This window comes from Calonectris borealis, chromosome 17 (genome assembly GCF_964195595.1).
Source record: "Calonectris borealis chromosome 17, bCalBor7.hap1.2, whole genome shotgun sequence".
Classification (NCBI taxonomy): Eukaryota; Metazoa; Chordata; class Aves; order Procellariiformes; family Procellariidae; genus Calonectris; species Calonectris borealis.
In genome coordinates this window covers 14849052-15135470 of record NC_134328.1, presented here as the reverse complement: position 1 = coordinate 15135470, position 286419 = coordinate 14849052, and the positions used below count along the sequence as shown (strand labels likewise).

Here is a 286419-nt window from a genome sequence, read left to right as displayed (position 1 = left end):
TGCAGGCATGTCGTACGGTTCGCCAACACCTCGTCAGGTGGATTTTTCTTTGTCTTTCAGAAATTGCTCTAAATGAAGATTAGATTTACACTGCAGCACCTAATTATAAGCATTGACTTTGTTTCCCAGTTCCCTTTGGCAGGACTCGCTACACTAATATCGGACGGCTTGGATTTCTAATCAGACAGGGAGACGCATACACCTTGCGATGCATACCTAAATATATATATTTTAGGCACATGTTTTACCCTCTGTCCCCCTGGTAAGTGGCAGGGCAGAAAGCTCTGTCTGGCCCTCAAGCAGCTGCCTTTTAAACCCAAGACTAAATCTTCGGGGCAGATCTTCAGCAAGTGAAACATTCAAAGCAGTCATCCCGTTTCCTGTAATTAACTGCTGCAGTATCCGTCTCCTCTTCATTTGGGGTAAATCCTAACAGACGAATGCTCTGAGGGTGTAAGTCAGTGGGATTTGTGCTTTTACATCACTTAAGGGTTTGTGAAATCCAGCCTTTCCTTTCCCTAGGAAAACTGGCAATTGTCACCAAGCACATCCCCTATCTCTACGTGTGCATGTTCGTATGTATTGTATGATGTTGGTGCACGTACACATGTATGACATAGGAGGGAGGCCAGACCCTCTGTATGCAGCATGGCTAGGGAGGGCTGGGGTGGGGGCAAGGCAGGGAAATGCCCCTCTCCTGGGGCTGGAAAAGGCGCGCCGGCTCAGCAGGGAGCCCAGGGTAGGTCTGACCCATCCCAGTCCTCCTCCCTGGTTTTGTCTGGAAGTTTGGCTCAAGCCAAGAGGGATTTTTTCCCTCTGCGTGCTGGCTTTTGGCTGGTTTCTGTGGTTCCTCTGCCAGGTGCTTCACGACTGCACGTCGCATCGGTGGCCCGGGGCAGCCCACAGCTTCCATTCACACTCCCAGCAAAAGTTTCCCGGCAAAGAGGGGCCCCGATGCCACTTCCCACTCTGGCAGCAAGACACCTTCCACCACCGCTGCTTCACCCCGGGCAATCTGGAAGCAGCTTGATTGCTTAAGTAACAATTAACAGCCTTGTCTTTTGGGAGTGCTTCTGCTGCGCCGCGCGCATCCCCTGCTCCGGAGCCTGCGCTCTCCTGCAGCGTTACCCAAACTGTGGACATTCCCCAGCTTCTTCCCACTCCTCATCCTTCCGCGTGGAAGGGCGGTGGTGGGCTCCACCGTGCCACCGAGCCCACCCCGTGCTCGGCCGCAGCCGTGAGGATGCTTTCGCTCCCCTTGCACTTGCTCCGGGGCTCACAGACGTACCCGTGCCGCTGCCCGGGATGGGTAGGGTGAGGGTGTCCTGCCAGCGATGCGGCGCGGGTCCCTCGTAGGGCTGGATGCAGCTGTGCTGCCGGACCACGGCACCAGTTCCCTGGCTCGCTTCTAAACCAGGTCCTCTCCGAGGACCTGGAAGAGCCCTGCCCGGCGCGGCGCTGTGCTCAGCTCCGGCTGTGCGCCCGAGCGACGGGGCCATGCCTGATCCCGAGCACCGCCGTGGCTGCGCATCCGGAGACCCCGGGGTTACGCAGTATTGTCTCAGTATCACTAGAACAACCAGCTAAGCCACGCGGCAGTGCGATTGCTGGACTTTTCTCTTCCTATAAAAGGTTTTAAGCCTTTGCAAAACCGGAAAGTATTACCGAGAAAAAAACCCGCCTTTTTCGCATTAACAGTCTTTGCTTTTCCTGGCGAAGGTGGGACAATAGCCACACGCTGCATGGTATCAGTGTCACAAAGAACGGACCCAAAAGGCTTCAGCCTAGGACAAATAAAAGTAACATTGATTCCTTTTTATTTTTCTTTTTTTTTTTTTCCAGCTGGTATCAATACATTAAACAGCCACGCTGGAAAAGTGAAATTGATTCAAGGCCTTCAGTGCTCCCTGCCAAAAAAGCCTCCTGCAAGGATCTATTCTGTATTGAATTACAGTCTGGAAAAGTTCAATAGGTTATTGTACAAACAGAGAGCAAAAGCCCGTCAACAATGGAGCCAAAGTGATTGTGCGGCTCCTTTGTGTTTGCCAGCCCCGCGCCCCTCGCAAGCTCGGATGTTAAATCAGTTTAATTAAAATGGTGGGCTTCAAATGCTTCGCATTTTTTTAACACACGTCCCTGTGTAAAGACATGTAGGCTGAGGTTTAAAGCTGCCTGCCTGTGCTGACAGCCCCTCGGTCCCTTTCTTGGTCCCTAAACTGCAGCGGGTTTTTACAGCTGCGGAGCACTTTGGGCAGGCGCCGGGTCTGAACAGCACCCTTGGCCTCAGCCGCATCCAGAACTGCTCGGTGCCCCCCTGCCGCCTGTCCTGCGAGGAGAGGTGGCCCAGGGCTGCTCGTGGCTCCCTTTAGCAGAAGGTGTTGGTGACAGGCGGCACCTGCGAGCCGGGGACGCGTCGGGCGGGCGCCCGAGGGGTGTCAGCCTTCGGCCAGCCCCCGTCTCTGCAGGCTGGAGCTGAGCTCTGGGGCAGTAGGTACGTAGGGGACTTGGCTGTGGGACCCTCCAGCACTGGTGCCCTTCCCGGAGGGACCAAGTGCTCCCCAGGAAGCAGCGGGGTGAAGTCCCTGATGCTGCAGGAGGTTTGTCACGGGTCCCACTGGAGGGTCTCCTCCTCCGAGCAGGCAGGAGACACTCACGGCGTTGTGCTACATCACAGTTTCTAAATCCCCCTCTCCATTTCTAATTAAGATTCAAATTGAGTATAGAAATCAAGTGTAAGTAAGATGCTAATTATTAAAGTCATTGATCTCCCAGACAATAAAGCAGACTCGCTTTTCTGGCCTGCCCATGTTTTGAGGTAGCTCTGAGCCCTCGCGGTCGTAAATGCCCAGGGTACCAGGAAGCCACATTTGAGAAGTGTGTAAATGATTGATTTTACAGGGAGGTGGAGTCCCCGTCTTGCTTTGAACGAAACCTCTTTACGCCATCCCCAGCTCCAGCCGACCCTGGCCACAGATCTGGCTCTCGATAGCTCAGCTCCCCGTCATGACATGCATTAAACTCGCCGGACATCTGCCTGATGCCCTTGTCCACGCTGCACCACGGCGTTTATTTTCTCATTGGAGTAAATGGGATTTACTACTCCGAGTGCACTTGGTGGCTTCTCGTCCTGATTTCCCATGCTCCAGCTCGGGGCCATCCAGGAGGAGGGGGCCAGCTTTTCCCGGGGGGTGCAAGGCATTTGGGGTACGCGTTGCCCAGGAGCACCTACAGACAATGCATGTGCACGGCTGTGCACGCACACACGGAGCGCAGCGCTTTCTGGAGAGACAGGACTCGCCGCCCCTGAGTGCGTGGAGCCCGTGCCCAGCACCCCAGCACCCAGGGCTGCGGGCACGGACCCATCTGGCCGCCGTGCCCCCACGGCTGGGTGCAGCTGCGCGGGCAGCGGGCACGTTTCTCCTGGGCTGGTGGGCAGACGGCAGCCAGTTCAGAGCTCCTGCTCCAACGGGACATCCCGCAGCCCTTCTCCTCTAGCCATAAAAGCAGCCCCAGGAGCAGAGAGTGTGGTTGGAGGGAGGTTCTTGTGAGGATGCTGTCTGTCCGTCCTCTCCACTCCGAAGCTGTCCCTGCTGTCATGGTGAAAGGTGACAGCACAGCCCGGCCGGGCTGCAGGAGCAAGGCTGAGCGGGTTTGTTCGTGAGCCATATAGCAAACCCGCAGAACAGGACGGATTGAGGTTTCATTCCCTCGTCCCCAAACCAGACAACCTTCATGGCTGAACATCCTACCTAGCCGTCATGGGGCTTGGGAAAAAGGTGTACGTAGTTGGAAAAAATATATGAAAGGATGGCTGAAAAATTCCAGGGAGAGAAAATCATATGGAAAGCAGAGCACAACCAGTATAGGGCCCAGCTGCAAGGCAGGGGGGCAAAGCCGCAAACTGGGAGGGTGAAGGTGGCCGGTGCTTTAGTGGTCGCAGCAAGGGTAGACTCAAGCGAAAGAAAAGGCTTGGGCTGCAGAAGAGAGGGATGCTAGCCTGGAAACACGAAGTGCAGTACCACACTGCACCAAAACGCTGGAATTAACATCAAAGCAATCCTGGAGCAAATGAGATTACAGTATGCATGTTAATGAGGCAGCAGCGCTAATCAGCAAGGATGCCTCGCTAGGAGGGCTGCACTGCCAACTTGTGATTTTTGTTGTCAGGCTGGACTGGGCTTCCATTTGGAGTGAAGATTTTGTTTGCTTTAAAAAGCATCAGTCTTTTTGTGGGGTTTCTGGCAATCTCAGATTTGATTTGATTTCTTCAAGTAGATGTCTGCCCCTCCAGGGTACGGAGGAAAACTTGGAAATGGGATTGAAGTGGTCCCCAGAGCCAAACTGAAAACCACTCCAAAGCCAAGGAGCAGATGAAAGTTGCCTAAAATGTATTTTACTCTATTTTTAAACCTCATTATTTTTAAGCCAATCTCACCAGCTCACAGAGAGCTGAATACATGGCTTTGCACATAACAGGCAGCGTATTTGTGTGTTAAGCTTTCCTAAGGAATATGAAGCCACTCAAAAGCCGAGGCGTCCAGCTCTGCTCACACTTGTAGCAGGTTTTTTTCCAGCGCCACAATGCTGATGTCAGAGTTAAACTTCACCACTGAGCTCCAAAACTGGAGCTTTTTAAAGTCAAGAGCCCTAAAAAAAGCACTTGCTTGGGAGTCATGTGGCTCAGGCAAAAAGCTCTAAAAGGGGCAGCCCCTCCCCAGGGAGGTTTAGCTGGGCTGGGGAGAAGGATGGCGGGAAGGTCAGGGTAAGAAGGGCATCATGAGGAAGGAAAGGGCTGAGATAAGGAAAGGCAGATAAGCTGCTCACAAGAATTAAAAGGGCAGGACCCACAGCAGAGGATAGGCGTGAGCCTTATCTCTGCTACCACCGAGCTGCCTGAGACCTGGGATGCTCCCAAAGGCCAGGGAGCAGATTCATCTTGGTCAGGGAAGCTTTAGAGCAGGGTCAGGAAAAGGGAAACCTTTCTGGAGCTTTTCATCTGTCTCTGTAGCAAACGAACCCCTTGGGAGCCAGGGGAAGGTGGAGAAACAGCCACACCAGGGGATGGGAACGCTGCAGCTGTGAAGGTGCAAACCGCCCTGGGGAATCAGCCCCGCCTCAAGGTTCCTCTCGAACCCTTTTTATGGAAAATGCCATTCGGATCAACTCCTTTTGCAAGGAAACTAGGCTTGTTTTGATCTGTTTTTCAAACAGCCTTTCTCCTTGATTGGAGAAATTGGCTTAAATGGGTCCCTTTCCCTTTTCTTAGGCAAGGCTGCAATTCATTTCTGCTTCCTTCTCTTTTCACTGATAATCTTATTTGCTGAAATTGTGAATAAAACAGAATTTGAGATATTTGAGTGTTTATAGAGCAAAACGATACGGTTTATGTTTAAGTTTGCCATGCAAACGTGTATCTTCTGCAGGTGGCTCTGAGTAAAGTGCAACAGTGGGTGCCAGGAGAGCTGATACTCAGTTCCCAGCTCTCGTCCAGCTCTAAGAAAACATCTTCTCTCTTTTCGCTTCAGAGAGGGCAATGGTGTGGCTCAGCTTCACAGAAATCTTTCATGCCTTAATGCAGAGGTGCTGCAGGAACGGGTTCCCGGAGCTGCGTTTCACTCGCCGCATCTACCAAGTGAGTAGATCTGGGCAGAGCTGCAGAGGAATGGGGGGTAACCACACACGGCCCTGGGAAGGTGCAGATGTACCTCCCTTCTGCTGCAGATTTACATGGCTGGGAAAAGAAGCTGTTCAGTAGTGCTTTCCATGCCAGGGAAATCATTAACAAATTAATCATTTACTAATTAAACGGCATGATACCCGTGTAAAGGGAATGTGATGATCCTCTTTTGTAAGTCAGGAAACTAAATGGCGTTTCTGATTTTAGACCAAATTTGCCCTTCTTGCAACCTCACAGCTTCTGCTGCCGCAACCTTTGCTCCGTGGCCAAAGCAGCTTCTTTGGAGCACCCGTCTCTGCACACCGGTGGGAGAAACTGCCCCAATTTGCACCGTGTCAGGCACCACTGCTGCCTGACGGCTCTTCCCAGGCCCCTTTGGGAAAGGGTTGGAGGCTTGGTTGGTTTTTCTGCATGTCCTTTCAATGTAGTGTGGATGCTGGAGGGCTGGAAGAACCAGACAAGGAGATGTGGCTGCATCCTCGCTGGGCATCACGAAGGCTTGCTGGGTGCACGCACAGCCTTCGCCACCCCTCCAGACGAATCCCAGTCTGCAAAAATTATCCACAGAGTCAGGAGAAGCGAGAGCAAAAAGAGAGCCAAAGTCTGATCTGCTTCTTTTCACTCTTCTGATTTTATTTATATCACACACGTGAGATTAAACCTCTGCTTTATCCCAAATGAGTAGCCTCTGGCAACAGGCGGGATAGGTGAAACTTCATCTGCGGCATACGAGCATAAATTTATTTAAAAGGTGAGAAGGAGTGAAATTGGGAAGGCAGAGCAGTGGCAGTGCTGTTCAGTGGAAACCATGGAAGTGCCTTCCTCATTGCATGTTGGAAGCAATTCTTTGGGATGCAGTGAAAGAAAATCTATAGTCAAAATGCCAAGTTATTGCATCGCAGGAATGTTTGTCGCATTCCAGCCCTGCCACAATGCCTTCCAATGAATTACTCAGATATAGCAGAAACTCTCCAGAACTAAAGTCAAAATGCTTCCCCTTACCTCTCGGTAATAACGACACAACGGCTGATATGGCGCGGCAGCCCGAGCCCTGTGCACATACATGGAGTTGTCACAGGTATTTACTTTTGCTAAGTGCAGCTCATTATTATCGCCTCCTCTGGAGTTGTAGTGCAATGAAAATTAATTCCCCACGGCCTTGCCCAATAACTTTTGGAACAATATATTTTCCAGTTTTCTTTACTTTGTGTTATGGTTTCATATACTCAATCAATTGCGGATGTCATACAGAGAAGTGGTCCTACCTGCCGCAGAGAGAAAAGCGCGCTGGACTTTGCTGTGCAGTTGTTTGCTTTGTGTTGTATACACAGAATAAAAGTTAATTCAGGAGCAGCTAGAAAAAAAACCACTGAGATTAGGAGCACAGAGATATAATGGTCTGAAAACTAAAGCCTTGCTGACTCCAGGAAAGTAAGAGACACCTAAGGCAGTTCCTTTCCCCATCATAACTCAATACAAATAAACAGAAGAAGGTGGATGGAAATGGAGTAAAGTATTTCACTGCCGAGAGTGACAGATGAGCAAAAACAACTGGGCTGGCTTCTCCAGGCTTTCAATACTTTTGCATGCCTTAAAAAGTACCATATTCAGCCACCTGCTACTGAACTTCATGTGGCCATCCATCCAAAGGTTACAATAACCGGGCAGCCCAGTATGGTTTTCCAGCTTGATTTCCTCAGCAGGATTTTGTAGGGATAAGGTGACACAGGGGTGATGTCCGAGAGCCTCCTCTTCCTCACCCATTCACCGCTCCTGGGTACATGAGGAAGTTTTTATCCTTTGGGCACACAGCAAAGTGCAGTTCGAGCTGCCGGTAAGGAATCCAATTTGGGCTTTTGCTCCTTTCAGAGCAGCCTGCCCTGCCGCCGAGTGCCGACGCACACCAAGGACTAGCCCCATTTTTCTAAGTCAAAGCACATCTCTAATTCAAACACAAAGTGAAAGGGTGCTGGAAAGCCACTGGCCTTTATGGTTTATTAAGCTCCTCGTGGAGGCATAATTTTAGACTTTTTTTTCTTAGACTAGACCATTGCATCTCTGCGTGGCACTTCACAAAACCCATCACGCCAAATGATGGAAGAAGTATTGGGAAAATCCCACCTTTGTTGCTGAAAGATGATGTGACTCTATTTTTTTAAAAAAGAGTAACAGTCACATTTGTAAACAGCTCCTTATTAAACCATCCAAACATATCGTCTGCACTGGAGGATGTAAGGGCTGACACCAGACAAAACCATCAGATTGCTCTGAGAAAATGCATTGGCTTGTCTCGACAATTTAGGACTCTGTGGAATACCCTGTTCATATTTGCTGTTGATTTTAAGACTGAAATTTGCGGTAGGAAAACAGACATGTCCAAGAAAGCATTGCTCAGCTTAAACTTAAAAGGACAGAGACGCAAGATTACAGCAGAGAGATGCAGCTCCTGGCTCCCAGCCCTTTCTTAGGAACCAGCTTTCACTTTGCCTTGGGCTTTTGGTCTATCAGCATCTAATGAAAGATGACAGTGCAGGCTCCCTTAGGGGCTAACGTGGGCAATTTCAGTTCTGGCATTTTAATTTATCTGTAACCAGCAGTTTTCAAAAGGGTAGAGCTAAAAAAGAACTTGGCTTGGTCATGCACACACAGACAAAAAAGGGGGAGTTGTGACATAAAATGCATGAGGAGGTTTGCTTCGTTTTAACTCCTCGGGATCCTGCTACGCAGACGCTGTGTGGAGGAGCCTGTGGCGATGGCTGCGGTCTCCCAGCACGTTGGCTTGATGCTATTAACCCTATACACCAGGTAGCTGGTTTTTCTTTAGGTGAAGTGGATTCCTCCTCCATGGTTTACGGCTGTTGGTTTTAGTGCCGGGCACATCTACTATACTCCTGACAGTTAAGGTCCCGGCTTTTCCCGTTTATTAATCCCCAAAGTTGCATTCAGACACTGTAATGGCAAAAGGTTAGCTTAGGATCAGTAGCAGCCATAAATCCAGAATTAAAGGCTGCGGGTTCGTCTCCAACCCACCCCGTGGTGCCTGGGTGCTGGGGGGGGTGAGAGCCTGCTGCGAGAGGGCATGAGCACTCACGCACTCGTTGCACATGTGCAGCTGCCCCTGCAGCACCGCGGGCAGCCCAGGCTGCTCAGCCCATGCCCCAGGGAGAGAGGAGCAGCTCAGTCCTCGATCCCCACTTCCCATGGCATTGCTCTTGCCGGGTCTCCCGAGATCCCACGCGCCTGGGCGTGCACGCAGAACTGAAGGTTATCGTGGCGAGCTCCGCGCTGACACAGCCCGACGCTGCGGTACTGCTGATGACAGCGCCTGGCACCGCTTCATATCCGAACCTCATCAGTGGCTTTTGACACTCCTGTCTATTTGTGCCCTGGCACGTGCAACATACCCTCCAGGCGCCCGGCTAGCCCCAGGGCACCCCATACCACCAGTGAGTTCCTGAAGGATGCCTCCATCCAGCCTCTGCCTGACCTGGGCTGGGATGGCAAAAACTTCATTCAGGATTGAATGGGTCAAATTTTGTAAATTTTTTTTTTTTTTTTAACCTTCTTTCCATGGAAGAATTTCACTTTGCCTTTTTTCTCCCTGCTGCCTCTAGAGGACCAGGCGATTCAAGGCACAACTCTAGCAGATGGTTTTGGTGATATAAAGCACAAGGGGATCGCTCCCAAGAGCTGCTGAGGCAGTTAAGTCAAAAACGAACTGATGCGTGCAGCGTGCCACAGCCCCTGTCCCGGCCGGCTTCGGGCGCTTTCTTCCGCACAGGCAGCCTGTGCTGTCCCCACGGCCTCCGCAGCGATTTACACACAGAGCTTTCTCTGCATCTGATCCAGAATCTGCTGGAAGGGGTGATCGGCCCTTTCCGAAGCACCCTGAGCCGGTTTGAGTCAGAGCAAACAGCGTGCGCTGTTCAAACGCTCGTACGGCGAGTGAAAGCCGACTCAGCAATCCCTTTGCTGATCCGGCCGACCGCCGCATCGCACCGCACGACCCACCGCGAGAGCTGCACCAGATGCCGGGTGATGCGAGCTGCGATCTTGCTGGAGATCAGGAGAATTTTTTTTAATGTTTACGTATTGTAATATAAAACCTTAACCTTTTGTCCACGGCAAATATTGCCAAAGTTGTTAGAGAGTGAGAAAAGCAAATCCATATTTTGTCAATATTAGTCTGATAAACAAAATTTGAAAACTAAATGCATTCTGTGCTTAGCAAATGAAAATTAATTTCTGATACGTGAGAACTGACTTTCTCTTAACAAGATTTCCCTTGCTTTAGTGAGATAATCTAGAGCTATATTAGGAAATACAAACATTTTTCAAAAGAACTATACATAATTTATAGAGAAGCAGACCCGAATTAGCTATAGCATTGCGTTGAGCTTTACTACAGTCCATACGTCTCTCGCCCTTAAAGCCTGGATCTCAGCTGTGCACAATGGATCCGCTCCGTCTCTGATGAAATCCTCTCCCAGAAACAGTTAAACACAAGAAACCAGAAATGATCCATAAATTAGGTCTGGCTATAGGTTCAAAATCATAAGTTATGGCCTATTGACCTCATACTCTGAGGGGAAATCAGAAGCATTTTTCTAAAGAGCCACCACTGGAGGAAGGGAGCTTTAATGTATGGCACAGCAGAGCACTGATGCAAATAAATACAGCGCTGCATAATTGCAGGGGAAAAATCAATAAATAGCATGGTGGTTAAAATGAAGATATGCATATTGAGGTTTCTGGTTTATATGTGTGAATGGCTGTTTCCCGAGAAATGGAGGAAGATTTCTTTCCTGCATAGAGCCTCTAAATACAACAAAGGCGACGGCTCCTCCACTGCCCCTTTTACGAGGAGCAAGTTTCAGCTATTGTCTTCCTCAGAGCAGCTATCTTGAGTCGTGATTATTAGCATAATTAATAAGTGCAGTTTGCTCATTTGAAAAATTCCGGCGACATTTGCCGCTCAGGCATCATGTCAGCGCAAGACACAAAAACTCACTGTGACAACTGTTTTGCAAGTTAAGGTTTTATTGACGAACACCACAAAGAGACGAAGCCCAGAGCAAGTCCCTTTTCACTTTAATATTTAAACCTCTTTTAAGAGGACGTCAATATTAACTCTCGTAATTGATGCTGACAGTTGGCTGTCTGAACATAAAAAAGACAAGCAGTATAATTTACAAAAACCTAACAATAGCAATTGCAATGTGCTGGCCACCATAGGGAAGGACACCGGGATGAGGGGCTGAGGTCTCCTGATGCCGTCGAAGCGGAGCTGGCGCTGCTGCTGGAATGGATGGGACCCTTCGGGTTCGGCCGGTTGCGTTTCCCCAGGCGAAGCCCTGGATATCCTGGACGAGAAACCCATCCTTGCTCAGCCTCGAGACCGGCCAACGGTTTTAATAACTAAATACCATTTGTAGCTAGTTAACTTCAGGATTTCCAGCATTAAGGATATTTCCCACAGGAACCAGAGAGCACTCGAGGAATGGATGAATGCAAAGTTCATGGAAGTCGATGGGAAAGAGCACACGGCCCTTTGCAAATCCCAACATGCGGGGAAAATACCCGGCAAGCGCACTGTGCGCCAGGCTCTGAAAATAGTCATTTATTGGACAGACCTTTCTGATTTTCATTGATCTTACTCTGAAGAATGAGTCTATTGTTTCTGTTTAAACTTTGGGCTAAAAGCAGTCAAAATGTTAAACAACGTAAAGCTGAGTTTTAATGTGAAGTGCCAGATAACCTGAAGTACGGTTATTGTCATCGCTCGGTCTGTAATACAACAGAAGGAATTGTGCAGTAGGTCACCATCTCCCTTTTTTTAATGGAGATATGGAGTAGTTTTGCTGCCTTTGAGTTCTACTGATATGCAGAATACGGCATAAAATCAAAACCAGAGAGATAATGTGGAGGTTAAAGCTGATAGAGTATTTTGAATTTCTACTTTTTTAAACTTTTTGAAATTAAAGGCAGGGAAACAACAAAAATACCTTGTACACATTAAAAAATTGAGTTGAGTTCACTACAGGGAAAAAAAATCATAAATAGAAATCTGGAATTTCTAAAAGTTGAAGTTTAATAAAAAAATTATCGGTGACAGTGCTTCTCTTTTTCTCCCAATCAGGTTGAATGGCTGCACAGACAGAAATCTTTCTGAACAAACCAAGGCACTTCAGTTAAGCCGTTTTAGGTACTTCCACTCTTAATTCAGCCTTAAACTAAACCAGCAAAACTCCTTCTTAGCAACCCTCTCCCAGCAAACACACTGCTCCGTAGGTATTTAAGCAGGGTGTCCCAGCCAGCCCTTTTCTTTATGTTCCTGATGTTTTTTCTCTGTGCTTTGGGGTTCTCCAGGCGTTTTTTGTGTCTCGCAGAGGAAGATGCACAACAGAGGAATTGGGATTAAAGAGACAATGAGAAGTCCTAACCGCTGCCGTGCGGCAGAGAGCAGGTTACGGATTTAGCGCTAACAACAGAAAATAGGAGAGCTTTGTAGCAATTAAAGCTGGTCAAAACCCACCAAATGCTAGAGAAAATAAGGGCACGGGGTGGAAATCATTGCGGTATTATGAGTCTAAAAAAAAAAAAAATCAATATTCTTATTGTTCCCTGCAAGAGTCTCACAAGGAGGGAAGGGCCATGCCCAAGTCTCAGGGCTGGCTGCAAAATAAAAAATTAGTAGTTAGAGCCTTATCGAAAATGGCAATGGGAAGCTTTTGTTTAAAAGGTCTACTTAAAAGAAAGCTCTCCTGACTGATTACTGTGTTTGTATTTAAAATAAAGACAACTACTGTCATGAACTAGCTGGCAGTAAATGAGCGTGCTTTAAATAATTATATTAGTTTCTACAACAAATAATACAAAGTTAAAACTGCATCCGTGTGCATACGTATGCGTGTGTGTGCACACACACGTGCTGGCAGGTTTCATGCCAAGGAAAAAGGCTGTTGGAGAAAATTTGGTGATAAATACATCAGCTTCATCTTAAAGTTATTCTTTTCCATTCTGGCATCACAAATAAAATATCATGTGTATTGTAAACTGCTCCTCTGTACAGTAATGCATTTGTTACCACTATGGCTCTTATTTAAGCATCTGACTACAGTAATTGTTTTATACATTAACTATACTCCCTGATGGTTGCTCTATTATCTTTTTTTCCAAAATGGTGCTTGCAGATATTAGCAGCTTGATTACTTGTTTTATTAACAACTTCAACACTATGTCAGTGTTGATTTGGGAAGCGGGGTGGTATTGTCGGCGACATGGATGCGACGATGGGTTTGAGTTTCTGCGATGCTTTGTTACTTAGCCTGCTGCTCCGCGCTGGCCGCCCTTACCCCAGCAAACCGGGCTTTGAAGCCGAGAGGAGTCTCGGTTTCGATTCGAGTTGCTTGTTGACAGTCCATATGATCGAGACACTTTGCTGCATATAAGCATTTGCATTCAGCTGGCCATCAGGGCCAAAGCCATGCAAAAGTGCTTTGCGAAAAACAGGCATAGAAATGATGGATTAGGAAGGGGGAGAGGGATGCACAAAATCGCTGCAAGGCAGCAACACGCGCTCCCGTAAGCACCGTGTGTGCAAGCACGTGTGTGTGCACGTCTCTGGGCGGGAGCTGAGAAAGGCAGGACCAGATTTTACGTGTCTGTGCACCGGTGCTTTTACACATGAGCAATTTCCAGTGGGGAGTGGAAGGGGAGGAAGCCGCGGGATCAGGCCCTGGAAGGGGGCAGGCGAGGTTTCTGCAGTGCAAAGCGCTCCCCTGCCTTTGCTCATGTGTCACTTCTGTCACCGAAAGGAAAATCGGAGTCTGATGCCAGTTATTAAATATCTTCATTATAGGGGCATTCCTTCCAGCTGACTTTCAATTTTGTTGTATCTAGGGGCCCTGTGTTAATAACTGCATGCTAAGGACAAGTGTTCTTAAAAAACACTAACTATTTAAATTCTTATAAATAATATGCAGCTTCTCACTTCTGACTGATAGATATATTGTTCAGCCAAGCCACCATAAAGGCAATAAATATATGTACTGTTATGGGTCATGAGTCTAAAAATTAAATCAAATGCAGAAATTGAGTCTTGACAGAATCTGAAGGGATAATGTCTTAGCTTCTCCAATTACGCAGTTCAACATTTGGATAAATCATATGAAAGTAAGTATTTAGCCCCATTTTTCATAATCACTATTAATGAGAACAAAATGGGAGCTGAGGGCAGAGGGAGAGAGTTCTGACAAGATAAATAGCATATGGGGTGTGTTGTCAGCCACAGAAAATCAAGGCTGTTTAAACCCCCTAAACAGCAGGAAGGAAAAATGCAGTTATAAAAAAAATAATAGAGAGAATAGTGGTCATGGGTTCTTATCAGCAACAGTCGCTGTGTCAGGGCTTTTGAGATCTGGCTTTCCAAACACCACTTAGGGCACAGAAGTATCACCTATAGCTCCCCAGGATGGTGTGAATGACTGATATCCAGAGCACGCGATTTAAATACTGCCTTTTTTCACTCTGTAAGTAGCACTTAAAACATTGCTAAAAAACTTCACTTAAAAAAACACTGATTTTCCCCCTGGACCAGTCCCTGTGGGTCCAGGACAGACGGCTATACACACCTTCAGTGGCCATCTCTTTGTTTCAGGGCAATAAAAACATAGAAGAAATGGTTTTGTTTGCACCGTGGTTTTCTTCAGCTTTCATGCCAGGACATGCGCAGGATGTGCAGGGCTTAAACGAAGGAGGGGAAGGTATAAATTCTGTAGTCATTTTCTATCATCTTCTCTGTCTTTCCTGCTTTTCATGTTGAAATCACTTTAAGGATCTGCAGCAGAATTATTCTTAGAGAGTCTCTCATGAAATTAGGTGTCTCTGAATTGGATTCATTTCCACTCCATTTTGTCAGATGCTAACACAGTGAGAGCCAGATCCTGCTCTAATTGGCTTTGAGATGTGGTCCCTCTTTTTGCACACAGAAGTCGGGGCTTCACACTTGTGCTGAGTTTTTCCCCACCCTGAGTTCACGCCCCGTGTTTTGGCATCTCAGGGAGCATCGGTTGCTCTTGCTCGGACGCAGACAGCAGCTGAACCCTGATGTTAGACATCCTACTGACTCGCTAGGAACCAAATTATATCAGAATATGCCTACAATATAAACGGTCACCTTTTGGCACTGAATTAGAGTACAACATCCCCGCTAAAGTCAACAGCAGTTTGTGCTATTAGACACACCTATGTATCCTCTGCTGCTCTGAAAATGAGCGTTATGCTGTAAACCTCTGCAGTAAGCTATAAATACCCCAGCAATCCAGGGGAGAAGGGACCATTTCGATATCTCATGCAACATTAGCAGCTCACAGATTAAGCACGTGGGGCCTGGGAGATTATCTCCTTGAATCAATATAAAGCAGGGAAGCAAACAAACAGCTGGCCGGGTTCCCCCAAAATAAAAGCGTTTGATTGTGACAAGCTTCAAAGCGACTGGTTGACACGAAATAGGTTGGGTGCCCTCCCCTGCTGTGCCCGAGGAGCAGAGGGTAGCGTGGAAATAAATAAACATATAAAAATTACTGCTTACTCCTCCCCCCGCAGACAAACCACCTCCCAAAGAAAACCAGGGAAGCAACGAAAACCGCCCCAGAACATATGGCGGAATCAAGCGCAGGATCCCCCGTAGGTTTGGGTTGTACAAGTAAATATGAATCTGGGGGGGATACTGGGGGCTGAGATCAAAAGAGCTGCTCCCGTTTCTATAGGGAAAAGGAGTGCTTTGATGTCACAGCGTCTTCCCTGCGCCGCCTAATGAACTGAAATTGTGACACAGTGACATCCTGCAAGGTTTGAAAGCACTTAGCACAATGACACATCTTTGGGGTTTGCTGCTCTCTTTTTCCATCAGCCTCCTTTGCAAGGCAGCGGCGGCGGGGGGGAAGAGGTCTGCCGGCGAGGGTGGAATAGCAACGGAGGGGGCTTTGGGGAGCGAGAGGTGAGCGTTTCTCCCTCGATTACACACAGGGAGAGCAAAAGAGGACTCACTCCAACACAAGTCCAACCGGGGAGTGTCAGGTAGAGACGCAAACGGGAGGGAAGCAGCACGGCAGGGCGTGCACGAGGCAGACAGCGAGAGAGCCCACGTCCCCCAGCCATCGCGCCCATTCAAGGCTGGCAGGACCGGAGTCATCCTCGCGCCGTACTTCATGCGCTCCGTCCTCCAGCGCCCAGCCCGCATCACGGCATCCTCATGAGATGATGGACCTGAAAAGGGTTTCAGGAGGATGCAGTCAGGGGCAGGGTGAGCTTCTTGCCCGCATCCTGTGGAGGCAGAACCTCCCCTCGTTCACGAGTCCTAGAAAATATCCAGCAGGTTGAAAAACCATGGCTATGGGCATCTTTCTTGCTTTTCAGCCTGGTTTAGGCCAAAGGGCCTGAATATTTCACCCAGGTTCCCAAGAAAAAAACACTGAAATGAAACCCTGTGCCCACACCCTGGGGAGGGCAGGGGAGAGCGGGGAAACCTCTGCGGGATTTCGGATGGATCCCCTCCAGCTTTTCACCAGGAGGTGGCTGACCTGCCATCGCCTGCGGAGCATGGGATGGTTTATTGGCCTTTTCCGGGACCATCTCTTTACCCAACCCGTGGCTCCTGACGAGGATGCGGAACCCAGTAGACCCTGAGCAACGCCGCCGGTCAGGGCTCAGCCAGCGCAGCCAGCGCAGGGTTAAACCCAGTTAATCCCGGGGATTTACTCCAGATTAACCCGGGGAATTGAGAGCAGCGTTTGGCCCTATGTGAAAAGGTCAGGTTTTCAATGGCAGAGGAAACCCAACAGCATTACCCGCTCGGGGGGGTCGCCAATCTGGGTAAGAGTGTTGCTGAAGCCAGAAGTTAGGAAATGTAATACAGCAAGACAGAGCTGCTGAACCAGACAGGGAAAAGAAACTTTATTCAATCATCTGGTTTACTTATTTCATACCTGAGGAAATTTGTCTATCCCTTGGACTTGTTTGTGCTGTGAAAGCTCCACGTTGTCGCGAGGCAAAGAAACTGTTAGAGAGAATAAAAAGGGTAATGCTGAGCTGCAACCTGCCTTAAAATGCTGCTCCCAGATAGGAAGAATAAAACCACAAATTAGGGAAAAGAGCCCCACGGCTTTTCTGAAGCCAAGGATGCGGTCTCATCACTCTTCACCAAGTCACTGGGATTAAGAAGGCATTAACGGGAATGACAACTTGACAGATTTTAGCAAAGTGTCATGACACTGTGACATCACCTTTCCAAAAAATACCGTATTTGGGGGTGTGTGCGCAGAAATACATGTGCGTACACAGCCACATGCACAGAAGGAAAGCCTGTAAGGACTCAAGGTGTCATTAGAAAAGTGTGAGCGCGGGACTGAGCTGTCCCGGGATGGGCTACAGAAATGCACCTGCATAATTGCATCGGCTCAAAGGTCCACGGAGGAGTTTGCTGCAGGGTGTTGCTGCTGGGGGGATGCAGCAATAGGCTCGGTGGGAGCTGGGGCACCTCGAGCCACCCCTGCCCCCCAGATCTGGGAGAGAAACACAGGGTGGTTCCCACCACACATCCACCCCTGCAGGAAATAGTTTCTGGAGCAAGGGAAGGGATTGTCACATGGAGCTTCTTTTACATGAAAAACTCGCTGCAGCGGTGAGAGGATTTGATTGCACAGAACAGACCAGGGCTGGATGCAGCTCCCAGATGCTGCTGTGTAGAAATATTCAATAAAAATAATAATAATAATAATGCAGTGGGAAAAGACTCATCTTGAGCTAATCATTGAGGCAAATTAATGCAACTTTGATACAGCCTTGGGGTGAGTGGCTCCACACAAGATCACGTTGCAGCATTATGGTGGTCAGGACCAGGCATCAGCATCCGCAGGCAGCCCTGACAGCCACCCGTCACCCTCCTGCACCCTCTCTGCAGGCAGGGGCATGAGAGAAAAGCCGAAAGCACTGAGCTGGGAAGCGATAAATAACCCACATCTCATGGAGGGATGTTTCTGCGTGTGAATTAGAGGCCTTGCCAGCTTCCAGCGAGATGCCCCTTACACAACGCTGCAGCTCCTATGTAGGGCAGGTTTCCCTTCAGAGATGCCATTCACCAAATCCCACTCAGCCGTGATTTCAGCTAAGCTGCATTTCATTATTTTTTTCCCCAAATCAGCCTTATGCAGATTCCACCCTCTCTGCCAGTTAACCCCCGCAGCGCCAGCACACCCCAAGTATCTCTAAAGGCTTGGGGAGGTTTTTGATCGTGGGAGTCCTAAAACTTTGTGGCACGACACAGCATCCTAGTGAGACCATCTGGCAATTTGCTTAGAAAACCTACCACAGAGGTCTGGGTGCCTTATCAGCCATTTTTCCCATCTTTCTCTTATCGCAAACCCTATACGAGTCGGATTAAAACAACACTGTTTGTATAGCATTAAGGGTGTTGTACTAGTCTGTACTAAGAGCGTAGATATTTACCGCAGTTTTCCTTAGCTCAGAGCTGTATTTTACTAGTAAAGTGTGAGTTAACCAACACCCAGTTTTATCCATGAACATCTTCTTTAAGTAACTCACAGTCATTTCACGTTTGAGTCGGGCTGACAGCAGATGTGACCATTCCCATAGCTGGGCAGAAGGACAGACCAGGGGACTGCCAATCTTTCTGTAAGCTTCCCTAGCGGTGTCGTGATGGATGCCCCTAAGCCTAAATTAAGGCTGTGATGCTTGAATTAAAAGTTAAAAATGAGGATGGAAGAGGAAGTTAAGAAATGATGAGAAGCAGGTTGCATTACTGGATCCTGCCAAGCCAATGAATCAGGCTTGTTTTAGAAATCCTGAAGATGACTTAGGCTTCCTCATAGGGATATGAGGTCTGAATGGGAATCCTGTCCATAATCCCTGTTTTGCTGCATGGCTAACACGGGCGACCGTGGCCCATCACGAGCCAGCCCCAAATGACAGTCCTTCCACCGCTGTGACCATGGCATACAGAGATATGGGGCTGCTCTTGATGAGGGGCAAAACACCACCCACCTCCAGCTGGCACGAGTGGGATGTGGGTGCAAACACAAAACCAACCCCGTATAGCCGGGGCTCACTCCAGGCTCTGGAATGGTGTTTCCCTGTGCAGGGCAGCCAGGAAGGGACGCTGGTTGCTGAGAGGAGGGCTCAGCTCTGGTGTGGGAGGTGGGTGTCCTGCATGCTGCCTGCACCGCAATCAGCCCGTGCACAGCCTGCACCCTGCCTGCACCCAGCCGACAATCAGCCTGTGCACTGCCTGCAGCCTGCCTGCATGCTGCCTGCACCCAGACCACAATCAGCCTGTGCATAGCCTGCATTCTGCCTGCACCCTGCCTGCACCCAGCCTGCACCCAGACCACAATCAGCCTGTGCATAGCCTGCATTCTGCCTGCACCCTGCCTGCACCCAGCCGGTCCCCCCCGACGCCCCGGGCAGGCCCGTGCCGGTGCTGCCCCCTGCCGGCGCCGCCCGCCCCCTGCAGCCGGCCCGGCCCGCGGTTGCCGCGGCAACGGCGGGGGGAGGCCGCGGCCCGGGCGGGGGCACCGGCGGGACCGGGGGAGACCGGCGGGGGCTGATCCCGGCTCCGCTGGGGACGTCCCGCTGCCGGGGCTCCGCCGGAGATCGTGCGGAGCGGCCGGGGCAGCAAAGCCCCAAACCAGGCCGAGCCGGGGCGGGGGGGGCCGCTCCGCTGCGGCGGGACAGCGAGAGGCACAGCCCGCAACGCCGCGGGGATGCGGCTGCTGCAGGGGCGGGCGGGCAGAGCCCTCCCCGCTATTATTATTTTGTAGCTCTTTATTTGGGCAGAAAACAGGGTTCAGGAGCAGATTTTCAGCCTGTATTAGGTGTTACCTTAAAAACGGGCCGGGACAGGGATATTGCCGGCGGACATGGAAATACCACGTTTCCCAGTGCTTTTATTCGCTGCTGCTGATCCCCCTTGCCGTTTTGCCAAGCCCCCCCCCTCAATGACCGGCCTGGGATTTCCACTCCTGCCACATCCGCAGTGTCCTGCTCCGACACCGAGCGTTGGGAGCCCGATGGGAACCGGCTCATGTGCTCCAGCCAGCGGCTGCCCCGTCCCCCTCGCCCAAAGCGGGGTGCCTGCGACCAGCAGCCCCCCTTCCCGCTGCCTGATTAGGATTCACCTCGCATCCAGATGGAGGAGGGCTACGTATCCCGGCATGCACCCGCCCAAAATTGCAGACCATTGCTCGTGCTGCAGCGGCCATCTGGTTGGAAAACAACAGGCCAAACAGTTTCAGCATCACGTCATGTTTCCGCCAGCGGGGAGAAGAGGGGGATGCAGAAATGCCAGCGAGAAGGAAGGTGGCTGGCGTGCTCGGGTGTGCGGGAGCAGAAGGGACGGGAGCAGTGGTTCCAGGAAGGCCGCAGCCGTGTGCCGCAGCTCCCGATCCCGCTGTGTGGGGATGTCCAGCCCTGCCGGGAGGTTTCTGCTGGGGGAATGCTCCCTGCTCCCATCGCTCACCACAGAGAAGCATTACGGTTTGCAAGGATTTCCCCCTCATAAATTAGTATCTTCCAGCTGTTTCCTTCCACATAAAATCTCCTCTATTTCTTCTCTTATTGCTTTATATAAACAAACATGAGAGCAACTCGTTCTAAATAAAGTTATTTGTCTACGTAAATTAATATATCATATTCTCTCCTGAAATATAGAGAGCTATTTGTCTCCAGAGAAATCATGTTAAGAGTGACATAGTATAACCCTATTCATTTGCATATGCAGATATGTCTAATTATTCAACTTGCAATTAAAGGCTTGTGTGTCAGCAAATGAGACTAATTAGATACATTTATCTATGATAATCAGCTTTATTACAAACAAAATAGATTTCCCTTCACTTCCCAGGCAAGTGAGACGTGTTGACTGGAGGTAGCTGGTCAAGGGCGCGTGGACTTAAATCGCTTAAATCCATTTGCATCAAACCAGGCAGAGGCATATGGTAGTTCGTTACTTTTTTGTGTCCAAAGCACAAACACATAATTTTTCAGCTTTTTTTATCTTTCTTTTGAAAATACCCCACTGGTGCAATCTATTCTTACTATAGAGCAGGGCATAAATAATTACTAGAAAACAAGGTCTGGCTTCTAAGTGATTTAAGCTCCTATGTTAAAATAAATCATGTGTGTTCTCTCTGTGGGCTGAGATAGCAAGTAAGGGAGTGGCGAAGATGTGGACATAGCTGTCACCTTTCATTTAAGGCAGGTAAAAGATACTCGAGCTCCTTCAGGTTAGACAAAATGATTGCAGCCCTCATCCAAAGCACAGACTCATCTCACCACTTTCAGCAAAGGGTTAGCAAGGTGTGGGCTGCAAAAATACAGGCTCTGTGGGTTGGTATTAGGCAGAAAAGTCCAGAGGCATTGAGGGGAAAGGTAGCGAGGATGTGCCAGACACCGGCTGAGCAAACCCTGGTACTCGGGGCAGCAAGAAGGATGCTTTGGGCTGATTATTCCCTACGAGGGGCTCAAAACTGCGAAGGCAGAACCTGGTTTGTCCTGGCAGAGCTCTGCTACTTTCAGGAAAACATGATTTTTTTTTTTTTTTTTAATCTTTTCTGTGCACTGAACCAAAGACACTAATATTCAAGTCCCCCATTTTTTGGCTAGTTGCTTAGGCCAACAGAAGGTGAAACACTCGATCCCAATGGCTGGAGTAGCAATGTAACAAGTTATCCCCTTCCTTTCGTATAAGAACATTATTTCGACTGTTTTGTCAGATCGTCCACCTACTACAGAGCAGTTGTTTTTCACATTTGCTTGGCCTACATGTGATCTATTGAAAACAATACATAACCTCTCCGGACTGGAGTTAAGAGCCAGTAATCCACAAAAGACAGAAGTGGGATGGAAAAACAATGTTCTCTGAGCTCCTGCTCCCTCGCGTTGCAGGGTTCCCAGCTCACAGCCCCCTGCTTGTGGGCAGCGTTGGACACAGGCTGTCAGATGCAAAAGAGCAGGGCATGGAACAGGTCCTGATTTCCTCGCTCTTCTGCCAAATCATGCTTTGGACATCTTTTACACTTAAATAACATTAAAGAAGACATCTCAGATAGTACTAGATAGTGCTTGGCGAGAAAAAGGCACCGTGTCCTGACATTATAGCAAGAGGATGGGTAACATGAGAGAGATGCTTAAATGATACAGTGTCCCTGAAATTCGTGAGGAGTTTCTGGATCCCAAGCCTCTGCAACAAAAACAGCAGAGCCAGGACAGAGCCACACTCACTCCCTCACGCCACTGTTTCCCTCCAGCTCAGGCAGCAAAAGGCAGAGAGCCCCAAACTTTTTAACAGCCTTTTCCCAATTTCCCAGGTATCCAAAGGAAGGCAGCGAGACACCTTCCATGAGCACCAGATTCACTTTTAAACGTTAAAGAATGGTTGAAAAAAGAGTTCAAAATCTGTCCTCACTGCTGATGTCCTCAAAAGTATCCTCATGTGTCACATATACATAGTGTGACATGTGGCCCATAACCGCGTCAGTGTTCACCCACGTACTCCCCAGCCCTGGTGCCTGCAGGACCCGTGTCCCTCCCTTCTGTAATTGTCCCGGGTTACTCGCCCAGCTCCAAATCAGGAGAGGTGAATCCTGGAAATACTTGAATTAGAAACAAAACCGTTTGGTTTTGGAAATCTCTGAAACAAGACTTCGTGGCTTTTTCTTCAAAAATTCTGGCTAGACTTGTTATACTATGTTGGGAAGCAATCTTCAACTTGTTCATCATATTGTTATTCACAGAATGATACGAATAACATTTATCATGGTCACTCAGGACAATGTTTTCACAATATGCACATTGCAAGTCAAAATAAATGCATTTTCAGATAACTAGCTTATTTTTAAAACTGTGTTAGTTCTGGCGGAGCCACAGACAATTTTCACAGGTATAATGGCATAGTTGCAAGCAGGAATTATTTTTAGGATAAGTCAAAATTATCTCATTTTGATAATTTTCAAACCAATACGTTTTTCTTTCCTAATTTCAGACCTCCAGTGGGGGGTTTCCTCTCTGTAACTTTAGCCATTGAAAATGTAGACATCTCAGCTAGGATCCACAACCCGTGAACGCAAACTGCGTATCCCTCCTTCGCATTTCTGATGACTACCTTTTAATGAGAGAAATTCTCTGGATGTGCCTCAATTTAATTTGAAAATAAAATGGGATTTAAGACAGAAGAAAGGGAAATTAAACAGTATCATCAATGTAAAACAGTGGCTTGTTCCGTTCTTTGTTTTTCTTTCAGTGAAAGGAAAAGGAGAAGAAAGAAAATTAATTTATAGTTAATCCAAGTATGTTGGAAATTTGTTATATTTCTCTGTTGGGTGGAGAGAGAAACAGAAGGGGAGCAAGTGAGGGAAAAAACCATCTCTCTCCAGAAGCAGCTTCCTGAAAGTGTGTTTTATAATCATTCTTCTGCATTTTCTATCTGTTCCAACATTTCAAGGGTGAAAAAGCACCAGCACAAAATTGTAGGAGCACTTTATAGGCCCACAAATCTGGGTGAGAGAATTAGGGTCTCTTTTCAAGAGACCCGAGATCCCTCTTAAAAACCTAAATAAGAGCTGTACTTTTACAGGAGCTCAAACTCATTTGCTCTTATCGTGATGCTTGTGGCACCTTTCAAAGCCCAGCAACTCTGGGCACTTGGGGGCTAGAAATGTCCTTTTTGTTCTGTGTTTCTTTATTACTCAGTTTAGTGGGATCTCATCCATCACTCAGGCTCTTAATGCTTTTACAGTAATAGCTGGCCTTTTCTCTCTTTAACACATATACTGTAAATTGAAATGATCAGGCCACAAACAGTGATGTTGGTCCTGGCCAGACTCCTTCTGCATCATGCATCTGGCTGAAACACAGTGGGGTTAAATCATTTTTAGCATCTAGGGATCACTGACAGGAGTAAATAAGTATTATATAACCTTCCCCAAAAAGCATAACAAAATAATAACGGGAAAATGAGGTTAAGTGAAACCATTTCAATAATGTTATAGGCCTGCTTTCAATCAATGAAAGCTGGGAAATTCAACGTCTTTAGAGGCTATCATTTCATTTTAGCTCCCTCCACTGCTGAACTTCTCTTTACAAAGCAATGAGTAAAAAGACTTAGCAGCAGATTCATAATACGTCTGAAATGTACTTTTTGTGTTTAATATTCACTGGAATGGTTGACTTTGCTGGGTTTGGTTATCGAGAGGAATAATAGTTTTCGGTTTCATTGAAGCATAAGATATAATTCCATTATCTTTTTTTTTGATAAAATAATCTGGAAGAAGTAGAGCAAAATGGGAGAAGAAATGATTCTATAGACCCTGTTAATTATGTATCCATCATATAAAATAGCAATAATAGCATAATAATTTTTCATTAAATAGGGCATGGGAATATTTGCAATCTCATACTGTCAAGTAAGAAATGGCTTTAAAAAACTCCACTTACTCTATTTCAATAATGCTAACTAATTTTGGGGCAATTAACACTAAATTTTAGTGCCTACTAAGTAGGAATCTGACAATTTTGCAGTTCTGAATCAATTTGTGCATTGCTCCATACACATTAAGCCCGAGTTCAGCCCCTGTAACTTCAGGGACTTAAAAGTTAGATGCCTGCTCTGAATTCGGTGTCTGAACTAGCAATATAGCCCAGGGACGGGGACCTCAGACTTACAGCCGCTCCACAGCTTTGCCACCAAGCTGCTCTGTTTTCCGGCCTGTGTCTAGATGCGGAAGAATTGCATCACCATATTTTAAATTAATGTAATTGAAAGAGGTGCCATTCTATTCTCCCTGCAGGGAGCAGCCGTTTAAGCATTGATCTTAATTTCAGGAGGTTCAGGATGGAAATGAACTAACTCCAAGACATTGCCAGCATTTCATCTGAAATGCAAAGCTAGGCTCCTGATGCCCAGTGAGCTATTTAGATAGCAGGTTCAGAGAGCAGCATGACTTTACAGTGAGGTGGACTATTTTCTTCATGCTTTCCTGTGCAATACGCCAGTTTTTGAAGATGGTCTCAATTATAAAGACTAGCCGGTGTACTGGGGTAATCCCTGAGACACCTCAGCTTTTTCTCTTACGAGTATATCCCACGTGTCTGTCAAGGAATGCCATGCCTCATGTTACAGGAAAATCCCCTTGCAGACACAGAGAGTTGTTTTCCCGTTCAAACAAATCCCAACAGTGAACAGCAGACCCATGCTGCAAAATGCAGAACAAGCAGGCTTGATCCTTGCAGAGGTGCAACGTTAGAAAGGAAAACGGTTGCATGTTGAAAACACAGACAATTTGATAAAGAGCACGAGAAGAAGGAAAAAAGCTGCTGCTGCTGCTGCTGCTGCTGCAGCTTTAAATTAAAATGCTGCATCAGCCAGTCCCTCAGGACCTGATAGAAATCTAATTAGTCAGACAATCTGGCACCAAATGTCCTAATTTCCCCAATCCATGTGGGATTTGCGTACTCTCTTATTCACTGCAGTTCTAAATTTCAACCTGAGCCTTTCTAACCCCTCTCTTTTTTCCATGCAGACATGGGACTCAAGAGAAGGTGATCCCTATCAAAACCTAATTGTTTTTCATAAACCTTTAATTAATTAGACTCAGGCTCATGAAAGACACTTAAAATATTAACAATTTGTTTAGAGACAAGTGCTGGATGAGAACTGCTGCAGCGTCGTATTTTTGTAAGAAACCCAAATGTAATTAATGTGCATGGGCATACGCTCGGTGTGGGGTCTGGGAGGGCGGCTGAACCGGGAGTCCTCCCCGAAACGCACTGGGAGCAGAGTGAGGACCGCAGCTGGGCTGTGCCGTGGCCAGCATCGCAGCCAGCTCAGACGGATGGATGCAGCGTGGGTCCTCCGCAGCCCTAGGGTGGTGGGGTTTAAGAAAAGGTTTCAGAAAAGCTCCAAAAAGGCATTGGAGTCCTCCCAGATTGCCTATACAGGGCACACTGAGAACAGCAAACTCGTAAGGCAATTAGCCCTCTCCTAGGGGACCACAAGCTCCTGGAGCAAGGTGCTGAGCGCCTCTGAATCCCCCTGGCACCCTTGGAGAGTGAGGATCCCAGCTCACACAGGATTAAGCCATTCGGGAGTAACAGATTTGATATTTTTTTTTTCCCCAGAGCGGCTGTGACCTGTCATGTCAAAGCTTTTTATTAAAGTCTCTTAATCCCCAGATTATCACCACAATAGTTCCACAGGCCCATTCCAGATAAGGCAGGGCCCATTGTGGAGATGCACATTGGAGGAGTTTTAATCTGCAAATTATTGGCATGCAGGACCATGAGGGGCTGCTTTGCTGTGTTGCCCGTTGCGTCAAGGGGAATTGAATATTTATAAAGAAGACTTCAAATGGGCCATGCACCGTATTCCTCCCACACATATGCAATCCCCATGTGGCAGAGGGGCCCTGCTGAAAGAAAAAAACCCTACCGTGCAGCCACAACACACACGTGGACTCCCCCAGAAGCCATGCAGCCTTCATGGAAAGAAGATGAGCAGGGCTAGGGGGAAGGGGTTGGTCCCCTCCTCCAAACACCCCGTTTCAGCCACTCGGGACGCATGATTTGATTTTTAAGAGAGAAATGATAAGAGCGGAAAGGCAGAGCTGGTGATGGAAACTCCATTTCTCTCTTGAATACTGGGGGAGGACAGCAAACAGATGAAGTCCCTGATAGGGATCCTTCGCTGACACAAAATATGCCATGTGGAGCGAAGGCTTATGCTGTATACAAAACTAATTAGCAGTTACCTTCTAGATTAAGGAACAACTCAAGCATCTGTTTCACTGAAGTGTTTTTTAAAAAAAAAAGGCCCTCTTTAAAAAAGCCTGACAGATTTGAAAATGTCATCCCTTGGGTCTGGGGGCTCCCAGAGGAGGTGCTGGGGAGCCCAGGAGAGATCATCCCCTCCGCAAAGTGTTTCCAGGCTGCTGGTGAGCTGGCAGGGCGAAGCAGGACATGCCCTCTCTTTCCCCGGGCAGTGTTTGTACAAGCACCTTGTTGCATCTCACTGCAAAGGCCACCAAACAAAAATTAACGTGGAAATGCTGTATAAACAAGTATCGATTGGGAGCACCGCAAGTCTGAGTGGGGTGGGCTCAATAACAGGTGGAGCAGAGCCCATGGCACTGAGCTGAACCTCTCCAGCTGCATGTGGGAGGTAGGTTATATATAACATATACTTATATATATGCCTGCGTTTTGCAAGATGACCAGCTCCTTCAGCTCTCCCTAGCACAGACGCTGCTGCACAAGGCCAAATCCTGCCTACCACTCATAGGGATGCTGAGCCCCTCTTGTTCCTACTGAAATCCCAGCCCTGGGTCAGGCTGCAGCATCCGTCAGGGCAGAGCAGTCTCAGCCCTCAGCAGCAATTTGAGACCTTCTCTGTCAGCAGATAAGGCTGAGGATAGACCAGGACATGGCTTGGCGCTCAGGGTGTCATCTCCCATTACTTGCTAGGCAAGGATATCGCCCAATCGCTGGGGATCTGGCTCAGGATCTGCAGACTTGGACTCAACTCTGGCTCTGCCACAGCCTTCCTGTACGACCTTGGGCCAGCTGCTAAGGTTTCCTCCATACCTATTTCCCATCTGTTAGAAAATGACTGGGTATATTAAAGGGTTCGTGTGAAGATAAGTAAACTGTGAGGCTATTATTAGCTATTACACTGATAGGGCCCAAATGTTCCTATTTTCTGTAACAGCTCAAGAACTTAAGCAGGCAGAAAAAGGCTTCGGGAAAATAAAGCATTGCCTTTCTGGGGTCTCCTTGCAAAGGAGGGAGGTGTGTCTTCCTTTAGAGTCAGCTCTTCGTGCATTTTATGAAATTGCAATGCCCACATTTTCCCTAATGGCCTTCGTTCCAGCCCGTGAAATGGCCCCCGATAGCCTTTGGCTCATGGAAACCTTCCAATGTGCTTAATATTACCTGCAATGCCTATATTAATCATAACGCACAGGTGCCAGAGCCACCGGAGGGAAGGAGAACGGAGAGGCCAGGTAATTTATCGCTATACGGCCCCAGCATGAGCGGTTGCATTAGTCCAAAAATTACTTTGCTTTCTGGTTCCCAAAGTTCTTGGGAGTACAAAACAGGAGAGGGGGTTATCTGTGAATCATCTGTCATCTCTAAAGCTTTTGGCTACAACCTTTTTGTGACTTGTGGAAAAAAAATTATAAATAAAGCGTGGGGGCGGGGGAAGTGACTAATGGAGTGCAATAATTAAACACAGCTCCCAAAAAAGCAGAGCATGTTTCTTCAGCCATCAGCACCCTGACTGAGGGGTGAGAATGCCTCCAGGATTTGCAAGGGCTCGGTTACTGCGGAGCATTAGTATAAGGGGTAGCATCATCTGGCAGGAGCGTGTTTTCATGTGACGCAGTCAAGGCGCGGGCAAAATACTGGTTTTTGATATGCACAGGCCTGGGTGGTGGAGCGGAAGCAGGCAATTAGCTCTTGTTGCCCCATTTGGGGGGAGCCAAAATAAAGGAGTGTTGAGTGCTGCGAGGAAATGTAGGGCAAGGACTAATACCGGCAGGCAAAGTCAGAGCGTTATGCATTCACCTGGGCCACCAGATTCGCAGGCAAGGCTGCCAGCTTCCCCCAGACATGCGAAGGCACTAAATAAAACTGGTACGCAGCTTGGAAAACTTCCGCTCCAGCTAGTAATACTTGCAGGATAAAATACCGGAATCAATATATCCCACATGCCAAATGAAACCATTAGTATCCACGTGTTCCCTCTCTGGTTCAATTAATAAAGGCAGCCAAAGAAATACTGAGCACATTTCCTTTCAGAAATCTCCCCAAACTTAGTGACATTTGGAATCACACAAGACAGCTGCACCGTGAGATAAGTTAAATGATGTATTCAGAAATGGCTCGGTTCGGAAGGTTGCATCTTTCATAGGAGCCTGGCGCCAAAATCTGTGTTGAGTTCTTCAAATGTGGAATAACTCTTCTTCCCGGTTTACACATATTGAAAGATGGCCGGATTTCTGTATAGCACAGTGCTTTCTTTTCCTGACACATGGATCCATCTGCCAACATCACAGACCTAATTAGTACTCTCTTATTTCTATTCACCGGCTAGTAAGCATGTGGCATCTTTCCACAAGCCTATAAATCCTCACTCTACGCAGACATATACCATATTGTGATGGGTGGGTTATAACCTCAGTGAAACTGGAAGTTGCAGTTGCCTTTCCGTTGAGGCTTAATGTCATGATAGCCAAAACAAGAGAGACCATCACCCAAAACACAGGCTGGCACAGCAAGGCTAGGGATGTGGTTCAGAGTTTCCCAGCCCTCAGCTACCATGTCCCCGTCCCCTAAGAGCCATACACGCTGCTCCTGGGTCAATACAATTGTTTATAGGGCCGTCGTTGAAACTGCATTTGTGTAATGGTCCAAAAAAATTCAGCATAGAGGCTTGGTCATAAAGGCAGATGTGATTTTTGCAGTTTAACATAATATAGCAAATGCAAGAGCTAGGAGAAAGAAATGGCAGGGACACAATGAGACCCAGCTCTGAGAAAGTAGAATTAGGAAATCCCTTAAATAAAACAGAAAGATGGTAGAGGCATATCTGCCTTCAGTTCTCCTCCAAACAGAACAACACACATCCCCTTCCAAATCTGGTCAGCCCCGCAGGTCAAAAATATTGTGTGAATATGCACTAGAGGTTATTGTTCTTCCCATGCTGGGGAGAGTTATTTGGAAGCCTCCTGCTGGTGTTAAATTAAATTACCCATATAAATAGCACCGGAGGTGACGGACAATAGATCCCACTGGTTTGCATGCAGGCTGCTCTATAATGGGCTGAAAGGTAGAGCTATTGTAACATGCCCTAAAAGGCACCTATTTAAGTTAGATCTCATCAAATTTCCACTTGGTGTAAGTTACTTTACAGACCTCCCCCTGAAACAATATCCAACTTCTGCTGTGCAAGAGCCGAGCCTATCAAATACCTAAGGAGTTAGTAGCAAAGTGCCTTAATCACTCTTACGGTGTTATTTTTGGGTTTCCACTAATTTTGCTAAAAATCTCTTTGAGTGTCTATATTCAAATTTCTAATATTTTAAAATAGTGCTTCTTAAGAAAAAAAAAAATTGCCTGCTCAACAATGACTCTCTTTTTCTTTTTTTTTTTCTTAAATATCCTTCTTACTTTGCAAGGTTACTCCCTACCGTTCCTTTTTAAGATTAAAACAAGAAGATAAAACAAGTGAGAGAATGGATTTTCCCTGGGGAAGCGAACAAAATTCATATCCCATCTAGCTTACCAGCAAGCAGCATCTCAGGGACCAGTGATGCCAGATATGTACAAATGATGTAAAATGCTTGAAATGTATCATGAGGAGTATATATAGTGTTCGTGTTGCTAGAAAAATAGCAACAGCAAAAGGCTTGGCAGTTTTATGTTCTATCAGGGGTATGGGTGTCATTACTGGATTGGTACCCACCAAATAAAGGCACAGATAGGACGAGAGGAAAACTGGAGGCTTATTTTTTAAAAACAGAATCTCTCTCTAAGCCAAATTAACCCTGATGTAAGCCCACTAATGTCAATAGTGCTACTGGGCAACCAAAGTTAACCTGGCTCTTTTGCTTTGTTTTCCACTTTTTTAGAGGAGACAGCCTGTTTTTGCATTGCTGGCCAAGAGAGAGAGTGTGAGGATTAATAGCCAATTCAAGGCTGTAAAGTATTGCTGTGAAGTATTTAATTTAGATCCTTTTTGTGTTTCTGGGGATGTAGCCTAAGCTGTCTACAAGAAAAAAGGTAAGGTGCAGCCCAGAACTTGCAGCGATGTTTAAAAAAAAAAAAAAAAAAAAAAAAAAGACGACCAGAAAATGAAACAACAACAAAAACCTATCAGAGAGTGTGAAATTCACCTGGATCCCTCCTAAGGGGTTTGCACATTTGTGTGATTAGAGTCATATTTATAGGAAAATCTTGTCACTTCTCCTCACACTCTGTGGGGCTGTAAAACACATCACTGCTGCTCTCAGTTTTTGGAAGAGCTGCTGAAAACAGGAGAACGTGTGCAGGAGGGACAAAACCTGTCATTCAGGAGGGCCCCCAGGCCGAGGTCCTGCCTCTGCGCAGGCACAGGCTGTGGGTTTTAATCGCCGTGAGATGCCGACGCCCATGTGCCAAGGGATTGCACAAGGGGCACTTTGCTGGAACAACACAAGCCGAAACGCTTTTGGATGCCACTCCAGGGGCTTTGCCCACTGTCATGGGAGGGAGCTGGTAAATGAGGATACTCTCATTTTGCCTCTGGGCATGGTTTGCAGCGTCAAAGCACTGCAGAGGGGCTGGGGAAGCATCCCCTTTCTCACCTAAAGGGTCCTGAGTAATGTACAAGAGCAGGATTTCCTCCTGGCACCAACCTGTACGAAAACAGCTGGCATTAAAATAAACAAGCAAACAAACATACAAAGGCTCCATTAAAACCTGACATCCTCAATAACAGGGCCTTGTTCAGATGTCAACTTAAAAATCTCAATGATCTCCGAAAGAGTTATAAAATTTAGTAATTGCAATTGCTGCAACCAGTGATATCCCAAGCACTTTGTGTGCTGCTCAGGCACAAGTGGTTGCATGAATAAACGGGAGAGCGAGGGAGAACCAGAGGGAGTGGGAGAAGAGGTAAAGAGGCAAAATGAAAGAGAAGAAGAGCCCAAGTCTGCGCTGGCAATCTTCCTGCTCATCTGAACTGATATTTGATTTCTGAGCATACTACAATGTGGCATTGACAGATCTATTTCTCTTGCAGGGCTGTCCAGTTTTATACATTTCAGGTTGCTAGTGCTACACTGTGAAACCTCACCCAACCCATTTTCTCCAGCAGGAGCTCCTCAGGCAGAAAAGGGGATATTTCTTTTTCTAGTTGTCACAGGGATGTGTTTGGCAGCTAATATATATAAAATTTAAAAAAAAAAAGGAAAAGGCATGCAGAAAACAGTCAGATCCCTGAACCAAAGATAAAAACCTAAACAAGTGCACTGAAGTGTAAGGTTAAACGGAGAGGGAAAAGCCATTAGGGACAGTAGAGCTTTGGAAAAGAGTAGAAATAATTCTTAAGGAGAAAAGGGTGGTGAAGTATATCTTAAAGAGAAAGAAAAAGAAGTCTGAAAAACATGGAAAGCTGCTGTTGGAGCTCAAGACAATACAAATTACTTTCCCTGGTCAAAATTGACTCTGGCTGAGATCTCTGGTTCTGAAGTAAGATGGCATTCCTGATTGCATACTCCCTTGCAAAGGCCTGACTGCCTGAACACAAACAGAAGCAACTATGTCACCACAAAAATAATAAAACAGCATTCGTTTTGTTGGCTTGTCACATATTACAGCTAATTATTTAATTACTCTAATTTAAAGTTTTACTAGATTCAGCATCAAAGCATAAAAAACTAGTGATTGCAGTGTCAGAAAGGAATAATATAATTAACGTATTTAGTAGTAACATATTAAACTGTTGATTGCACTGCATTAATCGGCAGAGATGATATGATACATGGGAAGCTATATGAAATACATGTCTGTATGGGCCTGTGGTGTCTTCCTCCCCGTGCCATCACTTACACGTCCGTGGGGTGGGAGGTGCAGGTGTGGAGTAGGGTATGAGGAGGGAGGCAGACCCATTTCTGCTGTGTCTGTGGAGGCAAGCTGTGGATGAGCTGACAGCATCGCCACAGAGGCACACGCCGAGCACAAGGCGTTGCACCATCTCCGCAACCAGGCCCAAAGCACAGATGACAAATCTGGGGACATGTCTGGCCGCCATGCACCATGAAAGCTCTTTGACCCAGGGATGTGCTGGAGTGCCCTTGAAGCTGCTCGGATTTACACAGACCTGAGCCCACAGTCCTCAGCTTCACACTGTTTCTCCCACATAGACAAATACCCCAGATAGAAGCATTTAAATGAATCAAGTCTAATTCCCGGAGTTATCCACAACACACCGAATTCAGAAGCAGTTGGGTAGTCAAATTCTTGAAGCAATAGGCCCTTTATTTTGATATTGCCTTCCAAAATTGGCTTGCTGGTCACCAGGCAATTAGAAGTAGAGAAATTGTTTCTGCCTGACATAACCTAATAACATTTATTTTTTCCCTCCATTGCTCCAGAGCCAGGCAGCCAACAGAGGGAGCACAAATTCCTGAGCAGCGCTACATGCCTGGACTCTGCAATCCCCTTGGCTGTGTTCGATTGCTGATCATGCTGGCACACAAACTAGGAGGCAGCAAAAGGCGCCAGGCTGGGAGGAATAATGTGCTCTGAACTCCCTTCGGCTGCGACAGGACATGGAGCAGCTCAGCTCTTCAGAGGACCCTACTCCAAATAAGAGCTGTGATCTGAAAATATGAAAATGAAGCAAGACATTGGTAAAGAAAAGGCCATTCTGGAAAGAAAGGATGCAAAACAGTGAGAGAGGGCAAGGGTTTCTATTTTTAAGTTTAAGCTCTTTTACAAAATACTTCCCTGGTCACAAAGGGAAAGACAGCAAGATGGAAAAGATACTAGGTGAAACATACAGGCAAAAAAAGACACACAGACACACGTCTAATAATTGCAAATTACACCAATTCATTATTTCAGATTAATTTCTGAAAAGAAACACTATATATTCCTTTTTCTCCCTCAGTAAGCACAGTGGCCTGCTTGCCTTCCTTGTAAGACAAGTCACATCTACCCAAATGCAGTTTGCTCTCCAGCCACCCCTGGGATAGTTAAATAAGTGGTTTTTATGGTAAAGCTGTTACTTCATCCCAGCTGAAAATGCCATTATACTATAGCTTTATCTAAAAGCTATCTAAAAGCTATAGATTATTGTTAGTATTCACAGACACAGCCAGGTTTGAACTTCTCAGTGTGCTGCTTCTTAGAGACAATCCAGTGCCTGAGCTGCGATGCTCAGAGCTGAACAAACTTTGTAAGATTTCACAACAGCAAGTGAGAGATGCATGTGGACAGCAGAAGGGCACATCTAGCTGATCCTAGCTGCTAAATTCAGGACTGCCCCAGCAGTGTGTGACTTCTGATCCACGCATAAATGAGGCATTGTTGCAAGACTAGCACAAACTGTATTCTTCAAATTAAAAGAACTCATTTACTTAGGGTTTTTTTTCCCAAAGTAACAGAATCTGAATATATTATTTGAAAAAATACATTTTCGTTTTCCACCTCACTGCATCCAATGATTGTGGTGTGATTATTAAACACTTCATAAATAATAATGTGACATTTTCAGATTGTGCGTCTGATTAAGCAGCCATTCTTCTCTCCCTGACTGCGACCGTGGACAGATGAGATTGCTGCAGACGCAGCAGTCTTCGTGGCTCCTTCCCTGGGGATCAGGGATCAGAAGTTGCCCCTGTAACCCAATTAAATCCAAGAGGATATGAGCTGATCACTTCGGGCCAGCTCCAAAACTCACAGCCATTGATAGGGAATCTTGACATGAACTTCTCTGAACTGAAGATCTGACCCATAAACACAACTTGATGCATTTTCTAAGGAGGATATTTTACACAGTGAGTCACTTTCTCTGCAGTGGGTAATGATTTTACTCAATTATGGTTTAGTATTAGGAAGCCTGCTCTAAGAGCAAACAAGAAGTTCCAGCTGAAGACAGAACTAAATCCAGGGAACTGAAATATAAGAGAAGACAGTTTTATCTAGAAGCAAAAAAGTGAACCTGAGAGGTAAATACTCTCTCAATGAGGGATCAAAGTCCTTTGAGGATCAACGCGTTGCAGAGACCCTCTTCAAAAAGTTTACTGCCCCTTTTTCACAGAAAAAAAAACATTTCGTGAAGTTATTTATTAAATAAAGAGCCAAAATCCAGTGGCATTTATCCCTTTGTTATTCCAGTGCCTACGATGCAGCTGTGCCTCTCAGAGCTGTCATATAGAGTAGCACAGATGTCAGTGAAAGGGACAATCCCCTAACCCAAATTCTCTCTTGCCTAGTATAGCATTCGGATGAGTTAATCCCAGTCAGAAAACCCAAATGCTTTCTTTTTTTCTGAGCACAATCACCATTTCAGAAAAATGACCAAAGAAAGCAGCCCCTCTCTGTAAACCCTCCCAACCATCTGTCTGGATATTACTGACCTTTAATATTATGCAGGCGGGAGGTAGAAAGGACGGGATAAGAAGCGGGGGGGAGGTGTGGAAAAATGTCATTGCTGTAACAATGGCTTATTGCATTTGGATAATCTCGCTTCTTGTACCGCTGCTAACATGGTAATCTTTCTCCACCTACTATATGTCAATAATGCAATAACCTCGCTCTCCCCCTGCATCAATAACACAACAGCCGCTCTCCGCTTTCAACAGCACTGATGAATTCTAGAATTGCAACAGCTCAGATGGTCCATGCTAGCTTGTCCCTGCCTCCCACCCTCATTACATTTTAATTTCACTTTAAAGACAGTTGCTATCAGCATTGTTTGGCTACAGCTTCTGCAAAATAAGATCAGGCTGTATTTGAACTCAGGAGGCTCCTCGGCTCAGCACAGGTGCCAGGATGTTTTCTATCAGTGTCATTTCTTTGTATATTATCAGTTGAAAAATTAAGGTAAGATTTGCCAAAGACTTAACTGGCCAACAGCTCAATGTATTCTCCGAAGAAGCTGCTCTAAGCTCAGCACTTCTGAAAATCTGTTACGTATGCTTCAGCGTATGGACGGCAGGTCAGATTCTCAGCTCATTGTCCCCATTGCAGCCTTCAGATCTGTGCCAATTACACTGATACCAGTCCACCAGCTATTGATTAATCAGTGTTGGTTTAAAGCATAAACATACACAAGTGGTCTCCACAGACTTGTTAAGCAATTATGGTTAAAAAAAATTGATATAGTAACAACAGCTAAAAAACAGTTAAAGCCAAGTGATGTGACAGGTCGGGAAAAAAAGATCTGAAAGCATAATCAAGTAAGCTTACTATCAGAGAGCATATGGTAAAATGATCTTGTAAGAGAATCCTTAATACTACAGTGGGCCTCACACACTGATTAATATCACCTCCTCTGTATAGTCTAGCATGGATGGATTCAAGAAGCAGCTGATAATTTTCAGACATGCCGCTCCTCGTAATGATAGAAGATGAGTTTTTGTGAGTTATGTTGAGAATTATTGGCAATAGTTAGGTGATTTCCCACTGGTGCTAGAGGGAAAACATTGCTTGCAAATTACCAGCATTTGTCAGTACTAATACCACATCCCCCAGCCACCTAAACTGTCAACATTAATAGCTGTCTTTACAGCAAAAAGGGGTGACGATAGTCAGACTTGATCAGACCTTGAAATGAGAAGAGGAGCATGATACAGAGAATAAAGAAATGGAAATGTGCTTGCAGTGCCTCTTGCCTTAGCTCCCAACATCCCACCCGTAGCTGTGTGGGTGGCACTGCTTACCACGCTCTGCCAATTATCACATTTGCTTCCCCATTCGCTCTCCTTCCCATCTCTCTTTCATTCACTGGGTAGATTTCCTTATGCCTCTTCCATCCTCTCTCTTTCCAGTGACTGCTCTGTTTTCACCTATCTATCATTAGCACAGTGTTTCTTTTTCCAAGAAGCAAATGCAAGATGCTGATGCAAGATGCAAATGCAAGATATTTTCCCAAGAAGCAAATGCAAGATGCAAGGCAGGAAAGGTTTTCTGGTGCCTGGGTACTGCCAGGCCTTGGTCATTCTCCTACCAGTCCCCTGTACAGCCCTCGGGCAAGCAGCGCCCCGGATCCCGCTGGCAGGGAGCCCACAGCACTGCTCCCCAGCGGAGAGGTTAGAGACAAGGGTCCTTCCCAGGCTTCTAGTAACCTCTCTCCCACCTGGGCACAGCAGCAGCAATATCTATCCCTTGCAATATCTTACCCCCTATTTAAACCTTGAAAGCTTCCAGTATTACTTAGATTGCAAGGTTTGGGTGAGTCTGGGGAACAGCCCAACATGCAGACTTGTTTGCCTGGTCTGGGAGTGCAGAGCCTCAACAGCCTCCTCAGATAAAAACAATACAGACTGAGGTCTACACTCCTGGCAGGATAGTAATCATCACTGGTGCTCAGCAACTAATCAGTGTTTTGCTGAAGAGTTGCTAAGGTATTTTCCCTCCTCGCTTTCCCTCTTTACATGTCATTTTAAAGGATCTGCCATCCACTCCTCCAGCACTTATAACTCAGCTCTAGTGACCTGTCTTTGTTTCAAGCAGGCAAAACAAACCGTGACTTCACTCCCTATATCTTCATCTTTCAGGCTGCACAGCCATGCAACTGGGGACACGGATCAGCTTTGTCCCTAAGTTAACGCACAGTCTGATGTGTGGTTTGGTACCCCTACCAAGGAGAGCATATAAAATACAGACATCTGCTCTCCTGAGCCTTTCAGCACCAGAGGTAGCATTAATTTAGGTCGGCCACAATCAGAGATAAAAATCATTTCCATTCGACTCCTCCTTCTGTCAAACCGAATAAAATATAGTTCACTTATTCACCTCGCCTGGCCCCTTGGTGATTAACATTAGCAAATGCAATCAGCCCGTGGCCACGTCGCCGCTCTACATTAATGCAAAACTGGGGGAGGGCCTCGTCTACTATCAGCACAAAAAGAGAGCCTTACCTTTTAATGTGCTCATTCTTCACATGGCTGCATGGCGATAAAAGAAGCCGTCAAAACAGATGGACAGGCCAGCCTAGGCAGAGATAGGAGATTTCTGCTGATTTCTCAGGGAAAGAGAAAAAAAGCATGCACGGAGCACTATGCACATCCTCAGCAGCTACCACTCACGGAGCAACCGAGGCTCTGGCAGGGCCCTGGAGGGTCATACGCTTAGCTATGCTAACTCCATTTTTGTGTGTGCTACTGCAGTCTCGTCTGCTGCCACCCCCTCCCTGCTGCAACACAGCTGCTCTCTCTGGAGCACGGGCTGAGTTTCCCAAGCAGGTCCCACTGCAGACCATGTCGAGGAGTATGGCACTTGGAAGGAGGCACAGAAAAGGGTCACTGCTAGCACATGGTGCCCAGGAATGCTGCTAAATTTTGCAGTCTGGCTCACTTGCAAGCCCCACCATCAGCCAAAGCTACTTTTCCTGGAGGTAGGATTATTAGTACTTCAGACTAGTATTTTTAGCAGTTTTTCCCACTGTTGCAAATGGCTAATACAGCACGAAGTGCAGAATCGAAGGCCCAGACTCATTTCCCCCTCTACTCACTAGCAGTTAAGGGCAGGCTGATCACATGGTGTTCCTTGCCACATCTCTGCTCAGGCAACTTTGAACACAGATGCAAATGCTCATTCTGCCAAAACCCCTGCATTTAAAGGGCCAAACTCCCAACAACCACAAAACAGTTTGCATCTGAGGAGTGTTTCGTTCTTGGACTGTAAAAACCCCTGATGCTGTCACCATTGAGCTATGAAAATATGAAAAGAAGTGCCAGGTTTAATGCTAAATATCTCATTCTGACCCTGCCCGTGATACCACAGTTCTGGGGCACACACCATCTGCACAAGAGTACATCTGGATAATCTAAGAATTAATAATCTGGTCTTTAACAACCTCGTTCACCCTCTGTGAAAATGGGTGAAGTGATACAAGGTTGTTTGCCCTTGGAACTGGACTGTGGGTGTCTCTGTGTGCGGCAGTATGGTTTGAAAAACTGCACGCAGAATCTCAGCCGACATTTTGAAGACTTTTTTCCTTACAAATATTTTCTATGATCCATACTTGGGTAACAGAAGTTGTTGTTTTAAGGCAGTTGAATTCATTATTCTTCTCAGATAACATTAAATGCTCAAATACAATATATCTTATTTTTTCTTTTTTTTTTTTCTCTTCCTTTCTTTCACTGCATCCTCCTCTTTGGCAAATAGGACTCCCAAGTCCCTTCTGATCACTAATAACATGGGCTTTCATACCCTTTTGGAACAAGTGAAATTTCTTTGACGTCTTAACTTTGCACAAATAGATTTTAATGAGGGAATATCACCTTGCCTTAAGCTAACTCTCTTCCTTTGCTCTTCCAAGGCTTTTGTAGTCATTTCCTTACAACTTACAGAACATTAAAGTTCAGAAGAGTGTTTGAACACTGCATACCATTTCCCCAGGAACTTTGTTTATTCACTTCAGACTGTCACAGGAGGGACACGCTTTCAAAGATATGCTGTAAATCAGGCAAAGGAAGAACATCTTCTGCAACCCTCCATTGTCCTGCCATGGTCTTTCATGTCTGCTTGGGGGATTGCATATAAAAGCACTTCCCATTGGGTGACAACCAGGGTGATGCTACTAATATATAAATAAGGCTCTGAAGTATGATGCACTCACAAAGGCTGTGGAAAGCCTTAAGTATAACTTGAGTAACATGCACTTGTCGAAGGGACCGGGAGAGCACAATAGATGTGAAAGAGAGTATCTAGCTACTTGCCAGAGGATATATCAGTTCATGTTCAAGCTCGCCGTAGACTTAATGAAAACAACAGCCAGAGAGCACATCAGCCTCTAAGTTCTGAAATTAGAACAGGATATGAATCTGGAGTTAGGAAATATTGATTCTGTTGTCAAATTCCTCTCCATGCTCCTCCCAGAGCACAAAGTTGAGACAACCGACTGAGAAGCCAGACATTTCCCATGCTGTCATTTTGAGAAAGGTTCCCAGCACAGAGAGGCACCAAGGGTGGACTTTTCTCAGAACAGCTGTCCTCTGGGATAGTGCAAAGTGTTGCTGTGAAACGTGGCAGAGTATTGAGATCCTGGGCAGACGTTCACTGAACCCATGAGTGGGATTCAGCTGTCCCCCTGCAAACTCTTCCCTTTGCTGATAATTTACTGTAATTAAACCATATGTAAAATTCTTTCACTCTGTCAGAAGCAGAGACCTTCTGCTGCCCATATGCCAGAAAGACAAATGAAGGGCAAAGCTCACATGAAGAAGGCAAACTTTTGCTTCTTGATTAAGGAACAGTAAAGACACCTTCCATAAATGCATCTGCTGGTGCTCAGATGATGTTTTGATATACGAGTGAGATCCATAGTGAGACACAAGAAGTCCCCAAGAACAGTCAAAAACCAGTCGGTGACCACAGACTCTATGTTTCCAGTTCCCCTATTGCTGTAGGAATGGGGTGTTATCAACATCAGGCACAGGTTTCTACTGCGCAGGACCTGTACTATGCTAGGGCTTGCTCACTCCCCAGGCTTACACCTGTGTGTAAGGGGACAGCAGCTGTGGGAAGCTGGGAAACAGCCAGACTCTTCTCAGTGGTCCCCAAAAGGCAAGGGGCACAAATTGCAGCACAGGAAATTCTGTTTTAATGTATGGAAAAAAATCTTACTGTGAGGGTGAAGTACGGGAACCAGTTGCCCAGAGGGGTTGTGGAGTCTCCATCCTTGGAGACATTCAAAACGCGAGTGGACATGGTCCTGGGCAACTAGGTGGCCCTGCTTGAGCAGGGGGGTTGGACTAGATGATCTCCAGAGGTCTCTGCCACCTCAACCATTCTGTGAGTCTGTGAGATGAATTCATGGTGCTATAGAGTATAAGAGAGGGAGCCCGAATTTTGAACACTTCGAACTGTCAAAACTGAAATTATTCCAATTTCTTAAAATACAACAGAAAGGCAGGTTCTCAGCGTATAGACAATTTATTTCTGCAGACTTGCCAGACAGGAGAGACGAATAGTTTGCTGTTGTTGATCTAACCGCACTTCAACAAGTGCAACAACGAAAAACTAAATAAGCCCAAACCTTTCACAGAAGCTACAGTAAATTGTTAGTTGATGTGTTTTTTAAAATTGCAAATATATAAATAAGGGCAAGAATCTGGAGTTTAGTGCACTAGAAACAGAAAGCTGATTCAGCAGAACAAGGCATAGTCATAAAAGATTTATTACGCTTTATCAGCAATATCCACAGTCTTTCTGTGATTAGAGTTGCATTGTGTGTAATTATCTTATAGAAATTCTGCTCTTTGATGTGCTTTATCCACCATGCTGAAATACAGTTCAATTCTAGTGGGTTTTCATGGTTGACTGGAATTTACATTAATTCCTTTGGGCCTGCAGGGCCAGCCTGGTCTGTCACTAGCAAGCTCTTCATAAATATTCATATATATATATATATACGTATATAAAAATTCTGTAAAGTCCTAGTCACTCTGGCCAAAAAAAATAGGGGAAAACAAAGAGTCTGACGTCCCAGGAACGATCTTAGATTAGTATTCCATAGTCCAGCCTTTCCTCCCTTTTACCAGGAATTAGAGAGTGATTGAAATGTTTACAGTAATTTGCAAGTAGAGGTTACACCCTGCTTTTAATTTAAAATGTCCAAGCAAATTGAGGAAATTATTTCATCTCAGTTCATTAAGCTTGATTTTTCTGAATCAGAAAAATGTTCTCTTTTTATTTTGCTTTTTAAAGTTCACTGATTTTTTCCTTACCCCCTAAGCCCATAAATGGTTCCTATCAGCCAGAAAAACTACAGGTGTTTGCAGGCCAACCTGTATAAGATGCAAATGCTTAAAACTACCTTGGTTGTGTATCTGATTGTGCTTTTGTGGATTTCAGCATGGGGGAAGCAATCACCTTCAATAGGAGCAGAATCAATTTTCTGAATAATCACTTAATCCTTGGGAGATGCTCAGCACCATTCAGGAAGGAAAAAAGAATGGAGAGCAATGGGGGACAGACATTTACAGAGTTTGGTTTTTTTAATAAGCAAAGCTCATTTTGTTCCCATTTAGTTTGATAACTAAATGGAGGCTACTCTGATTAAATATGTCCAAATAACTGTCAGAATTGTAGCTCTGTACCATTTCAGGCAGCAGATACAGTTAAAGTGAAGAAGACATAATTCTGTCTGTTTCGCATGAATCTCACCTCTGTCACCCATCTACAGGTGTTGTTCTGTGGATATGATTTGTTTTTCAATTCAGTATCTGATATTAGAAAAGATGGAACTTAAGCACTTTTTTTAATTCAGAGGTGGAAAAAAGCACAGAACTAATGAGCAGAATCCATCATTGCAAATTGAAGGGCCAGGCCACCAGTGGGTCTGATCACTTCCCAGACCTCGAGAAGTCATGAGAAACGAGTGAGCGTGGTCCACAGAAACCAAACTGTGTCATCAAAGGCCAGACCTTGTTTCTGCGGGAGCCTCACTCATTCCCTTCAGCAGGACCAGAGGTGGATCCCCATGTACACCACCTGGCCAGGCTCCTCAGCCTAGAGTGTGATTCTTCTTGTCCAGTGTAACTCCAGCACCTTCAAGTGTTGCAGCTTAGGAGCTTATTCCACAGTCAAATCTCACCACCAGGAACATATGCCCAACTTTTTCCTTCGTAACTACAGGGAACGCTTTATCATCTACCCATTGATTTCTAAGGTGTACATTGAATTAGATTAGATTCCAGGTCAGTTCAAGGAGGGAGTAACATCCTCCATTACCAACTTGACCTGATCCTCACCTCTTTCCAGCCAGCCCTTTTGGGTTCGTTATGTTCTTCTTTTCAACTCTTCCTATGACAGGTTTCCTGAACAACACAAAATCATCAACACCCAGATACTTAATTTGTGGTGGTGGTGTTGTTCACAAGATCTTGACTTGCTTGTGGGAGAGGGAATTATAAATCCCATTTCCTAACTGTGCATCCACACTGCTTCTTGAGAGATGACGGTGATGGAAGGAAAAAACAGCCCAGGCTCTCCACTCCTCGGTGTTTGTTTATCTGAATGGAAGTGGGTTTCACCACTCTAAATAGCAGCGAGGCAGCTGAAGAGGCTTGACATAACTGTGCAGGCAGGTTTGGGGAGAACAGACACCAGCGAAAACCCTCTGTGTTGTGAGAAGAGAGGGAGAGACGAAATCAATGCGTTTGAGTAAGAATTGAAACAAGTTAAGAGCTGTATGCTTATTAGCTCCTCACAGCAAAATAATCTGCCATTGAAAGCAGACGGAAGAATATCAGAATGACTGTAATGGAACACAGATTGGTTTAATAGTATCAGAAACTCTTTTGAAGGCAGCTGTGTAGCTTAGAGCAGGTGGGTGCAACTCAACAGGGAGGCCTATCTCTAGGTAGAGACTTTGTTAAAGAGAAAAAAGGGGGGGGAGGGAGAAATTGAAATTCTGTTGTCAAGTAACATCCCGCTTTAATTTCATGCCACATTATGACAATCTGCTCTGTAAGGCACTCCCAGTGTGTGGCTGCAGAGCTGCTGTATTACAGCTTCTGCTTGCAAAGCTGATAGGCCCGGGAGACCTGCAGCCCTCAGCTAATTGTAAACCCGATTAAATAGCAGTGTGAAGAAGTTTGATTAATTCAATCTATCTCCATGCATCAAAACCAGAACCAGACATGGCACAAGCCCCAAATCTTTGGAGTATCAAGTTCTTTGTTCTTTGTGTTTAAAATAAAAAAATTAAAATGAAGCATAGGAAAATAATGAAATTATAACATTATGACATGATGAAACATAAGTGACAATTCTACTTTTCTTCCTAGAAAATCCCCAACCTTTCTGCCTTTAAAAATAATGCATAAAAAACCATTTCAATTAGCATCTTTATGCGCTTACTCAGATAAATTAACATACTAATAAACTTCTGATAGACTTTCAGGGGCTGCTTAACCAAGGGCTTCTGATCCAGCTGAATTCATGGTCTCTTGGACAGGAGGGATTTGGACTTGAGTAATTTTAGTTGTTTCAATTGCAATGAAACTGTCGATTGCTCTCTCTCTTCTAAGTGCATGTGAGACAGAGGATGTAAAGAGGGAGTATTGCTGTTAACTTGGCTGGCCTGACGGACCTTTTGGAAACCACAGCATGCAATGCACTCTGCACTGAGCAGTGCAATTTTGTGCCATTCCCCAGCAATACATTCAATTCAATAATTTTACAGACTTATAAATGCTTATGGTACTCTGTCTTCCACTTCCTGAAATACTGTGAGACTGGCAAAAGTATATCCAACTTATGAAGTCATGTGTTTGAAAAGCAATTTTGACCAAGAAAAGTGTGAATATTCTTAGGGGACATTTTTACTTTGCATGTTGCTATTTGGAGACAACTGCAGCTGCACATGCTTGAAGTCTTTGGGTCTTTTTTCCCCACTAGACAGGGTCTTCATACTTCATACATTTCCAGCACCAAAGGAATTGAGGGATTTTCCCATGCTCAATTTGCAGAGAAAAGAGAGATAACTAGTCAAATTGCTCTTTGCAGTTCCTTTTAGTCTCTCACTACCTACAGAAACTAATACAGGAAACGGTTCAAGAAAGAGTGAGATACTCGTTTCTATGTCTCATGGAGCCATCTGCATACATGTGTCTAACGGCCCCTTTCACTCTGTTACAGCCTACTGCATGTGAAGTGGCTTAGTTCCTACTGCATCACGTATTAGTAGTATGACTTCTAATAACACCAGTAATACAGCTATACAAAGAGTAATATTAGATTATTTCTGTTATTCATCAGTATCACGGCTGGACAGAATCCTCTTAAATCTACCTAAGTGGCTTCCCATGGATGCTAGTGCTACCTCCAAAAAATAATATATTATGCATACATGTATAGCTTCTCAGCTACCCACTGGCTGCTTTTTGTGTACGATTATAAAATACCTGCATGACCCTCCTAAATTGAATATGATTTGATGGCAGAAGCTGAGCAACTGCAGTACTCAGAAGTCTTAAATATTTCAGAAGCCTTCTCCCTCCTCTTCGTTTTCTCCCCCACTAGCAAACATTGAGGACTTCCCAGGACCCACCACGCTCCTGGAATGCATTCTGTCAAAAAACCCACTGAACCTCAAATTATTATTCCATGGTGAGAAAAGCAGTGAACACTAGAAAATGACAGTTTACCCAAATGGAGGTGAAAATGCACTTTCTCCTGTACTTAAGAGAAATAACAGCTTTCAGCAAAGATCTAAATCCTAGCAACAAGCACTACATAAATGCAAAAAGGTCATCTCTTTGTTAGAGAAAGGTTACTTTGCAGAACACATACTTTAAAAAAAATAACCTACTAAAGGAAATTAAGCTTGCTTACATTTCTGTTGTATTTGCACATATAGAGAACAGATCTGTGCACTCACTTTCAGTGCAAGAATGTGAAGGAAGGTTGATTATAATAAACAGTTTTCCTCTTTGAAAGCTACAAGGAAGAGAATCAAAGATGTGTTTCAAACAAATGGCTATTTAAAAACAGAATTTGGGCTCTGCTGAGCAAAGCACTAGTTGTCAGCTGTGAATTCACCTGGATGGTAATAGAGAAGGACTTTACTCACCCTGCTAGAAATGGCCAGAAAGAGCAGTGCTTCTGCACTCCTGATGCAGTCATGCAACTTGTTCCTTGTCCTTCTCCTCTAGACCAGTGTCTGCTTTGGCTTAAAAACAATTGGGGTAAAATTCTGGTTCCAGTAAGACCACAGCAAAATCCCCTTTGCCTTTAAAAGAGAGAGAGGACTCCAAAGTTTGGGAGATGGCAGGCTCCAAAGCCAAGAACTTCCTGTTTGAACAGACAAGCAGGCAAGGGGTATGGAGAGAAACAAAGGCACACAGGGCTGATCTGCGTAAATCCTTATTAAGCAGGAAAGTACATAAAAATATGTTTAATTTTACTCCTAGTCAATAAAGTAAGAGGCTCTGCAAGCCAGGTTGGGTAAGCTGCTATTCAGAAAGAATCATCACAAGGAACAGGGAGGAATAAGATGATGAAGCCAAATGTTGAAGGGAGAAAGGATGGAACACAGAGCAGGAAGTCTCTCAGAAATACCCAGGAAGTCTTGGTCCTGCAAAGGAGACCAAGGAGCATACAATAAATTACGGGCTGCATGAAACAACGAATCCAAAACACTTGAGCCCAATTCAGAAGGATGCTGGTGGGGAAACTGAAGCAAGGAAATGTCCACAGGGTTTATTATCCTGATCTAGATCCATTTAATTCTTATGTGATTTAGTACAACATCATCTTCCCTTGACCAAGCTCCATCTCCAAGATAACAACTGTTTAGAAATGACCATGTTTAAACAGACATATACAACAATGGTCTGGGCTTCTTCTCCAGGTCTCTTCTCGCCTTTGGGTGAAACTCTGGCCCCTTGAAATGAGTTGGAAACTCCTGTTGGCTTTACTGGGAGCAAGGATTACTTTGTCTTCTGGGGAAATAGAAACAGTTACCTTCAGAGCCATTAAAAAATGGAGGATAGAAATCTCTGGTCAATAAGAAGCTAAGCCTAGGAAAATAAAAATGCAATTCTATGTCACCTTGGAAAGATCAACATCATTTGTCATGTGGTGTTTATTCAGCAGAACAACAACTGCATTTGTGCTTTTAAAGGGAAATGAAAGGAAAAGGTAGCAGGAGGGGGGAACGGGGGAGATCTGAGCACAGGAATGTACTGCCACTCCAGCCTGCTATCATTAAACCACATCAGAACTTCATAATCATAGTGTTTAATTAAACAACAGAGGCATGGGTTTATGCATTAATAATGAGGCCTAGCACTTTAGCATGTCAGGCTAAATACAGTTTTAAATTAATAATGTAGCACCGCAGCATTAGTGAGAAAATGAAATCTTATTAACAACTTAATAAAGTCCCTTATTTGCTAAAGTTCTAGCTCTCAGGGAACAGTGTTATAGCAAAGCATTTGCGTCCCTTAAGGGGGCAGATGGGAGGAGGTGCTGCTTTCTCACACCCTCCGTAATTCCATTATATATAGCTAGCGTAGTCACTAAATATTGCCTAGTGTCTGCCAAATAATGCCGTATGTTGCTTCTAAACCTAGGTGACGTGCTGGATAATCTGCACACTCTCTTTTTGTACACCCAGGAAGGGCATTTACTCACTTTTTTCTGTTGCTGTACCGTCTTACCAGGCAACACTGGAGAACACGTATGGGACTCTAGCACTATCTACAATATCAGTGCTTTACAATCATTTGTGTATGATCCTCTTAGGCCCCAAGACTGCAAACACTGTGTCGTGGTTTAACCCCAGCCAATAACTAAGCCCCACACAGCCGCTTGCTCACTCCCCCCCGGTGGGGAAAGAATCAGAAGGGTAAAAGTGAGAAAACTCATGGGTTGAGATAAAGGTGGTTTAATAGGGAAAGCAAAAGCCGCGCACGCAAGCAAAGCAGAATAAGGAATTCATTCACTCCTTCCCATGGGCAGGCAGGTGTTCAGCCATCTCCAGGAAAGCAGGGCTCCATCACGCATAACGGTGACTTGGGAAGACAAACGCCATCACTCTGAACGTTCCCCCTTCCTTCTTCTTCCCCCAGCTTTATATACTGAGCATGACATCATATGGTATGGAATACCCCATTGGCCAGTTTGGGTCAGCTGTCCTGGCTACGCTCCCTCCCAGCTTCTTGTGCACCTGGCAGAGCATGGGAACCTGAAAAGCCCTTGACCAGTGTAAACACTACGTAGCAACAACTAAAACATCAGTGTGTTATCAACATTCTTCTCATACTAAATCCAAAACACAGCGCTGTACCAGCTACTAGGAAGAAAATTAACTCTATCCCAGCCAAAACCAGGACACACTGCTATTTTGAAGACAAGAAACTGAAGCACAGAAAGCAGCTGAGAGCATGAGGAATGACAGAAAGCAATTGATTTACTGTGGCTTACAGGGTTACCACCCATCAACTGATCCCTAATAACTGTCTATATAAGCATTCTTGAGCCACTCTCCAATTTAGGGTGTTTTATTTTCAGAGCAGACTGAGAGTACACATGATTAGGTACTCCAGCTCTGCTGATAGGCAGTCATTTGTTAAGCCACAGAAGCTCTAGCACTTTATAACCAGGGTTTCACAAGCCTTTAGCTTCCTGACTCCCATTGATTTCAAGGACCTGGGCCACCTCAGGCACACAGAGAATTGGTAAAAGACTAAAGACTGGAGCCCCACCTGCTCAGCCCCACAACAGAATCTGAAGCCCAGGGCCAGGCTTTCATTTGTCCATGTGTTTGGCACAAATTTATCAAATAACTTCCCTTAAATCCAGAGAAACAATTATTTTCCCCCTCCTCTACCGGCTGAAGGTGGGCAGCACTTCAGCCGTCCCGGTAAGGGGTCTCTCCCCACAGGCTTGCTCATCTATCTTGAAAGTCCCACCTGGACTTGCTTTGCTGAGGAAACAAAGAACAGGCTACAGGACCATAATGAAATGAGTAACATGGGAACAAGATCCAAAGCCAATGAGCTGACTTCAAATGGCTGAGCATTAAGGTCATGAAGAACTGATAACAGCAAAGCCACAACCAGCCACAGCCACTAAATTCAAGGGAGATCATAAAAAAGAAGATTAATAGAGACAGGAACAGACGAGGTATGTCCAGCTATGAGTCTGTCAAAGAAAGGCCTCTTTGGGATGTAAAACACTGATCATACATCTTGTGCAGCTTGAAAGCTATTGGATTAGAATGGAAATCAGCCAGCAACACCGCTGACTGTTGCAGATGGGAGTGGAGAAAAGCAGTGGGCCAAATCCTGCCTTTGGCTATGCTCATGGGACCCTAGAGCTAGTTCCTGTTCGTTCCTCTGTTGTCTCCACTCACTTTGCTCTGAATTTGCTGGACAACGTACCAACATTAGTAACCTTTTAGAGTGCTGGGAGAGAATGTGAATGATGGGTGGCAGACACACAGATACTTCTGCAGCCTTTGGATAAGACCCTAGCAAGCCCCCTTCTCATGGTAACAACTCCCTTAAAAAAGAATGGTCTTCCATATTAAATGCCTCCAAACTTTCCTTTGCATTTTCTATGTGTATCCTGCTACAGAGAGAATACTGATCTTGAAGTTGGATGGGAGATTCTCATTGTGCCCTTTTTTCATTCACTTATTGCCCAGCTTTCTGGAATGAGGGGGGAGATGGGGCAGAATGATAACTGCCGTTCTCATAGGAGACCTCAAAGCGGGGAGCAGATTTCCTTGCAAACCCTGTGCGCATTAGGAGTCCTGATCCGCATGCAAAGGTTGTCTGTCCGCTCCTCTCCTGCTTCAGAGACCCGAGGATGTGGGTTTCACTTGGGAGCCACAGAGTTCATGGGAAGTAGCAGCTTGTGCAATGTTTGTGCAAGTGAAATGTCTAGGACATAAAAATCATCTTGGTATGCCTTGTCTTCCATCTCCTTGTGTTAAATAATAAATAGAAACCTAATGGAACTGAGTATGACTGCAGGATGCAGTGTAAGTGAAGCCAGAGTAGACCTGCATCTTCCCCCTTACTTCATCATCAGTGAGTAAATGGGTCACTGGTGAATGGGATCTGAGTAAATCTTCATCCTTTTTATTCTATCTTTATACTGAACCTACTGCAATGGGATGTGGCTCAAACTCACAGACCTCTGCCACAAAACACTAAATAGAATTATTACAAATGATCTCATCAAAACCCCTTATGTTTCTACTCTGAGCTCAAGAAAACTTAAGGAAACAAAGTTTTTCATTCTAGAAATCCTTCATTTGCTTTTTAATTGTGCAGTGGGATGTCTTGGGATCTGGTCTTTTTCTCCCCCTTTTTTTAATTTTTCTATTTATTAATATTTAATCTCTGCACAGTGCAGAAGAAAATCATTTCTGCAATAACATCAGAATGGGAGGGTTAGAAATCAATAGCCAAGCTCTCACAAGACACATTCAATCCCTTCTTAATCCATTTTCGACTGCTCCCTTGTCTTATTAGAACAGCCAAGTTTTCCCACACTTGTTAGGTTGGGATATTCACATTGCAGGAGGGAACTGAAAGCACCCAGAGAAGCAGAAACCTGAAAGGCAGGAAAGAGAACAGGGCATTTGTCTTTGGGAGAGAAGTCTAGACCTTATTCTGAACCCAAAATCCTACTCTAAAAACCTTCTGATAGAAAGCCTGGCCCCATTTCTGTGAACCGTGACATGTCCTGTATCCGCTGTCAGCCCTGACCCACACTGGAACATCTTTCCATTTCAGTTTTTCTTCAAGGCCATCTGTGACATCCAGATCTCTCAGGCATCACCCTTACTAATGCATGGGTCAGTTCTGCAGAGGGGGAAGAGCCAAACAGGCGTACTCGATGGGAGAAGCCAGTGTCTTAGAAAGCCAGTGGTTAACAGTAGAGTCCCCTGCACCTCCCTTAATGCCTCTGAGACTTGAGGATATAACAGCCACGCATTATTACGCTTGAGCACAGAAACCAAAGCCCATGATTGCCAGCCTGCACCAACCTGACCATACACTTACATTCACACTGCGCATCCCACTAGCCACAGCATGACTATACATTCAGCCCTGAAGAGTCAGCCCATCCCTTCCTTCTGCATCCTACTGCTTCCATCAACACTTTCTTCTTTGCAAACTAAGCACCTGCACGTTGGTGGTATGGAGAGGACCCTAGAAGGGCTACCTCCTTTGCTTTGGCTGGGAAAGGGATCCCAGCTGCTCCTTATGCCTAGTTGTGGAGAGTTACCAAGATGCACAGTGACTTTATAAGAGTTGTGAAGAACAGAGGGAGGCAGGCATTGAGCCTTTCTTCTAGCTTAGTATTTGTTTTCATTTCAGCGAAGGCAGGCAACATTTTTGCTTGTATGCTGAAGGGGCAGCTGGGGTCCTTGTCACTCTCTCTTCTCTTTAGTAGGTTTTATGTTCTGGGATATACGTCTGCATAAGACTATTCAATCTCTCCCTGAAAATATATGATTTCTTCCCTCTGTGCACGGCCCGGATATCCAAGCACATCCCTTCCCCTAGCAGAAGCAATGATGACAGCTGTTCAGCAACAGCTGAACAGTGTAGCCAGAGGTAAGGGCCTTCGATGCGTTGCTGGCTGCCATGAAGAACTTTGTCCTAGTGCTAAAGGGTGGGCAGTCTCAGGGGACTGGGAAGGAAGAACCGGAGAAGGAGACTGGGACTTAGGAGAAGCGAGAACTGTATATCCAGTTTCAATATCCAGTATCCCATCTGCAAGCTTAACCTGGAACTAGATGGGAAAGAGAGGATGATGCCCCCTTGCTCTTGTATGGGGCAGGGACTACTGTGGCCCTGTGCCCAGGCAGCACATCCGAGGCAACTTCAGTGTGGCCCTGTCCCTCCTCCCCATGCCGTCTGCTGTGCTAACCCTCCTCAGCTCTACCTGTTCGCCTGAGCAGTGGGGCTGCTCCACCCTGAGCTCCGCCGGAGTTATCGGGCTGCCTCCGAGCCTGGCTGATGCAACTAGAGGCTTTGCCAGCAGAGGGAACTGCAGACCAGGTAATCTCTCCTTCCACGCTGAAACATGCACCGAACCCGCAGCTACGCAGAGTCTCTCCTCTCCCGCCTGGAAGAGAGATGTTTCAGGCACGTCTGCCAGTGCTTTTGACAAACTTGCTGCTAGTGGGTTTGGTTGCTGAGGGCTGTGTGTGTACGGGGGCTGCTAAAGAAATCCATTCAAACAGGAAATCAGTTGAAAACTCTCTGCTTACTGTATTAAAAAAAAAAAAAATCCTGCAAATCCTTATACCTATCTTCTTGCTGCCACCTAGTGAAGGGGAAAAAGTATGACTATCTGAGTGACATAAGCAGAGCAAAACCTATCACAGAGGCTTGTACTTGTTAAACAAACTCTTTCTTTGAATAAACTGCTTCAAAACAACCTTCAAACTTGCACGAAGATCTGCTCCTTCCCTGTAGGAAGTCTCCTTCAGAAAGCCCTCTGCTAGGCCCTTGAAGGGACAGCTACTGACGGAGGCTTTACTTCATCATCACTTGTGTCTAAAGAGCCACACAATATTGACCATTTTGTGGTACTGAAACTCTTCAAGCTGCTCTTATAAGCTGTAGGAATTGTGGTAGTCTTTGCAGGATCAGACAGTAAAGGATGCTTTCACTGTCTTTTATATTACCCTGAATATATAACTAGTATAGCCACTATGGCAGGGAGGATCATAAGCATAAACTCTTTACATATCCATCTAATTTCTCAGGCGGGTTTTGTAATCAGAATCAAACTCCTTGTTAGTACCTGAGTGAGCTTCAGGTAGGACTAAGAACAGAAGACTTCTATCCAAAGTCCTGTGCCTTAGCCATAAGATCTTCCTTCCCTAAGATAAAAATGGTATGTTCCTGCATCACTCAGGGATTTTTTTGAGAGGAAAGCCTCAGCTGTGTGATAGACAAGTGATAGACAAGAAGTCAGCAGAAACACTAACACTTCAGCAGCTCCAGTTCTTACACTCCTGTCATGCTTGCTTCCAGACAACAGCCGTGACCTCTAGCTAGTCCAGACCTATGTATGTCTGGCCAGATGCCTGCCAGACTGAGCTCTGCCTGCTTTTCCCTGCCTTGAGGTTCTATCCTCTACCTACCTACCATTTCCAAATAGCCAGAACCAGCACAGCATTGCCATAGCTTGTGCTTTTTCTACCTGGTTGCTCTTGCTGATTTTCTACTGTTACACCCGAGGGAAGAAGTATTCACCCACTATGGCCAGCAGTTCCAGCTGAGCTTTCGGTAGAATAACTCCACTCATCCTACCATCATTTTTACTCAGCAGAAGATGATCCATTCACGCATTTTGATGCTCGAACACCTCTTCAGTTTCCACTCTCCTTGCATTTGTCTGAATAAAAGGTCCAAAGACTGCCGGGCTTGCTGCAGTGACAGCTGCCACCAGGAACAGGGTTGTATTTACAAGGCAGGTACCCAAAATACAGTGTGGGATTACAACCCGAGACCCATAAGCGCTCACGGGTCTTCTTGTGCCTGTTAGCCTTTAGGGTTACTTCTGAATTTTTAGCGACGCCGACGAGGGGTGCCCGCTTGACTCCGGGGCTCTGAAGGAGGTGGTCGCTAGGTGTCAGCGTGGGACTGTCACACCGGCGACCGCCCCCGGCTGCCAGCCCCGCGCTGCCCGGCCCCGCAGCCGGGCAGGGCACCGGGCCCTCGGGGGGGACTGCCCGAGGCCCCCCGTCCTAATAAAAACCGTAAGACCAGAGCATATTGGTCTCTCTTAAACCTCCTTCTTTCTGATCTTTTCAAGAGATTTTGTTTTGTTCTACTTCTAATATCCAAATCTGGCTGATAGGGATGGAGACGGCATTTCTCATGGTTGTCCCCTCCTCTTTTCTGATGGAAAAAAATCCATTTGTGAATTGGTGTCTCAGTCAAAAATGCTGCTATCCAGGAAAACAACTAAAGTTTTTAAATTAATGTGGCAGTATTTGCAACTAATTTGCTTATACATTTTGATAATAGGTTCACCCCAGACCCTGAGGTCTTTTATCTACATGTGACAGGTAACATGTAGTTCTGAGTAAAGGTTTGTGCTTCATAGCTTAGTCCTACCTCATTCCAGTCCTCTAGACATTCAGACAGTAGGCACTGGCATTGTAAGATGCAGTGTTTGATTCAGATGCATGGCTTTAAAACTAAAACTGAAATTGAAGAAAATACGTAATTATTTCGATCCTTTTCTCCCTCTCTTCACATCAAAACTGAAATAAATTGTATTCAAGTTCTTCCTGTAGTAACAGGTGCTACAACCGCCAAATTAATTTTTTTTTCCCGGAAGGATGAGAGCAGTCTCCAAGCTGTCCCGAAATAGCCCCAGCAGCAAATGACAGCCAGTGCAGCCTTGGCAGTCTGTGCTGCTCATGGTTTGGTCCCTGTACACAGTTAAGCAGCAAGTGTTTCTCTTTGTAGGCAGTTTTGCCTTGTCAAGCTAACAGAAAGCCCTTGAATTTATGGAGGCAGAGGTGGGGAATGCAGTAATCAAATCATTGATGCTGCCTATTATTTATAAAATGTTTGTGACTTTAAAGAGTCTTAATAAAGGTATGGGTCCTGCCTTGAAGAACTTACAGTTACAATAACTGTTATAATTGCAGTGATAATAGTCTGCTATTAATTATTAAATATTCATACAAAGTTCTGAATGTGTAAAACAGTAGAAGGAAAAATCCCACTTTAAAGCTGGCAAATACTCTACAGTATCTGATAATATCTGATAAATTTATTTCCTATTGCATATGTCCATTTTTCCCCAAAGTACTTGGAAGAGATTTTATTTTCTGCAATGTTTTTCCGTATGAGTCACTCCTTTCTGCTACTTTTTTTGTCTTCCCTTTTTGTTGGTCTAGTCTGTGATGTCAAAACCCAAATCAGATGTTTCTGTTTCTCAGTTTTCAGTGAGAAACCAGGTTGAATAGTTGCAAAGATGCATATTCACAGCTGAAATTTGAAGGAGAAGACCAAAACAAATTCTTCCATGTGCATTTTTTGGTAGCACATTAAATCTGATTTGATTTCAGATTCATACAGGCTCCAAATGATTTCTCTCAGTTGTGTGTTTTGGAATTACATATAAAGCAGCAAATCCTTTTGCTCTGTTCTCTTGTAGTTGATATACCTCCCAAGCTGTGCTTCAGTGCTGAAATAACCCCTGAAGAACTCAGCTATTTATTAAAGCACTAGAGAGCCTGTGTGAAAAGTGTTTACTTCTAATTTTCAGCTGACTCCTTCTCCTGGCATTAGCCTTGTTAGATGCATATGACATACTTAGAAAGCCAGCACTACCTGTATCATGTCTTTACAACCAGAATTCCTGAAATGTTATAACTGCTAGTCCTTCTCATTGAAAGATCTCAACACATTACAAAAAAGGTAAATCATTTCTAGCAGGGGACAATCCTGCTTTTAACAATCCCTGTACATCTTTCTCATGGGAATGATTTATGCCAGTGATATATTCTAGTACCTCCCTCCATTTGTCTATTATCACTTGGAGTGTGGGACTGATTCCAGAAATAAGCAGAAGTTATGCTGTGCTCACTTGTATTTGAAAGTCACCATGAATATATACAGTGATGTGTCCCAGGAGTAGTTAATTGTTTTATGAGAATTAAGTGACTAAAACCAGTAATCGATCTTCATGGTCTGATAAGCCTGATAAGGGCAGCAAAAAAGAGACGTGACAATATTGCAACATGTTCAGACACTGGAGGTGAGATAAGAGAAGACCAGTGAAAAGTATGATGGTCAAACTTTGTGCACACTCTGACAGCCAGGCTTGGACAGCCAGGCTTGGACAGCAGCTAGTTTTATGTGCTCCACTACTGCAAAACGCAGAAATGCAACCTTCCAGACTTACATTCACAGAGCAGGCAACAGCCTCATTCCAGGCAGCAGCTCTACAACCACGGGTGAGGGTGCACATGTCACTGCAGATCTCAGCACTCTTGGCTCTGATGTGGAGAAGGAAGAGAGACAAGCTTGTCATTTCACATTAGCGCACTGCATAAAGGGAGATGATGGGAAGAGGACAAGCTAACTACGTTTTGATAAAAACAAAACACATTCTGGAAAAAGCCTCGTGTCACCTTAACACCCAAGCTATTTACTGCAGCAAATAACCTACCAGGTACATCTGCATCAACTGGTTGCATCTGCCTGTAGGCAATATCCACCTGCTCGCATCTGTATGTCACTACACAGGATTCATCCCATCTTTTCTAAACAGACACTCGAGGGACCTGGACCAGGCACATGTCATGCTTGGAGAAAGCCTGGTATGCCCTTATACCATCTTTATGCCAAAACTCAGTACTGTGAAGCAGTCTCAGAAACCTAGGAAAAAAACGAGACTGGGACCTCTTTCTGTTGCAATTAAAGATCAGGCTCTCTCTATCATCTCAATGCAGGAATATGGGACAAAGCATCCTGATTATCCTTCTCCATCCAGCTCTCACCTTTGCCAGTGGCTGGCTTGGATTCTCGTTGAGATTTCTCTGTGGGCAAGACACTCCACCAGCCACAGCAAGGATTCCCCCACAGTGATGACTTCTCACACACTGCAGGCCATTACGTGGAATGGTTTGTTTCCTTTCCGAGCTTAGCACTCAATTACTGGTACCCACAACTGGGAAGGACAGAGAGTCCCTTCAGAGCTGGACTGAGTCACCAAGGATCAAATTTCTTTTTCTGGCACATGGAAGGGAGGAGCAAAGTGAGTGTCTGAAGAAAATGGAAATAGACGGGGCCTTTGCCTTGGAAATCTCTCTGCACAACAGGTGCCTCCTCTGTCGTCTCCACCTAAATCAAAACGACCTGATAAGCAAACCATGCCCACAGCTGTCAAGACCTTTAAGAAAATTAACTCTGTCCCAGCTGAAACCAGACAATGCCTTTGCCTCCCATTGCAACATGTACCCCGAGTGGTTCGTGGTCCCGTGTCTGGGCAGGGGGAGTGTTCACTTCTCCACTTTTCCCTGGGAACGTCACTAGAAAACTCTCCAGAAAATATTTTGGTTCCCTAATCAATTATTTGCTTCGGGGCTAACACGGGCTAGGTGAGAGGCAGTCTGAAGCATCAGTTCAACCATTGCCTTTTCTCGTTAACATTAGAAAGGGAAACTCTCAGCTTTTAAAAGCTCCTCCAAGCCTGGAGTTCAATGCAGTCACCTTCTAAGAGCTGAACCTGCTCCCACGTTTCCAAAGAGTTCAGACACTGCGAGCTGGAGACTGCACTAGGAAGCCACGGCACTTTCCCTGCCCTTCAGCGCCCAGGGGCAGCTTCAATTAAGCAACTTCGCTCCTGTGCTGTTCACGTTGGCAGCTGCTCCTCGGCTGCCTTGTCCCAGCCAGCAGAGACGAGTCCCGAGAGTGCCATGGTGATCCCTGCCCGTTCCCCCTCACTTTTCAGAGCTGTTTTGTCCTGCCACTCCTGAGGCAGCATCTCCTTTCATCCCCAGGTGCCCACCGAGGGGGGTCTGTTGCCCCCGTCGGACGCCGGGACCCCTCCGCCGAGCGCATCTTCTCTCCCCGAAAAGGCGGGGAGCCGCGGTGAGGGAGGCCGGTCATGAAGGGCCGGGCCGGGCCGGGCCAGCTCTCCGCGCTCCCTTCCCGCCCGCCGCCTCAGGCGCTGCCCGCCGCCCCGCGAGCCGCCGCGGCCCCTCTGATTGGGCGGCGGGGGAATCCCAGCGGGCCCCTCTCCGCGATATAAGGGGCGGCGGGGCCGGCCCGCGCTCACTGCCCGCCCCCAGACCGGGCGCAGCGCGGCGCGGCCGCCTCCGCCTACACCTCCTCCTCCTCCTCACCGCTGAGGCAGCGGCGGCGGAGCGCGGCTCCTCCCCGCCGAGGCGATGGCCGAGCTCAAGTCGCTGGGCGGCGAGGCGTACCTGGCGCTGGCCCCGGGCTACGGCCCGTCGGCTTTCGCCTACGGGGCTGTGCGCGGCGGTGCCGAGGGCCCGCGGGGGACCTACCCGGGGGGCGGCGGGGCGGACTTCCACTCCGGGGCGCTGGGCAAGTCGGCGGAGAGCAGCGGCGAGCAGAGCGGCGATGAGGAGGACGGCTTCGAGGCCGGGGTGAAGGGCAGCGCGGCCTTCGAGCGGGAGGGCAAGCTGAAGGGGGGAGCCCTGGGCAAGAAGCCCAAGGAGCAGCGCTCGCTGCGCCTCAGCATCAACGCGCGGGAGCGGCGGAGGATGCACGACCTGAACGACGCCCTGGACGGGCTGCGCTCCGTCATCCCCTACGCCCACAGCCCCTCGGTGCGGAAACTCTCCAAAATCGCCACCCTGCTCCTGGCCAAGAACTACATCCTCATGCAGGCGCAGGCCCTGGAGGAGATGCGGCGGCTGGTGGCCTACCTGAACCAGGGCCAGACGCTGAGCACCCCGCTGCCCGCCACCCTCAACCCCTTCGGACAGTCGGCCATCTACCCCTTCAGCGGCACGGCCTTGCCCGGCTGCCCCGAGAAATGCACTGCCTTCACAGGAGCCGCCTCCGCCCTCTGCAAACACTGTAATGACAAGCCTTGACTTCTGGCTTCTTCGGGCTTGGTTTTTTTGTTTTTGTTTTTTTTTTTTTTTATTGTGCACTTTTCTTTCCACTACCATCAACCCTGGCTTCCTACCATCAGTTAAGTCTGGGTTTTCTTTTTGTTTGCTTCTCTTAAATACCCCCCTCCCTGCACCCCATTTGGAAATATTTGGCAATTTACGTGGACCCCAAAACCACCCACTTTCAACTTTGTTTAGTTACCCCCCACATGCAACTTCATCTGTAGAGTTATTTCCTTCCCAGCCTGTTAGTGGACTATAAGCATAATGTTGCTTTTCTGCTTGCTCTGATCTACAAAGTTTTTGAGCAGTTTTTAAACTAAACTATAGAAAAACAGGGAGGGAGAGATCCAGTGAGTTTTCTTTGGCATGATCAACCTGTGTTAAAAATAGCTTAAAAGGATGGTGGGGGGAAGAAAAATCCAGCTGCAAAACTATGCAATGTTTCAGAATCACGGGGGGGTGTCCTATGTAGCCAGCTGGGGTTGGACTGCACCCAAAAAGCCAAATGAAAATGTCATTTGGTCAGCTCATGGGAGGGGGGAAGTTCGGTGCTCTTCATAAGACAATAGATGCTTCAAAATAAGACGCTTTTCTTTTTGCTCTTAAAAAAAAAAAAAAAACAACCTGTTCTTGAACTGAGAGGAACCTGTGATTGTATGCTAATGCTTGCTTTTTGCCTGTTTCGCAGCTTGGTTAAGTTTTCCAGATGATTTTCCAAAGTCATTGCTCATCATGATAAACAAAGCAAAAGGTCACTTAACATATTTATATGTATTTATAATAAATAAAAGACATGAATAACCACTTTCTCTGTCCTACATGTCTCTAAAACCAGCTGGCAGTCAAAGCAAAACCCCCGCTGAAGTAAGGTAAAGCAGAGACGGACGTGGCAGTCCTTTGCGGAGGAGCAGCGTTGTGAAGTTAGGTGAATGATCGGAATACTTGGAAAAAGCTTGTGGACATTCAGCTCCTTATCAGCAGGGATTTGTTTTTTCTCCAGTTTCTCATGAATCGTGAGCACACAAAAAAATGTTGTTTATGCCTGACATTTAGAGTTAAGTAGGGAGAGATTTGGCTTGTGTATTTTGACACTTGCTGGAGAATGCTGTGCCCTGAAAGTGGTGTTTAAAAGGGGTTATTGTAGCATCGAGCTTAGCTCCGAGGGCACCCATGTAAAACATGGCAGGGAAGGAAATCGCTTAAAGACTCTGCTTATCCCTTTGGCTTGGTTTTCTGTTATATCTATAGCTTGATCCTGGCCCTATGTGTGGGATATGGGCCATTTAATATCATGATTAAACTAATAATCTCTTGCCAAGTATTGATTGTGTTAGTACAAGTTACAAAGTGAGTCTCTCGCTGGCTAAGTTTTCGATGTTGCTTGTGTTGGTTTACTTTGGTTTTCTGGTTTATGATGTTTAACGCTTTGGTGCCTTGTATGCTTCACTAGTCATTATATAATAATAATAATTGAGGTGCATTCAGTGATTTCTGTTCAGATTGGAATACCCACCCAATGTCAGAGCAACCACATAAACTGGTACAGTCGCAGCCTGAGGGGCTAGAGCTGTCCGTGGCCATTTGTGTTAGGAGTGGGGTGTAACTATTTAGGGTTATTAAACCAATTTCCATGCCTGTCGCTAGTGTTATGCTAATTTGAAAAGGACTGCCATCCTTCTAAAGCCGCTTGTCTATGGCACTTAATTTTAATTAATACATTTCCAAAAGGCTTTTTGTGTTTGGAAAACCAAGTGTGTGATTAAGCCTCATTCATAAAGACATTTGTTTAAAACTGGTTCCTGCTCATTTCCATTTTTATATCTTCATTTCTTCTTTTTTTACAGAATAGTTTTACAGAACAGTTTATCTGTTGTACCTTTTTCCATAAAAGAAAATCTTGAAAATACTCTTAAAAGGCATCTGATGAAGTGAAAGCCGACCAAATCCACTACTGAAGCAAAAATGACTGGAAACTGCAAATCAGCAAAGGTCATTTCAAATTTTGCAGATGGAGTTGTTTCTAGATAATATTTTGGAAAAAAGGTCAGTTTAACAGAGAATAATGATTTTTAGGTAAATGTTTATTACTTCTGGTTGAAACTATAGAAGATTGGGCAGTTGGGAATATTTAAATGGAGATTAGTTTAACTGTTCATTTTTCACCAAAACTAAAATAGTTGGAGAATAAAGTATTTAACAGCTTAATATTAAATATGAGTTTGGTTTGGTTAAAGACTTACGCTAATAATAATGGAATTTATAATTGCTTCTTTCTCAAATAATTATGGCAAAAAAAGTGGCTCACTAATTTCAGAGCCTAAAAAAGTCTTCATAGTCTTAGAGACAAACTATTTTTGGAACAATGGTTTTTAGTACAGTGATTGTTTAATTCTTTTCCTGTAATTTACATGAGTAAAAAGCTTGCTTATATTACCGTATCTACCTAGAATCCTAAAAATCCACCTTCTGAGAGTCCTTGAAATATTCAGAAGGCTCTTTGAGAGCCCACTTTGAATTAAACAATCTCAGGAGGCTAAACATGGAATTTCAAATACAGAAGATAAAACCTGCATTAAAGAAAATTTTGATAGAAAAAATAGCAAGCTTGAGTATCTAAGTACTGTTAAAAGGCTAGGTATTAAAAACAGAAATGTAGAACTTATCAAAGCAATACTAGAGGAACTTGTAAATCATTATTAAAATCGACCTTAAAGTACAGGTTTTTTCATTCAAAAGTAAAAAGAAGTCCAATCATAACTTTTCCTGCAACAAACAAATTAATATTAAACGAAAACAAAGTTGACTGACTTCTCAGTTAATCTGAAAGTTCAGTCCTGCGAGTTGCTTCTAGACACCACAGACTTGCGGGATTTTAACTCTTCTCATACAGAGGTGAAACCCATACAGAGTCCTTTGTGCTTCGCGTTGACAGGAAGGCATCTATTTCGATGTGATTTATGCTTTGTGCTGAGCTGCTGCTAAAACCGCTGCCAAGTAAATGCCTAATACCGCTGGAAAGATGATTTTTTTGGGAGGGGATAAACTAGCATCTGATTATTGCATTTGTGTGTGTGAAGCATCGGTGCTCACCTTGCAAATGTGCATGGTTGTCCTGGGGATGAGATCCTGTAATTTGTCATTTGTTTTTCCCCTTCTCTGGCATATGAAAAAAACCCTATTTTGTGTACCATGTAAGGTTTGAAGTGTCTGCTTCCAGCTGGTGTTTCAGAGAATATGAAGGGAGGACTTCAAAATGATGAAGATCATCTTTTCTGCTCAAATGTTCTTGTTATGATGCCCACTTTTTTTCCAGGAAGGATTTGTGGTGTATGCTCAGATGGAACTGAAATACAGATCATGTGTTCTAATGTACTTGTTAGCCTGGTATGTTCATACTTTGAAGAAAACATAATGCCAACTTTTAATTAAAGATAATATATTGTTTTCTAACCTCATTTAGTTTTTCTTTAAACTTCAAGAATGATCAGCATGAGGCGTCATTAGGAAGAGGTGCAAAGAGGAGATACTGCTCCACTGTCTTGTTGCTTTTTTAAGCTATGTAATTCTAGTCACTAACCAAAACTAATGTTTTACTAACCAGTATAACCTTACTAATAGGGAGTTGGAAATTGCTGTCAATTTGCACTGCATCAATCAAGATTTAACATTAGCAGTCTTGAGCTTGCAAGGTAAAATCTTGTTGCACCAAATACAGGGAAGCAACAGGTTTGAAGATGGAGGGCCTGGAAGGCAGCTATCTACTTCAGATACCAGCAAAAAGTTAAATCGGTTGGAGTTCCTAGAAAGAAGCCATGAGAATCATGCAGTTTTCCCTGTTTTTTAATCCGTGTAGCTGATTTTCTGACACACTGTCACAATATCTGAATATTGCTGCATTGCTGAGCTTGTTTCCGAGACTTTAGAAAGTGATTGGTCATTGTTCTCAGATCATTTTTCGGGATTGTTCTTTACATACACATTTCTATAATTTCCATTTTAAAATAGTAGTTGACATTTTACAAGGGTGAAGTGAACGTAGGGTCCAATCCTGCTGCTGTTTTACTAATTGGCAGCATTTCTGGTGATACTAGTGACAGCAGGATGGGGCCTGATGCTCCAGAGCACAGCGGTGGCTTCTGAAACCAACATAATGCTGCCTTCTTTAAGAGGCTCGAGGACCAGAAAAATCTGTACAAGCTTTATCCCTTTATTGTATGAGCCTTGTAGCATAATTGTAAAGTGTAGGGCACGGTGGATAAAGACCTCGCTCAAAAGCTTTCACGGTTCTTCAGAGCCTTATTTAGAAGGTTCTTCAGAATCTTATTGCCAGCTCAGCAGTGAGAGTCGTGGTGCGTGTCCTGCAAGGTTGAGTTCTCACTTATGACAGTTTCTAGTCGAGTTTTCCACAACTCGGATTATTTAGCTTATAATTTAGGAGAACAAAACCGAGCATTCCACATTGCGCTTTTCCCTCCTGCTTCCATAGCATATGTTCAAACAAGTGTGTTTCCTGGACGCACTCCTGAAAATAAGAGGGTCGGACTTCGCAGCATTACTGAAATTTATTTTTACCTATGCTTGTTGCCTGCCATGTGAATTATCAGCAGAGAAATCATTGCTCTGATCTCAAACAGGTGAAAATACTTTTAAAGAATACTAGAATACACCAACCAATATTTTTAATTTTCAAAACTGCTTTTACTCTATTATCAGTCATTTGATAGAATTTTTATTAGTATTGCACAGTATAAAAGTTGGGGTTTTTTGTTTTCATTAATCCTGATTAAGGCTAGAAAAGACTCTTGATTACAGTAATTTTAATAATGTAAATTTGTTTGTGATATGTCTTTACTCTTTAATCCCCTTTGGCATTCCGTTCAAAGGGAGATGAAAAATGCAGGGATTTATAACATTTAAATCAGTCATTCCATGAATGCTTCTTGGGCAGTTTTTCTCCTACCTGAAATTAAAAATACCTCACGGGTATATAACAGAATATTTTGCTATCAAATTAGAAATGTTTGCATGGTTTTTGTAGGAAAAATAGCTTAATATCAAGCATTTTCTCTTCACAATGAAGCATATGTGCATAAGAGAAAATGGAAACAATTATCAAAACAAATAATATGTTTGAGAGATCTTTGCCATTCGTTCAGATGTTTCAGAGTATGATTTTCACTATGAACTTTATATAATCTTTTCATAGTCAAAATTCACATTAATTTTTACCTGTTACCTCAAATTCTTATTTCTATTTGTATTTATAAATATATATAGTTTTAAAACGATCCAGTTAATTTTTTAAAATATTCTTAGCTTCATTTAACAATGAGTTAATGTTTATTCCTGAAATGCTGAACAGTTTTGAGCATAATTCTCAAAATTTCTTTAAGGCCAAATAGATTAATCTTAGGTATTATTGTTAAAATAAATTAATTTGTAGAGATATTCAGCCAAGCTGTTCCAAGCAAAAAAAAAAATGGGTCTTAATTTTTTTGCTATACTTAAGGTAGTGAAATTTGCAGAACAAAAACTTGCAGAAGACAAACCACAAGTGCATAACATCTTACACAACAGAGAAGGACAGCATGCTGGTTTTCAAGCTCCCTGCTCTAGTGAAACAGTTAAAATACATATTTCTATTATTATTTAACAGCTTATTTTCATTTTTAAATCTTTAATTTCATCAGTGATTCATGTTCATTAAAATCTGTTTCGTTAATGCCATTTGTATTTGCTTAATTTCTGTTTCCCCTTGCTAACACTAATGTTTTGTGTGTTTATGTGTATTGATACGGCATTGTACTATGAATATAACCCAACCTTCCTCAGCTACCAATGGGAAAAAACTATCTGCTCTTTTGCCTTAAGTATTTCAAGGGGAAAAATATGGCTGAGGAAAAAAACATCACCCCAGTTTTTCCTCCAAGCCCACTTTTGTCTAAAGTAATGAGGCCATAGTCAGTTGGCTCCAAAAAGCGTTGTGATTTAGTGTGACGTACAGTGAATCATTGCAGATCCATTCGGACTGCATTCGTTATTTTAATGAGACAGAGGCAAATCTGTTTTTTGGCCGCAAACCTTAAGATGCAAGCATAATGCGAAATGTTTGTTGATTGCCACAAGGCAACTGACATTACAGATTTTTATTGCCATCATTATGTGGCTTAAAACTCGCCACATCCCAAGGTATTTAGCCCCTTCCCTTTTCTCCTGCAAATGACAGGAAAGTTACAATGCTGACATTTAAAAGCAAAAAGCCTATCTATTTAATTTCTGCACTTATTAAAACCTTACGTTGCATCCTAGGGTCTGCACTTTTTTTTATTCACGCTTTCCCAGAGGAGCAGGAAAACCCCCACCGCAACGCGGTCACCCAAAAAAGGTCACATTCAGTTGGGCGACAGCAGTACTAGGTCCCCACCAGCCTTTGCTTGATGTAGTATAAGAAATGACAATGAGGCAGGCATATCTTTGCACAAACAGTAATCACAGTAATGGTGTTCATCAGAATTTACTAGTGCTGAACTTTTCTTTAGTCTGTAGTAATGTTTCCTCTTCCATGATACCAGTACGGAATTTATTGTGCTTGTATTTGCCTTCAAGAAAACAGCGGTCAATTGATTATTGAAGAAAAAAAACTTTCGAAATTAGGTTACACTGATAAATGTGGTTGTATGTGCAGGCATATTTGTGTAAAATGCATGTCCACATGCATGATATGTTGATGCATTTTTATAATGTCTTCAATATATTGCACCTGTGCATGCATGAATGAATATTTCTATGATTTATTTACCCAATGTGTCTTTTTTCCATCAATTGTTGGTAGCTTCACTGGGATGCTTTTATTGTGTTTTCATGAAACTTTGTACAACATCACCTGACTGTAGCACAGAAAGTGTCATTGCATAAAAACCACTGGTCTCCTGAAAAATTGCTTTGACCTGTTCAACCTGACAAACCCATGAATAATATTTTTCATGATTTTATTTTACCCTTAAAAAAGAAAGTGATGTCTTGGGACAGGACAGGGTGTTGGTTTCCCATTCTGCCATCGGCAGCTTTGCAGGAAGAACGACGGGGAACCAGCGTATCTTTGCTTTTACTGGTTTCCAAAAGCATGCATCCTATTTTTATTGATTTGCTAAGAGTAAAAGTAAATGTCATGCGTTGCGCTCTTCACAGAGATGTCATGAAGAAATCCTTATGCCACCAATTTGAGAATTACATTACCTTAAGTATTTTTTATCTCCTGGCAGCTTCAGTGTAAAGCAAACTACGCAGCTGACAGCCATAGTGGGTGCGCTCAGTGTTTACAAGAGAACTGAGGCTGTAGGGGAAAAAGATGAAAATCTCTCGCAAAATGTTAAAATGGCTGCTGACTTGGAGGCCTCTGGGTTAGTTTTAACATCCTTTCCAATGTCCAAGAAAATACAATTTCACTTCTAACAAGTTTTCTCCCCTTGGCTTTTTCCCCCTCTTGCCTCAATCGGTTTCCTGGAAGATTTGAGGACAGAAAACACTTTAGTTACAGGAGCTCTATTACTCCTAATGCTCCTTTTTGCAATTGAATGTGGCACTGTATAGAATAATCTTGGTAATGGGAGGCTGTGCAACATAGGCAAGCTTATTCCTCTATGACTTGACTCCTCTTTCAGGTGCTTGCTTGTAGCAGTTCACAAATACCCTTTTTTTGGGGGTAAGCAATGCTGCAAAGAGCATCTTTTCTGAAATGTTTCTCTTCTTTGCAGAAGTTTGGCGTCCTTCTTACATTTTATTTCATTGAAAGCAAAACCAAAATCCCTTGTCGGGCAAGAGATTTTCTTTTCCTTTTTGAGCTCTTGTGTGCACTTGTTAGGACCAGAATGCTTGTTGAAGTTCTCATTCTTGCAAATTATCTCCCCGTCAATGCTTCTGCCCTTTGTGGGATTCTGATCCAGCCTGCAAACAGAATCGTTTCTATATAAATATGTGAAAAACTAATTCTCAACCACGTTGAGTGTGCATGTCTGTAGATATTTACTTGGTTTTGGTTTTAGAGGTAAGCCAAATTTGGAAGCAGCATCTGATCATTTTAGTGAAATTCTGTTGCTTTTGACTTCCTTCTCCGGTTGCCTTGCCCTGAGGCACAGAAAAGATCAAGGCAGTTGCCCGTGGACACACACTGACTTGAGCGAGTGGCTCACCATATTTGAATTCAGATGATCTTAGCTTGCTGCTTTCCTAAATAAGCCGCATGTTACGCTGCCTGCTCGGCAGCATCCGCGCTGACATTTTCTCTCTCTCTCTCTCCCCCCGCATGCTCGGGGTCCCTGGGAGGATTGAGTCTCTGTTGTGGCGGTGGTGTCACCCAAGTCACCTCCTGGTTCCTTCTGGAGCAGTGACAGCCAATGGAAAAGGAGGCGTAGCTACATCTTGGCTGTTTTCTAGCAATCTCCTGCCGCTACGCTAGCCCAGGGCGACTTGAACCTACCCCAGGGACCAGCCAGTCCCCAGCTGCTCCCAGAGTGGAGAAGCATAAAGGTGGCTTCAAGCCACCTTTGTTCTCCAATCCTCCTCTTGCACTGAGCGCAGTCGAGTCATAGGGGAGAATCTGGGCCAGAGTTTATGAAACGCTTTGCTGTAGAAACATGCCCTCGGTGCAAAACGCAGCTTTCTGGTTCTCTGAGCTCCTTTGCAACGCCCTTTGCTTCTTGCCCTGAAACGAGGGAGATGGCAAAGACTCCAGCCAAGATCCTGGCTCTGTCTATGAAAGCACCAGTCTGTAACATGAAGTGTCACGGCAGGGCTGTCCTTTGCTGCTTTCTCTGCGTCTCTGTCACTGTTCAAGCCGCAGGCTTTTGCCTCAGAGAGGGTCCTGCACAAAGCTGGTAACCCCAGGAAACAAGTAAGACTGATACGCAGTGGGGGGAGGAGGAGGTGCTATCACTGGCTGAACAACTCTCTGTTTTTCTTTATACAAGAGGAACAGGCACCTCTAGCAGGGATTTTTTTATTCATATAGTCACATCTCTGCTTTAGCCTAGCCTTTGGTTTTGAACCAGCCCCAGTTTGCTCTCACTCATCCTGATGTGATGATACACACCTGTAATTCCCCTCCCAGTTTGACACCCAACCTTTGGTTTCCATTCCACAGAGCTAATCCATTTCTCACACTAATTTTGCACCAGTATCACTCTCCTAACCTCAGGGAGCCTTCTCATTTTCAAATGATACAAGTGCCAGCCTCATGAAATTCACTTTTTGTGATTAGCATTATTTGGGTAGTCGACTTCTAGCACTTCATTTCTATTCCCTAGCCCTTCACAAGATGTCCCGTGTAACACCCTGCTGGCTGAAACTCTTAATGGCTGGTTTTAGTGTCTGAAACGAAAGAACTATTTTCACCTCCCCAATGGCATGAAAGACTCCGCTAGGAAATGATGTGAGGAGTGCTCTGGTCAAAAGGAGACAACCCAGGTGACCAGGTGAGGCACAGAAGATATTTTATTCAACCCAGACAAAAAGGTGTGGTTCTGCTCATTCGCTGAATGTGGCAGGTATGCTCCACAGGAGTGTGACTCCCATCAGGTCCTGCAGTAACAGTAACGCTCATCTTTTGCACTTTAATATAATCTGAAAACTTCTAAAAGCTCCTCCAAGGGGCTGCGGGTTGGGGTTTTGTTGGGATTTGGCCAGCAGAAAGTGGCTCAACCTGGCAGTGATGCGAGGGGTATCTGCTCAGACAAGGATGCCCCGTAACCAGTCCAATCATGGAAAAGGCTGATATTTTTTTTGTCACAAATCTTCTGATGCCTCTCTAATGACTTTCACTCTGTTTGCTACACTGACCTATGATTCATTCACCACATTACTCTAGCTGCTGGCCTGAAACGCTCTATTTGAGTTAGACCAAAAGTTTATTCTGATCTTGATTTCCATTCAGATGTGGTTTTACCCCGAGTTCGGGGTTTTGTTTGGTCCAGCTGTTAAAATTCAGGATCAGCATACCCCAAATTTGGAGGCAGAGGATGGTGGAGTTCAACCCAAATATGAAAAAACCCACTATGGTCATTAATTTTGCGCTAAAAACATGGATAGCTTGGGGTAGACTGGAGACCCTTTTTTCACATAAACTCGGTCATCACAATTCAGTGATCTTGATTTCTAGTATCTATCTAGATACGGACAGAGCAGACAGAGTATCTTCATTCATTCAGGAGTTAAGAAGTAGAAATTACATGCCTTTCCTCTTCATTTTCTCTGGGAAAATCTTTTAACTAATTTATAGAGTAGTTAATCTGGTTTCGCATGTGTGCGAGTAAATGAGCATGTCATGTGTCTTTGCGTGCTGGAGAAAAAATTATTTCCTGATGGCAAGATAATGGAAACATATTGGGGGTGAGAGAAGGGTTTCATTAGAAAAGCACAGCTTCACAAATACGATTCTTGCATACGAATTGTGACTCATCTGCTCCAGACCGAAAAAAAATCACTGGGAGTCAGATTATTGTACCTAACTCAACATCTAAAAGTCAGACAACTAATTAAGCGTGGGCTGTCTCCATACTGAGGAATAATAGATAACGGTTTCCCAAGGGTAATTCATGTCGCTGTAGAATAGGTGGACAAGTCGCCTTCTGGGGATGCTTATCTCTTGACATTGACTGCAGAAGCTACACAGGTAGCTTAGAATAGATCCCAGTTTTCAGACACATAAACACAGTGAGAGGAACCGCTGCTGTACAGCCTAGTGCTAGGACTTAAAATGAGAGCTTAAAAGGTTGCGGTTTCCTAGCAGTCAGAATAACCTGGCCCCAGTAAGAAGCAGCCCATCAACAGTAAGAATAACCCAAGGCAATGTGAAATTAAAAGCAGCTTTCATTAAAGCTGCCAAGGGAAAGTGTTTATATCTGTGGGAAGCAAGTGCGGTCACTAAATAATATGGGATAATAACAATGAAAGAGATAAATGAATAGGGGTAAATGGAGTAAATTATGCTGACAAACCTCAGAGTTAAGCTCTTAAAAATGAAGGTTGTGGACAGTGTCTGCGATCAGGACATGTAATGTTAATCCAGGTCAGAGCCTCTTTCAGAGGCCCATTGAAAAGACCTACTGAATAATGCAAACTGAATTCATCACACAAGATATTTGAGTGGGTGAGGTCAAATTCGTACTTCTCCGTTGCCCAGGAGCTGTAAGCTGAACACGGTGATGTTATTTGCTGTAAGAAGATGATGTATAGACTCACTGCAAAAATCAGCCAGCACGAACCTAGTGAAAAGTCTCGATTCCGTAGTTATAAACTGGAAGAAACCACTGCACATACAAGATGGCATTTTGTACCTGAGAACACAGCAAATAATAATGCATTTCTGAAATGCATAGTATGGCACTGCATTATATGCTTCCATCTGATTAATGTAATGTGCAAGTGGCCTAATGCAGTATATTGCTTGTCCTGATATATTCTGCAGCTTCTGTGAACAAATACTAAGGAAGCTGTGAAGCTGTCACACCTTGTAAAGGGTACTCAAAGGTTGTAGATGTAGTAGCTACAATTCTAAAATGCAATCGTGTTTTTCAAGCATTTTTAGCATTTAAAGCATTTTTAAAGCATTTCTTTTCCCTGGGTGCAGCCTTCACAGACACCCAGAAGATTTTGTAATTGACGTCCATAACTCTTCCCTGGCAGCAGAGAGGGCACCGATCCACAGTTGCACTGTGGTTTACTGTCAAGGCTTGACAACAGTATTCCGTGCATGTCTGCTGGAAAATACTCTTAATTTCCCCTCAAACACAGCAAGTCTGCCATCCAAGGTATCTACAAATCCTGAAATTCAGTGATGGAGTGAGGGTGGAGAGAGTCATTGCGTTTAACCCATGACTACAGCATTTTTCATCTTACAAGGACGTTAGACGCAATAAAATGAATTCTGGTGGAAGCATGTGTCACCCTGAAGTGGGCAAACGATAGGTTAAGAGAAAGCAAATGAAAGGTAAGATTAATAGCATTTATCATGGCAGATAGAGTAGCAGTTTGCTAATTAAAGATGTTAGAACATAGAAGCAGCCAAGGATCAGTGGCTTTTAATGAGGATGTTGTAGGGTGATTTAGGTCTAATTTTCTGCTTAATAAGGCTGGTTTAAAAAGTAATTTTGTTGGGATGTGACTCTCCTAAACCTGTTCATTATCAGTGATGGGACTTCACTTCGACACTCCAGGAAATGTTGTGTTTAATTAATATTGTGTCGGCAAGTGGATATGCTGACAGATGAGAAAAAAATTGATGAAGAACTTTCAAGGACATTGACTTCATTACACAGCTTCATTATAGCCTGAATAACTGGCTAAATATGTCATTGGAAAGATAATGTGCCGCTTTTAACTCTTCTCTGTGTATTGTTCATGTAAGTAAGCAGAGTATATTTTCAAAATAGCCACTATTGGAAAAAACAACATCAAGGGATCAGCTCTACAACATTTTCTCATTGCTTCATTCTCTTTATGAGATTTCTAACTGATGGTGGACTATTTAAAGCAAAATATTGTAGATATTTACATTAATTTATCAACCATTCTACTTGGACAGAGTAAGACTTTAGTAAGGGACATTCTTCAGCATTGGGTAATTTTCCACAGCACCCCTCAGACAAGAGTAGAAATTAATTTAAAAGATTTTTATATCTCTGCACAAAATAACATCCTGAGGTATAGTAATGGATTGATCAGTGTCTCGGTATATCTATTGATGGAGATATATTCACACATTTGGCCAGTTTGTTAGTTGTCAGTGTTACTTGAGCCAGGAATGCTTTTAGTATCTGCCACGCAGATACCTGGGAGGGATCTCAACTAAATCTTTTCGTCTCAGCTCGGAAGAGCTGCACAGCAGTCTTCATTACCCACCGAGGAACACTAGCTCAGAAGAGCTGCACAGCAGTCTTCATTACCCACCGAGGAACACTAGTTTTAGCCTGAGTTAGTGAGCCCTGAGTTAGTGGGTAGTGTATTTGCATCCTGAACTGGCAGCCTCTGCCTCTGCAGCATCCTTTAACTCTTTGATGATTGCGGACAGCCTCGTCTTTCCCCTGGCTAAGGTTAAGCTATGAGAAAATCACCCTATGGAACAGTTTGAAAAAGAGAGTCTACTAAGTTCAATTAATTTTTGGACCAGGGGCCACTGTAGTAGTTTGCAGTTGTTTGCAGACCACCCCCCACCACCTCACCAAACTTTCAACCAGAAAATATAACAACGATAATCTGTTTCAGACTAGATGATGTAACTCAAATGTGACCTTAGACTTTGGGTTGGGGTCCTCTGAGCTGTATTATAAGACTTTTTGCAGCAAGAAAAAAGCTTCAAATCTGATCTTTTAAACAGGGATTGGGAGAGAAAAAGAAAAGTACTGAGCACAGGGTGTGGAGCAGGGTTTACCTGGAGGATACAGAAAAGCATCCCAAAGGTGTCTCACAAATTTTCTAGAGAAAAACAGGTCAAGCAGCAAACTGCTGACTTTTCCTGGGTTTCAGTTGCCTCTTCTTTGACAAATAAGACTGTTTAAAGAAGAAAAGGAAGAAAACCAAAGATCAACCTTTGAGGCTGAAAGCAAAAGAAAAAAAAAATGTTTTCAATCTTAATCATTAGGGATATTAGCCAAGAGAAGAGGACCAGACAGGGGAAAGAGAAGCGGCGCTGACTGGAGGCGACAGCTGGAGTTTATCTGATGCGTCAGTTCTCTTTAACACCTCCGTTTGTGGCTGCTGTCACCTTCAGATGAGGACTTTTACAGAATGGGATTCACTAAAGCATTCTGCCATATCCACCCTGTTACACACCGGAGAGCTTTGTCCCCACAGCAGTATTTGCACTTACGTTCCTATGTCCCATAGGTACAGGGAGACCCACACACGAGAGCATCTCTGTGTCCATGCAGCCATGGGCATGTGCCCAGCTTGGCCCTCACCCAACACCTTTGAACTTTGCCTGCGTGCCAGCAACCACTAATAATGACTCATTATTTTTTTACCCTCGGTAATAAGGAAAGCAACACTCAGCCCAACTGTTCAATGAAAGAGTAGCAGATAGCGTCCTGTCATCGCTGCAAAACTGAATCCACTCCAGCACCGTCTGTCTAGAGAAACTCAGTGAGATGTCCTGGGTTTGGAAAAGAGGAAGGGACTAATCAAAGCCATCAATCTCCACCCAGGTTTGTTGTGTCGGTCCATGTATAATGACCTCCCTAATGGGTAATTGCGGGATTAGAACCTCAGAGTGTAAATATCGCACGGGGACATCTGTCAGTGGAGCAAGCCACCTCCTGGCAGTGGTACGATGCTCTTAGACGCTTATATGGATCAGCCCACAGGAGAGAAGGTGCCTGGGAGATGTAGCACTGGCTAAGCCCGTTAAATGTGCAGATCCCGAGAAAGTGACTGTAACTGTCCACTTGCAGGCACCGCTGCCCGATGCTTGCACGTGAGCATGGGAAGATGGTGTGCAGAGCCCTCGCGTGTTGGGTACATATCACTCTTGTCATGCACGCGATAGGAAAGCAGGGACCTTGTTCCATAGTGGCAGCAGGGAATAGCTGGGAAGTGGCATTTCAGGGTGCCATTAAATGTGCCACTAGGTATGCCGTCCTCTGTCGGTGATCTCTGATGGAATCAAACCTACTGGGAGACAGCTTTCGTCTCCCAGATGAAAGCTCGAGCCATATCCAGCCTGCCTCCTACAGATACCCACCTCGAACACCACAGCTTCTTCTCTCTTCTGAGTCTGGACAGTCAGGGTCATGCACCTTCAGTAGCAGGTATTTTCTCAATTGCTCATCTTTCAGCATTTTGGGTGGCATGACAAGCACAAACCCCCTTAAGCATAGAGGAGATCACCCAGTCCAGTCCTTCATACTAATCCCCATAAAAATACTATTGGCCAATAAGGGATTAAACAGCCGGTAAATGAGGCTCAGGGAATATTTTGTGGCTTGAGTGGAAAACATGTTTCTTTGCAAGGCTGGGGTAATCTTCCCAAGGAAACTTTCCATGGTGCTCTGGCAATTTCAGAGACCGCCTCATCTCGTGACAGGAGCTTTGGGCCATCCCATTCAAGAAGTGTGTGTTGAAGTGAAGTTACCAGAGCAGTGTCATTGCCTATGGGGTTCCCCATCCGTGTCATTGGCCCTATGGGGCCAACAGCCGCAGATGGAAGTCGCTGTGTGCTCCAGTGCTGGGGCATTATCATTTATGTCTAAGTAACAAAAGAAGTCCACCCCATTATTAGCCACTTAATGCACCTTGTCTCCTGCGATTTAGTTGGTTATGTGGCATCCTCAGTAAAATTCCACCCACATGGGATTTGGACCTTGGTTTTCCAATGGTTGAACAGCCAGAAATATGTGGCTTCTTCAGAAATAACATCCTTTCTTACCTTGGATCATGGAGAGATATGCCTTACCTATTTATCTGCATTTAATTGCATTGGTTATGTATTAGTGCTGGTGCGTGCTCTGATGTAAATTATGTGCAGCGTATGGCTTCCCATTCTCTGCGGATGTCTTGTTTTTAATAGCTTTATCTGTGCTACTTGTGTAAATAATGAAAGCCGGGGTCCGGTCATTGATCCGGGCTAGCCAGCCGGAAAAGGCTCCATCTGTGCTCCCTCTCTCCTGAGCCAATTGTCGGGGCAGAGTAACCACCTCGTCCCCGTTCCAGGACCTGGCACCCTGGCATTAATCTCAGGGCGAGAAGTTCAGCCTGTGTTTTCCAACAAGCCCTGTCGTTACGACTTGCAACATCCATTTTGTCTGCACTTTTATCACATTGCCTGGAACCTTCTGACCTGAGCCAAACCCACGTCTAGGTCATGCCCAAGGGCAGTGACACTGATGTACCTCTGTGGGTCCATCAAGCTGCTCCGCTGCTTCCTCCAGTTATATGTTATACTTACCTACAGCAGATCCATGTCTTAAATACACAGCACCTTTTTTTCTGTGAATCCTCAGCCATAGACGCTGATAAACGTATCAGACCTCAGGGTTACACGTCCAATGTTGAGTGCCAGCCTTTTCCCAGGTGTAACCTTCACCTGCAAAGTGTGCAGCTTTCTTCTACCTCCCACTTAATCGCTGGTGAAAAATCTGGCTCCTTCCACTTCTGGTTGCCTGATGCCTGCTGCAGTCAAAGAGGAGCGCAGATCTGCTTGGAAACAAATGATTTGCAGAGGGGAATGTTATTCCCAGGCTAGCACAGCTAAGAAGCAGATGCAGAAGTTTTTCAGAGCCTGTTAAGCTCAACATGGGTTGAGATCCGCTGGAAACTTCAGCTATCTCCACGTGGGCGTGTATGTGGCTCTGTGGCTAACCAGCTATGTGGCTGTTTAGAATTTGGATAAATAAGTGCGATGTGGGGAGTTGATCCAAACTTTTGCTCGGGGCTGCAGGGACAGAAAGACCCGACCGTCCGGATGCCCCACCATGGGCACCGCTCTCCGGCTCGGATGCGAGATGCTCCTCTCAGGGACTGCTGGCTTCTGTCTGACAGGCAGGAGACTCAGGTTTTTATTCTGCTTTGGCTTTTCTTGTTCCTGAGCTTGCCGCTTAATTGTTTTCTGACAAAGGGGCTAATTAATTCATATGCAGGGCAATTAAAACACATCGGATGTGATCAGTTTTGCAGCACTGACAATGAGGAGGTACAGAAAGCAGACCCGAACAGGGGAGAAGACACATTCCCACTTGCCTTCTGATCTCGCCCCATAAAGAGCTGAATCCCCAGGGTGTGTGACATATTCAGACTGAGCTCAGGCAACTCGGAGGAGGAGGAAGCCACATTTTTTGAGATGAGCTGCTCAGTTCATCCTCACTCCTGCCCTGGGCTTGGCAGGGGGAAGCTTAGTTTAGTTACTGAAATCGAGCTCTCATCTGCAGGGCCGGAAAATGAGAAACCCCATCCTCTATGCAGGGCAGTTACTGGTTCTGCTAACAGTGTCCTGGGTCATCTCCTGCACCCGGGTACGTTGCCTTCATGGTGCCATCTCACAGGGAGGAGGTGACGTGCCCGGGGCCAGCGGGGAGGTCGGTGGCAGAGCAGGGCATCGTCTCCTGGCTGGCTGGATCGTGTAGGTATGAACTAAATAATGAAGCGGGTATAAATTTGGAAGCAAAGGCTGGTAGCAACCCAGGTACGTCAGCAGCACATACCCTTGTGCACAAGAGCCTGTTGCTCGTTTGTGTGGTTTCTGGAGTATCTCAACTGAGCATTCACCTTCGGGGCTGGAACAGAATCCCTCAGCACACGCTCTATAAATATTTAGATGGACTTTTGAAACCAAATGCCATTAGAAATTTGGCTATTTGTAGGCTGTTGTATAATCCAGTACAATGCCCAATTATATAATTGTCAGATATCCAAGAGTTTAATATTTTGTAACATGCCAAAATCAAAAGTGTGCTCTTATTAACATCCCAAATGTACTAAGTGTTTAGTAAATACTGGAAGATACATTTCTTGCCCCAGAGAACATACAGTCTGAAAAATTAATATTGATTCTAGACAAATCAATGTTTGCTTACTAAAATAATGTGCTGAATACTTTATAGCACCCACACAGCTGCAGGGATATTGCAAGCTATGTCTCCCTGCGATGCCACGAAACACAGTGCGAGTCTGTATTCAAGGTTTCGCCTTACCGTGCAGCTTTAAAATCGTGGCAATAATATTACTTAACAACATCTCCCGTCAGTAATAGTGAAGGTAAAAAAATCAGACTTTTTCTGCAGATTCCCAGTGGGTTTCTTTTAGGCAAGGACTATGTACATTAATACAAATCATATTTTATGTTTCTCACAGGACATAGAGATAATCAGAAAGCTATCTTCATAAACAGAGGGTTATTCATAATCCCTCACATGGCATTTCAATTATCAGTCTGATGACGATGTGACATTATGGATGAGGTTGTGATTAAATTTTCTTGTGTAATGACCCTAAGTAAATCTTTGCAATTTTCATTTTGCAGAGATTTAATATAGATTGGTGGCCTGTTGTTTGGCCCCTGTTTAATCCAAAATCGCTCATTAAATTGGGACCAGTAAACATCTGATGATTGCATTTCATGGGCTGAGCTATGAATTTAACATATTAAATCTACATTCCAGATGGATATAAGCATCTGTTCTCATTATGGTTATTGGTGTTAATCTGAAACACTGACCTGTTTCTCCTAACATTACTCATATTAAATTCCATCCCAAATTCTAACAAATATTGGCATGAGGGCAGAAGATAGCTAAAATACCTTCACGTGCACTTCATCCGGTGAAAGATTAACAGCAGAAATTAGGGGACAAATAACATGAACTTCTTTCTTGTTCTCCGAAGGTGGCTTTCATTGCTGTAGCATGTAGAACAACTGCTTTTGTTTTCTACCATTGAAAAAAAAAACCTGAAAAAGCCCGGTAGCCAATTCTGTTTGACCATGTTCTTGCTAATCACCAGGCTTGAGCCGTATCCTTTACAGAGTGGCACATCCCTAATTTGTAAATCCGATTTGTCACTAAATCTCTGCAGAGTTTGACCCAGCATCTTGCAGGCACTTGGCTGGCAGTAGCCAGGCTCCTCTGCTTCAGAGCCAGTCAGCTGAAAGTCAAATTAATCGCTGACTTCCAAAGACCATTAGGAAGAAGACATTTGTTACAGGACTGCTGAGAGGTTCTCCGCACTGAATGATTCATGTTTATTGCAGCCGGGGCATTTATTTATTAGATTGCTCAGTGTAATGGGAAATTTAAAATGACACACATTGTATTACAGGGAGGCTTAGCAAAATATTATCTCCCTGTTATTGTAAATCAAACAATTCTCAATGTCAGCTCACATCACCTTTGCTCAGTAGAAGTTTTTCCAGAGGGTTTGTTTAGTTCCTGAGGGTTTTTTTTTGCTTTACTTTAAGCAAACATGCCCTCTTCCCAGCCTGATGTGTGAGACAGGCTGCATGGCTCAGTGCCACAGACTGTGTTGGGATGCTGACTGTAATCCTGGACTAACTTGGGTCTTCACACCCAGGTCCTGCGTATAAAGGATCAGACAATTCAGCCCCGTGGTAAAAAAGATGAGCTAAAAGGGTGGGTATAGTTTTTGCCTTGAAAAGGAGGAAACCATTCAACGTTTTAAAGGAGCAGAAGTAGATCTGTTCTACCCACCTTGTACCAAAAGGCACAACCCCCCTCCCGATGCCTCGTTAGCTGATGCCCCAGGGTTTTCCTGGCTTGTTGGTGGGGGGGCAGGAAGGGTCCAGCCTCCGGGGTGGTGAGAGAGGGAAAAACAGCCAGGAAAATTGTAAAAACCAGAAAAACCTGGCTGAATACTAGTAAAGCTGGGCTGGAGCCACAAATCTGAACTAAGCCCATCACTGGAATTTGCCCTCCCGCAGCATCTTCTGCTGGTCAAGGCTGTCTGCATGTGGACCATAAGCGACTAATAGCAGGAATAAGGGTTAGGGGAAAGGCTTTGCTGATTTTTAAGCACCTGTGACATATAAACACTGTCCCTGCAAGGCAAAGTGTTGGAAAATTTGTAAAAGCTCTGGTTATCAGTTAAGCAGAGCGATGCAGTGTTTCCTGACGGCAGCTCCCTTGTGCTGGGCAGTCGCTCGTCTGTAAAATTTCCTGTGATTTTAACAGGTTGAAAAGTGCAGAAACACGAATATATTATTTCTAATGTGAGCTGAAGTTTGTACATAAAACAAGGGAAGAAGAGATTTAAATATGTACTAGGTATTAGAGAGCACATCATCTACACACAGAAAACTCTGGTGCAGCCTCCCATACCCATTTCATAATGGGAAAAAAAAATCTGATCTCTCAAAGACCACAAAAAGAAAGGGGGGAAAAGGACTGCAGCATTCAGCAGGTGAAAATGTCCACTAAGGTGTGTATTTACCATCACTTGCAGTTGTAACAGAAAGACAAAAAAACCCCCAGCCCTGTCATTAGTAATTAAGCCTGCGTCATTCATGGGAGAGCTGTTGTGTCCATGCAATGAGGCTAATTATCTCCAAAGTACTGTCTGATTTAAAAGAGTTTGGTTCACGGGAACACGCAGAGGGGCTCACGCAGCTAGGCTGGCCGCACTTCAGTCGGAGCAGTTTGACTTCAGCTCCTCGCCCTGACGTGGGGTTCGGAGGCGGCGGAAAGGGTTGTTACCGCTCATCAGCGTCTGCGGCTCCTGACAGCCGCAGCCGCGGGAAGGACGGAGCATGGCGTGGGGATGACGGCAGCGGGTGCACAAGTGCAGCTTGAGGAGATGCTGCCTGAAATGACAAACCCAAATTCATTTTTGCTCCAGAATATTTATTTTTCATTTCCCAGTGTGGTTGCACCAGGTTTTTGCCTGGTTGCTCCCAGGACGGGTATGGCAGCAGCAGTTTGGGTGTGTGGACATCACCGAGAGGGTCACCAGCTCGCCAGCTTGGGGGATTGGAAAGCAGCGGGGGAGAGGGGTCCTGAAGGAGCTTCTCTGGCAGAGGGGATCACACCAAACGTGCATGCACAGGCTGCCTGGGCTTAGCCACGAGGCGAGGGGATGTTTCTTTGGGTCATTTATATCTAATGGTGCTTCCCCTGGCTGCAGCCCACGGCCACGGCACTACGTGCATGCAGGAGCAGACACGTAAGTGGTAGATATCTCTCATCACCTAGAGACTTCCACAGCATAACTGTGGAACAAGTGGAGCTACAGAAAATCAGAATTAAAAATACTCTCCCCAAGAACAGATTCACACCATTTTAAGTAGAGGAAGAAACCATCCATGCCAGGGAGGGCAGTCCCCGAAATTCCCGCCAGCCTCCAAAATGAGGATTTTTAAGAGAGGATAATGGTGAACGATGGCTCCGGGGAACTATCCTGCAGCTTCCAGCACAATGGACCAAAGATTTTAATTGCTTGTTAACTACTGTAGTCGCACACAAGTTAGCAAAGCTGGAACCGTCTGACATAAATCACATGTATCAGCCCAATAAATCTTCTCCTGAAATGACAGCTTTGCAGACAGCACTAAATCAGAGCGGCCGTTGCGCAGACCTGTACTTACAACTGCCGCCTGCAAACCGGTGACAGATCTGTTGAGACCAAAACACTTGGCATTCTGCTAATGTCTGTCATTACCGTGATTGATACAGCCCCTCTATCACATTCTGCAGTTGTCTGCATTTGCAAAGCTTTATTAAATTACCACGTCTCCCAACTGTTATCCGGCATCAGAACAAGGAAATGACCAAGAGCAGTCAGGGACAACTTGAGGTTTTTCAGCTCCAAAGATCTGGGGAGGTGGAAGGAGTGAAAACTGAGGGTTTGATGACTTTTCTCTAGCTAAAAAACTGAGTATTATCTTTATGCTTACAGTCGGGAGCTGACACTGTCCCCATGTTTGGTAGTGGAAGGGTTGCTCACGATAAAAGAAATAGGTTACACTAACAACTCCCTCTCTACCGCTCAAGGGACCAATGGACTTTCTGCTTCCTTCAACGTATATAATTATAAAGTTTGAAGGATTCATTTTGCGAGCCCTGGTGCTCTCGGGGCCGGGGTTATCTCAATGACTCTCCTGCAAGTGTTCCCCTTGACCTACCTTCAGTGCAAGCCCCAGTAACAGGTGCCATTACAATATATTCCGCCCCACTGAAAGTCCTGTCTTCATGGAGACTTTAGGAGGAAGAATATACAGATATATTGTTTCTATAAATCCCCTGATATTATCTTTTATCGGTAGTAATAAATGTCCATATTAATTAACTTAATGGTTTTAACTGCAGTAATGACTTTGTATTAAACTAGTGCGCTTTCATGTCCCATATAAAAGCTGCAATAATAAAATTCGTCTGCAGTATTTTTTTCAACTTCTATTGTGCTGAAACAAAGCAAACCCGTTGCTGGAATATTCCAGCCACTAAGACCAGCAGATGAATCAAGCATGATGTAAGTCACTTCCATTTTAAAAGGAAAGTACATTCAAATTTGGAAAGTTTTGAGCAAGCCACAGATAGAATAGAAACAAAACAGGGTAACTACTTTTCTTTTTTTTCTGTATTTTGCTAATAAACAAGCGAATCGGGTACTTGGCCTTCTTTCATCTTTTGCTGTGAATATTCTGGGTATTCCCATAAATATTTAAGAAAAATCATGGGCTTTTGCAATCATTTTGGAATATGTGTCAGTGCCAGAGGAGGTGTTGGCTACCAGTGAGGGAGCAGGAAATACTGCATGTGATTAAAGTAGCAAGTGAATATCAAAGAAATATCTTCAAAATTTCGTTTGCATTCTCCAGGCTGAAATTTCTTTACACTAAATGTGAACTTCTGCAACTGGAAAGGTGGAAAATGGTGATTATCAGTAGCCAGGGCAGTGGTGGAGGAAAAAAAGCTTATCTCCATAAATTGACATCTCTGAATAGTTTTTACTGGTTCTACCAGAGCTATGTCTGAGCCAATTTTAATCATTAGTTTTGCTGTGGATTTAAAACAGCATGACTGTCTTCACCATCTGTGTGAACTGGCCCCATTTTGTAACTGACTGTTACAAATGTTTTTCCCTGCTTTAAAACACTCAGGCAGATGTGTTTGATCAGGGCTCCCAAACCCTCCTGAGAAAGCCTGAGACCCCTCCTGGCATCCCAACACCACCTACACAATTCCTTTCAAGCAACCCTTACGTGCTTCTGAAATTGGAGATAAAGCCTCTAAATTAGAGTTTCTTGACACACAGAAAGCGCTGCTTTCCAGAGATAGTTTCTCTCTTGCATTCGATTTGGAAGATAAAAAAGGGGGTGCACCAGAGGGAGAGGTCACAAATGGAACCCACCATCCATTCACAAGGATTTCCTTCACATCTGAGTTGCACTGGAGAATGACTAAGGCTGTGATAAAAAAGGTTTAAATCTGGCACCATAACAGCAATGGATCTTTGCAAATTTTCCCCTAAGCTTCTTCATGCTTTCTAACAAAAGCACATTACTGCACTAGCTGGTTAAAACAGAAGTGGAAGCCATGCTCACAGCCAGGTCACAGGGAAAGCTTTCTAGTCTGGTCACTAATGCCATGTTTTTAAAAGTGCAAGTTAATCTCTGAAGTTTTTTCCAAGAAGAAATTGCTAGATTGAATTGGCCCTTACAAGCACAAAATTAATTGAGAGGCAGCTGCCAGCCCTTTGCACGGTCACCAAAAATCAGATCCCGTTCCTCTTGCTCTAACCACTGAGCCAAGCTGCTCTCCATGTCATGTACTTCTTCCTGGGTTTTAAGCTCAGAAAGTCCTAATTTTTGTGTGCAGGGAGAGTACTTGCCAATAAGCTTATGGTGCACCAAGCCACAAGGCTTTCCTGGTCTGTTAAGATGGTTTTGAGCTTTTCCGAGCAGCTTCAAACTCACACTGGCTCCAGAGCATCTTCTCCCTTCTCCTCTGAGAAAAAGGTCAGAAAGCTTTCAGGCTCTTGATAACTTCTTTAGGTCTTGATGCTTTTTAATCCCAAGGGTTGCAGCTGTGGTTGTAGCAGTTTGCAAGTCTAAGCCATGGTTGTGCTCTGCAGGCTGGGGCAGCTGAGCTGAGTCGGTGGACGTCACCCCGAAGCCAGCTCCGAGTCGCGTTCCCCGTGGCCGGGCTGCGCTGGCGCGCCGGGAGGCTTGCTTGGTGGCTCCCTCTGAGAGCGCTGGTTATCCTGCAAGCTTTATGTAAATATTTTTAAGTGGCACATCTGTCTGAATTACAGCCGTGCCCTCCTGGATTGCTAATTGTAGGTTTTAATTCAGCTCCGACGATCAATAAATTAGGGAGCTGGCAGTAAGCAAGCTTTGAGGAGATGGGATATGGATTTAGTGAGGGCTGATTTTTTCTCTCTGAAATGCGTCTCCTCCCAAGCTAGTGCCTTTTCCCGAAGCTTGAATCATTGTGGGGAAAAAACAGAGTAATTCAGCTCTCTTGTTGAAGGCATGCAGCGCTGTTTTCTCTTTACCCCAGTGCTGGTGTGCCCAGCTCACACCAGTAGTCTAATTGACTTGAATTGGCTATATAAAAAGAAAAGGATTTGGCATTTAATTTCTATGGCATACCCATTTGGCAAGAGTCTGAGCCAGTGTAACTTGGCACGGCTCTGCCGGCTTGCCGAGGTAAGGCTCTGGCTGGTGCGAGCACGGTGTGCGTGTTCCCCAGGCAGTCAGTGCTGGATTGAGGATGCTCCAACCAACAGGTTGTTAAATCATCACTAAAAGGCTTCCAGCCCTTCTTCAGCTGCGTGGGCTACAGGACCGGTGCGCCCAAGCCGGCACTGGCAATCAAATAAAGCACAGCCAAACTGGTTCAATATACAGCTGCATCCCCTCTGCAAAAAGGACTGGGACTATCCACAAGGCTTTAAAATCACCATTTGTTTCCCTGGCTCTTGCCTGTGCTGGAAGCATTAACACTCCCTCATGCACGTTCTTGATGTGGCAAACTTTAAATTAAAAAAAAAAATTGCACCAATTTCCAGCAATCATCAAGGTAGACCTCCTGAAATTCATTTGCTTAATCCAAGGAGGGACGGCTATCTGCTTGGAAGCAGAAGTTTGCTCAACACAGGGGTTTGAAGGGGATGTGGAAATATCCCTCTCAGCAGCCTAACTCTCAAATTCGTGGGAACCAGATTTCACCAGGGAAGGTCTACATCACTTGACTTGTAAGTTGTCAGCCCCTCAGAGGTACCAGACCCCTGGGATGGATGCAAGCCGTGAGTCGTCTTAGTCCTTATTCTTGAGGAAAATATCTAAGCCCTTATGTTAAATGACAGCTGAGGTCTTACACCTGAGTGGGGAAATGGCCCTTTAATATAAATTAGCGCCCAAAATACAAGCAAAGACTAGAATGCTAGATTTCTTTTTCAGAACTGAGCCATCTGATCGCGTTTCTTACTACCGGCAGCTGAACATGCAGAAAGCTTGTAGGCTGCAATTATACGTTGAGTTCCCAGTTGCGTATTAGGTAGTTTAAACTTCAAGCAAAGATTAATCAAGCAGGTGAGCATTCACTTTCTCCAAACTGGCCTGAGGACTTGTCGTGGTTTCAAAAGGGATAGAGTTAATTTTCTTCCTAGTAGCTGGTACAGCACTGTGTTTTGGATTTAGTATGAGAAGAATGTTGATAACACACTGATGTTTTAGTTGTTGCTACGTAGTGTTTACATAGTCAAGGGCTTTTCAGGTTCCCATGCTCTGCCAGGTGCACAAGAAGCTGGGAGGGAGCGTAGCCAGGACAGCTGACCCAAACTGGCCAATGGGGTATTCCATACCATATGATGTCATGCTCAGTATATAAAGCTGGGGGAAGAAGAAGGAAGGGGGAACGTTCGGAGTGATAGCGTTTGTCTTCCCAAGTCACCGTTATGCGTGATGGAGCCCTGCTTTCCTGGCGATGGCTGAACACCTGCCTGCCGATGGGAAGTGGTGAATGAATTCCTTATTCTGCTTTGCTTGCGTGCGCGGCTTTTGCTTTCCCTATTAAACCACCTTTATCTCAACCCATGAATTTTCTCACTTTTACCCTTCCTATTCTCTCCCTCATCCCACCCGGGAGCGAGTGAGCGAGCGGCTGTGTGGGGCTGAGTTGCTGGCTGGGGTTAAACCACGACAGGACTGGGATGTCTTTAGCTGATGTTCTTATTGATGTCATCCCCTGTCTTCTGCCTGACATTAATATGGTCATGAGCTATTTTTCCTCTGTCACATCCTCCTGTTCTCCCAAGCAATCATGCGTTTAACACCACAACCACTGCCACAACTGATGCAGCTGTTTAACCATCAAGTGTCCCTTGCTTGGATAGAAGCTCTACTACAACTGTAGACTGGAAAGTCAGAGTTTCCTTTAGCAGCGTATTGCTGCTTTCAAGCAATGGTAAATATGTATTACCTGCTGGGGGAAAAAGTCAATGCCTTTCCAATAAATATGTGTATTCTGCAAATGAAACAGAGATGATTTTTATTATTATCTGCCTCTTGCTTTCTTGAAACTCTCCTTTTCTCAGATGTTTAACAACTTAAACATGAGACTTACAGAAATACCCCGAACATGTGCTAGTAGAGATTCCTCTTTCTCAGTCAAGATGGATATGCCATCACCCACCCATATACTGTGTAAGACCATCATGCTGCACCTACAAAAGAATCCATCTGCCACCTGGCATCTCCCACCATAAACACCGTAATATTTACTGCACCATTAGAACCAGCTTTGCAAGAGAAACGGAGAAACCCATGATTAATAACCATCTATTTTATGGGTGGCTCTTTAGAAAGGTCGGCGGTCAGGCAGGAATAGTTCAGGACTGGATTCAGATTAAAGGAAGGAAAGAATATGAGAAGGACAGGCTGGAAATCTACTGAGATAATCAATCTGTTCAGATGCACATGTGCTTAAACTGTAATTGTCTAATTAACTAAAATAGTTGCTGCAAGCGTATTTTGTGCTGTGACTTTGTCTCGTCTCAATTAGACACTTCAGATCTTCTAGATGGTTGGACAATAAGAGGAATATGGCACCTCCTTGAAAAATGTCAACCCAGAAAAGCAAAACTAAATAAAAATGTGGATATTGTCTTAAATCCAAGGAGCCAAACCCATTGCTGATGCAATGGAGCTGAACAGGACTGCAGCCGGTTGAATTTTTGACCCTTTCTTCCCAACACGTACACTAAGAACGATGAATTTCGTCCACTTCAGTGTCAATTCAGCTGCATCCAGAATGGTCCAGAGCTCATTAAAGCTGGCAGAAGTCTTTCCATTGCTTCAACAGATGCTGGAGCAGGCCTGCTGCCATGTGCGTTGCAAGCGGGTGCCACCGTTGCTGAAGCGCGATCGCGGTACATCACTACATCCAGCAACCAGACTTTCCAGAACAAAAGCTTTAGGGTTTTTTTTTGCTCTGGCTGGCTGATACTTTTTATGGAATCACTCAAGGGCCAGGTTGTATTTCTGTAATTGTACAGGGCTGTCATCCTCATAAATATTAAACACCGCTTCCAAGTGAAACTGCAGCTCCTTTTATTGCACAAAGCGATGGATATCCCAGCTGAAACCATTCTGCTTCCTTGCTGGTGCCTGCTGAAAAGTGACTGTGGTTCAAAATATTTATCGATGCTTTGTTGTATTGGGAGAATGCTCAGTGACAGATGGACACTCTCTTTAAAACCTCAACGTATGCAAATCTCCATACAAAAGAGCCCAGGATGTTTTTAATATCACACACTTGCCTCAGGACATGTTTTTAAATCCCCGCTTACCAAGGGCCCTGGCTTTTTATCAGTCAAACGCCTTAAGCACTGTGTCGATGTGGACATCTGGCCGCGTGTTTAAAAAATTTTTTATTTGCTAAAATATTTAGTGATGTGACAGGGATTTTAACTGGGGACATCAGGTCTAATGGCATATGTTTCAACCCAACTGCTCAGAGGGGAAAAACTAACGAGGTAGCTGTTCGGGGCAGTTTACCATTTGGTGTGTAGTAAGCCCAAAAAAATGGGAAGGGAGAAGACCAAAACCAGGCATTATTCCTGACTAGTGCAGGGGCATAAAGAATTGGGGTTAAATACACTGAAATAGCTCATTGGGATTATTCTGATTCCTCTCCATCACTTTGATGTGCAAGAGAAAGTCTCGTAAGGATGTGGGGGCGTTTTAAGAGCTTCTCCCTCATTTTCAGGCTGTTGAGGTTGGCCAAGGAGGCCGGCTTGAACTGCTCCCACGTGGGAGCCCGAGCAGCAGTGATAAGGGGTTTGGGACTGGTGAGGATGGGTGGGAGAAGATTACCAAGGAGTAAATGAATGAAGAAGTATCATGAGTCTTTCAGGTTTCTTTCAAAGCTCTTACACCTAACCCTGAGCTACTCAGCAGTGACAGTTCCCACCCAACACCATCTGGAGAGCGAGTCTCAAAACTTCTCGCAGGTTTTGGTACTCCATCAGCACCCAGACCATGAAAAGGAGTTATGATCCCAGCAATACCAAGCATCGACCCTTCTTTCGTCCAACTATTCCTGGCAAGTACTCCTTGAAGGACATTGTCAAGTTGGGAATTGAACAGAAGGTGTTGAACAAAACCCAGCGCCCTACAGTCAGTGATGCCAGGGCTGTTCACTGGAACTCTTCTGGAGCAACGAGCGCTAATGCAATGCCCCAGCCTGGTGCCAGAAGCCCTTTTGCTTCCAGAACAGCCATCATTTAGCTTTAAAAATGAGATAGGCAAAAGCGATTTCCAGCCTGCTATGCATGGATGTGCCATGGTACGTTTTGTAAAAGCAGGAGCGTCAGCTAATTGTTACTCATCTGCTCGAGCTATTCTACTCTCAATTAACACCCCTATTAGTAGAAAGTTACCACATGTGAATTGAAACATTGGGCATGTTTCCCTTCTGCATGGGCAACCAGGCAGCCTGAATTGAATTGCTTAGAGAAATCCAGGCTTCCTCACCTCAGTGCTAATGCTAAATCCAAGGATAGTCATTTAACACTGCCATTAACCATTTCGATGCTGTCACTTCAAAAGGAGTTAATGTGACACTGCTGCTGCTACAAAATGAGCTCGTGAAGGAAGAAAGTAGTGTGGGTCATGTCACTGTTGTCATGTTTGATGGCAGGGATTGAAGGATCACTTCATTTGAGGGCAAAAGTTTCCTTTTCCTTCATTCAAGGAGAAAAATCAACCAGAAGAACCAACCCCCTGTCTGACCCTTTGTCTTGTGTATATGTGATACCTGCATTTTATGTCACTGCATTATTCATGTTTACATTTGATTAAGTAAGACCCCTTGGGGTTTAATGGTATTCAGTGCGGCCGCAGATATGTCAGTGTGCTGCAGAGTTTCAGGTCAATATGTTTGAATAAATGAGGCCACTTTCTCTTAAAAAAAAATGCTGGCTTTCGTACTGGCTGGCGAATGTTGCATCACTCCATTTCTCTTGCAAAATGAATGAGAAAATAAATTTGGCGGAAGAGCTGCATATTACAATGCAATGTGATGATGTAAGGCTAATGAACAGTGAAATCAATGAATTTCAGCTCATTTATGCAGAAAAAGCCAAACTGTGTCGAAGCCAACCTCCATCCATATTGGTATCCTGTCTCCAGCAGTGACCAGAACCCTGCTGAAAGTCCAACAACCCCCAAAATGCTGATGTGATGACGTCCGGTGATGCAAAGCTGGTGTGAAATCTGAACACACCACCACCAGAAATAGGTTTGAATCCTGGAGCACAAGGTTCTTCTCTTTTCCAAAGTGCTGTTTATCGTGATCATTGAGGGGGGAAAAAAGTGATTTAAATGGAGTTTATTAAAACTGTTTTTACCTGGGAGGTACATAGATATTAGAGTGAAGCCTAAAAGGTCTGACAGGAGACACCTGGACCCTTACCTGACGCTTCTTGTGACTGTAGAAAAGGGAGGGTTTCTGCAGGGATGAACCAGCAGAAGACAACTGCCTGGAGAGCTGGTCCCTGCTCCCCGTGGTCCCCGTGGTCCTCCGGACACCTCCTGGGTTTGGTGCCTACCACTGCGGACGTCCCAGTGCTGCATCTGCTCTCCCTTCGGAGGGAAAGATGTCGGCTTCACCCCTTTTCTCTTCTGGAAAGAGACAACATGTCAGGACTAGATCCAAGGCATATCGAAAGAATGAGACACCGCGGTAGGCATCAAGTGCTATGCTAGATTTGCTGTTTATTTTCCAAAGAAGAAGGTGATATAGCTCTCCTAGAATTAAAGCTTTTTAGCAAACCCCTGAATTGCTTCCTTTTTAAAATAAAAAGTTATTTTTCTCCAGCATACATTACTTTCTTTGTGTCATGGGCTTGTCTTTGCTGCATTTCTCCTGAGAGCAGTTGGTCACTCTATTTCTATGAAGTATTAATACCCCACCAGTGATATTTATGTACCCAGATCTTTTTTTTTTACCTTTAGATGTTCAACAGCATGAATATTCTTATTTTTTATTTAAAACTAATTTGGAGTTCTCGCTCTCTAAGGGGTTTCTAATCACCAAAAAGTGCCCGAGGCTAAAACTGATTGACAGGAAAACGTTGTGGCTTCTGAAAAGTAAATTGGCTATTGACAGAGCAGTATACAAAGGAAAATGCTAAATGCTTATTATTTATGAGCTATTAGGGAAAATGTTATTAGCATCTGTTTCCCACATGGGCAAAAACACCTGTCAGACATCAGGAAACTATAAAACGATGCACAGTTAATAGTTACTTTGTTTAAAAAGTCATTAAAATTGAATGTCAGCTAAAACTTAGGAAAACATTATTCTTCAAACAACTTTTAATCTTGCTGTTCAAAAACAAAAAAAAAAAAGAAAAAGAAAGACCTTGCCACATTTTAATTTCTGGGAGCAGAAAGGAAGAAGACGTTTGATTTGAAAGTGATGAGGCGACTTCTGGTACACAACAAACAAGGTATTAAAAAAAAAAGCAGAGGAAAAAAGGGACAAGTTGGCTCTCCTCCTGGAGTTGTACAGCAGAGGGAAAGCAGAGCAAGGTCAGGCATTTACATGGGTTTTCAGCGCGCATTGCGGGGATGTTTGGATTTCACTGAAACCTGTAAATAGGGTACGTCTGTCCTTCTTCTGCCATGGTGCTCCTCCCAGGTGGAGCTAAACCGTAGAGCGATGCTGGCTTGACTCCAGAGCCGGCTTCGGCATCGGCCACAGACCGGGCTGTTGGCATCCCCTGGCTGGGGGCAGGAGCCGTCGGGTGGCCTTTCTGCAGCGATAGCAATTACCTTAATGAGTTGCACCTAATGGACAGACTAACGGTCGACTCTTCTCCCAGGTGGGAGAAACCTCACGAGCATCATCGGACTTGAATCGCAGTCACCATGAGTCAGGGCCAAACTCTGCTCTGCAGGGGTGGGTCACGTCCAGGTTGGACTTTCTTGCTGTGTCTGCAAATAAAAAGGAAAATTGTGGCCAAGATGTCCCACAGAGACCAGCCAGACTCCTTTCCCCCAGTCCACGTCTCATCTGCACAGGGATTTGACTGAATTTTGATGAATTTTCCAACTGCAGAGATGCCAAGAGCTGTGTCTAAAAACACCCCAAGCGTCTCTCTGCCATACAGCAAGAAAGGGGATAAGGCCGGGATAATCCAGGCATTTCATGCTCAGTATATTTAGTTTAGTCTATCCAGATTGACCCTAAATCAGGATTTATTGTTAGAATTGTTGAAGAAAATGAAGACTCTGCTAAGGTGAATCCAGCCAGCATTAGAGATCAGATAACTGGAAAACAAGAGGGTTTGATTCTTATCTTTACAATAGCCCTAGCACCTTTTGCTGTTCTATATGCCAGCAAAATTTATTTACCTAGGGAGCCATTTTCCTTTTAAAAATTCATATATGATTTTTCAAGCAGCCTTATTCAGGAGGCAAACCCGATCTCCGTGTTTTACAGACAGCTGAGCACACCCCCAGCATTTTAACAGTCGTATAAACAAGGGTGGTAAAACCAAAGGCTTTTTTTTTGACGCACGTTGTGATGGCACTTTTCCCTCCAGCTTGGTCGCAACTTTAGCACAGGTTGTGAAACCAAACCCAGGGGGTCTTGAGTGGATGTAGGGCCTGAAGATGAAATATGCTTAAAATATGCTGTTCTTAGTGTGTGAGCGAGTGTAACAGCGAAATGCACACGCACAAGCCTCAGTGGTGAACAGAAACATGGTCCATCTTCCCACAACTGCCCAAAATACCTGCTGTGGCAGAGTAAATAAATCATTTGTGTCTGTGCAATTTACTTTCCCACCTGAGTAGGAATTTCATACCTGGAGTTTTACTTTGGGAAATAAAAAAAAAAAAAAGATGATCTTCAAAACAACCCCTCACCCCGAAGCCACCCTTGGTTTTGCTCACAGTGAATGGGATCTTGCTGACCCAGGACACAAGGACAAACCCAGTGTGACACCAGTAAAAATGCCAAAGAAATATAATATAAAATATTACTTGTCTGTTTAAATTATTTAATGTTATTAACATTAATTACCATACTTGGATGCCCTGAGTGATTCACGCGTTTTCCCTCCCCCAACTTCTCCTCCAAAGTTTAACTCTGACTTTCGTCATCCACTTGTTTTCTCCATTTATTTCCTTCGAGCAGCAGAAGGGGGTTGGCAGATGGTATCTCACCATCCCAGTCCGCTTTGCTCCAAACCTCCTTTCCTCTGCAGCTCCTTCTTTCACACCACAGCCACCTGGGTTTGGCGCACACGTCTGTGTCCCTGTTTCCAGCTATCACATCCATGGGGTCTGGGGGGGTCTGGAAGGGTTTGGCCCACCCCGGGTGGGCTCAGTTAGTGCTGTTGGGTACCAGGGACTCGCAGATCTCTCTGCGCCCTCTCCGATGAGGCTAAAGAGATACTGGAGGAGTTCAGCGCTCTAGTGCAATAAGAGGGTCATCTTTTAGTATAAATAGTAGTATGAATTATCTTCACCTGGTGGAACTATTGGCTTTTATGACTAAGTTTTAGCAGAGTTTCTTCTGTAGCCCATAAATTGAGACAATGCCTGGTCTGCTCAAGGGAAACGGCGTCCTCACCACGTGATGGACCGAGGGATCAGCCCGTGCTCCTGGTGGGGTTGGCCATCCCCAGACACGCTGGCAATGTAAGGGCAAGGTAAAGGATGCCTCAGCCTCGACCTTCTGGAAAAGGCCAGGTGGGGAAGCAGAAGATGCTCTTAGTTCGTTATTAAATTAATTTCTGGGGTTGATTAAAGACACAATTACACTGTTGACATTTCAGCAGTACAGGGCAAAGCGGTGACTTTCCAACCGGCATCATCAGCCAGGAGAGGCAGATGTGCTTCCCAAAACCTGCATTGGCCCGATCCAGACCCCAGCTGCCTTCAGAAAGACGTGGGGCTGCCTCTTGCCCTTCCCACCTTCTCTCCGAGCGCTCCCAGCAGCAGCGACCGCCTCTGCCTTGTCCAACCCTCCAGGCAGGAGCCCTCCTGGGTGGGTACTTCAATATCGGGCTGAGGCTGCCTTTGATGTGCCATTTTCTCTTTGAAATGCAATGTCTCACTCATCTAATCCTCATCACATTTGGGAAGCATCTCTTCAGTCTTTCAGATCGGGATGTCAGGGGAGTAGAGTTTATTTTTGAAAGGGGCCAGTTTGAATTTTTTGTTTTTAAAACGAAAATGCTTTTTTGATCAAAATATAAAGGAACCCTTTTGGTGGTTGCTTCTGGTTGGGTTGGGTTGAGATTTTATTGTTTTATGGGGTTGACGTTTTTTTGCTTGAGACTGTAAATAGCTCTCGGGCACCGTGGATCTGTTTTCCTAAACTTTCCCTTGATGCTCACTGTATAATCTATATATTTCAAACCTCCAAATTGTCTTTCCGAGCATATGTGTGGGATCACTCCAGAAAAAGCTGTACTTACAGCCAACAGAAACCAACGCTGTGCCCACTCCAGTCCCAGGGAGTAAATCCTAACCAGCGGAATATGCACAGACCAAAATCTGCTGTAATTTATCCCATTTGGTTCATTGAAATGATCCTCTCCAACCCCCATGCCCCTCTCGGGAATGACGGGTACTTTCTTTTCGAGGAAGCGCCGTGAAGGATGGGAGCTGTGCTCGAGCTGCTCCAAAATCCCCCAAACCTGCACTTTCCCTCGGTCAGACACGAATGCTGTGTCAAGCACGGCGCGGGGCGGCTCCCAGCGACACCCGGGGTACAAAGAGGCGGTTTGCTTGGACCCGGCTTTCCGCACGGATCCTGCAAGCACAGCGGCTGCTCCTCACCTGGCCGGGAGCCGGGAACGGCAGCGGTGGGGATTTAACTTTGAAATGACTCGCACTTAGCCTGTTTTTCCCCACACTAACCTTTCCTCCTCCCAGTCTTGAAAGTTAGAAACATCTTTTGTATTCCAGAGGCCAAAGGGCCAAACTTGCCTTTAATTAAAATGCATATTCTTTAATTAAAGGCCCCATAACACATGAAGGGCATTCATTGAAATACGATGTGTGACATAGTCATTACCCTGCTGTTAATTACTAATTAATGAAGCTATTTCAATTAATAGCTTCCCCACTGTCACTCTGGCTTTGACAGGGCTCCGTGCTGAGAAGCCGTAGTGGAATCACAGGCGATCGTAACTCCTGGAACAGCACCAAAAGGCATCAGCTGAATATTCATGTCAGACGATGTTAACACTTTTCAATTAAACATAATAAAGTAAAAGCTCCGTCAAAAGTGTATATCAAACATGCATCAGACTTTCCCTCTCCCCCTGTTCTCTTCCAGCTTGTCAAAAATAACTAGAAAGAAGGAGAAGAAAAAAAAAAAGTGTTTTTTTTTCTTTCCTTTTGACACTTCAGGCTGGAGCATCATTTATCAAGCAAGCGGTGCTGCTGCACGGGGGGAGGATTTACGACGAGCCCAGGCTGCAGTTCGAGCGCACGCGCTCCCCGGCGGCTCTTTTCTCTCCGAGGGACGAGCGTTGCATCGCTCTCCTGTTTTCTCTCCCTTTCCTACGGTGAAACTGCAGTGGGGACAGGTCCTGGGGTGGCTTCCCGGCCCTCTGCAAATGTCTGGGTGCTCAGGAGCAACATCTTTCATTTCCACGGTTAAAGGAATAGCTTCCTAAGTGCAGGTTTTAATTACTGAGCTGTGTCGCCAAAAAGGCTGCTGTTAAGGGCTGGGATAAGGAACAGTGTGAAAGAAGCTATTTTGCCGTTCACGATAAGTTATATCAGTCCTGGAAGTGCAAAGCTGCGACGCGCTCTCTCGGGCGCCATCTGGTTGAAGTTTTCCATTCGAAACACTTGGAAAACGAAACCAAGAGAAATTCCTGTGGAGTAAATCCATATTGAACACCAAATGTTTTATTTTAAGAGCTGTTTTTTCCAGGCAGACCTTGGGGAGGGGGGAGGAATCTTTTAGAGAGAAAATGTTATTTACAGAAAACTAGAAATTGGAAGAAACGGAAGATATTGTTCAACTATCCCTATTGTTTAGGTACACGGAGGTACAGAGAAGTCTCGTGTGATTTGTCGCAGAAAGCAAAAAAGACGGTGACCTACTGTGGGATACTTCTGCTACGGGGACAGGGAAGGGAGATGGAGATTCCTGTGATTGCTGTGGAAAAAAGGAGGAAAGCAAGAGGGACCGCAAGGAGAGGTTTCAATCCGTGTCTCAACTTGAAGTTTCTATCTGAAGCCAAGCAAGACAATACTCATTACGTTGCCTGTTGGTAATGCATTGCTGAGGCATTAGCTAACAGCACATCATGTGATGGGGCTAATAAATTAATCATGTGGTTTGTGTTTATTCTTTGTGTCAGCTCATGTTTCGGCTTTTCGGCGTCCCAGATAGAGCTGTGGCACGCGGGGTAACGTCCTTACTGCCCAGGGCCAAGCGTCAGCTGGAAAAATTATTCCTCCAAATTCCTGGTGGCTCTAAGAAAATGCAAATTCGTTTGTTATGTTTGTAGTTTGGCAATGGTAATGAAACGCAAGAGTTGTGAGACCACGTGGTTTATCAGCCCTGGTTGAAGGGATCCACGCTTTTGGCAAGGAAATTTTGTGTGTGCTGCGCAAAGGGCCGTCCCTCGGCGGAGCTGCCGGGATGCGGATGCAGCCGCTGGGACGATGCTGCTCAGGAGATGGGTAAAACGTCAACCAATTATTTTGCCCTTGCACTTCAAATTCTTGCTTTGCTCTCTCTGGATTAGCTAACAGGGCTGGTGTCACCTGTACAAACGTGCCTAAAGGCCCTGGGTAGAAACCTTTGCTTGATAAACATCATCCCTGAGAGCCAGATGAAAGCAGGGAGATAAATGCATTGCAAGAAGGGGTGATCTGGGCTTGTAAGGCTCAGGGACAGGCTATCTGCTCAGACATGGTGATCTACATTAGGATAAACTCCACAACAGTCAAATGAGTCACATTCATGCAAGAAACACTGTGAAATCAGAAGCAAGGACACAAAATTCAGGATTTAGGAATACCCGCAAAGTTGGCTAGATAGCCTCACCTACAGAAACTGCCCCGAAAGTTTTTCCCTCTCTCCATGTACATCCCTCTCCACTGTGACCTTCCCACCCCAACCACCTTCCCACCCATGCCACAATCCCGGCTTCTGGACCAGCTCTTTGCTTCTTCAGAGCAGGTCAGGAGTTAAAATGCCCCATTCCCATCTCCTGCTCCGAATGCCGGTATCCATTTCGGGTGAGTGAAGCTCCATCCTTCCTTCTAACATGACCCTTCAGCTGCTGCCAGGTTTCCCACCCCCCCAGGCAACGGCTCCGTTTCCTTCCCCATCCTTACAGACATGTAGATGATTTTCTGTGACACTTTGGGATTTCCTGCTCTGGTCCTAGACTGAGACTGGAGGCAAAAATCAAACCAGCTCTTGAAACCAAAGTGTAGCTACAACACCCAGTGCCTTCCTCAGGTTGGAGGGCAGGATAAAAGCAAAGACCTGACCTTCTCTGAAGCAGCTGCCAGCTGTGCTGACGACAGGGCAGGACAATTTTACCCGCGGGCACTAGTCCCCAGCTTGCTTTCTAACACGTACTCTGCCTTATAGCAGTGTTGCTTGCAAACCTTGGACCATGCAAGAGTACCAGCAGATAACGTGGTCGATACCTAGTAGAAAATTTCCAGGGACGGATAGGCAGTCCTTCCGAGTGCTTTCTTTTGCCCCCCTGCTAAAATCTGATTTTTTTATTCCTTTCTTCTTTTTCCTTACGGCCATTACCAGACCGAGCCCTGCTAAAGCCGAGTGCAAGGGGAGCCCAGCTGATCTGTCCAAGCATGACTGAGGAGCAATCACTTTTTGTCCGGCTGGTTGACATCTAAAGGCTGGTCTCCGAGGTCTCAATTAGGGTTCGGGGCTGACTCGCCTCCACCTCTCCTGGGAAGAGGCTTTGCCTCTTCTGCTCAATTATACACAGTGTCTTCTCCAGGAGGAGGAGGACAGGAGGAGGGAGCTTTAGCTCTACTTCAGCTGTTAACCTCTGAAGCATAATTCAGAGCCACGCATTGCTAGAAAGGCTTCGCAGATTGCTCTTATAACATAACAGGCCTTTGTTCTGCTACGTTCGTGCAGGGTATGGCGGCCAAATTAATTAATTGGACAGGCTCCTATTTCGTTTGAATGCTGTGCCCCTCTCTCAGAGGGTGCTGTTGGTGGCAAGTGATGCTACACGGGGATTTGTAGCTGACTTCCCTGGTGCTGGTAGTGTTTTCTGTGTCTCTCTGATATGTGTCTGTTTTTTTTTTTATTATTATTAGCAGAGTAAAGAAAAGGCAGAATTCACATAAAACACCCTTCATATATTTATATGGGAAATGCCGGTGTTACAAAAGATTCTGAAGCTCAAACGCCAGTGCTGTGAACTTCTGCTGTCCGTCTCCTGCTGTTACAGATGCTCCTCCTTGTCTGCAAAAGCAAAAAATGTTTCGGGATATGTTGAGAGAAGTATTGGCTGAGATCGCAGATGCCCTTCCCTGGAAATATTAATCCACCAAACACGGATGAATCTCCTGGAATAATCCTCTCTAATGCACGTTCAGGAAATCAATTCTGTGCTTTATTCTTTAATCCAGAAATCTCCAAGGAGGAGGAGGAGAAGGGAGAGGATGAACAGACACCATCAGAAAAGGATAAAAATTGGCATCGCACTGAAGGACAAGAGAGAAAAAGGTGTCTTTACTGAGAGCGGTGACATGTTCTTACCAGTCCAGTGGTAAAGATTCACCTACAAACACGGAAGCCCTGAGCAATGCCAAAATCTGCCATTTCCTACTCATGCTATAGTTTTTGGCTCTGCAGAACAGGGTAGGTGCTAAACCCCTCTTGATTTCCAGCGATCCGGGGCACTCCTGGAGGCAGACGCCTTATTTGAGCTGTCAGCCTTAGCCCCCTCGCAATCCCAACAGCAAAACCAACCAGTAATACCCCAAATTGCATTGCCTTGGTGTTACATTTACAAGCCGGATTTTCATGTGTCTACTCCGTGTGTGTTTTAGCTGCGACAGCGCACGCAGATACAACCACGCAGGCGGGTCTCAGCCAGGCTAACTGCCACGGCAAATTCAGCGTGTAATTGCGTGTGTATTAGCGTATCTGGTTTTGAAACAACAGCGAATCTGGTTCCGTTTCCATCCTGAACAGCTTTATCCCTATCCTTTAAACCTGTGGGTAATGCGTGTTAATGATGCTCTTTCAGGCATGGTTTCTATCCTAAACCCTTTAAAAAACAGCTGGTTCCAGGCATGTTTATCTTTTAGCTCTCCCAAACAGTTCCCATTTTTCAACCCCAAGCTATTTATGAAAGATTTCCAAAACCTGCCAGGAAGAGTTTGTCCCTCTCAAGGCTCTGCCTCTGTTTCTGGATTTCAGTAATTTTATCCTAACTTGAATCAAAATCACACAGTGCATTTCTGAAAATATTGAAATGATCTGAGGGCGCTGAGAGTGATCACTTGGTATTTGATAGAGCTCAAGGGACGAAGAGCTGCATCCAGTGTTTGGCAACATAAAGGCTAAAGCTTTTCACTGAGCTCATCACAGAGCCATGAGCCAGGAAAAAAATCTGATTTGGAGGCAAATCAAAATTTCCCCATAGTTTTTAATCCCCCAAAATGCATCATTTAAGTAAGAAATTAGTTAAAATTGAATTTTGTACTCCCAGCTGGCTCCAGGCACAAAGTCCCCAGAAAACAGGTACCTCTCTGAAAGGGTCTGTCATGATCCCTGGATCCGAATCTTTTTGTCCAGGTGCAGAACAGCCCGTCTCCCACCGGCGCTGGGGCTCCTGGAAGGACAGCCCAGGGCTGTGCAGACATTTCTCGGGTCACCCACTTTGTTGCAGTCCGTGTCCTACTTAGAGGTTTCTGTAAAACGAAATCGCGAGGACGGAGGTTTTACGCTGAGCTCTTGCTGGTCCAGGTGGCTCCTCGGTGGAACTGCAGCCTCCAGCCCTTTTCAAAGCACAATTGTGCCCCAGATGGGCTGAAATAAAATGAAATAAAACAGATTATGATAAATTACTCATCTGAAGACCTCCTCTCTGATATCTGATTATGCTCTTGCTGATAATATTATTTGTTTAGGGGGGTTATTTTGCTAAACAACCAGTAAATAACCAGGGTCTGGGGTGCAGAAGAAGAGGGCACATCCTCCCTCCCATGAGCCTGGGGACATGTGGGGGCCTCGTCTGCTCCCCCAAACCTGCTAAATGGGCTTGTGGAGAGGAGCTGGGAGAGGGGTGGACCACGGGATGGAAGAGCTGGAGGGAGGATGCTGGAGGAGGCAGAGCGGAGCTGCGTGCACTGAGGAGCAGGTTGGTTGCAGCAACAAAGCCACACGAAAGCGACTGCAGCCGGGGAATTTGTCACACGAGGTTTACAGGCACGAGCCATTGCATCTCTCGTTTGGGGCAAAATAAGAGCAAAAGCATAGAAAGGCACCCATGACCAGCCAAGGTTTGCACCGGCTCCGGGCATCTGAAGGGCTGAGGATGAGTCTCATGAAAGCCTTCCCCTCACTTGTAACTCCCGCAGGTGCACGGGAGAGACTGTAAATGAGTGGGTTTGTATGAGACTTGGTAGGAGAGGGGGGGAAAAAACCCATATGAAAGGAATTTAACAGCTGCAATGAGCCTAAATGGTTGCACAGGAAAATCCCCTGTTAACCACAAATGGTTTGCCTTTAATGAGAATGCAGGACATGCGCGAGTAGGTTGCTAATTCTTTGTGTAAAATCCTACCGATAATTGCTACACGTGTACCTTTCCATTGTCTCCCATGGAAGTGGGATTTTTTTTTTTTTTTTCCTTCGGAGTGGAAATTCAAAACAATTTATTAGAGAATAATTAATACCGAAGCGCCAGGGGATCGCGTCCAGTGCTGTGTTTGGAAGAACAAGAGCGAGTCGCCAGTAAATCGGTAGTTGTACAGAGCAGGGGAAAGCAGTTTGGGAAGGGATTCAAGGGATCAGCCTTGTCTGGCAGCTACTTCCTCAGTCAAATCATTAATTTTTGTTAATCCCTTGCAAAAACCTGGTGATTTGGGAACAAAATTTTACAAGTGTTTCAGTACTGTTTTAGGAGGCCAAATCCTATTACTGGATAATGGGACTTTGGCCTCCCAGGAGCAGAGACACTTTGGAAGATGTGGGTTTGTATGGGGGCTTCTTCTCTTTTCATTATTGGATTAAAACGTACCCCACCCTGCCCCGAGAGCTGTGTAAGCAGGGAGCTCTACCAGTCTGGAAACCAACTGGAGTATAAAAGCCCCGTCACCGTTCCTGCGGCTGACGGTCACGCTGTGCTTTTGGGTTATTCCCGTGACTCTTTGCTGATGGAGCTCGGCTGTCCTGGCTCACGCCATGTCCCCAGCGCTGCTGTGGGGCTGTCGGACGGAGGAGGCTGGCTCAAGGCGATGCCCCGAGGATCTCCCTGCTCAGAGACACCCCCAAAAACTGCAGCCCAGGAGCACCGGTATTTCGGAGGTGTTTTGGTAGAGGGGACAAGCTCTTTTTTAAAATTAAGTTGTACTTGTGGGAACTAAGATTGGTTTTCATGTGTTTTTCAGGCCACCTGCCCGGAGGACAGTTACAAACAAAACCAGAAAAATTATTTTGAAGAAAGAAACAAAACAGAGAAGAAAAATCAGGGAGAGCACTTAAAGCTGCTGGCGGGAGCTTGATGGCCCTGGACTGCAGCACCCTGCCATTGCCCCCCCACCCCCCCATTTTTAATTACAAGCAGTCAAACTGTAAAGACCTTAATGGACATCTTAATTATTGCATTAAAGTTTGAAATGGAAAATTCCTCATTACGTGCCATTCAGTAGGTCACGGCTGCAATAAACGGTGATATTTTGCTTGTTACGGTGCTGGGTGCCCTTTGCAGAACCGTGGTGTCGTTGGGGCACGTCCCAGCCCCGGGGAGCTGGCAGGTGGATGTTAGATCAGGTCTCTGCTGTGAGAGCATCTGCTTGTGTTTTCAAGGCGAAAGTATCAGCGAGAAGTGCTCTTTGCTATTCCTTTTCTCCTCCAAATAGTGCTATTTTTCTCCTGTGTTTTGCTTTCCATCTGCTTGAATGTGTTTATTGATTTAGTGTTATGCAAACTGCAATAAAACAGTATCCTTCCAATTCTCTAGAGCCAGCTATTGAATATGCCCCAAACAATTTAAATACAAACCGACCCATCAATTCCAACGCCCAGCAGCAATACAACGTACCTGTGATTAATCAGCCTTTAAGCCCAGTCCCAGATTGCACCGTACCCGTCCGTGCTTGCTCAGGGCAGGCTGGAAAGCTGGGATCCAGCCTGACAGGCAGGGTAGCCCTGCGACCGGACAACTTAAGGAACGTGGCAGGGCTCGTTTTTTTCTCTCAGGCTTTACAGAGTTGCAGGATGCCATGAAGAAGAACAGGGCAGGGTTTAAGGTGGGTCTGTGGCTTCTTAGAGCTTTTCAGGTCAAAATAGCTCAAGTGTGTACGTCAGAGGTTGCCTATACCTTTATAAGAGGAGCAAAAAGACAGGAAGGGTTGAGGATAACTTCCATTCTGCTAAATTATCTTCAGCATTGTTTTCATACCACAAAGTTTCATGTTGATTTTTTCTGAGCACATTGAGGAGAAAATTAGGGGACTCTGCAGTCCTTAAAGATATTTTCTTGATTATATGACCCTACAGATGAGGTTTTAAGATTCCTTTAACGGCTATTTTTCCTTTTAAAATGTACTCCCAAACTTTTGCTCCCCCCCCCCCCACCACCACTAACTGTACAATTGCCAGCTGAAGAGGGAAAGCGAATGCTGGGACAGCAGGTCCTGGGACTCCCCAGCGCAGGCTCCAGCACTGAGAACCACCAGCCAGGGCTGCTCCTTGGTGGGGCCAGGCTCCGCTCGCTGCCCAGCGGTGCCAGCTCTACCACCCGGGCCAGCTCTGCCAGCCAAAGCACCCGCACCAGCCGTAACCAGCCATCCCACCCGCGCCAGCTGTGCCAGCTGTGCCAGCTGTGCCAGGCTCAGCAGCTCTCGGCCGGCCGGGAGCTGCCACATCCCAAATCTAACAGCTCCCTCTGTTGGCATCTGTTCGAACCTATCAGCGAGGATGCAAAAAAGTTGGCAAGGTGCATTTTTTTTTTACCACCACCTCCGGGTGGAAGGCGGCGCCTCTGCAGGGATATACCCCACCTAACCGAAGGCTTGTTCCATTTGTGTTATTACTCTAACGACTGACGCTGGACCGTGTCTCCTGAAGCTGTAGTGACCACAGCTCTGCTGAAGACAGCTTTTCAGTCCTTTTTCCAAAAGAAGTGAGAAGATGTAGCTGGAAGTACTCTGAGGTCCGACGTACGAGTATATGCGAGGATGCTGTGAAAATCTGCCAGCCCAGATATTCTCCCAGCACAGCCTCCCCGTCCTCTCTCACCAGCCCGAAGGAGTTAATCACACTAAATATATTTGAGCTCTGTCTGTCCCTTACTTATCATGCAAATTAGCACCTCTGCATTCAAAGGAAAATCAGACAGTGTGCAAATGATTCGCTGCCTTTATTTTTTCAGGTCCTTCTGTAACAAAAACTCTCAGACTGCAAGCTTTGGCAAGGTTGCTTAAACAAATAATAGTGCAGCTATGTAAAATGGTTTCAATACTTCAGCAAAGAGGTACGAATATAATGAAACCTAAGCCTCAAATGTACTTCAAATACTTAACTTATTAGCCAGTTTACAGAGACAGATAATCCAGACAACCCACGAAAGTATTATCTGGATTTACAGAGAAGGCACAGCCAGCAACGTTGATTTTCCTTTGAAGATCTCAGTTCCAGATTTCCCAGCTCGCAGAGCCAAGGGGTGGCCAAGCTGCCTGGTTTGAATGCGAGTGATTTAAACTGACCAACTCCTCCACAAGAAATGGTGCAACCGGCAAAGAGAATCAGAATTCATTCCTTGTGCTCCTGACCTGCAACACTGAATAGACAGGGAAGATGCTAAAAAGAAAAAAACAAAAAACCCACCTTTTTTTTCTATGTCGCTATAGAAAAAGCCGTGCAAACAATCTGCTCGGACTGGACGAGGGACAAGGCTGGCAGAGGTGTCTGCATGGCCTCGGGTCTCTTTGGCAAGCCTGGTTTGCATTTGCTGTGTGTGCCCTCCCCGTTTTACCTGCTGATTTTAAGAGGCTTCCCAACAGCGTTCGTGTGTCCTGGCTCTGCAGCACCCCAGATAAAGGGTTGTACCTATGGTAGCAACCAGGCTTTTAGAGAAGAAAGCACAGGAGAAAAAAATACTTTCTTATCTCTCTGGCCCCCAAGCAAGCCACACTGATCCTATATTCTCTTGTGAAGACATCAGGCAGTCGCATCTTTATCTCTTAATACCCCCAATAAGTAGCTCAGCTTAGTTTAGTGGCACCCATTAGTGTCTCTGCAATTAAAAGCCTGTCAGTATTTTCACTATAAAGCCAGCTAGTCACAAACTTAACATGGCTCCAACATATATTCTGAGAAGAAATTTGGCCAAAACAAAAGGAGAAGCAGGGGATAATTATTTTTTTTTCAAGGTCAATGAATCTGAACCTATAGCTCTTCTGTACAGGTCCCGTGGGAAATCTGCTCCCAGGTCTCAGCTGAAGTTTTCTGGTAAGCACTAGAGAAATCAAAGAGATCCTTTCAGGCTGCAAGCAAGGGGTGGGAGGAAAAGCAATGAATTGCTTTAATATGAAATGTCACATTTAAAATAGATCCTACAAAACCAGAAACCGTAGGCTGGTAAATCCTTCCCTTCTAGAAATACTGTGGGTTTTGGTGGGAGTACCACACAAAATAAGCATGCAGAATCAGGCCTCAAGTACATAAAATATAGAATTTGGTACTTAAATTTAAAAATATTTATAAATAACTTAAGACATTCAGGCTCAGAGGCGTGCACAGCCAAGTATTTCCCTCTGACACGGGGAACCGCAGGGATCCTCATCCGGTACTATGGATCCCCAATGCAGAAATCTGCTTTACGCTTAACGTAGAAACAAAACCTGCCCGTTGCGGGCTCTTTGGAAAGTCTCCCGCACCCTTTGAGAGCACGTGGAGGACACGTCTAATCAAGCAGAAAGCATTTGGGAGTACAGATCCATAGCACAGAACGTGACCTGTTCTTCCTATACATTCACAGCACGTGGCAAAAGAGCTCCCGGGGGATCCCTCGGCTGCACCTCCACCGCGAGGTCAGCCCAGCTAAGCCTGACCACGGTGCCTGCGGCTCTCCTCTGCTCTCACGCTGGAGGTGGTCTGCCTTGGCTCGGCGCTGGAATAAAGCGACCCAGGAGAGGAGGCAGCCCTTGAGCTCTGCCCTTGAGCGAAGATGGGCTCAGCTGTTTGGAGCGATCTCCTCTGCGTCCTCCTGGCTCAGCCCAGGCACGGCGAAGGCTGTGTTGATGCAACCTCACGCCCCTGGGTCCACAGCAGACATCCAGCCAGAAGACCTCCCCTGAAGGGAAGCCTTGAATTCACCTCACAACCCGTTCTCTTGTACACCTGGCTTGTACCTGTCGAGCAAAACGAAGGCACGCGAGGGAGGGTTAAGGTCCGAGGTACAGTCGTTTGGATGACCCCTTCCATGTAGTTCAGACCAGACGTGTCGCCCGGCAGCCCGAGAGCCGGCCACGCTCCCTGCGGTCACGGGAGAGCAGAGCATGGAGGGACCCGCTCCCGGCACGGCGAAGCAGCTCCCCTGGGCGAGCGACCGCTCCAGGGCAGAGCATGCGAACCTTCGGAGACAAGCCGGGTAGCTGCTTTGGCCGCACGGATTTTTGTCCACGAGACCGGACTGGGGCAAACCAGTCCCACGGGCCGTATCCTCACTGGAGGTGTTGAGCTGGGTGGCTCTACAGGCCATCAGCCATGCCCTGAGCAACAAATGAACTCTAGATTTCTTTTCTCCCATGGGTTTCATTCAGACCCGTTATGTACTTGGTCTCAGTATTTTTTTTTCCTGTTAAACACCTTAAAAAAAAAAAAAAAGTTCTTTGGCACTTGTGCGACAGTGACACATAGACGTGACGCTCTCCTGTCCTCCGGCTGCTTGCTGGACCCATCTCTAGAGGTCCATATATGCAGAGTCTGTGTCCACCCTCTGGGCCTCTCCAAACATGAGGAATGCGCAGAGGCCAATGCTGTTAACAGCAGCCACCAGGTTGAAAACAGAAATCCAGGAGCCAGTCGTTTCAATCAGGTAGCCAGCCAAGTACACGCAAATGACACCTGGGACAGGAGGGAAGAGAAAGAAACGCAAAGGCTCTGGGGCCAGCTCCTGCGAGGAGAGGACTCCCAGGAAAGGAGGGGCTGCAGGAGGGTACCTTACCTAGGAGGGCTCCGCCTGTATTCCCAACACCTGTAGAGAAAAGAAAGAAATTCAAAGCCCGCAGACGTGAGTGGCTTCATCCGGGCTCCCGCCGGCGCCGGTCTGCGCGCACGGCGAAGTGCCTTGCCGACGGCTGGGACAACCGACCCTCGGCGCGGGGAAGCATTTGGCCAACGGAAGGCAGGTTGGTGCAGTCACCCGCAGGTATACCCCGGAGGAACTGAGGCTACGAAGACGGAGGAGGCGTTGCACAGAGCTACTCCTGCTCAAACCTTAACGCTGAGGAGCGTGTCCCCCCCCCTCCGCACACGCCGCCTCGCCAGCACGGCCGAGACCCCGCAGGAATCCTTACCGAAGAGTAAGCCAGCGCACGAGGGGGCCAGATCCTGGACGTTTACTGAAATGCCACTAGTGAGAAACAGAGAGGGGAAAATGGCTGTTTTAATGGAGCGCGACTGCTCTTTCGTCATTTCCAGCGAGTTCAGTTCGTCAGACAAAAGGAAGGGCTCCCAGACAGTAAATGGCACTGCCAGGAGACAGGAGGAAAGAGGCTGGGAGTGAAGCAGCACAGGAGAGTACCAGGAGGAAAAGGATTCGACTCAAAGCGTTCGGAGGGGCCAAAACGCAATTCCCCTCCTGCTTCATCTCCCTGATACCTGCCTGGTCCGCCCTGCCCTCCCGTACGCCCAGCCCTTCCCACACCGGAGGTTTGCTGGGCCGATTCCAACCCCGCGGGAACCAAACTCCACCGGCCTCGCCGGGACCAGCAGGCGATGCTCAGAGAAGCGCCAGCGCTTGCTCTGACAGTCCCGACGGAGGCAGCCCCCTGAGACCCCGAAATGCCACCTGGGGGGTAAGAGCTAAGGGCCACAGCTACTGTCGTTATCACGGTCGTTACCTGTGGTTAAAGGTCTGAAGGCCAACAGAGGCGGAGGCGAACACTATCGCTTTGCAAAAACTGGAGGTCTGGCCCAGGCACAAAGCAAAAATGCTTGAGACACCGGAGCCAATGACCTGGAAGAAAGGGAAAATTAAATACCACAGCACATTTTCTGAAGAAAAGCAACTCCTTTCACGGACAAACTGTTCCCTTTTCCAATGCAAGGGCTCGTATGCACCAGGTGCTTCTCAAGCCTTTTTTTTCCCCGGTGTGCTGCCTTTCTGTGTCAGAGATGTGAGGGATGCGATGCTGCGGAGCAGAGAGGATACGCTGTGCTCTCACCCAGCATTTCTATTTTTGCTCATCCTTATATTGCTATTTCCTAGTATCTAAGGGGTCATTTGGAGTGATGGCGTGTTGTTGGCCTTTGCCTGTGAAAGAAAACCTCTTCGGAGCACTCACAAATCTCTGTGCTCAACGTTACCATTGATCCATGCTCTGTTCCTCGGTCAGGGTTTTCCTCTGGGTTTCATTTCCCATACGCACTGACCACCAGTCTATCTGCAAAGCTAGAAGACCTTTCCTCTTTCCACCTCCAACCACCAACCCAGCTCCGTAAGAGGTCTCATCTGCCGCGCAAGCAGAGCTCAGCAGGTAGCTCAAGTGTCACTCCTGTGGCTTCAGCTCTCTCACCTGCATGAACTTACGAATGGTGATGGTTTTGTACCCTGGAAGAGAAAGGGAGAGTTGCAGTTAAGCACGGCTCACCAGGTCTCCTTGTTCTCCAGCCAGGAGACCACAGGGTAAGTGGATTTCAGATGGCCGGATTTCATCTCCGGGTGGATATTGCAACTGAGATCAAAGGGAGCCTCAAACACAGGGATGGGATTTGGACCCTGGAGTATTTATTCTGCTTTCATATCAGAACCTCACGTTGTCTATTTGCTGGGTCTTCTCCCTACCAACAAGCCCACCTCCTCCCACCCAGGTCCTCTTTCCACATCACACAAAATAAGAGCTGAGGAAAAGCCAAAAGAGCTCTTACCCTGGTTGATTAAATGATCAGACAGAAATCCACTGAACAAGCTTGTTGGAATTGCAACCAGCCAGGGGACTACATTAAACACCCAACCCTGAAAGGGAGGAAAAATCAAGAGAGGTTTGCTGTCAGAGCTGAGTTTCTTTGCAAATATTTTATCTGTGATATCTGTAGAAAGGAAAAAAAATGAAGTGATCAGGACGTCGTGCAGGATCTCTACCCACTTTGCACAGCGATCTCTCAGCTACGCCCTGCACCTCTCTGAAGTCTGTAAGGTGGCAGGCGCATCCCGGGGCTGTAGCATTGGTAGGTTTGTTGTCTTTCCTTCTGCCCCGCTGACCCTGCCTCAGAGGGGCAGAAAGCTCTGTCTGCGCTGGGAAAGAGGGATTAAACGTGGCAAAATTTACTGTTCAGCAAGGTGATGTGGCAGAGAGCCACAGAGCCCTGGAAAGCAAGCTGTAGATTTTACTCTGCCCTGTGGGTCGTCAGTAAAGCTGCCGGCAAAATTTCCGACATCAGCTTCAACCTCATTAGCAGCGTTACTGTGAAGCTGAGGGAACATAGCTGGATTTCTAATGCCAGGATTAGGTAACATTATGGGTAGCAACATACTTTGGCCTATTTTCAATTAAGCGAGCTTGCTACAGTAGTAATCACAGATGATTACTGGTCATCTGGATTACAGCTGCTCAGAGGAGTTTTGGTGCCCGGATCCCAAGAGCTGAAATCAGTGCGGGCTGGGCTGGGCTTCATCTCGGCTGGTTGAACCTACTCATCCATCCATCGTCCCCCGCATCTCCCCCTTTGCTCAGAGCCCCTCACCCCGTGGAGGCATCCCTCCCTTCCTCGCCTGGCTTCAGGATGCGCGGGAGGGCTGAATAATCTCGGTTTCGAATAATCTCGGTTTTGAATAATCTCGGTTTCGAATAATCTCGGTTTTGAATAATCCTGTTTCAGCTGCTCCTGGAACTCGTACTAGGGTCCATCTGCATCTTTCAGTGCCTTTGAAACTTTGGGTCTTGGTCACTTTTGAAAATGTTACCCCAAAGGGCTGGTGGGGTAATATCTCAGCACCAGCTGGGGTTGCTCAGCAAGTCCATCCCAACACACCGAACCACCCTTCTCTCATCCCTGCAGCAGCGTGAGCCAAAGCCCTCCATCGCCTCCATCCAGGTGGGCTGCAGGCAGGGGGACTGCAGAAAGGGACTTTGACCAGTAGGTGACATAGGTTTCCCACATTAAGGATTATCGTCCATTCTTTAAAATGAAGCATCCTCAAGCCTCGTTTTATCAAAATGTATGAAGCGCTTCTCAGATGCAGGAACGCTATATAGAGCATCTTACATAAGGGCACCATGATATAATGCTTAACAGATGGTAAATTACTGCCGCACAAGCGTATTACTCGAGGTGCATAGATCTTGTCACAACAATATGTTTGCTAGTTTAATACATGATTTTAATATAAATATCAAGTATGCCATAAAGCGCCTTACACATGTAATATGAAAAAGCATTTGTAAGCAGCTCTGGAAATTATAAAAACCGAACAGAGCCACTGTGGAAAAGATTGTTTGAGTTTCTGAGAACAAGAAGAACAAAATACCAGCTCTCAGCCCAGCTGAGTATTGCCTAGGTTTCCAAAAAATGGGAACATAATTTGTGCTGAGGAGAGGGAAGGTTTTACAGTATTTTTGAAGTACACGTTATTAATGGTAATTACGATTTTTGCAGGCAGCTCTGTGCTATACAATGTGAGTACAGTTAAAAACCCCATGAAAACCCAGGAGTGAAGGGGTTGACGGTCATTTGCCATAACGTCATGAGCTCTGTGCCATTTGAAAACCATCCTTCCCTCAGAAGAAAAGCAGTCTAAAAACTAAATATAACCCTCTCTTCCCTGCCTGGAAGGTGCCCCAGCTCTGCCCCACGTCAGCATCCCTAAACAAGCGACTAGGAACTAGCCTCTGCCTGCCTGGAGGGAGGATGCTTGCTTGCATCTCCAAATGCATGTGCAGGGGGGTAACGGCTCCTAACCCCGCAGGGAAGCCTCCCACCTCCTCCTGCCTCCCAGCCTGCTCTCACCACATCCCTCTGCCATCATCTTCCTCCCTAACCAACCCGTTTCGGCCAGCACCCAGCACCACCTCATTTGCACGGAGACCGGCAATGCCTGTGTCTCAGAGCCAACTTACCTTTGACTCGGGGAAAGTTTCCTTAAAGAAAGTTGGCAGCCAGGAAAGGAGAGTGAAAAACGTGCTGGCCGTAGAAAGCTGAGCGATGATGACAGCCCTGAAAATACACAGCGGGGAGGAAATAATCAGGAGGGACAGGTCACACTGGGTGGGAAACGGGCGCTCGAGCAACCCAATATTTCAGTTCCTTCACAGTGCTACAATTGCTTCCTGAGATTTTTTCCTAGATAACTACTCCTTTTGGCTTGCCACTCGCAGCATCACTCCTTCCTTCGCTGCCCTCGCCGCGCAGCGCCCGGGCGGGCGCCTGACGTCAGCCCCGGGTTCAGGGGAGGTTAAGTGCAGCGGCAATTGTGCGAGTGCATTTCCCACCGGTCCCTTCCAGCGCTGCAAAAGCTGTCCTGCTCCAAGAGGTCTTGTTTGGGGTTTTCTAGGGGTTTGTTATCAGCAGATGCTGATATGGTTATTCAAGGCAGGAATGGGCTTGCTGCCCTGCAGCCCCATCGCCCTCCTCCCCGTCTTTAAACTTGGGAACGTGCTTGGATGAGCTTCAGTACCAAATGCAGAATCCCAAAGAGAAAATGTCTATTAAAAAGGTGTTTTGCCAGCAATGAGAACACAGCCTGTGCCACCCAGTGCCCCTGAGCAGCACTTCTCAGGAGCCCATTACAAGCAGCATTTCTAACCAGACCGGTGGAGAATGTCCCTCCGCAGGAGCACACAACCCACACAGGGAACAGACTGCGAAGGAGGAAGATTTGCCAGTAATACTCAAGCCTGACATTCCTCCGGACAGAACATAAACCGCCGTTTGTCAAGCCTACCTTTTTAGTTCTTTATTTATACAGAAGGCATTAGAAAACCTGGTCGTATTTCCCAAATACATAAATAAGTGGACAAAATACACATAGGCAGAAGAAATAAGCACAGAGAGGAAAAAAAGCCCTTGGCAGGAGGGTGCTCCCCAGCCCTGCCGACGCTCGAGGCCACCGCAGCTGCCTACCATATCGGCGGCTTCTTAAACAGCTGCTTCCAGGGGACTTTGGTCTGCTTGGACATCGCGAGGCCTCTCATCAAATAATCTATGGGGATGATGAGTTCTGCAGGGGAGAAAACATGCAAAGGAAAGCTCTGATCAATAATTTTCTGTGCAGCTGGAGGAAGCCCTGGGAGACTGCTATACAACTACCTTTAATCCCTTTCTCTTTTTGGCATTGGATGCTCGTGAAAACACCTTGTTCTGTTCACCAAAATTTTTCCACTGCATCCACACGCTTCCCCATCCAGCCACCTTCACCCATTTGTTATATCTCTTGTTATAATTAAACAGAAGTCTCTTTGGGCAAGGACAGATTTGGATTTTGTGCAGCACCAGGCACACACCAGGCTCCTGATGGGCTGAGCTCCTACATACCACACTCACACTAATAATGCTGTAGCCAGGTGTAATGGTTTGCCCATGTGTGGAATTACTCCCAGACAGTTATTTGGGAAGAGATATTCCGGATTAACTGGTTTTTAAAAGCTCTACGTGTAGATGCTCTTAGTTTGGAATAAGTATCTTGCCCTGCTTGAGCTTAATCCACTTTGAAGATCATGCTCTGTTTGGTGTTTTCACTGGTGCTTAAGAGTCCTGAGGAGCCAGGTCAGGCTCTCGACAGCAATATAATCCAGCGTGGGACTTGAAACAGGACAACAGCAATGCCAGAGCTCAAAACCTCGTTTCTGGGTTTAGCATCTTGGGTGAGACACAGCGTGTGTTACAGAAGACATCTGAACAAAAGGTCTTTGTGTAAAACCAGGCACGATCTTGGAAACACAGGGGGTTTGCAGAAAATAACCGGGAGGTACCACGCGGGCCCCGCAGCCTGAGGCGCGCTGGCGGCCGAGGGATGCAGGCAGCGGGGCTTACCTTTCTCACTCAGGAGGTATTTGCAGGTGCAGTAAACCCAGAGCAAAGTGAGCAAACCAGAGAAATAGAAAACGCTCTCCCAGCCGTACCAGTCCAGGAGGAGAGATCCTGCACCGCCGATCACCAGCGTCCTGCAAGAGAAACCACACTGGGATTTACAGCCTGGCCAAGAGCGTTTGGACTGCGTGTGTCAATGGGAGATGCTCCCTGGGGTGGACGCTGCGTGTCACTAAATGCGCTTAAAAGAGCCGTCAGTCGCTGCGTGCGCAGGCACTGCCCCGTCACCCCGTGACTCTGCAACCTGCCCCGTTCCCTGCGTGGCACCTCGGGATCCTCAGCTGGGGAGGAGAAACTGCTAAGGGACCTCACGCTCGCCTGCCCCGCACGGAAACGTGCTCGTCGGGGAAAGAAAGTGAAGTTGCTGGTGTGCAGAAAGTATCTCACAGAATGTATAAATCAGCATAAGAAATGAGTACGCTGGAAAACTAGATGATTAAGCGCAGTAATATTTCTATTTGGCTTTTAAGCAACCCTTCCATTTAGAAAGGTAATTCTCATGGAGAGTAGCAGAGATGGGGCAGGTCTGTTATCCCCATCTATCAGAGAGGACAGGTGACCAGTTTCAGGCTGACCCTTGCTCTTCCTACTGAATCAGGCTGTTTCCCATAGTCATTAAATGTTGCAAACACTCTTCAAAGTCTGGCTTGAAAAGAAAGGAAAAAAAAGTACATAAATCCTTGACATGCACGACAGCAACTGCCTGAGGCTTCCCGGTATCCTCAAGGACCCAGGAATCCACATGTACTTTGGGCTGCAAGTTTTGCCTCCAACTATTTAATGGCATTGCATCATGTACGATGTCCGGAGACTGTCACTCGCTGCTCAAAGCCTTTTGAACTTACCCAAACTGCGAGCCAGTCCCCACCGTGCTGTAGGTGAAGGCTCGCTCGCTCTCCCGGACCTTCTGGGACAACAGGCTGGCCAGGGACGGGAAATACACCCCTGCGAGCAACGGGAGCAAGGCAGGGAGCAGTCAGGCTCCTGTGCCCTCGTGAGCAAATCAAAAGCAAATTTAAAAGATCCAGCAGGAGCTAAACACCGAGACAAAGCAACAAGACCTTTGGTGAACTCAAAACAGGGATATAAAACAAAGTAAGTGAATCCATCGCCATGAAAGGTTTGTTTGTGCCTTCTCCGTAATCCCCTGTTTCATCGTCACCGCTGCTACTGTAAATCCACCAGTGCCAACGCACTTCTCCCAACGGTCCCCCAGTGCTGCAGAGGGAAGGCAAATCATCCCAAATTATCCTACAGTTTTGGCAAGGACCAATTTTCCCCAAGTGCTTTGAAGGAGTTTTAAAATGCGGAAAATCAAACAGGAACGTTGATGATTTCGGAAGCCAGCAGCCCTTGTCTGGCAGAGAGATTTCTACAGGGCAGTGATTTGTCAGCGACCTTCTCTAGAAATGTCTCTTTTTTTTTCCCGTGGAAGTTCTGGGTGTGGAGGCAGTTTTGAGGCAGAGCATCGCTCGATCACAGAGGAGAAGGGTTCACGCGCTGCAAACCACGCGACTTGCATCTGAATTTACTGCACACGGGCCCCCCTGCAAGGAGCCCCTGGGCAGACAGACACACAGACACGCTCAGGACAGGGGTCTCACCTTGCAGCAAGCCCATGAGGAACCTGGAGGAGGTCATAAAAGCCAGATGGGCAGAAGTGAGGTGGGTGAGCAGAGGGGTGAGGACCGTGAGGAAGCCCCAGGCTGATGCCGAGAGGAGGAGGACCTTCTCACCTCCTATTCTGGAAGACAGAAAACACGTTATCAAAAACGAGGGGAGAGCGAAAGGGCAAAGCCCCCCAGTCACGACTCAAGTGCTCTTCCCAGTTTAGCCTGTTTTTAAGAGCAACCTTTCAGTCAAACCTGTTCTTCTCTTACAAATGCCTTTAGCCCTCTGGGGAGTAGCTCTGACCTCCTCCCTTCCCACCTCCTGCTCCCCTGGAGCAGGGAGCGAGCGGCCGGTCACTGGGATCGCTCTCACCAGGACACTGGCCGCCAGCGCTGCCCGTCCCACTCCAGCACACACCAACCCCAGAGACACCAGTGCCCTGATACAGTCTCTGACGGAGGGGAAGCCCAAGCTGCTGTCACCGTTCTGCTTTTCTTAACCAGTGACGGTGTTTTCTCTTCCATCTGCTCTTTTGCATCAGCTCTGCCTGTTAATATTTGGGTTTTTGCAGGCATTTGCTTGCAAACTACTAAGGAACATAATTAAATAGCATAGCGCACTGCATGGATAATGTAATCTTTCCAGGCATGTGTTCCTCACAGAAGATTTCATAGGAAAGCCCTCCTCACTAAGAATAGGGTGGCTGGGGAAAGGAACTCGAGCAGGTAATTACTTAGATCTTTCCTTACAGCCAACTGGGGAAGCTGTTTTTTAATTGATATGATAAAATGGAGACATTTAGTTTTCCCAAACATGATGGAAACTGTGATGGGGGCTTGCTTGTGAAAAGATTGCATGAGAGTATAGGGCGGAAAAACCAGAGGTGCTGAACTGAAAACGAAGATAGGCTATGCAGATCAAGTAGAAAAAAGCTGTATCCTTTGCAAAAAGGAAATACTTTCTTCTTGTGATTAGTGACTGCAGCTATAAACCCTTCCAAATGGCTGTCTGGCACCACTGGGATTAAGCTGTTTGTTAATGGACAAATAACACTCCCGGTGAGCAGCAGCTATGAACTATGCGTGAGCATCAGCATTTATCACTTTTCTAAAATAAAGTCTGCTTTACGCCCACTATTTCTTTCATCAGCTTAACATGTAAGCTTGTGGCTCTGCTTTTTTTATTCCAATTACTGAACCAGTGCTAAAAACAACCTCCATGAGAAAAATTATGCTGGTATAAAAGTGCTCTTCAACTTTCCAGGTGAAAAAAAAAACCCTACGTTGGTCTAAGCGTCCGTTACAGGACTGCAGATCCCTCCTGGCAGCTGCTGTGCAGGAGCTGGGCAGGCAGCAATGATGGTGCAGGCTCCCTGTGTTTGCTGGGATTTTGCCTGTGCAAAGTCCTTCAGTGCATGCTGCCCTGTAAGCATAAAGCCAATCTTAAGACCCAGAGATCTAACCGGGCAGTCAAAACTACACGTGCCCTTTCTGAATCAGAGCCACAGACCCTGAGTGAGGCTGACGGAGAGACCTCAACTGCTTTCAGAGCAACCTGCAGTGCCCCATAAAGCTTCTCCCCACGGACACGCTTCACCCTCCCACCCCATCACTGTCCCAGGGTGAACACTTCACAGCCACTGTCGAGACTTGAACTGAGAGGTCAAAACCAAGCTAAGTGTCATTGAAGAAGCCCGAGGAGAGGAAAACATGAGAATAATTTCCAGTACTGATCACTGATATGTCCTCCGATAATCTGCGTCAAGCAGTAGCCCCAGAAGAAGCTGCTGAGCACGATGCCGGACTGCTTCTTGTCCCAGTCGAAGTGGGTGCTCAGGGCGACGGCGCAGATGGGCACGGTGACGCGGGCGCAGTACAGCAGGCACGTCCCCAGCAGCAGCATCACCGTCCAGACGCGGGACTCGGGCCTGCAAGGATGGAGAGGAAGATGGGGAAGGGGCAGGTGGAATGGTCTGCCTGGTAGATCCATGCACGGCGAGGACTTAGGGGTCAGACTGGTTTTGCTTGAAAGCCATAACAAGTCTGTCCTGATAAAATAAAGGTCAGCGCAATCCCCGTGGGGCACAGTGGTTCTGGCACAGAGCGTATCGCATCTGGTGACTCTCATGAATGATGCTAACTTTCATCCCAAACATTATTTGACCCCAGCAGCAAAATAATGGCTGTCCACAGGCTGCAAGGTGGAACGGGCTGCTCGGGCGTCGCTGACTGCGGATCCAGGGAAAGGCAGGGGTGAACCTGGTTTGTTTGATGTTTTCCCCAAACAAAAGCTTCAGAAACTGTTCTTTAAAAGATAAGGATAACAAAGGAAAGGTCAGTGCATGAGGTTGGAAGCATTTGCATGAGACACATCATCTTGGTAGCAAACATTTGTTATTTGGCATTCCTACCCATTCCCAAGGGAGGTGGTGTGTGTGTCACCCTTCCTAAATCCCAGGGAGATGGAGGAATGCTTCAGCGCAAGACAAGACATGATGGGGCTGAACAGCCCAGAGAGAGGAGCAAGACAATCCAGCCTGGCCTGATAAGAAGTTAAAGATAATATTAGTAATAATATGTTAACAGAATATATTTTTTGGTATGTGAGTACTCAGCCCCAAGAAAAGTGCTTCTGCAGAAGGTACAGGCTGGAAATAAGTGGGAAGGCGATTTTCTCCGGCTCCAAGTCAGCGATGTGCTTCTGCAGCAGAGACCCACATTTTGCTGCAGACTTCAGGCCCCAGGTGTAGGTGAACTCCTCCGCCTTCCCGCAGCCCTGCTCACGTCAGCCTGGGTCCCCCTTTGCCCGTGAATTACAGAGTTAAAAGCTTAGTAAGAACACCCACTATTTGCATTATTTGTATTTGGTTATTTTTATGCCCAGAGGCCAGAGCACAAAGCACTGAGCAAACAGACTCTCTCTGCTCCAGAGATGACTGGGGAATTCACTGTACCGGGGCATTAACCTCTGTGCTTTCCACCCTACTAAACATACCCGCCTTCTGCGCGGGAAACAACCTGGGTCACTTTCTATATTGAACTGAGCATTTATTTCTCTGTACTGGAATTATGATAAATGTAGGTTAATCCCACACAGCACAAAACCATTTATAAACGTGTCAAACGGCCTATCACGGAGGGAGGCAAAGGAACAATGAAAAGTAAAACACTGTGCCCGCTGGAGGTGAATTTATTGCTGTTTCCGAACGAGGCAGATAAGCAGCTCAGTGCCAACTTCTGGCAGGAGGAACTGGAAGTGTTTCAGTTGGTGCTTTGAAGGTTGGAACCGTCTTTGCTGTGCACACGTACAGACGTACAAAATGACACAGGAACTAGAAAACCTCACGTATCTTTGCTGGAGGAATAAGTAACCAAGGGTTGACCTGCCTCAGCCATTTGAACTGGCTGATAAACCCCTGAGTCCCTCCTGGTCTTACGCCGAGAGGAAGATACGCAGCAATCGTATCTTAATTTGCTGCAAAACCAAAGGCGATTGGTTTTTTTAATCACGTGCCCCAGCCAGCTCCGGCAGCAGCGGCTCCGCCGACCTCAGCTTGCTACAGCGAAACCAAAGGCTCCCGAACCGCGGGTGTCCGGGTCAGACCAACCCCAGCGGGTGGTACAGGCAGGCGTCTTGGGGTATAAACCCCCCATCGGAGGCAGAGGGCAGGCGGGGGGTAACGGGCGATGGAAAATGATATGGAGAGCCCTCAGAGGGGTGCCTCAAGGTGATCCAGGATCTGATGCATGCAGGTACATGCGACTGACCCACGCCTGCCTAAGCAGTGCTCCTGCACCCGCAGAAATGGGCTGCTGCCCGGGGTTTGAGCTATTGAACCTGCAACAGTTGAGGTGACCAAGTAAAACGCAGCAGCCTGCGATGTGCGTAGGTATTTCCTATTATTTAGCCACAAGACAGTTTTCTAAATTGTGCTTTTCCCCCCGAAGCAAAGGGAGACCTTTATGAGCTTTCTCACTGTCCGGAGCGGGGCTGAGCTCTGCCTCTTGTCCCGGCAGTTATTCTGGTGAGCGCAGCAGCATTTTAATGGGGTATTAGATTGACTGTTCTTCCTTGGCCCTAAGCGCTATACGGCTGTAAGGTGTAAGATGGAGAGAAAAAGACCTGTGCAGCCCAACTAATCTTTACTCTGCTTCTCTTTATAATATTGCCAAGGGCTGTTCCCTCCAGTGGGTGTTTGCAACTAGGAAAAGCAAAACCCATGTGCAGCAATGCTGGCGTGCAAGGAAGGTGCAGGCGGGGGGAGCACAGTTTGGTGCTAATGGATTGAACTCAAAAAGCAATGAGCAGGCTGCAGAGCGGCTCTGGCTTCAGGGCAGAGGGGCAGGAGGGGATGCTGTGACCTCCCAGCCTTCTTCCTTGCCCCGACGAGGCGGGCAGAGTCACCCGAGCCCCCAGCCCCTGTGCAAGGGGATTTGGGGGTGGCGGGGGGAGGCAGCCAGGCCAGCAGTGCTGGGCTATCCGGCAACAAGTCGGACCTGCCTGAGGGCAGGGCTCAAAGTGCCACGGGGCTCCCTGCAAGAGCAAGACACCATCGAAAGCACAGCTCAGAGCCAAGTGGGAAGGGATTGCCAAGCAGAGACGTTCTCCCGACAAGCCTCCTCCCCAGCTGATGTTTTGACAAAGCTCCAGTGAGTTATTTTCTCTTGACTTTTATTCTTCTTCAAAAGCACTAAATAAATCTCTGGGTATACAACACAGTCTCAATGCTTTCTTTGATTACTACTCCATTCTATACATTTATATTCTTTTCCTATATGTTTAAATGCATCGGTAGAGACTTATGCTCAAAACAAGTGGGGAGTATAAAGACTACCACTTGCTCCGTAGGTAGCATATCCAGCTAGGAAAATCCACTCAAATAATATGAGTGTCAAATGTAATCACTAGCTGCCCACACCCACCTGAAAGCATGGCAAGAATTATTTCTCTGCAAGGACAATGATGTGCTTGCATCAGAGGAAAGAGCTTTGTAAATGCATTTTCTCCTAATTATAGTTATCACAGAGGCTGCCCATGAGTCAATGTTCTGCTCAGTGCAAAACAACAACAGCAGAGGTTACAGGAGAAACCTCGCCTAGCACAAAGGGGAAAAATTAAAACTCTCCTTCAAAAACAAAGGAATAATGACAAATCAAACAATAGTTTTTGTAGGTAACACCAGCCATCCTAGCAGCAGAGCTTTACCAGCATTAACAAATTAAATCTACTGGCTTCCCTGGTGAGGGAGGTAGAGATAACCTATGCTGGAGATAACAGAACTGAGTCAGAGTAAAGGACACCTAAACCTAAAGAAGTCACAGCCGTTGGTGTCATCGGTGTCACCGTGCCCATCTCACCGGCCACGCGGACAGACCGAGCATCTCCCCACAACCCTGTGCCGGTCCTGGCTGACCCCCGGCTACACGGGGCAGAAACCTCTGCGAGAGGAGACAGCCACCTCCAAACCATCGGCAGGTGAATCACCGGAGCTTAATTGACTTAATTGGGTGCCGCGTGACGGCGGCGGCTCCTCACTGCCCAGCCTGTGCTCTCCTGACCTTTCATGCCTTTCTGCTTGCAAGAAACAGGCACTGCAGGTGCATCCCCTTCTGCATGTCACCGAGACCCTCTTTACCGAGCGGAGCAGCCATGCAGCTAGAAGACACCTCCTATTGCGTAAACCTCCAACCACCACCCAGATGGACTATAATTAGCTTGAGCCCTAATGACTCTTCCTGGGTGGCTTTTTGTACGGCGGCAGCCCTGTATTTGAGCAGCCCTGTCCCTTGGTTCTCCTGCTCCGAACACAGACCTGGGCGCTGGGTGGTCCCAGCTTTGCTTCGAAGCATCCAGTGATTCCCCTGGGACCAGCTCCCACCAACCAAACGGGTCCCCTGCTTAGGGGGGGACGGTGGTTCAGACTGATTTTTACAGATGCCTGAGAGCCCCAAAGGGGCAAAACCAAGCCGAGCCATCCTGCGTTGGAAGGAGAGCCAGCAGCATAGGGTATCTTTATTTGCAGTGTGTTTTCCTGCTGGAGGAATTTCTCTGGTAGATGCCACAGAGCAAATATTTATTCAACTTTATTTCTCTTGACTTGCCTCCCTCTTTTCCCCCAGTCTGCAGGTCTGTCTGTTTGCAGACACTGCAGGTCACTGTTCAAATGGACTTGCTGGAGTTCAGGCTATCAATTAGATTACAGGTTAGTACCCCCTCCAAGGCACGACTCTGGACCGTCAGGTATTTTCAGGTGATAAGAGAGCTGTGTTAGACAGCAAGACTATGAACAGTCTGTCCCAGCAACAGCTCTTGGCCAGAAACTGTCTCTGAGATTTGTGGGTGTTTTCCATAACTGGAATTGGAAGTGGGAGAAGAACCGGGAGCGGCAGCTCCCGATCTGCATCGGAGCTGCGCCATGGCCAAGGTGGGCGCAGGTATCGGCGGCGGGGCATCCCACCCCTAAGGCATCTCTACCTCGGTTCTCTTCTCTAAAAAGAGACTAAAAATAGCTCTGTGGGAGATGCACGGAGGGTACCTCAGCTGGAGCCACCTCCAGTGCTCCAGCTCTCTTGCTCATCCCAGCCGCCAGCAGCGGACACTCACCCGTCCCTGCAAGAACCGCAGGACGAGCAGGATGGGGATGAGCCCCTGTGGTGGCACCCAGCTCCCAGCCATGCTGGGGGGCCACCAGCTCCAAACCAAGGGCACCCAGCAGCCCAAGCAAGGGCCACCTCCCAGGGGAACATCCCCAGCACGGGCAGCCGGTGCCTGCGGTCCCCCCCGTGCCTGCTCGCCTGCCGCACCACAGCCTGGGGACGTTCTCCTCCCCGTGACCCATTCCCAGCCCTGTGGGAGCAGCCCCCTTCGAAAACCTCTTTTCCAGCTTACCTGCTTACGGCTTTAATTTAATGACTGACATGGCGTAAACACAGCAGTTGTGCAGACACTCCTGTGCAAGGAGATAACTATCCAGGTAGTTATTTTTAACCCGGTTTGACAGTGCTCTCACTTCTCTCTCTTTGTTTTTCCCAACAACAATTTCTCCTTCTCTTGAAAATGTAACACGCTTGTCAAGAGAGAGGTTTGGTTTTCCCCCCCTCCTCAAATTGATTTTGTCATGCTGCAGACCGGCTCCAAGCTAATGATTTGTCGCTGTCAAAAGTAGCTTTGGGGTTTAGAGGAAGGTTTTTTTCCCAATCCACCAGCTAACAGCCAACGAGGGCAGCACAGAGGACACAGGGCTTTTTTTCCTGGGAAAGCTGCTGGTTTCCTGTCCGCCTCCTGTGCACAAACTCCCTCCGCAGAGCCGCAGATGGCAACAAAGTGGTGTTCAGCAAGCACGGCTCTGGGTTTATTCCCTCTCTTCATTTCTTGCTTTCGGCAAAAGCAAAGATGAAATTAGATTTCAGCAGCTCATATGAGCTGGAAATAGTTGTTAAGTCCAGGTGGAGGTGGTGGGAAAACGTAATAATGAAGCGCACGCGTGCTTTGCACGCTGATCTAAGGGCATACATGGATCAGCCAGGAATGAAACGCGTGTCTTGCTTATATTTTCCACGTGAAAGAAGTTCTCAGCAAGGGCACGATTAAAACCAAGGTGACGAACTTGTACAATAAAAAAAAAACCCAACCACCAAAAAAAAAAATGCAACTAAAGCTGCAACATCGTGTTGACAAAAGATCAGGGCACAGAACTCAGAAAACGACGTGACCGTTGGCTCCAGGCAAAGAGCGCGGTCAGGCGACTGGAGACCAGCTCGTGGCCAGTGGCACAACTCCTTTTCTCTCTGGAGCTTAAAGAAACTGCTATAATAATCCCTTGTCTTCAGGTGTAGCCAGAGGCTGGGAGATGCACAGTGGCTTCAGGAATCATTTGCTTCCCAGGACACACTGACTTTTCCATGTTGTATTTCTCTCCTGCAGGCACCATCCAAAATGTGATCCCCACGTCTACTGCTGGATCTGCCCGCGGCTTTGTGTGCAACCTTCAGCAATAGGTTTCTCTTCTCAGTGCTTCGGTCTTCCCCCAATTAAACCAGAGATGCTAAAACACATCTACTGCCTGAGGAGTCCTGCTTTGGCATGTTAAGATCTCCATAAAAAAGTGCTATCTAAATGTCCAGATGCGCTACATAAACGCGAGGGCTTTTTCAAGCCCCAAACAGAAATCCCTGAGTGTTGTTCTTGGAAGAGGAAGAGAAGATGTGTGATAACGGAGCCATTGGAAACCTGCAGAAAAGTTTGGGAAAGGCAGCCAGAGAGGGAGGACAAAACGTAGGGCAAGAACAGTGGAAGAGGAAGGAAAAGCCAGCTGAAAAAAGGGAGGACAAAAGAAGAAGCAGCATGAACAAAGATGGAAAAATAAACCTGCCAAGTAACTGTTTATCTCTCCTTGCACTGACGGTGCAGACAGATCTTGGAAGGCTGCCTGGCATGTCTTTTGTTGGAGCATGAAAGGAGAACCCATGTCACTTCCCCCACTTGATAAAACCTTGCCTCCATGGCAATAACTCATTACTTGGAAATGGTGAGAGCTATTTATTTGCATATGCTGTTTGAAAACTGTCCACCAAATTGACTTTAAACCATCCGATGAGGTACTTTATACAACTTGACCAACCTGCTCGCATGATCTGGCGGATCGCTCCCCCCTTCTGCTCCCCCCTTCCCGTTCCCACCCTCCGCCTGCCCTGTTTGCTTGAGACCATAAAGCCTCCATAAAGCCTCCCCAAACAAGGGCTGCGACCGCGCGTGTGCAGCTACGCCAAACAACAGGGAGGTGATCCCTGCTTCTGTGAATTACTGCAATATAGATAACGATATGAAGGGAGTTATGGTCATCCTGCTGCTGCTTCGCATTAACCGGATTCTTTCAATTACTAGCAGCACTTAAGATGGTCAGAATCGCTTCAAAATACGTCTGTCTTGATAAATAAATCATCTCTTTTGTTTTGGAAAGTGTTATCAATGATTTGCATTTTTCAAAGAGATTTGGGAAACTGGAGGGTTCGTTCTGGCCAAATGTGTTTAATTTTTTCTAGAGGAAAAACTTCTAAACGGAAACTTTGTTTCATGAAAATTTGGCGCGGGGTTCTTCCTCTCCCACCACTCCCATTTCACAAAGACTTAGGGAAAAGCTAGAAAGGGGGAAGCAGAGAGAAGGAATTTTTCTAAGAGCTTTTGGCGGAAAGAATCTTCAAATTTTAAGCAACCCTAGTGCCAAAGGTCTGCTTATGAGACCTGCCCCCTTACTCTTGAGATGAGCATGGATTTGATTAGACTTCCAGTTCTCTGACTGCAGGAAAAGTCTCCCTCGGGACTGCAGTTTAAAGCCGGCTATCGGCCTGCTGCCACTGCAGGAAGCGATTGATGATAAACCTGAACTCATCCAGCGGCTAATTGCTGCTGGAAGGGGCAATTCCTCCCCTTGGCCACACGTTCCTGTGCATTGGCACCGATGTCACGGGCCCCCATGGCTGACCCCTCCCGCCGGGGCGAGCTCGCCACGGGGCCACGCCAGCCCCGAAGGCGAAGGGGAGCAGGGAGCCCACAGGGCAGGCCACCGCGGTGGCAGCCAGGCCTTAATTCCTCTTCGTGGCAGCGTTAAACCAAACCAAATTTCAAAAGCACAGGGGCAAGACGGTGGAGTCCAGGGCTCCCAGTTTGGAAAAGCCTCTGACCATCACTTCCAGCTGCCACACGGCACTTCTGAATCATCATCTCACCCCGCCTCGGACGGAGAAGTGGCCGATCCTGAGGTCGAGGTGCTGGATGACTTTCCCAGGGCGGCAGAGAGGAGCAGCGCTGCCCCAGGTATCCCAGCTCGGACCCTGGTTCGTAGCCCCTGCTCCAAACACAAGAGCACCCTGCATTTGCGTATGCCCCTACTGTTAAAAGTACACAGCTTAATAATGTTCTTAACTATTTTAATTACTTAACTTGAAGAACAGCTCGTGCTGTCTAGCTGCTGCCCAGCTACTATTCCAGACTTTATCTTAATTAATTACTATCGCCAGTACAAACATCCCTGCTGGAACACTTCGATAACAACTTCATAGTGTTTCAACGGCATGCTTAAATAACTGACTACAGGCCAGAAATAAGCTCAATAGACTTTTTTTTGCCGCTGTGTTTCACAGTAAGTCCGTATCTCCCCCCTTTCCTCTACCGTCTCCGGCGGGGTGAGACAGCGGGGATTGCCCAGGGCGGTGGGACCGTGTCCCCCGGTACCGTCCTCGGGCACCCCCGGAGGGCAGCATCGGGGCCGGGGAGAGGAGGATCCCGGACCGGCGGCATCCCGGCCGCTGTCCCGGCGGGGAGCACCGAGCACCTCCCGAAACCGCCTCACCGAGGAGCGGTTCAGGCTGCCTGACCCCCTCCATCCCGAAGCTGCATCTTTACCAGGAGCTGCATCAGGAGGTGGCGGAGGAGGCCTCCGGCTGAGCCTGCCCGAGGCTGCGGAGGGTCCCGGGGCCGGGAGGGGACCGGCCGGGGGATGCGGGCGGGGGGGTCCCGGGCGAGCGCTGCAAGCAGGGGAGCGGCTTTGCCGGGAGCGGGTCCAGCCTTACCTGGACCAGTACGGGTCCCCGCCGCCATCCCTCCTCATGCCGTCCTGCTGCGCGGCCCGGGGGCCGTGCTCGGCGCTGCACACCGGCACATTCCTGCCGCCGCCACCCGCGGCCATGCGGGCAGCGCCTTCCGCCTCCGCCGGCTCACATCGCGGCGGCTGCCGGCTCCCTCCCCCCGCCGAGCCGCGGCCACGTGTCAGCGCCTCCCCGCCGCCTCCCGCCGCGCCGTTCCGGGAAGTCCCGCCGCCCGCAAAGCGGCCGGGGGCGGGCGGGGTCCCGCTCCCGGCACCCGCTGCCGGGGCAGCCTCGAACCCGCGGCGCCCGGAGGGTGCCCGGGAGGGGAAGGCGCCCGGCCCACGGCGGGGGGGGGGGGGTCGTTTTCTCCATCCATCAGCCACAAACTTGTGGGTTTTTTCTCTTTTTTATCCTCCTCCGGCAAACACTTACACCCCCATCCACAAAATCGAGCGGGGTTGACCGAGGGGGCTAAACACGGTCTCTCCTCTCCCTCTGAGACCTGGAAAGCGCAACATCACACGCAGCGTCGGTGAGACGGCCCCCGGCTCCTCTAGCTTTCATGGGTTTGCCGGCAGAAAAGTCTCTGTCTCTGCTTTTTAAGGATTAGAACTGAATATGATATTCCCATCCAAAGAATTTAAAGAAAAAAAAATAGGAATCAGTATTGTTACAGCTTGATTTAACTCTATTGGATAGAGCTGTTGCCTTGCTGTAAATATCTGAGAGAGATAATCAGACTCATTTATGGAAATAGATAACTAAAATGATGGTTATTTCAGTCCAAAGCAAGAGGACTCATGACTCACTTCAGGAATATGAATGAGCAGGTGGAGGAGCTTTGTTAAGACATTGTTCAGGTGATTCTGTGACCGACAGCAGCTTGGATGCAGGCACCACGAAACTTCAGGTCAGCAAGGGATGGAGGAGCTCCCGCTCAGCCTGACCGAGGTCGTACACGGCCCTTGGGAAAAATACCGGAGCTTCTGGCTGCACCAAAAAGTACAGGGCGCAGGTGCAGGGCAGGCATCTCCCCTCTGCTACTCCTGCAGCCAGCAGCCTGTAAATGCTCATTAAATTAAGCCTGTAGCAGACTAATGTTTCACTAACTCACCCATTCTTCTTCTAAGAGGAACACTCTGCAGGTCCCTGAAGAGCAGCTACTTAAATCAAGAAGGGTACCAGTATTATTGAGCTAAACCCTAGAGTGAAATAGCAAAAGGTTCCTCACACACCATAGAGACAAGTCCAGAAGAAGGAGGTCACCAGGGCTGACAAAAGCAAAAAAAAAAAATCATAAAATCATACTTTGTCCTTTGCTTCAGCATTTCTTCCTCAGAGGAAAGAGATCTCCCCCAAAAGGCCTGTGGCAGTCACACACGGTCACATAGACCTGCTACCATCAGAGAAAACGAATACAAGCAGCTTTGGTCCAAGTGGAAACCGAGGGGAACCATGTGTAGTAACCATAGGGCTTAGCCTTCATCCAGTTGCAGGCTTTCCTTCCGTTATTTGGACAGGAAACTGGAAACTATAAAGAATTTTTATTCACTCTGCTACTGTGCCCATTTCCAGAAGAGGGAGCCACGTCATGGTAAAATGCAGCCAAAAATCAAAACCATTGTTCAGTATGGTTTTTTTTTTAGATAGTGTATATGTTTGGAGTTAAGTTAATTTGAGGCAGAGGGGAGATGAGTGCTGATGTAACTAAAGAAGTGAAATGCATGTAATAAGCTCAGAAAAGAACTGAAGAGGTCTTGGGCATGCTACAGTAATCACAGATACAGAATACTTACTAACTTATACCCATGTACGAGTTAATACACGTCTCACTGCTTTGGGATGCAAGCACCTCCAACACAGACACTACAACATTGGCTACTAACTTACTAAAATTATCATTCAATTTGGATCAGTTTTCTTTATTTGTTGTACTCTTCAGTTCGTCTCCTTGTACTGCTCAGCACCACCTCTTCAATGAATAGCTTCTTTGACTAATTTGCTTCTCAGGTAAGAAGCTAGTTTCACTGTCAAAAATAGCTGCAGTTAAAAAAAGTGTTTGAGTGTAACATCCATCACATGCACATAAATAAGTTTAAAAAGTGAAAACACAAACATTGTTCCTTTTACTGCTGCATAATTTTCTAGAAGCAAACCTCCCACTGAGCTGATTAAATGGCAAACGGCATCAGTTCAGAAGACAGGTGCTGACTAAAGAAAATAATCTTATGCAAGAACACAATCTCTAGTTTTTCCTGTGTTCAGCTTGATCTGTCAAAAGATTAAACCAAACAAAAGATTATTGGGTTAATATTTGAGCTGACATTTACTATCACTGAACTTCATCCAGACAGTGGTTGTATTACTTGAAGATTTTATGAAGTTAAGAACAGATCAAGAGCAAATCCTGAAGGGGTATGAAAGGAGAAATAGGCGCACACATTCCACAAAGGACAATTGTTGTCTCCTGAAAGGACAGTCCAACTGTAGCTTAAAGCTCCCTACTAGCCAAGAGCAGTTTCAATGCACTTGTCTACATGAAGAAAATGCATGTGGTTTCTAGCGCTAAATAATGCAACTTTGCAAAACGGCTGCAGACAGCAATATGCTGAAAAATAAGCAAATTATCAGAGAAGTTGACAAATTGAGACTGCTTTTAAGTGAGCAGCAACTCCCATGCAGAAATTGATCCAGGTGGGTATATTTAGCAGCATATTGTTGGAATTCCCATTTGACATGAGGAGCATGACAGAGAATGCACAGCGCTTTCTGGTTCTGAGGTGCCTGACCGTGTCAATGTGCAGCCCACCGCTACTTTGGCCAGTCTTGTCCTTATTGTAATTAGATGAAGGCAGGAGGGGAGAGGAAAAGAATAAAAATAGTTTCTAGCACCTAGATGTGTCTGTTGAGAAATACAAATCCTTTTGAGGGTGCTATTCGCAAGCTTTGTGTTTTGTCTCTGCACAGCCGAGCACATAAAGCGAACTAGCTGACGAGCAGGGTTGGGGACACCATTGCTCCTGCAACAGCTATAAACCCTACTCGTCCCTTTTTGTTAAGAACATTATAGCAGAAACAAATACTGACCGGTGACATTGCTTCTGGACGGAAGAGAGATCTACAGCGCAGGTCAGATCCTGGCTCAACTCGCTGTAGCCTGAAGGCAGATTTACGGCAAAACACGACTCCATATCCTTTTGTATTCTTTGCGGTAAGTATCTCGAGGATGCTTTCAGCTGCTGTTTACAGCAGGAGGCCCCGTTACCCGTGAAGATAAGACACACAGGGATCACGCTCCAACTCAATTTAATAAGCTTCGTAACAAACTTGGACAGAAAGTGGTTTGAAATAAGTCGAGCAACATCATCTACCAGTCAAGGATTTTTTTAAGTAATGCTTTTAAGCTTATACTTAAGCATACAAAGCATAAATTTTACAAATTAAAAACAGTAAAATCATCCTAGAATAATGTAATGGCTTCCCCTATATGTACAAGGAGTGGAAAGGAGACAGAATTCTTTCCAGGTAATTTCACACATCTTAAATGCTACATAAGTGCTCTCCACATTCATTCCAATTCTTCTTTTTATATGGGTGGAAGGAGCTCAAAGTTTTTCAATGAAATCATCTTAAAGAGAGAGGTACTTCACCTGGTTTCAAGCTGTATATGTTTGCCTCTTCAAAAGTCTTGAGAGGAAATGCTTTACTTAAAATTCTGCTGTTAGCTTCTGTGCAGCAGCCTCTGTTTTTCCAGCTATATAAAATTAAACAGTTCAGTAAGCATTTCTCAGAAGTACCACCAGTACTTCATCTTCATGAAACCCGTTATCCCCCACCCTTCACAATGGCTCCATTGTACAACAGAAGCAACCACGGCTTAGCTTAGATTTGACAGGCAGGAAAGAAACATGGTAACAGTGAAGAGTTCAGTTATTAGGGAGGTGATAGGTTTTCGAAAAGGAGAGAGATTTGTAGCCTAATCGAAACACGCTTGATATACAGCCTTTCTGCAGAGGCATATAAGACAGGATATTTTTGCAGAGGCATAGAAGACAGGATATTGTACAACCCAACTTCTTCATGTCCATAGCATTAATGAAAAAAATCTTATTTGCTTCCAACAAAGCAAAGGTTGGGGGAGGAATGAGTGTAGTGTACCATGTTTAATTAATACCATATTTGTTTGCCACCGTTGAGTTTGGAACAAATCTTCTTACAAAAGTTATTTTCATATTGTTCTAAATTAAGTGGAACAAAATATGTATTTTTACACTAAAGCAAACTGATCAAAGTGGCATTTAATAGTATTTGTTAAAGTGGTTATCTAACAAAAATGGGTTAACAAAATCCCATTCATTAGTAGTCACCAAATAAGACATTTCTCATGCATATGACAAAAGTTCATTCGTGTACTGAGAGGTCTGTTTACTGTGTACAATATTTCCATAAATTATAATATGTTTCACAGCCCCTACCATTCAAGAATATTTCAAACAGATTATATATTATATTTGTATATGCAAACTATTTTATATACACTAATATAAAGATCCTTAGAAGTACCATTATCAACTACCTTTATGCTTTCTCTAAAATGCATAGCTTTCGAGTATTTTCTTGCAGTTACCAAAAACTTTACAGATTAAAGCTGCTTATCAATGTGGCATGTTCATAAAAACAAAGTGAAATAGTTCTATACTAATTTTATATTAAACCCCTTAAAAAACATGTTTATTTTTTAATGGAAAAAAAAACAAGCTAGTGAAAATTCAAGTAATCTATGCTAAATCTTTGCCCAAATACTATATGAAATTGATGTAGCGTTCTAGAAGTACAGTGAACTTCTCAACCAGGACTGTAATACTGCATTTCTCATGGAGAAAAATGCTAGTCATGCCACAAAAACGCACCACTTTCCATTTCATCCGGGAGAAGCTTTAGATGAGATTTAACAACACAGGTGTCAGAACAGAGGAAAAGCTGATCAGTTATATATGAAGAAATTAGAGCTATTCCAGTTTTGTTTCTGCAGTTTGTTATTAAACAAAGTTACATTAACCATACAGTTTCTCACAAACTAAAAGTTATACATGGTTTTCAGACATCAACCGACTGGAAAAAGCCAAAAAAAAAAAAATTTAAAAAAAAACCAAACCCAACCCACAACTGTTAAAAATTTGGTTAGAATAACCAGCCTGGGAGAAGGAAAGCCAGACCGCTGTTGTAGTTGGGGGACTACTGATAGCTTGTTTGTTATGTATAAACTTTAAGACCTCCGTATCACAAATGCCTCAAAGTGGAGAACAGAACGATCGGTAATAAATGGGAACAAATCATTTTGTTATATCCATCATCTAGCTTAACCTTGGCGCTCCTCATCTCTAATAGCTGCTTAACAAACAACGGTCTCCCCCCACAAAAAATAGCTACACAAGTAAACAGTGTTCACAGTAATGCAATCAGTAACAGGTTTTGTTAGTTTCCATAAGTCAGGTGTATCTGCAAAGCTTTATACAGTTTAATGCGTAAGTATTCCAGTAAAATTAAGTGAAAACTAAGTTTCATTCTACAGGGTAATATCTACCATACAAGACTAGATTATGTACAGTATGGGACTGGTGTGACAACTGCCAGTGTCTCATGATGTTAAGCTATTTCACCCATCAGCTCCATCTTTATTCAGCAAATCTGTAATAACTTGATACACGGACCTAAAAATCTAGAGATCGATTTGGCAAGATTAGTGCTTACTACCACTGGCTACATACCAGTGTACAGTGCTGCAAAACTGAGTCGACCAGAACATCCCATACCCAGAAGATTACAATTTGTTGACTTGAAAGTCTGGACTTCACATGTAAAACATTAGAACTATAATCCTAACTGGAGTGAGGACAGTCAGTAAACAAATACAGGTGAAGATGAACTGCATCTCTTCAGAAAGGTATGGAAGAATTCAGCAAATGGAAATTTCTGTTTTTAGACAGCCCTGCTCTGCTCAGCTCAAGGCATAAAAACAGCCCAGGTAGCTCTAAAACTACGATTCTTATACAGCAAGCATAAAGGCAGATCCTACACAAGATGATGCATCAGAGGCTTCAACAGGCATCTTTCCCCCCCACTTGATTTCCTAATACAAGCGTGTCTTTCAGCTTACAAACATCCAGGGGCCCTCAAAGCTTTAGTAGAATCACTGCAGTGTCTACAGCTGCAAATTCAATATAGGGGGAAAGGCCCCTGTTAACAAAAAACCTCAAATGCCTCTGGGGGCCATTTTGGTCATTCGTGAAAATTAAGGAAAAAACTTATTTCCAACAATACTCCTCCTGAAAAGATGGGTCACCGATCCATTATGAACATAGCTCTCACCATATAAAGCACCAAAAAGTCAGAAACAAGGAAAAAAAAAAAAAAGGTCCTTAAATTATGATTTACAAGTTTGTACACTATTTCCTAAGCAAAAGGTTGACCTTACTGCAAAGTTTATAGATGAAAACTTGACCAGTTACTTTTAAGGGGAATGTATATCTGGCTATAACTTAAAGGTAGAAAATATTCACTGTTCTATATACACATTTCAAACAGGAGACAGTTAAACTTAACTGAATAGTTGCCAATATAACTCCGTATTAACTCACTGGCCACTAAACTAGGCATCAGTAGCCAATTAGAAAGCTTGAGTTCTGTACTTTTAAAAATGCTATTTTTCCTGTCCTGTTTAATTGTTTTTTTAAAAATGTATTATAGTGCATAGCCTAAGTCAGACTTTCAAAGAGATACAGCGCCTTTCAATGCAGTTTTTGCAGCATTTAAAAGGGACTTTTCTCCCTTCAAATTAGATGTTCATTGAAAAATCTGAATTGAGTGCTGTACTGTAGTAAAAATATTTCAGTCACAGACTGATATAAATGTATACTGTGCAGTACTAAGATTGTTTGATGTCCATCTGCACACATTTTACTTGGGTTCTTCAATCGTCCCCTTGCTGAGGTCTGTCATTTTGGGATATTTCACCTTCTTCTGGTCCAGCTCATTCTGAGCCCACAGTAGTAGTTTCAGTAATTTTGCCAACTTGGGTGTTGATTCACGATTTTCGTAGTCTAGAACAGCTTGATTAACCTCACTCCATACCTGGAAAAGAAATACCTGGAGTTCAGTAATAGTTTTCCTATGATTAATACTGCTAATCTCACACAGACATTGAAAAGATCACACGTAGTGCGCTAATTCCTCAGAACATGGTCAGGATAAAGCTCCATAGACTATGAGTCCAGAGAAAACAAGGAAGAGAGACAAGTAGTTGAATACATTAACACCATTTTTTTGTAATCTGCTTAAAAAATACTTCTGTTCTTTTGTGTACCACTATATACATTTTTTCTAAACATTTAAAAAATATTTGGTCATCTTCTTTTTACCACATACGAATAAAAGACATCAATTTCCTTTTGAGAAAGGACTACCTTCTGTCGCTGCATCATGTTAAGCAAGTCTCCAAATGGTGATTCTTCGGGATTATCAAAGGCAAGCAAAGCCAGCGTACGCTCCATTTCTGTCAGGCATTCCCTGCTCTCCTCGCCTTGTTCTGCTAATTGGGTCTGAGCAAATTCCAGAGCTGCTTCTGTCTCACGCTGCCGAATCAGTTCAATCAAATGCTGCTGCTACATAGGAAAGACACAGCGATATTAGCTGAACAAATGAACAAATATTCAGTATTTCAAGACTGTAATCTTCAGACATTAGTGTGTAATTTGAGACAAACACTAACCCAGAATTTGACAGTTTGAGGTCAATTCTTCTCAATGTGTGAGACAAGGAGCAGCAGACTTGTCTACAAAATCTACTGAAAAAGGTAACCTGACACTTTTGAGTAACAGGTTTTGAAAAGATGCGTTACTAAAGGAACTACTAGAAATTCAGACTAACAGTAATTGGAAGTCGGTAAGTCACAGGCCACTGCTGCTGTTCTAAGTTTTCACGTTACTAATTGTATATATGATGGTTCCTGCACCACGCCACAAAGCTTCCAGTTGCTACAAAATGATGCCAAGAACAAATACTTGAAATTGCATCCACGCTCAGTCACAAACCTCCCAACATACTCGTAAAATCTGCATTACTTTTTCCAGTCTCTCAGCAACCTCTAAAACAAAGATAAAGTTTGCCACCTGTCCTTACCTGCAAATGAAAATAAAGATATCTGTTTGTATCTAACAATTCTGGATGGAGGCTGTTTATTAATGCAATGGCTTCTTGAATCTGTCCTTTCAATATCATTTCTCGAATTTTTATTCTTTCATCGAGAGTCTCTAAATCAACACTGGGTTCAATTCCAGACTCCATGCGAAATTTCTCTGCTGCTTCTTTAAAGCCCTCTGAAATAGAAACATTATACCTATAAAATATATTTTATAAAACACTTAAAAAAAAAATCAGCTTAAATGAAAAGATTTGAGTATTGCTTGTGCATTTTGGGGGTTTAAAGATTAAGTCTGAACTTCCGAAAAATTCTTATCTATTTAAATAGGCATTTATCCAACAGGCATCTAACAGTACACGCTTAATTCATTCTTAACCCAAGTGCCCTCATTCTCTAAGGATGCATGCAACTTGCAGTCCGATACCTCTTAACTTGAAAGCTTGTTATGTATTTAAATAGAGCAGTGTACTTAGTACAAAATGGGATTTTTAAAATCACATTTTCAAAATTTGGGTGGTTTTGCTTCTCCCTCCAGCCCCCAAATCTGGTTACACAGACCTAGCAGTTTTACTGAGAAAAAAATAGAAAATTTATTTTGCTTTCTTGTACTAATACTTTTTTTTTCTAAAAATGGCAACAGCTATTTTAAATCCTAAGTAATACTTTCATACACACAAAAACGATTTATCCCACTAAGATGCTCTTTCTTCATCCCAGAGGCTTCACCTACACACCAATGTAAACAGGGGTGTAGATCGGATACAGATGCCTCCGCCCTAGTATAGCTTATTGCGATGGTATGCATCATAATTGCTAGGAACAATTTCCGAGCGTTTTTGATTGTCTAAATATAAAGTTAGGCTATATGCTGAAGGGGTTAATATTTTTGGTCTCAAACTATTTTGACAACAGTGCCCTTTCAGAGTTTATCTTTCTAGCCAGTTAAAACTTGCTTCTGATAGTTGTTCTGTGCAGCTTTCAGAGTGCTATTTAACAACTGCAACATACCTTGAACTCTGTTTTAATGGCACAAAAAAGGACATCATACAGAAGTGGGTCATGTTTGTTAACAGCATTCCAGAAAATCTTTTCTATATCTTTTAGCAAAAGAGCTAAGGTTAATAAGCGTCGCTTCTATTGCATGATAACTTCTCGGTCTCTGAATCTTAGTTTCCACTTAAGAGCATACAAGACCAGTTGCACATTGCTAAGAGAAGCCAACAGCAATCACCAAATCGTTAAAGCCCTTAATTTCACTCCATCTAGTAGCACATGCTAGCCAAAACTGTCTGTCTTGATAAAATAAGCGACATGCATTTAAGAGCCTCCTAGCATTACTACTCGTTTTTACCTGTAACTAGGTAGTTCATGATAAGGCGGTTCATGTCTGCTCTCTGGATATGCAAGTTATTAAGTTTTTCCATCCATTCATCTTTCGTGATTTCATCAGGTTTTTCTGCATAACTCATCCTGGACTCTTACTACAAGAAAATAAAAGAAAAGCATCTCATTTAACATGATTCAAAAAGAAGTAAGTTTAATATGTGTAAGCACTGTGTTACCACCATCTTTATATCTTTTTTATGAGATCTTTTAAATTAATAGTCCAAAAGAGACCCTTTTATCTCAAACCACAATTTTACATTTTTCTCCTCCTTGTTCCTGCACTCTTTCACATCTCCTAGCCAGTCTCTAAAGTTGCTTTCATCAAACGTCAAAATAAAAAATTCAAATACCATCTTCTTGTATTTACTCTTAAATCCACTCGAAATAAATCTTGTTTACAAGTTATACAGGACACACAGCATCACAGTGTGAAACAAGTGAATCAAAGAGTTTGACAGCTAGCCAGAAAAATGGTAAGAAACCTTTAAAGCAAAGCCTACGTAAACAGTATTTGCTTTAAAGTTTTCACCAAAACTTAGACAGGACAGCTACATGTATTGTATGGCTACAAAACTGTATGTGATACGTTATCCAATGTACAACTAAAAGATTTACACTAGCTTAGCTTCTGTGTCCCCAAAGGTACTCCTGTCAACACTACTAAAATGTTATCTCCTGGTATTTTTCTCCTCTACATTTTTTTCAGATGTGGAAGCAAAGCGCTTTAAAGCGCTAAAATTTAAGCCGGCATTTAATCATTTCTATCTTCAAGTCAGTGTCACAGAGGCAGCGAAAGGGGGAGGAGAGGCGGCAACAACAACAGCAACAGGCACCGCCACCCCTCTCAGACAGACACGAGCGGCAGCGCGCCCTCTCATCACCGGCCCATTTCCAACAGGTTTTTCTTCCCCTAAACTATCGCCAAAGCCACACCGACGGCAGGAAAGTTAGACAGCGGGAGGCAGGATCAGCGCGGGGCCGGCTGAGGGGCCGATCGGCCCCCGGCCCCGCGTTCACGCCGCTCCCAACCACGCGGCGGGGGAACAGGGCTCCCGCCGCAACGGGCTGCTGCTGCGGCGGCCCGACCCCGCGCGGCCCCCGCCCGCCGGGGCACCCCGACCTTCCCGCGCCGCCCCGCAGCGCAGCGCCGCGGCCCCCGCCCGTCACCGGCCCGCCGAGGCGCTGCCCCCGACCTGGCCCTCCCTGGGGCCACCGGGAGCGCTCGGCCCCGCTCGCCACAGGCCCAGCGCCTCCCCACCGCCCGCAGCGGTCGACAGCAGGCCGACCCGCCGGGCCACGGGAAGGGCCCCGCCAGCCCCCGTCCCCCGAGGGAAGGAGCGGGTCGGCCGGCGCCATCTTACCGAGCGCGCCGCGCTGCCGGCTCCAACGCACGAACGCGGGCCCCTCCGCCGCCTCCGCCAGGCCGCTGGCGCGCGGATCTCGCGAGAACCGTCCTCTCGGCCAATCAGCGCCCGGAGAGGGGCGAGAAGATGCAACCATAGAGTCGGCCCCCGGGACAGAGTGTACGTCTGTCCGTGTAGGTACACCCGCCCAGTGGGAGCTGGTACCATAGAGACGGCCTGGGGTGGGGGTGCCTCAGGACCGAGGAGATCGGGCCCGATCCCGCCGGGGCTACCGCAGAGCGGGGGCGGCCGAGGTGCGGGGCCAGCCGGACTGCAAGATGGCTGCTCTGCCGCCTCAGGCAGCGCCAGCCCGTGGGGACGGGGGGGCACTGGAGTCAGCGGGGCCGCTGCGCCGGGCAGGGTTGAGGGCCAGGTCTCGTCCCTTCCCTGCCTCCCCTCAGCCCCCCTAGGGCTCACGGCCGCAAGGCAGGCGTCGGGGCAGGGCCTGTGCTGGCTCCGCCATGCTGCCTCCCCCCGCGGTCACGACCACCTCTGCCAGGAGCTGCCGCAGCTGCTCGGTGGCTCGTGTCCCTCCCAGGCGCTTTAGGAGGTGACAGCGTGGACCTCCTTGGGGAGGGACACGACCCTGGCAGTGACAACCGAAGCAGAAGTTGACTGGTGGGCCAGGCCGGGCCCTGCTGCGGTGCGGTGTGCGCGGTCACCATCCTGCGAGGGTGTAACTGCCTCTACGCGGACGTAGCGGGGCCCGCAGTGGCGGGGTTGTTCTAGCGCTGAGCTTGGCAAGGGTTGGCCCTTCGAGCTTGGCCTGCTGCCGCGGCGTTGGCCCTGCCCGTCTGCCAGGGTAATGGAAAGGGAGAAGGGTCTGCTATAGGTGACAGCCTGGTATATTAATGTACAGTTCCAGCAGTTTCCACTTCTGGACTGTGAACTGCCATGGCTGAAGGCTCTGATTTATGATCTTTGTCAAAATGTGTATTGGCTGCTGAGGAGAGTTAATAAACTCGCTGCGGCTAGACCCGGTGGGGTTTGTGAGTCAAAGCACTCCGCAGAAGAGCCAAGGCAACGCCTCAATTTGAATATTTAAATGGTGAGCAGGCTTAAGAGGTACAACTTTCACGCATGAAATGCTGCAAATGATACTCCTCAGAAAAATGTAACTTACACAGACTGGGAATATGGATATAATTACTAATTTTTCACTCTTGTTTTTGTAACTGTGCAAGAAACTGCAGCATCCAAAACTCACTTTCATTACAATTGTCTCTGCATTGAAAGTGAGAAAATCAACAATGTATCAATAATTTATTATTTTAACTTATTTCCCCAAACAAACCTCCAAGTTTATAAACAACACAGAGTTTTGGACAAAGAACTTACAACGTTTAGTAGTACATGCCATCAGTTGTTAGCCATATGACAAAGAAAGCTACAGCGCGGCAAGTATTCCTGTTGATTGGAGAGGGCTCTTCCTCAGGCTTTAATCTAAAAACTAATCTCCATGAATTTGACTCATTGGGAAACATCAACGTTCAGGCTCTATTCTTGAGCCGGAAGGCTTGTAAATCTCTCTTTGGCTTGGCTGTCCTGCCTGGTTCTTGTCAGCTCCTCCCTAAAAGGTGGGGTTTCTCAGGAGACTTCCATAAAGAGGGAGAGAGGAGGGAGATGCCCCTCTCTAGGAGGGTTTCCTGACTTTTCTATAGAGGGAACCATACCCCAAGCAGAGAGGAGGCAGCAGAGTGTAATTCATACAATTGCTGTTTACAGGTAAAGAATAGGTGTAATTGCTTTCTAATAAGTAGAATAATATATTGAGTAGGTAAGCTAAAAATGTGTGAGCTGCTCTTTGGCAGCGTACTGATTGTGTGGTGCTGACACCTGTTTTTTCACAGGTTGGGATGTTCAACCAACTGCAACAGAAATTTCCCTTTACCCCTTTATTGTCCCTGAGCTAAAGAAAAGTAAAAATGGGCTAAAAGCAGCTCCTGAGGTGCGGGTTTGCTTGAAATGAAAAATAGTTTTGGGGATTTTTTAAAAATATTTTTAGGAGTTGGCATTTTTTCTAACCATAATGTTAACAAAAAAGAAGTTTGTCATCTTTCTGTGCAGAATATCATGGCCAGCTGCGTTTTTTTTCCTTTTGTATGCTTTCCCTAGGTTTTTGATATTCCTGGAAATGTCAAACCTGCTTTGAAACTGAGCTTTCATTTGAGAGAAGAGGCTTTATAACCACTTTAGTTGCAACAAACACACTTTGAATGTTACTATTGAAGCATTTTCTTACTGAGTCTGAAAACAAAGTGGCTAACGCATTAATTGTTTTTCTTTGGTTAAATAATGCTAAACAGGACTACTTGTGGTGACACCTTTTTTGATGGCAGCACTAGCCCAATGTGATAAAATCCTAAGTATATAAAAACTTAAAAAACTATTACTGCTTTATCTTGATACAGGCCTTTTTTTCCCTGTTCTGGGTGCAATGAAAACTCTGCATGTTTGGGGGATTGAGCAGTATCTTGAGTAATAAATGACACACATTTTATACTAACTCTTTTCTGATAGAAAGCTGCCTAGTCACCTTCCATATTCCTCTGTTTTTAACTTGTATCTCACTGGGCAAACTACAAAATTGAGATTAAAAGAAACAATAACAACTGTAATTCAGTGCAGTTTATAGAATTTTTACATGAATTAGGATTTGATAAATCCTAATCTCAAAGAGGTATTTTGATGATTGATATTTGGAGTTGACTGGAGTGAATCCCAAACCAAAATCACTAATTCCTGGAGAAGTCACAAAAATCCCTGCAAAAAAGGTATATATTGGGGGGGAGTTTACCTAGAATTGGAGGGAAAAAAAAAAATCTGTAAGTTTCTGTCAGGTAGGGAAGGGGATTGCTTTATTTATATTAATATGATTAACCCTCAGTAAAGTATTTCTCTGTGTTCATCTAGTCTTTATGAAAAATGAAGTATCAGGAGCCTTGGAGAATCAAGGACCCAGAAGATACACTACCTTGACAGCTGACTTATCTATTTTGAGTGATGTACTGAACTCTGAGGACAGAGGCCTTTTTCCACGAAAAAAAGGTAAAGCTGGAGCACAGCCAACAGAAATTAGTCTCTTCTGACTTAAAATTATTAATTACCTGTTAAAAAAAAAAAATGTTAGAGATGGAGGAGGGAAGAGAACTCATCCCTACTCTTTTCACGGGCTAACTCTGCCTCTAGTTTTTACCTGGCTGCTGAAATTGGCTTACCAGAACATTCAGTGAGGAAGAACCGAGAGAAGGGGTGAACATAAAGTAAGTATTATGTTTAAGGGCTTTGCATCTTCAAACACTAGAAAAGGCTGCTATCTTGGTGCAGGGAAAGGTGGGTGAGAGAGCAGAAGTGACACCCCATCTTTGTGCAACACTAAGATGATGCCTTAGTGCCTATCACAAATATTAGTTTTATGGGTCGCGCCTAAAGACCCTTCGGTGAGACACTACAAATATAAGGCCAATTTGTAGACACCCAAAGTTTAAAAAAGAATAATTGGGGAAACCCAAGGGATAAACAAATAAAGATGTATCGGCTGCAGAGGAAAGTCTCAGTGTACTGACTGCCTAATAGCGGAAAAGGTTTTGGAAAGCAGTGGCAAAAAGTTTTAAGGAGAGTAGTGCTGAGGGATTTGTAGGTATCTCAGCATAAGCTTCTCCGGTGTTTAAGGAGAGATGGATAAGGTGCTTATTAGACTGTTTTAGAAGCTGATTGATAGTCATTAATCTCTGCTAGGATTTCCCAGCAGTGTTTTCAGTTCAAACCAGTTAGAAACTATCATCATGTTATATGAGAGGAGGCCTAAACAGAAACAAAACCTGCATTATTTAGATCACCAAAAAAGCTCCTTCTGCTTGCTGCCAGGACAATGCAGATTTAGACCAGTAACCCAGGAGTAAATTTCCCAAATTAAGGGAAATTAGGCTCTAACAGGAAAAGAATTAGGAAGGGGAGGGAACGAGGCAGGGAAAGAACTGAGGTGCTGATGGTACCGTTCAAGTGAAGGCGACACAGGTGTTTAGTCAGCAAAGGTAGATACTCTGACTTGGGCTTTAACGCAAAGATGTAGGGTTTTTTGCGGGTTGAAAGTGTAATGTGCTTTAGATGGTATTCACCAGGTGCGCAAAGTGAATCAGTGTTACATTAAGATGGTGTAAGCCTCTTACCAAATGCGTGTAAGAGGAATTTAATACCTGTTTCACTGCTGGATCCCCTGTTGCAGGCATCCCCTGTTCACTGTTGGTGTGCAATTCCTTGTTTTGCATGTTCCCTTTCCCTTGGTGTGTAATTCCTGGGTTTAGCACTCCCTAGATACTAAATTTGTCCATTAACAACATGTTATTAGCTTTTCCCAGGGCATAGATCACAGTGCAGCTTGATCTACCAAATCATAAGGTATTTCCCCTCCACATGCTTTTCATTTATTGTAGCTCTGTAGCTGCAGAGCAAAAATTAAACTTCTGCTTGCCTTTAATCATGGTGTCTTGTACTTTTGCACAGGAATCTGTTGGGGGTTTTTTACCTCTTGGTGTTCCTGTGTGAAGTAAGTATTAATACTGCCCCGTTTTACAGGTGGAGAGAGAGGCTGGCTATGCTATCAGGCAAAAAGCTAATAGTAGCCTTTCCAACGTTATCCTGAGCTTTTACCACCAGAAGTCTCATATATAGAATGTAGACTTCTAAAAGATGTAATCAAATTACTCGATAGAATCCTGTAATTCTATAGAATTAATGCTAAGTATGCTTTTATGTTTCCTCATGTTTTCATTCCTTAATCCATCTTAGTAAACACTGCACCTGTCTGGAATCCAACTGAAATCAATGCTATCAACCCATGAGGAAAAATGTGCAGGATCAGGGTCAATCAGAGCGCCAAACCTCCCACCTCCGACTGCCTAAACGGCTCTTCAGACGTCCGGGTCGGGAGTGTTTGCATGGCCTGCTGGGCCCTCCTGTAAACCTTGGGACCCCTCAGTGATTGCGAGATGTAGGTGTTTCTGGTTGCTAGTCTCACAGAACAAAACATGTAATGGGAGTGAACTCTCTGTAACTATTTATAGCAGCTTGGATCCTGGAGAGTTTTTGGAGTAGCCTAACCATTTTTAAAGGGTGTGTACTGGGAAGCCTCCATGCGGTGGATGAGCCGATCCGGTGAACGCTTCCCTCCCACAGCACTCCATAACCTGGACCCAGAGGAAAGCATTACTGCAGCAATTGCTGTTTGATTTTTTTAAAACAGATGGAGTAGAATAGGAAAAACAGAACAAACTCCTATTGGAATAAGGACAGGTGGGGAGCATAGCTGATGTGAGCAGTTGGGTCTGCAAGCAGCAGACGAGCTCCTCTGCTGTGTTAATCCTGTGACAAAGCCGTACTTGTCCTGTGAGAAAAATCACTGTAAGCAAAACAGTATTTAGCACTGCTACTGTGCAGTTTTGCTTTGGCACTTGCAACGTCACGAATAGTGAATAAAACTGCAGCTCCTGGGAGGTAAGATCACCCCGTATTTTTGATGAGAAAACCGGGAGCAGGCATTGTTGATCCCACAGAACTCGTCTGCAGAGGAGGCCCTGAGGTGAGCCCGCCTCCCGTTTTCCTCCGTGGCCGCGGAACGGCAGCGTGCGGCGGCCTAGAGCCGACGGGACGGGGACTCCGCGGGCAGCCGCGCCGCTACGGCTGCGTGGGGAACGGCTGAGCCTCCCTTCGAGCCGGAGGGAGACGGGGAGGAGCGGCCGCGGGCGGGGGTGACAGGCCGCCGCTTTCCCGCCCAGCCGTGAGGGAGCGCGCGCCGCCTGGCCGGGAGGCGGAGCCAACGCCAGCCGAAGTCCTCCGGGAGCCGTGCGCAAAGCGAAGCGCTCTAGGCTGCCGTTGGCCGCCATGTCGGTCTCTATGGTAGCGGGGGAGGAGCGCCCCCGCCCAGCGCTCTGGAGCGGTTGCGAGGAGGAAATGGCGGCTCGGCTCGGCTGAGACCCTCGCGGCAGCGGCGAGATCCCCCCACCCCCTCCCCGCGGTGAGTGAGGGAGGCAGCCGGAGAAGCACCGGGACGGGAGGAGAAGGGGAGCGGGGCCGCCGCTGCGGCGGAGGGGTCGCGGAAAAGAGGCGGCCGCCTCCTCCGGCCTGGACGCCTTTGGGCTCGACTAGAAAATGGAGGCGGGCGGGTGGTGCGGGTCAGGGCGGCCGGAGGGACCCCGGGAGGGGGGCGGCGCGGCCTGTTTTCAGGGGACCGTCGGTGCGGCTGCAGGGCGCGGGCACGCCGGAGGCCTGGCCCGGTTCCAGAGGAGGTCGGCGACTCAATGCGGGGGCCCCGGAGGAAGCTAAAAGCCGCCGCCCCATAAGCTCATAACGTGGTTGGGCCGGAGCGGAGAGGACGCCCTCCCCGGGCGGAGCGGGCTAGAAGGCGGGCTCCTCCATGTTGGGGGGAAAGGAGAGGACGGTTGTGCTCTGAGGCGATCGACGTCATAATCAAGCTGAGGCCGGCAAGCTTCTCCGTGACGTCACGACCGACTTTAACCGCCTTTCTCGTTCAGTTTCACCGTTGCCCTAGTACCGGACGAGGGGTTCTCCGCCGCGGCCCTGATGGGTGGCTGGGTGCGGGGGTAGCGCCCTTCGTCGGGGCGGTGCTCTTCGGCGCCGGGGACTCCAGAAACCCAACCGAAAACTCATTCCGGGGCTGGGGGTCTTCGGAGGGTGGGACTAAAACTTACCTGCCTTGAGGGGATAATTTATTTTCTCTGGGCGATGGAGGTGATCTCCTAATTGGTGAGTTAAAGAAGAAAAGTTGAACTTTATCATGTTTTGGTGACTTTCTTATAGGGGAAAAGAGGGGGATTGAATTTTTAGACAGTAGTAATTGTGGCTGGCTTTAAATATTCAGTAAATTCCCTGTCAATAACTATTCCCCATCCCTTACACTAATGTACTTAAATACTGTCTCTTGGAGGTGATGGTAGTTTGGAGCTGCTTATTTGGCTTGCGAAAGCCATTCTTTGATGGTGACCAAATTTTGTTTCATACAGTTAAGTAGTTTTCAGTTTATACCTCCAAGTGATAGCTATATTTTAGTCGTGGGTTAAGAAAAACTTAACCGTTTTAGCTTGTCATTTTTAACTTGGAAAGAACGTTACAATCTTTTTAACGTGTTACAAAATGTACGTGTGTTACACTCTCCTTGCTGTTTGTATGTTCGGTAATTCAAAACAGTGTAACATGCTGTTTTTCTCGCATGGGCTTTCATGTTTTCCTTCTAGGAACTTCAGGGAGACAAAAAATGCCGATTCCTTTTACTTAACTCAAAAGGATGTATATAGCATTCCTAATTTCCCTGGTTAATTTTTTTTTTTCCCCTGGAAAATCTGTTTGAGATTTTTTGCAGAAATAGCTCTTTTGAATACTTAATAGTATTCATCACATCACATTCATTACAGCCTTTAAGTAAATTCTTTGGCAGCCGATATTCAACTATATTTTGCTTTATTTTATGAGAACTTTTTCACTGTTTGCTTTTTTGTTTTTCTGTTTTACACAGTTTTCTTGTAAGTGGTAATTTGAATTGTTTTAGCTTCAACTGTCTTGTTGCTACTTCTACAAACAAAATAAGCAATTTAATTGCTGGTCAATGAAAAATTATAATGTGTAGTTACTGTACAAGCGTAGCATATACTGTGTTAATTGTAATAGGTATTTTGGGTTCTGCTCCACTTTTATGTATGCCAGCTGCTTGTTATCATTCTTTGACATTTAGAACTTTCTATAGGAATAAATATAGAATTACGCTCAAAATAGCTGTTCAGTTAGGCCTTAAATTTTTTTCCCTTGATGGTTCCAGAAACATACTGCACATAAAGGTTTTTTAATGCACTTTGGTGGAAGAATAAAGGCTCATGTTAGCCTTCAGCCTACTTTGAGACCACATGACTCCAGTGGTTTGCAAATTGAATAATTGTTGATTTCAAGACTAGCATTTAAATAATGTCTTTTTACAAAGTTTCTGTGTTGTTTGTTTTTTTAAAGGGATATTTTAGTTGATTTCTATTGGTATGCAAATGAAGTTTTTGCTCTGCTGCAAATGTATGTACCCTATGAAATATTTATAGATTTTAAAACTGTTCAAATATAAAATAATACATATAATTCACACAGTGCTTCACAGGATGCTTTTCATATAACTAAGAGATGTCTTTTGAGTTTAAAAAAAAACCCCAAAACCCTGAAATTCCCAAAAGCAATGCTAATAGATTGTGTGAGTCCAGAATAGTAAATAAAATTGAATATATATTTTTCAGTGTCTAGTGGACTCATCAAAAGGCAGTGTTTGTTCTACTTAATCCTGCTTCACTAGTAAGATTTTTCTGGCAGTAGATTATGTTATTTATTTCTGGTTTAAGATAGTAATTGTCTTTATAGTTGTGACTTACAACTGTGGGATTTTAATTCTGTACAGCCTGAAACTTCAGTTAGAAATATTAGGCAGGGAGAGGAAAGGCAAGGATTATAGGGGTTAGGCTGAGAGTTTATAACATTTAACTGATAAAAATGGAAGAAGGGACTGTACTCAGGAAGAGTAAGATTAGATGTTTTTTAGTTGACAGAAGTGGTAGTGTCTATCTGCAGTAGTTTTATTTTCTACTGTACTTTCTGTGCCTTGTGTGTCTTGTAGTGCTACAAGTAGTAGCACAGTGGTAGGAAATTTAAGGAGAGGATTTTAATATAAGTAAGATTTATCTAGTTTATGCAAGAACTGGTTGCTTTTCGTGTTTTTTCTCCTCGTTAAGAGAATCTTCAGTCAGCTGTCAGCGCTTTGAGGGTTGTGCTACTATTAAGTTTTTACCTAATACAGCTTCTGAAATAAGTGAATACTTCACAGTTATTAATGATGATAGTCTCAAGAGCATTGATGGACTTTGAGGTTAAGAAAAATCTTAAATTTCCAATTAGGGAGCTAAGACTCAAAGATTACATGTGCATTATATGTGTTCTCACAGTAAACCCTAATCAAAATTGGGAACTGAACTGTGTTTACTGCATTTTTAATAACATAATCAGTATGCTGTAATTACTGTGTTTCACTGAAGGATAAATTAATTTCTGTTTTACTTCATTTAACGAAGCCTTTTTGATGGAATAAGAATGAAAATGATAGCTGGTTTCAGATGTTATACTTTAGCTCACTTTTTACAAATGAAGTAAGGGGGCAAAAGTGTAAAAACAGGATTTTTTTTTTTTTTTTCTTCTCTAACAGCTGTGCTGATAGGGTCAGGAATTATAATCCTGCAGTTGTTTTGAGTCCATTTCTGTATACACAGTTTGACTGACAACAATAACTAGACATGCCAGAGGATACAGATAGTTTAATTATAATGTAAAACTAACATTTTTTACATATAATAGTTCGGCATGTGTAACTAGTTTATGTACTGTTATAATGCCAACTTGACAAAAAGCCCGTACAGCTTTACTGGTTTGTGTAAAACTGTTTGAGAAGAGGGATTTTTAAGTACAGTGTAAGTATTCAAGCTGAAATTTGACAGTTGTAATCTTGTATGTTTAAAAATAAACAAGCTGTGGGATGTTGAAGAGTTAAACTGTAAGGTTCTCAGACTTAGCCCCGATAACTGTTGCTGTTGAGTTAACAGCCAAATAATTGTTGCTGTGGTTAACAGCTGAGTGTTCCTAACAGCCATGATAAAAAACTAATTCTTGGGTACTTCAGCAGAGGAATGCCAAATTGTGTGAATCACCTTTCCAAAGTGTGTTGTTTCCTGCGCAGTTCCTGAAAATGTATTTTCAGTGCTGCTGAAGAGGTTAAGTTCAGTAGCAGAAATTGAACATCAGGCAAATAAGTAGTATGTATTTGTAAAACATTTTCACTCAAGGTGATGGAAAAGGAATGGTAAAGATATTGTATATTGAGTAATACCCAGTAACAATCAAAGTTTGTAATTGGTATTTCTGTTGCCTAAACTTAGGACCATGGCTTGTAAAATTGGCTTGTACTGGGGCCTTTAGAAGGTTTCTTGTACAGAGATGGTTATGTTTGGTTTTTTTTAATCTAAGCTTTTGACCACAGAAAGCTGCCTTTTTTTTTTCTTAATCTGTATAAAAGGGAAAAAGAAAAAAGCAGAGCTATTTACACTGCTTGTGATTCTGCTCACAACTTTTCTTAATGAGCAAAATATATTTGCTATCTCATTTTTGCTCATACTGTTCAGACCCTGAGAGTGGAAGTAAACCTGACCAAAAAACTCGATTTTATTTTGTTGTCTTTGGGTAAATTTTCATTGTTAGGGCAGATACGGGATTAGCTTACTCAGAAGAATGTGAATAAAGGCTTCAGAAGGTATTACAGGAGTAGTAAAAAAGCTAAATGTCAGCCTGTTAGTAAGCCAGTAGAATGTATCTGCCTAGTCTTTTAAGCACCCATGAAGTTCTGGACTAGAAAATACCAATGGCTTGTATATAGTACTTTTCTTTCCTCTAAAAATTAGTTAATGTTTCCTCAAATGCAGAAAACAGTAAACTGTATATGAATTTTGTTTATCAAACACAATTACAAGTTGGAGAATGTGCATAGTGTAAGTGCCTTATGTTAAGGTTTGACCTTTACTAAAATTCTGTCAGTACACAGTTCTTTCCCCAGCTACTAACAGACAGAGCTGTGCTGGCAAAAGCTTTAAGGTATCCACAAATATCTTAGAATGTTTGCTGATGTAACTTTTTTCATCAAGGAATTTGAGTGAAATGTCAAAGTCTTGCTTCCTCCTGAGATAAACTGCTTCCCTACTTGGAAGGGCCTGTACTAGTGTGTTGATAGAGCTTTCTTATTATGCGTACAGGCACACTGATAAAACTCCACTGCAGCAGGATGGTGCACACCTGCTACCCTGCCCTGCAAACAGAAACGACTCATATAGGTAAAAGTACGGTTTTGCAGGTGTAATTACAGCAGTATGGTGTGCTTTTGCCAGCATAGCTCTGTTGATTAGGGATTGTACCCCTTAACACTCCTGACTCGTGCAATTGTGACAGTGAACATCTGTAGTGTAGATATGATCGTAGTCTTGTCTGTTATTAAATAAAATTTTCATGTTTGCCAGATTTCTGGTGGGCCTGCTAAAGTGCCTTGAATGTTTCTATGCAAAATTGCTATTTAGCTGAATTTAGCTGTGGGAACTTCACTCTGGTTCAAAGAAGCACTTTTTGCTACTTATCCAGAATAAAATACACTTGTAATACCTGGTGCTGTTCTCATTCTGCTGCACTACCTATCGAATGGTCCATCCCTTCTTTCCTTTAATTTATTTTTTTCTGACTGTTCTGATCCTGTATGATGCAATCTGAAATAAGAAATTTTTAAAAATGTTTTACTTGGGGAGATGATTTTCTAGCCTGAAAGATATCAAAATAAACTTCAGTATGTGTATTTTGTTTTGCATAAACCAGGGAGCTACTTTATGCGTTTTTGCTTGGAGTAGTTATGTGATACTGTGGAGTCGCTCAGTATCTTTTCTGTCTAACTGCTGCTGTGCACTAGAGTCTGCCGTGCGTGCACGGTAATGTGATTCTGTGCATACGCATTAAATTCAACACTTCCAGGGGTCCCACATTCGCTGCAAATGTGCAGGATTGCTGTTCTGTGTGTGCGCAGTGGCCTTCTTATGAGGCTTACATAAGGTAAGTGAGTAGCCTGACAGAAATCATGGGAAGGATGATGGTGTATATTTTAGTTTCAGACATACAGTAGAGAGGGTTTATAATAATGGGTGACTAAAGACATTTTAATTTGGAAAGGTTAATTTCTTTATTATTACAAGCACAGAGACCAAGTGAATGTATTTATTGTTTAGGGAAGCTATTTCTTTTACTTCTTGGAATGAATACATTTGCTGAATTATTTAAAAAAGTAGGCTGTCAAGGTGGTTTGCTATAAAGTTTATTGTCAATTTAGAATATTTCTTCCATACCTTTCTCAAGTGGAAAAAAAGTGATATTTTGAAATTTATAAATGTATTGAATCTCATTTTTCATGAGAGAAAAATCTGGAAGAAAATTGAACACTTGTTTCTGCATCTTTGGAAATTAAAAAAAAAAGTAGTTAATGTTTACATTTTAAATCTCATTAGGTGATTAGCATCAGCACTGCATATTGGTAGTACTTGGTGTCATATAAATGTGCATTTAATGGGCCCTCCTGTACCAAGACAAGACAAGTGTTTTGCACCATACCCTGAACACTTGAAATAATTTTTCAACACCAAACAAAAAAAACTGCATTCAAAGTAAGAAAGTCTGCAAACACAAAACTTCATTTAAATGTTTTTTTCTGGTTTTCCAGGCGTGTCTGACTGTAGAGATGTGGTAGTGATGGACACTACTGAATTATTTGTGATACCACATCATGACACCACAAGGTCTTGCAGTACCTTCAAAGATTCTGTGATAAAATGTCAGCAAGATTGAGGAAGGGGGTTTCAACAGAGATGCAGAAGCCTCTGAATTTATTTTTTTTTTGTCAGTGGTGCCATCCCTGACAAATTAATAACATCATGTGTTATATGCATCTGGGGTTGAAATACTGTTCTGATACTAAAAGCTACCTTAAAACTAGATCTTAGTCATACTTTGTCCTAATTTGGCTATATAGCACTGTTCATATTTGCCTAGAATTATTACTGCTTCATGCAATATTTAAGAAGAGTACATATTTCTTAAATTAGGCTGGGGTATTTCTGAGGAACATGGCTGTATTACTGAATCTACATCGTGCAAATTTCAAAGCTTGTTAATGTGTTAATTTTTTAAATTGGAATAATGTATTGACTCTAGAATAGGAAGGAATTAACTGCCACTTTTAAGTTGTTAATATTGCGGGTATATGAGGTGGTAGGTTTATAATCCTCGAATTAATTTGGTGTGTTTAACGGTAGCCAGCAAAGCATTTACAGATAAGTGTTACAGTTTTTGTAGCGTTATTTCTCTTTGGTTTTATTCTTCTAGGTCTAACTATAAGCACTGAAGTACTTTGATTTTATGCAAATTTTATTTTTAATGTGATCTTTCAAATGTAAACTTCTTCTGGCATGAAATCTTTGTATTTACCAGGGATGTCTGCACTTTTGACCTTGAACTGCAGCTTGTCTATAGTGGTCAAGTAGTGAGATAGTAAATTATTTGGGGTGCAGGGGAGGAATTCAGGATCACAACAGTTTCTTACATTTCCCCATATCCAGACTTGAGCCTTACAACTGCTGCCTCTCTCACTCTTCCTTTCTTGTCACAACATTCCCATTTCACAACATTTTGAAAGGTGTTTTCCTTCTTTCAGAAGGAAGATACTTAAATCAGTAAGCAGTGGATACATTTTATATGAAAATAAAAGGCTATATACTAGTTGTACTTGTTAATCTGATTTTCTGTTGCTTTTCATGTAAGTATTCTGCTCTCGCATCTTTCATGGACGAGCAGATGGAGGAAGCTGCACTGCAGCCCTGTGTGTACATGGCTTTTTCTAGTGCTAGTGCAGAACCTGTTTCCTGCTGTTTTTAGGGGTCAATGGATTGTGCCTTTTGTCCATGGTCTGAATGGAACTGATCATTTATGTACAAAGTAGGTTTTGCCCTACTGACTTCCTTTGGGCTGCTTTTGTAATGCTTGTTGATGCAAGGGATTAATTTTGCTGCTGCTTAGTAGAAAGAGTGCAGGTTTCCCAGATGTCATCTTTGACAAATAGGGATGCAAAGTAATGTTCAGTGGGATCAGTCTTCTGAGTGGGAGCGGCATCACCTAAGCCATGCCAACATTTCTTTTATTTGCATCAGAAATTACGTCTTTATATGAGTTCTCAGACAACATGTTTTTTTTCTCACGTGATATTAATATATTTGCTTATTAGGAATTTTTTAACACTTAAAGGAGGCATAGACCAAGTCCAGTGCCTCTTTTACAGGGAATAAAATGAGCAAATAGTGTCAATTATGATTGGAATCACTGTTACGTCATTCTGGAAGGGATGCTTTCTGTCCTGTTCATAACATCCTGCAGTTTCTTTGATATTAAGAAACCTACCCTGGATATTTTGGTTCTAGCCAAATACCTTGCATGTCAAGCCATCTAATTCTGAAGAAACTCACACAAAAATATAACTAAAGGCCAGTTACAAGTCATTCTAATTGAACCTAGTATCTTAAATACTGGCACAGACTGAATTTGTATCAGGACGTGGAGATGAAACTGGTCACTGATGAATGATACCTGCTTTTAAAAGCTAGAAGGTATAAGACGCTTATGCTTTGAACTTCTTTGCAGATGCAAACAGTCTTCTGCCTTCTCACTAACCCTAGTTTTCAGAAAGTTGCTGAACCTTATATTGGCCATTGTGATTGTTTGATATTTCTGTCCTGTCCTTGGACCCTGGTCATTGAATTTCCATAATGCATGTAAAATATTAACTGGAGCTTCAGTGTGAAGACTTAAAAAAAAAAAGTCCCTTTGTTTCTCTGTCACAGTAGAAGTAAATGTTTGCTAGGTAACAGGTCACACTGAAACAACTCCTGCAGGTACTAGGGTCTATCACAAGTCTTAAATACGAGGTGAACCTTGCTTGCTTGGATGCTTGTGTAGGGGTGAGTATGCATGAGACCTTTCAAAATCAAAGACAACCTTCTGTAGAGTTCTTAGGGTGAGTGGGGAATAAGAGAACTAATAGGTGCCAGATATTCATCATTTGGACTAAGGTATTCATGCATGGTGCTTGTATAACTTCTAAATAATGAGATACCAGAATTTGCAGGTTACAGCAAATTGGCTGGTATTGGAGAGTGCTGACATCCAAGAACATGGCATAAGGTGCAGCATGTCATCTAGCTGTTGACAATAAGGATTAACATTAATGAGAGCATAAAGATCACTAGTCTTTCATAGAGATTCCTCAATAAACTAAATAAAACAGCTAGTAAGCCGAAACTGAAGAATCTACCCTGAATTCAGACATAGAATTTTTTTTTTTTTGTATGCAAGTCCTTGGATAAAGGAGAAATTAAGTTATTTCTTTTGGTTGTTTTTAGTTCGTGTTAAAGGTTTTATTACTAAGCTGTCTTTCAAGATACTTTTTTAGAGTGATGTCTTCCCAGTTCACTGAGGCAGGGAATTCTTAATGCAGTTAAAATGATAAATTCTAGAAAAGACAAAATCTTTATGCAGTCAGTGGACCGTTGAACATTTTGTTACCTCTTCAGGGAAGTGAGTGAAAAAGTAAAAGTGGAGATACTGATCTGAATGTATATTTGCTGGTAATTTGTTGAATTGGCCTTTGTCTAAAAACATAAATAGAAAAAGATGGGAAAATGTTGGTGTTCTTTAAAAGCTTTGCTCTGTCATCATCAGATTAAGATGTTATATTGAGGCATCTTAAAAAGGGTTTAATGAAGTCAGCATCAGCAGATCCAGGTGTCTTCAAGCTGCCAGTCCTGCAGTTAACATCTCTCAGCCCTGGTTACTGTCATAGATAATCTCTCTCCCTTCCTTTTTGCCTGAAACTTGTAAACTTTTGGGTTACAAAGATGACAGTAGATAGCAGTATGCTTTTCTTGAAGTTTTGTCTGAATGTGAGAGTGATAATATATTTACAGAAAAGTGGAGTGAGATTACAAGCTTTCCCTCTTTTTTATTAATTGATTAATAAAGACATGTTGGAGGATGGATTTTTAATGTGTATTGTGTGTTTGTGAACAAGTGGTGTTGCAGTAGCAGGATTTGGAATTTGGGAATATCTTTTCTCTCTCTTGTTAGATTGACTGCTGACACTGCTCTGGAATTTCTTCAAGCCATGTATACTGAAAAACACACAGGTTTGCAGTAGTTAGGGAATCCACAGGGATGCTGAATGTGAGTGATGGCTTCTGTTGTAGTCTTACAGAGTGGGCAGCCCTATGTTTTTGGGTTTGTCACTGCTTGAGAATAGTTGACCAAGTTGAAATTAAAAGCTTGTGATAGTTTTGTGATTTTTTCCTAGGATACTGTAGGATAAAGTAGGATACTTTTGTGCTTCGATTGCTTCTGGAGTTTAGGTCCAGGATGAATTCAAGTGTCTAACTTGTTTTGGGGAAACTGGAACATTTTACCTGCAAACTAATGGGGGAGGAAAAACCTGAATTAATGTTTTCTTGGCTGATATTCTTTCTCAAGATATTGTGCATCAGCTTTATCTTCCACTTCTAGATAAATGACTGTTCTGTTTCACTGGAATGCTCATGTTGTTACAGTTTACAAGCTTAAAACAGTGTATTGACTGAGGGGGCAGTTAATGAAATCCTGCTGGTTAAGATCTGATGAGCGCTCGCTCCATGGATAATGGGTGTGCACATGTTGAATGAGATAGCAGCAAGGTGATACACCAGCTCAGCCTGCTTAAGGGGATCTTGTTCTCCATCCCTGTTCTTGCACGTCTTTAGTTCTGATGTTCATTTTTTTAATCATTTTGGATCGCTCTTTGGTGGATTCATTTTCTGCTGGATTCATAAGCTGAGTGTTTACTAAGGAGTTGGGTGATTATTTCTGTGGCAGAGATATGTGGGTGGACGTGGCGTAGACCATGTAACTGAGCATGGGAGAAGGGAGCAGGACAGTAGCAGTCCAAGTAGCATTAGGGTTGTACTTTGTAGTCCATAAACATGGATTTAATAACATGAATTTAATAAGCACTGTGAATCCTTTGTTTAATGAGGACCTGCTGTGTATGGTACGTAACCATTTAAATCAACCCAGGGTTTGTATTGGCAAAGCTTACTTCATCTGTAGGAGGAGCTATTTTTCTTTTAAGAAACTCTTGATTTGTGTTTCTAACTTTATTTATCGTCGGTCTTAAAAGCTTACGCATTTTCACAGTGGAGATGGCTTATCACAGAAGTTGTTAACCTAAGCAAAACCAGAGGGCTTTTTGAATAAGCAACAGTATATATGTTTATTGTTAACATTATTTTGCCTTTCTGGCCCATCATTTATAGAGATTCTTGCCTCAAATTTTTCAGAGGTACATAATATCCTGTCTTAAAGGAACATCCTTTTTAAAGGAGATGGGAATTGTCTATTAGGGGAAGTACAATAGTTTTCAGTTTCCAGCTAGAACTTCCAGTTTCAGAAATGAGATTAATAATACTGTATTAGGAGGAATATGATTAAGTTGATCATGGACGTTCAGTTGCTTTAAAACAAGATAACCAGTTTGCTGCTTCAGCTTACATTTATGTCAGTATCTCAACTGCAATTGAATAGTTAACTTGAGAACAAACAGAACAAAATGAATAAAAAATCATACTGAATTGGGAAGAGAAACAGATACTTGAAGACTTCCAAAGTTGCCTTATGTTGTAGTAAATATTTTTGCAGGCAGTTAGTAGAATCTTTGTTTAGAAGTGCCAGCAGGCTTGCTAGGTTTAAAAGTGTAATTGTGAGTTAAGGCTTTGTGCTTTTATGTTTTGATAATCTTTGATTTTTTCAGCTTCTTTTCAGCGTTAAAGTTTAACCTGTATTAAGATGCAGTTCTGCAAGAGCAGATTAATGTAAAATAAGTTTGAAACTTACTCTGTTTTTCAAGAAAAATAATTTGGACCAAATGGGGAGAGGAACAAATGGAGATACTAAATAATAATAAGAGGAAACCAAGCATTTTATAGCAAATATAGAGGGTCTGCAATTTTAGTGTTTTAAGTGTACTGAATTTTTATACCTCTCAAATTTGAAATTATTTTAAAATTGCAGTTCTGTTAAAGTTTTTTCCTGTAGGTAATAGAGATAATAATACAGGTAATAATAATGAGATAACATCTACTAATGCAAAAAGAAGCATGATTCTTGCATAGAATCCATTAGTTATTATTTGTGTTAAAAATGCTATTTTATGTTAAATCAGAGCTGTAGACTGTGCACTGTACAACCTTGCCACTGGGTGGGGTATGATGAACGTTGTAAAATGTATTCTGTTCAACGATCCAGAATATCTCCTAAGAAGAGAGGGTGCTGATTCCGTTTTTGGAATGCCTTAGTGATACCGGCTCTGTGGCTCAAACGTTATTGTAAAGAGCATGTTGCACACAGGGCCTTGAACACACAGATACACAATTGTGCACTGTGAAGACAATCCTTTAAACAATTCTTTCTTTAGTGTGTTACTGGATAAATTATTCAAATAGGATGCACTTTTTGCACGTTCTAGAGGCATTGTTTGTTTCATAGTTTAATATTAGAGTTGAACAAGAAGTGATTAGCTGACTTTCCCTCTTCCTTTAGGCATATCACTTAAAAGTTGCGTGATGTGTGATCAGTTGGAGATTCTGAACAGGGAGATTGAAAGGTTATTACAGAACAACAGCGTGGAAGAAGGCACTTTAAAGTCAGACTGTCTTCAGCCATCAGTGACTGACTCCCTGGATATAATCACTGATTCAGACAATGGAGCAAAATACATATTAGAGCAGGTATTCAATGCCATGAGATATAGCACTAGGGACTTTAAAATTAGTTTATTCTATTGTCTCTTTTTTTGTTTAAATTTTTTCTCCTATTTTTGAAATGGGAATAGTTGGCCGAGGGAAAGAATGTAGATAATGTACTTAATCCCCTATAGAGAAGGTACAGGGGAAGAAAATACTGATGTGGATCTAGCTATATACTCACGTTTTTTTTCCTAATTCTGCTTTGCCACAGTCATGCAAATTTTGAGATTTATTGTTCATGAAATAATGAAGTGATCCACTGATGAAAATCAGATTTGGGGAGGAGTTTGTCTTTTCCCCTCTCCTTATTTTTGGGATGGTGACATGGCATTGGAGAACACCTACAGATGATCGTTGCTTAGGAAGTAAAAAGTGTTTCTAAACAGCAAGCATGCTTTAAGAGTTGGGGGCTTGAGGATTTGGAAAAAAAGACCTACTCTTTAAAAAGAAAAATCAGACTGTGTATTGGCATGTCTATGAAGGATTGTCTAATCTGTTCTTAAATTTGTACGTCTCCCCAGCTGGAGTGTTAACAATCAGTTTTTACTCCTTTGAAAGAATTATTAATGTTTTAGTTATTTCCTACACCTACTATGGCAGTTCCCCTGCATCATTAATTGCAAAATGCTGACGTGCAGAGTCTGTGTCCAGTATTGTTCTTTTATCTTCATTAATTTATTTTATAGGCCAGTTCAAAAGTGACTTTTTCTGTCCATCTGGTCCCCCTTTTGCTTCCAAATGCTTTTCCAGTGTTGTTCTAGTTTGGTAGACTACTTTGGGTTAAATGCAGGCATTTCCTACTGATTTTCAAGCTCAAGTGACTTGGGAAGCAAGCAGTCAGCGTTGATGTTCATTTGCCATTCTGCATGTGAATTGGGACCCCTGGGCTAAACAGTTGTTCTTGTTCAGATGATTTAAATGAATGCCTTGTGATTTTGAAATATTTTCCGAGGGTTAATTTTTGGGAAAATATGTTGTTATTGATGTAATCTGCTGTCCTTGAAATAAAGCTTCTGAAATTTTCTGTATTGCAAATCTTATTAGTGACAGGGACAGTGATAAGGAATTTTTCTTAATTCTGAAGCTCAACCATAAATTTTTATTATCCCACCTTGCAAAACCACTGAGTAGCCACTTGGATTTAAATCCTCAAAGCTGCAGGTGTCTTCTGTGATGAAATTTAGTACAAACTGGTAAATCTTCCCTACTGTAGCCTTGGGCGTGCTAATGAAGTTTAAAAGCATTTCTGCATTTTCATTGCACAATATCTGCTTACTAAATTTCACTCTCAGAATGCTTTTAAATACTATAAATGGAATAGACTTGTTGATTACAGTTTGTTACTGTTCTTGGAAGTCTTAATGGGATCTAAATGAATTGATGAGACTACAGTCATATTTTGTATTTATTTCAAAGGTCTCAACTGTTGGTAAGTGGTGGAGGTGGTATTGCTTTACTTTGACTTTTCATTCCGGTTTCAGTGTCCTTCTGAAAGTAGAAAGCTGTCAAAAAGGCAAAATAACAGAAGTTACTTTATAATGTAATAGAGGCAAAGCAATTCCAAATTTATGTATACAATAGTAAGATAAGTTCATAAATATATCGGTGTCTTATTTTGTCTCTTTTTCTCCCTCTCTCCTCCCCGCCCCAGGAACCAGCAGGAAGAGGAGGATTGGTAGTATTTGGCCCTGCTGACAACTCAGAGATTCAGTCCGGTGCTTCTGAATCAGGAAAGTCAGCATGTGCTGGAAGGATAATGCTGAATGACTCTGATCCTTTGCTGCCCTCGTCTGGCTCTCCTTTTCATTCAGCTCTGCAGGGAGAAACCATTCGAACCTCTAATGCTGTGTCAGGTAAAGCATATAGAGGACATTGAAGAGACTTCTTATTTCTTTACATTTTATCTGGGGTTTAAATCTCAGAATTTGGATTACCTCTGCTTGTAGCTTTTAACATTTCTTCATCTTCCAAGGTAAACAAAGATGTAAACTTTTTTGACTTGTTCCCTTGCTTCCATTGCAGGCTTTTTCTGGTGTGAATATAATTTTAGTGTTGTTTTTTAAAAATTTTTTTTAAATTATAGTTAGTGATTTTTTTACGGGGGAACTTAATAGAATTTCATATTGGATTGAAGCAGTTTCAGCTTTTTACCTGTGTATCACAGGCTTAAAATTCACTCTTTATTCTGGCTGTAATGTTAAAAGTAATCAGTAACTATTTAAATTGGTGTTCTAGAGTCTGCTGCTTTTACAGCGACATTTATAGTGTCTCACTGAAGTGACTCTTAAGTTAGAACTTAAGTGTGAATTTTTTTAACATAACTGTATGAATTTTTATGTTTCCATAGCATTGACAGTTACGTTTCTGTTGTAGCATTGTTAAATATAATACTACAAAGCAGAGGAGTTGCACATAGGGAGATAGTGTTTGATAAGGGATAACAGTAATGCAACTGATGCAGTATATGAAATAGGCATTTATCACCAGTGTACACTGCAAGATTGGGAAAAGCTTACTAAATGATGCCTCTGAAAACTTGTAACTGTAATGTGTACAGCTGTTAGAAATATCTTTGATTCTTTCAGCAAGTACTGTTATATAGGAATTCTGTTAATGTTCCCTTTTGGCTTACCTGTGCAATTCTTGAGCCAGGAATACACATATAACAACTCCAAAAACATTCTTGGGGGAGAGTGGGGAGTGTTTCTTGTTGTTGTTTTTAAAGTACTGTTTCTGTTTACCCAATTCATTGAGGTATACTTACTACTGCATATTACAGTTTCATATGAGCAATGTAATTGCAATGACTGCAAAACATAGTTTCTGCATTCATTTAGGAGAGCATTTACATGGCGTGCAACTCATTTAAAACATTGCTCCATGATGTAATACTAACTTTAATACTTGTTCAAACCAGGTTATTCCTGAATTACTCAAAATGAAATCTCAGATCTTATATTTATTTCTCTCATTTGCTTCTGTTTTCTCAAATAAGAGAGTCTCCTAGTACGCTGGAAAAGACATCTGAGAAAAAAAGGGATCCTGGTTGTCAGCACAGATTTTCTTTTTTTTTTTCTTCTATGGTTCCATCTGTGATACTTGGAGGTTCTTTTTTTGTTTTGTTTTGTTTTTTTTTCATTCTGGTAGGTCATATAGGCTGAAAACCTTTTTATAAATAACCATGTCAAAGAGCAGCCTTTCTCAAGTTTCATCCAATGCACATTTTTTTTCCAGAGAGATGTTTGAGAAGATTTTTATTTTGTTCTTTTCTGTATAACTTCTCCTATCCAATAAACCTTGTTAGAGAAATAATGAAGGGAAAGTATGTTGCTTTATCCTGAATAGCCACCAGTGTTTCTGAAACAACTTAAAAATAGCAGCTAAACTATTTAATAGACAAGATATAGACCTAGTTTATTTTAACAGCGAAGACTAGGGTATTTCTCTGGTTTTACATTTTGTTTAAAATCCAAAACCTCATTATTCTTTGACTAGCCCTGTATTATCTAAACAGCAGTAGCTTTGAATTTCTTTAAACTGGCTGTTGTTTCTACCTTGTTTCTTAGCCTGCTGTAGGTAATCAGCAGTCCTTTCTAACAGAAAATGTTACTGATATCAAATACCATCTTCACCTTTAAAACAGTAACTGTGTCTGTACTGTCTGTTCGGATGACTCCTCGTTTGCTTCATGGTCTTTCACACTGGTGCATGCATGGTTCCTGTATCCACATAAGGAGTGGAACTGCTATAGGTTTTTCCCCAGGCAAACCCCAGGGAATAGGTTCATACCATGAAAGGATTTTTTTTGAGAAATATCAGAAATACCAGAAATCCTAATGCTATTTAATAAAATATGTCAGTATAGTGTCCAAACCCATATGTTTAACTTAATACTTTGTCTTTGAAGGAATTCAGTCAACTTTTTGTTGATATTCAGTGACTATTAGTGGCTTGAAATTCAAGTTAAGTATTTGTTACAATAACTTAATAAGATTACGTCAGAATATTTAATAATTACTTAGGCTATGAACATTTTTGAATCTGAGTTTTGAACCTTATGTTTCTCTTCAGCATTTCAGGCTGGGGACAGTGGTGTTCATGCTATGGAACAAGCTGTAAGTTCACAGCCAGTGCCATTAGAATTTGAATCTAATACTGACAACATGGAAAATAGTTCTCCTGGTAAGATTTCTTCCTTTTAAATTGAGCAGAAAATATGCTTATTTGTCCGTTGTATATATGTGTTTGTGTGCACATATGTGTATATACATATATTTTTAAATAACAGAAATGTTTGTAACAGCTGGATTATGTTGGCACAGTGTTCAATGATGTACTTAATTGCTACTGCTGTTGTATTACGTTTACAAGAAAGCATTTTATCTGTTTTGAGAGTCATAAAACGAGGTGGAGAGATATATATTATCACAAAGGAAATAATACTATGTTGAAAAAAAACTTCTAAGAAAAAACATCTTCCTTCACCACCAGTTTAATAACTATTCCCTTGTTTCTAGCATCAGTTTTGGATGAGAAAGGTGAGCAAAGCAATGAGGAGGAACAAAAAACTATCAAGCCTACAAGTAAAGAGTTCAGGAAAACCTGGGGGTTTCGAAGGACTACAATTGCTAAGCGAGAAGGTGCAGGAGATGTTGATGTGGACTCTAGTGAACAACAGCCACAACAGCAGCAACAAAGCTTAAACCTCCGGCGTAGCGGACGGCAACCAAAGCGAACGGAAAGAGTGGAAGAATTTCTTACAACAGTAAGACGCAGAGGAAGGAGGAGTGTTCCTACTGCTCTGGAAGATTCAAGTGAACCAGCATCGTGTCCAGCTACAGATGCTGAAACTGCTTCAGAAGATAGTGTTGAGAGCACTCCAGATATAAAACCTGCAACTCGGAGGATTCGCACTAGGAGTAGCAAGGATCAGAAAGGCTCTAAAAGCAGACACACAAAAGAGGAGGAAGAAGAGGAGGAGGAGGAGGAGGAGGAAGAGGAAGATGATACTTCTGATAGTGATAGTGATGGGTTAACACTAAAGGAACTGCAGAATCGACTAAGAAAGAAACGCGTTGAACAGAAACCTGTGCAGATGACATTGAAGGATATACAGAACCGCCTGAGGAAAAGAAACTCAGAACAAGATCCTACAGAAACAGGTGATGTCCAGTCTGAAAAACAAGTTGAGTCTGAGTTGCCTGTCAAACAAGAGCCTGAGACTGCAGACAGCACCGAGATTGCAAGTCAAGTGGTTGTGTCTGAGGAAGACACCGAAGATCCTCAGGTTCAGAAGGAGGTAAAGCCTGCCCTTGGCACAAAAGGGATCACAGATGAAGAACCCGAAGAACTGCCCAAAAGCAAACCTGAGTCTGAGATTTATGACCCAAATGCACTGTACTGTATTTGTCGTCAGCCTCATAACAACAGGTAGGCAAAGGTTTCAATTAAAAATGCAGTGCAAATAGTTGGAATTTTTCTGTGATGAAAAATTAAACCAAATGCTAATGCTTACTTTTTGAGTATATGTAAATGAGCTGTTGGGTTTGTTTGAAGTTTGGGGGGTAGTTTATAACAAATATTTAAAAGAGGGGATAAACAAATCAATACAGAAATGAAGAGTGAGGCAGAACAGTACTTTTTTGGGGTACTTAAGATCTGCTGCTTGAAATACCTGTTGAGCGTTAATTGTCTTTTCATTTCACAATGTTTTACTGTTCCTTGGGTTTTTTTTTTCAGGTTTATGATTTGTTGTGATAGATGTGAAGAATGGTTTCATGGTGACTGCGTGGGTATTTCTGAGGCTCGAGGGCGATTGTTGGAAAGGAATGGTGAGGACTATATCTGTCCAAACTGCACCATTCTACAGGGACAGGATGAGCCTGTTTCAGAAATAGAACAGCAGGAAGCTAAAGCAGGGCAACTAAATGTGGATGGCACAGAATTCACAAGCATAGGAACAATTGAACAAAAATCTGTTGAGGACCAAGGAATCAAGGGTAGGATTGAAAAAGCTGCAAATCCAAGTGGGAAGAAGAAACTAAAGATATTTCAACCTGTAAGTGTTCTAATTGTTTCTTATTTTTCGTGTTTCCGTTGAGATAGTGGCTTACTTGCACGGCTGTAAATCTGACTTGTTTTTTTAAAGCTAAATATGAAGCTGAACAACCCACTAAATATTACTGTTTAGCGGAAGTTTATCCATAGTTCTATCAGTACAGGAACTAAAACTAAGAAAGTGTTATTTTGAAGTGGGGAATTTAAAAGTTTTATGTAGATGTAAGGAAATGCCACACTACATGCTTTGTGCTATTCTGCCCTTTATAATTGTTTTGGAAGTCAAATAATAAGGTGTTCTTTTAATAAAAATATCAGAATTCTGGACTGGTTTATACTAGCTTTGAAATAATCTCCAACAATTTTGGACATTTTCAATGATAGTGAAACTTTTTACTTAACACTGACAGGTATCTGTTGGAGTTAATTCCAGCTGTACTTCTCTGTACTTCCAATTAGTCTTTGAAGTTCTGATTTTTGTCCTGATGCTTCTTCAAGTTAGTACATAGAGAATTGTTTTATACTGCCTTTTTTAACATAAAAATGTGTCTTTTGAATTATTGCAAATTCTGGCATAAAATATAAAAGAAGCTTAAATTTTGAAATAGCAAGTTCCATGCCCAATTCAAAATACAGGCAAAGAAGCTCTTTCAGCTCGATGTACACAAATTTAAAAACTTAATGGTACAGTGATTGTCTTTGTATTGCCTAAGCGACTGTAGTAATGCTAACATCTTGAACGTTTTCCTTTTCTTCTTACTATGCCTTGAAGAGCATATTCAGTGTATTTGCTGTTAGAGTGCTACAGGTATTCATATTTTTTCTGTACAAATTTGTTATTTGACGCCTAATCTTTAAACTTTGAAATCATCCCTAAAATAAGTATTACAAGTTTGAGTGTAAGAATCTGGAGGAATCTTTCAGTTGTAGTACATGTTCTACAAAACGTTTATGAAACACCCCCCCCTTCTAGTCAATTTAAACAGCAGAGCTATCCATATCAGCATAGTGAGCTTCATGTATAGATCAGAACAGTTTGAGCTTAATATATGAATATTTACTATTTTAAGACAAATGTGTAACAAACAGTATTTTTCTCAAAAATGTTTTCAAATACAGTTTCAAATACATTTGTACTTCTTTGTACACAAAAACGTTTTTGAGGGTCCAGTTCTGTTGGCATTGGTCTGCATTTTACTGACAATATTAATTTTAAGTTCTGCTTCTGAGTATCACCAATTACTCTTTGATATTAGCATGCTAACAAGTTACTTAAACGTGTTAGGCATCTCTCCTTTAGTGAAAGAAAAACATAAGTATCATTAACTCATTGCCTCTTATAGAAGAACTGTTAATATTTTAGGTATTCTTTTGGCATTTGGAAATGGAATGGAACTGCTCTATTTGTGTTTGCCAAGTGGTACCATGTTTTGAGAGAACTGAATGGTCAAGTATGTCTGTGTTTTAGCCCATGCTGTCGAACATCAGTTAAGATCCCTCTATGGCTTGTATAAACAAGCACCACTCTCTCGCTGCAGAATTCCCTGCCCATTCTAGGCAAAAAGATCATTGCTATTTCATATGTTGATGTGCTGAAATCACTCTGTGGTACGGTGACTGAACAGTCGCATTATTCAGTTTATCCGTTCTCTTACACTGGTATTCTAAGCGCTTTGAGAAAGACTCCTTTTTGTTGCTGTTCATAAGCGCCTATGGCTGTAGAGTTTTGGTTTGTGATTAAAACTCCTAGAAATTGTGTAAGTACAGACATAAACACTGAAAGTTTTGTCATCATCTGAGTAAATGCCTTAATTAGAAATGGCAGCTCAGTTAATCTGAAGTTTGAAGTGCTTTCTAGGAAACATGAATTGATACTTCTTTTTTGTATTTCATAGTTAAGTGTGTACATGATGGAAAAGTATTCTAAAGCATAAGCTTAATTTTTGTGGGAAAATTCCCAAACCCAGGTTTTATCAGACTGCAGCAGATAATGCTGTCTTACTGACTTTTGATTGGGGAAAAATAAGCCACACTATGCAAATAATTTTTTTTTTTTTTTTACTGGAAATATTCCTGAAAAACTCACTTTTGGTAATTACAAATTGCGGTTTATTGATAGGGGAGAGGCTATCTAGAGCTACAGTAGTTCCAAGTGTTAGGTCAGTTGTATAACATTTTTAGGAGTAATCTAGAAGAGTGAGACTAAAGGCGTAATACCTAGAGGTGAGCTTTCAGATAGTTCTAGACTTTGACCTAATGGACTCTGTTTTCAAGGAATGTGCTATTTTCTAAATCTTCACATTTGAAGACGAAGTGCTTAGTATATAACACTTTGATATAAGTGGAGAGTAATTGTGAAGCAGAGGAAAGTACAAATTGCATATGCAACCTTTTCAGTGTGTAAGAAGTATTAGGCTATGGCAAAATTGTCTAGGAGGATGGTTGTGTTTATGTAAGTTGGAGACTTGTAAAGTTAAAATTGGTAAACCTCTAGAGCAAGAATTATCTGTACACTTGAATAGCCGAGTGCTTAATTTTGCATGTGTGCATGGTTGAGGACAGCTGCTAATGGTGATATATAAGTAAAATGTGTTTTAGAAACCTTGCTCTTGAGAAAACAGTTCTGCATTATTAAGGAGATTTCTCACATGATGTAGAGGATCAGAAAAAAGCATTTGTGTGCTTATGGGATCAGAAAATTTAGGAAACCAGCCTCCCTTAGTTCACTGCTAGCAGACCAACCACTTGAAAATACATGTTCTGAAAATAGTGTGTTACAAGAGTGAAATTCTTACATTTGTATGGGTTGTTTCTGTTATATCATGAACAAAAGTTGTTTTCACGCTGGCAATTGTGCAAGTTAGTAACAGTCATAGCTGTCGTCTGTACATACGATATGTAAGCATTTCTTCATGTTATACAGGTATGTTTCTGTTGTTTCCTCTTTGGAGTTTGAACTCACTCCATTTCAATCTATAGGTAATTGAAGCTCCTGGTGCATCAAAGTGCATTGGTCCTGGCTGTTTTAATTTGGCTCAGCCTGATTCTGTGTATTGCAGCAATGACTGCATTCTCAAACATGCTGCAGCCACTATGAAGTTTTTAAGTGCTGGCAAAGATGCAAAACCAAAACCTAAAGAGAAGATCAAACCAAAATCTGAAAAACCTGGCATGCCAAAATCTCAACTGCAGGTAAGCTAATGTTCATGATCCAAAACAGTTGTTCTGAAGCACAGTGGCTTATTTCTGTGCTCTCCTTTTTCAGACAAATAAAATTACCAAGTCCTGCATTGAACAGGAGCTTTTTTTTTTTTCCCTCTTGCCTTTTTCTGTGGCAAAAGCATTGTTTAATTCTTCTGACAATAAAATTTTTTCCTGTCACTTTAAAAATCTTAAGAATTGCCTCTAGATAGAAATAGTTTCTTGAAAGGGCCTTATAGGTGGCAGTGCACTTTTAAAAAAAAAAAAAAAATTAATAAATTCCAAATTAATTTACCTTTAAAAAAATGATAAGTAATACACCTTTTTTATTTTAATTTCTTTCTAAATTAATTTTAGCGCCTTTAACTCCAAATTACTGGGGTTTGGACAGTAATTTGGAATTACTGTGAATTGTGAACTAACGTGACTGCGTTGTATGTGTGCTTTGGGAAGCAAAAAGATGAAATCAAAGCCTTCTCCTTTTCTTTTTGAAACCACTATAAAATGGGCAGTAGTTTTTCAAACAAACAAACAAAAACCCCCACAACTTGGTGAAAAATACTGTTGTTCTGAGGTGGTTTCTTTGCCATTCTCTTTTCCTGAAGTTAGAGTGTATATTACCTTTGCTTTATAGACTTGAATGTGAAATTACGTCATTTCAAGCATATTTACAGGAGCTTACTATAAAAGAAATTTGTGTATATGTACGTAACTATATCTCTGCTTGTTTTTAAAATATAATATATTTGATGATTATTAGTAATTAAGCTTCTTTTGATCATACAGGCAGGTATTAAGCCTCTTTTGAACCAAAAGAGACAATTTCCTGAGAAAAGAGAGATGAATGTGAAGAAGACTGTTTTGACAACTGCCAAGACTGAGGCAAACACTCAACCTATTGCTAAAGAGCCAGCAGCAGAAAACAGCACACCATCCTGGGCAAGCGATCATAATTACAATGCTGTAAAGCCTGAAAGGACTGCTGCCATTTCATCTTCACTGTTGTTCAAATGTATGTATCGCATAGGGATATTCCTGAATAATCATTTACATTTTCTTTGAATACCCATCCATTCTTGGCTCTGCAAGACTAGGGAGTTTAGGATTTGGTGGGGTTTTTTTTTCTTAATATGGCACCAAACTACTTTTCTCCACCTTCAAAGATTCGCACACAGAGATACACACAAGTGGGAGATACTTTTAGAAGTTTCATTTGTATCATATGACAGTTGTACGATTAAGAGCCATTCAATCTACCCAGCTGATTTCTGGATGAAAACTACGTGATTAAGCTTTAAATTTTTCCCATAAAGACAATAACTGTTTCTAATCTAGAAAAGGTAAGTATTGATACATTTGTGTTAAGTCTTACAAAAAGGTTGCACAGTGTGCACCATGAATTAGCAATTGACTGTACTAATTTGAATTGTATTTTTGTAATTTAGATTTGGCACCTGTCTCTCAGGTCTTGCATTTTCAGTGCTAGTGCCGAGAATGAAATCTTCAACGTGGTATCCAATGATACTTTACACTTCTACAAACAGCTCTTTAACAGTCAAGTATATCCAAGTTCTTCCTGCTGCTTTTGTTCCTTACATGAAATAATTTAAGGACCATTCGTTACTTTTAAGTTTCGTGGTAGGCAGTACTCTTTTTTTTTTTTCCCCCTCTCTCTATTTTATATGTTCATACTTCACACATTATCCACACACACAAGAACACATCTTAAGTGGATATTAGGCAGAGATACTGCCTTGCATATTTTTGCAGGTTTTGAATAGCATCCTTGTAACTCATATAAAGGTAAGTAAATACTGCTTTGTAGCCTGAACAAGTCTTTCTGCTAATGACATTTTTTGATTGACTCCAGCTAAGTAGTTTTATAATGCAGTGGTGGAACTTCAGATGAAATCTTACATTCCACATTTACAAAACACATGATGTGGTGTCTAATGTTTACTCACTTGAAGATTAATGAATTCAGAAATTCAGTTCTCACAGCTTTCTTAACCACACTTTAGCCAATTTTACATTTTATGTTCAGAAATAAACCTAGTTATTAAACACATTATATGTAAAGTAACTGATAAGTTTATAAATTATCTTTAAGATGAGATTTTTTAGATGTAATTTTTAAACACTGAGGGAACACCAGCTACCCTAAATTGCTGTTTATTGTTATAGCACATAGCAGACTTACTATATTTTAATTGTATTTACCCACATCAAATCTTTAAATGGTTATAATTTTTCCCTGCATATTTTTGTTGCATATTTTGTTACTTGGGCCATGTGCCTTTTTTATAATGAACTCTAAGATACATATTTTGATAAACTTCCATTTTTTAAGCTGCTTCTAAAGAAATTGTAGCTTCTTTTGTCAGAAACAGTAGTGTTTTAAACATAACTAAAATTAGCAGAGAAAGGTGTAACTGAAAATATAAGGGCTTATTTTACATGTCAAATTTTTATGACACTTTCTCTCTCATAACCATATCACTTAATGTCCTTATTGCTATAGTTTTTTTCCTAGGAGACAGGAATACAGGTTTTGAGGCAGCAAATTTGGGGGTTTTTTGGGGGGGTTGCTCTTAAGTTTTACCACACTGGAGGTTATACAGATTTAACCAATTCCAGTAGAAAATTGGATTCCTGTAGCTAAATTGTTAAATTGGTTCAAAAGTATGTGTATATACCAGACTTTAATATAGAAAACAACCTAGTTCGTGTGATGAAGAATTCTCATATCAAATGCAAGGAAGATCTTCAGATTGCTATTATTAAGGTAAGTTGTACTAATATGTGGAGACTCTGTGCCATTACTAAATTCCCACGTAAATTGTTTGTGTATTTGTGAAAAAATCTGTCCTGCTTTTTGATTGGATGGATTTGATCTGTAATCTTCCTGAGAAGCTGCTATTGCATCATTTTTAAGAGTATCCTACATGATTTTATTTTTTTAACAAATCTCTATATGCTGTTCAAAACATAGAAGTTACAGCATTATGGAAATTGGTGAGAGTTATCTCACTTCACTTCGGGTATCTAAAAGCTAGAACTCTTTAAGTCTGAGCTAGTCTGTCAAGAAAAACACCTTCAGTGTACAAAACATATCTGTTTTAGACACCAATCTTAGAACAAAGTAATTCACTGTTTAGAAATGCTTATTTCTGAACATTGATTATGAAAGACATTTAAGATGACTAGTTCAGACATCCAAGTGTCTAATGTTTGGACTTAAGGTCGCCTAGAGGAGGCTAAGGACGGGATTCTTTCATATACAGTATTTCAAAATATAGCCCGCGTTCTCCCAGAGCTTCAAGCCATGTTCTGCAAATCCTTTTTTGTGACTTCAGTGCACAAGGCCCTTTAGGAATTAAGGAAACTTAACGTGATGAGCAGAATTACTCTCTCTAATACTCTTTCCATCAGTCAGTTTATCATATTTCAGACATGGATTTACTTTATATGTTTACTCTGTACTTGTCAGGTACGAGATTTTGTTGTTGTCACATGTGACAGTAGTTTTATTAAGTAGTAGCAAGAAGAAAATCAAGCCACTGTACAGATGTACTGGGTGATAGGGGTATGTAGTATATTTGCATCTAAACCCTGCCACCAAGCCCCCTTTCCTCCTCCCAACCTGTTTTGCATTTTTTAAAAAAAAAAAAACATATTTGGTGCTAGTAGTATGCAGTTATATAGAGCAGTGATTTCTTTTTCTCTGTTACCCCATTAGTTCGTGTTTCTTCACTTCCTAATTTTTTTTTGTAGCTTTTTGGGGATGAGTTAGGGCTGTATTTGGAAGTGACTTTGTACACCAAAACCTGGAGCCTGATTAATGACACTGTCTAACATCTTGATGTTCCCAGTGCAAATAATCGTATTTATTCGTTTAATAACTAGAGTGGGAAATACCTTGAACTTGCTTTGATAAGTGAATATTAAGTACAAGTACTTTTGAAGTTGCAGGCAGTATTTGAACTACACATATAAGAGGAGATTAGGTATGTATCACATTCACTTTCAGAAGTGTTGCTTTTAATTTCGTTAGGAAAATTGGTATTAATTTAATATGCAGTGCTCAACTTTTATATTGAATTTCAAAAGTCATCGTAGCTTCCAAATTGATACAAGTATATGGATTGTTGAGATTTAGGAACATTGTTGTTCAGAGATTCAAGTTGTGATAGAAATCCTGAATTTGTGATGTAAGCTAGTGTTAATTATCAATATTCAGGTCATATCAAAGGAGGTGTAAAATTCATAACAAAAGCGAAACAGACTCTTGTTTATCTAATAAGATCATTTAGCTGTTTGTGGGGAAGCACCACCCAAAATGATTTCTGAAATGTTTCAGTTTTGTTAGCAGACTAACATACATCGTACAATAATAAGAAGCATTATTTTTAATTATACTGGAGAAGGACAAACTTTAAACAGTATAATATAAACACCTTTTTTTCCAGAAGGAACCACAAAAGCAGTTTGTGTCCACTGCTTATTTGACTCAGCTGAGAGCTTATGTATTGCATTTGTAACAATATTTATCCATTATATTCACTGCTGCCCTGTAAAAAGGACGTAAAGGAACACTTCAGACGTGGTTTGCTGATGCAAAGGTTTATCAACGGTATCAATGTATATGTCTGAAGGACCTGAACTCAAGTTTTCTGCTTGATAGAGCAACACTTGGAAAAGACTTTTTTCTATATTTTTGTTGTTAATTGTCAAATAGAAGTCAGCAGCAAATGTATCAGCAGTTTTAAAATAGAAAATGAATCCAAAAGGAGAGGAAGAAGAGACCTTTGTTGTATCCCAATTTTTAAACTACCCAGTCATAATATACTAAGTACTCATCAGTGCTTCAAATCTTTGTTGAAGTTCAGCTGACTTATCTTATTAGACTTAAAAGAAATACATGAACTGATAATTTACTCAACTCAGGTGCAAAAGCTACTTAAACATCTTAACTGCATTTATTGATAAAAGTAACTAGGCGCACAGGAGAGTGAAGAGGGCTTATTAGATAAAAAATAAATATTAAATGTGTTATTGCTGTTCTTGTGGTAGAACTTCCTGAGTAAAAAGCACTTCTTTGCACCAAGGCACTAAACTTCTGTTTACTTAACTGTAGACAGATAAATAGTTTATAGCTAGCCATTATAGTATCTCATTTGGTACTAGTATTTCATAGAAATTGTTAATGAGTGGGACTTCGAAGGGGAATTGTTTCATTAAGAGAAAAAGCACTACGTTTGTGGTACCTCTCCTGCTTTACAGCAGTGACTTATGGAGAGACAACTTAACACTGCCACCTCCTGGAAGTTGGAGGTCAGGTTTGTAGAGCCCTGGCTCTGGTGATACAAATTTCCTTTTATTATCCCCTTTCAGTTCTCTTCATTTCTTCTGCAGCTAAACTTTTCTACGCCCAAGACCTATTCACAAAGTGAATAGCGTTTGCTTGTATAGTTAAAGATCCTGGATACCAAGGGCACTTGGAGTGCTTTGTTCCTATACACCTCTAACAAAATACGGAGACGTTGTAAAGCGAGCCCATCATCAGAAAATGTGATGTGCATACCAAAATGCTAGGATTATAGCATGCATAATTTATGTATTTTTTTCTTGTGTCATTTTTTTTCTTTCTGTAATAACAGTATGAAGGCAGGAAGGAAAGAAAATATACCACTATAAAGAGAGCAGGGGGAAAATGTAGTACACTCAAGCCAGAGGAGTTATGGCTCATGAGGTGGAAGTGATGTAGGAAGCTGTAAGTACCGTTGTGTAAAGAAAAAAGTAAGGCCTCGTCTGTACACAGATTGGTGCCAATTTAATGCTGCTCCTCAGGCAAGATTGTACCAGCTTAAGTTGTGACTCTTCAGTTGAGTGCAGTGTATGTAGATATACTGCAATTCGTTCAGCTGTTAAAAAATACTTAACTACTAACTATTAAAAAATATTTTATTTAAACTGAGGAGCTGTTCTTAAGTCATAAATATGTTTGTCTGCAAGGACTGATTGTAGTTAAACTTGATGCCTTTGTTTTGGTGTGAGTGCTTCCCCATAGAAAAAACTGGTCTGTGCCAAGTTCCATACTGTTATAACTAAACTACTTCTGGCATCTGAATTAACTCCTTGAAAGCTAAGGTATCTTTGCTTAATGCTACATTCTGCAATGTAGACCCATACTAAGAGGCAATAAGTACCAAGGGAATAAAAAGAATTACTTATTTTATGTTACTGGCTATTTTCTGGGACACAGGGCTGCTGTATATGTAGGTCTAGCCTTAACCCTTTGTAACTAGAGGAGTTTCCAGAAACGCTGCTGACGGACCAAATAATAATCAGCATACCTAAGATGAGTCTGCCAGAACTTCTGAGAAATTCATCTTGGAGATCTGGCTTTGGAAAGATTATAGTACAGGAGTGGCTGGTGTAACGCAGCTCCGGTGCTGAACTTGCATCATGAGAATGGCAGGGGCTGTGCTGGCACGTGGGCTGGCACATGATCTGAACCCTGGCTGTGGAGGGAGGCAGACCAGTAGTGGCTGCTGAAGCCAACATCCCCTGGGACCCAGCCAATTAAAAGGAGCAGTGGGATCCTTGGGGAGCGATTATCATCTCCTGCCTGTGAACTACTGGAGCTCCCCTTCTCTGCTCTACAAGGTATGTTACATCTGTCCTGTGGCTGTCAGCCACCTGAAGATTTTTGCCGTGTCTCTTTAAGTTAGGAAGGCTGGTCCCTGCTGCTGGCATGTTTCCTATTTTGCCTTTCAAGCACCTGGCACCCCCAAGGCGCTTGGACACAGAAAGCCAGCACTCCTGCCATAATGGGTGCTTGGCTTCAGTATAAGGAACCATTGCTGAGAGGAAGGGTTTGGGGGGGGCAGAAACCTGGTACAACTTACGGATGCACTATGAATATCAGGGTGGTTTATCTCTTGTCATCAACACTGAAAGTGATGAAAGTTTGATTAAAAAAACTCACCACCCTCTATTGCTGTTTTGCTTTCTTTTACTAATATTACTTTAGTTCTTTGAACTTGCTCACTTGACTGCATAGCCAGTGAAAAAGGTCTTCCTCTGCTAGTCCCCAAATAAAAGGGTTTTTTTGAGGTGATCTCTTGCACTTTGGAGTCAAGTTTTGCTGCTGATCTTGGTGCTGATGATTTGCTGTGTCTGATCTGTACTGAACTTGGAAGCTGAAGATGGCCTGTCCCTGCAAGGAATGATGATACCAATCCATAAACGGTCTGGAAAATAAGGAGCCCTTTTTTTGCAGCAGATAGTGCCTCTCTCTCCCTCAGGAGTGGTGTAGTTCTGAAGATGTAGTTGTCTGATGTAGATCAGATAAGTCACTATAATTTCATGTAGATTAAAACAAACAAAGTTTTGCGTGTCTAAGCTACAGATTTGCATGAGCACAGCTACAGCGTTGGCTTGAATGCAAACAAATCACCACCACAGAAAAGGCCCTCAGAAAAGGTCTCAGTGTTTCCTAAACTAATTAACTTTAAAGCCAGATTTACTTTCTTAGTGTGCCTGAATGTAAAGCCTTGGCATACAGGCAGCTTAATTACGAGCTTCTCATTGTGGTGCAGAGTAGAACTGATAGAGGCTTTTGAAGAAAAACAGCAGGGCAGGAGGCACACCTGTGAAACACTAGTGTTTGATAATAAAGTTTGATTTGGTCTTGAAAGTGGAAGCAGACACCTCGTTCCGTAGGCAATTAACAGTGAAAACTAACACTGAAACCTATTCAAGAATAGTTCAACACTTCTGAATTATTTAGAACTAACGCTAAGCTATCTTTGAGGGAAATGACGAAAAGTCTAGCAAAAACAGGTTTCAGGAAAGCAACAGTTGAACGGCCATGGAACTGAAGTGGTTACAAACTATACCTCACCTTCACAGCCTTGGGCACTGAATGTTCAGTGCCACAAGAGGGTGCTTCAGTGGCACCTAACAGGATTGACTCTTCGACAAGTTTCTGAGGCTCTGAGATGTCAGGCATGCATCCCAGCAGTGTGACTATGCAAAGGCTGCTCTTGAGGAACGTCTCAACTGGTAAGTAACTTCCCATTGTAGAGTGCTTTATAACTGACATATAAAGCACAAGCTCACCCGTCTATTTTGTTCAATTTTTTAAGTTAGATAATGCATCGAAAGGTTTCACTTCGGAAGAACGCGTGGATTAAAGTTCGGTATCAGCCACTGCATGGGGGTGGAGGGGTTAGTTTAAATTCTGCTCTGTTAAAATTATTTCTATCACGAGTCATGCATGCATACCACAGCTGCATCGAACAAGTTCATTTAGGACATAGTGAGGCTGAGTGGCAAAGGGAAGCTGTTGTAACACCACCAGTTTTAAATTTGAGAAGTCTTGCCCATCTCCTGTTTCAACAGTTTTACAAAGAGGAAAATGCAGTTCCTAAATTCTCAGATATTGGCAAATAGGGGTGAGATATTTCATCTTCTCTGAGCCAAGAGACTGTCCTTTTCTACTTATGTGCCGAAACAGGCTGCCCTCACCTTTTGTAGCGTTCAGACTGGACAGCTGCAGCACGCTGGAACGACTGCACAGAGAAATGGATAGTGCAGCTACCTGCATCTGAGCAAGAAGGAGCTGCAGGACCATACAGAACTTCACAGTACAGTTTCACAGGCCAGTTTTTGAGTGACGCCCAAAATGCTGGCTGGGGTTTTTTGTGAATTCCTCAATAGGTTATTGCTTCTGGTTGGTCTTTTCACACCTGCATTCCTATTGGATGCTTAAGCTATTGTAAAGGCCAGTGCTGTTTTGAGAAGATTAGCTCTTCTCAAAATACGTAATTACTCAGCTCTGGCCAGCCTTCATGCAGGCTGTCAGAGAATACCTTCTAATGGGTATTTGTGCTTTTTTAACAACTGCAAAGCTACACTACTGTGAATTTTCCTCTCTCTAATTTGACATTAGTTTATTTTGAAAAGGACATAAAAATCCTTTTAAGTGTAGTAAATTATCCACTTTAAAAGGTGGATCACAAGTAGCTGTACTCTGCTTCTTAGGTTTTATTATTCATATTGTGGAATTTTACAGAAAAATGTTAACTACCAGCTTTCTTACTGTTGGTGCCACACTAACTTGTATGCTGTGTGTACGTTTGAAAGTTAGTTTTGGTGGTGGGTTCCCCCCCCCTCCCCACCCCCCCCCCCCCAAAAAAAGCCACCTCTATTTTAGTGACAGAGGAGCATGAAAAATAACTAGAACCCACGCATGCTTCAGCAGCCTCCGTGCTGTGGGCTTGTAAAGGCTCGCCGATGTGCAAGGCTGTGTCTTCTGAAGTGTTGGGTTGCTGACGTCCTGCTCCCTTGGGCCAGTGCTCCCAGTGTGGAAAGTTCTGTGCAAGCTGAACAAGACAGCACAGCCATCAGCCTGTGCTCCCCACACACTGCCATGAGGAATTTTATCCTGGGGAAAAAAAAAAGTAGATTAGTGTAGATGGATGAGAACACAGGGAAATGTTAAAACAATATTAGACACCAGAGGCAATAGTTCTGGTGTGTGAACAGCCTTATGCCAAATTTTTAATTCGGTAGGGAGGCTGCTCATAATTAGTACTATGTAACAATCAGCTTGCATGGCTGCAAGACATTTTTCACAAAAATCTTTTTAGTGTTCTGTAGTAGTAGCTGTGATGCCTTTTTTTTTTTTTGGAAAGATTTTTAAGAGAAAAAAACCTGAGCCTTACAGGCTCATTACAAAACAGGCTCTTCCAGTGTAGCTGCCTATGGTTTAACTACAGGATCATTTAAAAGTTTTAGCATCAGCTAGAGCAAGAAATTGAAGATCTTTAAAGTGTGATTTGAATAATTTTAAAACTACACAAACAAAAGTAGTGGCACACCTCTTCAGGTATTTAAAAGTTGGAAAAACTAGATAATGTCTCCAGCAAAATAACCTGTCACAAATGAGATAATTTAAACAGAAACTAGGGGTGGTGGTGGTGTATTTTTGAAGTGGCTTTCTAAAGCTATTCCAAAGAAAGATTGGGTGGAGAGGGAAAGGGGGAAGAACCAACATAGGCTTAATGCTCTACAGAAATTTTGAAGAGATCAGAGGAAGAGCAAGGTTTCCTTTGGATAATTTCCATGCTGGTGGTGTAAAACACAGCCTCCCAGTGTAGGTGAGGGATTATGATATACGAGTGCATCCCGCAAATCCTTCACAGAAAATTAAACAGCGGTACGCTGTGGAAATCATTCCTAACTTGGACCTCAACAACCACATTACAATGCTGAAACATCAATGTTGAGATGTACAAAAGTGAAGTATATGTAACCATCAGGCTTTCAGCAGGCTCGTCAGTAACACAGTAGATAATGTGGCAGTTACGTCCTCCATCGCTTACAGAAGTTTCGTTCTTAGCTGCATGTTGTAATATTTGGCTTAGCTTCATGGGCAGTTTCCTTAGGGGAGGGGTTCTGTATCTGTTGACATCTAGTGGGAGAGATTATAGTTATGTCTGTAGTGAACATACCGTAGTAATGCTATTTCTTAAACCTTGCAAGGAATACACTTTTTACTGCCAGAGGATTCACTGGGTTTCACTCTGGAAATGAGCTGACTCATTAGCTCTGTCTGAACCTCTCAGTCTTTTTAGCCCATGCCTCTTCAGTCAATAAGAATCCTGTTGCTCTCCTAATAAGTGGCTCACAGGACGAAATGGGGAAAATGGGAATTAATGTTTTGTTTTGGTTAAATACCGTTTCTAACATCAAGCAAAGGGAGGTACACCTGTGTGTTCAAAATGCCGAATAGAAGAGCCACTAAATGCCTTATTCTGGCACTAATCTTCTGTCTGTGGTGAAACTCCCTGTTATTCTCTTAGGTTGGATAGGCTAATGTTCAGTAGTCATCTCTATCCTTCTATTTTAAATTTGTTTAAGAGCATTTATTGTAGGTACACTGGAGCTACTGATGAAAAGGACTGGAAACATCACAGTATAAAATACAGTGACCAGTATGTATAGTAGGCATTGACTGCGTCTTCTCTTCAAGTTGTTCGTGGACTGCAAGGCCAAGTGATTTGAAACTCATGGTCTGAGAATACCTGTTCCATTATATGTCCTGTCCGTTTGCTGAGCGACTGTGGCGTCTGTTCAGAAGTTAAATTCCACGTATGTTGGCCTACTGCTTTCTGAAAAGAGTACATATTTCTGCTACTCTTGCAGCCATACACTTGCCATAGTTTCATACTTATCAGAAGATAGCGTAAGCTTTGGGGTGTGCTCATATTGCGGCTAAGTCAATAGAAGAGCGAGCTGCTGCCAGAAGAGGCAGTCCTGCTCCTTCCTCGCACTCAGCTGGGTGCTCCTGTGCGTTGGATCCAAGACCTGTGTAACGACACAGTGAGTTGGTTCAGCTGGATTATGTGGCAGCACAATCTTGTCACTAAAAACCAAAACTTGATAGGACAAAAGTTCTGGTTTCTCATAGTCAAAATAGGATAAGAGGTTTTTTAGATTAGGTTCATTTACAGCCATCACAGGTTATTTGCACATGTAGGATTTAAGTAGTCTTGATCCTTTGTCAAAATGCGCACACGATTTGAGAGTCCTTCAAATATAGTCATGTGTCCTCTAAATTTGAAGAAGTAGTGGATAGATGTTCTGAAGCATTGAATGACCTACATGTGGCTGAAATAGTACATACAAAATCTGTACCATCAATTTCTCTAATCAGCAAGTACTGCTAGGTAGACAGTTTTAATTGGTATAAAGTAGTATTGTAGTTTGAAACTGTTAAACTTCCATGAAGCTTATGAAATATTTGCACATTTTCTATTGGCTAAAGAAGCACAGAATTACATGCCTTACTTTGGAAACATTTCTAAATAGTCATGATGTCAGCTCATAGAATAAAGGATGCTTCTGCATCTTTCTTCTTGGACACATTGATTCTGCTGCCCTTCAACCCTGGGAACGTCAATAGTAACTTTATTTATTTAACAAGTACATATTCTTACTATGATACAGCTGTTTGTAACATAGAAAGGCTTGTGGTGTGGATATAGTTCTCATATACACAACATCTCATTGACACAAAACATCTTGGTTGTCTATTTTTAGTTCTATCAATGTAGTTCTTGTTAACTAATTTGAACTAATCATTAAAAAGATAGCGTATAGAGAATTAAACACAAATTTAAAATTTCACATTTTGTACTTCTGCTGTAAACCAAAAGAACTAAATGTCTTAGCACCAAGGACTGAATTTTACTGTTGTCATTTTGAAACCTGCCTTTCATGATGAGACACAGAAACGTGCTTCTGTCCTGCCTGAAAAGGTACAAATCTGTGCAGAAGATACAATAAACCAGGAAAAAGAGAATGGAAGTAGAGTAATTCCTGCAGCTTTATCAGTGCGCACGTTTTGGATATTCTCCTTCTCTCTATTCAAGACTAAACTCAAAATAGTTTGGTTTTTTACCTCTGTTAAGTTCTGGGTGCCTAATCTGACCAAACCAAAACCATCAGCAATAGTTCCCGATCCCCCTCCTCCCCCCCGGGATTGCCAAAGCCCTCCGGACAACTCGTACAGTGTTAGCGGGGTGAGGGAGGGGACGTAAGACATTGTGGGTCACACGGAAGGTCTCCCTTGCTCAGTCTCTGACAGTAACCAAGACCAATCTCTAGAGAAAACTATAGGAATAGTGCGAGAGTAATAATTTTAATCTACTTTATAGCAAAATCTTCACATTCTTTCAAATTATTTAATGTATTATGGCAGCTGTTTCGATTTACACTTCAAATAGTTGAATCTCACTCAGAAAAATTCCTCAAGGTGTCTACTTGTAAAATGCTTCCAGGAAAAAAATAAGGATAAATATATCGTGTTTCTGGATCTTCTGGCCTCCCCATGTGTTCCAGCAGAAGTTCAGCACACACCCTTATACTTACCTTCCAAAAGTTCAAGTGCAGCATCGTTTCTTAGTTCATCTTAACCACCAGTTTTTGTATTAGTGGTGAGGCTGCCAACAGTAAGAGCCCATTTAAAGACATCGGGGCTGGAAGCATCTTTCTGCTGGAAGCGCATGCTAACAGTCAGGGCGTACCTGAACTTTTAAGTATGGAGAAAGGTGGCAAGGCCATTTCCTCCCGAAATGAGGGAGTATCACATTATGTCTCTTAAGCATTCCAAATCTTCCCTGATTTGAGGGGTGTTTCCGTTGGAAGCTTGGGCTGATTTGTGGGGTTTATTGAACCAGACTTCACAGGAGTGCTTTGTCCCCTTCAAGTCCATCTCAGAACAGATAGGAAGATTGGACAATTTAGACCCTCCTAGTAATTTCTGCTCTCGTTATAGCAGACCAGATCTGGAAAGCGAAGAGGGACTGCTTGGTCCTTGGTAAAGTTATGAAAAGTTAAATTCCTGGATCTTTCCCAGGAAGCATCCTGCATTTTGCAACTAGGGTTTCTGGGCTAATTCATCTACAAACCCTCACTAGCTAAAACATCAGATTAAAAATTAACTTGTTAACTAGTCAGTGGTTATCTACAGATTTGTGAGAAAAAAGGCTTTTTTTGGGAGAAAACTTGGCTTTTCTAATTGAAACAATTGTATTTCAGGAGTTGATTTTTGGTAGTTTCCATCAGAACCCTTCCTTGTTTGAGCTGTCAGGATAAATGTGCTAATGTTAGCCCACTGTAACTTTAATGTCCTGTAAATTATGTGGTTTTTTGTTTTGAGCTTTTTTGCTGTGTTGAATTGTTCCTGTCAATGCCAGAAGGTGGACAGATGAAATGCAATTTAAAGAAATGGTTGCTAAGGTCCTGTGCAAGCATAACTTTCACATGGGTGAAAATTGGCGCCTTTACTTATACTTTGTAAATTTTCTTGTATATGATATGTATCAATTATTCTAAACATGAGAAAAAAAATGTTTAATGGAATATCTGAATAGTGTGAATGGAATAGTTTGTGAATGGTGAGAATTAGATGGCCACAGCCTGAGCAGCGATACTAATGTTTAATTATTCTATAAATCTAGAATTCAGCTAGGAACTGAATAGGAAGATCTAATAATAGCTCATGGTAATGTCATCAGTATGATATTAATGCTAGCAACCAAGTAGATTGTGTATGTGTTTAAATTTTTTAAGTAACTTCTGTGCTGTGTAACTTGTCTGTCTTTGCTTGCTCTTTAAAATAAAAAGTCTGGGGGAAAGGGTTTATTAAACTTCAATAATACTAAGGATAATAATGCAGTTTCAAATTCATGGACTCTATCATCAGGTCACTCTCTGTAATAAACAGGTTCTGTAAGGTGCTATGAGAATTTTTCTGTTTAAATGTAAGATGTGGGTTGTATTGCCTTTTTTTTTCTTTTAAAAATGTGTAAAAGTTTGGGGAGTTTTTGAAGCTTATCCCACTCAGGAATCTTTGAAGGTGGTGCCTTTTTTTTTTTTTTCCCTCCTCTCCTCTCCAGTTTTCTTGCGTAGATTATAAATAAAATTTTCAACCTTTAGAGCCAAAGTGGAACTCTCTTAAACTCTTCTGTTGGCCTCTGAGATGAAGTATTCTCTGGAGGATCAAAGACAAATTTCTTCCAAAAAAATTATGTCAACCTCTGCATGGTTTTTAAAATTACTTTTAAAAAGGCTAGTGAAAGTAAATAGCTTTAATTGCCTACTTGATAATTATTCTCTGGAGATGTCATTTCACAGACTTTTCTTTATAGATTGGTAACTGATCTTCATGAATAGGAAGTTATAAAGTTAAGCCTTTAATATTGTATTTTATTCTTTGTTTTAACAGCTCAAAGGGAAGAGAAAAAGCATGAAGATAGAGCAGAGCCTACACTGGCATCGAAGAAAGCTGTTGCATCTATAATGGAGAAACAGATGTCTTCTCTCACTAAAAATCTTCCTTCAAAGAAGTCCCCATCCTTCTCTAACGCGTCACTAACTAAGCAACCACTTAAACCTTCTGCTGGAAGTTTCAAAGGTGTAATTCCCAAGAAACCTTGGCCTTCATCAGGCAGTGTTCCTTCATCAGGCAGTGTTCCTTCAAAACATTCATCTCTTTCTCATGGCTCATCAGTTTCCAAAAAACCAGCTACATCTTCCAGCTTGGGTGGAGGACTCAAAAAGCCTTCACTGTCTTCCATTTCTACCGCATCTGGAAGTAGTCAAGCAAAAGCATCAGCTAGTCCTATGCAGTCACAGCCCAACTCTCAGATTCGACAAAATATTCGACGGTCACTAAAAGAAATTTTATGGAAGAGGTGGGAATTCAAAGCACTTATTTTATATAGGAAGCTACAACTAGATGTAAATGTTTAGCCTGCAGAGTTTTGTTTACTTTTTGATAAGGGATATTGAGGGATTGAATTTATACTACAAATTACTACAAGTATAATTGGCATTTCAGGTTTATATTAAAAAAAAAATTTTAAAATCCTGATACAAAATAAATGTGCATGTGAAAAAGCCTTAAAAAAAAAAAGAGAAATCTCACTATTCCATCTATATTGAGGCAATGACAGTTGAAGAATTAAATTACACCACAGAAGCTTTTATAATGCAGGTGCTCTGAAGTTTTAAAATCTGGTGATGGCAATGTTCAGGGATGTAGAGGTTGTAGGGAACATAATATAGGAAATATAGTGAAAGGTTAAAGGCTTACTGAAGCCTCTCCCTTCCCAACATAAAAATCAACAACAACAAACCCTGGTCAGTGGACAATTGTATCATTTAGGAAAGAAAAAAAAAAACCCAAACAAAACCAGGAAATTGTCCCACAACGATTATTAAAGCTAGTACCAGCCATCAATATTTATTATAGAGCATGCACTCTTGTATTGACTCTAAAATGGAAATGCTGTTCACAGTGGAAAATCTAGGACTAAAACTCAAGTGCGTGGGCTCCCTGTGTCGATCACGGCAGAGAAACTCCTAACTTCAGTGCCATGAGCAGGAGCAGTTGTAAAGGCTGACGTCGGTTCACAAAGGCCGTCTTCTGTGGACAGAAGTGAAGGGTTGCCATAGTTCACAGTCCAAGGTCCTGAGTTAGACTTTGGCTTTGAGGTGTCTTTTAAAGGAGTCTTGAGTCCTCACTGAGTGAGGAGGAGCCTCGGTTAGCTCCTTCCTCTGAAAAGTTAGTTTCTATGGATGCTACCTGAAGATTCATGCCTAACATAAATGCGCGTACCCTTTTTTGTTTTTAACAGAGTCAACGATAGCGATGATCTGGTCATGACAGAGAGTGAAGTAGGGAAAGTAGCACTCAATATTGAAAAGGAGATGTTTAATTTGTTTCAAGTTACGGACAACAGATACAAGAGTAAATACCGTAGCATCATGTTCAATCTCAAGGACCCCAAAAACCAGGTTTGGAATTTCCTTAAACAGTAAACATATACTGAAATATACATTTGGTTTTTAATGATATGTCAAACTCTATCCTCAACGTTAAGAGTTTCAAGATAGAGACTTATGAATTATACTATAAAAGATTAATTATAAAGCCATTCAAATCTCTAAAAAAAAAAATTTATCCAGTAGGAATTAAAAGTCTACTTTATTTGGTCATGTGTTTTTATTAAGTTTGGGCGTTTGGTGTGAAATATTTATTTACAGAATGGCTTTCTTAAAATAAATACAGACTTTATTAATTTCTCCTCTTGTGACATTCTGTAGTATGTGTTGGATACTGCCCATGTACGTGATCATATTGATGCTTTAAAAGAAAAAAATGGAAGCTGGTGCAGATGAAAATATCCACTGGAGAACACTTGAAACTTTTTGGTTTTTAAGTTTCTACAATAAATATGAAACAGGAGAGTGGCTGCTCAACTTCTGACATTCCTATTCAGTTATATTGATAGATATTGATGATAATGAGGAAAATTCGTACTTTGTGTTTGTTTCAATCTTATTTTCTGGTTGTTGCACCTTTCCAAATTTGCTTATAAGTAGCCGATATTTTTAATAGAGAATTAAGAAACTGGAACAGGTTTTGCCTGTTCAGCACTGCAAATCTTGTTAGTTACCCAAGCAGGTTCTCTTCAGCTTGGCTACAAAGTCCGTTTTGTTTTCAGGGACTTTTTCATCGTGTCCTTCGTGAGGAAATCTCACTGTCAAAACTAGTGAGAATGAAACCAGAAGAACTTTTATCTAAAGAACTGTCTGTATGGAAAGAGAAACCAGCTAAAGCAGTAAGTAACATAATTTCCCCCTGTGCCCTTAGATACGAATTTAAGAGCAAGTTTGCCAACCCTTACCGCCCATATTATGTTAATGCACCGTTTTCTTCCTAATTAAATGCTAGTAATGTTCAGTTTCAATATACTTTTTCTCTACCACCAGCCAAATGATAAAGTACAGAATAAAATTATAAAATAAATATATGGACTTTTTACCAAAATGGTTTTGTTTCTTTCAGATGATAGAATCAAGAAGCAAATCTCATGAAATCAAGAAAACATCTGTAAAACGGGAACATATGCAAGTTGTAAATATGGAAGATTCTCCGCCAGTGTCTGATTCTGATGTAAGTATTGGCTATTGCTTCAGCATGAAGACATCAAGGGAGATAAATGGTAACTAGGGCCTCAAATTTTTCATCAGAAGTGCAGATTGCTTCAATGAACTGTAAGGATATTATCACCTAGTAGGTGTGCTATGAGCATTTTTCCTTTTAGTTTGAAGGAGTGCAACAACCAAATAATAGGCATATTTTGCATGCACTTCTAAAATGCTGTGTATTTTTCAGCCCTTGCTGTCAATTTACAGAGAAATCTTTTATTTCTGAACATTAGCTGTCTACTTCAGAACCCTGTGGAATGAAATGAGGACAAATATTATTTGAGAACTCTATCTGACATGATATGCTTTACCAAGGCCTTTAATCTTTTTTTTAAAGAACTGAAGTTAATTAATGGTTTCCAAAGTGTTTTTTTTATGGTTGAAATTAATGACAACTGGAATATTTTTTGTGATTATTCACTTTTAGGAGCAGCAGGAGTCAGCCCGAACTGCACCAAATTTAAACAGTGCTCCTTCTCTAGACGTTTTTAGCAGTATGTTGAAGGATACAACAAGTCAACATCGAGCCCATCTTTTTGACCTGAACTGCAAAATCTGTACAGGTATCTACAGCGCTGACTTTGTGCAAAGTAAAAAAACTGTTATGTTAAGAGTGTTGTTTGTTTATTTGGTTTTCTCCAAACTATTTCATTGTTAAATAGTAATCAAAAGCTTTTAAAATAAATTTTTAGGTCAGATTTCAGCATCTGAAGAAGAAGTACCGCCTAAGAAGATAAAGTCAGTGGCTCCTGTTAAAAAGGTGGAGTCGAAATCAAAACCAGAAGTTCAGCCAAAGTATGAAAGTCCTGCACCAACCTCAACAGCAGAGCCTGCCAAAGAGGCCGACTCTGAAAACGCAATGGAAACTGAAGTTGGACCAGTAGCAGAAACAGCTTCTCAGTCAAGCGTAGAAAGAACTTACATTCCTACAACGCAGGGCCATAACAATACAGATTCTTCTGTACCTGAAGAGGCTTCTGCTTTTCCTGCCTCTTGTGCTGGCGGAGTTGTCACAACCGTAACAGTTTCTGGCAGAGACCCTAGGACAGCAATGAGCAACTCCTCTGGTGTTGTGACACCAGCCTTGCGTTCTGGTCCTGCATCTGACAAAGTTTCAACAGGGGAAACAAAACTGGAAACTTCAAAACCAGTTATGACTGTCCCCAAATCAATATTAACAAAACCATCATCCTCACCAGATCCAAGATACTTAGCAGTTCATCATTCACCCAATATCAAGTGCGTATACTTAACAGTAAGCCAAGCTACCGAATCTTTAATGTGGTTATCTTCAGAGTCCCAGGTGTCCAATGTCCTGTTCCCCTCCCCCCAATCGAAAGGCATGTTCAACTTCAAAGTTCAGGTAGCCTGATTCAGATTTTTAATTTACCATCTTCTCATTCACCTTCTCTAGTTGGTAGAATTTTCTGAGCATCAGTGTATGTTGACAGCAAAGATTCTACAATGTGTTTCAGCAGATAAATAAAACTTGCAGGTATTATGCAGACTTAGAAATCTGCATGTACATTAATATATAGAAAGCGAGTGTATGTGAGAGATGGTTTAAAGGCATTTCCAGATTTTCATCCTATATTAAAATACTATTACATCTGAATTTATGAATATGAATTAAAATTAACCAATTGTTCAGCTTGAAAGAAAGTGGATTTCTCTACAGTATATACAGTAGTAAAATTAAATATTGCAAAGTATATCCTTAAGAAACTGCAGTTAAAAGATTTTTGTTCATAGCAAATTCTTTTACTTGAGAATCTCTTTCAGATGCATATTGTTGACTCAATTAGTGGTAAATATATAATTCAGATTAGTTTGTTATAGAGTCAGGATCACAACAGTTGTAGTGCTAACCTAATTTTATAAAAGTCATATCTTTCGGCATGTTTTTGCTGGTAGGCAGCTACAAGTTTATTTTCTGTTACTGCTTGCTTTTTTCACCAATACCAAGTTAATGGAAAACATTAACAAAGCATTTAGTAAAAATTCTGTTATTTGTTTAAAGTAAAGTATTTGATCAATAGGAGGAGGGAAGAAAAGAAAAAAAGAAGGGACCATTCTCATTTGTATTCTGTAACCTTTCTTTTTTGGATTTGTTTTGCAGTGTTGCAGAGCCACGCTCGCCTCAAGACAGTGATACTTCCCTCTTTCTCTCTCGTCTCAACACCATTTGGAAAGGATTTATTAACATGCAAAGTGTGGCCAAATTTGTCACTAAAGCATATCCTGTCTCCGGGTGTTTTGATTATCTTAGCGAGGTTAGCACTGACATGTTTATGTGTTTAGAATAAATCTGTACTGCAGTTCCTGTTGCTAGAAAGGCTGGGGTCACTATATATATATTGTTGTATTAGAACTGTAGCAGTGGTAATTGGCATCCCTTTAGTAATAGGAAAAGTAGCTCAAGAAAAAAAAAAAGCCTTTTAAAAATTCCTCACAAATTGTGAAGAATTCTCATGTCTTCAAACATATTTATACATATGTTAGGATGTAACATGGAGTAATACCTTTATTTCAGCTTCATTTTTTGAAAAGAAGTTTTAGAGCCAGTATTTTAAAGTAGATGTTGTGTTCTGTTCTTGAACTAGAAGGATCACTTATGTGATCTATTACAAAATTTTGTTTGTCCGTTTATCAAAAATATCATCCTTTTTACTAATTTTCAAATAAAAACAGTTGGATGATATTATTCTGGGAGGGTGTACATTCAAATAATGAGACAGTATAAAGGTTTGCACTAAAACAAATGAGCTTTTCTTTCTCTCTTCTCTGAAATGCATTTTATGTGACTTAGGAAGTTTCAAATACAAATGTGTGTTTTAGGACTTTTACTAGTAGGGTTGTGGTTCTTTTTGGTATTGCTTTTGCTAAACTGAGTTTCAGTGTCCTCATGACAGGAAGCTCACTAGAATTTATGTGACCTGTAGTCACGAGTGCAGCATTTCCTGAGAAACTGAAGGTGTGGAGAAAATCTGTATTTCAAACGGCAGCTTCCCTGTAAAAACAAAGCCAATAATGGGCATACAGAACTATTAGACATTTTGCTGCTGTCCTTGTTTGGGAATGCTTTTTCTGTTCCATGTGTACTGTTAGCCTTTTGGTAACATGCCATAATTAAACACCTTGAAATTTAGAAATAGCCTGTCTGAAATTAGAAAAGTATGTATGAAAGTTTACTAAAATATAATAGTGCGTTATCCACTAGGCAACTGGGATGGGGCAACCTGCACTGCTTTTAAACATTAGTCTCTTTGGGTTTTTCTCATACTACCATGTAATACTTCTTGTTTAGGATTTACCAGATACAATTCATATTGGTGGGAGGATCTCACCGAAGACAGTCTGGGATTATGTTGGCAAACTCAAATCTTCGCTTTCTAAGGTATTCACTTAAAATCCTTTGCAAAACCCAGAAGAAAAATACAGCAATATAAGATGACAACTTTTTATAATATAAATTAGTAAACAGCAAATACTAACATAGATCACACCTGGAAAACTACCAACACCACTTACTCCTTTGAAATTTTTGATTTATTGAAGAAACATGTTTATTGAGCTGCAGATCCTCTTGATCTCTCTTGCATGGTAGTTAAATCTTCATACTATTTATTCATTTTTAATGATTGAACATAAATAAGCTATTTATTCAGTATTGAAGATTGAAATTCAAATTTTAAAGAAAAGGAACTTATCATTTAATGTATGTAATAGATTTTACTATTAAAAACACTTCAGAAGTGAACAAATGATGCACAGTATACAGATATAATCATGAAACTTAGGAATTTTCCATGTCTTTCATGTTAATTTGAGCCTCAAGATGTTTAGTTTGATGTAAGATACACAAATAATTTGTGTTTCTGAAAATGACAAACCTAATTCTGTTTTAATATTACAAATTGAACAACAGTACTCTCTTAAAGCTAGGTATTGCCTTGAAAACATAGTTGGAGTGATAAATGTACAATTTATTTTTACCCCTGGAATTTGCCCTTTACCATTTTATTTGCTGGTATGTTGCAGGTTGAATTTTTCCACTTTGCTTTTGTATTACAGGAATTGTGTTTGATTCGTTTCCATCCTGCAACAGAAGAAGAAGAAGTTGCCTATATCTCTCTCTACTCCTATTTTAGCAGTCGTGGTCGTTTTGGTGTTGTAGCTAATAACAACAGACATGTCAAGGATCTCTACCTGATCCCCCTGAGTACTAAGGACCCAATTCCTTCCAAACTCTTGCCCTTTGAGGGACCAGGTAAGCACAAAACAGGGGAGGTTAACTGCTAGGTAAAATCACAAAACAAAAGTCAATCTGAGACAAGTTGTTGTTGAATGTTTAATGTAAGCATTATTAAATTTTTTTATATAAAACCAGTTTTAAAGTATGTAAATAGGGAAAAATTGGAAATCCAACTCTGTTCAAGATAAAATTGTCTAAAATTTACATAGCCTTTCCAATAAGATGCTTATATGCTATTAGGAGGATGAGTTTACCTGTAAAATCAAGTATGTGGAACAGCCACTATATTGAAAAAGAAAAACCACAACAAAAAACCCCTACCCTATCTTGAGCAACCCAGAAGTCCACAAAACCTAGGCCCTTACAAGCCATTCACCATCGCTTAAATCAAGCAGGAAACTTTGCCCACAGAGGAGTTAAGAAATCTCTGAAGACAAAGGTAATATTTATAGTGGTTTCACTACATTGTCATTGTCTCATGCTAAGTATTATGCTGTACGTGCAATATGGTGCACAAGGTGTTTGATATGTTTTGTTCTAGTTGGAGCAAACTCTAGCCAAATCACTGACTTCTGAAAATTGGTTTGTTGGGGGGGAAAGGGATCCACATTCCTTAGGGTTAGTAGGTGGCAGACAGTAGTTGGTATAGGCAGGTTATATTATAATGTGCTATTTTTAGATAAAATTACCAGTAGTAATGTTTGGCTTAAGTTTGCTCCCTGTTTGTGCATTGAACATGGTGACAGAAGAACTGAGAAAGAATTCAGCCATGAAACACCCTTCTATTACAAAACTTGAAGTCATCTTCATCTGAGGATGGAGGAGGTGCATATGCTTAGTTTCCAAAGAAGTATCTGGGGTTTTATATAAAATAACAGATTAAGAAGCTGAAGAACTACAGGTAATACTTCATTGTCATAGCAAAGGTTTGCAAAATATTAAATGGTAAGTATGAAACAGCAAACATGCTGACCTTTCTGAGAAGCTGACTGTCCTCTACTCCTCAAACACAAATTTAGGACTAAACTCAATAAAGCATTCTCAGAGCTTATATGTAGGAGCAACAGTGTCTGGGCCAGGTTTTCATGTGTTAATGGCATATGACTTCAACAACAACAACAAATGATAGATCGTTAGTTAAATGCTCTCCCTTCCTTCATGAGATTGCAAAGGGCACTTACTCTGCACCCTCAGACAAGATTCTTCTCATACACTCCAAGTCTGTCTTACCCGTCCTTGAACATTGTCTAGGTCATTGTTTTTAGCCTATAGCTAAAAAGGCAGGATTATTGCTATCTAAATTATAGCAGTATAGCTATAATTTCTGAATCTCAGCACCTCATAGTCTTTAACTTACTGAATTCTTGAAAGATAGGCAAAAACTGTTATTCCCATTTAATAGCCAAGAAGTGAAAACACTTAAGTGCAGAACACTTTTGGCACAGGGATGTAGGCAGAGAGTCTTAACTCATGAACTGGTCTTTCCAGCCAGAACAAAAGAAATACCCGCCTTTCTGGACAGTAACACAAGAATGGGATTGGCCATGGAATCGGCTGTAAATGTCTGCAGTCTTTTGCTGGGCTAGTAAATAACCTGCTTTAGGGAGGCACTTACCTAATTGTTGCTTACTTGCATTCCTGTGGAAATACCAGTTTTGCGTTTTACCCTTCTTTTACTTTTCCATTATAGGTTTCATTTCAAATGAAACTTAGATTGGGGGTTGGCAAATGTAGACAAACTCTACTAAGTATTAGTATAAAAATTTGTAATGTCAGCCTGGTTCTGCTGAGTTTCAAGTGCAAAAGTTTTTCAAAACTGGAGGGAATTGCTCAGAAGAAATACAGCTATCATTTGCAAGTGTTGTTCATGGAGGCAAATTTTATGAGTCAGGTTTTCAAACTGAAATACATACTTGTAGGCAAAGTGGATTAAAGAATAGCAATAGAAACAAGGTTCCAAAGGCAGAGAGGCCATATGATGTAACAGCTTCATAGAAGACCCACTTAGACTTCTGCCATCAATTCACACTTCTTAGAAACTTCTGTAGCAGCCTTTATTTCACAGTTGTGCTAAGTTGTGGTTCATATTTTAAAACCAGATCCAGTATGGGGGGGCAAAACAATCAGGTAAGCTGTTTTTCTGTTTTTGTGTATGTATTAAAACCACAGCATAAAAGACATGTAATCCATTCTTTTTAATGACATCTGATGGAATTCACCGCTTTTTCTTTCTTTCACAATCAATAAAAATATTTTATGGAAAGTGGTCATTGTCTCCTTAAATTTAATCGTGTACCTTCAAGTAGAGTTTAGCAAGGACTCGAAAAGCACTATGCTTTAGATAGCTTAAGATGATTTGATAAATATGACTGGAGGGGGGGGGAGGGAGAGGACAAGAAAACTCTGCCACTCCAGAAATCCTAGTTAGAAGATATTCCAGCTGTATCAGCCAGTTCCATCAGGCACGTATGGATTATGAATTTCTCCTGTTTTCTGATGGACTGGATTTGGAACACAACTGAGGACTTCTGAACTGCGCTAGTACCTAGAAGATCTACAGAAAACTTTGACATGGGTGATTTAAAAACAGAGGAAAATGGAAGGTTATCCATATGTGTACTTAATTAATCTCAGACATTTATTAGCACATTTTATGTATCAGTGGGCTCTTCTGCATTGTCTTTTTGCAGTGGTTTACTGTATGTGAATTTACTTGTCTGTTTCACATACACACTAACTGTTATTTAGCATTTTTATCTGTAGATCTCAAAGCACTTTGTAAAAAATAGCATAATCAGACTTAATTACCAATAGAAAGTGATTTATTGAGGGATTTAGTGGCAACATTGGGAATGTCACAAATATCTTACATAGTTAAAATAAATGAATTTTAATAAAACAGCCATATATCAGCAAAGGATTCCACAAACGTTGATATATCTCTTTTGGTAGTTTACAATAGGAAGTATGTTTTTTATTAAATTATGAAGGCATGAAATCTCCTCATGCTGTTTAGAATGCTCTTAAAAATTGCAACAAATGGAACAAAATTTTAACTGTACTCCGAATGGAGTTAGGTGTCTTCATCTCAGCAGATATCATTATGAAAAGTAGCAGCAGTAGAACATGGCATTATGAACCTTATTTTCTATGCCAGCCAATTCCATTCAGCAACCGTACCTTAATGTGCAGCGGTGTTGCAATGCTGGAAGTGATCTATATCCCTGAATTAAGGGTGCACACATTTGATGATAATTGTCAGTTGCTCTCATGATTAATTGGGACAAATATTTGAATGGTGTTGATAAAATTTAACGAATACCTTGTTCTCTGCAGTTTAAAAATGTACACCATGGGTATGCTTAGTCCATTCCTGTGGTTTTGTCGTTGATGTACAGAAATTAGGCATATATCTTTAACAGTACAAGTAACTTCTTACCAGCTGATGATGACAGGGAAAGATGTGGCCATTATATGCATAAATATGGTAAAACTGATTTAATGAAAAAATGAATTTAAGGGTAGGAGAAACAAATATTCATCCAGTACTAATATTTAGTATATCCTGTTTTAATGGCTTTAGTTACAGGATGTAACTCAATAAAACCAGCACGTGGGCTTCAAATACATAATAGGATAATAACTATTTTATAAATAATTTAGCTCTGAAAGCTACTAACTCTGCCGACACAGCTTGCAGCACTTTTTAAATGCTTGCCGGTAAAAGACAGTCATTGAGCAATAGTTGGAGACTGCAGCCAACATTTTTGTTGTTACCTAAAATTAGGCACTTAATCTGTTTATGGATAGTGAAACAGAATGGGACTGACCTTTGAAATGCTGGTCTAGTTGTATGTTTCCATTCAAAAGAAGCATTTAGTATCTGATAACTTTGAACTGCATGAATGTAGAAGCCAGATTAGGCATAACTTCTAATATTTGTGTAAAATTACAGTATCAAAATGTAAAATTTTAATGGATTTATTCTATTATGACTAAACTCTAAACAGATTAAATTATAACTAATGTTATTAACTTACTAATGGAATTTATTCTCTTGAAGTGTATTAAAATTTTACCCTGTTTTAATTGGTGACTTGATCTCTGTTTCTTACAGGGATTACAAACTGATTTTTCAGTAATTGCTGTTTATTAGATACCCTGTCTGATGGATTTTTGAAACCTGTTTATTTCAATTATTCAATGTTTGAGATTCATTGTATCTAATTGCATAAATCACAAGTCTTTGCATAAAAGTAGATAACCAAAACATTAAGAATAGAAGAACAGGAAATGCCTATGAGGAGTTTTTGGATGAACACCAGTTTGTGAGATACTCTGCACTGGTCAACACCGACCAAATGTGGAGTCATTATTCATATACTGATAAAGAAAAAATATAAAGCAAATTCACACACAGTGAACCATTTCTAACTAATGAGTCTATTCTGACTGTAAATTGTGAATGTTTTTTTTTCCCAGTTAAGTTGTCTTATTTTTGAACTATGCCTTGATCTTATATATTAATATCATTTCATTTAAGGTAGTAAATTATTGTGAACAGAACTGCTAGAATTGCTTGTAGGCTGTGGGTGCAAATGAGTATTTGGATAAGTCAAGTATTTATGTGGTCCTTTTTGAATAATCATAGATTCACTGAAAATAATTATTTGTTTAGTTCCTGTCCTGCCTACTTTCTGAGATTGTACATCTCAGCATCCCTACGCCTCTCAAGGGACAAATTCGTGCATGTACTGAATTACTAGCAAATCTTAGTTCTGGTAATATAGGCGGTTAATTTTTTTCATGTATTTGTAATTTTTATGATTTTTTTCTAAATATGAAAGAAGAGGGTGAAAATTGGCAACACTTACTAACACAGAAATCTTCTACCTGGAGGAAAGAGGCTTTCTGGCACTGAATTTTAGATGTACAAATAGGAAATAATATGTACTACAAAATGAAAAATAAAAGAGTATTTAAAACAGCACGTCCAATACCCTCTTAACCACAGAACTCTAAAACTTGACCACTGAACTGCAAAATAATATAAATTCTATTTTGGATCTAGGATGCATTCTACAGAATAACTGTTTACCAAAAACTTTCACTCAAATTTAATTATTCTTGTTTCTCAACATAATTATAATGAGAGCCATTCCTGATAGGAAATCTCAAGCAAATATTTTAGACTGGCCTCAAATTTTCACTATAATTTTGTCTGATCTTTCAAAAAGACTATTTCTAGGAAATAACCAGACTTTGCTTGTTTCTTCATTAAGTGATTAAAACAGTTTCACTGTACTGTTACCAGTTACAATCAGAAGAACACAGAATTTTAGAGGAGGGTTTTTTCCCTCAATTGTCAAGAGATCTCATAAAACTTTGAAGTTAGCTTGTTTGAAAAATTACTGTCTTTGTCTTATTATCTGTAGTTCGTTATTTGGAAAATAAGGTTTATATGAGCATAAGAACTGGAAGTGTCGGTGATTTAGGGGGACATTCTGTGAATAAAAGTTATTGCTTAATGAAATATATAGCAAGTATTGAAGAGAAATAATAAGTTTAAAACATAAAGCAGCTATGGTTTTGGTGTGTTATTTAGCAAACTGCAAATAATTCCTGCAGTATAGGCTTTCACTGAAGGAGAAATCTTAATTGGTTCTAATGCTTCGGCTTTCCCTTGGCATCAATTCAGCAAAGTTTTCATCTTGTACTTAAGTAGGTTCTAACTGAACTTAGCTTAAGCTGTAAGAGTGATGGTATCTTCTCACTGACAAAACTTCATATTTAACCTAAAAATATGCTAAACTCTCTCACTGATTTCTCAGTGTGAAGTTAGCAACCAAAGAACTTAGAAAAGGTCAAGTTTATTAAACATGAACATAAATTTAGGAAAACACCGGATGTAATTTTCTCATTAGATGGTAAATTTAAGAGTCCCCTTAAAATTTCAAATTCAGTTGTTTCAGTAAAGTAACATGTCTGTGAATGTGGTTTGCTAATGGAATATGTCTGCAACTGTGGGGTCTGGGGTTTTTTGTTGGTATCAAAAAGTTTTCGATGCTAATAATTAGATAGCTAAAAATTGTTCCTTAATGAGCAGTTGGTTTGGTTTAATAAGAACAAAGAACATATATATATATATAAAAAAATCTTACAGGATCATGAACAGAAGGAAAAACATAGGTCATGGTTCTTGTCTTACCATTTAACCACAGTGAATATTATCTCTTACTTTACAGATTGTTTTGTGTTTCTGTATTACTGCTTCCTAGCTGGATGCAAATCATAACTATTGGCACATATGGGGGAAAGACAGTGGTCCTCACATGAGGACCTTTTAAAAGTCATTAAGTCCAGAAGTTAAAAAAGCCTCTCTTTATACAGATTTTCTACATTTGCCACCAACTATATGTTAAAGGATTTATTCCCTGCCCGTCATTCTGGACATGTTTATCTTCCACAAGTGCCAGTGGGAACTGTGCATGTAAAAGGAAGAAATACAGTAACATGAAACAGACCTACAGACCTTTGCATTTTTCCTCTTTATCAGAAACTTTCCCATCATTTTTGGATATACTTCTCCAAGGATTCAAGTCTGAAGCTTTCACAAAGGAGTAATTCTGCTCACAATGTTTTTTACTTATTGAAAGGCCTACAGCGTCGAACTGAATCCTGCAACAGAGGGTTTAAAGTCACCTTGCCCTCTGCATACCCCATTCGTACCAGCCAACCGTTGTCTTGCAGAGAAAGCAAACGCACCCAGCCTCCCTTTCTCCCACACGCTAAACTCTTGTCTGCTTAAGCTCTCTTATGCTTGTTTGGTATGTTAGTTGTCAGTTTCCCTGCTTCTATCACGTTTTAAAATAATGTCTGCTGGAAAAAACCAAACAAACAGGGAGTGGGTTACAAACTTTAATACTGTTTCCAAACACAGTTTGTTTGAGGTTATCTTTTTAGCAATTACTGGTATTTGTTTAACTTAGAGACAGACAAAATATTTATAGACTGGTGTAAATGTCAATGTAGTCTTTAGCACACGTTATAACAGAAATACAGTTATGAAGTTTAGCCTAGGTTTTCTCACTTTTCAGTATCGCTGTGTATACAACATATTTGCAAACTTATTTAAAAGTAAATATACGATTTTTCAAGGGGAGAGGTAGGGGTGGTTGAACAACAACAAAAATGACGTAGCAATACAAAAATACAAAAACTTTCTTTGGTTTTGAACATTTGCAGAAACACTTTTTAATAATCATACCTGTTGCTGCAATCTTTTATTAAAAGTATCAAGGAAGGAATTAAAACTTTACTTACTAGATACAAATATATATAAAAAAAGTAAAGAAAGAGATGCATATGCTTATGGACTAATGAAAATTGCCAATAGGTTATCTAATGGAATTGAGAAAAGCTGTTATCTTTATGACTTTTGTACTCTGCCACTATATAAAATAGTAAGTTTCTACTGAAAGCAAAATTAAAAATTAGTTTTTTACATATACAATCTTTGTGTTCCCTTTCAGGTCTTGAGTCATCTCGGCCAAATTTAATTCTTGGATTGGTTATCTGTCAGAAAGGGAAACGTCTTGCCACTGGCATTGAAACAGAAAAGATAGAGGAAAAGCGAAGCAGAGTTCAAGCACATGAGGAAACCGAAACATCACTGTTCTCTAAAGGGCCACTAGCTGCTTCGCAAGAGAAGAAAACCCCGAAATACACACTTTATTCAGGAGATTCAACTGTAAGTACAACGCCACCTGGGTCTCCTCCACCTCCACCCCCACTTCCCATTCCAGACACCTCAGCAGTTACACCTTCAGTATTAAAAATACTGTCCTCAATTAAAAGTGGAACCACAACTACTGTAACGCCACCAATTTCAACTGCTGCTTCTGCAAGCGTTACTGCTACGCATTCTTCATCCTCAAAAACTGCCACACCTCTCGAGCACATCCTGCAGACACTTTTTGGAAAAAAGAAAACATTTGAGCCTCTTGCTAAGGATTCTGAAACTGTCCAGTCGTCAAATCAGGAAGCCCAAGCTGCTGCTGATGGAGGAATGTCAGCTGTTCCTTTGTTAGATCCCATTGTGCAACAGTTTGGACAGATGTCAAAAGACAGAGCTATAGAAGAGGAGGAGGACGACAGACCATATGATCCTGAAGAAGAATATGGTCCGGAGAAAGCTTTTGAATTGCAGACTGGTGAAAGTGAAAAACGATATCATGTGGAAAAGCCATCTAACACAGCAGAACTAGAGGATGAGGCCTACGATCCAGAAGATGAAACTATCTTGGAAGAAGCAAAAGTGACTGTTGATGATTTACCTAACAAAATGTATACAGACACTAAAAGCAATTCTTCAGAAACATCTGCTTCATATGTGCCTGATTTATCTGCATCCTCATCCTTGGTAGAACAGCAAAAAATGTTGGAAGAATTAAACAAACAAATAGAAGAACAGAAAAGACAACTAGAGGAACAAGAAGAAGCCCTCAGGCAACAAAGAGCAGCTGTTGGTGTTTCAATGGCTCATTTTTCAGTGTCTGATGCTTTAATGTCACCACCACCAAAATCTTCCCTAATAAAGACTGAATTATTCCATCAGGACCAGCAAGCCACACAAAAAGTAGATTTACCTTCATCTTTAAATCAGCAAGCACAAGTTTTAAACCAGGGCTGTGACCCACGGCAGAATAGAGATCCTCGACAAGCTAGAAGAATGGCAACGGAGACTAATGACAATGTTGATTCTCGAATAAAGCCACAGGTGGTACAGAATGAGATAGCCACAAGAGAAATTGCTCCAGCAAGTTTTCCAAATGCTTTGCAGACTTCACTTGGTAAGGAAGATAAAACTTTAATTTCTGCTACTCAGCCTGGTTTTAGTGGTGATAATTGGGTTTCAAGCGAAAAGGCTTCTACGGCGCCACAGAAAGAGGCATCTAATAGCAAATTTGAAAACACTGTTCAAGTTAATTTGGAAAATGTGAGTCAAACAGCTTCTGGAGAACCTTCTACATCCAAACCTTTACGTAAAGTGCTGCTTCCAACACCTCCAACTACATCTTTTCAGCCTAACTTCTCCACATCAAACGACAGTCAGTCTTTGCAAGATATGCATAAAGTATCATGGCCAAATGAGTCAAAGGAAGTAATGGGAAGGGATTCTTTTTCAAATACAATGTTTACTTCTCAGGAAAAGACAGCTGGTCAATTTGAACCAGAGAGGGGTCTTTCATCAGTGCAATATGACGAACAAAGAAATCCTCAGTCTCATCAATTTGTAGAACAAACTGAACCTCCATCAGTTCAGAGTGAGGGCGGACCTTCCCCACAGCACTTTGAAGAAAACCGAGCTGGACCTCCATTTTCTTTGTCTGGGCAGAAAGGAGGGCCTCCACCACCACTGATGCTCAATGCACCTGGAGGACCTCATGGACCTAATTTTAGAGGACCAGCACCACAGTTCTCTGAAGAGCATGGTTCTCCAAATAATGATGGGCAAAGAGGACCTCCATCTGGAAGATTTGGAGGTCAAAAGGGTCCCATTCCTTCCTTATTTTCTACACAGCATGGACCACCATCCCTTTTTGGTGATAACAGGGGCCCTGCCCCATCTTATCATGGTGTTCCAAGAGGAATGTCACCATCTCAGTTTGAAGATCGTAGGGAACCTCACATGGAACAAAGGGAATTTTCAGATTCCCAATATAATGAAATGATTAGGCCTCCAGGACAGTTCGAAGGACCAGATCCACCTCAGTTTATGGGAAACAGAGGACCTTCGCCTTTTCCTTTTGGAGGTCAAAGGCGACCCCCACCAGCTCAGTTTAAAGGACAGAGAGGAGGCCCTCAGTTTGGAGGGCCAAGAGGTCCAGCCCCGAGTCATTTTGGAGGACCAAGAGGGCCTCACCCAAATCAATTTGAAGGGCAGAGAGGTCCAGCTCCAAATCATATACCTGGTCCAAGAGGACTTTTGCCACAGCCATTTGAAGAACGGAGAGGGAGTCCACCACCCAGATTTGCCAACCAGAGAGGTCCAGCACCGCTTCAGTTTGGAGGACCAAGAGGAGCCACACCTGCACTGTTTCCAGAAGAAAATGAACCTCCCCCTTCTAGATTTCATTTCCAAGGTCAGTCACCACAAGGTATGAAGCCAACCCCAAGACCACTCCTGGACCTTCCAAGCCATCCACCACCCCACAGAAAAGAGATGTGGGAGGAAGCTGGACCATCTGCATCTCTTTCCAATATTTCTGGACAAGGATCTGAGTCGGAAGGACAGTGGTCAGCATCTGACTTCCGAGAAGGCAAAAATCCTGAATTTAGAGGCCAGACATTTGAAGGAAGACAGAGAGAGAGATATGAGGGAGGAAATAAAGACAAGGTTTTAGATCAGCCAGAGCCTCAGCAAGCAGATAATCGACAAAGTAGACCCTTTGAGGAAAGACGAAGGGATCGAGAACACGGCAGACCTTGGGAAAGAGACCGTGGCAGAAACTGGAATAGAGACAGGGACTGGGAGAGACACAGAGACAAGGAATGGGATAAAAACAGAGACAGAAACCAAAACAAAGATAGAGAGAAGGATTCAGAGCGGGCTAAAGAATGGGAAAGAAACAGAGACCGAGAGAGAGCAAGAACCAGAGAGAGAGAATCCTACAGAAGACGTGATAGAGAGCGATCAAGAAGCAGAGACAGAGATCGCGACAGAGAGAAAGACAGGGACCGGGATCGAAGCAGGGAAAAAGAAAGAGATCGAGAGAGAGATCGAGATCGTGAAAGAGAAAGAGGAAAAGATCGCAAAGATCGGAGTAAGAGTAGGGAAATTGGTAAAGAGATGAAGCCGAACACTGAAACACCGAAGGAAACTCAGAAACCAACAGAAACAGAAGCTTCATCTTCCACTAATCAGTCATAGAACTATGATTTGATACTATATTTCCCATAAATAATATACTTTTACAACACAGCAAGGACTGAGTCAGCATCTTCTGTATATACTGTATATTCTCACCTTTACAAAAATGCTGTTGTAAATCTAGCCTTACAAAATGTACTGACAAATTAGCAATTTTTGAACAACTGTGAATGAAAATACTCAAATAGATAAACGGCAAGAACATACTGGACTTTCACTTGCTGCATTTTGTGCATAATGTTTTTCTTATAAAAATTCACAGCGTTACCTGTACTGAAATTTTGTTTTTCTACTTGCATCTTTATCTTAAAATTTCCATTTACAGTACAGAAATGGAAAAAGTCTAAGAAGAGCATATTGCTTTTTAAGATTATAAAGTTATGTTTTCCAGTAACTTGAATTGTAATTTTATAAGAGAATTTAATCCAGACCTTAGGAGCCATACCTTTACATCTCATTTACGTGATATTTTGGTGTCAAAGTTGTTCCTACAGCACACGCTTTAAAAAAAGGAGTCCAATGTTGCTGTCTTGTTTATTTTACAACGGAAGGGTCGTGTGTATTTAGGAAAAGGCTGCAGAACAACAGAGGATTTGAAAATGGAATGTTATAAGCTTAAAGTGCACTATCTTCCTTTTTATATACAGGTATTTTGTGTTTTGGAATCCATCTGTTAAGTGTACAGCAAAGAAACAAGTCGTACTTAGTTTTTTCATGAGGCTGAGGGGTTTTAAATGTCGCATTTTTACAAATCTGTAATTAAAGAACATGCAAGAGTAGCACCTTTATAACCAGCAAAACTTATAAAAACATCAGACATTCATTTGAAAAAGGCTAAGATTACAAACGAATTGGTATACCAAAGGAAAGAAGAATAAGTTGGTTAAATAGGCCACTAAATCTGTTACTTTGATTGAACTGATTTAGTGAGCATTTTTTTTTTTGTTTTGGTTTTGCAGAATTTTGCCATAGACTTAAGAAATGTCCCCGCTTTACTGTACTTTTCATTCTAAACGTGTTTTGCTCCTGAAAAAAAAGTGTCACTGGTTTTTGTTAGACCCTACTTAGGCTGGTAGTGTATATAAAACTCTCCACTGAAAAAGGTATAACTGCATTAACCTTGAGAAGAAGAGTCGTGGTACTTCATGTTGTGATTCAAGAGGGAAGTTTTTCACTGTGAAATACATTACATTGCTACTTTTCCTGTATTCTTCAAGTACGTAATTCTGAAGTATGAAATAAAACCCCACTAATTTATTTGACCGTGTAAACTAACAGTTGGGTAAATATTTTGATATTTTTATAAAATAGTTTTGGAAATGTAAAATTAGATTCCTATAAACATTTGCACCTTGAAGACTACATTACAAGTAGCATGTATGCTATGTATCTCACTACAGATTTTACAGTTCATATTGGTGCATCTTTGAAGTCCTCATACATCAAGGATTTGCTGGTTGAAATGATCATCTGTATTCTGAACCTGTAGACAAAATGTTAAAATGCAGAGAGGTGGTATTAAATGCAAACATCTACTATGGTGTAAGATTTTTTTCTTAACGAGATGTTTCTAATTTAAAGACATACATAAAAGTATGCAAAACGTAAGTGTGTTTGTTTAGGTTTACTTGATAGAAATTTCTGTAAATTGTATTTTATATGGCAAAATATATCACTGTACATTAAAATATGGGACTTCACAGGTTTTTGTTACTGTAAGTAGAATAAACATCTACAGAGAACTGTTGTCCATTTCTTAAATCTGTATGTGTATATTATTTTCTAATTATTGCTACTTCTCAACAAGCCACAAAAGACTGATGGCACACAGGTTTCGTTTCCTCGTTGTTTAACGAAAGAAGATATTTTGCAGACATCACTACCAATTGATGTTTAATTGTAGGCATTCTAAAAAGCATATGAACATCTGTGCTTATGATTTTTCGCTCACTTTTAAAACATCCCCTAATTTATTCTGAAGGGTTTTTTTTATTTGCATTAGGAAGTTTGTAATTTGTAGATTTTACACCAAAACATCTAAAGAAAATAAAAAATATTAATTAATTCAGGTCAGCTTTGAACTTAAGAAAAACTAAGTTCATACCATTTATGAATTCTTACATTGTTATGAAATAGATGTCTGGCTTTCCATCTTCTAGGAAACACTCCTTTATCACAGATCAGTTTAGGGAATCTGTTCATGATTTAGGAACAGTAAATGCATCCTCCCAAAGCTGTAGTGGCAAAAATATCATCAGCATACAGACAGACACTAATGACTTATTTCTTTAAACCACAGCTTTATATAGTTTATAATGACCTGGACTTGGATTTTGCAGGAAGGTTCCTGTACTCTACACTGCAGCAGACAGTAAAAAAGCTAGGCTGAAAAGAACATAACAATTTAACTCAATTTACAAAGACTAAAAATGGTACTGAATTATTACCATGCATTGCAAGAAAGAGAAAAATAAACAATTCTCTGGCTTTGTTCAAGCTTTTGATTAACATGAAACAACTTCCTATTTTGAGCTTTTATCTATGTTTGTACTAAGCTAAATTAACTTTCCAAAGAGTATTTTGCTAAATTTTTATGTAAAAGCCTCTGAAAGGTCTAGAACAATATAAGCAGAAAGATTATTACATTTATAAAAGACTGTAATATTCCAACTTTATGCATTCTAAAAGAGGAGGAGAAGGAAAGTGTGTATTGAGGTCCGATGTGCACAAAACTGCTTTTAAAATTTCTGCTTTTGTTTCTAGAGGAAAGTCACCAGTGCAACTTTCAGACTTTGGCTACACGTCATATAATATGGTACATTTCAACATGGAAAATGTCTGTGCATGCTACCTTGATTGAATATGCACGTCATTAAAGAATGCAGTAAACAGATTTTATTTTTTTAACCTCCGGAAGGGAATAAAGATTTCATAAAGTATTGAAATTGGGTTTTTATTCTGTTTATGAGCTAGAATAGCATTTGTGTGCCTTCCACGCTCTGGCTTGTTTCTAGAATGTGTCTTCTCTAATAGGCATCTGTTCTTAATACTAAAATACATAACCAGTAGCAGATACGTAATAGAGACCAAATGTACAAACTGCTCACGATCATGAGATGCCTGTTGTGGAGAGAGTGATTCTGTGGGGATGCATTCAGCTAGCATCCAAGCTCGTTTCCATGAAATCATGTTGATAATACCACTTTACAAGTCCAGAAAAACTGAACTTTTTTAAGGGGCTCTGGATTAACTTTCTATCAAAGAACAGTTTTTAAACACTGGCAAACTACTGAAGTGTTTATGATTTAGTAACGTCATCTTACAGTAGGAAATCCAGGGCTATGGACTCTACTGTGGCTGTCTATTGGATGTAGGAAAGAGCCTCCTGCCACCAGTGCTTCACAGAAGCATTCTTGATGGGGAAAAGCAGCAAAAAGGGAAAAGCCTTTATCCTGCAGCAATGAAACAAAAGAGGTGTTAATTTCACACCATTGTCGCTTTTTTTTCTCTCTTGTAATTTTCCTTCATACTATCTGTGCTATCAGTGGCTGGTAACAACTAAGTGAGAGTAGGAACGGTGCCTGAATCATAGGAAAAGGTGACGGACACGACGTGTGTCAGGACCTGCGAGCCCTGGCCAAACTGGTTTTGGGGAGGATTTTTAAAATACAAGGAGTGACTTAGACCACGCACCCACTGCCATTCAACAGGCCTTGTGCTCCTGAACGGCTGAGCTCTACTGCCCTGCTCCTAAAATAACTTCAAGCAAATACAACTTTCTCCTGCAGGCTGGGGGCTGACGAATTCTTGTGTCTTGTGTTGGTGAAAAAAATTCCTGTCATGTTTAACGGGAAGGCCCTATGTGGAAAAGCAGCGCTGTGCTCCTATTTAATGGCCTGGCGTGAAAGCAGCCTTGCTCCGTTCGCATTTAGCGGGGAGGCTTCCTCCGAGGATGGGAGATGGGGGGTTTCAGGGAGCCTCCTCCCGCCCCCCTCGGCGTTTCCCTGCTCTCGGCAGTTTCCCCTGGACGTTTCCTCACGGACCGGGCTCCACCCCCCCGCCTCGCCCGTTTTCCCCAGCCCGAACTGGACAAAACCCCAACGCCAGGCCGGGAAGGAGGGCTGGGTACCTATCACCGCCCCGCGCTCTTCCCCGCAGGGTTTCGGGGCGAACCGGGCCGACGGACGCCCACGCTCCCCGCCCGAGTCCCAGCCGCCGCCTGCGGCGCGGGGCGGGGCTGGCACCGCCTCAGGGGGGGGGCGGCGAAGAGCGCAGGCGCGCGGCGGTCAGGCGGGCGGCGGTTGCGCGCGGCGGTTGGGGGCGGCGCGCGGCCCGCGGGTCGGTGAGGGGGGTTTGGCCGCTGCCCGGAGCGTTAGGGTGGGCTGAGGGGGGCGGCGGGTTCCCCTCCTCCGCCTCCCCTTCGGAGCCCGGGGCGTCCTCCGCCCGCGGAGGGGCGGGCGAGCTGCTCCTTCCAGCTCCTGTCAGCCGGGGCCTGTCCCTCCGCGTTCCCCCGGGGCCGCGCTGGGGCTCACAGGCGCATGGGGGCTCTTCTGAGGGAGTCTTAGGCAGCAGAGTACCTAGAACCTCCTTCCCGAGGCCGGGTGTTGGCAGGTGAAACGCGTTTTTTGTGAGCAGCTGTGTTGGAGTGGGAGGGAGGGTTTCGCCTGGGCTCACAGGGGGCCGCTGGAGGGGGGAGACGTGGTGAGACTGTCCGGTACCTCGCTGTCAGGAGCTTGTTCCTTGTTTTGTTGCCTCGCAGTGGTCCGGAATCGGTATTAAGTGCAATTTTTTTGCCCCCCCTCCTTTTTTTTTTAATGGACAGTACTGATAATTTGTGCAGGTTTCATGGTTTACTGTTGAAAGAGACATTGGTAACTGATTAGGTTTACTGTAGTCATGTCAGGATCGGCCCCAGAGGAGCCTCAGACCTCCATTCCTCAAAGCACAGCTAGTGTTCCTGATCCTGCTCCGGTTGCTGTCGGACCTGGAGGCTCAAGTGACATTTCCTTTGGTGAGCAAAATATTAGCTTCACCACCACAGACGTCAGCCTGGTGGACATGATGGAAATTGAGTATACCCAGCTGCAGCACATACTTTACTCACATATGGAGGCACAAGCTAGTGAAGGTGAAGTGGAAGCTAGGCTAAATTCTTTCTCCTCGCCTGGTAATGCTGCAGACCCCCCTCTGCACCAGACCTCACTGAACACCAGTCAGGAGGGGTGTTCATCAAACAACTCTGGGAACCAGTCGGTTTACCCAGTTATCTGTCAGTCAGGATTTCCCTCTGACAGCAATTTGCTAAGTTCAAACCCACGTTTGGGCTATGCTGACTTTCAGGAGCTCAGAATGATGTTACTTGGCGAGTCTAACCTCCCTTCGAACCAAACAGATAAAACGCCCAGCAGTAGCTCTGTAGACGTCCCAGGACACAGTTTAGTAAAAGTTAAACATGGTGAAAATTTTGTTGGGGTGAATAAAGAAAACATACTTGTTGAAAATTCGGCACTGGCACCAGAGCCTAGATCTAAATCTGCAGTCAGAGTTCGGTTGGAAGACAGATTCAACAGCATCCAGACAGAAAACCCCAGATGTCAAGAACCCCAAGAATCTGGAGTAACTCTTAACAAGTGTGTTGCAATTAATTTTAGTTTATGTTGTTAAACTATGTATCATATAGTTCAAAACTGATTTTCTACACGAGACCTAAGGACAGTACTTTTTTTAATACATGAGAGTGATGGGTTGGGCTTTTTTAAACTGTGCCAGTCAAGTGTGGCTGCAACTCCACTGACCTCAGATTAGGCCGCTCTGATATTGCATAAATGGTACAGAATGTAGTTCCAAAATCAATTATTTTTCAACTTTATTCTTGGTAACAACATGTAATGTAAATAAAGGTGAGAGGAGAACATTACCTCGTTTTAACATGCAACTTGCTAAAAGCAAAGTAGATTTTTCATCAAAATGTTAAGAGCAATTGATTAGTGTTACAATGGGGAAGCCTGACTATGGGGAAAACTGGGAGCAAAAATACCGTTTTACAATCTGACCCTGTAACTGTGTAAGTGTGCTGAGAAAACATTTTATTGAGCATAAAGCTGAATTGTTCCTGCAGAGAATAAAATACCTTCTCAGGTGATCTTTTTTCTTTTTTTGTTCCCGAAGTAGGCAATATGGCAATAACAATGATTTCTGTTTACAGTAAATGAAAGTGGTTTCTTGGTGATAGTTACTAGAAGTATGTGTAGCTGTACATTTTTCTGCACTCATTTTCAAGTAGTCAATCTGGTATGTTTTGTGTGTTTTTTTTTTGTTTGGGTTTTGTTTTTTGTTTTTTTTTTTTGTTTTTTTGTTTTTTTTTTTTTAAGTTTAGTAACATTGATTCGACAGCCGTCAGAACTGATAGGTGTTCCTCTTCATCAGCAAGAAAACAAGTGTGCTGCATTAGGGAAAAATAAGACTGCACCTGCCACGCCGCCTTTACAGTTCACATACCCGTTATTTACTATGAATGCCTGTTCTACTGCTGGAAGTGCTAATCCTTCACAAGCACAGGTAGGTAACGTATTCACCACTAGTTGTACTCTGCTAATTTCAAATGCTGATAATGTTAATCTCTTAGGTGTAATATAATTCTAAAGGTTTATGTTAAAGTGTGATTTGGTTTGAATAGGGAATGGTCAAAATGATCTGTAATGCAATTTATTTATTCTTCTGTTAATCTTTAAGACCATCAAAAGTAATTTGCCACACAAACCAATTGTGTGACAGTTATGTCATTTGTAATAACGTGCATCCGGGTAATGATCAATAGGCCATTAGATTTCTTACTGGAAGGACTTTTTTTCTTGAGTTTATCAGTGTATCTATCTGCTTCATTTACGCAAGACAAGAAGGAGACACTTAGTACCGTTTTCTGTGGTTCCTTTTTTCCCTAATTAATTTTGATTAAAAAGATATTTCCCCCTCCCCAACTCACGGTAACCTCTGAAACAAGAATGGTAGCATGGCACTCAGAAATGTCAGAGGTATCCCAAAAAAATTCAGCAGTCTGTTAAAATCCTATGGTTTTGGTGTGCAGAAGTAATTGGGATTTATTCTGATACAACACATTGAATCACAGGGCTAAAACTTAAGAAGTTAACATGAAGATATCAAAATAGTCCCTTTTTTATGTATATAGTCCTCTAAGTATTTCCTTTTTGGTTTTCACAGACCTCTGGAACGTCTTGCACTATTTTGGAAGCTGCCAAACATCAAGACCTTGGGATACCCAAGACATTCTCTTTCTGCTATCAGGAAACTGAATCCACAAAACAGATAGTAGGCGCTATGAATAAAGCGTTGCCTGAGGAAGTTTGGATTAAAGTTGGAGGTAAACCATTTATCTTCTTTTCACTTAGCTTTCTTTTGGCCTTCAAATCTACAATTTTTTCTGAATTTGTGTGGGTTTTAGAATGAATATGATTTTAGTGAATCATATGAGGTGTAGTTTTTATGTCTGAGATGTGCTATAGGCAATATGGGACTAGATTTCTCAAAAAAAAATTCAACACCCATGATTTTAGCTGTACTTTCAAAATTGTTTAGCACTTCTAGCTTGAAATGAGAAAACCCAAGGTTGCAAAGTACCTTTGAAAATCTGGACCTAGAGTAAGCAACTGGTTTCTTTCTACAATTTTTGACCCCAAAGCTGATATAGCAGATCCAGTCAGTATCAAACTGAAGAACATTTAAAGGACTGCCTCAAATACTAATCAAAGGCAGGTATGATCTCAATGGGTTCTCTGAGAAAATAGAAGCTAGGTGGATTTTGAAACAGCAAGCAGTGCCTTAGGGCTTCCGAAGGACGTGCGCTGCTATAAAAGTCAATCTAGGTTGGCAATAAAGTTTAAAGATTATTCCACATAAATAAAGCAACAAAAAAAAATTTCCATGATTAGTGGGAGGGTTATAAATAGGTTCTTCTTTTCCTCTTTGTTTTTCCAAGAAGAGACCTTATGCAAGCAAGCGATAAACAGAAGAAGCTGCAGCCGAATAAGCCCATCAGATACAAACATAGATCGCAAACCTCTTAGTGAAATTCAGAATGTGCGTGATGATAGCCAGAGTACTGCGTCTGCCCCGGGTCCTTGGCAGTCAGCACAGTTAAATTCAAGTATGCAGGGGCAAAGTGGGACACAGGATGGAATCGCTCAGCGAAGAGAAAGACATAACCGCATGGAGAGAGACAGAAGGTAATTTCTATGAGGAGTGGCAAGACAAAGTTTTTGAAGCCTCAATTAGTGATACTGTAATACTCCTGTCGTTATCTGGAGTAAAATGTAAATTTGACATATTTTGTTTTACCTATGAGAAAAAGCAATGCAGGTGGTGAGGATTTGGTGTTTGTTAGAGGAAAAAAATATGTATGTTTCATTGTGGTTGTCTTTGTTGTTTTTTTTTACTCTATAAACAAAGAAAGATTTCAAAACACTTAACCAATTCTATAAAGAAAAGGTAACTTGCATATAACATGACTGATATACAACGCTTTTAGCAAACAAAAAGAAATCCACGGCTTGTAGCACATGTGAGTAGTCTTCCTTTTTTTATTTTTTCTCCTCCCTTCTCGCCCATTGGTTGATAACCTTTTGTATTTGCCTGTAGGCGCAGAATCCGGATTTGTTGTGATGAGCTGAATCTTCTGGTCCCATTCTGTACTGTTGATACGGATAAGGCAACAACTTTACAATGGACAACTGCGTTTCTGAAGTACATTCAGGAAAGGCACGGTGATTCTCTGAAACAGGTTTTAAATCTAATTTCATTTTTGTTCGTGATAAAAATGTGAAATGTTTCAGAGCTGTCATAACGTAGCTAAAAGTATATGGAGTGCTTTTGCTTGATGCTGTTTGTGAAGGACCTCTGTATCATTGAAACTTCCTTTTAAAAATGCTTTTTTTTTAACAGTTGTCCTCGCAACCGTTTCAGTTCAGTAGTGTGAAATCATGGGCTGTCCTCAGTCAGGGTTTTCAAAACAGATTTAAATTTCTTTTATTTTTTTTTTTTTTTTTTTAAATTAGCCTGGTTCCTGAGCATGCTGCTATCTGGACAGCAATGTAGAATTGAGGTCCTCTTCAATCATTCCTCCCCACCCTCCCCTCCTTAATTTTCTCTATTTTCTGCTTGTTTCACGGTGTTGTCTTCTAGTTAGCTTTCATGAACTGGTAATTAAGTGATGGGATACCCAGCTACACGCCCACACTATCGCAAAGTGGGTGAGAGCAGTAAAGGCTTATATGCCCTATAAGCAGCTCCCATGCAACCACCCCAGAGTAGCTCTGGCTCTGCTAAGTGGCTTAAGAGAGTAGGTGGAGCGTGTATAGGAAATCCTGCTTGTCAGGGTACTGGTATGGCTCCTCAGCACTTCCTATTAAAGGTGGGGGTTTTTTTCCAAGACACTAGTGAAACAAAAACATACGTCTCAAGTAAATATCTACATTAAACATAATTGTTATTTATTTTTTGTATTTTGATTTTTTAGGAATTTGAGACTGTGTTCTGTGGTAAAACAGGCAGGAGACTAAAAATAGCAAGATCAGACTCATTTGTAACGTGTCCAGTGCAGGAAAACACGCATGGCTATGGAGACCAAGTAGTCTGAACTGACCGCCTTGAATTGTGTGACAAGTGTGGCTAACTAACAGTGGCCCAAACTGTATTTTATTTTCTCCGTTTATATGCTGAATATGAATTGCAAAATATAACTTGTAAAAATATATAAATAGAGCTTTAAAGAAAACATTCTTTATTCAAAATGGAAGTGAAAGTTAACTACTGGCAATAGAAATCAGTGCTCTGTTAAAGGGGCTTTGGGACCAGAAGCTACAAGAAAAATGTCATGACAGCTAAGTATTTTTTCCCTTATTAAAAAAATGTTCTTTTTCTGTTTGTGGTTCTGCTTTGGGGTTTTTTTTGTTGTGGGTTTTTTTTTTTTTTAAAAAAACATGATCCAGTACAGTTAGGCATAGTTCTAGAACATCAATCTGTCCTGTTATTTTAATGACTAGATGCAAATGTACTCTTCGAGGTAAAAAGAAATTAAAGTTACCATATTATAATGCCCATTTTTTCCATTAAATATTTAAAGGCTATGTTGGTTAATTAAGTCCATAGTTTCTAAACTGTGCTGATATTATGATGTTCGCACTTGCCATATGTATTTTTAACATACTTGGCCCTGAAGAGTAATACAATGGTGTTAGCATTTTTTTTTTTTAAATACAGTACTATTTTTAATGTCTATCACACAACTGTCCAACAGTTTCTTGTATTGTTACTTTAGTCCAAGTGGCATATTGTAAACAGTAGATTATTTAAATGCAGAAACTATTTTCATATTTAAAGATTAATATGACTCCTTTGTTCATAAGCTTTAGCGTATAGGGCAGACATAGAATAGTGTGTGAGCTGAGAGTGGTTTTATTAATTTTTTAAAATAGATGATGCTAGCAGGTTTTAAAGTACAAAAAGGTCTCCCAAAATAAATACTGTTTTAAATCACGGATATAGACAATTTTGCAGCAATTTATTTCCAAACAATTCTAGTAAAACCAATTCTGGAAAATGCAGTTCAGCTGAGTTAATTTGATGTGTATAATGACACTTACAACATCACAAAGAAAAGGTTAAAAAAAAAAATCTCCTTTTATTTTTACAACAGTTCATACAGGTGTTTTTGGCTGGACTTAGGAAGAGCATCCTTTCTTATTTGGGGTTTCATTCACAATTACTGTGCAAATAGCTTAAGTAGAGGTCGTGAAAATGCTGTTACTTAATTTCCTTTATTATCATATGGAAATATACAAAAATCTCCCCTGTAAATTAAAATATATACATTACACCTTTTGCAGAATTTGATTGCAAGAGGGTTACTATTTACTAGTCTTGGCAAATATTTGAGGTGCAGTCTGAAAATTGATAATTCACTGCATATACATAAGCTATGTCTTTACTTAGGCCAGAATCTTAAGATATTAAAATATGGGATGTTTCAATGCCTAATTTCCACTGATGTAAATAGCAGTTAGGTGCCTGAATACCCTGACAATGTGTATCTTACGCAGGTTTGGGCACTAACTGAAGTCAGTGGGAGCAGCGCTGAGGAATTCAATTGACAAGGCTTAAACGTTTATACAGAAAAGTTGTGATCTTTAGTACACAGTTCAGGGGGTGATGGTAAAAAGGAACAATGCTTCCTCTTGCAGGTCTCTTGAACAAAGGGAGAAAGGAAAGGTGAGGTTGTTTAGCAGTAAAATTTCTGGAAAATAACTGGGGGAGGAGAAAATACTCATAAAGCATCTTTTAACTAAAGTTTTCATCTGATGCTTTCTTTTTCATAGAACTGCGTCAAAGTCTCCACTTAATATAATAGAAGGAACATCTGTCCATTTATCACTAGAAGGATTCTGTCTGTTTTCTTACAATGCACTCTTTATTTAAATATTCAGTCACTTCTCCACTTCTTGTACTGTTGTTTTTATGATTTTTTGGAAGTTGATGCTCCAACAGCTCCCATGCAAGCCGACGTGTCACATATTCCTGGAGTTCCCTGAGCCCCAATAGCACCAGAAGTACCAGGATCCCCTGGAAGACCGGGTTCACCCTGAGCACCATCACGACCGTTTTTAGTAATTCCAGGTACACCAGGTGGTCCTAAACAAGAAGGGGGAAAGATTACATGAATTATTTCCTTGCCCCCCCTTTTTTTTTTAGTATCTGTGTGTATATATATATGTGTGTGTATATATATGTGTGTGTGTGTGTGTGTTACTTTTAGAGTTCTTAAAATACTTTGAGTGTCTGTACATCAGACTTGTTATGGCCTGTTGAGTACAAGGTGTTGAATAAATTTAGCCTGAATCTGGAGTATGTGTGTTGGATTTTTTGGAGTACCTTTGGATTTACTGGAATTACCTCGGTACAGTTGAAGGCGGATGTTTAGTATTGCGCTTTTGTTATTGCATGTGTCTGTTTTGAACTGGATTCCATCTCAGTACTGCCTCAGTTAGTGTATGACGCCATGAATAATAACAAGTAATTTGTAACCAGAATTATGTGACATCATCCCCGAATAGTTTGCTCAAGGGATGTCCTGGATGTGTGAGCTCACACTTCCTTACTGTGACAATATACATCTCCCCCTCCCTCCCGGCCCCCAGCTTGCTCCTTAGGCAGGCCTTCAGCTACTTCAATTCATTGCACCCCCTGAAGTCTAGTTGTAGTTAAGATTCTGAATAAGGGAAGGAGAGTAGAGAGAATGATGATACAGAACATCTCCCTGACATTACAGATAAGCAGTTTCCTTTATACCTGTGTCTAATTTCAAAAATTTGCTCACAATGAAATACATACTTCGTTTATTGGCAAAAATAATTTCTGCTTTGGATGGACTCAGGCTATTATTTTTTAATTTCTTTTTTCCTTCAGATGCCAGACATAATTCACAAACACTAATTTCTGTAACAGCAAGCTACTGAAGCTTTCTTAAATACTGTCGCCCTGAGGGACAGCTATATCAGGTGGTCTATAAACCTGCATTCCTGTCTTAATTATGATAGAGAGATAGTGCCTGATTCTTTTTATTCATGTAAGTGACGAATTGCATCTACTGTTGATCTCCTCACATTTCATGAGTAGGACAAGTGCTCTCAATATCTAATATGTGAAACATAGTCTCTTTTTACATGCTTTGGAGAAGAAAACATTTATTGATTAATGCAATTATTTTATGGAAGAATCTAAGACAACTGGGTATAAATATTCTGGTTTTATGAAATTATATGGATGCAGAGCCTGCTTTTGGTGCCTGTAACAATCATTGTGCAGATGTAATCACAATTACAAAAGCTGCTTTAATAGGCGAGCAAAATATTCTTCCGAGTTTCTAATAGATATTCATTAATTTGCGTAAATTAATCTTTTGAGTCCTCTGATAAAGGATTCATGACTTCAGGAACTGGGATTATAACCAGCTACAGAGCAATAACACCACTGTCTCTCAAAATCATTACACTAGGAAGTTACATTTTGTTTCTGGTAAAATTAAATATTGTCCCTGATTTCTCTTGTTTGATCCAGAAACATGAACTGAATTGTGGAGGACTATAGCTGGTAGTCCAGGCTGTAGCTTTCACTGCGTTTAAGCAGAGCATCAAAAAGACATGTGTCCATCAGGAAACAGGCAGGAGGCATGATCCTTCTGTCTTAATCACGGTTATTAGACACCTTTAAATGCACGGATACACTACTTGTTAACTCGTTAGTTACTGCACGTGAAGCACCACTGAAGGGAGCAACCTTCTGACACTGGCAACCACGTGGGAGTAGTTAAGAAGGGTTCTGACTTCCCAATCTATAAAAGCTCCTGACCTTTCACAGCCATTAGTGGAAGCAACCAAGAACTAATGAAGAGGCTGGCTGTCCCAGCAGCCTTTTCTCAAAAACATCCTCCAAAACATTTAGGACCAGACAGGAGTGTTGTGAAAAGGGGATGCGCTAATTAAGATCTTCTGTTGAAACTGCAGTACCCACAGGAAGACAACCCTCCTGTAATGATTACAGGGACCAAGTGATGATAACATACTGCCAACAACATGCAGAACTGTCCCTCTTAAGCCTTTACTTTAGCCATGGTTTATTAAATTATTTGCACAGCTTTACCTTGAAGTCCTTGATCGCCGTCAGGCCCATCAATACCTTGGCCAACAGGTCCTTTATCTCCCTTTTCGCCAGTGTCACCTTTAATCATAAATAGACAATTTCAGCAGAGCTGCGTACTGCACCTGGATCCAAGGACAGGAAGGGGAAAGACCCAGAGGAACTCAAAATCCTCAGGACACTGCTAGGATCTTTGCTTACTCTGCATCCCTAAAGACGCAAAACTGCCCTCTAGAACTCCATCGGCTGCCCAAGGCCTGATCTTTTCTCCTCCACTGCTGAAATTAGCACGAGTTTGCAATTTATTTCAGTAGGCATAAAAGAGGAGCAGGTTGGTTTATTCTCACTTACCTCTGGGACCAGGATCACCAAGTTCTCCTGTTGGCCCTCTGTATCCAGGGGGACCACGAGGACCAGGATGCCCAAGGCTTCCTGTAGCTCCAGGAGGACCCGGAGGACCAGCTGGGCCAGGACGTCCCGTCATTCCAGGAGACAACGGCTTTCTCAGATTAGCAGCTAACTGTGCGATTTGATCTGAAAAGAACAATTAAAAACTGCACGTCCAACATTTTCACTCTCTGCTTGGCTGTGGCTTTTTTTTTTTTTTAAATCTCCACAGAGGGAGATTTTGGTCAGAAATCTGCAGGTTTTTAAGCCATTGATATTTCCGGTTTCCTAAACCACTTTAAAAGATGTCAAGTATTCTAGAAAATTGTACTTAAATAATTAAAACAAGTTTTCTGAAACAAGCTTTCAGCGTTTTAACTTCGTCCCAAATGGGGAACCTAACGTCTAGATGCAAAACAGTAACTGCAAAGAAAGAAGAACGCCCCTGGGAGCTCCGGGGAGGTGGGGGTGGGAATGGCGCGGGTTAGGGCAGACCCTCTCACCAGCAGCGCCTGCCGTGCCGGTATGGACTTGTGTCAAAGCCGCTTTCAGCACTCGCTCTATGTTGCCATGATGAATCACTTAAAAATACTAATTTTAGAAAAATGAAAGACATCCCAGACATCAAGGTGACCTCCTGAATAATTTCCTTACGTTAAAGGTCAACGTATTTTTTCTTACTAAGACAGAAAAATAACAAATCTCAGGAGCCATCTTATGTTCAGGATCTACTCGTCTTCAGCTAAACATGGTAATTAAGGTCCGTTTTCTCTCAGTAATACTCACCATTTATCATTTCCCCACAGAGTTCTCTTATATGTTGTTCACTGGCCTCTTTGCCCTGCAATTAACAGAAGAATCTGTCTATACAAACCAGTTATCGATAATCATCCCTGACAGAAGCTTCAGGACAGGAAACACATTTCCAGCAGCTCAGGAGGAAGCACAGGATCCCGCATGAAGAGGAGTGGGTGTTTTCCCCTCTTCAAAAGGTGACGGCTTCAATTCAGAAGCTCTGTCATACTAATGGCAGAGGTTAATTTTAACGTTAGGCCAGATCTTTAATCTGGAGCTTATTTGGCCCTTCCTGAATGATGAAACATGAGCTCTGGACCAAGACAGAGGTCTAACATTTGAAGTCGTGAATAGGAGTTGTATTTTCAAATGACGAACTTCTAACTTGCTTTTGTAGTAAGAACAGTGACTTACAGCCCGTTCCAGTGGACGCAGATAATCTGTTCGTTCATTGTGAGAGAAGATTGATTCTCCAGGGTATGCGTTCTGGGGGATTTTAATTCTGAAGCTTGTAAGCTGTTCATCTTTTTGCACTAGTAAACTCTTGATGCAAGACTGTGAGCTTGCATGCGCAGTTACCTGCTTCCACCTGCTCAAATGCAGGACCTTATTTTTTGACTACGCATCCAAAATCCACAATCCATTTACTTACTGCAGCCCAGAAGCGGACAATACTTACAGGAGGCCCGGGTTTTCCCGTGATGCCGGGAACACCTTGCTCCCCCTGATGGCCCATGGGCCCTGGATGTCCTGGGATCCCTGGTACTCCAGCTGTCCCGTTAGGTCCTTGGACACCTTTTGGACCAAGCTCTCCTCTTTTTCCTGGCTGTAATGAAGAGGTAGGGAAAAAGAAAAAAAAAACCCACACTGAAAACAGAAGACATGGTCCATTATTTTCTCATAGGGACTAGTTAAGCCTTTCTTTGGGTTTCCCTGACTGATCTGGCTGATCATGTACGTTTCTTACATCGTACGGGTGATTTTACATATATAGGTCATGATAGTAAGCGTCCATGCTGCAGCAAAATGATCAAACACATTTGAATGCCACAGAAAATTGTCACTGTCATAGATTTTATAGCATGGCCATGACAAAAACATGCTTCTAGGAATCAACGTCAGAACATAGTTTATGGAGATACATCATCGAAAGATGCGATAAGCATGTTTACTCCCAAACCTTTTGGGGCGTGAGCCCGCAATGTCTGACACATACCTCTCCTTTTTGGCCGGGGGGACCAAAGGGACCCTAGAAAGAAAAGGGAAATAAGAATGATCCATTCAGAAAATGCGCATCTGAAGTCAAATCTCCCAAGCTCCGGGAAGCCGCGATGACGTGTACGTGGCACCCAATGGGCTTTTCTAGCAAAGGGACCAGGAATGACAACAGGATGCTGGAGACCAGATTCAGCCCCGGCACAAGAGGGAGAGGGCTCCGACGCCAAGGCTCGCCCCGGGTACCGATGCTGAACGCCGGTCTGGGCAACCCGGCTACTTGAGATGGACCAAACCCCCTTGGACAGAGCAATGTCGACCGCTCTGAGGAGCAAAATGACAAGTGAGTGCCGACACGCCACAGTTCTGCAAAGGCCACGCTGGCTATCCGCGCTTCCTGAAGACAAGAGGAGAGCTGACGCACACCGAGAATACGGTGGCAGAAAGGCTTGGGTTGCCTTCTCCTTTTCTCAGCCAGCAGGGTTGGAGCTCTTGGACAGTTAATTCTGACTGACCGTATTAGTTCTTGATTCGTGGTTCTCTAGACCCATCTGTTATTTCAGGAGTCGATTCTACTGAATTTAAGGACACTTACCAGTTCTCCTTTGTCACCTGGGAGGCCATCTGCTCCAGCAATGCCCTGAAAGCGAGATACCAGAATTAACACTGCACCCACTGGTGCACAAAGATTATTGACAATAAGGCTCACTCTGAGACTTGGATAACTTCAGCTCCTAAGGGAGATGGGGACGCTCAGCAGCTTATACAGCTGCTCCAGCAAGAGGAAGTTCTCTCTTCCCGAAGGCGAACTCTGCAGTAGCTGTTCCCCTGCTGAGAACAGCCCTCGTGGTGCAAGGCAGCTCGCGCAAGGACCACGTGCCCTTTGCACCAAGCCGGTACCTGGGTGAAAGGCTGAACTCATACAGATGAGAGCCCTGATGGGTGGCCATGAAAGACATCCACTGGCTGGCACTGGCATTCCTCGTACAGGGAATCTAAGTTTCAGGTTCCCCAGCTCTGGGTCTCACGAAAACGTGGGTTTGCAATGACAGCTAAATGTTCAGTGTAGCTGCGTCCTCTAGGCTTCCTCAGGAGAAAGAGTCATCTGCAGAACAGCTTCATCCCACCCGTAAACAGAAGTGATCCATCACTTGGTGAGGACCATCCCTCTCCACTCTGGGGACCGTAACGTAAGAGTGGCTAATGCTCTGGTGACATTAACTTTACTAGCCATGACAAGGAGCATCAATTTGCTGATCACCTCCGTTAATGCAACGGCAGCGGGCGCAATTCGAGCGTCGCTGGGGACGACACGAATCGCTGCAACCTGCCGCCACCGGCCGCACGGGCAGCGCTTCCCGCGCCGAACGCTCTGCAGCAGAGCTGGCTTATTACACGGCAATTAGAGCAGATCATGAACAGTTTCATGGTGACTCTGTGGCTTTAGAGAGGAAGCTATTTCAAGACAATCGGAGATTAGGTTGGTCTTTCCCTTAATAACAAAATGGAGACCACACTGGTAAACAAAACAAGCAACGCTTGCTGGAAAAGCACTCATTTTCTGCAAAAACACAGCCATGCATTAATAAAAGTCATATATTTTAGGAAAACTGGCTCAAAAGCTCATCGCTGAGATTAATCCAACTATGGAAGTTAAGCAGCAAAAAGTAAAAGACTAATTTAGTCTATTAGCGTGCCACGCTTGGAGGCTAGGACGAATCCTCTTCATCGGGCACATGAAGTTCAGTGAAAAGCTGCGCTGCTAAAATTAACTCGGGAGGGCTATGATGTGAGGAGCCCACGTACGGCGTGCCTCGTGGTTACAAAACACACAGCAAGAGTCTAGCGTTTTTATCGCATCATTTTCACGTGTCTCCATCAGAACAGACTACATCTGTTTCACCACGCTGGAAAAACGGGACCAAAGAGGGTTTTGTTGGTGCCTGCTCCAGAATATTTTCATTTAAGGGAGGAAAAGCAGTTCGTGCTGTCAAGAGCTGCACCTAAGGTTTCAATGCCTCTGCTGACTCCAGCAGGGAAGTTATCACTTACCTGGTTACCTTTGGGACCAGGAACACCAGTAGGGCCCTGAGAATAAGGAAAAGAAAAAAGGCAAATGAGCTCAAACTGTTACTTTCCTGTGAATTCCTGGTGCAGTCAGACATTCGCTCACTCAGCAAGGCATTAGGGGATTTAGTCTCCCAACTGCCAGGTAGGAGGGTCCAAATCTCATTCATACTTAGAGACGAGGAGAGATTTTAAGCACCCTCGCTAGCTTTGCAGCACTCCCCACAGTCACCGGTTCGTGCTGTGGGACAGCTTCTCGGGCCTCTTGCCGTGCCAGCGACGGCGCAGAGCAGCTGCCAGACCAGGCAGGACCTCCCAGCTCAGGCCTGGTGGTCTTCTGCCCACCAAGTCCTCATCCTGGTGAAGGGCCTGGAGCACAAGTCTGATGAGGAGCGGCTGAGGGAACTGGGGTTTTTTAGCCTGGAGAAGAGGAGGCTGAGGGGAGACCTCATCGCGCTCTACAACTACCTGAAGGGAGGTTGTAGCGAGGTTGGGGTCGGTCTTTTCTCCCAAGTAACAAGTGATAGGACGAGAGGAGATGGCCTCAAGTTGCGCCAAGGGAGGTTTAGATTGGACATTAGGAGAAATTTCTTTAAAAGAGTGGTCTGGCCTTGGAACAGGCTGCCCAGGGAAGTGGTGGAGTCACCATCCCTGGAGGTATTGAAAAGACGTGTAGATGAGGCGCTTAGGGACATGGTGGTGTTGGGTTGACGGTTGGACTCGATGACCTTAGAGGTCTTTTCCAACCTTAATGATTCTGTGATTCTATGACCCAACCGGACCAGAGAGACTTTCTCGACATGGCTCGGCGATGCACTGCTCCCCACCTGCCTGGCACAGGTCATCTACACTGGCCTTTTTCATACCATCCTCCTCAATTTCCTGAATAAAACTAAAATGAATTCTGTGCTTTTAATCCTAGTCTTTAAAACCTGTTTCACAAAAGTCATCTTTCACATCCATCCCAGGGGCGGGAACTCTGTTTTGCTTCTGCCCCTCTGCTTTTCATTATCGTCATCTCACTATCATGACCGAAACAGCAATTTTACAAATTCACAAATTAAAGGACGAGGTCCAGGATGAGACTGGTGGGCGATTGATCTCTGCCTTTCACACCTGAAGACGTGAGAAGCAGATTGAATTTACTCATGGTATAAAATGGACAGGAACATTTTTGTACCGCAAGGGCAAAAAGTCAGGATGGTTTTTCAAGGCTTTATTAGACTGTCAGTTTTCCTGGGGATTTAGAGTTAGGTGCTCCTCAGATTCACAGAACACAGGAATAAAATACATTTAGAGGATGAACTGATCATCACCCTAGGAATAATTCAGGCAGCTTGAAAAATCCCTCCAACTTTATCTACCTGGCATTCAAGGAGAGGACACGAGACATTTTCAGCCCTATTCGTGACTTTAGGTCCATACAGCAGAGCCAACAAGGAATTCAGGAGAATCCCAGATTTTTTTCTCTACATGGGAAATTCAACCATTTTACGTTTTTACATTTTTAAACAATATTTCTACAGCACATTCATCAATCTGGCATCTGCAAACTGATCTCTTTTTAATAACTAGACCTGGAGATGGCTCAGAACAGAATCTTCGAGGAGGACAAACATATAATAAGGACATGTCATTTCGGCTCAAGTCAAGCACTGAATAAGTTAAAAAAGGGGGGAGGGATTTCTGTTAAAGAAAAAATAATTCTCAGCAAAACATACAATGGAATGTGGAAATGCAAGAATAGCTACAGCTATTTATAACTCCCATTTTATGTTTGCCGATGGCAAAGGTGATATATTTTTTTCTGAAAATTATCATCTAGATTTATACCTCTGACTTCACAGAGTCCCAAGGCTCCATGAAAGTTTATGGCAATAAACCACAGCTCAGTCACCAAAGACCGTGTCCTTAAAGAAAAGCTTAGCCCAAAAGATTTTGATTCAAAACTGTGATTTGCAGCAGTAGTAATTCCTAGCAGCAGGAACAGGGACAGGACTTTAGGACCACCAGCTCCACGTCCACCGGCCGTCCTCACGTTTGTGTCACCCTGTCAGTTAAACACAACCAACATTTTTGGCCAAGCATCTAGCGATGCCAGCATGGAGCCGAGAGAGACATTGCCCCAGGTGGCTGCCAGCATCCAGAATCCTCAGGAATTTGATCATAACAAAAATCCTTGGGAAAAATACTTGCCTATTGCTACCTCAGTCAGCAATAACAGTCAAATCCTTCCCCTCCGTAATATCCCACACCAACAAGACGGTTTATATATCGTCTCAATGCTATTTCACATTTACAGTCAAAAGCACCACACCTCTTGTATTTTTCGTGCCCAAAAACACCCTTCCCGAGGTGCTGCTTTATATTCCTGGCCACAGTCAGCCCAAGGGCTGTGAAAAAGCAGATCAGTACTTGTTAACTCAGGCTTGCAGGAATTTTTTTTTTCATTTTTTCCCCCAAAGAAAAAAAAAAAAGCCACAACTGATTTCAGGAGCGCGCGATGGGTTAGCTGCAGCTGGGAGGGGGGAATTGTATTGATCCTGTATTCGCAGTTCTCCCCTTTACACACGTCAGGGCCCGCAGGCTGGGTTGGCGGAGCAGCAAACCCCGGGCAGCGCCCGCCGCGCTCTTTGTCCCCCCCACGGACGCCGTCCCCCTCAGCAGCAAAGGCTGTTCGTTTAAGCTAAAATATCTGGTGTTTAGAATTCGTTTAAGCTATAAAGACATGGTCTGGAGTTTTAGGGTCTTCCCAGCCCAAATCCTGTGCCCAGTAATAAGCGTGGAAATTCGCGGTGCTGATTGCTGGCACAGCCCGCGTCGCTGCCCGCACGGACTGTGGGCACACGTGGCTGTCACCGACACCGGTGGGACTGGGCGGGCAGACGGGAGTTACCCTCAGTACCAGTTGCATACGTGGAGGTGGAAAATCTCCAACATTATCCAAACCTCCTACGGCATGCTTTTCTGGGGAACGCTCTTAACGAGCTGGGGTGTTAAGAAGCAACCAACCATTACATCTTAGAGTAACTACACTCTAGCTACCAGAAATAAAACCTAGATTTTTTTTTTTTTTTTTTTGCTTTAACTATAAAACTTTCCCTCCCTCTGCTCGGAGCAGCTCTGGATACCAGGCTGCTCTGTGCAGGGGCCTCTTCCCCTCTGAACATACATTTTTTCGCCGCAGCGAAGCCCTGAATGCAGTGAGGACCCCGCGGCCCCACAATAACCCTCCTGTTCCACGCTTCCAGGCTCACAGCCCCTCCAAGAGGCTTTTTGAAACCCGCCTGGAGCCGGCACAGAAGAGCCATTGTGAAACCCCCACGGTGCCGCTGCGATCGCTTACACAGAAACTTCACCTTAAAGCTGGAGTCGAGGGAGCCGGAGAACACACGGCTACTGTTCTCCTGCAAGCCCTGAACAAATGTCGTTCACTTTACCCCGCTGGCTTCTTTTAAATGAGAATGAATTCATTTAAATAAAAAGTTGCATTTATTCTGAGGTGTGGGGCCCAGGTGTGTTGCTGTTCAGAAAGAAAATCACTGAGCAAACTGTAATTTTAAAAAAATCCAGAAACCCTGATCAAGCATCTGAGTAACAACAACGTGTGAATCAGCTCTCCTGGGCTGATGGGGAGCAAGGCTTCGGTGAAATCAGCACACAGAGCAGGGAAAAAAACCCAAACAAGTGTCTGTTCTGGCTAGGATAGGATCCCAAAGTCTCTTTTAAACAATCCATCCTAATTAAAAATAGTTTCTGAACCGAAAGAGAAACACGGACAGGAACAGGAGAGAGACAGGACGCACGAATCCTGCTACTGCCGCAGGGTCCGTCCTGGGCACGCAGCCGCCGCGGAGGATGGGCCGGGACACCCAGCGTGCCCACCTCCCACCTCCCTGCTTGGGTTTGCCGGGCTGACGGCAGCGGGGCCGCTCTGGGGCCCCGTCACGCTCCATTTCAGGTCTCCCAAACGGGAATTAGTTACAGACTAACACTCGTCTCCTTACCCTGTCACCTAACTCCCCGCGAATTCCAGTCGGACCAGGAAGGCCAGGCTCCCCACTGGCACCTTTGGGACCCTGTTAGGAAAAGAAAAAAGAAAGAGCTACACTGAAAGCGTCAAGAAACCCTGCGTATCTTCACATCCCCAAAGCTCGCCAGCCTCCATAACACGTTCAAAAAGATCATTCGCCTTAGATCTCCCCTCCCCTGCCCCCAGGACCCAGGGACCGCACGCTGCCCGCCGGTACCACTCGCGTTGGTCGGTACAGCTCATCCCAGCTTCTGCCCCACCACGTTTCACACCTGAGGTCAACGTGCTCCAGCCTTTGGCTGGCCCAGGTCTTCTGCTAATGAAATCCCATCTGCGACTCCCGACCGAGTGATGCTCCCAGAAGGTAGCACCCTGCACTGGTTTTCAGCCAGTTTCACTGGGGAAGGGAGAGCGAACGCTCCCTTGGAGAGGGGAGGGAGAAATACGAGAGTCCCCAGTGCAGCAGGAGGGAGGAGGAGGTCCCTGGAGACATACGGGCTGGGAGTGCCCAGGCGGAGAAGAAATTAAGGTGTCTCTACGTAGGTCAAACTCAAACCCTTCTTTTGCAAACAAATACTAAATATGAATTGTTCCAGCAGGCAGCTTATCTGGCCTTGTGCTCTTTCTACTGTGCTGTGTTAATAGAGGTGCCAGGCTGGTTCTGCAGACGGAAAGATGTTTCTTCCCATCGCTTGTTGCCGCCACGCAACTGTCTTGGCAGAGCTTTGCAGAAAACGGTGGCCTGCCAAAACACGACGCACGTTGCGTTGCCCTTGTCAGCATACTGACCTGGAAACCTCTGACCCCGGGGGCTCCCGTCGGGCCTTGAAGACCAAGTGGGCCCTGAAAAAGAGAAAGACAAGCTTTGGTAAGGAGAAAATTCGGGGCCAGGTCACTGGTGCAATTAAACTGGCTCACTTCTAACAGAGAGCGAGCGTGCGGTTCTGTACGGCCGAACACTCTGCCCACTGGCATTGCTGGTGAACCTGATGAGCCGCTGTAAAGCGGTGCTTGGTGTTTACTGAGATTTATTAATATTGTTGTCGTTACTAGCAAAAGTGCTTATTTGCATATATTAATGCTTAATACCATACTCATGAATAGTAAAGATCAATGACAGCAAAAAGTGGTAGCATGATAGAGCATAGACAATATACATCAAAGGGGATTTGCTATCCCAATATTATGCTTTTAATTGATCCAGTTCTACAAGAAACTACTGTAAAACACCGGCTGCATGCACTTGGACATGAAAAATGGCAATTGCATCCACTTGCTTTGACACACTTTGTACCTGCAATATAGAAAAAGGCAGTCTCTTACGCTGTTAGTGCCGGTGCTTTTACGAGCCCAGCTCACTAGACAGAACATGAACATTACCATTAGGAGTCTCTATTGCTTTCTACTGAGAAAAATCACGTAAGAGAGAAAGATCTTGGGTGAAAAAAACCCTAAGTAATTTAGGCATCTAAATCCCATTTTGTAAAGTGTCTTCTTGAAATAGATGCCTCGGGCAAACTTCTGTCACAAGGTGGGACTTCAGCTTTGTCTCCTTTCACAGCCGTCTCTGCAGGCTGTAGCGTTAAGGGACACAAATAAACTTCAAACCGGCTGCCGCAGGCAGAGACCAGCCAGCACGGACTGTCCGACGTACCCAAGAAACCAGCTGGATGGCAGCGCAGGTGTGCCCTGCGTTAAAATGGCATCTGTATTTTTCCCTAATTGTTAGCCCTACAAATTCTCCCTGGCATCTGAACACCCACTGTCTCCCGTAATTTCTTCTGGTCACCATGAAGAGGAAATCCTCGTGCGATGCGCGACTCAACATACAACCTAAACCAGTCGCCCGTATCCCTGCCTGGCTCCCGAGATCAGCACGGCCGTAACCTCGTGCAGAGACCAGGGTTTGCCCAAAAGAAGGAGCCAATCTGCTGACACAAAGCAGCATCGTCTTCAGAAAGCTTGAGAGCTGCTCAGGTGTTTTTGTGGTCACTGTTTCCACTTTTGTTTTCTGCTTGTAATTCAGTGAGGAACTTTGAGAGTTATAAATACAGAGCTCTAGGAGAGTTACATTAAATTGCACCAAAAATGACTCTGCTGTGCTGGTGCCTTTAGAAGTGGTGGGACCTGATAGAACCTGACAGCCTCAGAATGGGAAGAAACCCTTGGTATGCTATGATAAATAAAGTCAAATTGTTCTGAGCCAAACAGTCTCAACACTAGATGAATCCTGCAACTCTCTCAGAATAGCCCGGGCTTAACTACATTTCAGATAAATTGGGACTCTAATAACACAAATCAGAAACCCAGGTTAGAAATACACACGGGTTCGTCTGCTGCTGCATCCATGGCAGAAGTCTGCACCAATGCAATTAGCTCTCCTGCATTTGATTTTTGGCTGTAATAATACGATACCTTTTGTGGCCCAGCTATTTTGATGAAAAATTGCAGACATAAAAGCAAACATTATTAATTTAGTTTATTTCTAAGGCTGATTTTCGTCTTCTTGGAAGTTTAAAGAGCAGCGGCTCACAAACAATAAATCATCATACAGTTCAATTCCTTCCAAGTGGCACATACCAGAAATCATGTTAGACTTACTGTAGGGCTTCTGGATTTCAAAATGAGATTAAGAGGGGGGAAAAAAGAAAAGAAAAAAAGCCCAACAAAACCACTGGAAGGTGAGGTCCAACCACAATGGCAGCACTAGTTGGGGAGTGACAAAATAACAGGTATCCTAGCATTTTCAGTAGCGTGAACAAAATCAGTTTTTATCATCCTGATATCATTTACTACCTCTGCCGTTCAGCCGGGACGCAACAGGCAGCCATGCAGTCATTTTCAGGTTTGCATTGCAACTCCTGCAGCTTTTTACTTCTCAGGCTCTGAGATGATGCAGGGAATGCAGTGAAAGCAGGAACAAGATGCTCCACTGAGGACCTCAGCGGTTTCTAACCCAGAAGTTTCAAAAAGTTGTCAGTTCACAGAGTAAAAGTGAAAACTGCTAGAGCTGCGTGTGGGGTTTTGTTTCCTAGGGGCTCACACCTACAAGCTCCCAGCAAGATAATGCTGCTGCAGTACTGGGTGGGAGAAGGAAATGTGTGAACAGATTCCCCACCTGAAAACTCTTCTGGTGTTGCACCCACCCTACGGTTGTGAACTTTGGGGCATTTTCAAGCAGTTGGGAAAAGCATGCAACTATGTGCAAGAAAGGCAGGAGATTCCCAAGAGGTCCACAAACTTTTTAACACTTTCCAAGCCCGTCACTCACCAGGACAACGTGCAGCCTTTCCAGTTTTGTTGCTTGTACGGCTTCAGGTTTTGCAGTGAACCTCTACTGCTCCAAGAAAGCGATACAGGAATGGGAAGGATTTCATGTTTCATGTGCTGGTGGCAACGTACGTTGCAATAGCTTAACAGGAGTTTTGCTTCGTTAATGACTCACATTCAGCACAAGCCGAACCTTATTATTACTGCCTCATCAGGGAATTGCTGGCTGTCCAGTCTCTCCTGTCTGACCATAGCAGCTCCACAAACCTCTTGGGCAGCTGCAGCTTTCTTTGCCAAACGAAATGGGAGGAATCACTTTGCATTTGCACAGAGCTGTCAGTGAGAGCAGGATCTGACTCACTTACGGGGGAGTAATTCCTCTGCTGCCAAAACTCCCCAGAGACAATACCAAGAGAGAACGTGGCCTTTTATTTTATCCAGAGAGTGATCCCAGGTACTGAACTCGATTTTGGTATCTATTTGATTTACAAGCAGCATTGTACTTACAGTTGCTCCTCTGGGTCCCGGCAGACCTCTCTCACCAGGAATACCAACATCGCCCTGGCAATAACACCAAAGTCAGCCGTGCCATTTAGGAACCACGAATCCACCCTTCCCAATCCACTGCTGAGCTGGAATGTATTCCTGGACCCCAGGCTATTTCAATCCCAAACTCCCTGCCCCATCCACCAGGTCACACCGCCTGGGTGGTGGGCTTTGACCTCTGCTGCAGCGCAACATCTGTGCAGGGAGGTGCCCACCCGGCCGGCTGGCATCGCGCTCGCTGGGTAGCTCCACGCAAGCAAGGGGCTGCCTGGGAGTGCTCGTCACCGCGGGCTTGCATGCGATGCAGGCAGCACAGCACCTATTGCGTTACTAAAAGCTTCATTTGTGCAGGGAAGCAGCACGCGAGCTCCAGCTTCGCAGCTGGGTTTAAAACACACTCAGCAGGGCTCACGGTAAGTGTAAACGATGGGGATACGTACAGGGATGCCTGGCTCTCCAGAGGGACCCGCCTCTCCCGTCTCTCCAGGACTGCCCTGCAGGGGAGGAAGCAAGCACTCAGTTAGGGCACAGCTTCAGAGAGTCATTTCTGTCCTACCTACAGCAACAAAGGAGGAGGGAGTTAAAACCTGCATCAGGAAATAAAAACAGCTTTAAACTTTTACAGTTTTAAGACCAAGACGACAAAACTCTCAACAACCGGCATTTAAAGAATAGGTGAGCTGTACATCCTGGCCTGGGACCAGTGAGTAGGGAGGGCTGGCAGCCCCAGGGCAGTGCCACCACATCCCACCTTGGACTGAAGTGGACCAGTGAGACAGGGATGCTCTTTTGGAGGCATGCTCAGGGCATCCCATTTCATTCATTCCTGCATCACCTCCATGCAAGGAGAAACGCCTTCCTGCAGCATGCTCTCATGCATGAGGATTAGCAAGAATAATGATGCAAGTGCAGAGGGGGAGATTCAGAAAGGAAGGGGAGGAACAGAAAAAAAGATGCTTTCCAGTCCAGCTTTGTGCTGGACTGCTTTGGTCTGTCTGAGATTTTCTTTTATCTCACAGGTAGGTGCCAATCTAAAGCTCCGTGGTAGCTTTTCTCCTGAGGTGGGGGAAGGTCCCCAAAAGACAAGATGAGATAATCCTGCTCCGGCTTGCAGATGCTCAGCCTTTTGATTCCCAAAGATGAAGCCTGCTCTTGGGACTTTGACAAAAGGGGGAATGCTTCCTTCTGAGGTTTACTAAACCACTGATGACTCTCCTGTCTGTCTGCTATGTCTTCACCGAACCAGGCGCAAGAGCCGTCTCAGCAAGAGCAGGGCCATCTCAGTCCTTACACCCAACGCCTGCTCCTCACTGCCAGGGGAACCCAGCCCGGCAGCAACGCTGACACCATCACTTCGGGGTGAGTCCTCCCGGGGTCTGCTTGTGGGCACCAATCCCCAAAAGCTGAAAAGCCTTGCCGTGACAAGTTCAGTAGCTTCTGCACCAGAACCCGTCATTAGAGAGATTCACTTACTGGTTCACCCTTTGAGCCTTTAATACCTGCTCTTCCAGGCAGCCCCTGAAAAAAAATATTAAAGCAAGGTCAGAAGAAGTGGAGTTAATTTGTTATTCTGGTCTGATTTGACATACAAGGAGCAATGTTTGCTTGAAGCAATGGAGGATTTACATTTCATAGCTTTCACCATGAAAATTATAGCTTCAATTTCCCTCTTGTTCACTGCACTAGCAGCTCTGCGTACACTAATCCTCGACAATTAGAGCAAAGAGGAGGAATATACAAATAGTGCAGCAGCAGCAACATTTTGCACAGCAGAAACCTCTCTCCAGGAGTTTTCAATATATTCTGTAAGACAGGAAGAAAGGAATACTTTACCTCTATTTAAACAGCTAGAAGACTGGAGAGATGAAACATTTTGCCAACGAACACTAGTAAGTCAGGGACAGAGCTCAGGCTACTCTTGAATTACGGTCATTTGTATCCCAGATCTTAGCTCCCTGCATAAGGGATGCACGTCACTGGGATGTGAAAGAGAAAATCCCTCCCAAATTTAAATTTTAAACAGAGCCAGCGTGGCCAAAAGCCAGGGTGTTTCTGTATTAGTATTTGGTGCTACTCCAGATGTTCTCCGTTCCGTCTTGTACGCTGCTCCCATTTGCACGGTGTGAAAAGTGCATTTCCTCTTGCCTTAAATGGGGCCCCTTGCGAGACAATGGACGAAACGAACCTCCCCTCTCCCCGGGAATGATCTCTGCGCAGCCCTGCTGCCGTACCGCCCCGAAGCTGCTGCCATACTCACAGGCAGTCCGTTTGGCCCCTTCTCTCCAGGAGCACCCATGCGAGCTGCATCACCCTGTGGATATCGAGAGGTTAGGAGAGACCCTCTGCTCCTGGAAAATGGTCTGGTACAGGTAGGGGACACACTCCCAAACAGGCATTTGTAATCTCCTCCCTCCCTACGTGTGCAGGACCCGGAGCCTGTTGCTCTACAGGAGGTGGGCACCCACTGGAAATGGGGCGCCCGGAGCTCCCAGGTGTTTCCCTACTCCCCTTGCAGCTCCCAGCCTTCCTTGGCAGCACACGGTCCCACATTCCTGCGGGATCACCGTTCAAAAACCAGGCAACTAGTACCTGACAGCACTTTGTCTACAGACATTAAAACAAACAGATGCCTCTGTCAACAGCTCTGAAAAGGCATCTCTGAAGGCCCAGAGGCAGCCAACAGGAACCACCGAGTATAGGGACAGAGTTGAGTTTAGATCATATGTGCATGGCCCATACGCGCATCTTCTTTCTTTAGGGAATTTCCTTGGGATTAATTAATAGAAGCAACTTCACTTTTCTTCACTAGTTACGCTATTGGAAAACTCTTTAGAAGCAAAAGCTTTCCAGCCATGCTCTTTCTTGACAAGCATCAGCAGCTTTGCAACACGCATGGGACGCTAACAGAAATCTTTCCTGCAGCGTTTAAGAAGGACTTTACAAACCTTCTCACCATCGAGTCCAGGAGCTCCATCCCGTCCATCCTTGCCAGGCATGCCCTGCAACCATGCAGAACGCAGGTTAAGGTTATGAGGAGACTCTGTGGTTTGCAAAATACATTCACATCAAAGAACCTTTTGGGCATGGGTCTGGCTCCAGTTGTACAGGGAGATTTTTCATTAACAGCAGTACAGCTAGGGTTTAGTCCAACTGGGATTACACTGAAGATTACAGAGACCCACAGAGCAGAAGTTTGATAGCAAAGACGGTAAGATGCAAGTTTTTTCCTATTGCGTTTTATCTCATCATCTGCAAGCAAGACAACAGTGAGACCTGCATCCTATTTAATTGACTTACAGGTTCTCCTATGAGTCCACGAGCCCCTGGGTTTCCTTTTGGTCCAGGTCTACCCTAGAAATCAACAATAAATCCTGCGTTATCCAGGACACAACCCGTAAGAACAATCAGTCAAGAAAGATAATATTCAAACTCTGTAGGGACACTTCATTCAGTTTGCGCTGGCTCCTGTCCTGTTCATATAGGTATGGTGGTTCTTTTCGGACACACCAGATGCTGGCTGCAGCATCTGGGAAAATTCTTCATCGTCTCAAGGGATGGAGGTGCAAGACCTGATCCCTGTGCTCTAGGCTGTAAGAAGCACTTAGGCATCTTTAAAAAGACTTAAACATCTCATTTTTGAGATGAATACTTTCATCACTTTCACCTCCCTTTCAAATAAACCAAGGTGGGGACAAGCCATAATAAACTTGTCAAACAGACTCCTTTGAACGTCACGTCCAAAATTTGAGCAGACGGGTGTTTTACTGCACTTACAGTATCGCCTTTGGGCCCCCTGAATCCTTGAGGTCCTTTGTTTCCTTGGTCTCCCTACGACAGAGGGGGAAAAGCCATTAAGCGTCTTCATCACGCAGTGACAAAGACTAATGTTTCAAGGGTGTAAACGATGAAGGGTTTTTTATGCTGTTTGCTGGCGTTAGCAGAGACGTGAGCGCACGCATTCCCCTCGGAGCTCGGCTGTACTTTCTCAGTTACACTCTGTAATTCCTGACACACGGATGAACTGCAGGGACTTTGCCAACAATCCCTCGGGCCAGAGACCATCTTACCCTTCATTTAATGAAGCATTTTCTTTAATCAGAAACAGAGTAGGAGAAAAACTTTAATATTTACTGTCTGGATCCTGCTTGGCGTAATTAAACGTTTGGTGGACAGTAAGCACCTCATTTTATTTTAGTTCAGATGAATTTCTTCTATTATTGCAAAGACTAGGGAGGGGTCCCCAGAGGGTGGTTCTGCCTCGGGGTCAACACAGGTTGTGGTGCGTTGGCTGGTGTAGACAGGCGAAGGCGTCTGCTGTAAGTGGATGTCACGTTATCCACACTAAGGAGAGACTGGGTGGCAGGCCAGTGGAAAATGCTCTTAGAGAGGCCATAATGCTGCAGATGCAGCTCTGGTCTCATATTTGGGCACAGGGAGGGTACAGGGCTCTGCCCACAGGTAAGCGTGCAGGTTCTGTGTTCTCTTACGCTTCACCCCAGAGCTCTGCAAAAGGATGAGGATTGCATCTTCAATACACAACTATTTCTGTTTGAGCAGAAGTTCTTGCGAGCTGTGGGCACTTGGGACTAGACCAGGCTCACAGGATGTAAGCTCAGACTAGCACCTACTGATTTCTCCTCAGAACTCTCCCTCCCAAGAACAACACAGATGCACCTCTCAAGTCCTTGCTCACAGCTGCTGATGCTCAGGGAAGAGCAGCGAAGAACAGAGCGCAATGGAAATGGGGTGAACTTATTCTGGCACGGGGCATGACTGAGGGAAAGACATCATGAGATCTGGGGCAGGTGAAATAACATTGCTTTAACTGGAGGGAAAGAGGCAAAGGGCATAATCTGATGGAGGTGGTCAGTGCACTCCTCCTGTTCACTGGCAGCAAAGAGTTTAGTGCAGGTGGGATAAACTTTAGGCTTTGGCTATGGAAGGCAGGGCCACAGAGATGCTGAGAAGTGGATACGTACAGCTTTCCCCGGAGGTCCTGGGATTCCAGGTGGCCCTCTGAAACCGATGTCACCCTGCAAAGAATAATACATCATGGTAATGCTGTGGTTGGCAGAGTGTGAAGTAAGAGTATCCCCACCTTATACAGCAATCTAAGAAAACACACAAAGCCCTGGAAAGATACTCCATAGTTCTTGCTAGCTTGCAATTCAGTCTTGCAAAAGATCCTCTTCTGAACAAGCAGGTTTTTACTCTGGGTCTCCCCACCATTGTCTCCGTGATACACTGATATCATTCATGGCCTTGATATGTCTTGATAACACACTTGTTCCTAAATAAATGCATGACTTTATCAAATTCAAAACCATTCAGCCTCGAGGATAATGGTCAAGGGACCTTGGCAAAAGTCCAAAGCCCCGATGAGCCAGAGATTGACCCTGTTCTCACTGAGCTGACTTTTCATGTCCCAAAAATCTTTGTCCACCACTGATTCTTCAGCTTTTTCTTGTAAAGAGACAGAACAAAGTGAAATGTTCATGAAACATTTCTCAGTGTTTTTGCAAGATTCTTTAGCATTGTCAGTCCTGCAGGGACAGCACTTTGTCCTTCTTGTCCAAATGCTTACATCAACGCTGGGCCTGATCCTGTCAATCCCTCATGTATGTAGACTCCTCCTGCCTGCGGAAGGTTGTTCTCCCTGGCGGGGAGCAGGGAAGAGCCTGCACTTTGCATCTTTACAAGCTCCCCAAGGACAAATGCCACCTGGACCTTGCACGAGAAAAACTGGTGGTGGAGGGGGAAAAGAAAAAAATCAGAAGAAGGTTTTTCTTACTCTGTCGCCGGCCGGACCCATTGGACCAGGGAGGCCTCTTAGTCCTCTTGGGCCCTAATTAAGAAAACAAATCAATTAAAACCCAATCACTGTTAAACATAAAATGGCAGAACAGCATGATGTAGCAGCTCATCAACACAGAAAACATTAAGAAACAGTGAAGAGCGGCAGAAAGCTCAGCCTTCTGATGCACAAACAAGACATCTTCCCCTTTGGTGACGACCTCCAAGCAAGCGATACTGGAGACCCCCCATGCGGACACGCGCTCGGAGTGCCTGCTTCCCCAGCCCACCCGCCAGGCTGTCGAGCCAGCCCAGAGCTCAGCCTCAGGTCCACCCAAACGGTGTCCAGGGCTCTACGGGAGCACCAGCGAGACACTGGCTATCACGTGGACGTCTCACCCAAGGTGAGGTACCAAAAGCAGGACTTGAATTAAAACTCAGTGAATTTGCTTTTTTACCAGCATCAACTTCCACAGCTGTTATTATGCAGAGGCAAGAGCTGTTTGTGAACGCAAAATGATCGACGGCACCACTGAGTTTCACAGTAAAAAGGTCATGGGAAGCGGTCTGAAGAGTAGGCGTTACCTGCAGGCCAACGCTGCCGGGAATGCCCGGAGGACCGGGAGGGCCAGGGTTGCCCTGGGAGAGAAAAAATAATTAGACAAAGGGGAGATAGCATGAGCCTCTGCCATCCCAAAGCCAGGGACCTTCCCATCTTGCTTCTCCTTCAGCTCCCTCCCACTCAGATTTTTGCTTCAGAATTGGCGTCTACTTTATAGGCAATTTCTTCCACGTGCAAGAACACTTGATCAGTCAGGAATTTACCTGAGTGATTAATGCAGGACTTTTTTCCTGAGCTGTCATCCCTGCTGACATCCCCACCTAAACAATAGGTGTTAACTTATCGAACTGATCTTAACATTATCATTATTGCGAAGATGAATTTTCTTGAAGTATTGGCACACAGTCGTACACGCAGAGCAACGGAAGCCAATGCACTTCAGTCACAGTAACTTCTTGTTGTTCAGCCAATTGCCTCATTTCTCCCTCTCTTCTTGATGAAACTATTTATTATGGTGCTTTTAAAGAGAAAAATCCTCCCCTACCCCCCTTAAATTGAAGTTTACCTTTTCTCCTTCTTTTCCTATTTCACCAGGTTCTCCTTTGTGACCAGTGTGTCCCTAGAAATAAGAGCTCCAATTATTCACATTCCCATACGGTCTTGTTGCAAAATTTAAAGTTTGTGAGAGCGCTGTAAGATCTAAACCCATGTAACACAAACAACTTACTGGGAAAATGGAGGTCACTTCTGGGGTTAATTAGCCATGCACCATTCCTGTGTTAGGTATCATTGCGTCAGAACTGATTTAGTTTCAGGAAATGCCCAGATTTGGTTTTCAAGAGCGACTTGCGGCAAGACTAAGCTACAGGTCTGCGGATGCAATTCTCAATTACAGGTCAGGGACCAGAACTCAGTTCCCATCGCTTTTGAAAATGGGGCTGAGACGCTTCTGAAAACCCCTTTCTGTCTCTTTAACCTCCCTTTTTGTTTAAGTCATCTTCAACGTCTGCATCATCCAGCTTGCAAAGAAAACCATGTCCCACTGAAATCTTTTATATAAACTCAGATTCAGCCTGCTTTTTGGCTCCCTTCTTATTATTGTGGGAGAGACCCAGACTAATTTCAGCCATGGCAGATGTTATTCCTCATCACGCAAAAGGTCCTGTGCATCATTTGCATCATAATTGGAGACCTTCACAGGTTTTTCCATCTCATAAGCTATGAATTTTGAATAGTTATACCCTAAACATTGTGTATTTCTAACGATATTTACGACTCGGCTCAGAGACCAAACAGACCTGCAAAAGGTCAGTTCATGCGGAATTGAGAGCATTTCCCAGGAGATCTTCCACTCATTGCCAACTTCTGCTAAATCCTGCTAAAAAACCTCAAGTAACTTATTACTTCAGCTCACTGCTGGAGGGTAACCTACTGCACAGAACCCATGTGAATCACAGAGGGGACAGAGAAGGAGATGTTTAACTGCCGAGCGAGGTTTCCTGAGGGTTGCAACCTACAATTTATGTACCAGAATCAAACAACATAAACAGAAAGCTGCCTGGTGCTACACTGGGTATAAAATAACAATTAAATTGTATTTAATCACATAAGTTATATCTTGCTACAGTAAAATGTGTACCTCTGTGTGTACAGGGTCTGTGAGCACAATTTAAGAACTGGTGAGATTTTTCCAGCTCTCTGAAGTCTGAAAAGGCAGCACATCGTCCTTGAGGCAGCTCTGAACCCCTGCTCTCTGCTCGCTCCTGTTCGCCAGCTGTGCCTTGCGAGGCTTGCATGGCGTTTTAACCTTTGTGCTCACCCTCTGCAAAGGGTTACATTGAATTTGTAGGAATAAACGGCCGTAGTCAAAAACCAGTAGTTAAATCTTCCATCTGACAAGGGTTGCAATCCTGCAAGGGATGGAGCCACAAAGCAACGCGCCCGTGGGTGCAGGCAGTTCCTTGAAGGACGCAAAGCCTCTTGCCGAAGCGCAGGGAAAGCGCTCGCAGGCTTTGCTGGCACTTTGCAGGACTGAGTTCAGCGGCAGAGCGGCTGTGGCTACCAGTGTGGGAACAGCGTGCAGAGGGCAGGAGCAGGTCCTTCATCCTCTCCTTGTCTCTTATTTGGCTGTATTAGGGGTTTTCTGTTTCGACAGCATAAACCCAGGCAAATGCATGGTTTGGAGAGGCGTGGAGCCTACAGGAGACGTGTACTGTGTATAAAACAGTTTAATCCCAGGGGTTCGTAGTGGTATTTGTTTTGGGAAACAGACCCTTGTATCTGCAGGTGGTATTTTTCTTACCTTGAACCCTGGCATTCCTGGGGGACCTGGAGGACCCGGTGGGCAGAGAGCTGGGCACTGCAAGAAACAGAAACACTCTTTGGTTTGTCAAGCACACACCGCGCATCCAGGGAAGCTGGTTTCATTACTAGGGAGAGGAGAAAAGGTCACGTCAGTTTTGGCTCTAAACCCACTAAATCTAATTCATTCATGACATAATGTATTCACTGGCATTTCCCTATGGCAGGAGGTCCTAAACAGGTCCTCAGGCCCCCAGTAACCCACAAAATAATGATTTATGAATGGTCTGCTTCACTTTGAGCATGCCTGCAGGAACTGTGAAAAATTCTGAAGGCTGACAGTGGTCCGTAGTCCAAAGTAGTGGAGAACCAAGTTCCCCAGCGAAGCTGGATGGGTATCTTGTAAATCATTAGGAACATATTTAATTCCATACATTCATTGGCCCCTATTGATTTCCATTAGACAACTCATCTAATTGAAACAAGGACAAGCACTAGAGTTTATCAGAAGGGGACCTATGAAAAATGAACCCAAATACCAATAAGCTGATATCTGCAGATGTCTAGGGGTGGGTGAGCCCCTGGTGGGAACTCTAGTTTGACTGGGAACAAATCAGAACATGGATGGAAATTTAATGGGACTTAAAAAGGCCATACTCTAAAAACTATAAAGAGGGAATGAGATTTTCTTCTACAGCTTTTCTTTCATTTGTTCATTTTTTTTTCTTTTAATAAAAGCTCAGGCTACACCTCTGTAGCAGGAATTTAATTTTCTAGTATATTCCACAGGGTAACTTAAATCAAAATTGCAGAAATAGCATCATTTTCTATTAACTTCCACATGACTTGCCATAAGGCAGTCTAAACTCACTCTGAGCTTTTTTGAGGCACGCCAATTAGAAAACCAAAGATGCTGTCACAACAACAGCTGCGAAATCTGGAAATGTCACTTCCATCGTTCATGGACTTAACACTCCTTTCATTCCCTTGAAAGAAAGGAATCAAGACTTTCTCATAAGGAAGGAAATCTAAACAAAGCATATGCCCATAGGGACCTGGTCCCACTGTCCATGGAAATAAACAGTGCAACATGCACGACCTTTTCTCTTGCAAAACAGGATTGGAAACAGATGCATGAAAAGCTGTTGTCATTTACTAAATGCTAAAGTTGTTTTGCAAATGAAGAATGTATGCAAAACCTGCATTTTGGAAAGCAAACTGGAAAGCAAAGATCGAGAAAAAAATCAGCACTAGCATATCTACCTCCTTGAAAGGACATTTCGGTCTTGTAAATACGCATGCAACACTTATGCATTCTGCGATACGGCAGTTTAGACCCGTGTCTGCAGGTCGGAACGGTGCATGTGAAATGGTCTGACAGTCACCCAAGTATGCCAATGAAAAGCCGTATCAGGCATTAAACCAAAAAATATTTTCATGCTACATAAAGAAAAACCTACCTGAAGGTCCCCACCGCCATCAGGAAGGGTGCCCGGAAGACCCTGCAATTCATGAAACGTGGTCTTTTAAATACATCAAGACAAAAACCAGCAGGAAATACAATTTCTAGAAAAAGGGACCCAGCTCCGTTGGACCAGCACGAGGCAGATACCCAGCCCCACAGTGCAAAATGCAGCCCCTGAACCCAGAGCGTTATGAGCTGCACCAGTCCTCAAAACAGACATGTCAGGGTTGTAGTCATCCTCCAGAGAGGCACAGCTGAGCTTGGGGAAGAGCCTTGAGCCTTAGGTGATGAAGACAGCAATTTGAGAAGAGCAGCTGCGCCTGGCCTCCTCCTTGGGAAAGCTCCTTGGGAAAGACCTCCTGATCCCACTATTCAACCCTCCAGAGAGACCAGAGCAAACCCAAAACAGAGACTTGCTGGTTTCCAGCCCCCCTTGCTGACCCTACAAGAACTCATCATGATCCAAGCAACCATATAAACCTTACTTGAGAGAACAGAAAGCCCACCCTGTGATCTGTCTATGCCATAAAGCCTGGACATCATTGGGTTCCTCCACCCACAGAGCACAAATAATAAACAGGAGACAATCAACACACCGAAGCGTAGCCAGCGAAAAGTCACTGCTCTCTTGGGGCACAGTGTTTACGGCCTGCTGAAACTTAGCCTGGAAAGGGAGCGCTCATGGCAATCGCAGCAAATAAAAAGTGCACGTTCTGACAGCAAGAAGAAAATTCTGGACTCCCTATAGGAATTTTCTCACGTTTATTTGCAAATCTCAACTTACAGGAGGTCCGGGTGGTCCAGGAGGCCCTGGGAATCCTGGCAGACCAGAAGGTCCCTAAAAAGAGTGAGAAATAGTAAGAATTCCCCCTCTTAATCATTTAAATGAAAATGAAAAGCGAGAGGAAGGGAGGCTACCAAATACCATTGCATGTTTGTGAATGTGGGGCAAGATATCTCCAATGGGACTAAACTGTATCTTTCTTTCAGCAGAGGCTTCTACGACTGCAAAGAGAACAGCCGATGCATATGGAAGTATAGGCATTAGGACAGAAGAACATATCCCTGCACCCACATCCCTGCTTCCACTGGGCCTGTACCTCTCTGCAGTGGAGCTGTGGGCACCCAAAAATGACGGTATGCTTCTGCAGAATGCGCTCCCCCAGATCAGACCCATTCTGTGCAGTAGCTTCTTTTGAGGATGCTGAAAGTACACACCAGCTAGTAACTAACCTCTGTTCTCGTGACATTGGCTGCCCTTCCGTCCTTACTCATAGTTGGTAAAGGAAGATACGGCTGCAAGCAGTTGCACACCTTTGGCATTGCACTGGTTGACTGGGGTGACCCTGCATAAGCTGACAGGAGGAACAGCATTGCCCGTGGGCATTGGTAGAGCTTGTAGTGTCTTGCGCATCCCGCTTCAGAATGGGGTAAGAGACCAGAATGAACCTCATTCTTCTGTGGTTGTGGCATGTTCAGTAAATGAGAATCAAATGGTAGGAGCAACTCACAGGAGGACCCCGAAATCCGTTTCCACCTGGGAGCCCGCTGGGTCCTGGAGGCCCCTGTTGAACAGAGAGAAGATCCTTACACCCATGGCGACCTCACATAGCTGCCAAAGCCCGGGGCAAACAAACGATCTGGCTGTACTCATTTGTCTAACCCCTCCGAGGAGCCCGATCCTGCACCCAGGCAGTCAGTTTACCAACGCACATCTTTCTTTTTGCTCCACCTTCCCACGGAGCATGCTCTTGTCATCACCACATGTTGCCAACATCTGCACCCCCTCTGACACAGAGCAGCTCCGAGAGGCTCCATGAAACCACTGAACAAAAGCTGTCCCAGAATTGGTCGCTTCCAGCAATTAGAAGGCTGCTGTGCCTTGAATTTACACCACTGTCAGCTTCCCTGGGGGCAAGGTAAGCATACAAATCCCACAAGGCTGCCGACCTGAGGGATTCCACATCCCTCTGCCCGGAGGGAGAGGGACCCAAGGCCTGGGGTGGGTTTGTAACACCCAAGGTACCCAATGAAGCTACTATAATAATTTAAACCCCTTTTTTGAAAAAGAGCCTCGTTACTTACTGGAGGTCCTGGTAGTCCTTTGCCCTGGAAACAACATTTAAAACAGTAAAAGATCACTTAGAAACTGAACAGGATAAAAAAGCAAACCTCAGAAAATGCTGCTTAACTTTTTTTTCTTTTAAGTTTCCTTAGCAGTCCCCTGTTCCCAATTATTGTAATTTGCAATCAGAGCAGAGCTGGAGTCTTAATCAATCCTTTTGTTGCCTCTAATAATTTGTATTCCCTTTACATCGCTGTTACCTATGAGACATCTCTAAGTAAAGCCACATACAGTAACGTGATAGTGCGACACAGACATTTATGAAGACAACGTTCTAGTTTATCTACTTTTCCTTTTTTTTTCTTTTCATTTTTGTTAGACATTATCTAATGTCTGATAATTTTGATAGCATTTGATATGCTAGTCTTTATCCCAAGCTGGCTTGCTTTTAACATCTCAGAGACCGAGAACAGGCCCTGTGTTACCAGAACAGGTCATACATCCATATTTAAACACTTTGAACAATATTTGCTCACTCAGTCAGGCTTTGATCCCTTTGTTTGGGGTACAAGGCTTGCTGTCTCGTCTTGGTGATGGTTTTGCCATAATATTACACACCACCTTTACATATGCAGGTCTAGGAGGTACTTACAGCTGGTCCAGGTGGCCCGGCAGGTCCTAATGCACCCTACAGGAATAAACCAGAGTGCAAATTAGCAGGGATAAACCAGAAACCTCCACATGGATAGACACCAATGCCTGCTCTCCTTGATATCAATCCTCGCTTGCAACCTCCAACAGTGTCTTATAGTAACAGCACGCGGCTGGAGATGCTCAGCTGAATTCACAAATATAAGGCTAGAAACTTAAGGATAATGACTCTGTCATTCCTGATTAGTTACTTGATGGAAGAACATTTTAAGATAGTAGGGATGGATGTTCAGAACTGACCCCAGCAACTTTCTTCACCATTTGCTGCTCAAGAAAGAGTACGGACTAAAACATGAGCTGCTCCTAACAGACTAAATAGACACTTCTGCAAGTCACAGCTGGCCTTAGATTAATCTCCACGGATATCTAAACATTCATAAATTGAATTTCATCCATTTGAAATATTCTTATTCATGATACATTCATATTGTAAATCCAATGACTAAATTATCTGAAACTATTTACAAGATTTGGACTCGTTCTAGTGAATTTTATTAATTCATACATTTTCCCTTCTAGCAAAGACAAAGATTTGGCAGCTTCTGCCTCTTCACTAGCTTTCCTTGGCAAACCCCCAAGCTCCTTTGCCCAATTTGCATTCTTACTCTTAAGCTTGACTAGAGTTTGGTGATCTTATGTCTTAGACAAGAATTAAGTAATTCTTGAAGTTGTTACATTCCTACTTAACTAAAGATAGTAAGGCAGACAGACCGACCTTCTTAATCCCTTTGCATTGCAAAGATGCCAGCATTGGCTGGTAGAATGTAAAATTAATTATAGGTAGTAATTCTGAAACAGAAAGTAAATGGAAATATAAAAATGAACAAAAAAACCTTGGCCAGCAGTTGTTAAGATAACTCCAAAAGGTACTGGGTGTGCATTGCTGACTGAGGCTCTCGGGTCCGAGAGTCTCTTCTGAAAACAGCTATTGCTGTGACGGAGAAAGGAAAAGCAGAGGCAGGCAGCTGATGAAGGCAGAGCAATTTTGTCACTCCTTTTAAAAAGCAAAAAAAAAAGAAAAGGAAAAAAAAAAAAGAAGTGGCGGAGGTGCAGAAATGCCAGTGTAATTTGGGGTGAATGATAAATAAAATAACAGTTTGCTCAACAGCCCTGGCGCAGGTCTCTAAGCTGTGCTGACAGTCGGGAGCTGCAGAAGAGCCGCGTTGTTCTCAAGGCCCTGCCGCAGACAGCTTTTTGCTTGCATTTGTATTGTGGTCGGCTGACGTTGCTCTCTGATAAAGGCAGAACTTAAACCAGTGAGAAGGTGACAGACTAAAATACACAACAAACCCTGTTGTTATTTATGGACTGTGTTAAACTAGTGCCAGCAAAACCCTCATCTCCTTGCGCAGGGGACAAAGAGTGATTACAGCACGAGGCTTCCTCAGCCTCTTGCCAGCCCAATTTGCCCAAACCTGTTTTCCAAAAGCTCTCAAAATGCTGCACAGAAACATCTGGAGAACTATGTCCTGAGCTGGAATTAAATGGTGTCTACCCCTAGGAGCAGAACAAGGCAGATGGGCAGATCTGGAAAATATCCCAACACACTGCTGCTTATCGTGATCCCAGGGACGACTCCAGCCCTTTCCTGATGTTCCGCATACCAAATGAGATTAGCAATATTTTCCCTTGTTAAGCTTAAGGAGAAAGATACAGAGGACCCAAGGCCTCATTAAGAGAAGTCTTGTGAGAAAAGGACTGTAATCCAATAAAAGTCAGCTCTGCTGCAAATGTCAGCTCATTCACTCCTCTTACTGCAGGTTACTCTGCTTTTCTTCCAGGCACTTTTATCTTTAGGCTGAAGTCCTTACAACCACTGATGGTTAGGATCTCCTCCTGTAAAGAAAACATGGAATTCCTGGCACCTACTGACTTGCACCCTAATCCTGCCCCCGCTGAAACCTTTCTGCTTGGGCCGACATGCCAAAAAGTTGGCAGAGTACCCAAAGTGCCAAGCGTTGGCACTTCACTCTCCTTAATTTTGATATCTTTGAGGGTGTAAGGTGCAGCATGCAGCAGTGAACGTTCCTGGTACGGTAAAAGATCATCGAGTCCCTGAGCAAGCTGATGTGACTTTATTAAGTTCAAAGGAGAGATTCTAATTTACACCTCGATTTTAATAACTTTGTCTGACTCAACTCATTCTCCTGGTAACAATGTTCTTTCTCTTTTGATTAGAAAACAATCTCACCATAATTTTTCACTTTGAAGTAATATACTTTACAAATATACAACTACGGAGCATAGGAAGTACTTGATTAATATGACATTCATCAATAAATATGAATAATTATGTTTTCCTCGTTGCTTATAGTGTAAAGCACCAAACCTCAAATGGCCTTTGAAAACTTTCCAGTGAAGGACACCAGTATCTAGCACTGAGGTCAGAACCCAGCTTGTTCCTGGCTAAAAACAAAGGATTTTTTTAATTGAAAAAATAAGTCGGCTTGATCTAATCAGTCTGTAAGCAGAACCATGAGAAAAGCTAATGGATGCTAATAACCATGGCAGTATTTAAGATAAAAACCATTTTGGTATACTGCCTTCACAATACTCTGTCCCTGGTCAGACATGAATCACTGTTGGCCTGATGAAGCGTGGCATATAGAGGAAAATAAATGTTTAGCAATAATGTATTACTAAAAACTGACTTCCATGAGCCCACTTCCAGATGCTAAACACCTTCGCTCTCAGACACCCCAGTTCAGAGAAACATGCTTGTTCAGGAGGAGTCATAGCGTTAAGCATGACTTCAAACCCACAACAGTAAGTAGGCACCTGCTTGTTTCAGTGATTCCTGGGAGACCGAAATATGTTCTTAAAGCTGGGCAAAAGAAAGAAAGTTGGGATAACAATGCTGCCCTTTTAGAGTGTTAGGGTTTTACAGTTTTTTTTCTTTTTCCAGGCTTTTATTAGACCAATTAAAACAATTTTCCAGATGGACCACTGACCTTGAAAAGCTCCCACAAATGACAACAGGTCCCAAGCTTGCCCCATGCTGACAGCTTGAGTTACGAGACACGGGAAAGCACGTCAAATCAGAGCATGTAGTTACGGTAACTGTGCTAAAACAGCGCCTGTGTGCTTCTACTAAACAGCTGAAGAGGAAGATCTTGTGCCCAGAAATTATCTGCTCCATTACCCTGCAAACTAGGAGCTTGTGTGCTGAAGTGGGCATGGGCAAATACTACCACCGAACATGGAACAGGGGCACAAAACTGCTCAGTCTTCTGTGTGTGGTCCTGAACTTTTCTATTTTAAAAAAAATCAGGGATCAGTTCCCAGAAGGTGCTGGACTCTTGCCACAGGCTGTCTGAGAGCGGTCAGGATTTTGCAGCCCTGGATCTCCGGGGAGAAAGATGGGCACAAGGAAAAGCAAAGGAGATGGTTTTCAGTGCAGTGCCAGTGGACGGAGGCTTGGAGCTGTGACCAAGATGCTTGGGTCCTGCCACTCAAACTTTGCCTTGCCCATGGGAAAGGAAGAAGAGTGTATCAAAGATACATGGCTCTATCACTCATCCCTTTAACTAAATGAGACAACTCACGGAGTTTTGAGCTTTGGGTAACTCCTTGGGGCAACAAATGGATTATTAAGATATATTGAACCTTTTTTAACCTCTGCACACTTGATGTGTGTTCAGCCCATCACTGTAGCCCCGAGTTCAGGAGACCAATAAACCAATTATAGATACCAATTATCTTCCCACAATGGGAGACAGGAAAATAGCCATGCTGGATAAAAATCTGTGCTGTATGGCTCATTCATGTTTAGTTCTTAATGTCATAAAGAGGCCTAAGTGCCTTTCCAGCCCCATTGTAGATGATCTGAAGGACATCTGTAACATCTCAGGCAGTCATTTCTCCATCCCTGTGGTGCCCCTTCGCAGAGCTGTGATATGCAGGAAGCAAGAAAAAACTCTCATTTCTTGCTACGCTGGCTGGGGGGGTCTATGCCAAAGCAACTAATAATGTCAACCGTACGGACAGCCCCAGAATTAACAAAAGGCAAAAATTTAAACAGTTAATACACAGTAGCAGTAATTATAAACATAACAGAGCTGCGTACTCAGACTGCAAATAAAGGCCAAAATAACTTCACTTTGATAAACTTCATAATTAAGTCTATCAACTGCTACAAGGAACTTTTTAGATACTCAAAATATCACCAGAGCCGTTCTGCACTGGTACTGCCACCACTGAGGCTATCCAAGCCCATTCAAAGCCATGTGAAGGAAAGATGGATCTCACGCCCTGCCTAATTAAAAGCCATCCGGGGCTTCAATTCAAGGGTCCAAGTATTCTGCAAGGGTTTACAGATAAATAAGCCATCATAATCAACACTCGAATGTCACCAATTTACAAAGGAACGAGAAATCATCAATACAATCAGTGACAATGTTCATTTAAAGGGACTTAGGATCTAATGTGGTACTCACACGGTCTCCTGGAGGCCCATTTGGGCCAGGTGGGCCATCGGTTCCTGTTAAACCCTGTTAAAAAAAAAAAGATAGGTAAGTGTGAAAACAGAGAAATACAAATAGCTATAGGAAGTCCCTGTCACTGTCACCAACACAAACCATCTGGATGCGAAGCTCTCAGGAAAGCCTAACCATTTTAATTTCTCTCTGTAATTAATCACAAAGGAAAGGACCAGAAGCAAATTATCAGGACTGTTCCCTGTGTGTTGTAAGTGTGGATGAACGCCAGCAAGTAGTCTCGTTACTGGTGTTTATCGAGTTGCAGCTTGGCTGTGGAAGCTGACTGAATGCTTCCTCTCACCTGATGCAGAAGGAAATATGCTGGCTAGAACCTTACCCACAGTCAGCTGCCATGGCAGTAAGCTGGTAAACTGGGAAAACCTGAGTCTGGGCAGGCACTTGTCCAACGCTGCAGGGCAAATCCCAGGCCAGCGACCCGCACGCCTCAGCTAATAAGCGCGACTAGGTTTCTGAATTGAGGTTCAATGCGTTTGCTCCAGAAATGTCAACGGATGCCTGTATTCCTGCAGACTTGCCCAGTGCACCTCTGAAGAACTGCAGTGTTTCATCGTAAGAGTGCCGTCCTATCAGTTATGCATCTTAAAATTGTTCTCATACTCCTTAATTCAATCAAGAGATGCTTTCAACTCTTAAAATTTCTCCTGATATGCAAGACATATACGTAGATCCAGGACCCACTTTGCTTTTCCAGTAGACACAGAGAAAGTTGATGAGACACTTTGGGAAAACACCCATGTCTATGTGAAATGTTTAAAAGATCTAAGAGATGACAAACTACTCACATCCACTCCAGGAAGGCCAGGCAATCCGGCTTCACCAGCTGCTCCAGGCTTCCCTGGTGCACCCTTTGGCCCCTAAATCAGATAAACAGGCAATTATTTTTAACATAACAACAAGAGAAACGTGGCGTGTGTTGATACCGGCTATAAGATGGAAGTTCATTTGTTGATGTGTTAATCTTACACCATGCAACATGGAAGAATTCCTGCAGAGAGATGAAACTCGCCATGAATACATATCCAAATCCTAAATTCATTTCAGTGCTTTGGCTCAGTTCCACATACAGTTACTCATCAGATGTTCCTAGCAGAGGGGTAGAAAGGGATGGGGTAAGTGGCCCAAAACAAAGAGCTGTGCCACCTGGTACAATTCTGAGCACCCCTTGGCAGACTGAGGAGCTGAAGCAGACTCAAACCAACGCCAAAAATAACCACGCATATGTGGCTTGATACCAGTTTTGTTATATTGGTGATGGGCGAGCTTTATTTCATGCATATCCTCCACTAGCAATGAAGCAGGAGAATGTGTTTGTTCCCAGGACAGTGCTGAGCATCTCCACTCCTGTGTTTCCCTTATGGAAATTCTGCTGCATGTCACGAGGAAAGCGAGTCAGTAAGTCTTAGCTCTTGCACTGTGTCCCTCTCAAAAGGATGAGCAAGTCAGCGTCAACCAGAAAATACTTACTGGTGGGCCTGGCAATCCAGGAGGGCCTGGCTCTCCCTAAATGAAAGGGAAAAGACATCAGTATTAATGCTGAACCTCTGTTGACTTCTTGCAACAACCGTGTCCCCAGCAGTCATAGCGCTCAGGTCTCCCTTCATGCCCCTCCAAGATTTACCAACCTCAAGTCTTACGAAGCTGATGCTCTAAATTCTGCTACCCTCTAAAGCAGGATGAACTCGGATAGCCTTTTCCACAGCTACAATAGCAGATTTGGCAAAACCCACATCCTCAGCCTCAGAGAGAACCAGTGCTTCTGAACGGTGCCCAGCACCGCCAACTTCTTCCCAATATACTTAGAAATGATTTGCACTTGGTCTTGTCTGCAAGTGGGGCAGAGAGGAAGCTGGATGGCTATCAAGGCTTTCAGACATCTTCCTGATGAAACAGAGGGATACAATAATAAGCTCCAGGTATCCAGGACACAGTATGAAACTGTGGTACTACCAGGAGTTGGGGACTATCAGAAAGTGAAGAATGAACAAACTGTCTACAATGATTTTCTTCATACGACTAAACTTTGACAGGAAAAGCAAATGAACAAAGCCCCCAGTTGATTTCCACCTAATCCAATCACACAATCTGGATTAAACCCAACTTTTATAAAATATTTCAAAAGCACTCATTTTTTCCTATCCTAATGGAAAGCAACTTTTAAGAACAGCATTAAAGGTGTTTGGGAGACAATATTTTAAAAGTCTTTGAATGAATCCTTCTAGCTCAGCCAGTCATTCAGGAGCTTGCGTGGACCCCAGACAACACGATATTTGTGTTTTATTGTTAGCCCCCCAAAGAGACAATCATCTGTGATTAGCAGGAGCTTGGCTGGAGCTTGGTTTCCCATCTCATCCCGCAGAGGACCACGCTGTGTCCCAGTTCCAGACGTCTGGATGGTACCCTCCCCTCCTGGCTTTAGGGTAAGTGCACTAAATACTGTGAAAGGCTCAGGTGCTGTGGGCGAGCAGAGGGGAAGGGGCGTGCTGATAGCCTGGAAGAAGAAAATCTGTATGGAAAAAGGGTGCTTATTAACACAGCAAGGCTAGAAATACCACCATCCCCAGCGTGGGCCTGATAATTAGGAGTTAGAAGGCAGTAAGCAAAGTTGTGGAATTTATAGCATGTTTCTATATTTACTGTGCCGGCAACTGTGAAGTCTGTGGGCAAATCTCTCAAGACTGGCTGCCTTGATTCGCTCAGGTGAGGATTTATGTACTGCATTGGTGACCGATCAACGCGCAGACCAGGGGGTCATTGAACAGAGGGATCTTTATGCTCTGTCTTGCTGAAGCAACTCCTTTGCTGTCCTTTGCCCACAGATTTTCCATAAATAGTTATCATTATCATAGGCAGGGAAGGTCCCCTGCCAAGGAAATGAAAGGAGCAGTTCTTTTGCAATGAATGGTTTGAAAAGGCAGCTAGAAATGGCAGTAGAGGTGGTTTATTCCCTCCTCCATCACTTGATGCCAGCCCCTTGCATTTTTTTTCTTGCCTGTGCGATGGCAATCCATACAGCAAGGTCACAGCATCAGCAAAGGCTGTTTGGGACCATCTTAAACCTTGATCCTGCCATCGTGGACCCCTGCGGGACTCTGCAGGAGCACCAGAACTTCAGGCAGCTGAATCAAAAGCCTAATCAGTGTTTATACCCTTAATGCCAGATCACTGGGAATTAGAGGCAAAGGCTGTCAGCAAAAGGAAATGCTCTCCTGGTGCTACAGGAGAGGGAAGGAAGTTTACTCTTTCTCACCCAGTCAAGCCAGGAGATAAAAAGTGGGGAGAAAAAAAAAGCGCTTGATTTTTGAAAAGTGACAATTGCTTATTAGCAATTTGGGGAATTACATCCCCAGAAATAATTCACAGGAACTTGTCGCTAATTCTTTCGATCATAACATGCTGTTTCTATTCTTGGGAGGGAGAGATTTTGCTTGTTACTGAGTATGAAACGTGAAGCGTGTTAAAGCCTATAATTATAAAATATTTCAGAGGGACTTAATGTTGCAGCTCCCACTGAAAGGCAGGAACGAAAGCAGGAGCTTCTAGAAACTGTGCTTATGGGGTTCATCCAAGGTTTGTTCGGAGATATCCTGAATAATTCAGCTGTATCTTATGCATTGCTCACGGCCAACGGCAAGGGACTGCGGAACACCTCGGCAGCACTCATCCAGCTCAGAGACCGTTCAGCGACTCCTCCCACACAGCATTCATCCAAAGCCATCTGTGAAGATGACCCAGTTGGAATAGCTTACAGAGTTCAGGAACCTTGCACAGATACGATCCAGAAAGTTCTGATTGTGCTTTAAAAAAAGTCTCATCACTAAAGAAAAGAAATAAAATAATGGTTTCATTCTTTGTGGTGGTGGAACTGACACTACCACTCGGGCTCCACACGATCCTCTCCATGCAGCACTATGAAAATGCAGGGCAGTACTGGATTTTATATTTTTGAAGGGTACTGCCAACAAAACAGTAGCCTTAAACTGGAAGGCTTCATGGCTGTACTCAACACTAGCCACAGCTCTGCGTCTCTTCTCCTATGCAATTCCCTAAAGGACTAAATGTCCCGTTGAATAGCAGAAACCATCCCGGAGCCTGTCCCTGAACAACTGGACCATCTCACACGAACGGGGCAGCTGACAACCTATATCCATAGGAGGGATGTAGATCAAGGCTGTTCAAATGAGAGACTATTCCTGCCTAGCCAAAACTCCAGACTCAAGCTGGGACTGCGAGACTTAGCACCTTAAATACTTGACTCAGCTGTTTCATTGATTAGGACTAAGTTCTTCATATTAATTAGATGTTGTTATTTAGTCCTGTCCCACAGGGAGCCTTCTGAAGCTTTTAGCAGGGGATAAAAGGGCACAGGTTCACGTGACCAGCAACTCCCCAGGCTCCTGTTTCCAAGAGAAATCAAAAGTGATGCTGGTGCTGTTCCAAAATTAAGGTGTAAAACATCCTGTAGAGAGCAGGACTGAACGACACAATTACAGGGATTTGTTTCTTTCCAATGGCCTATACGCAGAAATTGGTTACGACTTGGAGTCTGAAGGGCTTCATCCCTCCCAAATTCTTCTTTTTCGCTCCGTACAGAAAGACAGCCACCCTTTCCTGAGGCCCGCTGGCCACACGGACGTCCTGCTGCAGTGGCTCCACGGGCTCCCTGCTGCTAACGTGAACGCGCATCCTTTGCCCTCTTCCAGGGTGTCCCCTTAAGCCTTTTATCACATCATGAAAACCAGCGGAGAGAAGCTGTCGAGGCACCAGCTCTGAACTTCCCACGCTACAAAACCAGAGCGAGATTTTCGGAGCACCAGTCTCCATTAGTCGAAAGGACGCTTCAGAGGGACCAGCTGCAAAGCAATGAGGTTCCTCTCCAGACCAGCCTTGCTCACAGAGCCACTCTGAAAGCTCACCACTGCACACAAAAAAGCTCCTTGTTCACCATATACCAGGGAACTCATATATCTTTTTTAACCTCCTTATCCGAAAGAAAGGGACCCGCATGGAATGAATAGATTTTTTCAAGGTTGCTTAAAGGCCCAATTCCAATAAACTTCTTTCAGACAAGCTTTAAAAAACCCTGTCCTATTCCATAAGCAGCGTAGAGAGACAAGCGCTACTCAAACTGAATATCGAAGCAGGAATCCGGCCTTTTGCATTTGATGTGGTCTTGTTGAAGGTCCATCTGATGCTCTTTTTATCCACTGCCAACTACAGGACACAATTCAATCCTTACCCAACAGATGTAAAGTTTTTCATTTCTGTGGAACTTCAATTAAAAGTAACAGGACAAGTTTTTCTCCTCCGTAAGTCCTGCAGTAGTTTTCTACCTCTGCAGGAGGTGTACGTGTAAGGAACTGCCTGCTGAAATAAAGGCTGCCCGTTTCATTTGCCTTTTGTGCCACTAAAGGCAACTCACGAGCCAGATTCTGTCGTCTCACATGCCAATCTCAGTTAGGGAGAGCCATACTGACAATGTTGAAATAAAACCAATGTGAGTAAGAGCAGTGTCCAGCGCTGCATATTTGAGTTTCTTGGGGCCTCTCTAGAAACATGGATTCTCTAAATTGTCACATAAACCCCTCTCTGAACTACAGAGCACGCAGTGACTCCGGCACACATCGTACCCATGCACTCAACTGTATTACGTTCCCCCTCCTCCCTAGGCACCAAAAGAGAAATACGCAGCTTTGGAAGCGGGTGATGAACCCCTCTGCATACCCTAGCTCTGCCCAGAACTCTCTCCTGAGACGAGGGATTGATCCTGCAAAGACCCTGAGGCCACTCAGCACCTCGGCTTGCCGTTCTGACTCTTGCAGAACGAGGTCTTTTGCGAGTAGGCTGGTTCTCCAGGTCCATCCACCTCTGAAGGATGGCCCAAAGGCTGGGGCTCTGGAGAACAAGAGCAGCTTCTCTGCTCCGTTGGCTCTGCCTCTGCTCCCCCCCTCGCCCTCGCCCTGCCGAGCCTGCCCTCTGCCGTACGTCACTCACATCTATGCCGTCCTTGCCAGATGGTCCCGGGGGTCCTTGTGGTCCAGGAGGGCCTTGTGGTCCTACTCTCTGGAAGGATTGGGGGAAAGAGAGAGAGAAGAGTTTATTTTTGCATCAGAAGAAACGTATGGGCTGAATCAGAAAGCAAGGGCCAAGTCCTACAGCTTAACCCTCCCTCTGCACTAACCCCCCATCCCTCAGGGCCCCCCGCCATCCCGGGTGGACTCAGAGGAGCTCAGGACCAGTGCAAAGCTCTTTGGAAAACCCTTTTGACTGAGCACATCCTCGGGGCTCCCAGCTCGTTTAACTGGTGGCTTATGCTGGGAGTCAAAGAGCTGGTCGCTGGGAGTAAATGGGTTTGGTTGTGTAGGAAATGGTTCTCGCTCCCTACAGGCACGTTTCGTTTTGGGCAAAGGAGGAAATGCAAAGCCCACGGAAAATAGGCACCAAGTGCTTGGCATTAAAAATTAATTTATGGTCCCAGCCTGATGGGGTGATGGAAGAGTCAGGCGGACACTGCTGAAGACAGAAGGAGAAAGGGAAAGTCTCCTCTCTGAGCAGGATGCCATTTGAAAATCTGGGATTTTGGAGGAGGTATGAGGTGGGGGAAGGAAAGAAAGGTCCAATAAATGACTTCTGTATGGAGCGGGCTCCAGAGAGCAACTTGCTGTAGCTTCAGCAAACAAAGGTTTCATTGTAGAAGCAGCTCTGCTCGCAGCAGATGAGGGCAGCTCTGAATTCCCAAGCCAGACTGCAAAAATTCCTCACTAACACAATGAAAACCCTCACTGAGGAGTTACTTCCCCAGGCAATAAGATTAACAACATACAGGGAAGTTTAATATAGCTTCACGTCTGAGGAGAACAAGGGTTAAATATGCTATTTTATAAGTGTAAAATTTGCAAATTGATTGAGGGAAGGAATAAGAAATTCTGATTCAGATGAAGACCCAGATCAGGAGATCAGTCTCACTGGCAACCTATTACTTCACTGTAAAAGCAAACTGCTCCTCTTACACCAACAGGTCTCCCCTTTCCCAAGGCTCGCTCTCTCGTAACTGCAGCCCTGAATGGGGAGACAATACTTTCACGGAAAGTGTAAAGCAGCGGTTTCTACCCGTGATGATACGATCCAAGCGCCTACCTACGCGGGTACGGAGCCAGGTGCGTTTGCCAGGCACTCTCTGTATAACAGCACAAGCAACGCACACGTTTTCAATAAACTGTAGACTCCAATAACCCGCCTATTGCCCCGTTTCATCCTGCAGGTATAACATACACTGATCACCATCTTTTTCCCTTACGGACTTTTTTCTTAGGCATAAGACATAAATGAGGCTTCTTACCTGAGCCGATGTTGTGGCCAACAGCTGACATAGGAAGAGAAGCCCAAGAGCGGAGAATCCAGCCATGGTGCCCAGGCTCTGCCTCTCTCCTCCCTCCTGGGCAGCTAAGCTGTTTCTTCTCCAGGGTCCAGCAGATCCCTCCTCCTCCTCCTGGGTCTCAGCTTACAAAGGAGAGACTCCTGGCCTCCAGATAAACCTGCGGCTCCAGCTGGAGGGGCAGAGCTCAGGAGCACAGGCAAGAGGGGCCGAGCTGGGAGGAGAGAGGTTTCGGAAGGAGGTGGGATGAGGAGGGGGAGCAGCAGGCGGTCAGGAAGAGAAGCTCTCATTCATGCCCCGCTGGGCAGCCCCAGCCTTGAGCAAACAGGGAGGGAGCCCAAGGAAGGGCCGGACTTGCAGACACACCGCAGGAGCAAAATTCGGCTGCTCCAGCTGGAGATACAAAGATGTTCCTTAGGTCTCACCCGGGCCGTTTCTCAAAGCCCATCACCACCTCAGTGCTGGACAGATAAAAAGCAATACAGGAGAATTATTCAGTGCCTGAGGCTACCTAACTTCACTAGAGAAATTAATATACCTGTAACGAGTGCAAGATGCACTACAGAGAAACGCACTTACTGCTTTGTGAGATGGTTTATTAGCTCTGGAGGTTCACATCTGTGTGGGTTTTTTTTCTTTTCTCAGGGAGATCTAAAGAATGCCAGCTGATTTCTTGAGAAAGTGATGAGTCCTGACCAGAGAACAGATGATCACAGACAGATACGAGGAGGAAGAAAAAAGGAGAAACATTCTCCGAGCCACAAAAAAAATAAGGAAGAATTGCCTTTGAAATATTTGCAAGGAAGGAACAGGATTGACAGTTCCCAGCTAGGTGATCCCAAATGGCAATACATTCACAAAGACACAGCTCCTGCAAATAGCTTCATGCGTCCCTTTATCGATTACAGACAATTTCATCCAAAGCAGGGCTCGGAAGAGGAGAGGAACAGCAGCAAGATTCATCAGCACTGAAATGACACGGCTGATTTGGTTAGCAAGAGGAGAGCAGAAGTGGAAAAGCAAAGCTTAAAAAATGAAATACCAGGTTTCAGTTTGGCATCCTTTCGCCAGGAGGTTTGTATGAGCACGCAGTGTGTGCCTGCCCAGCTCCCCAGCAGCCAATATTCCACCAACCTTGACAGAGGGACAAAGGGCTCAAAGATTTACTAAGTTCCTACAAGATTTTGTGGGACAGGCAGCTGGGGCCAGAAAGAGAGTGTGTGTCTGTACGTCTTCGGATGGCTTCAAAGTAAATTGAATGCTTTATTAGGCACCACAATCCCCGCAGAGGGAGAGCAGCGCAGTCGCACGAACTGCCTCGCACAGAGCTCGTACCTCCCCCTTCGCACTCAGGCCAACTGATGGCAAGAGGGAAGGCAAAGCAGATCCAAACTCCTCGGCCGCACGTTGCTCATGGCAAGCCAGGGACTGGAGGCTGCTGCAAGCAGAGCCTGCTTATGACCAGCAAGGGAAGAGCCCTGGGAGTGTTCACCTTCAAGCCCACCCCACAGAACAAGAGAGGACCAGTCCTCCTCTCCTTCCACGTCCCCAGGCAGAGGGAGCACAGCTGAAGGGACACAGCGACTTACAGAAATCATTACCACCAGAGACCCCTGTGCTTGTGTCCTGAAGGAAAAGGCCCACGAGACTAAAGCCCCCCTATGCAGGCTGGCCAGCTGCCCTCCCGCCTGCTAGCCCCAAGAGCTGCTCGAAAGCAAAGTCCCTGTTTGCTCTACAGAGCATGACAACACACACCTGGGAGGACGGCAGCACAAAGCCAAGACGGGGCAACGTGAAACATGTCAAAGCACATCATGAAACAAGAAGCATGTGGGGGGTGTCCTCTCCCCACGAACATTCACTGGCCACACTTTACGGCAGTGGAGGAAGACTGAGCATCATCTCCACATGGAAGAAGCAGCAGGTTTCTCTCATGGTGAGCCCACCAGACCTTTGCTTGGGAACGCTGGACAACCCTATGCACCCACTCGTCGGAGGTGCCCAAGCAACACCAGATGGCTAGAGGGCATGGTGGTGGTGGGGCAGATATATGGTCATGTCCTGCCCTCAGAGATGAAAAAAACGTAAGTGGAAACTGGTATGCATTGAAGTCATGCTTTAATAGGTAACATTAATGTTACAGACTGTGATACAGCTCCGAGTGCTGGAAAACATCCTGTGAACTCACTGCAAACACCTACAGCCAAAACTCTAAACCTGATCATGATAGGGAACGGTTTGGTTTGAGCACTCCAGACCAGGGCTCACAGTGAAATCCCATTAAACACAAAACCAAACCACACATCACCGTAACAAGATATATGATCTATGCCCCAACTGAGCACATATTCACAAAGAAAACTTCATTAAATAAGAAAATTACTGTAAATCTGTACAAAAGCCACGATTAACAATCTCTTATGAATCTTTTACGAAAGAATTTTCACTCAACATCTTCAAGTATTTGTATCTGTAGTTAAGTGGATTCTTATTGGCTATTTAACTCCATTTGTTCATAAGAAAAAAAAAAAAGGTAGTATTTTAAAAACATTAAAGCCTTTTTCCAGCACATGTGTGACCATGAACATCAGATGTTAAGCTTGCAGACTTTTATTTCCACACACACGTATGTGGCATGCTGGATCAGGACCTACAGTCTGGGAAGGCAAGTCACCGATCAAATTCCTTGAAAGATGAAGCTTCTTAAGAGCTGTAGCAGAGAGAGGAAAAACATTAACATTGCACAGGCTACTGCATCTGCCCTCTGGCAAGGCGGGCAAGCCTCTAGCCATCTCCTACACAAAACAAACAGCACCTAAAAACCCCAAAACTAAAACAAACAATCTGAGCAAACAGCAAGTCCAGACCTTCTGGCTGTTGGAAACGGTTTCCTCCGCTTCATGAAAGAGATCCTCTGTTGTAAATCTCTAGAAGCAAAAGTACTAAATTGTTTAACGCTCCTTCAGACTCGGTTGAATACTGCGTAAGTCAGGCAGAATAGCTAACAGGGAGGTCAGCAACATTGAGGCAGGCAAAGAGCTGGCAAGGTCTGAAAGTAAATTCTTGAGGGCTGTAAATAAATGAACCAGACAAGCATACCCCCTCCAATTAAAGTTTCAATTAACTGCCCCACAAAGCCCAGTGGTTTCCAGACATGTTGCACTCTAACATGCCCTCACTGTCTGACACGCTGATCATTAATGGTAAAACAATCCTGCCCTAACTAGGAAGTGGGTTAAATTTGACACATCTAACTTCATGCAAAGGGCCTGCAGAAAAGACAGCCCCACAGGCAACTGCAAATTAACAGCAGAGTCTGAAAAGATGCAATGACAAATGTTTGTTCTATTTTGGCAATTGAGGAAGGAAGGCCTCTGAACCAGTAGTGGACATAAATATCTGTGGAAGACTATCAAGGGTCTGAAAGTGGTGGAAAAACATGGGGAAGAAGAGCTCTAGACAGCTTTGCATGAAGTCTGAAGCTTTTTCTCTCAGACACCAGTAGACAATTCATATTCTCAATTCTAACAAGCACTACAAAGCAACTTCTGTGGGGGATAAACAGAACAAATTAATCAGCGCTTTGCACCCTAGAGAACAAGTATCTGTACACAAAGGTTAATACTGGTCAGAGATCCGTTTTCACTACACATTTTATCCCAGTCTAAAGTCAAACCTACTTTCTTTATAGGAGGAGAGGCAACTACACTCTTACATGATGTGAAATGCATATACTCATCTCTTTCAGGCAAACGCCACAAAAATAATGACTTATGCCCTAGGAAGCAGACACACGGCATCTTTGCCAGGAATAAATCTCCTGGGAAGGTACAGCCTTTCAAAATAACAAATAGAAGTTACATGGTAATAGAAAGGCCTGGCAAATTAGGTCATGCTGTCTTACATTAAAAATCATGTACTTAATAAATACTTGACTAGTTCAAACAAGGAAACAGATTACTTTTCCTCTTCTCTTTAAGAAAGGACATACCAGAACCAAAGCAAAGTGCAAAAATCCCTGTTACTCCAAGATAGTCCTGAACATCAGATAAAAAAAAAAACCAAGAACAGGACACAGCCTGTCCGTGAAGATGACTAAATTAGAGTTTTCCTCTTTAGGGTAACCAAGGGCTGGATCTCAGTGAAGTTACTACAGATGATTAAAAAAGTGTGGAAGGGTGAAAGTCAGACAGGGGCTAGCCTGGATCAGCCCAAAGGAAGTTTATTCTTCTGTGTACTTCTGCTGTCCAAATCACTAAAGCTGGCTCCTAGCAGTTAGGGCAGTGTCATCTTCGCCTGCTCGAGTGCTTGCCGTGCTGGTCTCACTCTGCTGCTACCTGCTCTTCATCAGGTTCTGCTGCATGCTCAGGGCTTTCAGGTTTTTGTGTCGCAATCTCAGCACTGTGTTCTTCAGGACAAGTGGATGCTATGCTCTGCTCAAGACTCTCTGGAATTTGTTTCTTGCCTGTGACTTCTGCTTGCCCTTTTTCACTTGCATTTTCTGCCTTTTTATGCTGTTCTACCCCATCTACCTCGCTTTTCCCTCCCAGGAGTGTACTGTTGCAGTGGTGCTGATCACTCCTTGCTGTGACTTGATCTCCACTCGATTCCAAGCCATCACTTATTGGAGAAGTCCAGCCAGTCTCGGGGAGCCTGGAACTACCCGGGGGTCTCACAGCCCCACCATTTGCATCACCACCACCCTTCTCACTTGTCGCTTCCACAGTTGCATTTTTCTCACTGGCATTTTCTTTTTCAGCCTCAGTGTTTGCAACAGATGGACTTAACTTGGCACTAGAGGCAGAGGGCCCCATGTTCAGGTTTATGGCCAAGTTGAATGTTTTGCTTCTCGATGTTCTTTTATCAACTTTCCTCCGTTTTACAGCTGCATCAGCAGTCTCTGGCACTGTGGAGTCTTTGGTGCTTGCATCGTCTTCTTTCAGTGCTTCCTGGTCCTCTTCTGCTTCTAAGAGTGGAACTGAGGAGGGGATTTCTGCATCAATTGCACATTCTCCCAGATTACGGGAAATGTTTTCAATATCTGTAGGGCTTTTCAACAGTGCACTCTTTTTAGTGTCTGCCATATTTGCATCCAGTTTTCTCTTCTTGCTCTCCTTCGTGCAATCGTTCTCTGCCGTACCCTGCACTTCTTCAGTCTCACTGTTTAAATCCTTCTCCTCCTGCTGGATAAATGAAGCCTCTTTCTCCTCTTCACCATCCCCTCCCTTCAAAACGCACCCACTTAACTTCTCTTTTACATCTTCATCATTCCCTTTAGGCTGCGAGTCTATAGCATCTCCAGCTTTCTGTTCTTCCTCTAGAGACTGGCTCTGATCCTTTTCCACAGAATCATCACATTTTTTACCAGGAGTCTCCTGTTTATCTTCAGTCTTTTGGTGCAGCTGTGACTTGGCAGAGCGCACTCTGTACTTCAAGAGTTTGTCGTGCGGTCCCCATACAAAGCTGCCTCGAGGTTTGAAGTGTTGCCAAGCATAGTGGACTAGTTCTCTTCTCTTCCGCTTGCTTCTGATGGTGAACAGGAAGTAATCCAAGGCACTTCTCTTGACATTTGGTAACGTCTCCTGAACAAGAGTTTCTGTTAGGAAAAACTTGACCAAGTGCACTTGATAGTGTTCATATCCCATCTCCCCCAGGCACTTCAGGATGCGCGTAATCCGCAAATTGTTGTGGCTATACCTGAAATAAACAGATACGCAAAGTTGTTAAGTGAATCTTACAAGCTTGAAGTCACAACGCACCCCCAGGGTACCTGCAAAATGTTTCGTGCATTATTGACTGTGATCTATTAAAGACTTCTTGACAATGCACGTGGGAGTATAGGCGGTCTTACTTTTAAAGCACCTACTGCTGCTGTCTGCCTTTAGCAGTACCTTCCTAGCCCTTCTTGGGCTGCTTGGATTCATCATCTCAACTGCTTGGAAAGGTTCTGCAACACCCACCAGTAGATAACAGCCACCGTATTGGGTCAGACACACAAGTCACGCTGCCCAATATCCTGTCCCTGCAGGGTAAGCCTGTAGGAAACTGTAAGAATACAGGCATGTAAGGATGCTGCCAGAAATTCATGAATTCATGACTTGGGGAATTAAGCTAGGCATAGCTTTTTTTTTTTAAAAAAATACTTGACAGTCAAGTTGCTTTTTCTTTTGTGAGTATGCCCAGTCCTTTAGTCCTTTTAGAGCCTTTGTTGGTATCGTTAGGGGTACTAGAATATGAAGGGTCATTACTACCTCTATGGCAAGACCTGCAATAATATAAAAACATTACCATCAATTCACTGAGCACTTTTCAACCAAGGATTCAAAGCATTTTATACATGTTAAGACAGCTTTATAAACAATCAGGGAAGCATATGGAAACAATCCTCTTTTGTAGATTAACAATACTACAAAGGCAATTTGGCTTCCTGTGAAAATGTTTCAGTGATTCCTCCTTAAAATATGGATTTAAACACAAGCTCTGCTAGAGCGAATATTAACGTCTCCAAGTCTGTATTTTGTACTTCAGGAGACCAACATGAAGAATGCCTGCTGTTATCGGCTGCACCAGATCAAAAGAAAACCAGTCTCAGCTGGTTTACTTATTATACTTGTCACTTATTAAAGTGACAGAGAGTGTGATGACCTACAGTCAGGCTGAGCCAAGTTAAAACTACTTTAGCTAGCTAACTTTTTTATCAACAAAAGCCTCCATTCCTCAAGGGCTGAGGATTTTCTTGACTTTTTTTTTCTTCTCAAAGAAGTGCCTGGCTGTAGAAAATGACCATCAGTATAAACAGAGACTCACCGGTTCAAGTTTTGAAATCGTTCAGCCCAATTCTCTGCTCTTTTAAGTTCTCCAGTTTCCTCATTGATCAGAACGATTCCATAAAATCTCAGCATGAGCTGATAAGCACGTATAAACCTTTGCATAACTTCCTTGGACTTCTTAAAGGCCTGAAAACAAGACAGACCAATGAATACAAGGTGCAACTCCCTAATTACCTGAATTATAAACAAGGCTTGATTATATCACTAAGCATTTCATTTGCTGGTGTAGCTACTGGCAGACACAAGACAGACAAATGCTTAAGAGTGCTTGAGTGAGCTCCATTCACACCAGGGCCCCAAGGAAGAAATGTAAAAAAAACTAGACTTCAAATGTAACGCATGTAGGGAAAATCCTAACATCCTTCAGATCTTTTTAAAAAAAAAAAAAAAAAAAAGACAAAAGCTTTCAATACCTGGATTTCTTGACATGTGAGTGGTTTGGCACGCCAGTTCATTCCATGTTCACGTAAAGGGAATAGCCTGAAGGGAAAGAAATTTTCAGCCCAGATGAGCAAAGATGACATCCAACCCAGGGAACCCACTTTGTTAAAACTAAGAAAGATTCTAAAAATTGTGGTATCACAGGCACCTCTTGGAGGCCTCACATCCTTATGGACACAGTAGTAGTTTACTACATAATCCCTCCCATAAAAGCATTGTCTACACCAATGATAACAACATACTTTGCTTATCTGGATCTCTAATACTTTTGTTCTGCTGATACTTTGTTGCCCTAATACTTTGTTCTGCAGTATGCTGTAAGACCAAGCACGACTGAGATCTTTTGCCACAGCTGCACTGGAAACTTGTGTCTTCAGGATTTCCGCTGCATTGTTTCCAGAAAACATAACTCAATAAAAATAAAGTGGACACAGGTTTCACTCAAGAGTAATTCCGGACCTTTTGGGAAGCTGATTTCCGGAACACAGATACAACTGACTCTTAAATGAGGCACAACTAAAGAGAGGCACATATTCATGCAGAGAGTTTACCACTGTATGTAAGAATGGTTTTCTTCCAGAACTTCATAATTGTCCCACCAAGATTCAAGCAGAGTTTCAATATGCAAACCTGGAAAGAAAAGGAAAAAGTCAGGCAAGAAGAAACCAAATGAAAATTAAAGTTAGCCAGTCACCCAAGGTGGCTCATTATCCAGAGCCAGGTGTTCGCATTAGCTTCTCTAACTAGAAAACCATCCTGGCAAGCCAGAAAAAAACCCTTAGTCTTCTACCACCAAACAGAAAATTAAGGAACACACAGCAGGAACAAGGACATTTTAAAATGGAAATTCTTGGTGGGTTTTTTTTGTGTTTTGGTTTGGTGGTGAGTTTTGTTTGTTTGTTTTGGTTTTTTTTTAATAATTGTCCCAGGTGGATCAAGCTACTCTTTCACCAATTCAACCAGTTGCAGCAGAGTTGCATCAAACAGTCATCACACAAGGTACTTACCCTGGGGCAAAAAACAAATCTCATTTTTATAAAAGCTTAAGTTCCACATCTCTTCTTCCTCCTCATTTTCTGATTCTATCAAACCCTGGAGATGAGAACAAGAAATCAACAAGCAGCAGTCTTTTAAAAGGCAGTATTCGCTTCAACACTTCTCCTTGCTTTCCCTCACATTTCCTAAACATTTCAAGCTAAATCCTTGAAATGTGTTTTGGGAAATAACAGCTTGTTTCCGATGCACACACATGCACATCATCCCTTCCCCCTCACAAATGAATCCTTTAAAGGTTCTGTCAATGTAAAGACAAAAGGGTGCCCTCAAATCCAGAAAGTGTTCCTAAACTTAGCGTGCGATGAGGAAGAGCCGTAAGAGCATGTGCATCATCGTTTAGTCCATACCGGGTAACGATGTCTGTATCTCTGCAAGTCTTTTGCTGCATTCCAGTTGCGCCTGCCTGAGAACTAGAGAGAAGAGACAGATCAGAGATCCAGAATAAAGTTGTCTTCCGCAAAAACAAAATCCACTAACTGAATTCAGCATCTCTCACACGTTCCCCTGCCTGTCGCTCTCCTGTGCTCTCCGCTCTGCACTCCCAGCACCCCCAAAAACAGCCAGTTTGTTACTGAAGTTGTTTCTCTGCGTTCCTGAAGACAACTTTGGACTAAGAGAAGTTCACACCATCTTCTTTAACCAAAACATTTCTTTTTCCTTCTAGTCTTATTAACCAAGGTCTTCATGTTTTATGCATATCTTTTATCCCAGCTGGGTTTTCCTACAGAAATGGTCAGAACTAGCTGGAAATCCTGAATCTTCCTTAACTCAAAGGTTTTAAAACAAGACAAACTAAGTCCTGCCTGCCTGTATGTGTCTCTCTCTGAATCACTATATGCCCTAGTCAAGACAGAGATCAGACTTTAAAATTGTAGACTTTAAGATGCAGAAATACCCTGAAATTCAAGATTCTTATTCCTTGTAGACATTATTGAAATAAAGTTTTCTTCATCTTTGCTTTATGCTCAAAAGCAGCCTTGCTGATTTAGCATCATGCTGATCTAGACAGTGGGCAATAAGAGAGCCACATGGTCACATTAGATACTTATTTTATTAGACTTCCATTTCAATCATCACCTTCATTATTGCTCATCTCTTTAAGTAACCAAACTTTACATCAATCCTACCTGAAAATCCCTCCGAGACAGCGGTGACGAATTTGATCTTTGCTCCTACAAATAAAAGGCATTTAGTTGAAACATTCTGAAACCAAGCTTCACTAATAAAATAAAAAAAAAATGAAATGAGAATATCCACAGCAGTGACTCACATGATCCCAATTAGTTGCCAAGTGACAGATTTACCTAGTTACAGCTGAATTCACTTGATTTTATTCATAATTCAAATTGCTATAGAGAAAAACCTGTGGTGGCACGTCCACCTGACAATTAGGTGTCAGGTTCTTCTCGCTACACAGATGTGCTAGATTCGTTCCAAATGTAGCATTCACACAGAAATCACAAAGAACAGCTTCATTTCTTCCTCTGAACTTCATGGAAATAGAAGTTGCACGTATGACCTAATCTAAAATGCATTTTAACTGAATTATATACCTTTTTTTTTAATACAGTGGATTACTTCAATAAGAGGGTTTGTTACACTTCACAAGCAACACAGACAGGTTTAATCTTGCTGAGTGCTGAACCATCTTGTCCCAAACCATGAAAGCGCTTAAAAGCGTTCTGTCAAGGCAGAACCACCAAAACGAACAAGACTGCTTATGAATGAAAGGACCCACCCGATGCGAAGCACAGTGCAGACAGAGCATTCAATGCCAGCTCACAGACAGCGCAGGGTCTTTGTGAAACAGGGATAAGATGTGCAGATTCTTGCAAAATAAGCATTTTAAGAAACTTAGAAGAAAGACGCAGCAAATGCTCTTCCAAGTTAAAAAATAACTTCATTTGATACCTCCTAACCTCATTTGCCCAGAGAAAAATAAAAAACAAAACCACTTCCTATTGAACACGTATCACTGGTTCATTAATTATCAAGGCAGAAACTGGATTAGATTTTTTAACACCTCGTTGTAATGAAGTCATTCATTCAGCAGCCCTGTTGATTGTTAATACTTAAAATTTATGAAGCATGCACAGCATTTGGGAGATCAAAGCTTTATCCACAGAGGGAGGTCAACAATGCAGAAGTTTTTAAAATTACATTTTAAATACGCATTTACACGCTACGATTCCCCCATACTTTGGTGACAGGAATTAAATAAAGCTTAAATTGTTTTTTAAATGTAATAACTTGTGATAACCTAAAATAATGCCTGTCTACATTGTAACACATTTCTATTTTATACATGACAACACAGACCAAAATAGGTGGCAAAACTTCCCACAGCCACACGGCCCATACGGGATTAGAAATCCAAGCGCTGGTGTCCGTCCCTGGAATCTACCCAGACTGCGGAAATGCATACAACTATAAAAAGCTTTGCTACACAGCTAACATTTGGAAAAAAAAAAAAAAGTGGCTGCAAACACAAGACTAAGAAATATGTTCAGCCAGAACAGATCAATATTATTCTTTTGTTCAAGATGTAAGCAGAGATTGAGATTTAGCACTTGAAATTCATCGATGCTTTTGACTATAACTTTTGAACTCCAAGGATGAAATTCTGATGTGGAATTAATGAAAATTCTGTTCTCAGTTCCCGAAGAATCAATTTCCAGATATTCTTTATACTTAAGGTTCTAAAATAACAGCCTTTAACACAGCCAGGTGGGACAAGCTAACAGTAGACTGGCTCCAATTTTGAAAAAGACCTGGTTTGCTGAAGAGCAAGCGTAGATACAGAGACAGATGCAATGCAATGGTGCAAGGTGCTGTGAGGCTTGTCTAGAAAGCAGCTAGATCCTGGAGAAAGGCGTTCTGGAGCACACCGTTAGAGAGAACAAGATGGGGAAGCAAAGAGAGCAAAACTCAGCCCTCCCTTCAAGCAGGTGGTGTTCCTGGGTCTCTATAAACTTCTACTCAAGCCACACAGAAGTATAACCTTCCCCCCTTCCCTGTTAGAAAGTCAAACCTCCCTATTTTTCACAACCCTGATAAGCAATCTAAGTGGGTTTCTCCCTCCAAACCTGCAACGCATCAGTCAGAACATGCATCACTGTGCAAAGAGCGCGAGGACAGCAGGGAACAAAGCCAGCAGAGGGTAACACAAACAGTATTTGGCTGAAAACTGGAAACCAGCTGAAACCGAATGGGATAAAAGAACACGCGGATTGTGAACAAGACACAGGAATGAGAAAGATGACAGAATCCTAGATGAGTGATCAAAACCTTTTGTTGATGGAGAGTTAGAAGGCAGCAGAACTACAGGGCTTGTTATTAAAACACAACTCTGAGCAGAGCAACACGAGCCCCATGCGCTACAGCAGACTGTAAGAGGTAACCTTTTTAAAATAAGCACAAACCCCACGATTTTCAGTGCTTGCTCCTAGAAGCTAAAAGCACTGAAATGCAGAAGAGCTGAAAAGACACACCTGCAGGAATTTCAGACCGCGAATATGGAGTATGTGCAGAGACACAAGTGAGATGCAAAGATAAAAGTAGAATTTTAGGTTGGTTTTGAAAGTGCATAGTGAAAATAATAATAAAAAACCTCTAACCTCAGTATTGAATAAAAACATTAGCAGCTTCAGCCATAAAGTATACCATCTAGGCTGAGGGGAGAAGAATGAGAATTAGTGTAATATAAGCAGAAGTAGGAACTAGTTTTGGAAATGATTCATGCCTTTGGCAGGTTGTAAAGGCATAAACGGATAGCAGAAGATTTACTGTTTTTTTGTATTCATGCTCACTGTCCTTAAAAATTTTTCAGGCACTGTCAGACATCATTGAAGGAAGAACTCCTCTTTAAAGATGCAGAACAGTATTCCAGGGGCCGTAAGTCTCAGGGACAACATCCTCCCTTGTAAGGCAAAGTTCGAAAAGTCCACTCACTGGAGTGAAAAAATGGTCCTTGCTTTTACAGTTGTCACAATCCAGAAGTTGCTCTAAGGAAAAAAAAAATCTGAAGAACAAACACATTCAAAAAGAATAATCTGAATGTTCCAGAGGCATTAAAACTTGTGAACAAACCCAAAACTCCAGCAATGTACAAAAGAAAATTGACAGCATGCTCTCAAACAGTACAAATCACTTCAGAGGAAATCCCTGCCTCTTCCTTTAAGTATTACAACTATTCTCCCTAAAATGCCTGTGACCTTTCACAGATCTACATGCACAGCTAAGGCCTAACTGCATCCCCTGCAGTAAACTCCACGAAGACGCAGAGACGTGCATACGCATGTCCATCTGCTGTATTTAAACCTTGATTTTGTTCACAAAGTACAGTGTGTATTTTTGTAGGAAGTCATGAGTGTTTGGAATACTATGGTGCATGGAATTTTTTTTTTTTGAAGGGAGACTATTTTAATAACTTAATGCTTATAAAAAAATTTAAATTTTAATATTAAACTCCTTTAAAAGTATATTAATTAGAAAGCTTTATCTGCCTATTTATATTCTAAGAATATGGACGAGTCACTGAAATGAAACTCAAGTGAAGGATTAGTTTCCCTTTCCCCGAAAGGGGAGGAGCTAGGGTAAAGGGCTGTATTGTGTTTTGGCTGACCCAGGAAAGACTGAAAAAGAGAGACACAGTTTTGCATTTGCCACAGCAATGTCGTAGAAGAAATTACTGACGCTCAATGTCAAACTCAAAAACATTGATGCTAAAGACAGGAACCTCAGATAAGACTAACCAGTTCCTTTTATTTCAAATCTACGTTATTTTAAGGCACCGGAGACAAGCGTTCACATTTCACAGCACTACCTCATGCATTATAACTGCACACATACCTGCAGTTTTTAAAACATCAGCAGATGTTTTTGTTTTCAGAGTTGCTTTATAATATGCTAAAAAGTTACAGCTCACTTTTGAAAACGAGCAGATGTTATGTGATGGCTTTTTATTGATGGCATGAAAGAGTACAGAAGGCCACATACAAAGATGAGGATACCGACAAGAAAAAGCAAGGAGTTGTTGAGGAACGTCAACGTCATAATATCAAATCCAGTGGCCATCAGAACGTGGTGAACAGGCAGGTGCCATACAGAAGACAGAACTTGTATTTATGGGATGAAGTATCCAGATCACAGGGAACGGTGGGGAAACAAATATTAAAACCCAGCTCCTGGCAGTGTCATAAAACTTAAGGGGTCATAAAGTCACAGCACACCCCTGCCTTCAGAGCTCGTTTCTGAAGGGGCCGCAGGCCAGCTCTTCTCTTTGAAGACTGGCTTCAAGATGCGGACAAAATGATCGCTGCCAGGACAAAACCCCTTTGACTTCCCGTAAGCATTTTAAGCTGCTCCAGTTCCTGTTAATGAGGATACCAGGGAGAAGGCGCCTAACCACACCGACAGCACACAGAGCAGGCGGCCTGGGAAGACCCACGCGCGCACATCAGTCGCACACGGGAAAAGTGTGAGAGACGATCCCAAGGGCTACGGTAACTCTCACGGTACCGTGCTAGCTGTTCAATACCTAAGGGGCTGCCTTTGCCAACGGAGAAAAACTGCAGCGAGCGACACGCGGAGCAGGAGCCGGGGGCGGCCGCGGAGCCCGAGGCAGGCGGGGCCAGGGGCTTCCCCACCCCGCTCCCGCCCCGGGGGACCCCCGCGCCCCCCGGCACCCACCTGGGCCTGCCGGGAGCCCCGCGCCCAGCTCGGCACCGGCTGCTCCGCCGCATCCTCCGGCTCCTCCCCGGCTGCCGCCTCCGCTCCCTCCGGCTCGCCTTCGTCGCCGCCATCCTCATCCTCGTCCTCGTCCTCCTCCCAGGTGGAGTCGTACCTCCAGAAGCACGCCTCGTCCTCCGCCTCGTCCTCCTCCGCCCTGAAGCCGAGCCAGGCCGCCATGGAGCGCGGCGGGCAGGGAAAGGGAAAGCGAAAGGGGCGGCGGGGCCCCCGCCCCGCACAAAGCCCGCGCACGTGGGGGGGACGGGGGAAGGAAACGCGGGCGCGCCCCGCCCCCTTCCTGCGGCGCCGCCCCCCATTGGCCGTCGGCCGCCTCGCCGCGCGGTCCCTGCGCCCGCCCGCTCCCCCCTCACTCACGCTGCCGGCCGCCGAGGCCGCCCCCGCCGTTCGTCCGGGGATCCTTCCCGTCGGCGGGGCCACCTGAGGGGAAAAAAGGAGGAAACGTAGTTCTGCCCTTTCACATCCACCCCGGCGCTGGGCAGCAGTAAGGGGTCCTGGACGGGCCATGCACCCGCCCAGGCCACACAAACTGCTTGCTGCTGGAATCAAGAGGGGGGCAACGGGAGCTCCCCTCTTCCCTCCGGGGTCAGGCTGGTGTATGTCGCTTCCTCACGCGGCGAAAACATAGCTGCCACTTTCCTCTTACAGGAAAATGAATAAGGGAACAGTCTTCCCAAGAAGCCAGGACACGGTGAAAGGGAAGGGAGGAAAGGCGAGCTGCAGCACTAGGGTCGTTTAAAGCATTTACGTTTTCCAAACATCTAACTTTGCAGCCAATGAATTCCTAAAATAATCTGTGTCGCTGGATTGACCGTGAAATCCCAAGTGGACTTTCCCTGCTTCAAGGATGGTGTTGAGAGATTGCACCTGTACATGTTAATGTTGATGCATTTCTACTTTAAGCTATAAAAAACCGTTTCATTGGTATAGCAAAAAAATTTTTAATAGAATCCCTTGGATGAAAAGGATTTACCGACAAGGCCGTGAGACTTGAAAGTTATAAAATGTGCATTCTATGGCCAAGATCTATGTAGATCACAACAAAATAAACGCTTTAAGTTTTGTTGTTTCCTTAAGAATTAACAGAGGCATTCATCTTTCAGCACTTAGATGATAGATCTGTAAGTGACATATGATTACAACTTCTGCAACTTGATAGTACCAACAAATAAATTAATCTGAGCTTTTTTCTTATATGTCAAAATTAAAACCAGAAGCTTCCTCACATGAGGCTATAAAAGTTGTTTTTCTACCCACCCAGAAAACCTGAGACACCTGTAGCATCTCTCCCACAAATCAGAGCTCCGAGGAGCTCTCCAGCTGGTAGGTTATCTTTTGCAGGGCTTATCACTTGGAGCACAGCACTGAATTCATGGCGTTTCATACCTCTGGTTCGGAATTTGATTATGCCCCACTATTTCACACTCTGAAACAGTGAGCTTGCATCATGCTGTAAAAGCGGTTATCCCAGCAGAGTTCTGACCTTCTAGAGCTCACCAGTGCCTACAAGAGGGTGAACAGGTGAGCTTCCAAAAGACTGCAACAAAAACTTCACCTTCTCAACCCAGTGCTTTACAACTAGAACAGAGAAAATCCTCTAGTTTGGAAACTTAGAGCAACGTGTCTATTGATTTCAGCAGGCCAGGACGCCTTATCAAACACCTTATAGAAATAACAGGGTTGTAGTTCCTAAGATCCAGACAAAGTTAGTAAAAAAAACCACAAACCACCAGGAAGGCACTTTTGACCAACTTCACTGAAGACACAAGATACCTAAGCAACTTTCAAAATAAGTTGGGCCAAATTTTAATCAAGTTACGCAACAATTACCGTTTAGTAAAATAAAGACAAGTCAAATTTATTCTTGGTATAAAACAAATGAAGCAAATAAGGCAGACAAGAACTTGGCTACGTACCTAGAATAAAAGCAAAACCTAGCAGATTCCTAGTTCCTCACCTTGAAGGCAATACTGATAGATTAAGAAGGAATTCTTCTTTTATTAACTGATAGTTAATATGGCGAAACAAATTCAGCAACATTTCTGCCTACTTCATTCACCATTTAACATGTGTTTGTTGATTGTGGTCCATCTTTTCACAACACAAAAATAGTAACTTCTATCAAATCTTAATATTCTAGCATATAAAAGATAAGCATCACAATGTCAGTAAGATTCTTAAGTTGTAGAACAAAATTAACATTTTGGAATATCAATTCCATTAACATCTACTAAAACTGCTTTAAAAAATAAATACTGAAGTACAAAACCCACTGTTATATACTACTATAGTACAAACGGATGAAGCAACATCCCCAGGTTCACGCACAGCTCAGCTGATCCCTTACAAAACTATGTGACATCACTGGATATTTTATTTAGGATACTTATTATTATTCTAGGGGCATTATCATTTTCACTTCACTTACAGCATATAAACTTATAAAGATTGAAAAATGTTACGTTGCTAAGGGTGAAAGAAGTAAAGGTTCCTCCAGCAAACAGAGTGAAAGAATACTTCAACTCAGTAGTTAACTGTATTTAAAAGAATTTTAGTTTTGCTGAACCAACAAATTCAGACATTTGATACAAATGCTACGTTTGCAGTAAGTAAAATGGCCAAACAACACTACCCACACAGGGTCTGTAATATTCAAAGACAGCAACAAAGCAAAGGCAGAAAGAACGACCCAAAATTTATAGAAATAACCTATGCTTTTCATGAACTGAGGCTCTGTGTTTCACTGAGCACTTGTTTCATGAACTATGCTGACACAGAGTGTGTTGCGTGTTTGAAATGCAACCCACAAATTGTTACAGACGCATAAAACTCTTAACGCTGCCAGCTTTCTCCCCCAACGCCCTGAGAAGGCAGCCATTGCTCAGTTACTCAGTGCCGACTAGAAGACACATCAGGAAAGACAGACAAAGTCTTGCATGTATAAAGCCAACGTGCAGATTCTTCAAATACCTGGCTCAGATATCTTTTCTCAAAAAGTTTATGTAGCGACTATCCTGCTACTCATTTTTACTGCTCCCTCCTCACGTTCCAGAGTTTATTACTTCTCTCTTTCACAGCTTGCTTTATGTTCTGCGTCGTTTTGCAGCACTTGGACTGGAGGGATTACTGTTTGCGTTTAAGACCTTTTCAGTGACTCTGTTGCGCTTCCTCTTATCAGATCCTTCTTTGGACCCAGAATCTGATGAAGTTTTCTCTTTCTCTTTGCTGCTTGGCTTTTCAGTTGTTTTTCCTAAACTTCCAGAGGGTGCAAAAACTGAAATAGGATCAAAGTAATGATTCCAGATCAGAGTCATACACATAGGCAAACAAGAAGTGATATCAAATTTCTTTATATTACATAAAATTTTTCAAACCAATCAATTCTCAGCGTATTTAACCACCATTTAAGTATTACTTTCACTTTTAAAGGAAAAATCTTCTGTAAGAAAGGCACATCTTGCTTTTATTATTTGCTTTAAAAAGACAGGCATGTATTTTGACAGGCTAAAAATGAAATTCATTAAGTGAAATTAAACAGCACTTAAAATTAAAATACTTAATAGGAACACTTATAGAACATAGGACCAATCTACGAAATTTATAATCAGCAACGCTCATTACATTTGGTATTATAGATAGATTTTAAAACTGAACACCCAAAATGTGAAATTTAATATAATTTTAAAAGACATGTTTAGATCTTTTATTACACTCAATCTTAAAACACCACTTATTCTGTGATATAAATATTATGAAATTATATAGTTAACAATTAGCTTGGTCTGTTAAAGTAAATAGCAGGATCTCTACTGTTCACATTTGACTTTGTTCTACAGCAGTGTTAGGAAAATAAGCCTTAAATTTAAAAGAAGCAAGATAATGCAAATAAAATAAAAAACCCCACCCTGCCCGCCTTCCCATATAAGCATACAATCTTACAATCTTTTTTGATTTATAGGCCCTATTTTTCCCCGTGACTACGCAGATCCTAACACAGAGTATTTAGGTTCACTAAAACTGGACTCAATTTTCTTTCAGAGATCCTTAGATTACTTCAGACTCCCAGGGTTTTACCAAATACATATTAAAACCAAAAAACTCCAACGCTATACAACTTTGCACGTATGAATTGGGAGCAAAGGAGAAATCTATTGAAGTATCAGATATTGGCAATTGCTTACTCTGTGTATTCTTAAATTATTCTAGTTCTTGGCATGAGCATATGCCAAGTCTGAATACAAATCACAATGTACACCATATTTAGGATTTACATTTTAACATTAATTTCTCAGAGTTACAGTTGTTTTTTAATCTCGTATTACACAGTAGAGAGTTACAAATTTACCTTCTTCTGGACCTGCATGCGTTTCCATCTCTTCTTTTATTTCCTCTTTCACTTCTTCTTCTATCATCACTTTTCCTACAGAAAGGATTGTTAAGCAATGCTTAGATGGTTTTAAAGAACCGTATGTATTTTTTCTGGATTCATAGCCTCAGCATATGTGCATAATGTTAACAAATATTCAGTGCAACATTTAGCAGTAATTTAGAAAGGTTCCTCAGTACTGTGATAGAGAAACATAGCTAACAGTCCAGGTATACTATGAGCATAATGTAAAGCACTGAACAAGATGACGTCACATGGAAAAAAGTTCCACTGAGATTATTAACAGGAAGAAGTGAAATGCTAAATAAGCAAGACATATTGCAATGTCTTAGTTATATTATGATTTTATACTGAATTTTTAATGTAAAGTTTAGTGTACCTAGTAACGGAGAAGCATTCCACTGTAGTTTAAAAGAACTGCCCAAGAACTCCTTTGGCAGATGCGTGAACTTCCTTGTTCCTACCTTGGATAACAGTACCAAGTAACATACACACAGCTGAACTTTGAAAATCCAGCTCTCACTGCTTAACCTTAGACTTCTGTCAAACTGATGCATGTTTCTACTAGATTAGACAATACAGATAGGCTTATCATGAGTGAGCGAGCTTTGGAACAACCAGGTAGTTCAATCCCAAGAAGGTAAAAACACAAAAAGATGACTTCACAGTGCAATGAAACCACCGTGAATCTATACCAACGCCTTTAAACATTTAGTAATGTTTTTGTTTGCAATCAATCTTAAGGCAACTACAGAAAAAAAACCAACCATGAAAAATTTGTTATCAGACATTACAAACCAGTAATGATTTTAAAAATAAGACATATGAACCATATTAAAAATATTAATAGCCTAAAAATGAGATGGTTATACCAGCACAAGGCACAAGCGCATGGCCAAAAAGCAAGTTTCTCCAGCTATTGAAACTGCAGCTATTCAGTAAGTATATTCCTGGTGTACATTTTTAAACATTAGCTGAGTTGCTACTTAATGGCCTTATATCATCAAAATTTTATCGCAGAAATATTATTGTATACAAATTATATGCAGAAAATGTTATTTTCATCAGCTCCGTAGCTCCTACTGTTCAAAAAATGATCTTGCTACAAAATGAACCACATTAAAGTATGCAGATCGTCTATTTTAGCAAAAATTATGGTCTCATGTAGTATTACAGCAGTCTCAACAAAGTGCCAAAAACCCACAATAAACTACTAATCATCTTGCAAAGAATCACATTTTGCCTTTCTCTCTGCAAACTAATATCAGCGAAGCACAGGGATCTTTTGCTTATAACCAGAAGGAGAAGTTGAATCTAAATGGGACAAATAGAACCTGTTTGTGCTATATTAGCATCCCATCCACATTATATTTAGAACATGAGAAATACTGTGTGCAATCTGACCAAAGGTCTACCTCTCCCGCTAGCCTGTCTCCTACAGCGGTCAATCACAGAGGCTGATAGTGAGAATACGAGCAGCACAAACAGTGATCCTTTCCCCGACAGTTTCCTTCAGTCAGCTGATTAAAAAATTCATGAGATAAAGTTGTAACTGCTGTTAACAGTTCCTTGTCCCGATACACCTCACACACCAGCGTGAAAGAAAGGCCTTGGATTGGCACGTTAGTTTTTTTTTTTTGGGGGGGGGGGTTCTGTTAAACTACCCATTCTGAGATGAGATTAGAGCAACCAGGAATAAGAGACTGCTGTCACATCTTACCTTCTCTCACTTCTTGAATCATTTCGTCAGGAAGAGCAAAATTCTTCTCTATATTAGGGAACGGAAGAATCTCAGATTCGTGCTTTGAAAGAAAAGAAAGATCTCTGAATTACTTTAGTAAAAACTTTAATTTGGATTTAGAAGTGCAATCTCAAATTCTATTTTACATGCAATTAGTAGCTAAATAATTCTTAACATGACACTTCAAGACATTAAAGAATCAGGAGGCTCCTGATATCAAACTGATTACTAAAGTCAAGGTATTTGAGATCCTGACTCATGATCATTTGAGATCATTTCTGGAACCCAACCATGGCAAATTCTTACGTAAACACACTATAACCTCCTTGCTTGACACTTAAGTACCTATGTAAACGTTTGCTGGATTAGCATTTAGGCAACTTTAATAAACAAAGTCAGAACACAGTACGGACAAAACCAACAACAAACCACAGCAGGTTTTACTGTCTCCCACCTAATGTACTTTTACACAAGGAAAACCCCATGAACTCACTGGAACAACACGTAATTCTTAGTAACATGAAAGGTATGACAGGCCCAGTGATTCTGGCCTATCAAAACTCCTGAACTATAAGAAATAAGAATGTGGCTACATCAACCCTTTATACTCACAAGGGCTTGCATATCATACATGGTGCTCAGATGGTCCCAAATCACTTTGGAAGAAATCTGCCGTCCAATATTCTGACTGAATTTATCTCGGATACAAATCATGTGGAAATGGCGATTGACACCTGGGGGAAGAACTCAATGCAATGAACACTACTAACAGTTGTACTTATGCCACACAATTATAAAAACATCCTATCGTTACAAGGAAATCATTCAGTACGGGAGAGACACTCGGCAATCTGTGCAGCCCTGCCTGGCTGGTAATTTCACCCTACACTACAGGTGCGATTCTGGAGAGGGGCTGAGGGTGCCCCACTGGGTAATGCCGACACGGGGCCGCAGCCAGCGCTTTTAGAGAGGCTGCGTGAAAAACAACCGAAGGAGAGCATAAGGCAGCAAGCAGAGAGAGGCGAGGGCAGAGGGGAGCGAGGAGGGCTGGCCCCGCGCCCCGAGGAGCGGCGGCTGAGGAGGCTGGGAGGGCACGGCGCCTCCTTCCCCACGGGCCCCGCCACGCTCGGGGAAGCCCCGGGGCCCTCGGCCGGCTACCGCGGCGGGAGCGGGCCCAGGAGGCCGCTAGGGGCAGCACCGCAGCGCGGCCGGGCTCCTAGCCCCTCCGGAGGGGCGTCCCGCCCGGACCCTGCCGCTCCGGGCCCAGCGCCTCGTTCTCCTCCCCGGCCAGCGCCGCTACTCGAGGCCGCGGCTCGGCCGCGGCCTGCTCTCACCTACGGGCTTGTGGCCCAGCATGGCGTGGAAGAGGCAAACCTCCACTTCAGGGCTCCACACCACCACCGCCTCCTCCGCCGGCACGCCGGGCTCCGGGGCGGCGGCCGCTGCCGCCGCGGCGGCTGCAACGGCAGCAGCGACCGCCGCGGCGGCCCCCGGCCCGGCCGCGGGCAGCGGCGGCTTCTCCACAGCGCCCGCCGAACCGCCCTCCGCCTCCCCCATCGCCGCGCCGCCTGCCGCCCCCCCCGGCGCACCGCCGCCCGCAGCGGCTCCTGCCGGCCGGGAGGAGGGGGTGGCGGGCCGCCGGCCGCTGCTGGGGCGGGGCGGGGCGGGGCGGGGCGGGGCGGGCGGGAAAGGCCCCGTGCGGGCTCTTCGCTGGAGCAGGGGAGGTATCGTGGGGGGTTTACCTCAGGCTTGGGCCGCACCGCGCTCGTAGCGCCGGCGGCGTGAGGTGGGCACGGGGCCCGTCCCCTCAGGGGGCGGACGAGGCCGCAGGCTGCGTGCGAGGAGTTTCTCATCGACCCTTGTCAAGCTTTAGCGTTTCTTGGGCCGGTGATGGAGGCAGCGCGGCGCCGCCATCCCAAACGGCCTCCGAGGGTTGGGAGGGTGAAACGAGGAGGTCAGAGCCTGCGGCTTGGCCCCGCTGCCGGGGAAGCCTCGGCCGCCCCAGCGCTCGCCCTCCCGGCCCGTCCTCTGACTCAAGGAGCTGCCAAGGTGGAAGATTGCGCTGGGGAAAAGTCCCGAGCGCTGCAAAACCTCTCAAACCACTCATCCCCGTCACAACAGAATCGTTGATATCAACCTGGCATTGATGCTTAACAAGTAACTACGCCTGGCGTGCTTGAAAAATGCAGAACCCACCAGCTTCGCCCATCATTTAAGGTGAAAGAAAACATACTTGTCGGGGAGAAAGAGAATGTATCATTCCCTCGGTGACAGGGTTTTTTGCCTTGTTAGGTATTATTAGACACAGAGGCATGGAACGGGACTTCTGTTGCTTAGGTGATCAGGTGTTCCTGTTGCTCACTCCTCACTTGAAATCTTAATCCTTTTTGTGACATTAAAATTATTTCAATAGCAAATAACAATGACATCATATGCAAAGAACGACTGTTCTGAGTGAATAATAAAGCAGTGGGCGCAAAAACGCACAAGCAAAGAGACAACATTTTCATGCAAATTATCCAAATAATAAAAAGTAGGAAGGGAAAGATGCAATTTTCTGAAATGGAAAACCTTCTGTACCTTTGATACCCAAAAAATTAACTCTTATCATTCTTTGGGGCTTGATGTAATGCTTACACCCAAAACAGGTTAATCTAACGTTAAGTAAACATTTGAAATGAGCCAAACCCAAAACTGCACGTGTGAAGCCTTGGGAAGTTTGTTGATGCGGATCCTTGGATATGGATGGCTGGCTATAAATCCTCATTTCCAGCGGGGTTCAGGCTAGCCTCTCAAAAAGGAAAGGAGTCTCTCACTCCCTTCTGGTTTAGATGCTGTTGAAATTTTCCAGGAATAACGGTTTCTGTGAGAGCTCCATTCAGAGTGACAGAGATCTTGCTGGAATGACCTTTCTGCATCAAGACTACAGGAATCTCCAGAAATATTTCTTCTTCCTGCTGTCACATCTGTACCCGTGTCCTGGTTGCGCTGAACCTGCCTTTACACACCTCAGGCTTCACACTACTTTCCTCATTTTGAGCCAAAATTATCTATCAACAAGATTTTGCTGATCTTGAATACAAGTCTGCATGCTTTTCCAGTTAAATCCAGCCCTAAATCCAGTATGGCTCCCAGACCTGTTTAATCTTCCAGTGTTTATTTGATCTATGCTGCTACCTAGTCTTAATCTGCTACCGAAAGAGAGGGTTATGATTTCCTATGATGACTGCACAGCAGGAGTAAATGAGTTCCTGAACAACTAAATTCCTGTTTTCATACACATGTTTCTAGGAGTAGAAAAATGAAGGAAGAAAGAAAAGCAAATAAATTACAGAGTAGCAAAATTGTTCCCTCGTCGAATAGTTTTCAAAGTTTTGCAGGAATAATTATTTTAAATTATTTTTAAGTCTGTGTGAAACACAGCTTCATCACTCTCATCTGTCACATTATGCTTCTACTTAAAGACTATCATCAAGGGGGAATAACTGTGTCAACTCAGATAGCAATTTTTATGTCATTAAGTTCTGATGACTAAAAAAAGTAGCATGTGAAACAGAATGTGAAAAAACATATGGCTACCTCTGAAAGTACAATAGCATATGAATATAATTTAATTCAGTAGAATAATGTTAATTCAACAGGAAGAGTATATGCATAAACTGTCTGCTATTTTGTTTCAATCACAAATAATTACATCTCCCTGTGTCTAAATTTCCTTGTCTCTTTCAATGCCTCTAGGAAACATATGGGAGCCTATAATCATGCCACATACAGCCTCTACCTGGATTCGGACCAGAGTTAAATTTTTCTCTCCTTAAATTTTAGCTGTTTTCTTCCTCCTCATAGAACAGATTTTTCAGATTCTGAAAAATTTACCCTCTTCTTGTTCAAGTTTAAATCTTACTTTTGGTTTTAAGCAGATATCAGCAATGTAAGACATGCACAATTTAGTTCCTCTCTTTTTCTTCCCACTCTTTTGGCTGCTTTCAGCCTTAGAAACCTGGCTGCCTAGTATATCAACTAAGGGTGCTCAGCCCTTTGCTGGATCAGGTTGTGTCCCCTGGGAGAGATGATCTGATATTTCATAAGACGTTGCAACAACTGAGAAATATGCCCAGCATTTGGCATTCTCTCTAGAAGCGTTGGATTTCTGGAACAAGCAATATGGCTACAACCACTTCTGTCATTCTTTTAGAACACCATGTGTTAGTGCCCTTAACGAAGTAAAAACTTCATTCCCAATCCTGGATAATTTTTGGTATGCCACACGAATGTTTGTAAAAGAATATCATCTGCATACTTTCGCATTAAAACCAGTCACTTAACCTTTGCTTGGGGTTTTTAATACACCTTTGATACAGAATCTAAAAGAATTTTTCTTACATAGGTGAATGAAACCTCCTGAGACCCGTGGAGAGCATTACCAGCTTTATTCTATAGAAATTGAGAGAGAAGTACTGCAGTTTGCCCGAGGTCATGGACAGGGATCCCTGCTAAAGCTGATGGATGTGCTCAGGAGTCACTGCCGTCTGATGCTGTGTGTGTGTCGCTAGCCATAGCTGGGTTTAATTTTTGACAGACTGGGTAATTGGCTACTGTATTATGACATTTTCATTGCGTACCTAGTTTTTACATGCAGAAGAACATACATAGTCCTGCACCAAATTACTCTCAGGTAAATCCTCCTACAAGATAAGTAATCTCAGTGCCTCGATATATTTTAGGATTTCCAAATAGAATATCCTTTCTGACTGATGAGGACCTCCTGAAAAGAGGAGTTCTGATCTGATTTGTAAGTTTTACCTGTACTTTCAAAATCCATTCTTTCAGTGTGAAATCTGTAGGAAGTTTTGTTTAACAAGGCTGCATAGGGAATTGTCCAAAAGTTGGAGCTTGATCATTTTGCACATTGCTTAATAAATCAATGAAGATAGTTTGATATAGACATGTTTTTCTCCCCATTAAACCTGTCAAGGAGGAAGAACCAAAAAGATAAACCCATTTGTTGTTAGAGTCTTATCACACAGCCGTTTAGAGCAGCATTACCTCTTCCCACAGTTGGCAAGGAGACACCTCCCAGCTTTCTTCCCATTACCCAAGTTCTTAGCAAAAAGGTGTGTTTGATTATTTCGAACAAGAACATTGAACGGGGAGTTCGCTCTCAGATCTGGCCTGCATGCTTCTCACAGGGGCAAAAATATGGAATTTAATTCAAAATAAGGGCGGGGGGAGATGTGAAGCAGCAAAGGAGAGGGAAGCAGCTGTCAGACAGAAGATACCTTCTGTTTGCCGAGACATATGTTCTTGAACTGAACTTTTCCCTTGTGATCGGTTATGCTCATTCTCCCAGCAGAGAGAGGCTACATATTAGATGGGCATCAGATGGCAAGCCTTAGAAAAATAGATTGAAAACAGTGCAAATAATCATCTCTAAGCACGCACAGAGGTGTTCATTACTGCTGCTGTTACGCTTCAAAATATCCCAGTGCAGAGTAGGGATTGGGGAAGGAAAAGCCATCTTACTGATTTTTCAGTTTAATAAATCCATCATATCCCAGGCTTACAGAGAAGTATAAAGAAGAACCAGTGAATTTAGAATGAACCAGTTCAAGGTGAGCATGAGAATCAGTTCATGAATGCCTGGCTATCCCAAGCCAACATCGGAAGACCACAGCATGTTGTACTGAAGGTGATTTTTATTGATAGTGCCTAAAGTGCCTGCCAAACTAAACTCACGCTAGCCCAGCTGGTCAGCATAAATCTAGAAGGGATTCCCTTCCTTGATGGTTTCAGTGTTGTGGTCGGGATTGTTCAGATCATCATTTTCTTCTTTTAATTCATTTTTCAAAACAAAAATACTACTCTTTAAAATAAAAAAGCCAGCATAAACACAAAGGATTTGCAGAAGGAAAGCAGACAAGCACTAAACCCGACTAGCTGACATTAAAAACCACACTCAGCCTTCCACTGTGGTGGGGGGTGGCAGCAGATTTTCATAAAGTACGTGTGCTCCTTTAAGCACATGCAAACCTTGACAGAACTATGCAAGTCAGGGGTTTGGGAGATTATGTTAGGGCCTTTTTTTTGCATTTCAACTTCGACTATCTGAGAGTATTCACAGGTGCCCTTCAGCATCATCCGATAGGCTACAACATCTGGGTGATGTTTAAGATTGCTTCCGGGTATGGACCCTATGCATTAGCAAACAATACTGTGTTAGGAACAAACGGCAGCAGCAGCCAGCCAGGCAATGCTGTTGCTACAGAAAGCTGTGGGAACAACGGGTTAGTTTGAAATTTGGCTTGCAATGATGATAAGTCAGTAGGCCCATCAAGGAGTAAGCCAAGTAACTTGTCAAAGAACACCTGAACTTGTCTTATGTGTAGAAATATGTCTCTAGATTCAGGATATCTCTGAAACAAGAAAGTCCACAAAGCGCGAGTAACAGGATCTTTTTTCTCATTAGTCATGGAACAGGCCTGTCCTGTCTCCTGTTTTGTTTTACAAACACTTCTGTTTTGATTCCAAAATTTCAAGCCTGCGTTTGGTTTACAGACCCAAACCAGCGCTGTATAAATCTGGGTTTATCCTCGTGCAAAGAATATAATTACTTACAGTAGGGAATGCTTGATAAAACAACATATCTGATGATGGAGCTTTATCTGTTGAGCCAAATTCCTTGCTGGGGATGGAGTGAAGTCCATCACGTGGAGAAGAAATTGGATTCTCAGAATCATCAGTATATTTGCAGTGGTTCTATTGGTAGGATTTGCTCTTAACATGGGTCAGGGTTTGCCTTCAACCAGACAGTGCCCCTGCCCTGGATCAGGAGTTAATTTGACCGATGTTGCCTAAAGTCTCTGAGTTTCGCCCTTCATCATTTTCAATGAATATACCACTGTCTTGAATAATCCTAAAGCAGACCAACCGCAAAAAAAAAAAGGTGTCTTAGCTTAAGTGTTAATCAAAGGGGAAAAAATCCATTTATTTCAGTGAAGGTGGAATTTCATATAGACTGTGTTCTTGTTTCTATTTTTTTGGCAGTTTAGGAGACACCTGTAAGAGGAGACAGGAGGCAGTTGGTTACTATATTTCAGGCCTGCGACTCTTACTTTTTTGGTTGTAATTTATAGCACATATTTCAAACCCAGTTATTCCTTCTAGAACAGCACAAAAATGCCAAAGTAACTATATCAGTAATTTAAAGTATTTGGATTAGATCTGAAGCATGGAAGTGTTTCCATCTTCATAGCCAACAAAATGTCAGTTTTTACCATGTGCATGCATAGGGCATCTCAGGAGGGAAAAAAAAACCCTTGAATAAATAAACAGGTTTAAAGAAAGGCTACAGACAACAGTGTCATGATTGACATCACTATATAAAAATATATATATATATAAAAAAATCTGTTCCTGTAAAAAGGAACAGATACAGCAAACAATATTACCAAGGTAATACGTGCAATTCTTTTTGTTATGGGCTGATACACTTGGCCACTTTTTGTTTTCTGATTCAGCAGGCAGAACTTTATTTCAGTGCATTGCTGCTTGTAAACCACAACTCAGTGATTTTATAAACTGTGCAGAGATGATATAAGTTGATGTAAAAATCAATGATGCCAATGAGCTATTGCTTAAGTTGTTTGGCAAATTATGTATGTTACCTTCATGAGAGACTTAATTACATAAACCTGCCCACTGGATCAGCAGTTCTCTACTGCACTCCAAAATTCTAATTACTGCCTTCTGCACTGTTTTCTTCTAGGAGCACTACATAATTAAACTGGTGTTGAAGGACTTTATAGTGAATTGATACAGGCCGACTTGGCCAATGTGCTCTACTACTTTGCAAAAATCACTGTCCATCTTTAATTTACTGGTCCTGCTTTATCCCTTATTTATTTCGCTCGGTAGCCTCTACCCCAAAGTTGCTATTTCACTCCAAACTCCAACTCAGATTCCTATTCCAAACGCATTCTTTGTTGGGTCAGGTCTGTAAGCAATTTTCCATGTATATCGTAATTCCCAAATGAACACATATGTTAGAGTATTCTGAGGCCAGCTGTGATACACAAACCTCTTATTTAGAATAGCTTCAGTTTCTTCTGGAATGGAAGTAACTGAAAACTTGCACATTTAAGTAGATTTAATCTCTTTGCATTTTTGGAATAATCTTCCTCCCTTTGCATAATGGATAGCAGCCTTAACACTTCCCGTTTCTTCAACTGCATCAGTTACTTAGAATAAGGATCTCATTTTCACATGAATCCTATGTCAGGGCAACCTGACAGACCTAAATTCAACGAAAATTACATAAAATTGAAAGAGAGCAGATGCCATTGTAAGTGATGGCAGGGCAGCACTATTACTATCATTTACTTTGCATAATCACGTTAGCGACAAAGCCAGTTAGCACATTTCACAGCTTTTCCCAGCAAGCTGCGACTGCAAGCTTTTGCAAAGAGACAGAGCTTCTCCTCCTATTCAGGATTTCTCAATTGCCTCAGCCATTCATGCTGGTTTTATGCGCCTTGACACAATATCAGAGGTAAAGTATCAGATTTAAGCAATTTTCTGAATGGTAGGAAGGCCCCAATTTCTTTCATCATAGATAACTTTGTCGTTTATGTGAGAAACTTATACAGAAAATATCTATTTGATTTTATCATGTGTGTTGGGGGGCATACTTTTAAAAGCTCGCTAACTATTTCTTTATAGATTGGAACAGGAAGGTGAGGCATGAGAGACTGATACTCAGGTGCACGTAATGCTTCGGCTGGCTTTGGATCCCACCTACACATCCTGGTGCTACTGACTCATCCTCCAGTCCATGTAAGAGTTATCGAGTATCTCTTGCACTTATCCCATTCTTAAAACCGTCTCTGCTGATGATCTGAATTACTCCCACTTTTCTTACATTCCCATTAGAAAAGGACTTCGGCTGTCCAAAGAAATGCTGATATAGAATGTACTGGTGTCGGTGGGGGTCTTCCTCCTGGCTTCAGAAGACTTTAGATCAGCCCTTAGGAAGCCATTAGGAGTGGGAGGTAGAGAAGTAGCATTTGCCACAGATTGTCCTCTTGGAGTTGGAGAAGTAGTTTAAGAATATCCTAGGGAATATCAGAGCTCTGTGATTCCCCAACTGCTTTATACCTGCCTGTAAGTCGTAGGCCCTGGAGGTCCTTTAGCACGCTAGAGATGCTACTGCATGATCCAAACAATTAGGGAGGATAAAAACCCTCTTTTTTTCTAATCTTCCTTCACAGGCTAGTTTTCAGATTTGCCAAGGTGTCTCGGTCTGGCCAGATGGGATAGAGGCAAAGCTGACCCTTCATTCACACAAAATCGGTGCACTTATTAACTACTAATGTCGTCTTGGTTGAGGGACGATTTGTTAACTCACATGCCTCAAATCAGGTATCTATGCAGTTTATATTTTAGGGACACTATACCTGTGAAGGAAAATTTGATGTCTTTAATTTATATTTGCCAAACTTACTATACGTCAGAGCTAACACCAAGTATTTCAGAACACAGCTCTTTTCCCAGCTTTCTTTGCTGCTAAGAGATATCAAAATCTAAAAAAATAGAAGGTTTTTTTTTTAAGCAAATTCAGAGACACTAAATTAGGCCCTAGGTTCACTAGCAGTCCTGAGATAGGAATTATGCAATCACATTATATTTCTGACTTTCAAAAGTTTTTCTTTTTTTATTCACTGTTAGAAGCAGATGAAAGTTCATTTGGAATCCATACGCATCTTACCATATAATAGAGTACAATGTACTTTAAGAAAATAATAAGAATAAAAAAAATCCATTTTGCTTTAACAGTAGGAAATTTGGGGCTCAGGTGAACTATAATGGGTCCTATTAACATTGCACACCAGAATTCTGAATTGCTTATGCGATAATAATAAATATTTACAAGATTAAAAGGATGGCTTTATTCCCAGTGTTTTATTTCCCCTCCCTGGAAGCTATTACCTGAAGTGCTCTCTACTTTTGGTGATGTTAAACATAATCACCACAATTTTTCATTTGAATGAATAAGTCTCCACTAGAAAATATTTACAATTGTGGTAAGTTTAGAAGAGAACTTGCATCTACCAATGTTTGGTTTAATGCTTTTAAAGGAAGAGTCGTGTGACCTTAGAAGAACCACCTGACCTTGGTCAGAGGACAAAATCATCCAGCTCTGTTGAGAGCAAGAACCTTCCACCAAATCTACTTATCAGCTGAGTTTCTCAGGAATTCCCATTTATGCCTTTCCGATGCTGTCATTTTTTCCCTATATCTGGTTCTGCTCTCCTCCCTTTTATTTCTTAGCTTGAAGACCAAATTCTCAATAGCCAAAGAAGAGAAAGACGTAAAATGAGAGGTGGAAAAAATGATGTTTGCGGCAAATTTAAAATGCTGGGTCATTCACTGCCTTTGTTAAATGATCCCCTTTAAACTAGTCTCATAATTGTTTTTTTTTCCTATGGGAAGGATTTTTTGTCAGTGAAAGCGATAGAAACACAGATGCAGAGTTAGCCCAGGGTCTAACATGACTGCTGTCCTCATGCAGCTGCCAACTTTCATCCTCAGAGGTGATTTTGACGGTATTCTCATTTCAGAAGCTCTACTCTTGCACAGGACAACATTTAATCTGCTACGGCCTTTCTGAGGGTGTCCAGCTGCAATGAGCTGTGGTGGCTTTCAAACGTGGGCACAACACGGAAAGTGGCGGTTTCTCCCCGTGTTGTGTATAGCAGTTTCTAAAGCCGTTTTAAAGAGTCTTGCTACTACATTAATTTAATTTCTCTCCCTTGAAGGGGAGTCTGATTGATTCTGTCTGAATATTCTCCGCAATCAAAGGTGGGATGAAACGGGAATCTTTCCACCCTTAGAAAATAGCTTCACCTAAAAGGTGCGTAGCTGTTTATGTACCCATGTGCAGAAGTGTAATTTATCTTCAACACAGGTGGGGAAGTTAGGGAGAGCTGATGAATTTTCCTCTATATCTACAGTCTGTTCTGGAAGAGGAACCCAAGAGTATAATAAGTTGCATTTGCCACTTTGAATTTTTTAAGTTATTCTTCTTGGATCAACTTAGTCAGGTTGTTAAGAAAAATAATCTTATCCCATTTCCCACTTTATCTTTTATTGCTGCAATTCATATCTGTACATTACCTTATCTCTGTGCCCTGATGGGATTGTTTCTAATTTGTTCAAATTCAGAACAGTTTCTATTTGCTCTCACCATGATCAAGGCGGGCTCATGCAAAACTGTGGTCTTCTAATCAGTTTTATTAGATAGGATTGCTGATCACGTGTCTTTAGACTTGTCTTCCAGACCAATTTATAAAATGAATTCTGACAACGGCTGTTTGAAGTTCCTGATTCTGATACAGGTAATATTCAGGTTCATAATAGGAAGTTTGTTGACAAACATATTTCCAGAAGATGAAAATCACAAACTTACTGGAACAATGAATACGCCATGTGCACTGCTCCCTTTACTCTTTAATTACGAACAGTCAGTGCTTTCAACAACAGACAATTAAACATGATGATGATGATCGCTTGTTTTATGACACTGGACTCGATGTACTAAGTTCAGTCACTGGAATTACTCCTGGTTCGCGGTGGTGCAAACAGGAGATGCTGTGCGTGTATGGCAGTACAATTCATACCACATAGCCACTGGTTTTACACAATGCTTTTTTTGTTTATCCTCTTTTTGTTCATTACAGGCAGATCTAATTCAAACCCTCAGACTTGGATATTTGCTCTTTTGGGTAGTTTCCTATCCAAATCCAGCTCCCTCACAAAACACCCGTCAACGTCTACGAGAGGTGAATCCTCCTAAGCGGGCAGCACTGGGGGCAGTTTCATTTCCGCGGATTCACAATAGGGCAAGGGTTGTCCAAGAGGTCTGAATTGCCGTATTCCTCAAACATCTAAGAAATCAGGACAATAAATGTTTTTAAAAACTGTTGAGAGGTAATATTAATATCTATGATATGTCCGAATATAAGAAATTTCCCCTGTCACCAAACCCTACATTTTAATTTTCAGTTTGGAAGAACAATTGCTATTTACGTTGCAGAAAATGACCGATCATTGAAGATAATGTAATTTTAAAACTTTGTGACCTATTATAACGAGAGGGCAGCTGAGGGAAAAAGCTTTTCATTATGACTATTCACTTCATTGTGAGTCTGAATTTTTTCCTCAATTTAGTGTTCAATTGAGTCTTCTGCCAAGAGATACTATATTAAAATTGTTTTTCTCTTTAGACAGTTAATGAAGGGTTATAATTAAGATAAGTGGGATCAAGCATCAGATCTCAAATTGATGTTGTTTGATGGAAGCAGATGTCTTTTTGCTGCTTTATAAGCTCTGTTGGTGTCAACAACTGGAAACCTGAATGTTCTTCAGAATCATCATTAGTTTTTTCTGCATTTGCTTTCAGGCTCAGAATGAAAACTCTCTGTAATCCTCGTGGCTTGACCCAGTGGTTACACAGACTTCAGAGCTCACATAACTTACAAATTCAGGTCATAGGGAATGGGGGCAGCCAAAGATTAATGCAGGCTAATTACTTGGCTTCTTTGTACACTCTGACAGTTTCTTCCTTTCAAAATTCAGTGTAACTTTACAAGTAACTAAACGTAGCTCTGTGTAATGCAAAAGTGGTTTTCTTTTAAGAAAAGAACATTAGGTGCAGCCCTGCTGATGATACTGGGTGGTTGGATGCCTGCATTACACCCCCTGAAATTCAGTGCATTTTAAAGTTCTCCCAGCATTTCTTTCCTTGCCTTCTGTGACACCGTTTCTCTTGTGGCTGAGGAATTGGCACTCCTGACACCCATTACATACCTTTGAATTTATTTGTACTTGTCCCTTCTGTGGTATTATTGTACACGATAGAGCAGAGGAGTAATGCTTTCTAGCCTGAATGTTTTAGTTCTCTAATCTTTTCACAGGTTACCACTCTGTAACCACCCCCCACTCTGAGGACCATGAACTGTTAAATCAATCCAGACTGAAGATTTTTTTTAGTATACCCTGTTCCATGAGTTCAGTCTCCATCTACTGTGACTGCATCATATTCAGCAAATATGATTGTTCACTGATTTTAAGACTGAGGTGCAAAAGGTAGTCTGGGGTACAAATCCTAGTTAGTGGATTATAATCTGGAATTGTACTCTGGTTGATATTCTTGCTGGAATTGATTTTAGTCAGGCAGTTTGGGTTTGGACTCAAATTTCTCTAACGTCAGAAAAGCTCTGATGTTAGTCCTCATGCTTAAATCTACCTCTAGGAAGAAATACTGGCACAGAGATAACACTTCTATAGCTGGACGTGTTTGGAGTAAAACCGTTTTAAGCCACAAGCAATGTGTTTAAAATGTCTGGTCTATAGACATAAAGAGTTTCAAAAGTGAACGTGGATTGGGATTTTAGTTTCTGTACACAGTTTTCTTAAAGTTCTCATAAAGCAAAAGAGCGCCTTTGGCAGAAAAGAAGCAATTTGGTTGGAGGCTTAGAAGGAGCAGCAGTAACGGTGCTGGGTTAGTTTAAGATGGCAGGGCTGAATTTGTCCAACAGCCTTATGATACGTGCAGGGTTACATCTTGAAACAGAAGCTGCAGAGAGGTGCTAGTGTCAACCTTTCTGGCACTGATGAAGTGCAGTAAAAATGATGATTATTATATGCTATACTTCCCTAATGAAAACAAGTTTTCTGATTTTCGGTGATTTTCTTCTCACCACAATACCCCAGGCCTCCAACTCCTGATGTACAACTTTTCCTATATATTTAATCCCACACATTCTTAAATGTAAGTCTGTGACTAAGTTTGCAGGATTTTGTGTCTGAATACTCCTGTGTTTCTCTGAGCTGCACGTGGAGGGGCACAGCAAGACGAAGAGAAGTAGCCAAGTCACGCTGGAGGTGAGCGCCTGCCTGCTTTCTGCAGAAGAACAGGCTATTCAGGGAACCTTTTAGCGTAAATAATTTCCAGCAACCCATTGGACATCAGGCTTTACTGGGACTATCCTATTCACTTCCAGCCTGTGTCAGCAACACAGTAAGACCCTTTAGGAAATGCCATTATGGGCTGTAATCATAAGTGGAAAATACTTGGTTTCGCAGCATTTTAGTGGAACTGCCTGTGATTGCTGTTTTACATACAAACCACTTATTTTTAGTCCCCATTGTGGCATTAGCAGTTGTTTGGAAACAGCCCCGAGAGATGCCTTTGTTTCTGTAGCAGAAGGCTGTCCAGTTCTCAGTGGTCCCTGCCTCCAGACCTGCTCCTCGCACCTTGCCCTGGCTGATGGCCACAGCTGGGACGCTTGTGAATTTGGAGGTGACTGTTGCCCCCTCCTTTTCCTACATGATGTGTGCTGGACAGCGGGTGCTGTGTTCCCACCGTTGCTAAGTGATTCCTTATGAAAAAGAGCATCAGAGCTTCTTGTAACTGGTTTATCTGAGAGCTGCAAGGGTTTTCCAAATGAATGGCCACACGAGGTGACAAACGTGCTAGGAGGAGATTTGTTTTAGGAGCCGCTCTGCTGGGAAGAGCGGGGTCTGGATTCTGAGTCGTTATTACAAATTATCCCATGGCAATGGATTGTATTCCTGGTCCTGCTGGACTGTTACGGGTAGGAAGCCTGTTCTATAGCACCTTCTCCAGTTTTTACCACAAACCAATTGTAGAGAACAAAGCCTCCTTACAGGATTTTAAAATAATTTGTAATAATTAAAATTCATAATAACAGACTAATAGAGGAGCTTCAAAGGCTTCAGAGATAAGAACGCCCCCGTCTTTCACAAATGAACTAACAGAATAAAACCCATAACTGCCTTTTTTAATACCACACTAAATATCCGAGTGGAATACCTGAATCCAAGGATTCAGGTATCCCCACAGCTCCATTTTCATTCTTATCTCTCGTCCATTCCTCTGCCGAGAACATGTTTCTATTTCAGTTATAAAGCCCTCCTAGACATTGATTTTCCAGTCTCTGTTCCTATAACAAACTACACACCAGCATTCACGTGAATCAGACAGACACAGCGCTGAGATAACAACAGTTTAGTATACAGAGAGAAACGACAAAGTGCCCTGGGTGGATGTGTTGTGAAAATAACAGGCTTTAATGATAAAAACCTTGCACTGGAATCAACTCACGAGGGAAATGTGAAGCCCTGGCATGGCAACAGCAATTCTGCCTTTGCTTTAGCATGGCTGGATGGTGCTGGGTGGCATCAGTGAGAGCCTGCAGTGCCTGTGTGATGCTGGTGGGCAGCAAGGAGAGCAGGGAAAATGTTTCTAGTTCAGGTGGCTGGAGATAAAAACAAGGAGGAGGCTTTGCTCAGGCCTGGCACCTGAGCTCTGTAGCAACAACAGTTGCAATCATCAAAGCCAAATCTACTTCATTATTCCCTTAAAAGGGGAGATAAGTACCGCTCATCAGGCTTAATGGGCAGTTAACACATCACTTGTTTTTATTGTGTCGTCTGAGACTGCTGATTGTTATCTGCATTTACTCAGCCACCAGGGCTGGTACAGAAGTGCTGGTGATGCCTCGTGGTATCGGACAGCTAGCGTGGGAATGAGCTCGACAGGCCAAATTCCAGAAGAAGGAGCCACATCCAAGCTTGGGGTTTAGTGAAATTGGTGAAGACTTTCCATAGACGTTTGTGGACCGTTGATCCGGTTTACAAGGAAAGTCTCTGCAGATTAGGTGGTTTCTTGTACAACCAGAGGGCATTGGGTATTTTTGCCTATCTTTCTGTAAGCAGGCACAGAACGATACCTGCTAAACCATCAACTAGAGACGCCACAAATAGCAGGGGGGATTAAGTGGCAAAGCAAAAGGAAAGGGGGAATTTGAGCTTTAGAGCCTCCCACCTGAGCAAGGACGGACCTCTCCTCTCTCCCATGAATGCCATGGGCGCTTCCCTGCAGAAGATCCTGCTAGTTCTGGTCCTAATGGTTCCTGCGATGGGTGGGAGAGCACTGAGCAGGAGGAACCCGAACAAATCTAGACAGTGGGCGGGGGAGTTTGTTTCTTGGTGATTTCCTTGTTTTTTGGGGGCCATGGAGGTAGAGGGAAAAACAATGTTTTGTAGATATTTTAAGTACACAGCTCTCTTGAGGCCACATGGTTTGAAAATGAACTGAGGTTACCTGTTACCTGGCTGGTACTTCACTGAGCAAGCCAGGGGCCTGCAGGCAGAAAACATTAGGTGGAAAGACTTCCTATTTTTCAAAAGAAAATCAAAGTCTGTAAACATGGCTGTAGCCTCTATTTTATCTTCTGGGGCTGTACTTAATAATTTAACCTTCAGGTCTGGATGTTTTGCAAAGCAAATGTTTATTAGGGTATTAGAGGCATAGATGTGTAATTTTTTGGGTAGTAGAACCTGGCAAGAATTTTAATTTCAAGAGAGAAAATCCAAGCAAACATTGCCAGTCACTGTTCCCCTTCTGCTTCTATAGTGAGTATAATGTTATATTTCACTACATATTCACATAGGTGCTTGAATCATTGTATAGAGTACGTGAATAAGAATTTAATCGGACTGCCAATTAATTTGCAAACAAACTTATTGAAAATGCTGCTAAATGCAAGAAGTTTTGGAAATGTAATATAGAAGCTCACCAGGTGTCCGTTTTTTAAATCTAAGGACTCTAATGTAATCTGATAAATTGATTCCATAATGAAGTTGCCGAGCTGAATTTCAAGGCCTTTGGCAATGAAGAAAGCTATAATCTTTTGTTTCACTTGACCACTGAGGTAGGATATATTTGCAAAACTGAATTAAACAGACTAAAAAGCTCTAGTCAAATGCTCTGGCAGGAACTAGAAAATTGAGTATTAGGATATATATGTATCTATAGCTCTGCTTCCCCAACAGCAGTATGATGGCTCACATAGGAGACAGGGCTTCCCGAGTGGGTTTAACACTCTCTCTGTCAGCTCTCCTAAAGCTTTCCTGATTGCTATTTGTCCTGGGTCCTTCTAACCGCGCTCAACTACCTCACAAGCTGCGGTTCTGGGATTTACCAGCATCTTTTACCAGCTCTGGATTACCAGCATCTTTTTCCTACCTGTGTATCATAACCCTGGAAATATCCCTGTGATGAGATTTATCCTGCCCTGAGTCTCAGCTTTAGGAAACAACATCTCTACTCAATAAATCCCTTTTAATCAAGGAATATTAAATGAAGAAAAAATAGTAACATCTGAAATAAAAAATAAAACTTCATCAAAGCTAAAATTTTACCCCAATGTGCAAGAAACACAAAGAATTAATTGAAGTTTTCATGCGCTCTCAGTTTTTATGTGGGAAGTGTTCAGATACTGTGCTGATGAGGGGTGGTATAAAATGTTTGCATAATATCAGAGAGTTTAAAGAAAAGGGTGTACAAAGCCAGTACAAAGATGCATGTCTTCTGAGGAAATTTAGAGTTATGATTTATCTAGATAATGCTGCAGAAGGATCTTGTATAAAAGTCCAGTCACCAGGAATTGAGACTCTCAGCAAAACTTCCCTTTCTCTTCAGAAAACACCTTTGAGCAGACCACGATCTTCAATACTGTGAGCATCCATACAGTTAATTTTTGCAAGGATGACCACTTAGGAGGAAGAGAATTAGAAAAATGCTTTAATTTCAGTTGCTATTCAGCTGCAGTAGTTTATCAGGGTCAACAGATGAAAAATTCTGTGTTTCTAGGCAAGCAATAAGCCTTTGCCTTTGTCCTTTCTGTTGCTGAGATAGCTGCTAAATGTATTTTTAAGTAGGAAGTTGTGTGAGGCAAGACCTGAGATGTATCTGAGTGAGGAAAACCCTGATGCAACAGATCTGAAGCTTCCATTCAACGGAAAGCTCAGGGACCCTATTTTTTTGCTGAAGGAGTGAAATAACTCCTAGAAAAGCTGTCTCTCAGTCATGGAAAACACAAACATTTCTATTAGGGCAGAAAACCAGCTGGAAGATAGGAAAATGCAAATAATAAGGCAGATGATGCCTTCCTAGATCTAAGGGCATTGCCCAGCTTGCAGTACTCAAGGGATTTTTTTCACTTTCTTCCAAAGCATCTGGTGCTGCCACTGTTAGAGAAGGCGAGAGGAGCAAATGGACCTTGGGGGTGATCCAACCGGGCAATTTCACCCGTCTGAGAGATGCAATTACAAAGTCAGTGCTCAGGTGTCAGGGAAAGGGCTGTGTTGCTGTATCTATGTCTTTAAAATGTATACACACTTGGCAGGGTTTCCCGCATCCAGAAGGCCAGACTGGGTGGGTACCACACACGACCAACAAAACAGCAGACGACGTGTGGTGTGAACGCCATGGAAACCCGTCATCCTGGAAAAAGCGTACAGCTGCATCCTCTATGTCACTGTCATCTCCAGTTTTTGAGGCTTTAGAATATGTCCCTCTAATTCTCCCTCCTCTGCAGGAGACAGAAAAGATGCTTCTTCTGCATTTATTACTCACTGTGCCAAGATCCTAAAGTGTCTGGTGTGCTAAAAACACTTAATAGCACAGAGCAGAGCCGGCTGCTTTCCATTCTTTCAATCTGCTGACAGCTCACTTCTGAAAGTTTCAACTGTAGAGAGGAAGCAATTTGTCTGCAATTTCTGATTATTATTTTTATTATTCAGCCTTAAAGGGGGATTCACAGTAAAAAGCGGTTTAGAGTTAGCGGCTCAGCAGGAAACAGGTATTTTCTGTGAACTTCTAAAAGCATCTATGTCTTTTGTTGAGCTGATACCCTTGCTCGGCTGACCCCACTTGGATGGCTGTACAATAGCAACCTGCTGGCGCTCCTTGCCAGAGGGTCAGCGATGAATTCACAGTTAGCAGAGATAACACTGGGCAAATTGCAAACAGCACATGCCGGGGCAGAGAGAAATTACAGGCAGAGGCTCCCAGGTCCCCTCCATTGAATCTCAGACACCCAAGATGCTGCTTGGCAGCTGGTTGACAGCATCCTTTCTTTCTCAGAAGCTACATCTCCCTGTTTTTACCTGAGATTCCAGCAGCATATTTAACTTTGAATTTGTAAAAAAGAACATGCTGGTGGATATACTGCCCTTGAAAGCAGCCTGCATGGTGCTGCCTGCCTGGGGGAATGCACTTGGCAGTGGCCAGTCAGCGTGAAAGAAGTGTGAGTTTAAATCTAAGGATTTTTTTCATACTGGTAGCTGCCCATTTTGCTATGGCGATGCAGGTTGAAACACCTGCCACCCCTCCTTCCCAGAGTCCCTCCTGCAGAACTACAAAGACACGTTATTTTACAGTTCACGAGGAAAGACTGGGAGATCAGCGTGGAAAGCTTAGGTATAGGGAGCATGGGTCTAGGAAGGGTGGAGTAAGCTGGGTATGGTCGTCAGTGAAGTGTCTTGTCCTCCCCAGTCTGGGGTGAACCGTGGCCTGGTCAGAGATGACCACATAGATAAACTCTTCATTGCCTTATTATTCAGACCTGGAGCTCCTATTGATTGCAGAACATTTGAAGATCAGATCTCCAAGAGCAGATGGGTTGGTGCTGTAGCATCATTTAGGATGTGCAGAAGGAGGTTGCTATTCCAGAGCACTTCCCACAGCAGCTGCTGCAGGCTGGAGTACAGAAAGATCTATTTTTTCGGGTGCTTTGAGCCACCTTCCCCTCCTGCTCCCGCCCACCTTCCCACACAAGTTGTCAAGCGGTTAGTTTGTACAGAGAGAAGTTTTTGTTCCTGCAGTTCAACTTGTCACAACAGTCATGTCAGGAGGAGGTTGGTTGGTTGGGGTTTTTTGGCGTGTTTTGTTTTTTTTTTTTTAACCAGGCACATTTCAAGTGTAATTTTCAGGGAGTCAGCCCAGGGAATGGCATCTGCAAAATGAATGGAGGATGTTCAGATGGCTGGGAGCCCTTCTGAGGTGGTGGTAGCCTCTTTGAGTGTAATCAGAGTCTATGAGCCACCTGAATACTGGATACAAATTTGGGGGCTTCAAGGTTTGTTTGTGAACTGGCTCGTGCCCCTGTCTGTCTGTAAACGGACTCATCTTTGGCTTTTATTTTGTTAATTAATGTGATTTGCAGCCTAGCAATAATCTGCCCCTCTGCTATGTATCCTAGCAAAACCAAGGGGCAGTCCACATCCAGCAGGGACTCAGAGCAGCGCTGAGCTGCATGGCTGACGCTCGCCCGGCTGGAGTGGCCATCACGAGCGGGGATGGAAGTGCGTGGGAGGGCAGGTATGGTGGCTGCCCCATCCCTTCAGAGCTCAGGTTAAGATAAAATAACCTGGCACACCTCTCCACGCTGAGCAGCCCTGTATGGGGGCTGACCCATGGCAACAACCCCTTCTCCAAGTAAGAGCCTGTAAAATGACAGGATTAGCAAAACCCATGGCTAAACCCACCCCTTCGAACTGAGGTCGTGGATTTGTGCATGGGGCTGGGAACTGTGCTAGTGGCTGGAGCTGAATCACGACTTCAGCTAAACTGTCAGTGCAGTCCTGGTTTCCCGGCTCCTTTCTCAGGGTCTGGACTCTCTTTTCTGGGTTTCCAACTACTGTCAACGACAGATTCTGTGGTTTTCTTTTCCTGGGGAGACAAAAGATTCTCCTTTAGCTCAGTGTCTGATCCCTGGGCTTGTGAGAGACCTTTTATATTGTGTGACAAATTTGATCAATATGATGTTCTTTCCACCTGCTGCATTTCTGTTTCCCCTGCCGCTGCTCCAGTGCCATGGTATTTGGGGCAGATTTTGCAGAGAGCTGAAAATACCCTCTTCCCCATATATTTTTCATCTTTCTGCTTTCACCAACCCCACAAAATACCCTGATGATGTTTCTACCTTCTCTTTTGCCATTAACAACTATGTCTTTGTGACTAGAGCTATAGTTGCAGTCAGCATGGAAAATTTGCTGTTATTTTAAATAACCATCTGCTCTCCCCACAGTCTGCTACCTCATCCTTAATTTCTTTATTTTTTGGATGTTTATTTTGATTAGCCTTGTCACATGGTGCTATAAGGAAATCTTGCCTCACTTCACACGCTACTGCCGTGTTGATACAGAAAACTGGCTTACAACCAAAAAGATGTTACTTTTCTCCATCTCTCTTTTTTTTCCAGAAAAAGTTTTATGTAACAAAGTGTTGTGTAAGGAGGAGAACAGCAGGGAGTGCATCAGGACTCCTGGATTTTCTTTTCATCTTCTCTATCACAAATCCACTATGATACATTGGGCAAGTCGGTACAGTCCAAATCTTCTTATTGGGACCAGTGTGATAGCTGCTGAAGTCGCTTAAGTAGATCCATAGTCACACCTGTGTAACAAAGATTAAGCTCTAACCTAGAGCAAAAAGAAAATCTTGGGAGAACCATCTATACGGGGAACAGCTGATGTGCTATAGTAGGTCACCTTTGTTTATTTGCATTAAAATTACCGGTAGAGACAGGTTCTGAATTTCAGACTAACATTCATATTTGCATGCCAGGTTTGCATGTTTAATATTTATAATATATATGCTGTTTCTCCATCAGATGAGTAATTGGCCTCTGTGCACAAGGTTGTGGTAACTAAACGGCCACAATTCTGGGTGGGGACTTTGTGCGTGTGATGGAAATATGACATACCATAAGAAATCTCTCTCTGAGGAGCAAAAAATCATGAAGGAATTGGTACTCATTTTGCAAATGCAAATTTAACTAGTCTGGGTTGAATAAAGAAACGTAATTTGGCTTCCTGTGAGAAACATTTTCGGAGGAAATATGGTCCCACTGAGTGCTTTGCATACATTACAATTCTTGCATATCCGTGGGGAACAAACCGAAGTGGGTAGTATTAAAACTACTGCTGTGCTGCATTTCAGTTATACTGTACTTTTCCGTAGGACTTATCTTAATGTTGGGCGTATAAAAGAAACTGCTAACCCTGGCTCTGCTGGTGTAGAGGCAGTCTCACCTCTGGGAGGGGAGACTGGAATCAGGCCCCTGTGAACAAGCCACAATTAGCTTAATGAGTCTTTGGAGAATGTTAGTGCACAACCTGGGTTTATTTATTCTCATCTCTTTTATCAGTATAACTGTGAGTAATTCTACTAGTAAAAATGAAAGGAGGATAAGGCCTTTTGGTTCTGTCAGGGATTTCAGAAGTTCACTTAAGGTGTAATTTTTATGTTACAAAACACAAGGGATTCCTCCAGAAGCTTTAAAAAGAGATCTTTGACTGTTTTAACACCACACACGGCTTTCAGTGGTGTGTGTCAAGAGCAACTCTTCTGAAATCAAAACAGTTCTTAAGTTTCTTCCTGAATTAATGATCTACTGATCTTATTATGTAGTAGTTTTTAGATAAATTTGAATACATTTATCCTGCCTTTTCTGGAGCTAAGCTAGCTCATATTATTATACAATTTCTACAAACTGTATACCAGAACGGGTAGTTAGCAGGCCTACTCCATGTGTGTCTGAGCCCAAAATTGTTATGTTACCAAGTCTCCTGGGAAATCAGGAGCAGGGTTGTCCTCAGGATGGATTTTCCTTTATCCTTCCCTTTACTTGACCTAAAATCCATTCCGTATTCCTGGCTTCTGCCTGTATTTATTCTACCTGCCCACTTTTTTAGGTTTTTCTGGGGAAAAAACCCAAACCAACAAGCAAACCCAACCAACAACAAACCTCCAAAAACCCCCAAACCAAAAAAAAAATC

At 43.5% G+C, this 286419-nt stretch overlaps 8 protein-coding genes across 28 annotated transcripts; 3 read left to right on the top strand and 5 right to left on the bottom strand.

Moving 5' to 3' along the window:
- Positions 1-56870: 56870 nt before the first annotated feature.
- Positions 56871-63291, top strand: BHLHE23 (basic helix-loop-helix family member e23). Of its 2 annotated transcripts, XM_075166696.1 has the most exons (3): positions 56871-58494; positions 59414-59612; positions 60502-63291. In XM_075166696.1, exon 1 carries the CDS (start codon positions 56871-56873, stop codon positions 57543-57545), a length of 675 nt encoding a protein of 224 aa, XP_075022797.1. In that variant the 3' UTR covers positions 57546-58494; positions 59414-59612; positions 60502-63291. The 2 variants fall into 2 exon arrangements, with proteins under 2 accessions (XP_075022797.1, XP_075022796.1); XM_075166695.1 differs by having other exon boundaries at positions 59414-63291.
- Positions 63292-100122: 36831 nt separating this feature from the next.
- Positions 100123-124421, bottom strand: SLC17A9 (solute carrier family 17 member 9). Of its 2 annotated transcripts, XM_075166693.1 has the most exons (16): positions 121210-124421; positions 120972-120984; positions 120379-120507; positions 113928-113935; positions 112371-112568; positions 110635-110774; positions 109876-109975; positions 108974-109104; positions 108065-108161; positions 107062-107158; positions 104873-104960; positions 104521-104555; positions 103846-103961; positions 103300-103355; positions 102948-102977; positions 100123-102847 (listed from the first exon to the last, which is right to left on the bottom strand). In XM_075166693.1, exons 1-16 carry the CDS (start codon positions 121323-121325, stop codon positions 102684-102686), a joined length of 1518 nt encoding a protein of 505 aa, XP_075022794.1. In that variant the 5' UTR covers positions 121326-124421; the 3' UTR covers positions 100123-102683. The 2 variants fall into 2 exon arrangements, with proteins under 2 accessions (XP_075022794.1, XP_075022793.1); XM_075166692.1 differs by lacking the exons at positions 113928-113935; positions 120379-120507; positions 120972-120984.
- Positions 124422-124513: 92 nt separating this feature from the next.
- Positions 124514-132263, bottom strand: GID8 (GID complex subunit 8 homolog). The gene is made up of 5 exons (XM_075166694.1): positions 132172-132263; positions 130776-130905; positions 129403-129599; positions 128688-128885; positions 124514-128355 (listed from the first exon to the last, which is right to left on the bottom strand). The coding sequence occupies exons 2-5, from the start codon at positions 130891-130893 to the stop codon at positions 128182-128184; spliced, it is 687 nt and encodes a 228-aa protein (XP_075022795.1). The 5' UTR covers positions 130894-130905; positions 132172-132263; the 3' UTR covers positions 124514-128181.
- DIDO1 (death inducer-obliterator 1) lies at positions 132261-194482 on the top strand. 12 transcript variants are annotated; one of them, XM_075166683.1, is made up of 19 exons: positions 138045-138226; positions 143809-143886; positions 144548-144623; positions 152353-152554; positions 154773-154883; positions 155219-156131; positions 156441-156759; positions 159738-159950; positions 160746-160971; positions 174763-175231; positions 176177-176336; positions 177047-177163; positions 177391-177498; positions 177961-178096; positions 178226-178772; positions 179653-179806; positions 180841-180930; positions 181608-181803; positions 189321-194482. In XM_075166683.1, the coding sequence occupies exons 4-19, from the start codon at positions 152458-152460 to the stop codon at positions 192719-192721; spliced, it is 7257 nt and encodes a 2418-aa protein (XP_075022784.1). In that variant the 5' UTR covers positions 138045-138226; positions 143809-143886; positions 144548-144623; positions 152353-152457; the 3' UTR covers positions 192722-194482. The 12 variants fall into 12 exon arrangements, 11 of the variants coding, with proteins under 11 accessions (XP_075022786.1, XP_075022788.1, XP_075022784.1 ...); XM_075166685.1 differs by lacking the exons at positions 138045-138226; positions 143809-143886; positions 144548-144623 and adding exons at positions 132261-132347; positions 135127-135261; XM_075166680.1 differs by lacking the exons at positions 143809-143886; positions 144548-144623 and adding an exon at positions 150496-150683.
- A 2534-nt stretch (positions 194483-197016) lies between these two features.
- Positions 197017-204634, top strand: TCFL5 (transcription factor like 5). 2 transcript variants are annotated; one of them, XM_075166705.1, is made up of 7 exons: positions 197017-197332; positions 197616-198351; positions 199093-199279; positions 199940-200099; positions 200715-200961; positions 201374-201515; positions 202251-204634. In XM_075166705.1, exons 2-7 carry the CDS (start codon positions 197618-197620, stop codon positions 202368-202370), a joined length of 1590 nt encoding a protein of 529 aa, XP_075022806.1. In that variant the 5' UTR covers positions 197017-197332; positions 197616-197617; the 3' UTR covers positions 202371-204634. The 2 variants fall into 2 exon arrangements, with proteins under 2 accessions (XP_075022806.1, XP_075022807.1); XM_075166706.1 differs by having other exon boundaries at positions 197017-198351; positions 204109-204634.
- On the bottom strand, positions 203395-245465 carry COL9A3 (collagen type IX alpha 3 chain). 5 transcript variants are annotated; one of them, XM_075166698.1, is made up of 33 exons: positions 243471-245465; positions 242126-242194; positions 237599-237634; positions 236917-236988; positions 236074-236125; positions 231577-231612; positions 230945-230968; positions 230371-230424; positions 230174-230277; positions 229644-229697; positions 228855-228896; positions 227396-227452; positions 225659-225712; positions 225117-225170; positions 224530-224583; positions 223718-223771; positions 222513-222566; positions 222036-222089; positions 221684-221737; positions 220996-221049; positions 220212-220256; positions 219179-219232; positions 218700-218753; positions 215712-215765; positions 214897-214968; positions 210875-210910; positions 209418-209462; positions 208824-208856; positions 208287-208433; positions 207599-207653; positions 206777-206959; positions 206429-206506; positions 203395-204421 (listed from the first exon to the last, which is right to left on the bottom strand). In XM_075166698.1, the coding sequence occupies exons 1-33, from the start codon at positions 243534-243536 to the stop codon at positions 204246-204248; spliced, it is 2130 nt and encodes a 709-aa protein (XP_075022799.1). In that variant the 5' UTR covers positions 243537-245465; the 3' UTR covers positions 203395-204245. The 5 variants fall into 5 exon arrangements, with proteins under 5 accessions (XP_075022799.1, XP_075022801.1, XP_075022798.1 ...); XM_075166700.1 differs by lacking the exon at positions 230174-230277 and having other exon boundaries at positions 236072-236125; positions 243471-243967; positions 244086-245465; XM_075166697.1 differs by lacking the exon at positions 222513-222566 and having other exon boundaries at positions 243471-243571.
- A 2247-nt stretch (positions 245466-247712) lies between these two features.
- OGFR (opioid growth factor receptor) lies at positions 247713-257815 on the bottom strand. 2 transcript variants are annotated; one of them, XM_075166703.1, is made up of 9 exons: positions 257525-257815; positions 255451-255504; positions 252961-253005; positions 252181-252243; positions 251785-251869; positions 251329-251407; positions 250750-250816; positions 250314-250462; positions 247713-249203 (listed from the first exon to the last, which is right to left on the bottom strand). In XM_075166703.1, exons 1-9 carry the CDS (start codon positions 257741-257743, stop codon positions 247829-247831), a joined length of 2136 nt encoding a protein of 711 aa, XP_075022804.1. In that variant the 5' UTR covers positions 257744-257815; the 3' UTR covers positions 247713-247828. The 2 variants fall into 2 exon arrangements, with proteins under 2 accessions (XP_075022804.1, XP_075022805.1); XM_075166704.1 differs by lacking the exon at positions 255451-255504 and having other exon boundaries at positions 257525-257814.
- A 1544-nt stretch (positions 257816-259359) lies between these two features.
- Positions 259360-265281, bottom strand: MRGBP (MRG domain binding protein). Of its 2 annotated transcripts, XM_075166679.1 has the most exons (6): positions 265186-265281; positions 265044-265134; positions 264322-264443; positions 263689-263770; positions 261927-262001; positions 259360-260855 (listed from the first exon to the last, which is right to left on the bottom strand). In XM_075166679.1, the coding sequence occupies exons 1-6, from the start codon at positions 265264-265266 to the stop codon at positions 260665-260667; spliced, it is 642 nt and encodes a 213-aa protein (XP_075022780.1). In that variant the 5' UTR covers positions 265267-265281; the 3' UTR covers positions 259360-260664. The 2 variants fall into 2 exon arrangements, with proteins under 2 accessions (XP_075022780.1, XP_075022779.1); XM_075166678.1 differs by having other exon boundaries at positions 265044-265281.
- Positions 265282-286419: the final 21138 nt, after the last annotated feature.

Bases quoted from the DNA above. Each gene is read 5' to 3' on its own strand.
- BHLHE23 (XM_075166696.1), top strand. From the start codon at position 56,871: ATGGCCGAGCTCAAGTCGCTGGGCGGCGAGGCGTACCTGGCGCTGGCC.
- SLC17A9 (XM_075166693.1), bottom strand. From the start codon at position 121,325: ATGGCCGCGGGTGGCGGCGGCAGGAATGTGCCGGTGTGCAGCGCCGAG. The intron at 109,976-110,634 runs GTGAGACCCCTG...CGTTGCTCGCAG, and splicing joins CCTCATGGGCTTGCTGCAAG to GGGTGTATTTCCCGTCCCTG. The intron at 103,356-103,845 runs GTAACGACCGTG...GTTTCTCACTAG, and splicing joins CTTCAGACCTTTAACCACAG to TGGCATTTCAGTAAACGTCC.
- GID8 (XM_075166694.1), bottom strand. From the start codon at position 130,893: ATGAGTTATGCAGAAAAACCTGATGAAATCACGAAAGATGAATGGATG. The intron at 129,600-130,775 runs GTAAAAACGAGT...TTTCTATTTCAG, and splicing joins CATGAACTACCTAGTTACAG to AGGGCTTTAAAGAAGCAGCA. The intron at 128,886-129,402 runs GTAAGGACAGGT...TTTCCTATGTAG, and splicing joins ATCTTTATTTTCATTTGCAG to CAGCAGCATTTGATTGAACT.
- DIDO1 (XM_075166680.1), top strand. From the start codon at position 150,519: ATGTGTGATCAGTTGGAGATTCTGAACAGGGAGATTGAAAGGTTATTA. The intron at 159,951-160,745 runs GTAAGCTAATGT...TTGATCATACAG, and splicing joins TGCCAAAATCTCAACTGCAG to GCAGGTATTAAGCCTCTTTT. The intron at 180,931-181,607 runs GTATTCACTTAA...TTTGTATTACAG, and splicing joins TCAAATCTTCGCTTTCTAAG to GAATTGTGTTTGATTCGTTT.
- TCFL5 (XM_075166705.1), top strand. From the start codon at position 197,618: ATGTCAGGATCGGCCCCAGAGGAGCCTCAGACCTCCATTCCTCAAAGC. The intron at 200,100-200,714 runs GTAAACCATTTA...TGTTTTTCCAAG, and splicing joins AGTTTGGATTAAAGTTGGAG to AAGAGACCTTATGCAAGCAA. The intron at 200,962-201,373 runs GTAATTTCTATG...ATTTGCCTGTAG, and splicing joins CGCATGGAGAGAGACAGAAG to GCGCAGAATCCGGATTTGTT.
- COL9A3 (XM_075166698.1), bottom strand. From the start codon at position 243,536: ATGGCTGGATTCTCCGCTCTTGGGCTTCTCTTCCTATGTCAGCTGTTG. The intron at 223,772-224,529 runs GTAAGAAAAACC...TATTCTTTGCAG, and splicing joins TGGGTCCGGCCGGCGACAGA to GGTGACATCGGTTTCAGAGG. The intron at 209,463-210,874 runs GTAAGTGATAAC...TCTCGCTTTCAG, and splicing joins CTGGTCCCAAAGGTAACCAG to GGCATTGCTGGAGCAGATGG.
- OGFR (XM_075166703.1), bottom strand. From the start codon at position 257,743: ATGGCGGCCTGGCTCGGCTTCAGGGCGGAGGAGGACGAGGCGGAGGAC. The intron at 250,817-251,328 runs GTAAACTCTCTG...CTTTCCCTTCAG, and splicing joins AACCATTCTTACATACAGTG to GCTATTCCCTTTACGTGAAC. The intron at 250,463-250,749 runs GTATTGAAAGCT...TCTTGTTTTCAG, and splicing joins TCACATGTCAAGAAATCCAG to GCCTTTAAGAAGTCCAAGGA.
- MRGBP (XM_075166678.1), bottom strand. From the start codon at position 265,266: ATGGGGGAGGCGGAGGGCGGTTCGGCGGGCGCTGTGGAGAAGCCGCCG. The intron at 264,444-265,043 runs GTGAGAGCAGGC...TTCTTCCCCCAG, and splicing joins GCTGGGCCACAAGCCCGTAG to GTGTCAATCGCCATTTCCAC. The intron at 263,771-264,321 runs GTGAGTATAAAG...TTTCTTTCAAAG, and splicing joins TGTATGATATGCAAGCCCTT to CACGAATCTGAGATTCTTCC.